The 243,793-nt window shown below is 43.5% G+C and overlaps 1 protein-coding gene across 1 annotated transcript; it reads right to left on the reverse strand.

Annotated features, from left to right (window-relative positions):
• Positions 1 to 29,887: 29,887 nt before the first annotated feature.
• BANK1 (B cell scaffold protein with ankyrin repeats 1) lies at positions 29,888 to 243,186 on the reverse strand. Its single transcript, XM_060247386.1, has 15 exons — positions 243,156 to 243,186; positions 242,130 to 242,528; positions 192,677 to 192,804; positions 190,797 to 190,935; positions 186,308 to 186,450; positions 178,724 to 178,850; positions 160,591 to 160,787; positions 63,291 to 63,402; positions 61,432 to 61,728; positions 57,945 to 58,208; positions 45,759 to 45,827; positions 37,957 to 38,135; positions 35,296 to 35,359; positions 33,344 to 33,414; positions 29,888 to 30,085 (listed from the first exon to the last, which is right to left on the reverse strand). Exons 1-15 carry the CDS (start codon positions 243,184 to 243,186, stop codon positions 29,888 to 29,890), a joined length of 2,418 nt encoding a protein of 805 aa, XP_060103369.1.
• Between the last annotated feature and the right edge of the window lie 607 nt (positions 243,187 to 243,793).

The raw sequence follows: 243,793 nt of genomic DNA on the forward strand, positions 1-243,793 counted from the left end.
AAAAAAAACAAGAGCAGGAAGCTGTGAGGGAAATTGGAGGGAGATGCGGATCAAAATGTGCCTGCCCAGCAACTGGTGGGGAATTGATTGCTTGAGCTGGGGAAAGTAAAACCCCAGGGGTGGAGCAACTGCTAGTGAGGAATCGATCACTCAAGAAGCAGCCAAAATAAACAGTTCACATGCCCACACTTTTGTAATCTCCCCAGGGCAATAGTATAGATAGCTTTACTCACTGGAGTTGCTAAATGTAACAATCTACTTAGGGAGAGAGGGATCTAGGTTGTGAAGTTTTTTTCTATCCCATAATCAGGTTCTAGTTAATTCTTTACTATCTCCTTTACCACACAGCTTTTGAAAGGAATATAAAAAGAACAGACGGATTGGGCTCTCTGGGTTTCTCTCTCACACACATACATGACTCTTTCTGCTCGCCCCCCCGCCTCCAGCTTCAGTCTCGTTGAGATTTGACGGCACACACATACCTTCCAAAACAAGCAGTTGCAAGCTTCTGAACCTACTTGAGATCTAAAGGCACATCATGGCTGTTGGGGAGGGGCTTCCCCCCACTGGCCAGCTGGCTGGTGGCAGGGAGGAGATGCAAAACCAGGGGATCCCTTTCCTGGACCTGGGGACTAGCAAGCCTAGCTCTTGCCCCTGTGACTTCTTACCATCACACTTCCTATTCCTCAATCCCTTGTAGCAGCCAGCAATTCCTGGTTCTGAGGTTCTCACTTCTCCATGAGTCAAACCCAAATGATATCTACTTCTCCATAGTATTTTTATGACTGTCAGAATTCTATGACTGATGTTCAGAGTTCCAGGTGGGCAGCCATGTTGGTCTGAAGCAGTAGAACAAAGTTTGAGTCCAGTAGCACCTTTAAGACCAACAAAGTTTTATTCACGGTATGCGCTTTTATGTGCAAACACACATCCTCAGATATGCTGAAATGGAATTGACCAGTCCAAACATATAGGCTGTAATGTATGTGGACTTAAGTGAGAACTGAATGCATGTTCTGCCTGGCTCATTGGAGCCAGACGGCCAGAGCTTGGGGACTTGGGAACAATGGGCAGCAGGATCCAAAACCTTGCTGCCCTGCTCCAATCATGGATCCCCTACTGGTTTGAATGGACCAATAAAACACTTGTGCGGGAACATGGGGGTGTATATAGTTGGCCCTGTGGGTCCAGTTCAGGAGTCTTATGCTTAGCCTTACTATGTAATCAATAAAGAGCTGATGTTTCACTACCACCTCGCCTCATCGATCCATAGAACCCACTATATTATAGAGGCAGAAGTAGATGCCAACAGGAATAACAAGCTAAGTTTATAGAATCTCCATTTGTTTGGATTCAATTCTGAGAGGAAAACAGTGAAGCAAATAAATACAATAGAATTGAAGACAGATGTGTAAATGTATCTCTCACAACTGAAGAGTGCTGCCCCCCCACCCCCGGAATTAAATCCAAACAAATGGTGCCTATATAAACTTAGCTTGTTATTTCTGTTTGCATTTGTTAAAACATCTTCATTATGTTGTATGCTAATGTGTTGTTCAACCACTACTGATATGTATGGACTGGTAACTCCCATTTCAATGTATCTGAGATAATATCCGTGCACATGAAAGCTCATACCTTGAATAAAACTTTGTTGGTTTTAAAGGTGCCACTGGACTTAAACCTTGTTCTGATGCTCAGAGTGTTTGTGAACATTCTGAGTCATCCTAGCAAAATGATGCTAGGTTGGAGGCATCTGGAACCCTTAGGAGACTATGGGAAACAGATCATGGTGAAAAAGGATGTCAATATCACTTCTGGCTAAAACCTATAAATGAGCTGAAGCACTAGGATTTCGCTGATAAAACCATAGGGAATCACTGAAATCCTAGAGCATTGGGGATGGCACTTCCAGGCTTTAGCCAGTTTGGCGAGAGCCAGTTTGGTGTAGTGGTTAAGTGTGCGGACTGTTATCTGGGAGAACTGGGTTTGATTCCCCACTCCTCCACTTGCAGCTGCTGGAATGGCCTTGGATTAGCCATAGCTCTCCTAGGAGTTGTCCTTGAAAGGACAGCTGCTGTGAGAGCCCTCTCAGCCCCACCTACCTCACAGGATGTCTGTTGTGGGGGGAGAAGATACAGGAGATTGTAAGCCACTCTGAGGGCGTTTTCGCACTCACCTTCAAGTGGCGCGACCACCCTCTTCACGCCGGAGGATCTGCAGGGATTTCGCATAAGAAGCGCCGGAGCAGCCAAAAGAGCCAGAAAGTTCCGTCGCGAAACCCGCTCAAACGGAAACCGCCAAGAAGCAGGAAAACATTTGAGCGGCTTTTGCGACGGAAGTCGCCGGCTCTTTTGGCTGCTCCGGCGCTTCTTATGCGAAATCCCTGCAGATCCTCCAGCGTGAAGAGGGTGGTCGCGCCACTTGAAGGTGAGTGCGAAAACGCCCAGAGTCTCTGATTCAGAGAGAAGGGCGGGGTATAAATCTGCAGTCAAAAAAAAGAAGAAAAAAAGAAGTGACATTGATATTGATAATGTCAACCCCCCCATTTTCTTCTGCTGCTCATTTGAGCAAGAGTGGGAACCTCCCAAGAGGGCCTCATTCCCAAGAGGAAATGAAAAGGAGGATGTGTAGAAGGGATATGAATCAATTAGTAATGTAATTGTTACCACTAAAAGACATGGCGACCTGGCTCACAGAAAGAGACAAATTGAATGAGATTATGGGAACTGGAAAGTCTCTTCAAAAAGTCTGATCTCCATCACTTCCCAATATGGCAAGCTGGGGGGGCCAAGACGCCACAGAACCCACCAGCAGAATGGTTTTTTAAAAGTATCAAAATGAGGCCTGGAAGTACAACTCTTCATTTATGTTGCTGTATGATTGTTCCCAACAGCCAATGTTGTTAGTCCATTTTCAGTTCTTTCAGCATCTAAGTGATCGAAGGCTAATCTGTTTTTAATGACAAGGCTTGTGTTGCACCTTCTGCCAAAGGCAGTACAAAAGCAAAGCTTCTTCCCCGAGTCTTTCACAGCTACGTAATAGGCAGAAAACCAGCAGGTACAGATTTCTCCTTTGAAATGCCAGTACTACTGGGAATTTGTTTTAAAAACTTCACTGTTTCAAAACTTTAAATATCAGGTTCATGTTTGCATTTGACTTTGGTACCCAGAACATGTTCTATTAAAAAGCAATCTGATTCATGTCAACCATCAGAAAAAAGCCATCTGCCTACTGTGCTTATCTTAAATATATACTGGAAATGTTTAGAAGAGTTCTCCACCCACCCTATTTGGCTGCAGGCTTTTGGCCAGACACGACACCACAAGACTACAGACAAAACTTGAGTGGTTAGTTTAAAACTAATTCTTTCTTGCCCATCACACCCTTCAGGTTGATTAGTCATGGTATAAAAAAAGACCAGTTTTTAATAAAATCAACCTATTTGGCTCTTATTTAGGCCTGAATCCCAGAAAGCTCCCCTCCCCCACCTCATGTCTTATGTACAAATTAGTTCTGGGGCTTTGTCTGCTCACTATTTGGGCATTCCTGCCTTATACTTCAAAATGGAGACTGTGGGATTGAAAAACGGCCTCTCCCATCATGAGGTAAATGTGCAATTTGTTCATATGAATTTGTTTCGGAAGAAGAAAGAAGATTTGTTCCTCTTCCTACACAGAGGTAATATTCCCCTGTCAAGGCAGTATAAACCTCAGAGCTAGGCATCCAAATTGGTAAAAGTTTTAGATTAAAGTAGTATTGTAATTGTTGGATTGTGGGTATGACAGAGTAGACCTGCGGCTTATTGAAGGATGTTCTGGGATACCAACAAGGCTTCTGAAGAACTCATTTACATTCAGCTCCTCAGGCTACGCTTAATGATTTTATTTTTCATACCGTGGGTAGGTTTCCTTTGAAATGCCAGTACTATTGGGAATTTTGTTTTAAAAGTTCACTTTCCTATATTTTAAATGATATTAGGTTCATGCTTACACATGACTTTGGCACCCAAAATAAATTCTCTCATAAAGCAATTGGATATCCATAAGTGTCAAGCATCAAAACAAGGCCAACAGCTTACAGTTCTTATCCTAAGTATAAACCTGAAACTGTTTTTAAAAAATTATCTCCTCACACTGTTTAGCTGCAGGCCTTTAATTAGAGACTAGAAACCTGTAGCCAAAAACTTAGGTGGTTCGTTCATAATTACTTCTTCCTTGACCATCTGCCTGGCATAGTGGTCAGAATGTCAAATCAGGATCTGGGAGACCCAGGTTCAAACCTCTACTTTGCCTTAAAACAGGGGTGGCCAATGATAGCTCTCCAGATGTTTTTTGCCTACAACTCCCATCAGCCCCAGCCAGCATTGGCTAATGGTTGGGGCTGATGGGAGTTGTAGGCAAAAAACATCTGGCGAGCTACTGTTGGCCACCCCTGCCTTAGAAGCTTGCTGCATGACCATGGGTCAGTTACTCACTCTCTCAACCTAAAATACCTCACAGGATTTTAAAGCTAAAATAGAGGAGGCGAGAATGACATTTTAAGCTAGTTTAGGACCTCCATTGGGACAAAACATGGGTATAAATATCTATGGGTCCCCGACATGATGGCCATAGACACTATGGCACCCTCACCACTTTTCCTGTCTCCCACCCAGTGTCTTTAGAAGGTAGGTGGAACCAGGTGGGATTTTCTCCAGCAAAGTTTCTGACTGGCTGCATAAGTTTTTAAAAATGTTGCTTTGACAGCTGGGGTGTAGACTTCCCAGTTTCGGGGGCTCAGGCTGGGCCAGAGGTGATGATATGCTAAGTCCTTAAAAGAACTGGGGGCCCCGTGATATCACAGGGAGGATCTGATGACATCACAGGGGAGGGGCTTCCATTGTCACTATGGGCTATGGAGATTTAGGGAGGGATGCCCCAGAAATGTCAAACCCAGGAAAAAATGGTTATAGTGGTATCTGATTCTTAAGGGTTTGAAGGGGGCTTGGGGCACAGTGTGTGCATCTTATTTTGAGTCTGCACTGTTCCATGTTGCTTCCTTGGTTGCCTTTTTTGGGGCCCTTAGAGTTAGTGAGTTAGTGGCGGGCTCCAGAAATGATGTTTCTGGTAATGCTTTGTTGCTACGGGACCTAAGGTTAGTTGAGGGTAAGGCAATCATTACCGTTCGACGCTTTAAGACTGACCAGCGTTGCAAAGGGACCGTGTTGGAGCTAGGCACGTGTTCTGAGCTTGAGTTGCGCCCAGTTTCCGCTTTGGCTGCTTATTTGGCAGTTCGGGGGACCAATGATGGGGTTTTGTTTTGTCACCTTAACGGCAGCCCACTGACAAAGCATCAGTTTTGGGCCGTGACTTCCTGGGCTTTAGCTAAGCTGGGGTTGTCGGGGTGCAGTTTGGTACCCACTCCTTTAGAATTGGAGCAGCCTCTACAGCTGCGGCCCTGGGATATCCTTCTTCCTCCATTCAGCAGCTGGGCTGTTGGTGGTCATCAGCCTATAAATCTTATGTTCAGTCATTCATTTTTTTTTATTTATATCCCGCCCTCTCTGCCGAAGCAGGCTCAGGTTCGCCCTCTGCTCAGTTCCTAGTTTCGTTGTTTGTAACTGAAATGTTATGGTTCTTGTTTCTAGTTCGACTGTTTTTTCTTTTTAGATGCTGTTGTTTCTGGCCAGAGGAGCCGAGTTCTCATCTGTGGACACAGCTATGTGTTTTGGGCCGCACATCAGGCTCGGAAAACTTCGGTCGGATCTCAGCTGGGACTCAGCCAATATGTTACTGTCGAATGGTGTGGCTGCCGGGGTCTTTAGTGGCCCGGCCTGCTGCCATTGTTATTTCATGGGAATGCGGGCCCTCCTCCTGAGGTTTTAATCATCTACCTGGGAGGGAATGATCTAGGGCTAGTAAAAGGCAGGCCTGTGAGGATTTTTGGTACGTTAGAGAGAGAAGCCCAGGACCACTGTAATTTGGTCAGCCATGATCCCCCATCTTGTTTGGCGACCCTGCAGGTATAGAGAGGGTCCGTTATAAAGCTAACAAAGAAATTAGGAAGGCATTGGAAGGGGGGTTGGGCCACTTTCTGCCCCACCTGGATATTTCTATGAAATTTCCTGACCTCTACAGAGGGAATGGGGTGCATCTCTCTGAAAAAGGTAACATGCTTTTCTTGAGAGATCTCTGGCAAGGGCTGTGGGTGGGTGCTAAGCCCTAAGTAGAGACTTGGCCTTAGTAGTGGCAGGCTGTTAATGGGTTTATGGTTCTATGCGGCTAGGGCAGGACCAGAAAGTATCCCCCTTTTGGGGAGTTAGGGGTCTGGCAGGATCAACCTTAGGGTTTGATGACCTGGGGTGTGAGAATGCAGACCGTCCTGGAGGCTCGACTAGAGGGTGCCTTCCATTGAGATGTGCATCTGGTGGTCAGGCCTTCTGGGGTTTGCCTCCTTGCTGGGCTGACCTGGTTGGAGCTGTGCCACACAGCTCCAGCTGCGGGGCTGGGTCTCTCACCCGCTAATGGCAGGGGAGCAGTCTGTTGAGACCCCTGGCCCTGACCAGGCTGCAGTTCTTGTTGTCCTTGTCATTTATTATTATACTTAATAAAGTGGCCCTTAGTTATACCAATACCTTGTGTCCGACTCTTCATTCCGACTTGGGGGGCAATTTTGTATGGAAATGAAAAGCCAGGGTCTGTTCCCTACAAGGGTGTATGTGATGTCCTTAACCCAAATTACATTGCATTGCCAAAGAGGTCCAGTTGAATACAAATTTTGATTAGCTCACATTACATATAGTTGTCCTAAATTATCAGATTGTATGGATTGGTTAATTTTATGTATTGTTACTGCTTCCTTGTCTAATAAATAAAGGATTTTTTTTTTAAAAAAGAAAATATTTGCATACATCTAAGGAGAACACTGCTTCCGAATCCAGTTGAAAAGAGATCAAAACAAACAGAAAAGGAAAAACGTTTTAGCAAATATAGTTATGTAGGCATTAGAAACACACACACATGCACATGCTAGAGCAACTGCTGGAGTCAAAGTTTATCCAGGCAGCCTGAGGCAGTATCCATGGCTCCCCAGATTTTCCTTAAAGAGAAGTTTTCTACTTGTTCTAATTTTATGTAGCTATAGCTGAGGAAATTCTAACACCAATTTTGTATTTACTCTGCTGCGGATGAAAAAGTAGCAATGCAATTTATTTGTGCATTAATTACCAGTGTGTTATCATTACTTCTCCGCATGGATCCAAAGGGTATTTTTGTACAGGAGAGATCAGCAGTGGAGAATAATACATGAGCCTATTAAGTGAAAGAAGTCACATACCTCCTACCATTTCATTGTGGAATTCTCATTCCTATCTCTTTGTTTGTTCTGTAATCTAATGACATGGCCTCAAACAATGTTGCAGAACCAGTACAGTTTAGTGGACAAGATTTTGAAGCACTACATTTCATTCCTATACCACTGCCGGCTTTTCACTAGTGCCATATCATAGCTATTTCCATAGCAGGGGAAATCCCTGATGCAGCACTAAGGCAAGCAATGAATGTTTGCAGCCTTTGTGGGCACAGCTGCTGAAATGTCAGGACGTTACTATACATATACAATATTTGTACTCAGAGCTGTAGTGCAAAAAGACATACTGGCCTCCTTTGCAGCAGTCCAAGGACTCAACTTCATATTCCTCCCCACCCCAACAAGCATTCAATGGATGGATGTAAGCCTAGGGATAGTGAAAAACAAGGCTACAGTCCCTGGCATGTTGACCTCACTAAGCCTCTGAGCAAACTAATAACCTGACTTTAGGAAATAATAATAATCAATTGTGCTTGTCATGACCTAGCTCCTGTACAGTACTTCAGGAGACACTTTGAACAAGATCTGAGTGGTTAGGAGAGCCACAGAACCTTTGTGGTTGTGGACTGAGAAGATTCCATGCAGCAGCAGGTAGCTGCCAAGGGCTCCAATATTTCAAACTCTGCAATCAAAGTAAGAAAAGCTTAAATGGCTAAGAAGGGTATTCATCTCCTCTGGCATGCTGGTTGCACCTTTGTTTTTAGAACCTTTGAGTGTGCAGCTGTGGAGAAGCAGCCTTGAAGTTTGTCAAGATGAATGCAGGCCCCCATAAATTAACAGGGAGAATGATCAGTCTGTATTATTGTGACTTATGCAGGTGTTATTAATGCCCTCTAGAGGACTGTCAGTAACAGACTCATCAGCTTGCTGTTCTTTCTGTCAAGGCAGAAGTCTCTTTCTGGACATTCATCTTCAGAAACACTGATGTTTATACCAAGGTCTAGAGTCCAATAATAAAGTAAATGTCGTGCTTCAGATACAGTGCGTGTGTGTGGCGGGGTGGGGTGGGGGGAACCATGCAAAGTCACTGGATTCATGAATGGCTGAATCACTTAGCTAACACAGACCAGTCTTAGTAAGTACAGAAGTATAAATGACTAAGTAGTGGCAACATTGTGAAACAATTCTTATTTCCAGAGATAAGCAATACCTTTGGCCCCCCCTTATGTATTTTCCAAAAAGCCCACAATGTATTTCATGTCAGTTCACTGAAACTAAGACCAATTTCTCACTAGAGTTGCTCCGCCCCCAGGCTTCTGTTTTCCCCAGCACAAACATTCTGTGAGTGCATTTGAAGCGTGGCTCCCTCAAGTTCCCCTCACGGCTTTGTATGCTGTCTTTTAAGGATTAAGAAACCATGAGGAGAATTGGAGGGAGCTGCACTTCAAAACACGCCTGCAGAGCAGCTGGTGGGAAATCGATCGCTTGCACTGGGGAAAACAAGAGGCTTGGGGTGGAGCAACACTAGTGAGGAATCAGTATAATTATTTTGCTGCTTCAGTGCCATTTCCTCCTTATATTTATTGATTCTCCCTCCTCTTTTTTTTAAAGAAAGGTAATATTCATGATGATAGCAATCCTAGCCAGTCAGGGATCATATAAGGAACAGGAAGATACATGACAAAAATCTCTGGGGGCAAATGAAGTCTTCATTGTCTACTCCCTTTTTGTTGTAGTTCTTGTGGGGGTGGGGGGGCAAATAGGGAATCCTTTTTTAAAAATTGAACGTGTTTGTCAGAAGCCCTCACCCCTGCATCAGGCTTAACAATATTAAGTACTTCACCAATATAAAAATGCTTTGCCAAATTCAACCGGTGTTGCAGTTATGGTAATGGAAAATGTTGTCAAGTCACAGGGTTTTCAAGGCAAGAAACAAAGAGGCAGGTTTGCCATTGCCTGCCTCTGTCCAGCAGGCAGCAGCCCTGGACTTCCTTGGTGGTCACCCATTTAAGTACTAATCAGCCAAGATGTGAGATCAGTTTAGCCTGGGCTGTTCCACATCAGAGTATGACAATCATATGAAACCATTAATATAGATGGTCCATTTATGTAATGATCGAGGCACTAGGCAGTCTTCATGATGCAGGCAAAGGGCATTTTAGGAATCACTTCCCTGCATTGTTCAATTCCCCACACCCTTCCTATTCCCTTAAAGCCTATATTATATTTTTAATAGAAATGGTATATTTTTAAAAAGTGTTGACATTATTAACGTAAGGCTTATGGGCTGCAGTAGACAATGGTTGTGACACACACTAATTCAATTCACTTTCAATGCACTTTCTGACTGGATTTTACTGTGTGAACTGGCAAAATCTACTTGGAAAGTGCATTGAAAGTGGTGGTGGTGGACTATGATATTACTTAGAGGCTTTCACCAGGAAGTGACATTGCAACATCAGTAATGTTTGCTGTCCCCAAGCTCCACCCTTGAAAAAACAAATGTCCAAGGGTTTGCTGGTGTAGGGCAAGGGCAATAAAACTTCTGCTCCATCAGTGTACACAGTGATGTTTGGAGGTGGGGAGGGTTAGCTGTCAAATGGCAATTTAGTACATTGTCTGCTCTGCCAAATTAAGGGCATTTCATTTCCTTCTTGTTGGGAACAGAGACCTATTTGTTCATGTGGCCATTCAGGTGCAACAAATGTCTGTTACCTATAGCAAACAAAACACCCTTCAAATTTAGTGTGTCCATTCTGATAAACTGCCAAATGAGCTTTCCTGAATATGTACAAAAATGCTTGGGAAATAAGCATTGATTCCACTTGAACCAGCTGCTCTGGAGAAAAGCAGCCCGGGAGGGGGAATCCCCCTACCAGTTTTTGACGGTGCGCCGCTGACAGCGGCGGACAGGGTCAGGAGCTTGGGGGTGCTATTGGAGCCTTCCCTAAAGATGGAGGCTCAGATAGCAGCCACTGCCAAGTCCTCATTTTTTCATCTTAGGCGGGCAAGACAGCTGGCCCCTTTCCTGGAGCGCGACGACCTAGCAACAGTGATCCATGCTACGGTCACCTCGAGGTTGGACTACTGCAATGCCCTCTACATGGGGCTGCCCCTGTCCCGAACTCGGAAATTGCAACTGGTGCAGAATGCCGCGGCCCGGCTGTTATTGGGTCTCCCAAAGTGGGGACACATTCGGCCGGGTCTTCGGACTCTGCACTGGCTTCCAGTGATATACCGAGTCCGGTACAAGGTGCTGGTTATTACCTTTAAAGCCCTATATGGCCTGGGACCTGCCTACCTGAAGGACCGTCTCTCCCCACATGTTCCCCAGAGAGTACTGAGGTCGGGAACACAAAATCTCCTCACTATCCCTGGGCCAAAAGAAGCCCGCTTGAAATCCACCAGAGAAAGGGCTTTCTCCGTTATGGCCCCTACATGGTGGAATCAGCTGCTGGAGGAGGTGAGGGCCCTGCGGGATCTTGTTCAGTTCTGCAGGGCCTGTAAGACGACCCTCTTCCGGCTAGCCTACACCTAGCTAAGATGAGAACTCAATGTAGCTTGGCCAGACGTCTGTTCTATATGTAATTGGAATGTTTACTGGTTTTTAAGGTTTTAACTGTTTTAACTGTTTAATTGTTTATATATTTAAAATTGTTTAATTTTTATGTTTGACCAATTTCTGGAAGCCGCCCTGAGCCACTTGTGGGAAGGGCGGGATATAAATCATGAATAAAAAAATAAAAAAATAAAAATAAAAAAGTTGAGAATTAGTTTTGGTTTCACTTGTTCTGTTTTCTAAAGAGTGTCCTCAAAGCTAAAGGTTTGAAAGGCCTTATAGTAATGAGACAGCTGGGCATGCTACATGTGCTCTTGGATCTCTGACCTGGAATTGCACATCCAATTTCCTCATTACTGAAGATCTTAATACAATTCTAGTTCTGTACCAGTCCTTCTGGTACGCAGTTCTCTCTTGCTGAATTGTGTGTGTGAGAGAGATAGAGATGTGGTAATAGTCAATGAAGTGATTCATGAGTAAACACTCCTTTGTTCAAATTGTAATTTGAGTTGAAGTAGGAAGTAACACACTTGAATGCTCGAAAAGAAAATGTTTGCTTTTTGTTGAACCCTTGATATTGCTCTAATTTGCACTGCAAATGGTTTGTATGTGGGCGTTGTCACACTGCCTTCCCATGTTAAACAGAGCTTCTGCCTGATATGCTAAAGAGTTGCTGTTAAAATTATACAGGACCTCACTCTCTGACATTTTGTGGTTGGCCTCACCTCCTGTGGCAGCCATTTTGTGGCTGATCTCACCTTCTTTGTCACCCTGTGTTAAAATTCCAAAGGTTGCATGCAGGCTCAAAAAAGTTGGGGATCCCTGCATTACACAAACTGTGCAGACTCACAATGTACCTAATTTTAAATGATGCATGGTCTGCCCATGATGACTTTGGGGCAAATGTAATCCAAGGAATCAGTGAACCTGCACCGACCAACCTGACCTATGAAGAGTCACCACTGCACAGCCACAAAGCAAGTTGGAATACTTGTATTAAATTGTGAACAAATCAATGATGCAGTCATGTGAGGTGCTGAACTTGAGAAAACATGGACATAGGAAGCAGGAGAAGTTCAGTTTTTGAATGCTCTATTTGTAAAAAAAGAAAAATCATTCTTCTGTGACTTTGTGTACATTTGCAATAAGGTCCCTGTGCAAGCACCAGTTGTTTCCAACTCTGGGGTGATGTTGCATCATGATGTTTTCACGGCAAACTTTTTACAGGGTGGTTTGCCATTGCCTTCCCCAGTCATCTACACTTCCCTCCAAGCAAGCTGGGTACTCATTTTACCAACCTCAGAAGGATGGAAGGCTGAGTCAACCTTGAGACAGCTACCTGAACCCAGCTTTCACTGGGATCAAACTCAGGTCACGAGCAGAGGGCTTGGACTGCAGTACTGCAGCTTTACCACTCTGCACCATGGGGCTCCTACACATTTGCAACAGCCCGACTTTATGCAACGATATTGTCCCATTGCAACAATTGCTGTTTGTGCTAGGCATGTATGCTGCCCTCCTGCTTTAGGGGTCCCTTGTTTGCTGAACCTTCCCACATACATAAGTTACTTTACTACCCCTTCTGATAGGTTTGCTTTCCCTCTTGCAAGACTAAATGCCTTCCCATTTGCAGAATTAACGAGACAATTTGCACAAATTTCCTACTTAGATAGGCTTTGCGCTTGTGTGGCTGGTGTGATTGAGACCATGGTGCACCTTTTATTGTTTTGCTCTCAGTGGTCAGTTTTTAAGTCTAATTGGATATACCTGATTTTATCTCAAGACCATCTTCCATTGGAGGCATGGGTGATCTCTTACTTATTGGTGGACACTGTCCCTGAAGTTACTATCTCAGTTGCAAAATATCTAGCAATTATAATTTCATTGAAATGTAAATAGCGGTGTTACACTGGAGAAGTTTCATTTCATTACCTGGAATTAGAATTGTTAAATCTCTTAGACTTTAATGTTGAATTTTAACTTGTAGTCTTTTTACTCACTTATTTTACTTTCAAATGTTTTAAACTTAACCTTTTATTACTCATTTTATAGTTTGTAAAATCAGAGGAATTTTAATGTATTATTATTTGATGGATGTATATTTGTAATTTGTTTTTTAAAATGCTTGAAATCTCTGGTCATATAAGCTGAAATAAAATGCAGGAGAGGCTGATGGCTGGGTATTTCAAGTGAACACCTGAACTGCTGAATCTTTAACTTCTGCAGGTGCCAAAGCTTAATTTAGGTCAGGCCTCAGTTCCTATGTCTATTTTCAATGCCTGCATTTAAACCCAAAAAATACGAAATGGAAGTGCCCTTGAATAGGTATGGAACTCCTTTTCTTCTCTGCTGTGTGATCTCAGAGAGACTCCAAACCTCAGAAATGTGGGGTAGATCTTCCAGAAGAGATGATAGTATGTCCAGACAGGTGATCCCCATATCTTGCCCTCTGCCAGAATAAATTAATCATTACAACAGAACCCTGCTACTGCCAGAATTGGCAAGCCTATCACTTGCTGCTGCAGGAAGGAATCTGTTGTAAACCAACAATAGGTATGAGGTTGTCATTAAAGAGGTGGCATTACGAGCAAGCCCATGAGGGGAGCACAAAACTGTGTGTGTGTGGGGGGGGTGGGCTTACCACTCTGGGTCCTAGGTAAGTCACTCTATTCATATTATGTTGTTAGGGTAGATTCTTTGTTTTATAAAGGAGGCCCAGAGAAAGTTTTTATCTGGGGGCCTGTGGTGGATCTTCAGAAACTCCAGACCTAGCCCTTGTGTTTGCTGACTAGTATTTCTGCACTCCATCTGCTTTTCAAATGCTGGGAGGCGACTACAGGGAGGGTGTTTCTCTTGTGGCCTACTTTGCAGCTCCTCAGAGCTTTGACACAGTAGAAAACAGAATCCTGGATTAGAAAGACCCTTGGTCCGCTCCAGCAGAACTCTTGTAACCTAGACTGGAAGCTTCTAAGATGTTAAAAAGCCATTTTACTTTGTAGAGGAGAGGCTGAGGAATCTTTATTGATGCACTTATTGTTGACAGGTAACACAGAGAAGGTGTTCACATTTGTTATTAGTCAAGGAATAAAAAAAATGGTGGTGTTTTGTCAAGGAATCACAGGTCTTGAATCATATTCAGAATATTGAACCGTTGACTGAACTCTAACTAGAAGCAGAACGTAAACATTTCCAAGGTCTATTCATGCCAGAGATATTTTTTTCCCCTTCAACTCCAAAACAGTTGGAGGAAATAATGTGTAAAACTATGGATTTTTTGGAAACTTCTTTTCAGAAAAGAAGGCAAGAAAGCCGTGAACAAACACCTTGTGGAGAATATTTCAGTCAGCTGCAACTGGACATTACTTTAACATTTGAAAATGTTAACTATAACAAACAACAACAACAAAATAATTAGCCCTGTGGCGCAGAGTGGTAAGCTGCAGTACTGCAGTCCAAGCTCTGCCCACGACTTGAGTTCGATTCCAGCTGAAGCTGGGTTCAGGTAGCCGGCTCAAGGTTGACTCAGCCTTCCATCCTTCTGAGGTAGGCTTCCCAATCCCCAGGTCCCAACAGAAGATCCCTCAGTTTTACAGGCTTCCCTCCACCCCCAGCCAGCTGGCTGGCGGGGGAAGCCCCGCCCCCACAGCCACCATGCAGCTCTAGATCTTAGAAACCTGCAAACAGGTCCCTTTCAAAATGTGTGTATGTCTGTGTACCTTTAAAGTTGAGCAGGAAGTACTTCATGGGAAGGGTCAGCAACACAGTCCCTTGGTTTGTTTTGCTTTTTTTTCAGAGCAACTAAAAGTGTGTGTGTGTGAGAGAGAGAGAGAGCAACATAGTCCCTGTTCTTTTCAGATGTCGTTGTGGAGGAACCAGACCCAGTAAGTGTGTGTGTGTGTGAGAGAGAGAGGGTTGCCAATTTTCAGGTTTGGAGGCCCTCCCTCCGCTTTAGTGTCATCATAAAGTGGGGTGGGGGAGAGGTAAATGTCTACTGGGCAATTATTCCCTATGGAGAACGATTCCCATAGGGAATGGGGAATTGATCTGCGGGTATCGGGGGCACTGGGGGGGCTAATTTTTGAGGTAGAGGTACCAAAGTTTCAGTATAGCATCTAGTGCCTCTCCACAAAGTACCCCCCAAGTTTCAAAATGATTGGATCAGGGGGGTCCAATTCTATGAGCCCCCAAAAGAAGGTGCCCCTATCCATTATTTCCTATGGAAGGAAGGCATTTAAAAAAGTGTGCTGTCCCTTTAAATGTGATGGCCAGAACTCCCTTGGAGTTCAATTATGCTTGTCACACCCTTGCTCCTGGCTCCACCCCCAATGTCTCCTGGCTCCACCCCCAAAGTCCCCAGATATTGGCAACCCTCTTCTGAGGTCAGTAAAATGAGTACCCAGCTTGCTGGGGGGAAAGTGTAGATGACTGGGGAAAGCAATAGCAAACCACCCTGTAAAAAGTCTGCCATGAAAACGTTGTGATGCGACATTACCCTGGAGTTGGAAGCGACTGGTTCTTGCACAGGGGACTACTTTAGAAAAGAACAGGTTTAGAGATTGCAATTGTTATTTTATCTGCATAGGTTTCAACTGTAGATATTTTCCCAGAATCTCCATTCATAAGTGGCATTCAGTGGTGGGATGGAGGGGATTTGCCAGATGGAAGTGATGCCTTCATGTTGTGGCATCATGGAGATGCTCTGGTATTCGGGCAAAAACTCCATGGTAAAAATGGCTATTGCCATAGAGTTTTTGCCCAGATATCAGACCATTGCTGTGATGTCATGTGATGATGTCACTTCCTTTACATGGCAGAAATGATGTTGCCATATCACTGACAACGTAGTCTTGGACTCTACCACTAGTCAGATGATCAGCAGTGGGGACAGGGTCTTGAGGGCAGGGGGTCAAACACTTCCAGTGGCGGACTAGCAACCCTAGTTCATAACACATGCAGGACAAAGCAATATACATAGGCTTGCTTAACCTCTTGCTTCTAGCCCCCACTGCTTTCAGAGCCCAATTCTCTGCCACTGGCCAGCTGGTCAGTTGGTGGGGAATTACCCTCCCCCCCTCAGGAATGCTGGAAATTAATGTGATGTGCCTACGTGACCTGGAAATGAAATAGGCACATTGGGGGGCAATCAGAGCTGGTGCGTGGGAGTAGGCGGGGTAGGCAGCCGCTTAGGACGCCACCCTGCCTGGGGGCGCTGCTGGGCACCCCCCATGAACTGGGCCAGGGCATGCGGGAGGCGACCATCGGCTCCCCCCTCCCCATCAGCCTTCTTGCACTGCAGGAAGGCTGAGCGGGGGAAGGGGCTTGCATCCCGCCCGCCTTGCAAGGCGCGTGGGTCACAACTGTCAGCTCCCCCCACCTCCCACCCTGATCTAGAAGCCTGAGGGGGAGGGGGGCTGCTTGATGATGCCACTTTTTTTCTAAAAGAAGATTGGAGGGGGGTTGCTAAGCTGGGGTCTGCCTCCAGCAGCAGAAAACCCAGCGCTGACCCTGGGGACAATGCTTTGTTTTTGGGCAAAACTCTCTGGTAGAAGCTAATGCACAAAAACCAGAGCATCAACTTCCACAGGTGTCTATATCAGGGCTTTTTTGTATCAGGAACTCTTTTGCATATTAGGCCACACACCCCTGATGTACCCAATCCTCCAAGAGTTTACAGGGCTCTTAGTACACATCTTAGTTTGTGAGCTGCTTTTCCTGGGACTGGGTTGTCAGCCTTGGGCTGGGAAATGTCTGTGTACAGTTGGTGTTAGAAGGAAGGAACCTCAGCACATTTGACTATTTGACAGGGACAGTGCTGGTATTTGATGTCACTGTGTCCACATTTGGGTAAATGTGTGGAGGGAATGGGGGTTTTACATGGTTTCAGGAGAGAGCAGAGCCAGCAAGCTCAGTCTCACTCCACATGCTTTGGCTTGTTGCATATAGTGGGTTGGATCCAGCCATCTTCTTCCATGAGTCTTGCTCAGTTCCCCTTCTTACTACACTTGCTGTTTTTTAATATAGCTTTTGTACACACAGGTCCAACGTGGTATCTCCATGTTCAAAAGCCCTCTTTTCACCAGGAAAAAAGCTGATTGGATCCAACCCTGTGTGTTTATGGAACTTCTGTCCTGTTACAATCTATATGAGTCATCAACTTCTGAAGCAGCCCCTGATCTTCACAGGGCCTGAAGCTACATTCTTAATACCAATTTGATCTATAGCTTACAATGTGGTGCCTGTGGGTGGCATGGCTACCACCAGTGCCTTTCCTGGTGCCCACCAAGTGTTTTAGAAAGAGGGCAGGGCCAGTTGTGCTTTTGCCCAGCAAGGATTCTGATCAGTCATTGGAGATTTGATTGGCTAGACAGATTTTTAAGAACACTGCTATGGCAGCAGCTGCTACCATAGCAAAAGGATCTTCACTGTATGACTAAAGGTAACCTGTAGCAGCCATTTTGTGACTGTGTCTGCCCACCATGTTGTGACAGAATTCCAAATATGCTCAAAGGGTCAAAAAGGCAAGAGACCTCTGAACTAGCATACACTAATGAAAGCTAGGTAGAATAGAGTATTGAATTAGGTATGGGAATGCAGGTTTAAATAATTAATTTGCCATGAAACTCAATGACTGAGTTTATTCTCTTTTATCCTAATCTACCTCTCAGAATTATTGTGAAGAAAAAGAAGTTAGGGGAGAATGATATGGGCCACCTTGACCATGCTGGAGGAAGGGCAAAATAAAAATGTGATAGCTGCATGCCCTCAGCTATTAACCATTAGAATCAAATGTGAGTTCAAATGTGAAGAGCCAGTTTGGTGTAGTGGTTAAGTGTGTGGACTCTTATCTGGGAGAACCGGGTTTGATTCCCCACTCCTCCACTTGCACCTGCTGGAATGGCCTTGGGTCAGCCATAGCCCTGGCAGAGGTTGTCCTTGAAAGGGCAGCTGCTGTAAGAGCTCTCTTAGCCCCACCCACCTCACAGGATGTCTGTTGTGGGGGAGGAAGGTAAAGGAGATTGTGAGCCGCTCTGAGACTCTTCGGAGTGGAGGGCGGGATATAAATCCAATATCTTCTTCTTCTTCTTCTTCAACTTAATTTATTCTTTTCTCCACAAAAATTGATTTGAGATGCATGTCGTTACAAAGGTTGCAATCCAAGCCCACTCACTAAGAAGCGAGGCAGTGGGACTGGTTTCTGAGTAAACACGCACAGGATTCAGGCTGCAACTGTAGAACTTAGTACTTTGTTTATCCTTTTTCCTGGGAATCATATTAAACAAACACAGAAATCCAAATAGTCTGTGTAAACATTGTATTTTGTAATCATGCTAATAGGTGCAGATAATTAGCGCTGATTTACATGCAAATACACTGTACAAAGATACAGTTGGATGGTTCTTAGGAGAAAAAAAGAGCTAAAATTAGAACATAATTTTTCATCTTGGCGATGAGAGATGTTCCTGTAACATGGCAATTATGAACAAGCCATAGTTTTTTAACAGCAAGGAACAAAAACTCCACCTTCCACTTTCTTCTATTTTTTGCTTGGAGAAAATATTTATATTTTATCCCCCTCCCCCAGTTTTTTTTGTAAAACTGGCACTTTCCAACAATTCATGTACACAACATATTTATTCAAAATATACATAAAAGCTAAACTTTAATAAAATACCAAGGACAAAAAAAAACTGTTGTGGTTTAATCTCAAAGCTGCTAATTTTTATTACATTTCTCATTGCACTTGTTATAAAGTATAAGTCACATCACAGGGTCACATCTCTGGTGAAATAGATGTAGTTATGTCAATGTAGGCACTGTGAAGGATGCTTAGGGAAACTACTTTCAAATTTCCCATGGGATTTTGGAGTTCTGTCTTACTGGAAATATATGCCAGGGCAGAAATGATAGTAGCAGAATATAGGGTCTTTCTAGAGTTCACCTCCCTCTTTATATAGCAGCCCAAAATGCTCCCCAGAAATCTTGTTCCTGAGGATCCTCTCTCTCCCAAGAACAGGATTGGAGGGGGGAGGGCATATTGGATTGTTGCAGTAGGTGGGTGGTGAGAAACATGCTCTGTGAGCAGAAATCCGTGTACCAATCTAGTTAGGATCCAAGTCAACTCCCCCCGACAATTAAAAAAAAAACATTTTCAATATAAATAGGGATAGTTTTAGAACATCTTTTTATAGTGGTACTGGGTAACATAACGTAAGTAATATTTTCTTCATTGGGAAAAGCTATATAATCAATTTTAAAGAGGAATTTCCTTGTTCAAAATGCTGTTTACATCCCAATATTCTTCTGTGACACCAGAAGGCAGCCAAACCAGAACCCAAGTTCCAATTCAACTGCCAAACAATAATGGAGTGTAACTCAGGGAATCTCATAAGAACATAAGAACATAAGAGAAGCCATGTTAGATCAGGCCAATGGCCCATCCAGTCCAACATTCTGTGTCACACAGCGGCCAAATATATATATATATATATATATATATATATATATATATATATATATATATATATATATATATATATATACACACACACACACACACACTGTGGCTAATAGCCACTGATGGACCTCTGCTCCATATTTTTATCTAACCCCTTCTTGAAGGTGGCTATGCTTGTGGACGCCACCACCTCCTGTGGCAGTGAATTCCACATGTTAATCACCCTTTGGGTGAAGAAGTACTTCCTTTTATCCGTTTTAACCTGTCTGCTCAGCAATTTCATCGAATGCCCACGAGTTCTTGTATTGTGAGAAAGGGAGAAAAGTACTTCTTTCTCTACTTTCTCCATCCCATGCATTATCTTGTAAACTTCTATCATGTCACCCCTCAGTCGACGTTTCTCCAAGCTAAAGAGCCCTAAGCGTTTCAACCTTTCTTCATAGGGAAGGTGTTCCAGCCCTTTAATCATTTTAGTTGCCCTTTTCTGAACTTTCTCCAATGCTATAATATCCTTTTTGAGGTGCGGCGACCAGAACTGCACACAGTACTCCAAATGAGACCGCACCATCGATTTATACAGAGGCATTATGATACTGGCTGATTTGTTTTCAATTCCCTTCCTAATAATTCCCAGCATGGCGTTGGCCTTTTTTATTGCAAACGCACACTGTCTTGACATTTTCAGTGAATTATCTACCATGACCCCAAGATCTCTCTCTTGGTCTGTCTCTGCCAGTTCACACCCCATCAACTTGTATTTGTAGCTGGGATTCTTGGCCCCAATGTGCATTACTTTGCACTTGGCCACATTGAACCGCATCTGCCACGTTGACGCCCACTCACCCAGCCTCAACAGATCCCTTTGGAGTTCCTCACAATCCTCTCTGGTTCTCACCACCCTGAACAATTTAGTGTCATCCGCAAATTTGGCCACTTCACTGCTCACTCCCAACTCTAAATCATTTATGAACAAGTTAAAGAGGATGGGACCCAGTACCGAGCCCTGCGGCACCCCACTGCTTACCGTCCTCCACTGCGAAGACTGCCCATTTATACTCACTCTCTGCTTCCTATTACTCAGCCAGTTTTTGATCCACAAGAGGACCTGTCCTTTTACTCCATGACTCTCAAGCTTTCTAAGGAGCCTTTGATGAGGAACTTTATCAAAAGCTTTCTGGAAGTCAAGGTAAACAACATCTATCGGGTCTCCTTTGTCCACATGTTTGTTCACCCCCTCAAAGAAATGTAACAGGTTAGTGAGGCAAGATCTTCCCTTGCAGAACCCATGCTGAGTCTTCCTCAATAACCCGTGTTCATCAATGTGCCTACTCATTCTGTCCTTGATAATGGTTTCTACCAACTTTCCCGGTATTGAAGTCAGACTGACTGGCCTGTAATTTCCCGGATCTCCTCTGGAACCCTTTTTAAAGATGGGGGTGACATTTGCTACCTTCCAGTCCTCAGGAACGGAGGCAGATTTCAATGAAAGATTACAGATTTTTGTTAGAAGATCCACAAGTTCAACTTTGAGTTCTTTCAGAACTCTCGGATGTATGCCATCCGGACCCGGTGACTTATTAGTTTTTAATTTGTCTATCAGTTGTAGGACCTCCTCTTTTGTCACCTCAATCTGACTCAGGTCTTTTAACACCCCTTCCAATATTAGTGGTTCTGGGGCGGGCAAACACTTCTCATCTTCCACGGTGAAGACGGAGGCAAAAAATGCGTTCAGCTTCTCAGCCATTTCCCCATCCTCCTTCAGTAATCCTTTTACCCCATGGTCATCCAAGGGCCCCACTGCTTTCCTGGCTGGTTTCCTACTTCTAATATATTTGAAGAAATTTTTATTGTTGGTCTTTATGTTTTTTGCAATATGCTCCTCATAGTCCCTTTTTGCCTGCCTGATCACAGTCTTGCATTTGATTTGCCACTGCCTGTGTTCCCTTTTATTAATCTCACTTGGACTGGTTTTCCACCGCTTAAAGGAGTCCTTCTTACCTTTTACAGCTTCCATTACTTTGTTTGTTAACCATGCTGGCCTCTTCATATACCTGTTTGTGCCTTTCCTAACTTGTGGTATGTATTTTATCTGAGCTTCTAGGATTATAGTTTTAAATAGTCTCCAAGCTTCCCCAAGGGTTTTGACCGTATTTACCTTTCCTTTCAGTTTCCTCCTCACATGCCTCCTCATCTTAGAGAATTTACCCCTTTTAAAGTTAAATGTGGTTGTGGCGGTCTTTTTGGGCAACTCCCTATTTATACAAATGGTGAAATCAATAACATTATGGTCACTGTTCCCAAGTGGCGCAATCACTTTTACGTCTCTCACCAAGTCTTGGGCATTACTTAGGACCAGATCCAGGATCGCCCCACCCCTGGTAGGTTCTGAGACCATCTGCTCCATAGCACAGTCATTGAGAGCATCAAGAAACTCAATCTCTTTCTCTCGACCAGAACACATATTGACCCAATCAATCTGCGGGTAGTTAAAATCACCTATTACGACACAGTTTTTACGTTTAGCCGCTATCTTTAATCCCTCCATCATATTATAATCGTCCTCTCTCTTTTGATTTGGTGGGCGATAACAAACTCCCATAGTTAAATTTCCTTTTGGGCCCTCTATTTCAACCCAAAGCATTTCTAAAAGGGAATCTAATTCTCTGACCTCAGTCTTACTGGACCGTATATCCTCTCTGACATACAGAGCCACCCCACCTCCAACCCTTCCCTCCCTATCCTTCCGATATAACTTATATCCAGGAATCACCGTGTCCCACTGATTCTCCTCATTCCACCAAGTTTCTGAAATTCCCACAATGTCTATGTTTTCTCCCAACACTAAACATTCCAATTCACCAATTTTACTTCGGACACTTCTAGCATTTGCATACAAACATTTATAATTTCCCAAGCAAGCTAGGCCCGCCACCTTTCTCCTGCCGCCTCGAGACTCTAGCAGACAGTCCATACTGTTTGTCACCATCACAGTGGACAACTCTGATCCGTTACTCGGTAGAAAAATAGAAGCCAACCCTTCATCTCTTTGAGACGAGTCCTCCCGAACCAGAGACATTCCATCTCCTGTCGGCTTTCCCCCAAGATTTAGTTTAAAAACTGCTCTGCCACCTTTTTGATTTTAAGCGCCAGCAGCCTGGTTCCATCCGGAGACAAGTGGAGACCGTCTCTTTTGTACAGCTCCGGCTTGTTCCAGAAAGCATCCCAGTGCCTAACAAACTTAAACCCTTCCTCCTTACACCATCGTCTCATCCACACATTGAGACTTCTAATTTGCGCCTGTCTCTCCTGCCCTGCACGTGGAACAGGTAGTACTTCCGAGAAGGCCACCTTGGAGGTCCTGGCCTTAAGTCTCCCACCTAGCAGCCTAAATTTCTCCTCCAGGACCTCACGACTGCATTTCCCCACATCGTTGGTGCCAACATGCACCATGACCACAGGCTCCTCCCCAGCACTGTCTATCAGCCTATCTACTACACGCGTAATGTCCGCTACCTTCGCACCAGGCAGGCAAGTCACCATACGGTCAATACGCGGTTTCGCCACCCAGCTGTCTACTTGCCTAAGGATCGAATCACCAACTACCAAGACCCCCCCTCTCCCCCTGCCCAGGGATGGTTCCTTGGCGCGAAAGGATACCCGCTCACCAACCGAAGAAGAGGTCCCTTCTGAGGGCGCATTCCCCTTATCCTCAGCAAGGTGCCCTGTTCCCTCTAGACCCTCACGCTCTCTGGCAGCAATGGGGCTGCCACATTCAGAGTGGGGCTCATCTAATACGCCCCCAAGAGTCTTCCCCAATTGCCTAACTGACCGTCTCTGCTTCTCCAGGGCAGTCACCTCGGCCTCAAGGGTACGAACTCGTTCCCTGAGGACCAGGAGCTCCTTGCATCGAGCACACACCCAAGACTTCTGTCCTGTGGGCAGATAGTCATACATGTGACACTCAGTGCAAAACACTGGAAAGCCCCCACCCCCCTGCTGGCATTCTACCTTCATGATATATATATTAAATATACAGTCCTCTTTAAATGCTGTTGTTTACGTGGCTCCCCTTCTGGAAGGTCAACTTACCTTATTGGGAGAACAAGGAAATCAGGGATCTGGGTTCCTGGTCCTTAGGAAGCCCCCAGGCAAAGAGCCACAGGCCAAGAGCCCTTTAGCTCTCGCCCTTCGGCTCGCGCCAAAGGCTCGCGCCTTTGGCAAGGCGCAGCTTAAAATGCAAAGAGGGTGGAGCAGACCACTCCTAAGCAATCATCAACAATTACTCTCAATCAATCAATCAATCAATCACTTTCACCTTTAGCCCACTCACCCAAACGTACAGCAGTTCCCCAGCTATCACAACTCAGTCTTTTCAGCAGTCACCCAAGCCTCAGAATGAAGTCTTTCAAAACGCAGAAATTCTTAGCAACTTCTCCAGCTGTCTCAGCTTGTCAGAGCTGCTCTGCTCTGTTCTGTTCCTCTCAGGCCTCTCTCATAATCCCTTTCCTTGGGAGAATCCGGTGGCCCATGTCTGGGACAAGGCAGTGTGTTACACTGATGTAAAACTGTCATGCCTTTTCTCATTAAAAATGGACAATGAATGGCTCTGAACTACTAAGGATTTACATTTAAAAAAAAGAATTGAGTGCTATCCCAGGCAGAATCACAGCCTTCTAACTATATTGGATTTTGTGGTCTTTGAAGAGTGCAACTTCACTTAGGATGGCATTACAGTTATCTAGTAGCAAACTTCAAAGTAAAATCAGAAGGAAAACATTACTGCTATATTGTCAGAGTCCACTGGGATAATGTTGAAAGGAGAGCATTTGAAGAGAAGTGGTGTCCGCAGAAAGGCTGCTGTGACAAGGACATTTTCTTGTCTTCATGCTCAGCTTGGCCCATCTGAGTTTGCTGATACTGGAGTCCTCTTCTGTGGATGGAGACTGACAGGTGTACAGCTTCATTCACACAACAGAGTATATGCAGAGCAAATAGAAAAAACCCAAACCTACAGGTAATATGAAAGGGCATATTTATGAATAAATTTCTATGTGCAGATTGGGATGTACCTGAATGAATGATTCGTTGAAGGTCAGATCCTGTAAATTGTGAAGGATCCTTGTCATTTAGGTTGTGCATTAGAGGTGGGATTATTGATGGTACCAGTAAATTTTTTCCTCTGGGTGATAAAAGTAGCTGTGATGTGGCAATTTTGAGCAGAAAATACGACTATGATAGAATTAATTCTTCCACCCATTCCCCTAAAACTGCAGCCCTAACATTCTAACTTGCTATTTAAAAAGATGGAGACAGGGAGAACACAATCACATGTAGTTCTGTCCTTGCATTCTTCAAGGCAAGAATATATGAACAAAAGCCATAAAATTAGAGGATAGGAAAACTAATAAACTGAGACAGAAATTTGAAAGCAAACAGACAGAATTCTGCAGGACCTAAAGTCTAACAATTTGTAGTTATATAATTTTTCACAAATTGCAGCCCACTGGGTCAGATGCCATGTGGATACTGGTTTTATTAAGGTGTTATATGGAGAGCTATGAAAAGTCAAAAAAACTGTAAGAAAGAAGAGTTGGTGTGTCCCAGTCCTAGAGCACAGAGAAGTCAGAAGATTTGGAGTAGGCAGACCCTGTTTTCCTTGCACAAGCTAGACAACGATTTGTTTCAAGACCATGATACAAATATCATCATGACCTGAAACAGTCGGTTAATACGCAACCAAGATAGTAATCAGCCAGCCAGCTGCTGCTTCACTGTAAATTATCTTCCAAGTAATAAGAGCTATATGCAAACAATTGCCAGACTTTTCTTTCTCCTTGCATTGTATTTGTATGATACAAAAACCTGTTTAAACCAAATTCACCTATACACAAGGGAAGCTTTAAATATTGAAACAGAAGGGAAGGAAATACCAGTGAGTTGCTCTTCTATTTATCTATCACATCGTGAGCCTACCCTTTTTTCAAGGGTTCCAGTGTTCTCTCTTCCTCTATTTTATCATCATATCAAACTTGTGAGGTAGGTCAGGCTGAAAGAGAGGGTGTGACTAGCACAAGGTCACAAAGTGACCTTTATGACTGTAGGGATTCAAAATTGAGTCTCCTCTGGTCCTAGTCTAAAATATTAGCCATTATACCATACTGGTTCTTCCCATGCCATGTTGGTACTTCCTGTGCTTCTTTTTAGGACTTCTGAGGCAAAATCTGTGCATAACCTTCAGAGGAGACAGTAGCATTTCTTCGTGTAGTATGTTGGGTTCCACTTTGGATTTTTGGACCATAAATAGGGGTGTGTATTCACATATTTTCAGTCTGGGTAACACTCAGGCATTTGAATATATCTCCAAAGTATTTTTGGATATATTGGGGTGCATGGATGGTATCTGGAATTTTTCAGAATACCATTAAACAGGTCCTGAAACATTTCAGAAATATTTGGGATTGTACGAGAATATTCAAGGCTGGCATTTTAAGGCTCCCAGGATTGTCTTTCTTCAATTTTACAGAGGTGGTGTCAGTACTGTCTTTCCCAGTCTTGGTACTGGCTTGCCAGGTTGGCTGGGTTTGGATTTTCTGGTTTGACATTGGTTCTGTTGGTTACACCACATTTGCCCATGGTTCTGCTGTGATTCTCTGGTTTGACATTGGTTCTGATTGCATGTGGAGGCTTTTGGCTAGTGGTTGTTTTTGTGCATTTGGCTACTGGCTTCTTTGCTCTGGTGAAAGCATGGGATATTTTCCTCCATAGGAAACAGAGACAAATAGGATGGCTGAAGGCATCTTATTCAAAGGCCTCTAGGATTGGACCCCTTGATCTAAGCCAATTGAAACTTGACAAGTCTTTAGTGGACTTTCAGGTTCCTTGCAATTTTGGTGTCATTTTCTCAAAAAACAGCCACAGGAAACCCCCTGAAAAGAGTATCCCATAGGGAATAATGGACTCAAACATTTCAGAATATATATAAAACCAAGCTGATGAAATAAATATTACATTGACTAGTGAATAATCAGCATTTTTAAACATATCTAGTAATTTTAGGAAGGTAACAGAATGTCTGTAGTACAACCAGCAGCATGTTCCTAAAAAAAAAGAAAAAGAAAAAAGAAAAAGGACAAGTGTATGTGTATAATATTTTTCTTATGAAATCAAGCTTAACATCTCTTGGGATGTTTAAATTATTTGGTAATTAACATACAAAAGAAATAATTGGAAAAGAAAGTGCAGGTAGCAATCATGATTAAAAACAACACTGTATTGGCCCAATATGCTCTGGGAGGAGAAGGAGGAAGCTAATTTTAGAAGTAAAATTCCTGTAGAAGGGAATAATGAGATGCCCTGATTGTGAAGGTCATAGTCATTAATAAAACGACAAGCAATTTCTTCTCTAGGTAAAGATGGTAGTAGTTAAGAGGTACAAGGCTTGGTTTACATATGACAGTTAGTGGATCCTGTACAGATCTGATAGTTAATTAGTATTTCTCCAGATCTCAATGAACAACCTTCTTTATATTCATATCTTTGAAATTTTGTGAGGTGATACCAGTTAATTAGTTGTTGAAAGGAAACAGGATAATTTGAAAGGGCACACAGACACACACAGTGCTCCAGAACAACTGCTATCAAAACATATAAGACAATTTTCCTCAGCTGAGGGCATCCTTTCAGAACTGGAATATACCACCATATTTCGTATAAATTAGGGTAGGCATCATAACATATCCATCAATATATTATGTAGGAAGCTTCTAGAGAGATAAAATGGGGGTCCAGGCCAGTGCTAACTGCTGCCATCCTAAGCATACTTACAAGGGAATGTATTTGAAAGTGACTCTAGGAGAAGATCATAGATCTTCCAAAATTGTAATTTACCTCCGTGCCTATATTTTTGTGTTATCCCCCCTTAGCTTTTTGGCAGGTGAGTTTTCCTCTTTTACATTATTTAACAAATGTATATACTGTTTTATAAAAGTATCAAAGCTGCTTACCCTAGAAACTCAAAATAAAACCACTTATTATGAATATAAAAATGATAAAAAGGCTTAGGAAGTGACTACTTCTAAGGTTCTGTGACCGACAGCCTGGATTCCACCTCTCTCTAAGAACAACCAATGAGAGCTGACGGAATGCTGAGAGAGTGAGACTTGAAAAACAGCAGTTGAAAAATGACAGTTAAGAGTTAGTGACAGAGATGCTGACAGCTTAGCAGCTGAAATGAAAAAGGATTTTTGACTGAGTAGAAGAGCTGTTCAGAGCAGGCTGAAAATAGTAAATTTGTTACTGAAGAATCCCAGTTGTAGGAATAGGACCTCAGTTCAAAAGTTCCATGGAAGTGAAACAGTGTTACTTATATTTTCCTTTCCTTAGTGTTTTGTTCTTATCAGAAATAAATGTTTCTTGTTTTGATTAACCCTGCCAGCTGCATGTCTAAGGGAAAAAACACACACATAAAATTTGGTCTATCTTGGTCTATATTTATATTACAGGATATAAATGATGGCTGTGAGTGATTATAACAGTGTTTGAGCTAGAGTTGCCATCCCCCGAGTCCCAGCAGGGGATCCCCTGGTTTTGGGGACTCCTTTCTGCTGTAGACCAGGTGATTGGTGGGAGAAACCCCTTCCCTAAAAAATGGATGTCACCTTGTGATGTCCCCAATGTGATGACATAACCTGGAAGTGATGTTATTGCATTGGGGATGTTGTATGGGGGGGGGTGCTTTGGTTTTTGGGCAAAGTTTATAGTGTAAGCCCAATTTAACCATAAAGTCTGCCCCCAAACCAGAGCATCTCCTATGCAATGTCCCTGCCCACCCCAGAACACCCCCCAATCTCCCCCACTAGACAGGCAAGGAGACCTGGCAATCCCGGTTTGTGCCTCAGGCCCAATAGCTCTGTGTGAGGATGGACTGATTATTAAAGGGGGCTGGGCTACCCTGTCTGCGATATCTCTGGGAGTGAGAGAAGGGAACTGTGTGAAATGATCATGCTCTCTGTATATTTTAAAAAAGACAAGAAGTGCAGCAGTGTGACATTCTGACCTACTTATAATTCATAACCTGAATAAGAGAGGTTTGTGGAGGGTGATAGGCACTCTGTGTGAGTGGAGAAGGGGTGTCACAGTTCCAAATATTAAACAGAGATTAAATGCAGGCAGGAAGTAAGTCTGATGAATAAACCTAATGTGAGTGATAAAGGAATTTCCATTTGCCAGACAAACTGAACATGTGCTCTTACCTTTGTTCATTATCTCTATGCATATCTCCTTTTCAAAGCAGATCCTGAAATGACAAATCAAGTTTACTAATGCAGTTCATGTCCAGTGCGGTTCTATACAACCAATAAGAGATGCAGTTTTACCTTTCATGCTAACTGTTTAACATCAAAGGCTGTTTGTTGAGCTCTTGGTACACTATGTAAATGTTTTTTCAACCCCCTGAAACTTGGGATGTCTGTGCATAATCTATTGAGAACACTCTATGCTGGCCTCCTTGAAGGAGTTCAGCATATTGGCATACATGGTTCTCCCCTCTCCATTTTATTATTTTGACAGTCCCTTTTGCTTGCAGGTCAGGAATAGGGTACTCATTCAGGTTCCTGCACTTAGTTTCACACAGCAGAGACACGTGTTCCAAACAACACCCATTTATTAAGTAGATACAAGAGCAACTGGCTTCAGGACAAGGGAGCTCATGCAGCCTACAATTTTAAACAATAACCAGATCACAGCAGAGTCTATCCCCCATGAGACTAAACCAATGCATACAAATATCACAGAGGGAAATCAGACTCTTCTGTTGTAAGATATACTAAATACACCACAGTAATCACAAGGTCTAGGCTTAAAGAGTTTGACTGGTTCACCCCCCTCAGCAAGCTTCTTGGCTATGAACCAAGTTATCTTGAATCCCAGCAATGTAACTAACACATCATGCTGGCTCCTCTTGTTCCTTGTTCTTGTATAGTGATTGCTCTCAGGCCTTAATTATGCATGCAAAAGAATGAGCTAGGAATGAGGTGCTACAAAGCTTGAGGTGGTAGATTGCGCTATGTAAGAATACAGATGGACAATCACAGAGCCATGTGGTGCTAGTTTTCTGGATACATAAAGGGCTTTTATGGCTGTTTGTATACATGAGAAGGTGCATTCAAAACTGGAATTCCAACAGCAGGGCTGCAGCCAGTTTTACCATTCTGGGATTCTGCCACCTCATTGTTCTGTATGGTATCAACCAGGGCTTATGTGACAGTTGTAAGTTTTACAACAAGATAATGTAAGTGATGGGCTTAGAATACTTAAGGAGCTATACAGATGCCACCTCTCACTATATTTAATAGTAGCTGCTTTCCATGTGGATGAAGGATGCAGCACAATGGAGACACCCATGGACAAGGGAGGCATCTTTACACCTTGGTGTGGGGGGACATCTCAGGAATGAAGATAAACACAGCTTTCCAAGAAAGGGGGGGGGGAAACCCTTCACAGGTGCCCTAAGGAGGCCTGGATATGGCCCAGGAGCATGGAATTCCTCGGAATTTCCCTCTGTACTCAGCCTTTCATTGAGCGGCCTAGGCAAAGCTACTCTTCTCTGCTCTCCCATGAATAATATGAGGATAATAGTACTGATCTGCATCTAAGGTTGCCAGCTGGGGAGGAGCAGTACTGGTAACTGCTTCACAGCAGTAAGCCAACTCTGCAAGGATACACAAAGAGACATCCCTTTCACTCACAGCAGACACAGCAGATGAATAATGAGCATGCTGCCTCTGGGAGGAACAGAAACAAGGGGCTGGTGAAGAGGTGAGGCTCTCAGGATCTGCAGCCAGGCAATCAGGGTAGTGCTTGTAATCATTAAACTAACAATTTGTCAAAGGGACCCGGTGCTATCCTGAATGGCTTTTGGATGAAGCTGAGGAAGCAATTTGGATCCAGGCAGACGTTTAGGGGCAAATTTAATTAAAACCAGATACACTTTATTGCCACTAGCTTCCACGGGTTCAGCCAATGCAATTTGCAAAATTCAATTCATACAATGCCCTTATGCAGTCAGCAAGTTGGCTTCGTCAAGTACATTAAGAGAAAGTAATGGACTGGAGCAGCTGGTGAAGGTACAGCTTCTTTTTTCTACTGTGCTGCCCTCAGTTTTAGGGGCAAATGTGAATATGTTGATGTGAATTTGCTATTATTTGAATTCCTGATTGCATGCAGATGGCTCCAACTCCAGAGTTGGAGTTAGTAAAGTTTCTTCTTTTCTGATGCTCACATTCCCCGAGTGGGGTATTCTAGCCTGTGCTGATCTAATGTCCAACTGATGTGAACTTAGTGCCTTCTCAGAGAGAGTCTCTAGAGGCTGAAGAAGACATGATGTTTGGCACCTGTCCTCTGCAGGGACTGGCAGGGCTATGCCAGATTTTTTCTTTTTGTTGTCAAGTCACGTCTGATTTATGGCAACCCCATGGGTTTTTCAAGGCAAGAGACATTCAGAGGTGGTTTGGCATTGCCTGCCTCCACATAGTGGACCATAGTATTCCTTGCAGGACTTCCATCCAAATGCTGATCAGGGCTGACCCTGCTTAGCTTCCAGGGTGTGATGTGATTAGGCTAGCCTGGGCAACTAGCATATATTATTATTTTTAATTTGGGTTTCTTTATTTTTATACTTCTGGAGCCTATCTACGTAACCATTTTGGTACCTTGTCTGTTTATTTGGGTTGAGTTTTGTTACTACCTCCCCTCCTTTTTTTAACCATCTGTATGCCAGCTACCAGAGCTTTTTTGTAGAAAAAGCCCAGCAGGAACTTATTTGCATATCAGGCCACACTCCCTGACACCAAGCCAGCAGGACTGTGTTCCTGTGCATTCCTGCTCAAAAAAAGCCCCAAAAGCCAGCTACCAATTCCCATGAAGACCTCCCTCTAAAATTCCTGCAGGGTCTTAAATCTGGTTGAGACCATAGTGCAGCGGGAGGGGTTCCTCTTTCCTCCCCATGCCATTTTCTCTATCTGAAATGGTGTTGGAAGATGAATGATGTCCCCTGGTACCATTTCAGGTCAGCAAAGTACATGGGAGGCAGGCAAGAGTCCTTCCTCCTCCTACACTGCAGTCCTGACCAGAATCAGTGCCTTGTGGCACTTTTACTGTGAGTTCTCCATAGGGACCAACAGCTGCAAATGGCTTAGGGCTACCAAGCCCCTGGTCCGGGCAGGGGAGTTTCTCAACCCGCCAGCCCACATTGATCTGGTGGGGGGAACTTCCCCCTACATCGCTGGCACGATGACATCACGTGGAAGTAACGTCATTGAAATGGCAGCGCCCATGTGGGGCTGCTCTAGGCATTTCTGGGAAAACTCTATGGTTTTCCTGGACGCTCTAGCCATTTGGGAAGGAAAACTCTGTGGTACAATAGGTACTTCCCAAATGGCTAGAGTGTCCAGGAAAACCATAGAGTTTTCCCGGAAATACCTAGAGCGGCCCTGCACAGGCACTGCCATTTTGATGATGTCACTTCTGGGTGATGTCATCACGCCATGTGCGTGCTTTGCACACGCAAAAATCCTTCGCTATGGGAAGCTGGGGACTTGGCAACCCTAAAAAGGCTGCTAGTCTCCATGGAGCGCACATGACAAACATCATGGTTAGTTGGGCCATAAGGAACTAGAGTGGAACAGTTCTATTACTATAGCTAAGGAGGCTGGGCTCTGCATACTACTTGGATGAGATACTGCCCACAGTCATATATAGCAGATCTGAGCTCTTTGTAGGCAGAGCAGGATAAAAATGAAGTACATGAATTTTGTCCCTTCCCAAATTCTTGCTGAGAGCCCTCTTAGTTCTTCTATCCTTTGGCCAAGTTAAATATCCAAAATCCTGCTTAACCCAGGTAATGAGAAAGTACAAATGGACTCCAATCTCTGTCATTAAAAACTGCAGTGTTCAGAAATGAATGGAGGAACACTTTGAACTACTGGGACACTCTGTTTCCGATCTTAAGGACACCATCCTTCAAGAAGATGAATTTCAAAGGGAAACTCCTCTCTGGAATGGCAGAACTGGGATTTCTTCAAAGTTTCACATTCCTGCCCCCACCCCTGGGTTAATGCATACTGATGTAACACTGACCCTGATAAAGGAATTTACTCTTAGGACCTAAACTGGAAGGTACATATTTGCAATATTACTGTTTGCTATATATGTAATTGCTGCTGACATAAGGCCAGATACATTTGTGACCTTCCAAAAGTTGTGTCATTCATTTCCGGATTGGAACATTCTATTTTGGGTCCTATATTCATTGTTTATTGACTTACAAGTGTGATAGGGACTTTGTTGTATGTTGAAATGTGTACTATTTAACCTCTGAAGAAGGCTTCTGCAGGTTGAAATGCATCAGGTCGTATATGGTTCTTTATGTGCGTTTGATGATTTTATGAGGCTTTATTTGGACCCCTAACAAGGTTTTTATATGTTTTTGTAATAAACGTGTATTTTTGTCTATAACTTTTGACCCCTCACTAGTATTCTAAACTTCCTTTGGAGGTTTTTGCTTGGTTGGTTTAGTTTCCCTTCCCTTCTCTTTGTGGTTCAACCAAAACTGAGCCAATGTTATAGTGAGATTTTTTAAAATCCTACCAAAATATGTCACTCCATACACATTACAGATGTCAATTAACTTAGCCTAACTAGTGAATGGTCCTTGTATTCTTCCAAATTAGATTTTAATTTTACATAATTACTTTCCACACTTTCTTCCTACATTTCATGGCCCCTTGTTTTTTTCTACATAAAATGATGGTACAGTGAGTACCCACTTCTTGCATTTGAAGAAAGTGGCTCTAGTCCATAAAAGCTTATGCTGGGGGTGGGGTGGGAAATCTGTGTGAATCTCTAAGGCACCACAAGACTCTTGTCTATATTCCATTAGAGTTTATTCAATAATATCATCCAATAAGACCTATGTTTCAAAAGCATCAGTATTGCTTTAAAACAAAATAAATATAAAATATGAGGAACATATTTAGACATACCTGTTTTCGGAATGGACTGGAGTATACAATGGTTTTGGAATTAAGGTTGTTTCCTCCTTTTTTCATAGAGACTATCAAAATGAAGAAATTGCACTGTCATTTTGCTGTTTTTCCAAAACTGTTAGCAGTTTGGTACTGAGATTGGGGCAGCCAAAGCCAAAGAGGGGTATAGACATGAGCAAGCTTTGAAGTGTTACATGGTTTGGACTTGGAGCTTTGAAGTGTTACATGGCTTGGCTGATCTGAAAGAATGCCTCATCCCATATATATCATTCTTGAAGCTCTTGAGATTGTATAAGGAGCCCCTTTGGAGAGTGCCCTTGGCTGAATCACCGTGGCTGCAGTCCCTGTTTTGCCTATTTACTTCTATCTCCAATGTCAAAAGGCTGGGAAAAACCCTTGCCTCTTCCAGAGAGTATTCTCCTGTATTAGAATCAGTGGGTGAATGTTACCTAGAGAACAATCATCTTAATTTTTGCCTTGGATATTATCCTTGTTCTATTGTTATTTAGATTGTTAACAATCAAGTTTCACCATAACCCTCTTTGAAAGCATTGGATATGTAAGTCTATACTTTTGAAAGGGAGAGGGAGAGATGGAGAGAGACTGAGAAATACAATCAATAAATGCAAATGGTTGCTACGTGGGCAATTCCTCCCTTGATCTGTCTTCTGAGGCAGTGTGGGCAAAAAGCTCAATCAGAAAAGCTGCAATAATATTGATCAACTGTTTAAGAGGTAGGAGGTGTGGTGTAGGAGTTATTTCCCTTGTTTCTCCCAACTTGGCAAAATGAGTTGATTGGTACCATTGTCTCTTCTGAGAGGAATATATATGTGCAACTCCAGTGTTTGACTGAATAGTCATTCAGTGTTACAGAATACACTGGTGGGATCTGGTGTTCTTACCCTGTCAAACCCACTTGTGGATTTTCCTCGGTTCCCATGGGTGCAGTGCCTAATTCAGATCAGGATGCGGCAGCCAGTGCCACAGTTTTTTACAATTAATTCTAAGCAGCGGTGGGCAGTGTGAGTAGGGGGATTCTCCAACCAAGGGCCTGGCAGCACTGATTTATACTTCCTCCAGTTCTGTGCAGGATATTCCCTGTGGTTAGATTTTTGGCATAAATTTGCCATTTCTGGAACAGTTGAGGCAAATCTTCAAAAAAAGAAGAAAAAAAGAGAGATCCTTCTAGATAAATGGCTTTTAAAACAAATGAATGGCACAATCTATTCTCTAGAGGAAGCCATGGCCAAATAGTACAGAATCAGTACTGATCTATTTGCCACTTGTGACCAAATGCTTTGATTGAGTTCTTTCTTTAAAGTGGCAATTGTCACTCCAAGGGGGCAGAACTACTGCAAGACTTTCATCCGTCCTCTCCCTCTCCACTCCAGGTTGGAAAATTCCTGGTGATCTGGGGGTGGAACCTAGGGAAGGTGAGGTTTGAGGAGGGGAGGGACCTCAGCGGATGTAATGTTGAGTCCATCCTCCAAAGCAACCATTTCCCCCAGGAGAACTGAACAATACTTCTAGGAGATCTCCAGGTCCCACCTGGAGGTTGGCAAATCTATTTAAGATAGGAATGTCTCCAGATTTAACACAGAAAAGTATGAAAAAAGTATGCCTTCCTTGGTCATCCCTGAGTTTTGCTTTAGTTGCCAAGAATCAATGCTACATCTTATTTAGTTAAAGATTTCTGTCCCATCTTTCTAACTTTAAGAGCCATCCCAAGTAGCTTACAATTAACAACAACTACTCATATTAAATTAAATCAATAAAAACAAATAATGATTAAAAACAAACAGCTTAACTAGAATATTTAAAAAGTTGCAACGGTAGAAAAGACCCATTCCCCATTGCAAATAAAACAGTAAAACACACCCAACCAGTTATTTATTTATCCTATAGTTCTCCTTTCCAGCCCACTGAAATGCCAGTTAAATGTGATTTACCATGCAAGTCTTCCTCCTCTGGTGTTTTTCTGGTAATAGAGTCTTGGAGCTGACACATTTTTTCCTTAAGTAAGAAGCCAACAGACAAACAACCACAAAAATCAATAGCTGGAGTTGATTGTTAAAAATAATGAATGAGGAGCTGGAGGAGGTGAGCTTTTTAGTATTCTGAATGCTCAAGCTTCTTAGCACAGGAAATCATTTAAAAAAAACTTTTAACAAAAAAGAACCCTCACCTTTTGTTTGGTTGTGTTCATGTGTGTGTTTGAGGCAAGCCTTTGTAGTCGCAGTATTTGATTTGTAGAAAGTTTTCCCACAAAAGATTTGTGGGAAGTTTTCCTTCAACAGTACATGAAGTGCCACCCCAAGACTAGAGGCAATCATTCCAGAACATTTGCCTTGAACCTCACTGCCTTAATCAAAAGATGGCATTTTATAACCACCCCAGCAATAATAGGCCACCAGAAAGGACCATCTCATTTGTTATTCTGCCATTTTAACTTGTGCTCTGCAATTGTTACAAATTGGCTTTAGAAAAAAGACAAGCAACATCCTTGTTTATTGGAGTCTAGAGTAGATCCACCCAAAGGGGCTAGATACAAGAAGCACAGCAACAACCTTTATTGATGAATTCCTAATCAGTGGTTTATATAATTATATCCTGTGCAAGAATTATGACAGGCAAACTCTCAAGGAAGGCAACATAGGTCCTGATCCAGCTAACATTCCTTGTGAGCAGGCAATGCAGCCACTACAATGCAATCCTAAGTAGAGTTCCATCTTTCTGAGTCCACTGAAGGATGTAACTCTACTTAAGATTGTACTGCTTGTCATGGGTCATTTTGCAGAAAAATAGGTAGTGAAGCTCATTAGTATAGAAAGGAAAGGTCCCCTGTGCAAACACCAGTCATTTCTGACTCTGGGGTGATGTGGCTTTCACAACGTTTTCATGGCAGACTTTTAATGGGGTGGTTTGCCATTGGCTTCCCCAGTCATCTACACTTTCCCCCCAGCAAGCTGGGTACTCATTTTACCGACCTCAGAAGGATGGAAGGCTGAATCAACCTCAAGCTGGCTACTTGAAAACCCAGCTTCCACCGGGGATCGAACTCAAGTCATGAGCAGAGTTTAGGACTGCAGTACTGCAGCTTTAACACTCTGCTCCACGGGGCTTTTTATTTAACTCATTGGCATATGCCCCCCCCCCAGTCAAAAGCAACCCGATGCAAGAAAGGAGATCCAGCCAGTCCAAGCAGGCCTCACTCACCTGGGGTTATCCTGGGCTGCCCCCTCAGACAAAAGGCCAGCAAGCCACATGCCACCCAAAATCACATAAGAAGTGGAGAAAGGGTGGCGTGGGCTTCTCCAGGGGTTAATGAGGGCTGCTGAGGGCGTGGCAAAGCCCCTGGTGGCTGATTGGCTGCCTGCTCTCCTAATCCAGGGATTGTTATGCAGCTGCACCTACTATTCAATGGACAAGGTAGGTGGGGAGGAAGAGAGGGAACCCTCAGAAAAGTTCAGGAGCTGCGCCTGAACAGAAGGGCTTGGAATTTGGGACTATACAATTTAAAAGACTCTTACACTGTACAATTTAAAAGACTCTTTAACAGTAAAATCCTATGCAGAGTTGGTAGCGGAAAGTGTTGCCAAGTCATCACTGACATATGGTGACCTCATAAAGATTTCAATGCAAGAGATGACCTGTGGTGGTTTGCCATTGTCTCTGTCTCTGCAATGGCAATCCTGGACTTCCTTGGTGGTCTCCCCTCCAAATACTAACCAAGATCTGATGAAATCTGACTAGTCTGGGCCATCCAGTTACTCCAGTCTAAATCCACGAATTCAGTTGACTTTATTCAGCACAAGATTGCACAATTAAGCATGTTTTTGGCTGATCTGGTTGTAACATGTTCTTACGTTCTTAGAGGAGGAGTGGGGAATCAAGCCTGGTTTTCCAGATTAGAGTCTGCTGTTCTTAACCACTACACCAAACTGTCCCTCATGGAAGTTACCTGTGCTCCTGAAGGAAAAGGGAAAGTGCACTTGCACAGGAACTCCATTTATTAGAATGTGGATGAGACCTGCCTAGACCTTCAGTAGTGATTGTCAGCACAATCTGAAGAACTCACAAAAGTGCATACCCTGCCACAAATTTTGTTTGTCTTTAAGGTGCTCACAGACTATTGCTCTTTTCTATTGCTACAGGCAGACTAACAGGGCTACCCATGATCTATCTCCATGAAAGGCACCAGGTTTAGCCATACAGCATGGAAATCCACCAAACTCTGAAGCAGTGACTCACAAAAGCTCATACTCTGCCACAGTTTTTTTTAGTCTTTAAGGTACTGCTAGACTCCTGCTGTTTTCTACAGTAAGCCCAAGTTTGCTTACAGTCACTTGTGGGAAGGGAAAGTCCCACAACTGTCTGGGGCGTATGGAACCCATGATAATATGAACTTTATGCATGGTCTGGAATTCCTTGGGCTTACCTTTTCTCCTGCTTGAATCATTCACAAGGGATAAGAATAGTTTCATAACCCAGCCTCAGGGATTGAGTCACTGCAGGTAGATTAAAACCTGAAATTCTACCCAATTATTTGACATGCCTATTGAAAATGATAGCCCATTCCAAAGCATTCACAACAACCTTGAGAATTCTACCTGCTGGGTGGCTTCTAGCCGACTTTTATGATTCTGCCATTGTTTGAATTTTTCCACTGCTTCATCCACCGAAATTATCCCCTTTTTCACATCCTCCTGTAACAGGATTAGTTGTTCTTGATCCAGTGGGATGTTTGGCCTGACAGTTGTATAAGTAGTCTTATCATCATAAACTCGGTCTGCAGGTAGGAAATAGGAGAGAAAAGGCAACATTATCTTTGAGTCAGATTCATTTTAATATTAAATAGTGAGCAAGTAGGGTTGGAAGGTCTCTTGAAAATAGGGGCTTGCCATAGCATGCTGTGATCAAGGAACACTAGGATTTTACTATAAGAGTTTAGCAACATCCTAGCTCATCCCATGATGGCACTTCCAGTTTTCACCAGAAGTGATATCAGCACACCAGCATGATGCCAGCACATCAGTCTCTGTCCCCTAAATGCTTGTGAGGATTGCCAGCTGCAGCCTGGAAGACCGACCTGACCCTGCAGAACTCAAACAATTTCAGGAACTGTTTGGTGTAGTACTGGCCAGTGTTGATGGCAATAGGTGTAGGCTCACTTGTCATCTCCTCCTTTGCTGTCACTGGCTGGGTCAGGGCTCAGTGGCCCTGCAATGAGGATGCTCTCATCAGATTCAGTGGATGGTGTCTTGGAAACACTATTCCCATTGTTTCTTCTGGACTGCTTTGCTGTCCCCTGATGAAGAAGAATTGCAGATTTATACCCTGCCCTTCTCTCTGAATCAGAGACTCAGAGCAGCTTACGATCTCCTATATCTTCTCCCCCCACAACAAGACACCCTGTGAGGTGGGTGGGGCTGAGAGGGCTCTCACAGCAGCTGCCTTTTCAAGAACAACCTCTGCCAGAGCTATGGCTAACCCAAGGCCATTCCAGCAGGTGCAAATGGAGGAGTGGGGAATGAAACCCGGTTCTCCCAGATAAGAGTCCGTGCACTTAACCACTACACCAAACTGGCTCTAACCACTACACCAAACTGATTTAAACGTCAAGACGTCAAAGACCTACCAGAACAACATAATTGTCTGACAATGTATTATCTTAAAAAAAATACAACTCAGTTTCTGCAGTGTGTGAAACAGCACAGTGGATACTACGTGTTCATGTGTGTGCCTTTATAAGCATGTGCATTAGACTGGAGATCCATCCAAGCAGGGCTGGCCCTGCCACTGGGCAAACTAGGCAATTGCCTAGGGCACTGGCCTTCTGGGGGGCACCAAATTGGGCACCCCCATGTGACTCAGTGATATTATCAGTTTGGGGGGGGGGGGAGGAGGTGGCAGAAGTTAGCCTCACCTAGGGTGCCAGACAGTCTAGGGCTGGCCCTGCATCCAATTTCATCTCCTATCCCAGATATTTAATTGCTAGAGACTGGGGGAGGCAGGTTAGCCTTGAGGAATGATATCTCACATTGCACTCTTTATTGTATGCATTATACTCTTTTATTATATTGGTTTTAAAATTTGCAATCCAGTTTTATTGCACTGTTTATTGCATTTTTATACAATTTTTACTGTATTGTTTTAAAATTTTGTAATCTCTTTTGAGTCTTGGCAAGAAAGACGGACTATAAGCAAGACTGACTTTGGCTCCCTCCCTGCTGGGTAAGGAATCTCTGGTTACTCTGCACAGAGACCCTGTGATGTGGATATCAATAAGTTTTAACTTCCTGGCTTACATTCTGTGCTGATAAATGAGCTGAATGCTGCCCACACAAAAACAGAGAGAAGCCAACATTCAGTGACAACAGTGCTCTAATGGTGTGCAAAGCATCCAGATTCACGGCCATTTGCCTGATTAATTCACCGTTCATTAAATTTAGTTGTCATCAGAGTTGTCATTGTGAGATAGCACTGTACCATTAACTAATAATGAAACTCAAGAAAGAAAGCACTGACACATTACATTAAGGACAGGCGTTGTGGATCACAGAAACAAGCACAGGAAATGTGACATTACCGAGATAACATCTCGCAACAAATGAGCAACTCACACACCACACTTTCCCAAAGATAAGCACTGTGTGTCTTGCTGGGTTCTTTCCCTGTCTATTCATCATCACATTCCTGCTCAATTGGCAAGTAATATGTAGAACAAAAATGGCTCTATACCTTTTAATACAGCCACACACACACACAAAATACTGCTAAGCTCCCAGGCAAGGGTACAGTAGGACGGGATGTGTAGACAGCAAGTGTAGAGATTACCAAATGCTCTATGATAGCCTCATTTGTTCGGGGCACATGAGCTCCTGTTTTGCTAGGAAATCAGTACAATGATGTATGGAGACTGTCTTGTTTTGAGACTGAGAGCTGGTGGGTTCACATACAGCGATCAGAACAACCAGATCTGCCATATAGTTGTTCTGCTTGAAAATCTGGATGCACAAACACTCACATGCGGGGTACTAATTAGGGCTGCCAACCTCCATGTGGACCCTGGAGATCTGGAATTACAACTGAATTACTGGAGCTGTCCCATTTCCACTGGGTCGGGGCTGGAGCCAGTGTGTGTTCAAGCCAGGTGAGACAGGAGAGAAGTGCAAGTCAGATAGTGTAGTCCAAAGCCAATCCTTAAGTCAGAAACCAGGTTGGAGAGTTATTACCAGAGTTGGTGAGAGCAAGTCCAAGAGTCAGTGCAAGGTGTCATAGGGTGCAAGGCAAGAGATTCAAGGCTGATCTGGGGTCATGGGAGCATGGCAGGTTTCAGTTCAGAGCTGGCAGAGTCAGTGGTAAGATGACTTGTTTCCACAGCTAGTCCATCTTCCTTGTTGCCAATTATGCCTGAGCTGCTTTGCTTACAGCTAGGATGTGTTTGACCAGTGTGTGGACTTTCCTCGAGGCTAGTTAGTTCCAGGTGTCTTCAGACAGCTTGTGTACTCCACCTCCTCTTGAGCAACTCATGTCACGCCTTCACTCCAGAAGCTCTGGGGATCCAGGAGGCAAGCCAACCCTATAAGCTTTATCTGAGTTCTATGCTGGGGTAGTAGAAAGGTTGTTTGCAGGTGGCGGCTTCTCTGTCCATTGAATGACAGTCACTTGGGGGGCTAGTCATCAGCTGGCAACTGTGAGTTGGGCCCTGCTTCCACTGCCCCTCCTTTGCCACTTACACTTTCCGGGGGAATTCTGGCTGATCCATGACAAGAGCATTGCCTGGATGTTGCTGGCATAATAATGGCACTTCCTCTGTGATTCCAGCAACAAGGCCAAGGCTTTCTCCTTTCTAAGCTTGCCAGTCCCCAGGTCTGGGTGAGGGATCCCCCAGTTTTTCAGGCTCCTCCCCACTGCCAGCCTGCTGGCTGGTGGGAGAAGCCCTGCCCCAACAGTCACCAGGTTTAGTTAGGCTTGTTAGTTTAGTTAGGGGTTATAGAGTGTTTCGAGCCCGTCCCTGTGGCATCGGCCCCATCGTTGTGGGACCCAGGGGGCCGGCGCAGCGGCACGCCGAAGCAGCCTGTCACTAATAACACAGGTCGAGATGCAGGACAGGAACCCGGAAGTGACCGACAGGCTGCTTCAGCGGGCCGCTGCGCCGGCCCCCTGGGCCCCACAATGATGGGACCGATGCCACAGGGACGGGCTCGAAACACTCTATAACCCCTCAAAAGAACAGCAGTCTAGCTCGCTTCCCCCGAGCCCTGCCGCCATAAGCCTCAAGGGGGCTCATTTTGCGGCATCTCTCGGCGGGAGGGTGGCACCCGCACGGGACACATATCAAATGAAAGAGGGGGCGCAGGGCTATCAGAAACAGCCGGCGGAGGGAGTCGGGAGACCACCCCACTGGGGGATCCACACCCCGAAAGTGATGAAGGTGGCGCAGATAGAGCCAACAGAGCAAACAGGACAAAATAAAGAGGCTGCATTAAAAAGCACAGTTGAGAAAGTGCCTTATCCCATATACTGATGAAGTAAATACAGGATTTGAGAACAAAATTGCACCAGAAGACACAAACACAAAGCTCCCTTACACTGAATCAGTGCTTGGGTCCACCAAAGTCAGTATTGTCTACTCCAGGGGTGGCCAGAGTTGCTTAACAAAAGAGCAACACAGAATAAAGGTCAGATGTTTGCGAGCCGCAAGACATGAACATCGGATATTTGAGAGCCACGGAAGGAAGGAAGGAAGGAGGGAGGGAGGGAGGGAAGGAGGGAGGGAGGGAGGAGGAAGGAAGGAGGGAGGGAGGGAAGGAAGGGAGGAGGGAGGGAGGGAAGGAAGGGAGGAGGGAGGGAGGGAAGGAGGGAAGGAAGGAAGGAAGGAAGAAGGAAGGAAGGTGGGAGGGAGGGAGGAAGGAGGGAGGGAGGGAGGGAGGGAAGGAGGGAAGGAAGGAAGGAAGGAAGGAAGGAGGGAGGGAGGGAAAGAAGGGAGAAGGGAGGGAAGGAAGGAAGGAAGGAAGGAGGGAGGGAGGGAAGAAAGGAGGGAAGGAGGGAGGAAGGAAGAAAGGAAGGAGGGAGGAAGGAGGGAGGGAGGGAAGGAAGGGAGGAGGGAAGGAAGAAAGGAAGGAGGGAGGAAGGAAGGAGGGAAGGAAGGGAGGAGGGAGGGAAGGAAAGAAGGAAGGCCGCCCCCTCCCGCCAGCCGCTCCCCCGCTTTTGGCCCCCTCCCTCCCTGCCTGCCCTGCTTACAGGGCGGGTGGAGGCCCGCGCGCGGGGCCCGGTGGCGGAGGCCGGGGAGGCGCCTTAGAGGCCGGGGAGGCGGCGGAGAGGCGGCGGAGAGGCCGGAGAGGCGGCGGAGAGGCCGGAGAGGCGGCGGAGAGGCCGGAGAGGCGGCGGAGAGGCCGGAGAGGCGGCGGAGAGGCCGGAGAGGCGGCGGAGAGGCCGGCGCTGGTCGCTGGAGGCCCTCCAGCGACCAGCGCCGGCCTCTCCGCCGCCTCCCCGGCCTCCGCCACCGCCGCCGGGCCCCGCACGCGGGCGGGGAAGGCGGCGAGTGAGGGACGGAGTGTCCCCGTGCATGCGCAGAGCCCGCCACAATCGCCCTGCGCACGCGCAGGGACGCTCCCTCCCTCACTCGCCGCCTTCCCCGCGCGCGTGGCCCACTGGCTCTCTGGCTGGCTAAACCAGGACCTCTAATAGTCCCGGTATAGCCAGCCCGGGAGCCGGGAATTGGGGGCCAGAACCGGGACTTTCCTGGGTGCCCGGGACAGTCTGGCCACCTGTGTTCTCTTTCATTTAGTGGAAGTGCAGCTGCTGGGAATGAGAAAATGAAGATTGTATTCAGGGGAACTGAACTGCTGTATTTTTATTTATTTATTTGGGAAAGTCTCCTGGCTCCATTGCAAAGTCTTCCAGCTCCACCCTCAAAGTCCCCAGATATTTTCTGAGTTGGACTAGGTAATCTTACTTCTGGTAAGTCCCCTCATCAGCCAGTTAATCAGCTGTTGGGGGTAGTGCCTGGCAGCATAGGACCTTCACCTTCACCAGTGGGGGTGGGTGAGTCTGGCAACCCTAATGGATATATTGTATAACATTCACATGGCTCTTGAATCTAAGACTTCCCCTGATAACTGGTATTTGTCCCATCCCTAGTTTGTATCTGACAAAGGGAGCTTTGACTCTCATAAACTTATACCCTGAAAATCTTGTTGGTCACTCAAATCTAGCTGTTCTAATGCAGACCAATATGGCTACCCTCTGAAACTATGGCCATGCAAAACACTCTAATAATTCCCGGGTCCTCTGTGGTATTTCAGCTACCAATATATTGATCCTGATTTTACAGTCTTGTAAAGCAGCTTTGAAACATAGCCATTCTCATACACACTTGCAATTTCACTTTTTTTTTTTTTATGGCTACATGTCATGTAGTATATTGGAAAAAATCTGGCCAGGGTATTAAAAATACATTTATTTCAGCAGGTGATTGATGTTTAGAAATTATTTGAACTTGTATGGCAATAACCTTGGACATTAGTGCACCAGCAGCGTTAATACAGATATTTAATCATATCCTAGGAAAATGTTACAATACTGCTTGAAGGTTATGGTAAACTCGCTACTCATAAAAAAAGAACATGTAGTCAAACAGAAATTCTCTTCTGTAGAAACACAGCGGTTTCCTAATGCAGACCCGAATAATACACTCACTGCCTGACTTTGTTTATCTAAAAATGGGCAGATTGAGTTCATTTCCTAGCAAATGCATATAGGACTGAAGCATTAATCTTATAGTACAGTATCCCAGTAAAGGAAAGAGAATAAGCCTGCTTGCGGGGAGAAGAAGGATTAAAGTCAAAATAAATAAATAAGTAAATAAAATAATCATATCCTTAAAGTAGGCTTATAAAAATAAAACCACATCTGCCAGTTTTCTGTGAGTTATAATTGTAGAGCTGAGCTTTATGATCAACAGAATCAAGTGATTGATATATTTCATATTTTAATTTTTCATCATATAAAAAACTCTTCTCTACACAGAAAACCAGCACATTAGGAAGAAGAGTTGTTCTAGAACTAGCCTTGTCTCTCTTCCACTTTTGAATGTGTTCTATGCTTTGGGGTCATTCAGATATGCCATCTCAGATACACAATACAGCAGGGGTGGGGAACCTCCATCCCAAGGGCCGTATATGGCCCTCGAGGTCATTTGGTGTGGCCCTCAGGGATTGCTGGACTGAACCAAGCCATGTGGCAGCCCTCCTGGGGCCTGGCTGGCCAGAGAGGATCATGGGGCCCAGCTACACTGTGCAGCAGCTTCCCCAGAGCCAGTCAGAGATCACAGGGCCCAGATGTACTGTGCGGCAGCCTCCCTGGGGCCTGGCTGGCTGGCCAGAATTGCTGCAGGGCCTGGAAAAGTTACTGTCACAGTTCAGTTTGCACTTGATTATCCTTCATGGTGTGGTCTAATATGCTAATGAGTGTGTGACCTGATATGCTAATATTAGGGGATGTGGTGTAATATGCTGATTTCTTGCTGGGCTTTTTCTTCTGCCTAGGGTGGTGGGCCGTGTGTGCCAGATTAGGCTCTCCTCACATGACTGCTAGAAAAACAATTTGCATTAATTTTGCTGGCCTGAATCATTCTCCCTCGGCGGAGCACTGTTTTTTAAGTAGATAATTTTTTATGGCTTGAGAATGATGTTATAAATATCCATATGGCTCTTGGCAGAAAAAAGGTTCCCCAACCCTGCAATACAGGATCATCTCTTACTGTGAGAACTGGAGCCTGGGAAATGGTCTCTATTGGAGCAGGAATGACAAAGTCATGGAGAGACACCTTGTTTCTGTTCTGTCTGGAATGTGTGTGCTACCATTAGCAAAGTGGTAAAGCAGCAGTGCTGCAGTACTGTGATCTGAACTCTTTGCTCACGACCTGAGTTCGATTCCGGCGGAAGCTGGATTCAGGTAGCTGGCTCAAGGTTGACTCAGCCTTCCATCCTTCCGAGGTTGATAGAATGAGTACCCAGCTTGCTGGGGGGAAAGTGTAAAAGACTGGGGAAGGCAATGGCAAACCACACCGTAAAAAAGTCTGCCGTGAAAACTTTGTGAAAGCAGCGTCACCCCAGTGTCGGAAATGACTGGTGCTTGCACAGGGGACCTTTCCTTTCCTAGTGAAGGACATTAACAGGCTGACAGCTGAGGTTGGATATTGCTGCTGTCTGCCAAAAGTCTACCAGTGTAGGCACACCTTGATGCAAGTTGAGCTGGGGATAACAGCCAGCTAATGATACTTTGTGTTGATAGTTGTATACACAAGAAGAGTTATTAGGGCTAGAAATGAGTCACTCTATTGCTATTAAACATTCTCTAACCCTTTGTTCAGTGCAGTTAAAAATATCAGAAGTGAGTCTCATACCTGGTTTTCTGACTGCATACAACACCTTCTCATTAGCCGCAGAAATTCTGGTTGCCTTTTGCTGAAAAACTACAACAAACAGCAAATTAGGAAACTTGTAACAGCAACACCCACAAAAAACCCCCCACCAAGGTGATTATCAGAGAACATCTGAGGCCCTTGAAAATAGATTGCAAGGAGAAAGATTTCTCATAGGTATTATTTTGGAATTTCATACTCTCCAATATTTAACAGACTGTCAGGGGTAGCTCAGGCTAGCCCAAAATAATCAGATCTCAGAAGCTAAGCAGGGTCAGCCCAGGCTAGTATTCTGCTTTAAATATCAGTGCCTACAGTCATCCTATTAAACAACTAGTGCCAACATTTAATTTCTGCTGCAACTTGTAAACCATGCTGTAATCAGCTTAATAATTTTGATTTTTATGTACAGTTTTAAAATCACAAGATTACAACAGCCAGCCTGTGAAGTATAAATGATTTGGATGAAGGAATAGAGGGCATGCTTATTAATTTTACAGGCAATACTAAATTTGGAGATGTTGCAAATACAGTAGAAGACAGAGTCAGGACAAAGGATGATGACAGGCTGGAAAACTGGGCTAAAACAAATAAAATGAATAAAATGAATTTTAACAGGGTTAAATGTAAAGTTTTGCAATCCTATAATTATCAAATGCATAATTATAGGATGCATAATTATAGGATGGAGAAGACTTGTGTAGTAATATTAAATAATAAGTCACCGGGTCCGGATGGCATACATCCGAGAGTTCTGAAAGAACTCAAAGTTGAACTTGTGGATCTTCTAACAAAAATCTGTAATCTTTCATTGAAATCTGCCTCCGTTCCTGAGGACTGGAAGGTAGCAAATGTCACCCCCATCTTTAAAAAAGGTTCCAGAGGAGACCCGGGAAATTACAGGCCAGTCAGTCTGACTTCAATACCGGGAAAGTTGGTAGAAACCATTATCAAGGACAGAATGAGTAGGCACATTGATGAACACAGGTTATTGAGGAAGACTCAGCATGGGTTCTGCAAGGGAAGATCTTGCCTCACTAACCTGTTACATTTCTTTGAGGGGGTGAACAAACATGTGGACAAAGGAGACCCAATAGATGTTGTTTACCTTGACTTCCAGAAAGCTTTTGATAAAGTTCCTCATCAAAGGCTCCTTAGAAAGCTTGAGAGTCATGGAGTAAAAGGACAGGTCCTCTTGTGGATCAAAAACTGGCTGAGTGATAGGAAGCAGAGAGTGAGTATAAATGGGCAGTCTTCGCAGTGGAGGACGGTAAGCAGTGGGGTGCCGCAGGGCTCGGTACTGGGTCCCATGCTCTTTAACTTGTTCATAAATGATTTAGAGTTGGGAGTGAGCAGTGTGCGGATGACCCTAAATTGTTCAGGGTGGTGAGAACCAGAGAGGATTGTGAGGAACTCCAAAGGGATCTGTTGAGGCTGGGTGAGTGGGCGTCAATGTGGCAGATGCGGTTCAATGTGGCCAAGTGCAAAGTAATGCACATTGGGGCCAAGAATCCCAGCTACAAATACAAGTTGATGGGGTGTGAACTGGCAGAGACTGACCAAGAGAGAGATCTTGGGGTTGTGGTAGATAACTCACTGAAAATGTCAAGACAGTGTGCGTTTGCAATAAAAAAGGCCAACGCCATGCTGGGAATTATTAGGAAGGGAATTGAAAACAAATCAGCCAGTATCATAATGCCCCTGTATAAATCGATGGTGCGGTCTCATTTGGAGTACTGTGTGCAGTTCTGGTTGCTGCACCTCAAAAAGGATATTATAGCATTGGAGAAAGTCCAGATAAGGGCAACTAGAATGATTAAAGGGCTGGAGCACTTTCCCTATGAAGAAAGGTTGAAACGCTTGGGACTCTTTAGCTTGGAGAAACGTCGACTGCGGGGTGACATGATAGAGGTTTACAAGATAATGCATGGGATGGAGAAAGTAGAGAAAGAAGTACTTTTCTCCCTTTCTCACAATACAAGAACTCGTGGGCATTCGATGAAATTGCTGAGCAGACAGGTTAAAACGGATAAAAGGAAGTACTTCTTCACCCAAAGGGTGATTAACATGTGGAATTCACTGCCACAGGAGATGGTGGCGGCCACAAGTATAGCCACCTTCAAGAAGGGTTTAGATAAAAATATGGAGCACAGGTCCATCAGTGGCTATTAGCCACAGTGTATGTGTGTATATAAAATTTTTTGCCACTGTGTGACACAGAGTGTTGGACTTGATGGGCCGTTGGCCTGATCCAACATGGCTTCTCTTATGTTCTTATGTGCGAAAAGGATCTAGGGCAGGGGTGTCAAGTATGCGGCCCAGGGGTCGAATCAGGCCTCCAGAGGGGTCCTATCAGGCCTGCAAGCAAGTCTGCTTCCTCTCTTTTGCTTCCTTCAGTTATCAGAGATTGTTAAATAAAATATTGCAAGAGTGGTAATCTTTTAAGCATGTTTTATTTAAAACTTTTTTTAAAAAAAGAATCTTTAATTGTGTCTGTCTGTGGTCTGTGTTCTTTATAAAGTTTATATCTCCACTCCATTACATTTGGCACACTTTTCTCTGGTTAGACCTCACCTAGAGTACTGTGTTCAGTTTTGGTCAGCACAATTTAAGAAGGATATAGACAAACTGGAATGTGTCCAGAAGAGGGCAATGAAGATGGTGGGGGGACTGGAGACCAGTCCAATTAGGAAAGTTTGAAGGAGCTGGGTATTTTTAGCATGGAGAGGAGATGTCTGAGAGGTAATATGATCACTATCTTCAAGTACTTAAAGGGCTGTCATATAGATGATGGTGTGGAGTTGTTTTCTGCTGCCCCAGAAGGTTGGACCAGAACTAGTGGGCTTGAAATTAAGGGTTTTTGGCTAAACACTAGAAAGAACTTCCTGAGAGAATGATTCCTCAGTGGAACAGGCTTCCTTGGCAGCTCTCCTTCTTTGGAGGTTTTTGAATAGAGGCTAGATGTCCATCTGACAGCAATGCTGATTCTGTGAATTTAGGCAGGTCATGAGACGGAGGGCAGGAAAAGTTGCATCAGTTCTTAGTTCTCATGGCCTTCTCATACATGTCCAGGGAAATGTTGTTTGCCACTTTGGGGTCAGGCAACAATTTTTCTCCATGCCAGTTTGGCCAGGGATCCTGGAGTGGTTTGTTTTTTTTTTTTGCCATCTTCTGGGCATGGAGTTGGGGTCATGGGTGTGTATGTGGGGTAGAGGTATTTTGCGAATTTCCTGCATTGTGCAAGGAGTTGGACTAGAGGTCTGTTACAACTCTAGAATCCTGTGAAGTAGATGAGGCTGAGAATGCCAGTAGGGAAGTAGTCAATGCATTCTACATGTGAATATCTTTGTAATAAACTTGAAATATTTTTGTGTAATATTGACTTAATTATTGACTTAATTATTTGGAAGTGTAAGTGTGGCAGTTCTGTTCAGACACATAATGGGCTGCTCTCCACTATGCTAAACTGCCCCTTTAACAACAACAACAGCCAAAACCCCTGGCCCCCCTTTAAAAACTCCTTCTGGCTAGGAAGCATAGAACCAGTGTCCAGTTCACAGGGCTCTGACTTTGAACATCATGACACAAGAGTCAACAAAGTCCTCCCTCTGGCAAAACTTCCAAATGACATCCAAACTCTTTTAAATAACATTCAGCTCTGTTATTTCTCCTGCTTAGCAGCCACAGGCCATGCACCGTTCGCTAGTACTAGTATTGAGAAAGGCTCAAAAGTTTTATTTATTTATTTATTTATTTTCAAGAGCAATTAAGGCAGGGGTTTGTTGCAACAGAAGCCCAGATTTATAGCAGTTCCTTCATTAAATGCAAGGATTTGGGCATTTGGTTTGATACTATTACAAAGGATATATCCTTTCAATGGCATGGATCTGAGAGTGAAGAGGCTTGAAATCTGCAGAATTAGTAACAAATCACCACAGGTGTTAAAATGTATCTGCACTTTGTTATTGCATAGTTTGTTAATGTGTACTGCACTGTGCAATCCTATGCATATTTCCTTGGCAGTAAGTCTCAATGGATTCAATGGGGCTTTCTGCCTAAGAAGATTGATAAACTTAGATACAAATCACAAATCATGTTGATGACCTGTGACTGAGCTCCTCATTTTTACAAAATATTCAAATGCCGTCATAGCAGGTGCCTATATTTTTCTACACTGGGGAAACCATAGTTTGGTGGATGATTTATCAGACTTTATTAGTCTGGGAGAAGAATTTGGGGCTTTACTGTTTTAGTGATGTTTTGTAAGCCTCCTTAAGCCACGAAGAAAGGGAGGATAAAATGTAAATAAAGCAGATTTTGATTTTAAGAAATGGTGTGGAGGTCAGTGGTGCTTGAAAGGACCCTTCTTATTGCTCTGAACCAGCTGGCAGCCCCCCACCCCCGATGCATTTTAGTGTGGTTTTTAAAGTTGGAAGAGAAACCATGGATGTTTGCCATAACATGTACTTTTGCTCTTACAGGGAGATGCCATGGCTCTGCAATGCTTGTTGCTTCCATACCATGCTAACACCAGAATAATGCATGCCCAGCAGCAGACTCAACAGCCCAATGACAGCTGCACAAACCAAGGTCTTCTGTGCCTGAGATAGGGTGATGTGAGTAACTGTACAGTAGAATTCTATCCTTCACTGTAGGTATGGATTCAGGTGGGTAGCCATCTTGTTCTGAAGCAATAGAACAAAGGTTGAGTCTGGTGGGCACCTCTAAGATCCTACATGAAAGTTTATTCCCAGAATTAAACTTTGTTGGTCTTAAAGGTACCACTGGGCTCAAAATCTGTTCTGCAGATATGGAAATGAAAAAGGAGGAAAGTCTGAGTGGGCAATCACATGAGGCTCTTTACTGTCTCTAATGGGAGTGTTTGCACTATGTCTTTCTAATTTTCAAACTTCTTTCTGTTTTATCCCATCCTGCCTCCAGGGAGTTCAGGTGGTGTATGAGGTTCTCCCCATTTTGTCTTCAACACAGCTCCGTGTGATAGGTTAGACTGAGAAACAGCGACTCACTGGCCCCAGGCCACCTTTTGAGTGTCATGGCAGAATGGGGGTTTGAAGCAGGGTCTTCTTTTCTACTCTAGGTCGACGCTTGAACTGCCACACCACACTTACATTGGCGGGCGTCATGCTACATTGTTGTTAGGAGAAGGTGGAACTTTGACTGAGAACTTCCAGCTCTTTATTGCTCCTCAGTAGAGGAGCAGTTCCCAGCACCATCCAGATTCTTCCCCCTTGTGCTGGCAGCAGCACCCAATGGTGAAAAGACTTCACTATTGCCCCATTCCCCCCAGTCAGTCTAGCATCTTGCATTGCTGGCTCAGGAGGCAACAGTCCGGGATAGCAATTCTATCATGTCTGATAGACTTTTTTTGTCTATATTTAAGATCTATCAAACACTGAAGGTGATGAAGGTGAGAGGGTAGCCTTAGAAAATCATCAGAAGGAGAAATAAATTGGGTCCTGCACTGGGCTGCATTCAACAATGTCCCTGATTAGGAAGTCCTTTAACTGACAGGCCTGGGGATTTCTGCTGAGTTTTGTGTTGCTGCAGCAATAAAAAAAATTGGAATTACTTCTCCAGCTGTTCAAAGTCAAATTGTTAAAACCACTTTACATTCAATGTCTTGCTGAAAACGATTTCAGCTGGCAACAAACACTGAGTGGGCGAGGTAAGAGAAAATAAATTATTCACTTCTTGGACTGAATTAGGAAGACAGATAACAAGGTTGCTTTGTGGCAGGCTCATGAGCATATTAGGATTTCAGAGTAAAGCAACAAAAATTTTTTTTTGGCTGTTTAGCCACAGTTCAAACTATACTGTACCAGGAGATTCACAAGACCAAAGGTTCAAGAATGCACTACAGTGAAGAAACTGGGTGGAAAATTAATGTTATCTTGGCATGATGCTGCTCTTTACATATCCACACTGTGGTTATTGTCATTGATTAAACATTTACTGGCCAAGCATATCAGGATCTTTCTCAAATTTCACAAGCTAAGTTGTTGCTTTTCCGTCCCCCTTGTTTTTGGTCATCAGATTGTCTGGGTTTGACCTTGCCTGGCCCTGAGGGCAGAGAAGGTGATGTCCCAAATGCCCTTCCTTCAGATGAAAAATGGTCTTAGGAGGCATGTCCCAGCCCAGAGCCCACATCACTCTTTCCAGGCAAGACCCTGGAGGCCACTCTGCTGTACTTTGCAGACACTGATGGTGCCAGATCAGGCCAGGGGATGGGACCACAGTTGGAAGACCTGGGCCGCAGAACACCTGTCAGGAAGGGCAGAGCCTGAAGCTTGAGGGAGGAGCATCTGGTGGGCAGTTTCACCCTCATGGAAGAGAACGGATAGGGAGAGACCCAGAAGCTGGGGAAAAGGAGAGAAGGTAGCCCAATCCATGAAGGAATTGGAAAAGCCTCTGCCCTTGAGGGACAGGGCAGGCAGCCAATTCTGTTGGGCAGCAGGGAAGCAGGGCTGGGTTGGGAGAGGATAAAAAGAGAGCCAACTGCTGAGGTCAAGAAGGAGAGCAATTGGAGCTAGTGCTAGAGGGGGGCGGGACAGGCAGGCAGGCAATTGCATAAAAATAGATGTGAAGAAAGAGGCCTTTTGGAGAAGAGGCATGGCTCAGTGGTAGAGTACCCATGCTGAATGCAGAAGGGCTCAGGTTCTGGTTAAAAGACATAGGAGGTACAGTGAAAGACCTCTACCTACAACCTTGGAAACTCGCTGCAAGTCAGAGCAGACAGGACTGACCTTGATAGGTCATTTACTACCACAACTGGGAAGCTCAGGAAAATGTTATGGAGTTGTGTATGACAGACCATTTTTTGCGAAGAATTTGCAAAAAAAAAAAGGAAGGAAGGAAGGGGAAGAAGAAAGTCATGGCAAAGAGAAAGAAATTGCTCTGATTTGACTAAGGACATCCAAGTAGAGAAACAGTCTTCTGAATGTGTATCATTTGTCATATCAGGCACTGAGGATATAAATTAGATGCACATCCTATTGTGAATGCTGTCAATTGAGGCTGCACAGAATGTACATGGATGAAGATCTCATTGAATATCAGAATGAGAATGTGTGTCCAATATGCACCCCAATGAAGAAGATATTGGATTTATATCCCACCCTCCACTCCGAAAATCTCAGAGCGGCTCACAATCTCCTTTACCTTCCTCCCCTACAACAGACACCCTGTGAGGTGGGTGGGGCTGGAGAGGGCTCTCACAGCAGCTGCCCTTTCAAGGACAACCTCTACCAGAGCTATGGCTGACCCAAGGCCATTCCAGCAGCTGCAAGTGGAGGAGTGGGGAATCAAACCCAGTTCTCCCAGATAAGAGTCCGCACACTTAGCCACTACACCAAACTGAAAGCAAAGCATAGCAGATAGACCACATCTCCTTTTGAATGCACATTTGGATGAACATCTGGATTGCCCCTTGTCTGGAGATGGGAGGGCAGAGAAAACCGGGAATCCTCTGCCAGAGGCCGAGGAGAAGATTGTCAGCTTGTCTCATCTTCTAAGCTGTGAAGGCCAGATCTGAGAATCAGAGGAGGTAGCTGATGATACAAGGATGAATAAAAGGCACTCTAAACTCCCTGCCCCTCACCTGAGTCCTTCCTGCAAGAAGGGAGAAAGGGACGAATCAGCACTCACTAGCACATGGCCTCCAGGGTATCATTGCCACACACATTTTCTCCCAATTCCAGCAAGTAATATCTAGCTGTTCTGCCCTTCTTACTAGAATTGGGACACTAGACTCTGCATACTGCTGTTATATCTCCATTGCTTGATCCAGGAGGTGGCTAACTTGAGCAGCAAGGTTGCAATGGATCTTGGAGGATGCTGCACATGTTCTTTGAAAGCAATGCTTCAATTCATAGGTCCCTTCCATCAAAAAAAAGCCATAAACTCTCGCAGTGTAAAGGAGTCAATGGAAATACAATAAACTCTGAGGAAGCCAATCTCCACTGATTTCAAGCCCTTCCTAGGTAAAGAGAAGCCAGTGGAAACTAGCTGAGAGCTTTGTGACAACATGTGTTTAATATTTCTGGGTGGATATTTCTGCAGTCTTGAGAATAAAAATGGGATTTACTTCTAAGTAGAGTTGTTTAGGGTTGCTCTCAAAGACTATTAGAATGAGGAAAGGCTTACAACAACTTTAACCTATGATGAACATCAACAGTGCAGTCCTAGGCAAAGTTACACCCTTCTCAGTCCATTGAAGTCAATGGGGTTAGAAAAGGATAACTCTGTTTAGGATTGTAATGTAAAAATTATTCTTATTTTTTAATGGATTTTTATATAGAAAATGGTAATCATTGCTTTAAGAACAACTTTTCTGGGGTGGGGGGTGGGGAAGAGAACAGATGAGATGATTTTATATAATATAGTGAAGTGAAACAAAGGAGGAAAGAGCCATTGGGACTACATTTGGAAAATGAATTTGGTGAATTCAGTTCATTCTCTCCAATTTTATTTTATCTGCTTAAACTGCCTGACATAGGATGTTGAGGCAGCAGAGACTGATTTGCTCCATTGGAAACACCACCTGTTATGACAAAAGCTCTCAAATATCATTGATGACATTATACAAGTCTCATTGACTTGCAGGAAACACTGGCGGTGAACGAAACAACATTAGAGGAAATTGTGCTTGGAATGAGAATTTGCCTGTTTATCAGACCCTTGGAATAAAACTGCAGTTCAGGCAAGAGTGGAGCCCTAATGGCTGTAAGGTTAAGACATATGTCTTCACTCCCCCCCCCATCCCATGACATTAAATCCTGACAAATAAATGAATAGATTAATTGGCTTGGGAGGACAGGATCAAAGACTTATGGCAGAGCTGCATGTAAAAAGCCAGGAATTTTTAAAAGGTAGACTGCCATGTACGAAGTCCCCCCCCACTGTTTTCTTTGTCCCCCAAAAATCAGGCTCTTGAGGCTGCTTTTGACCCAAGTGGAGGATTTTTTAAAAGCCTGTATTCCCCCTGTGGGGGTGAAGCCCTTTCCAGTGGGCCTATCCCTGACCTGGAAAGCCCAGGCTAGTCTGATCTTGTCAGATTGTGGAAGTTAAGCAGGGTCAGCCCTGCTTAGTACTTAGATGGGAGACCACCAAGGTAGTCGAGGACTGCGATGCAGAGAAAGGCAATGGCAAACCACTTCCAAAAGTCTCTTGCCTGCCTTGAAAACCCTTTGGGGCCACTAAACATCAGCTGTGACTTGATATCATCAGCAACAACAAATATGCAACAAGGGTGAAATAGCTCCCCCCCCCCCCTCTGTAGCACTTTGTAAAACAGAAGTCAATATTGGTTGTAAAAGTAACATGGACCTTTTTTTTTTTAGCATCAAGTCACAGTCAATTTATGACAATCCCATAGGGTTTTGTAGATAAGAGACAAACAGAGGTGGGCTTGCCTTTGTGTAGCAACCCTAGACTTCCTGAATGGTCACCCATCCAGGAACTAATTAGAGCTAACCCTGTTTAGCTTTCGAGATCTGACAAGAATCTGGCTAGCCTGCCTCTGAGGTACCATGTTCATGGAAGACTTGACTGTTGGAGCAGCTGGCTTCAGTTTTGCAGCAATGTGGTTTGATACAGGCTGATTCTGCACTCACCTTTCTCTGGGGCAGGCTTCTGTTTCTGGGCGGAGCAAAGTGGCAATTTCGCATCAGTTGCTCCATGTCGGCATTTTGCGCGGGGCAAACCCACGATTTGCCCCGCCACAGTGTAAACCTGTTTTTTCAGGTTTACAATGTGGTGGGGTAAATCGTGGGTTTGTCCCGCACAAAATGCCGGTGCGGAGCAACTGGTGCAAAATCGCCAATTTGCTCCGCCCAGAAATGGAAGCCTGCACCAGAGAAAGGTGAGTGCCCAATCAGCCCCAGTATGAGACTGTTCATGAACCATTTCATCCTCCTTTTACCATTCCTATCCCAGAAGGTGCCACCTCATTCCATTTTTCTCCTCCACCTAGAAAATGTACTTCTCTTTTCACTGTCTGGTCCCCATTGGACATCAGGCTTCACAGCTGTAAGCACATTTCTTCAAGCCCAGGTGCCTTCCAGAATCAGAGCAGGCCTTGGATTAAAATTCTGGAATGTTGAAAGGTAAGGCGAGGGGCAAGGACAGGGTTTTGCTTCACTCTCCCAGGCTCTCAATTTTGGATTAAAATGGACCTCTTATCACATTATATATATATATATATATATATAAAAATGTAAAAACATTAACTGCAGTTGGCAGGTTTCTTCATTGGCAATCTTTGCAAAGGAGGCTGATGAGTCACCATCAGACAAAGAGCAAAGTATTCCGCCCCCCCTCGCCCTAGCCCGAGGCAATTCTCTAAGGTCAGTGCAGAGCTATATCACAGATCATTGCAAGCAAACTTGCACCTGTCTATGGTTAAATCGCACCAACTTTAGTCTCCAGGGTAGATGATCCTATGCCAGTAAGGAGTGCAAAAAACATTTCACTATGTGCTAGGAAACAAAACACACTCATACATTTATTTAACAGTTATTTTGGCACTGTGTAATTGGAAGCATATTGAAATAACCTGGTGAAGAATATTAAAAACTCAAGGAATGGGGAAGGGAGCATACCAGGAATGCACACCATCTGGACGCAGGGAAATTTGGCGTTGCTGTGCAGCTTCATCTCATGATGAAATTTGCCCATAACACAGAATATTTATTTAGGTACATTACACAATGGCTGGGAGAGGGGGAGGGATCCCACATTACTATTTTCAGAAGAGGACAACACAACTAATGTGAATCTGTCAGCACATGAGCTAACCTGCTTGTGTTGAGATGTTTATGCTGCAAACAAGCTTTCCCCAAGGTCTCCTGAAAAACTGCAGTCCTTTAAGTGAATTAGTGATCTTTAATGGAAGATTCTCAATACTGTCATCTGCTTTGTTCCGGTGGGATATTGTGACAGTTAAACTGGTACAGAATGGATGTAATTACCACAAGAAATACTCATGGGCCTTTCTGTATGAGAAAAATAATTCCACTTGTTTTCTGCCTACTATAATGTTTTCTGTTTCCAGCTTGTTTGGAGGAACTCAAGGGTATGATTGCCAATTTGTCTACTGCCTACAAATATCTCAGTTCTAGCAGTGGACACTATTGCCTCAAAACATGAACATCAGATGTTGGAGATCCACAAGACAGGAAGGCAGGGAGGCAAATAGACAGGGGAGGAGGGAGGGAGGTAGAAAGAAAGCAACTTTAACTTTAAATGCCTTCTTCAAGCCACTGGCTGGCTTGGCTTGGAGAAGTGATTTAAAGAGAGAAATGCCTTCTCCAAGCTAGCTGAAGGACAGTGGGGGCTTCAAGAGCCACACAATATGTGTGAAAGAGCCACATGTCGCTCTCGAGCCGCAGTTTGGCCACCCCTGCTTTAGACCATCTCAATCATTAGTCCCTCTAGGCCAGCAGTTCTCCAGGTCCCTGAATTTTCCCTAATCCTGGCATCCTTCAGCTACATGTGCCTGGGGTTAAACTCAATATGTTACATATGCAAAACATGGGTGCTGTTGCTGAGCACAGAGGGCCTCATTCAGTATTGTACTTGTGCATTCTTTTGCAGAACACTACTTTTGGCATTGAATGCAAATATAATTTAACCTGACACGATTGATTCACTGTCCCAATAACTGATTATCCACAGTCAAAAACACTGGGCTGGATTTCATATGACACCAGCGAAGGCACTGGTGGAGACACCTTCCCTCAGGAAACTATTGGAAAAGGAGATGCTGGAAAAAAAACCCCATTGTGGGTGGAGGCTGTGAGGAGGCAGAAACACCACTGGCAGACGAATCAGGAGAGGCATCATCACTCGCTTCTGCCTCCACACTGCAGCTCTGTCTTGTACAACGTTTTGTACATGTGGGTTTCCCAGCTCCCAGGACTGTCTTTTCAACATTTACAGGGGAAAACATGAAGAGCCTGGTCCCACCAGTCTGTTACATTGGCAGGGACTGCGATGAAACCCATAATCTTCTAGCATCTTAGCTGTTTGCCACTGCCAAAACTTGAAAAAGCAAAGAATGCTGGATTGAGATTGAAAAATTGATTTCAATCTGAGCGTTGGTCAGGCATTAAATGAAACGTTTGAAGACTGAATGCCAACAAAGGTTACCTTGTGCTATGTAAGGCATGACCTCCTCTTTTACAGGGGCAGATGAAGGACGCGGCGCAGGTGCTGGTGGCCGGTTCATAATAAAGGATCTACCATCTTTTCTTCGTTTTTCAGTAGCACTAGCCAGTATTGCATCGTATATGCTATCATCCAGCTGAGCAGCTGTATATGGATCTTCCTCTTCTCCTTCCTTAGATATATCCTCTTCTTTCAGGCCTTCCAATGCATATTTGTTTTCCTTTTTGTCTTTTACTATTTCCTGTTCTGCAAAACACAGAAGAGCACCTTCATAATTCAGAGCCTAGTGATTTCAAGTGCCTGGGTTGCCAAGGTAAATGTAAACATCAGCAAAAACCCGCTAATGTAAACATTTGTAAAAAAAAATCAGATTGCATGCCAAAAGTCATATATTCCATTCTAAATATGTGTAGCTGAATCTGAATAGATCCCCTTACAACCTCAATTGTCTCTCTAATGTCTGTTAGAGACAAAATTAGTCTTAGATTAAAAGTCTACTAAATTAAAAATAGCATTTCATTGGAATTAAATGTTTTGAACATGCAAGAAGTGCTGTGTAAATGCTAAGTATTACTAGTGTCAATTTATGACAATTTTTAAATGAAAATTTAGAAGCTGGGTTGGTTCTAAGTTCAATGGGAGCAAGTTGCATAAGTGAATTATGCAGTTTTGAAAGCCTCGACCATATATACAAAAATATACTGAACTGAATGTACATGCAGCAGTGTGGATCAGTCACTGATGGCATAAACGTTTTCTCATCCTATCCAGTGCTAGATTTTGAGTCTTTTATTTTAGGTTTCTGACACAGAATGACTTCCATGTAGTAAATACTTTGCAATTCACAAGTAATTCATATGTTGGTTCTTGTTTGTCCTTTCTCACAATATATAATAGTTGGGTGAGAAATTATAGTTTGTGATAGGCAATGATAATATTGGCCTACTACTTTATAGGCCTATGGTTAGGGTGCCGTCAGGACTGAGCTACATAAGAAAGCAGCAGCCATGTTTATTTGTTCACATTTCTGTCCTCCAGCTCTCTATCTCCCTGGCTGCTCCCTCATTCAGGATGCCAGTCTCCAGGCAGGACCTGGGGATTCCCTGGAATTACAGCTCATCTTCAGACTTTTGGTCTCTGAAGATCCATAGGATGCTCCTCTGCTCCTGATGAAGGAACTTTCCTGGGAACAAGGAGTCAAGCACCAGTATGTTTTTTAGCAATTCTTGTGCAGTACCTGTGGTAAATGGCTCTCTGAAATATGTGGAAGGATGACTCATTCCAGTTCCTCTTTGAAAAGAAACTATTATTATCTCCTCCCGAAGATGAAACCAATCTAATGCTTCACAGCAACACAGCACAATTAAATGGAGAGATTCATACAGAAAGTGCTTCTGTGGGATTCTGCTTCATTCCCAGGATATTTACTGGTGCTGCCTGGAATTTGAGTGTGCATCTGTCTGTTTATAGACAAATTTGTGATGCCATAGAATTATTCATGTATGGGGCAGTCAAGGGCCCATTCAGCTTACTTGGCTAGCCAGCCGTTTTAAATTCTGTCCGATAAGTTGGGTTTTTAAAAAACCCCTTCTCCAATTTTCTTGTGAGAAAAGTGGCATTTCAAGAATAACAAGGAAGGGAGGAATGCTCTATCTTGCAGGAGAGTGATATATTTATGATGTGTGGCATACTTATCCTTTGCACGTCTCCCTTTATTTTCTTCACAGAAATGAAAAACAGCATGCCCTGTAAAAATAGCAGTTAAAAGGAGCACACTGGTGTTGTAATACTTTGGGTGTTTCTACACTGCAAAGTTACATCAGTTTAATTGCCATGGTTTCTCCAAAATTATCTTGGCAATTGAAATCTGATGCTGTTGCTGAAAATTTCCTGTTAGGGATGCCTAGCCCTTTCACAGAACCACCATTCTCAGAGTTCTCTGCCAAAGTAGAAGGCTGTACAAACCATTTAAAATGTGTGGAGTCCATCTTACTTATCACTATGGCTAATAGCCAAAGGTTGGATCCCTGTATGGACAGCCAAATCTTCACAATCAGGCCAGCCAAAGCTAGTATCTTGCATACCTGGGGGAACACTCATGTTGGCAGAAAAAAAATATTTTAAAAAGAAAATTTAAAAATGTAAAAGAAAAAATCTTTTAAAACCTTTTAAAGAAACAAACACAAAAGTAATTCTGAGGTAACTCCTACCCACAAAAGTTATGAAAACTAGCAGTTCCCTGTTTGTTTATTTGGATATTTATACCATGTCTTTTCTCCCCAAGGGGGTTCAGAGCATCTTGAAAAATCATTCTCCACTCCTCCATTTTATCCTCACACCACCACTGAGGAATATAAGAAGAGGAGGAGGAGGAGATTGGATTTATACCCTGCCCTTCACTCAAAGTCTTAGAGTGACTTACAATCTCCTTCCCCTTCCCCTCCCCACAATAGACACACTGTGAGGTTGGTGGGGCTGAGAGAGCTCTGACAGAAACTACTCTTGAGAGAACAGCCCTGACAGAATTATGACTGACCCAAGGTCATTCCAGCAGGTGCATGTGGGAGAGTGGGGAATCAAACCCGGATTAGAATCTGCACATTTAACCACTACTGGCTCTGTGTGACTGGCTCAAGGTCACCCAGCAAGCTTCCATTGCAGAGCAGGGATTTTAATCTGGGTCTTCTAGATCTTTTTCAATCTAAGCCTGTGGACTGGTCCAGCTCATCAGTTTAGCCCTGTGCCCCGCTTGCAGAGGTGAGACAGAGGACAACCAGAGACCAGAGAGGCTTCTTCAGTGGTAGCCCCTTTCCTTTGGAATACCCTGGGCCCTCTCAAGCTTACCTTACTTTCCTTGAGGCATCAGGTCAAATGGTTTCTTTTTTATTCATTTTAACTGAAAGATTTAATCTTTTTAAGCTGGTTATGGCTTGTTTCCAGCTTGAAAACTGTTTTGTGAATAGCATTTTAAGCTACTAAATGCTGTTTTTGTGATTTTGTTATGTTGATTTTACTTTATAAGGCACCTTGGGCTGGTCTCTGCAGAGGTGGCATATACATTTTTCTACAGAAAACAAATAAGTATGCATTTCTGCTGGATGGCTCAACATAGAATTACTCTCAATGAAAAGCACAATTGCCTCCACTGAAAAGCATTCTGTGTGGGTAAAATTCCAACTGGGTCTATTGAATTTGATGGTGCAAGTAATCATTTAATGTCACTTTCAATGAATGACAAGCATTCATGTGTGATTTGGCTTGAAATGACACTGTGAAGTTCCATCAATTCCCACAGTTATGGACTGGCCTTTATATTGCTTGTGCGCTTCCTATACCAGCACAATGTCATTATTATATTGTCATTCTTCCTACTATAATCAAATTTTAAAAATAAATAAAATCCTAAGATAGCTAAGACTCTATGGCAAAAATATGGAAGAAGGCATTTGTTTCCCCCAAAATTATGTACCTGGAGACCCACAGAGAGATTCTTCTTGTCTTGGAGTAGTCAGTTGGAAACGAGGTGGTAATGGAGGCCCTTTACTATAGGTCATGTCTCTTGTGTTGGCTTCAGGATCCCTTTCATCTATAGTAGCATACAAGCTGTCATCATCTTGATATGACTCTTCCATGTTCTTATTTGCTTCTTCATCCACACTTTGCTTGGTCATGCCTTCCTCTTCTTCCACTTCTGCTTCAGCTTTCGCTTCTGCTTCATGCTGGATTTCTCTGCAGACTCCAGGCTGTTCTCTTGTCCTTGGACTGTCTGTTGATGTTAGGAGGATGCATTGTTATTCCACTTAAAATACACCATCTGGATGCATTTCATATTTTGCAGATTTTCCACCAAAGCAACAGAAGAGCTGCTAATAAAACTTTTATGAACTAATACAGCAGAAAGCTGTCAAACGTGTAACTCTGGTGAAGGAGTGACTAAAATATTTATTAAATGAACAGTGGAAGCTTTCATTAGATTTGCAACTCTGCTATACAACACATTTGTGCACGTGATAGCATTAGGCTTTTGCCAAATTATTGCAGAGACATTGTGCTTGCCCCTCCCCCTCCCCCTCTCCAATCCTCCCAGCTCAGAGTGCTTGATTCCTTATGCAGCACAACACATACAGGAAAGAGAAGCAAGTCATAACTTTGTGCAGTGGTATGCTTTCTTCCTAACAGACAGTGGCTTGCCTGCTTATCATTTAACATTCTTTAGCATGGGATAAATATTGCCTTTGGGAGTAGCAATTTGAACCACTGTGAAAACTGTGAGGGGTTCGTTGTGACTAGGTTTTCACTGTGTTCAGATATAAACAGCAAACCTACCATAAATGAAGAGACTTTGGTAGGTTATTCCCAGTTTGGAGTAAAAGATATGTCTCATGAATTTCTTTCCACCTGCAGAAACAATGCTTTCCATCCACTGACCTGTCCACCTCTTGATGAAGCAGGACTTTCTGGGATGGTGTCTCAACTAGGGATGCAGTTCAGTCAAACCGAATAAACCCCCAAATTACAGCTGATTCAGCTGTATTCGGCTCCAAATAGAGCCAAATCAGATTCTCTAATGTTATTCAGGGGCCAAATATGACTGTCTGAATACCTCCAAATCAATATTCAGCAGTATTTGGCTCCAATATACCCTATGGGCCACTGAAGTCAATGGCAAAACTTTGAGTATAATGAATAGCAGCTGGGGGGCAGGGGGGGTTGAGATACAGGTTCCAAATTCGCAGGGCAGCTGCAGGTTCCAAATTCGCAGAGCAGCCTCTTCCCCACAGAACCCCCAATTTTCAAAAAGATTGGACCAGGGGGTCCACTTTAGGGGCGCCCAAAGATGCCCAGTGCTTCCTATGGTGGGGAAAAAAAGCAATTAGTCACTGTTCCCTCTGTAATTAGAGTGGGAAAAGTTACTCTGGGGAGCAGGGGGTTTGAGGGAGAGGCACCAAAGTTGCAGGGCTGCTTTAGGTGCCTCTCCTCCACAGAACCCCAAAGTTCCAACTGGACTGGAACAAAGGGCTCAGTTGCAGGGGCACCCAAAGCGGTCCTTTCCCCTCCTATGTAATTACAGCGTGAAAAGTGATTCAAGGGGGCAGGGGTTGCAGTCCTTTAAAAATTGCCACAAGAGCCCAATCCTGATTTAGCCATCAGTGCAGTGGCAACAAGCACTGTAGTCCCCCGCCCATCTGCGTCTTTTGAAGTGCTTTAAAATTAATGTTTAGCACTGGCCAGCAAACTTCACTCTTCCCTGTGGGTGCATGATGCATTACACTATGGCATAATAATACGCAACAGAGCAGTAGCTAAATCTCTCTACTAGGAACTTACAGGAATGTCCATTATGATGAGTTTCTGGGCGCATCATAATCATGTAAACGTCATCTTCAGAATTCACTTTCTCTTCCTCCTGTTCATCTCTTTTGTAGTCATCTTCATGAATCTAAAAAATCAAGGAATACTTAACAATGCAGCCTGTCTGTTTTCTACTTCTACGTGAGGTTTCTGAGTGATTTCCTACCTCTGTTTATGAATTCTAATGCTATATAAGCTAATGAAAAAGAAACTGAGAGAAGGCCTAAGAGTAAAAGGTTTCATTTCCAGATGAGACACTATGTAACCTTTTAATTACATACTAGAAATAGTATTAAGATGTTATATAATTTTAAAACTTAAGAATAAGTAACAATATGTATAGCCAACAACCCCTTGCCTCAATAATAAATATTTGGGGAATATATGCAGGCTCAAAGCAACTTGTAACATTGTTCACTCTTCCACAATATTGAATGAAAAAGATATTAAAGTAACCAGATAATGAAAGTCATTGGTTCTTATCTGGCACTGACTTTGAACAATTCTGGACCATTTTGGTGAGGCATACAATAAGACACGTGATGCAACATGTATGCCCTTGACCAGGGTATAAGACTGTATTATAAGAGGCCTCAATTACATCTCTTAGCCTTTGTCACTTTATTAAACTACCTTTTGGTCCAACATTGATTTATTGTATTTTGTCATATGAGCCTGTATGTGTATATATTTGTTTGACCTCTGAAAAAGACCATTTTAGGTCAAAACGCATTAGGTCAAGCAGTTTCCCATTGTTGTTGTACGGTTTTACTAAGTAAGGAGGCTAATGATGGGCCCCTAAATGCTTTTAACTTTCCGTAATAAATACATGTATTTTTGGTTATGTTTCTATTTTAAATTCTGCTTTTAATTTTTGGCCCTTATTGTATATTAACCTTTAGGTTCTTGATTCCAGTTTTTGGGTTAGGTTTCTTTCCCCTCTCTGTTTTTTCCTTTTGCATCCCCAATGTGATGACATCACTTCTGAGTGATGTCATCACATTGGGGACATCCCCTCTCCCTCCAAGAACATCTCTCAAAGCCCCCCACTGGGGAGGTGGCAGGACCTGGCAACCCTAGTGGTCCTGGATGAGTAGTACTCTCACAACCATCACCATTCCTGTATGTTCTTCTGGTTTATTGCCCATTTTTAAGTTTGACTGTTGGGCCTATTGCAGGGCTGCTAAGAAGTTGGCCTTATTTCATATAGCTCCCAGAGATTTCTAGAGTGGACTGATGTCACTTCTGGATTTCCCATGGAAGTAATGTCAGGGTACTACTGACTGCAGCTTCCCTTGTCCCCCTCACCACCCTCCAGTCTTTCTCTGGTTACGTCTGACAACTGTAGCCTGTTGGGTTGCATGTATTTGTTTAAATTTGCATTGTTTGTGTGTATTTTCCTTTGTAAGCTGATCTGAGCCCCCAGCATGGAAGAGAAATGGGATAAAATCAATTTATTTGACATTACTTCATTTCACAATGCTATGTACAGCTTGGAATTTTTCAATAAACTTTTTTGTTTTAAAGAAAGAAAGATAATGGGTACAGAAATTCCTGAAAATGTTGACTGCTCCTAAGTGGCTGGCTTTCTATGATATCAGCATTTTATACTATTATTTTCACAAAACAATACATTAGGGATCCCCAAATTTTTGGGTGGTAGGGTTACCAATCCCCACATGGGGGCAGGGGATCCCCCAGTTTGGAGGCCCTCCCCCTGCTTTAGGGTCATCAGAAAGTGTGTGTGTGGGGGGACAGGACTGGATCTACGTGTTTTTTGAGGGGGGGCAAAATTAAAAAATGATGCTGCTTATGGACCCATTCTATCTTATGGGCCCATAGAATAGAATGGACTCTATACCCAATTTGGCACCCCGCCCCCTCTGGCAAGCACCCCCTCTGCTCTCCCCTCGATCTGCCCCTGGAGGTGGAAGAAAAATGTCTGCTGGGCACTCCATTATTCCCTATAGAGACCAATTCCCGTAAGGTAAAATGGAGAATTGATCTGCAGGTTCTGGGGCTCTGGCGGGGACTGTTTTGTGAGGTAGAGGCACCAAATTTGCAGCATAGCATTCAGTGCCTCTAGTTTCAAAAAGACGACCAGGGGTCCAATTTTATAAGCCCCCAAAGAAGGTGCTCCTATCCATCATTTTTTCCAATGGAGGGAAGGTATTTAAAAGGTGTGTGGTCCCTTTAAATGTGATGGACTGAACTCTCTTTGGAGTTCAGTCATGCTTGTCACAACCTTGCTCCTTATTCCACCACCAAGGTCTCTGTCTCCACCTCCAAAGTCTGCTGGCTCCACCCCAAAGTCCCCAGATGTTTCTTGAATAGAACTTGGCAACCTTATGTGGTGGGCACAAACACAAAATGGCTGCTACAGGAGGTGGAACCAGCCCAAAAATGTCCATCACAGGATGTGGAGCCACATACATAGGGTATGCCCCATTGCAAAGGACAAGAGAAGTAAAAATATACTGGGAAAGAGGAATAAGAACATAAGAACATAAGAGAAGCCATGTTGGTCAGACCAGTGGCACATCCAGTCCAACACCCTGTGTCACACAATGGCCAAAAAAGCCAGGCACCATCAAAAGGTCCACCAGTGGGGCCAGGACACTAGAAGCTCTCCCACTGTTGCCCCCTGCCCCAAGCACCAAGAATACAGAGCATCACTGCCCCAGGCAGAGAGTTCCATCAATATGTTGTGGCTAAAGTGAGAGACAGAGAAAAAATAAAAACAACACTATGGTGGTAACTTCTTCCAAATTTGCTCAGCCAATCTGGCCAATTAAAAGCCTTAATAAACAAGAGCCCACTTTCTACAAATACTTGGTGGGCACCAGGAAAGGCATGTGTTCTACATTCTAGAAGGTATCCTGAGCTTCAAAGTGACTGCTGTAGGTAGAGCACATCTTATTTCATGGGAAGCTGAAATTAAGAACATATTTTTGGGGAAATGTCACATTGAACACTTTTTTTGGAGGGCTATGGCCCTGTCTCCAGCACTAGCTTTTAACAAAATAGCTTTGGATCTATTTTGACACACATAACGCTTATATCAACATGTATAATGACTCTGCAAAATTTCAACAAAATCCATCACAGACTACATTTGTTCATTTGGCATGGAAAGCCCTTAAGATAAAGATAAATGAAATCTCTCCCTTCCCCACTCTTGCTAAAGTAGAGGTTTCTGCAGCGTTCCCATAAAAACTGCACTCAGTTCTGTTCCGTAATTCATGAATTGGTTGTTACTTGTACTTGATGAGACCAGCTATGTATAAAACCTTGAATGGAAGCCAAACCTTAGATTATTTTCTCTTCTTTGCAAGTGGCCTTGAAGCTGCCAAACTGGAGGTGGCTTAGAGCTTTTAGCCTGAATTACAAAGAGGATCCAGTGGTTTCCCCCCTCCCCTTGGCTACCACCCAGTGAAGAACTGTACATGAATAAATCTCATTGAGATGATTAGACCTTAAGCGAATGTAACCGTGGGATGGTTTGTACCTCTGCTTCCCAATTCAGGTGCCTTGAATACTCTTACCAGCATCAAACAGATGCAAGCCAAGCATGACAATAAAGTACCAGCTCTGTCTCTGATTCACAGTTATAAATTTATTATATTTGGTTAACAGGAAAATAGCAGCAGGCTTTGCAGTCTCACCCAAGACTTAAATAGAATATTTCCCGGCATTAAGCAAGCCATTTCACTCTAATATTGCCCATTGGTATGGGAAAATAAGTAGTATCAGATGAAATATCCCACCAAATTTTTCCACCAGTCTTAATTCTCCTTGTGATTTTTTTTTTAAAACTGGGTTTCATTCTGCTTGCATGCAGGATTCAAAAAAAAAAAAAAAAGGAAATGGGTGTAAAATAGAAATTGTATGCCCATACAGACAACTAATATAATTAATAATACTGAATCACATTATAGAGTACAATGGTTGGGTTCAGGGTCCCCTACCCTGTAGGGCTGCCAATTCTGGCTTGGGAAATTCCTGGAGATTTGAGAGCAATGCTTGAGGAGGGCAGAGTCTGGGAGGAGAAGATGCTCAGTGGGGGATGCAATGCCATGGAATTTGCCCTCTGAACCTGCTGGGCAACTGATCTCTATAGCCTGAGATCAGTTGGAATTCCAGGACAACTCCAGGCCCCACCTGGAGGTTGACAATCCTACAACCCTGAGTAAAAGTCAGAGGTGAGTTGCAGGTACTTCTGATTTCCCTAGCACAATTCAGATTGCAATTGTGGTGCATCTGGACAATAGGCTTCAGAGGTGTTCCCCCCTGAAACAATCTGTGGGGCACTATTTGGCCCACTGAAGAAACCTACATATATATTTGTGGGCTCCCCTAAAGAGGCCAAAGAGTGCCCCACCCCAGACTACCTCAGGTTGGGAACATAGCATGGAAAGACGACACGTGTACATCATGCATATAACTGAAAAAGTCCTTGATAATTTCTGTTTTACGTGAGTTACGTAATTTTATTTGGAAAATGGTCTCTCTGCACCCGCTCTTTTTAGCAGCTCTCCCTAAATTTGAGGCATTCCTTTGTAGAGAGTAGAATCAGCTGTACCTGTTATGAAACAAATAAAATTCCTGTGTCTATGCTATTAGGCCAACGACATCCCCCTGAGAGCCAGTTTGGTGTAGTGGTTAAGTGTGCGGACTCTTATCAGGGAGAACCGGGTTTGATTCCCCACTCCTCCACTTGCACCTGCTGGCATGGCCTTGGGTTAGCCATAGCTCTGGCAGAGGCTGTCCTTGAAAGGACAGCTGCTGTGAGAGCCCTCTCCAGCCCCACCCACCTCACAGGATGTCTGTTGTGGGGGAGGAAGGTAAAGGAGATTGTGAGCCACTCTGAGGGCGTTTTCGCACTCACGTCCAGCCGGCACGACCCCCCTCTTCACCGCGCAGGATCTGCGCGGATTTCGCACTAAATGCCGCGGAGCAGCCGGAAGAGCCGGAAACTCCAGTCGCAAAAGCCGCGCAAACGGAAACTGCTTTTTGGCGGTTTACGTTTGAGCGGCTTTTGCGCCAGGAGTTTCCGGCGCAAAAGGCTGCTCCGTGGCATTTAGTGCGAAATCCGCGCAGATCTTGCGCGGTGAAGAGGGGGGTCGCGCCGGCTGAAGGTGAGTGCGAAAACGCCCTGAGACTCTTCGGAGTGTAGGGCGGAATATAAATCCAATATCTTCTTCTTTCAAATACCCCTTTACATGCACGGGGGAATTCTGACCTAACTGAATGCAATAGTGGTTTCAAGAGGCACAGCTACAGAAAAATGTGTACACATAGTAATTGTGCTTGTTGCATAATGTGAATATCCTTCCATACTTTCAAAAATTCAGGAGAAGATGCTGGGGGAATTAAAGGAGAGGCTTTCCCTGGGAAGCAGAAATTCTCATGGGCCTGATCTTTATTAATCTTCTAATCTTTATCATAGCTATTTTTATGCAATTACGTTCTGCAGTTAATAACATTATTTTTAATAAGCTGGCTAGATATGGTTGTTCAGTGAGAGAATGCTTTTTGTTTTGAAGCCCCTGCTACCCAGTGATAGAATCTTGCCATATCTTAGCATCATGGAATGCTGTTCTCCGCTGACAACATGTTCCTTCTAGCAACTGAGCTCAAGGCAAAGAAATCTCCTAGGATGATAGCTAATTAAAAGAAGGTGCAGATACTCAGTAATGTAAATTGGTCCAGATTCCCTGAAGCTAACTGCAGTAGGGAAATCTATTGTGAAGGAGCAGCTGTCCAGTAAGCTGTGAGGAGAGCAGTAAATTCCTTGGGGATTTCTCACAGCTGACTAGTACTGGTTGAAAAAATGAACCATTAGTAGGGCTTTTTTTTTTTAGCAGGAATGTGCAGGAGCGCAGTTCCAGCTGACTTTATGTTAGAGAGGATTGTGAGGAACTCCAAAGGGACCTGTTGAGGCTGGGTGAGTGGGTGTCAACGTGGCATATGCAGTTCAGTGTGGCCAAGTGCAAAGTAATGCACATTGGGGCCAAGAATCCCAGCTACAAATACAAGTTGATGGGGTGTGAACTGGCAGAGACTGACCAAGAGAAAGCTCAGGGTCGTGGTAGATAACTCACTGAAAATGTCAAGACAGTGTGCGTTTGCAATAAAAAAGGCCAACGCCATGCTGGGAATTATTAGGAAGGGAATTGAAAATAAATCAGCCAGTATCATAATGCCCCTGTATAAATCGATGGTGTGGTCTCATTTGGAGTACTGTGTGCAGTTCTGGTCGCCGCACCTCAAAAAGGATATTAGAGCATTGGAGAAAGTCCAGAAAAGGGCAACTAGAATGATTAAAGGGCTGGAGCACTTTCCCTATGAAGAAAGGTTGAAACACTTGGGACTCTTTAGCTTGGAGAAACGTTGACTGTGGGGTGACATCATAGAGGTTTACAAGATAATGCATGGGATGGAGAAAGTAGAGAAAGAGGTACTTTTCTCCCTTTCTCACAATACAAGAACTCGTGGGCATTCAATGAAATTGCTGAGCAGACAAGTTAAAACGGATAAAAGGAAGTACTTTTTCACCCAAAGGGTGATTAACATGTGGAATTCACTGCCACAGGAGGTGGTGGCGGCCACAAGCATGGCCACCTTCAAGAGGGGTTTAGATAAAAATATGGAGCAGAGGTCCATCAGTGGCTATTAGCCACAGTGTGTGTATATATATAATTTTTTTTGGCCACTGTGTGACACAGAGTGTTGGACTGGATGGGCCATTGGCCTGATCCAACATGGCTTCTCTTATGTTCTTATGTCCTTAGGGGGTGTGGCCTAATATGAAAAGGAGTTCCTGCTGGCCTTTTCCTACAAAAAAGCCCTGTGTGAAACAATGGTGACATTGGCGTGTGTGGCCTAATATGCAAATGAGTTCCTCCTGGGGGTTTTTAACAAAAAAGCCCTGACCATTAGGTAGTTGACAGACCAGTGCAAGCACTGTCCTTACAAACACATACAGGGCACAACAACTCCATAAGCTTAACCTGGTTTAATAATTATTCCATCTTCTCAGAGAACAGTAGAGAACTCTGATAAGTCTCAGCATCCTTATTAAACTATTATAGCACCCAGGATTCTGTGGGAGAAGCCATATCATTAAAGTCTTATAAAACTGATATCAAAATTGGAATCTAGAACAACAAAGTTTTATTGAGATTGTAAGCTTTTGTGTGCTAAAAGCAGGACTTTTTTTTGAGCAGGAACACACAGGAATGCAGTTCCAGCAGGCTTGGTGCCAGGGGGTGTGGTCTAATATGCAAATAAGTTCCTGCTGGGCTTTTTCTACCAAAAAAGTCCTGGCTAAAAGCACACTTCATCAGACAATAGTATCAGTTTGTGTTGTTGCTAAAGTTTCAACACACAAAAACCTAGATTGATGGGCTTTCGAACCTGGTGATCAAAAAACAAATAGCACTGAGCAGGTGTACTGCTAGTACTAAATTCAGTGATATCTGGTCTGAATTCTTCCTGCCTTCCTTTCTCTTTCTCCTCTTTCATTTTTTTCCCTTTTCACTTTCTTTCTAGTTTGTAATCATTTTTCCATTCTGAATACAGTGGGTATTTCTGTACGTTTGCTTGTTCTGTGTTGTAATAATAATAATAAAATAATCAAAGTTCAATTTAACAACAAGGACAAACTAATTTACTTTGTCAACAAGCATTACTGAGTGAATTTTCCCAATTGCAAGCTATTCCAGTTTTGGAAATGTTTCAATAGTTTAAGAAGTTGTACCAGTTTCTGTGTAATCACCTTTTTGGTTCAGGAATATTTAATGAGCCAACTGCCATAAAAGACTAGAGGAAAGTGATCTTAAAAGAACAGGAATCCGGATACCACCTTCTGGAATGGCATACAGAAAAATTATGTCATGAAATTTTCTGGTTTATTGAAATGGGTTATTGAAAATGACAGGAGAGCAGCTGTATTGGTACCCAATCTATTTATTTAAAACATTTCTTTGCTGTCTTTCCACACGAATAAAAATGTACAAATATCATCAAAGAAAACTATTCTTGCTCACAATAGGTATAGTCATAAATATGCTCAATGATGTAATGCATTATCATGCCACAATACAAATTAAAGTAACAACACACAGTACACACAATGTATAACACTTATAATAGCTGCCTTCCTGGATTTCTGTTACTGTTCCTTTAAAATTGCCCCAATTCAAGTTCATGTTGAAAGAGCCCAGTGCTATATGCTCATGCTCAAGTTCAAATGGGCATTAAAGCCTCAATTGCTGTCCAAAATACCATCAAACTCTCTACAGGGCATGAAGATAGAAGACCACATCTTGGAAACCCACGGAACAAAAAACCTGGGTGCAGAGACTGGAAATAGCTATGCATTGATCTGGGTAAAAGTTGTTCTCTGTGGCTCTGTGAAGCAATACTACAAAAAGAGATCAGGCTGATGAAGAGTTGAAACTGTGTGAACTTCTGGAAAGATGGCCCCATTTTACTCCCATTGTCTCTTGCTGTGATTTTTTGTTCCATGGTTTTTTGTTTACCTTTACCCTCTTCTGTGACTCTCTTTTGGCTAATCACCTGGAGGCTGGAAGCCCTACGTCGTTACTTGCCTGGTCTCACATTTTCAGTGCACCTGAGGCAGAGTTCCAAAGATGACTGGAGTGGAAGAATAGGTTCATATGGGAGTATGTAGTTCTTAATGTATGCTATCCCCAAGCCATACAGAGTTTTGAAGGTCATTACTAGCACCTTGAATTGGACCCAGAAGCAAACTTGAATAGGATTGCCAGGTGCCTTTCTCCTGCCAGCAGGGGGATTTGGGGATGTTCCAGGGGTGGTTGGCAACATGTTGACATCACGTTTGGAAGTGACATCATTGCATCAGCAATGTTGGGGCAACACTTTAATTTTTGGGCATAACTCTATGGTAAAAATGGCTACAAACCATAGAGTTTTGCTCAAAAAGTAAAGCCTTAGCCCTGATGTTGCTGACACAAAGATGTCACATCCAGAAGTGTCATCAGTGTATTGCTGATGTCCAGGGGTTGTTTTGTAAAAAAATAGGTGGTGGAGCTCATCCAGGGATTGTTATGCAGCTGCACTTACTATTCACAAGACAAGAAGGTGTAACTCTCCGAAGGAGGAGGAGGAGGCACTCTCAGAAAGGTTCAGGAGCTGCGCTTCTGTGAGCTCCCACTGAATCTGAGGCCTGCTGATGTCATATAAGGTTGTCTTAGGGTCAGGGTTTCCCCTGTTGGCCAGCAGTGAACAGGAACCCACAAAATCAGGGGAACCTTTGCTCCCACCGGGCAAATGACAACCCTAAACTGGGAGCCAGACTGGAGTTAAATGGTCTTTATGACCCACTCCAGTAGGGGTCCCAAATCCCCCGCTAGGCCTGGAGACCCCCGATTTGGAGCCTCCTCCTCCCGCTGGCCATAAAAGGGAAAGCGGGGGGGGGGGAGGGGGAGAACGGCAGCCCTTCCCACCCAGCCCCGATCGCAGCAGCCAGAGCTCTTCCGTTTTCTCAGGCTGCTTCCCGCCCCCAGTCAGCTGGCCGGTGAAGGGAGGGGAGCCCAGCCACGCCCCCAAAGGACCATGTGCCTTTGCACCTCCGGAGGTGAGTGAGTTCTGTCTCCTGCATCAGATTTCCCAGAAAGGGGGGGGGGCGGGGGTGGAGGGGGGTGGAGAGGGAAACGTCTTCTCATAGGGTATAATGGGGAATTGATCTGGAGGTTTCGGGGGCTCTGGGGGAGCTGTTTTTTGAGGTAGAGGCACCAAATTTTCAATATAGTATCTAGTGCCTCTCCCCAAAGTATCCCCCAAATTTCAAAACGATTGGACCAGGGGGTCCAATTCTATGAGCCCCAAAAGAAGGTGCCCTTATCCTTCATTATTTCCTATGGAAGCAAGACATTTAAAAAAGGTGTGCTGTCCCTTTAAATGTGATGGCCAGAACTCTCTTGGAGTTCAATTATGCTTGTCACACTCTTGTTCCTGGCTCCACCCCAATGTCTCCTGGCTCCACCCCCAAAGTCTCCTGGCTCCACCCCCAAAGTCCCCAGATATTTCTTGAATTGGACTTGGCAACCCTACACTCCAGTCAACATTCTCTCTTCAGAATTTTATACCAACTTAAACTGCTTCAAGGGCAGCCTCAAGTAGAGCGTATTGCATGATCTAATCTAGATGTTACCAGGCCATGTTGCCAGGCCATGTATAACAGTGGCACTATCTTTCCCACCCAGGATGGGCCACAGCAGGTTTATCAGCCAAACTTGATGAATAGTACTTTTTCCCAGTTTAGTTTAGTTTATTTGATTTCTATCCTGTTATATTTCCTGCAATCAGGACTTTGCGTTGCTTACAACATGCATTATACAACAATGCATAATAAAATATATAAAATGCAGTTTAAATCCAACATTATTCAGCAATTTGATCTATTAGTTGGCCACCACTGCCCTTTGTATATTCAACAGGAGGCCCAGATCCAGCAGCACCCCAATGAACCTGCTCCTACAGGGGGAGTGCAGCTCCATCCAGAATAGAAGGTATCCCAATTCTTGGGCTAAACCTTCTCCCAACCAGTAGCACTTCTGATTTGTCAGTACTAAGTTTCAGTTTGTTAGCCCTCATTCATCCTCAAACTGCTTTGAGGCATCTGTTTTTGGTTTCCACAGCCTCCCTGGAATTTGTTGGAAGTCTGAGATAGAGCTGAGTGTTTTCCATTTATTGGTGGAAACACAGCCCAAATTTCCACATGACCCTTCCCAGTAACTTTACATAGATGTCAAAAAAATATGTGGAACCCTGCAGGACTCTGCAGGTCAGAGGTTATGGGGCGCAACACCAGACGCTGGAACCTAACTTTGAGGTAGAACAGAAGCCAAAGTATAACAGTGCCTCCTGAGTCCTGATGCAAACCCAAAAAATGCTCCTTAAGAATATCACAATCAATGGTATTAAAAGCCACCAAGAGGTGCAGGAAAATTAACAGGGTTGCATTCCCTCTATCTCCTTGTCTCAAACAATTTTATTAGTAACATATGGTAATAAATTTCAATTTCTTACATCATTAATAATTACTTTTTTAATCTATCCCATATATTACTTTCTACCCACCCCTCCCCCCGTTACTTGACCCCCACCGGTGTTATATACTTAAAATCTTAATATTAAAGGTACCCTTAATTAATAAGAACCAAAATTAATATCCTCCTCCCTCTTGTACTTAGTCATTATCAAAAATTGTCCAATGTCCTTTTATTTTCCATTCTTTTTCTACGTATCTTTTGAACTTTTTCCACTCCATCTTAAATACTTCTAAATCATAGTCTCTTAAGGTTCATGTTAACTTGTCCATTTCACTCCATGTCATAACTTTTACAATCCAATCCCACTTCTCTGGTATTTTTTCTTGCTTCCACAACTGCGCATACAATGTCCTAGCAGCTGAGAGCAAGTACCAGATTAAAGTTCTATCTTCTTTTGGAAATTTTTCCATTTGTAATCCCAACAGAAAAGTCTCTGTAACTTTGTTAAATTCGTATCCCAAGATCTTAGAAATCTCTTGTTGAATCATCTGCCAATACTTTTTCGCTCTTTCACAAGTCTACCACATATGGTAGAAAGAACCTTCATGCTTTTTACATTTCCAACAACTATCTGGCATCTTATTGTTCATCTTTGCCAACTTTTTAGGAGTCATATACCATCTGTACATCATCTTAAAACAATTTTCTTTAATACTCTGACATGTTGAGAGTTTCATAGAGTTCTTCCACAAATATTCCCATGTGTTCATCTGTATTTCTTTATTTACATTAATTGCCCACTTAATCATTTGAGATTTCACTATTTCATCTTCTGTAGAACATTTTAAAAGTAACATAGATTTTTGAAATTAATTTTTCATTATCTCCAACCATTTCTGTTTGTTCTCATCTTATTCCTTCAGTTTTAACATCGCTTTCCACCAAACTTTTTATTTGTTGCATTTGAAACCAATCATATTTATTATTCAACTCTTCAGCAGTTTTCAATTCTATTTTACCGCTTTGTATTTTTTAGTAATTGATTATATGACATCCCTTTTTCCTCTCCTGTCTCAGCTGTTATTCTTATTACTTCTGCTGGCATTATCCATAGTGGTTTTCTCACATCGCCATATTTCTTGTACTTCATCCAAATATTTATTAGATTATTTTTTATATAATGATGAGAAAAAAAAACCCATCCAACTTTTTCTTTCCATAGTACATATAAGCGTGCCAGCCGAATTTATTTCCATGACCTTCCAACGTTAAAAGTTTTTTATTCAGCAGCGTCACCCAATCTTTTATCCACACTAGACAAACTGCTTCATGATATAATCTTAAATCTGGTAGTTGAAATCTTCTTTCTTTAGCGTCTGTTAAAACTTTCATTTTAATCCTTGGTTTTTTCCCAGCCCATACAAATTCTGAAATCTTTCTTTGCCATTTATTAAATTGTTTACTGTCTTTCACAATCGGAATAGTTTGAAACAAATACATTATTCTCGGCAAAATGTTCATCTTAATTGCAGCTATTCTACCAAGCAATGACAAATTAAACTTGTTCCATTTTATCATATCTTCGTCCGTTTTACGCCATAACTTTTCATAATTGTTTTTAAACAAATCAATATTCTTTTTTTTTGACAATAAACAATTTTATTAGTAACATATGGTAGCAGAACTATATCTACAACTTATAAAGAACTTAAGATAAAAGAAAAAAATTTCTACCCCATATCTTACTTTCCCCTCCCCTCCCTCCGTTACTTGACCCCCGCCAGTGTTATTTTTTTAAAAAATAAACAGGTATTAAAGGTACCCTTAGCTTATTAAGAAAAGACAAAAAGACCCCCCCATTGGTTATATTCTTATTCTTATTTTAAACGTCTTAATCCTCATCAAAGATTGCCCAATGTCCTTTTATTTTCCACTCTTTCTCTACGTATCTTCTGAATTTTTTCCAATCCAACTTAAAAAGTCCAAATCATAGTCTCTTAGTTTTCTTGTTAATTTGTCCATTTCACTCCATGACATAACTTTTGTAATCCAATCCCATTTTTCTGCTATTTTTTCTTGCTTCCACAGCTGCGCATATAATGTCCTAGCAGCTGAGAGCAAGTACCATATTAAAGTTCTATCTTCTTTTGGAAATTTTTCCATTTGTAATCCCAGCAAAAAAGTCTCTGCCTCTTTATTAAATTCATATCCCAAAATTTTAGAAACAAATCAATATTCTTCATTGTTATTTCCACACCCAAATATTTTACTTTAGGGGTAACTTCACATCTTGTTAATCTCTGCAATTCCTTTTGTTTACTTACTTGCATATTTTTACACAAAATTGTTGACTTTTCTTTATTAACATAAAGTCCCGCCAATTCTCCAAAATCTTGTATTTTGGCTAACAACAAAGGTGTTACTTGCATAGGATTTTCATTTATAAACATTATATCATCTGCAAATGCTCTATATTTATAGGAAAATCCTTTAATTCTCGTTCCTTCAATTTCTTCATCATCTTGTATTTGCATCAATAAGATTTCAAGAGTCATTATAAACAACAATGGTGAAAGCGGACAACCTTGCCTTCTACCTTTGCTGATTATAATTTCTTCTGTAAGATCTGCAATTTTACATAACCTTGCACTTTGTTCGGTATAAATTGATTTTATCATTCTTATAAAGTTTTCCACCAACTTTATTTATTTAAAGTCCCAATTCAAATTATCAAAAGCTTTCTCTGCGTCGGCAAAGAATAATGCAACTTCCTTCTCTGGATGTCTTTCATAGTATTCTACAATATTTACAACAGTTCTAATATTGTCTCTTATTTGCCTTTTAAGGAGAAACCCCGCTTGGTCTTCCTTTATAAAGTTTATTAGATATTGTTTAAGCCATTCTGCTAAGATTCTTGTGTATATCTTATAATCATTCCCTCTATCTCCAAGTGCAAGACATCCACCAGGACGACCAAGGCCATTCTAGGCTCTTAAAGAGGCCTGAAAACAGACTGGAATGGATCCAAGCAATCTGCTTCATTCAGCATTCCCTGAAGTTGCCCCACCATCACTTGTTTGATCACCTTGAAAAAGATCAGTATATTTGAGACTGGCCAGTAGTTATTCAATCCTCCTTAGTCTGGAGTAGATTTCTAGGTTCTAGAGATCCATCCATGCTCATAGGAAAAGAAGAAGAAGATATTGGATTTATATCCTGCCCTATACTCTGAATCTCAGAGCGGTCACAATCTCCTTTACCTCCCCCCCCCCCACACAACAGACACCCTGTGAGGTGGGTGGGGCTGAAAGGGCTCTCACAGCAGCTGCCCTTTCAAGTATAACTCCTGTGAGAGCTATGGCTGATCCAAGGCCATTCCAGCAGCTGCAAGTGGGAGAGTGGGGAATCAAATCCGTTTATATATATATATATATATATATATATATATATATATATATATATATATATATATATATATATATATATATGTGTGTGTGTGTGTGTGTGTGTGTGTGTGTGGAATCTTGTAGGACCCTGCAGGTCAGAGGTCATGGAGCTCAACACCAGACTCTAGATAAGAGTCAGCGCACTTAACCACTACTATACCAGACTGTCTCAAAAGGCTGCAATTCATGCCGCTGTGCAAAAGGATCTCTCCCATCATGCAAATGATTAGTGTTGTCAGGTCAAAACTAATGAGGAGGCAGATATGGAAAGATGGGAGGTGCACTGAAGGTGTCCGTGCCAGTCATTTGTTTAGTTGTGCACACATGGTACAGAAACATCTGTAGAGACTAATAAGCAGGACTGTATCCATAGAGCAGACCTTTGGTTATATGGATGGAGATGCCAAAAGTGACCAGGGCATGGAAACTTTTTTTTTTAAATGGCCTTTCATATTTGGCTGAATAACTAAACCAGGTTTCAGCTTTTCGTTTTACAGCTGAACTAGGTGTGATAGTAAATGCAGTTGGAAACTGAATGCAATGTGCCTAGTGTTCCTTCTCCATTGCCATGGCTAGTAGAACTTACCCATATTGTAACAAATGGGATTCTGCATCTTGCTGTCCTCAAGTCACACAATTGCTAAAGATGGGAAAATAGCTTTGTCCCATTTCTCTAAATATTTAATCACAATAACATTCTCCAGTATAGCAAGGGAGAACGTCATGTATATTTTCTTCTAGTCACTTTTTGACAGCCACATGATAAGGATGTCAAAAGAAAGCACATTAGCTTTTTTGTGGTAGTGTAGTGTGGTATTGGATGCATTTGTTTAGATCCTGTTCTTATAAAACTTTTTGAACATTGAAAGCAGAAAAACAATCCTGATTGCTTTCTCATCCCCACTCTCAAGAATGATAGCAATGCCAAGAAGGGTCATGAGCACAGAGCAGAAATGTCTTCTCCACATTGTAGGAAAAGACAAAACAACCAATTATTCTTGTAACATAATGCAATATTTCTGGATGCTTTCTTGACCTTTCTTGAGCTGACTGCCTGATATTAATTGAAATGAGCTTGGCAGTCCTCAGTTAGGAAAGATAACATATTGTCTTTCAGAACTCAGTGGGATGCGAATAGATTATGACCTCCTTACTCATGCCTGCCTTAAAGTATATGTAGAATCCATCTGGTCGTACAGGAGTGGGTATAATCAGGGCTTTTTTTGAGCAGGAACACACAGGATATCTCCTCTTGGGCCTTCCTCATGTTGGGCCTTCCTTATGTTGGATGTAACATGGGACCGGGGTCTATATGTGGAGAGTTTGAGGTGTATAAACCCAAAATGTACAACCCATTATTGTGAGCCAGGATCACTGTAAAAGAGAACTGAATGCCAATGCTAAAGCATGGCTTAGCATGCTGCTTCTTCCACTGCTGTTTCTGGAAGTGGCATCATCACCTGGGGAACATCTGTCTGTCCCCCCATCACCAGTTGCCATACTGGCAACCCTAGAAATGCCCCACATTATGTTTCAAGATTAACAATGGAACACTTCCTCCGCAATAAAGTAACACCACTCAAGCTGTGTGGAGAACTGGGATCATATTTCTTTCTTTAAATGTCCAAATATAACCAAAGCTGTTCAGGATGCCTGCATCCTATCTATAGACATAGAGAAGGCCTTTGACTCGGTCGAACCTCTCTACCTGCACTCCTTACTAGAAAGAATGAATTTTGGTCCCAAATTTCGTACTCTTATTGACTCCCTCTATCTCTCTCCTTCAGCACTACTTCGGATTAACAACTTAAACTCAGCTATTTTCAGTCTGTCTAGAGGCACACGGCAAGGCTGCCCTCTCTCGCCCCTACTATTCGCTCTTGCAATTGAGCCGTTGGCCATCAAAATCAGGAACGATGCTCGCATCCATGGTATTCTTGTGGGGACCGAAGCTTTTAAAGTTAGTCTCTTCGCAGATTATATAACCTTGTATCTTACCAACCCTTCCTCGTCACTTCCAGCAACTCACTCTCATCTTTCAGACTTCGCTATCGCCTCAGGCCTCACCATAAACTTTGATAAATCTCTCTTGCACCCCATTACCCTATCTTCTACCTCTATTTCTTTTATCAGCAAGCACTACCGATACAAATGGGTTAGAAAATCTTGGAAACACCTTGGTGTTCACATCCCGTTAGACTTTACTACTCTCCCAACCGTTAACCAGACAGAAATTTCCAAATCTATCAATTCCCTCCTACCCCACTCGGGGAAAAATTTTTTCACCCTTTTGGAGCGTATCTATCTAATTAAATCATTAATTCTACCTAAGATTGTGTTCTATTTACGGGCGGTCCCTCTGTGTGTTCCAGCCTCTCTGCTGCATAAATGGCAATCCCAAATAAATGAATTTGTGCGGCAGCATCGGAAGCCAAGGCTCAACTTTGCCTCAAGTAGACGGCCTATTTCGCTGGGTGGATTAGCTGTCCCAGATATTTCAAACGACCATGATGCTATTATCCTCAATAATTTGGTGAAATATTATAGGTCCTCCTACGTGGCGGACTGGAAGTCGATCGAGGATTTTTATCTCAGGGCCCCCTCTTTCCAGGAGGAACTCTGGTGTGTGTCTAAGCGCGTCAAAACTTCTTCTTCTCCGAACCCTTTTTTGGCCTCCATGCTGCAGGTTTGGCGTAAACACCATAATAAGTTAGCTCCCCCGACCTCCTCCTTAACCACTTTTGTTAGACAGCCCTGGTTCGCTCCGGCGCTGAGTAAAGACTCGTTTATGCAATGGAAACGTCTAGGACTGACCCGATTTGCTGATGTTCTTCTTAAGGGGGTACTGAAAGATAAAGTGACTCTGGAGGCTGACTCTGACCTTCGACTACCCTGGTTCAAATACCTTCAACTTAAACATTTATTAGATACACATTCCTTCAGTCCCCCTCTGCGCGTCCACCTTGCTGGCTTTGAAAAGATCCTATTTGGTGATTCAATCCCGACCAAAGGACTGATATCAAAAATATATCAATTGCTACTCAGCCCCCTTAATGCAAAGCCGCACTCCTATCAAGGTGCCTGGGCTCGAGATTTGCAGATAGAACTAACTGAGGAGCAATGGCGAGCCATCTGGGGTTCTTCCATATATAAAACGAAAGCAATGAATGTCCAACTTCAAGCCCTTAAAGTCCTCACACGATGGTACCGTACCCCAGTGCAGCTAGCGCACTCGTCTTCCATCTCACCCCTCTGTTTCAAGAACTGTGGACAGAGGGGCACTTTTCTCCACTCCTGGTGGCACTGCCCAATCATAAATAGCTTTTGGAGACAAATCTATCAAGAAGTACAAGAACTCACATCATACTCTCCTCCATTTACGCCCGAATTTGCCCTTTTAAATCTTCTAGATAACTCAAATATCCCCGAATCTGCAGAGGACTTGATCTCACTCATGTTTGTGGCTGCTAAATTTGCAATAGCTCTAGTTTGGAAACAACACTCTCCCCCCTCACGACAAACTTGGTGGTTAAAATTGTGGGATTATTTTGCACTGGATAAACTCACTTATGACTTAGGCCCTCATCGTTCCCAACAAATTGCTTCCTCAAATTTTATAGAAAAATGGCAACCTTTCATTGATAAAGTTTATGCTGATAATAGAATCCCCAATGCCTCATACCACACTATATTGATGTCCTGTCAATTACTTTCGTAACTGCACTCTGTAATGTTTCACGGTGTCATGTTTTGATATTTGATATTTGATGCATACTCATGGTTTTCGTTTGTTATATCTGTATCGCACTTCTTAACTCAATAAAGCATTCTTAAGTTTAAAAAAAAAAGTCCAAATATATTCCTCCAGAGCTTTTCCCCCTCCCCAAAGTGGGTTTGGCAGATGTTGTGCACGTGGACCAAAGTGAAGACTAGTATGTGTATTCCTGCCTGGCTCATTGGAACCGTAAGGACTGAGCTTGGGGACTCAGGAATAATAGGCAGCAGGATCCAAATACCTGTTGCCCTGCTCCAATCACGGGTCCCTTGCTGGTCTGAATGATCCAATGGCGTGCTAGCAAGGGAACCTTGAAGTGTATATAAGTTGGCCCCGTTGGCTCAATTCCCCAGTCTTAGCGTGCAGCCCTATACTATGCTGTACTGAAATAAAGAGCTATGATCACTACCACCTCGCCTCTTTCTTGTGTTGAACCCACTATATTATAACAGAGTCAATCCCTTCCTTGGTTTTCTCTCCCCATCCAGCCTCTCTTTAGATTTGTTTGGAATCGAAATCTATTTGGATTCATTATGGAGCCTTCCTTTTCACCATCACCTTCACTCAGGGTTTATCATCCCTGCTTCCACTGCCAGACAAATCCCAATGCCTGGGTTTCCCCTGCAGAACTTTCTCACTCGAATTACCCACACCTGCATGAAAGCTGTAAATATTCATTTTATCCATTAAATATCTCAGTGCTGTAACCTAGCAACGAGGCAGCATAGTTCCTGTTCTCATTTCAGCATTAATAGTGCTAATATGCACACATTCTACAATGTAAAGCATTTATCAGAGTATTGGAAATTAAAGTATTTATTGCCCCTTCCCCCCAATTTCACTTTTTCCAAAGAGTACCCAGATAAGTGGCCTAAGAAATTAGGTCCCTCCACTTACCCACATGCACACAATTAGAACCAACTTTGCTCTTCATTAGGACTATCAGCTTGAAATGTATTTATTGCTTTTCTCACCTTCCCTGATAGTTAACCAGAAACTGGGGCTGGGGTAGGGGGATTTCAGCACTATCACTCTTTCGCATCCTAGTCATTCAGTTGTTTTTCTGTTCTGTAGAAGACCTACTGCATTCCCCTAATATTCACAAACATCAATATTTTGTACTTGAGAAATTGCATTTTTCATCCCCAGATAGAAATTTTTGTGTGTGATATAGTGTGTGAAACATGGTGGTGCATGTATAATATTCAGTAACTTGGGCAGGTGGAGGGAGTAGTTTTGTGCCTATGAAACAAAGAGGGAAATTCTTACAACAGGATGTAATGGGAATCTGACAATACAATCCTAAACAGAGTTGTACTCTCCTAAAACCCACTGATGGAGGGAAGGAAGCAAGGTATAGCCTGATCTTGTCAGCTCTCAGAAGGGAGATGACCCAGGAAGGTTCTGCAGAGGAAGACAGTGGCAGGCCAGCTCTGGTTCTCACTTGCCTTGAAAGCCCCTTGCCAGGGTTGCAAAAGGTGGTTGCAACTCGATGGCATGTTACACACACACTCATGGTCACTTGGCTGCTGTCTCTGCTTCTCCAGAATGCTCCTCAGAGAGACAAACTAGATGTTATGGAAAGAAGAATCGAGCCATTTGAAAATGCTACAAGCTGATCACCTGATTCTGCTGCATTGTGGGCTTGATAAGGTTTGAGCCCTCATGTAGGGTTGCCAGGTCCCCTCGCTGCCATGATGTAGGGATTTGGGCGGCATTCTGGGAGTGGGCAGCCTGATGTGATGACACCACCCGGAAGTGATGTCATCACATCATCAATGTTGCACACAGGTGTGGTAGAGCATAACTCTGTTTTCAAAGTGGTGCAGGGCATCTCACAGGTGTATGCTATTCCCCTTCCCTTTTTACTGTTTTGAAGAGCCCCTTCTTTGCCAAGTTGTACTATATACCTCAACATTAATTTGGGCATTTGGGTTGGTTTTAGAATGCTGTGGATCAGCTATTATCAGGAGCTAAATGCAGTACACATATTACATCCTGCAATCACTCCACTGGCTGCGCATCCATTACCAGGCTCAGTTCAAAGTATTGGCCCTTCATGGCCTTGGATCCTCATATCTGCTAGAGCATCTCTCCCCCTATGCTCCAGCACAACACCTTCGTTCATCTGAGCAGGATCTTCTGCAGGTGCCAGCCTGCAACCGGGCAAAATCAACAACTGCCCCATACAGATGCCTTCTCTGTTGTGGCCCCCACCTCATAGAATAGCCTGCCTGAGGAGGTGAGGAAGGCTTTCACTATCCCAGCTTTCCACAAACTTTTAAAGAGGGCTTTTCAACATAGACAAATAGGGTCGCACTGTACTAAATGATTCACGAAGTAACGTTAGGGACTATGGTCTATACTAATGTGTATAACCTACTGAAACTAGAATCCTGCTATGTAATTTTTGCATAATTTAATGTTTGCATATTTATGCTTTTGCTTCTGTTTGGTTTTTAGACTTCTGGTCGGTTCTAAAGCCCTTATTCCATTGTATTGTTTACTCACTCTGTGTAGTCTGCCTTGAGTCCAAGTGGGAAAAGTGAACTATAAATAACGTAAAACTAACGTAAGATAGATAGATAGATAGATAGATAGATAGATAGATAGATAGATAGATAGATAGATAGATAGATAGATAGATAGATAGATAGATAGATAGGGGGGTTTCTTGGCTTTTGTGCAATAGGGCAAAAAGGGGAGGGGTACTCTCACCTATTCCCATACCACTTGCTGCTGCTGCCATTGCAGGAATGCATTTTCACACCCCTATGTGAACGCAGCCTCCCTTTCAGTCATGGGTCACTTCAACAACTTTTATGTCTCATTCAGTTCATTTAGCATCCTGAAAAGAGGCAAGCTGAAAGAAAACTGTCTGAAGCTCTGCCATAGCAGTCAAGGAGCAAAAGAAGGACTGTTTAAGATTAATAACAGAAATTTAGCACCAATGATCATTTCAATCATTTCGGTACCAGATTTCAAAGGGAAACCATTACTTGTAGTTGAGCCTCCCTGTCGCCAGTAGCCATGACCTTCTGTAACATTATGTTCTTTCTGCAATCTCTAGTCTAATTGTCTAAGCCATATGGCTTTTTACCAGGCTGCTGGAGATAACAAATGCAGGTTTCATTTCCTTTCAAGCATATACAGAGGCAATACATCACTAGTACACATAACTTGGTGGTTATCCCCCCCCCAAAGCACTACCACATTGAATATGTTATTTATTGCCTTGTTCTCCTCATAGATTCTTATCTCTTTAATGATAGACTTTTAAACCATTAGTACAAATTGTTATTATGATTATATGTGCCCTGAATGCCTTCTCACTAACAGTTTAAGGATCTGCTTGTGCATGCAACGGCTAAAACTACCTTGATCACTTTTTTTGATTGCTTATCTTTGTCTGTCTGCAAAATGCTATTGTTAGGCTTTTCTTCTAGAACAGTATTGTACTCTCCCTCAGCTACAAAAGCAGCTAGGTTGATCTCTTCTTTTTCCTATCCGCTTTGTTAGTCCCTATATAAAGCATTCTTTGCTCTCTATCAGTTCAGTGTCCTAACAAGCCAACAGAGCTTGAGGAGACCTCAGTGGGCATCAGATCATAGAGTCCATCCTCTAAAGTGGCCATTTTTCCTAGGCAAACTGTTCTCTGTAGTCTGGAGACTGATTGTAATTCCAAGAGCTCTCCAGGTCCCACTCCCCAGTCTCCAGGAATTTCCGAATCTGGGATTGGCAACCCTATTTTGTTTGCAAAGAGGCTTTGACCTTGATTCTTACCCACATATTAGGATTGCCAGACCTCATCCAGGAGAGGTGGGGTCCCCCACCACCAGGCCCTGCCCCCAGCTGCCAATCAGCTGGTAGGACCAATGACCTTCATGACATCTAGTTTGGCCTGAGTTTCCTGGAGGAAGGGTAGGATAAAAATGCATTATACAGGGTTTCACCTGCTTGGCTTTTGTTATGTAAGGCTCCATAGGAGCAGGGCCAGTAAAGGAAAATGGGCATCCCCAGATGGGACTGTCATATTTGAAATGCACGTGAAATACACCTGAAAGAGACAAATTTTCAGGAACCTCACACAATTCTAGGGGTGGAGCACGCATCAATTTCTGTGCCCATCTGCATCACAGAGAGCTGTACCCTAAAAAAAAAAAATTACTGGTATTTTTGGGAGGTTTTTTTCAGCTGGATATCTGCTGGGGTATTTATCCAGCTATCTGATATGGCCAAGCTGAATATTTTTGGGATTTTTCAGGGCCGCCAGACAGCTGGCGTTAAAGGGTGTGTAAAGGGATTCCATCCCCTTTAAATATCTTCCAGGTGAAGCCGCAAGCCCTTTCAATGTCTTTGGAGTTCAGCCTTGGCTTGCAAAAGGCATTTAATGCTTTTCCCTCCCTGGAAAACAATGGCAGATGGGGCACCTTCTTTGGGGCCCACAGAATTGGACCCCATGGTTCAATCTTTTTGAAACTTGGGGCTTTTTTTGAGGAGAGGCACCAGCAGCTATGCTGCAAATTTGATGCCTCTACCTAAAAAAACAGCCCCCTGAGCCCCAGATACCAGCAGATCAATTCTCCATTTTACCCTATAATAGTCTAAAATGGTCCCCAAAGGGTAGTGGTCCCCAGCCTTTTTGGCACCAGGGACCGGTTTTGTGGAAGATGATTCTTCCATGGACCAGCGTGGGGGTGGAGGAGTGATGGTTTTTGGATGCACTTCATTGTGCAGTTTATTTCTAGGAAAATCACAAATACTCCGCCCCCCCCACAACATATTTTTACTTTTTTACTTTAAATGCAAACATACTTAAAACATTAACAGTCTTGCAATACTTTGTTGCTGATGCCCCAGTGCTGCCTGGAGTGGGAGAGTCTACAAAACTAAACTGGAGTGTTTGTGTACAAAACTATAGTCTTCCCCAGAAAAATAGCTACAACTCCTAAGAGGCAGTACAATAATAGAGAGACAGCCAGGTATAGTGGCCAGTATGAGCCTACAATTTGGGAGGCTTAAATTCAAAAGCCCAAGGCTATAAAACAAAATGTGCTGGGTGAACTCTCACACAAACAGAGGGAGAGAGAGAGAGAGAGAGAGAGAGAGAGAGAGAGAGAGAGAGAGAGAGAGAGAGAGAGAGGGCTCCAATTTTTCCTTATAAACAGAGGGCGGGGTGGGAGAGGAAGGGAAACATCTTATGGGCACTGGGCTCCAATTTACCTTTACAAACTGAGTTTAGAATGGACTTTCTGAAAAGACAAAACAGATAATACATAGCATTCTTCAGATGAAATAAAATAAATGCAAAAGACCACCAAATAAAAAAATCTAGCACTCATTATACCCTGCCATAGGGTATAATACAACTGGAAAAAAGAATTGGCAATCCTGCATATTTATTGAATCTGAATGCCATACTGGGATTGTGATTTGGGAATTTTGGGAAATACTGATGTTATTTGGGTACTATATACTTGAACCCGAAAAATACCTTTTGTTTTTTACACCCTAGTAGTTTCATAAAATTAAAATATGTATAACAAACTCAGATTAGGTCCTAGGCAATTTCAAGATGTGACTTAAATATGTGCTCCTATAGCCAAATGCCTTTAGATGAGATATGTAGCTTTTCATCCTAAGTGAACATCTGTTATACTGCAGAGCAATTCAAACAACTGCAGATGCTTTTGCACTATTGCCTTCAGAAACAATAAAGGGAAAAACTGAAACTGGCAAATTGAATTTGCAGTTATATACAGAAATGCTAATACCATGGACTATTTTTATTAAATTAGAGATAAAGAGTTCTTTGGTCTCTGCTTGAAGTACAATACTTTTCTGGTGTTTGTACCCTTCTGTAATATGAACACTAAACACCATGGGATTTCTTTTAGGGAACATGCCTGCTTTCAGAAATGAGAATTTCCCTTAGATTCATTTAACATGTTTCTTCTCTGAGTACAGTTCTTGCTTCTGTACTTTCATACATTTGGTCGTTTAAAAAAATTACTCCTAACACTTTTTTTCTGGAGGGAAAGTTAACAAAATCACAGCAAACTCTTCAGTTCTTTGCTGAGCTTCACAGCAGTTGGTTATTTCCTCATCAAGTAAGTGCTAGATTTATTTATTTGGTGGTCTTTCACATTTATTTTATTTCATCTGAAAAATGCTATGTATGATCTGTTTTGTCTTTTCAGAAAGTCCACTCTAAGCTCATCTATCTTTGACCTGGATAGCCCAGGAAAGCCTGATCTCATCAGATCTTGGAAGCTAAGCAGGGTCAGCTGTGGTCAGTATTTGGAAAGGAGACCACCAAGGAATACCAGGATCATGATGCAGAAGAAGGCAATGGCAAACCGCCTCTGAATGTCTCTTGCCCTGAAAACCCCGTGGCACCACCATAAATCAGCTCCTACTTGAAAGCAAAAAATAAACAAAACACACACACACAACTAGTCTGCTCAACACTAAGGAAAGTTAAGATCCCTCTGCAAAAATCAAGCAGTTATTAAAACTGTTTAGCCTTACAAAAGGAGGTTCAGCATCTAACTAGATGTGATACAAGAGATCTCTGAGCAGGATCTTGTGTTGATGCTCAAAGCTGCCACAAGGCCCTCGGATTCAGTCAGAAGAGGATACCTGAACACTTGCCCACGTGAGATTTAGATCAGAAAAATGGAAACAGAATGTGACCTGATCCAATTCTTGCTCTGCATTACTCATACTTTCTTGGCTGCTTTGAAGAAAACAGTTTGACCCTTAGACTCAATTTAAGCAAGAAAATGGCTAGTTAGAGAAGCCTAGTCTGGGTTGGGAAATTCCTGGAGTTTCGGGAGTGGAGCCTGGGGAAGGTAGAGTTTGGGGGCAGAGAGGGACCCTCAGTGGGATATAATGCCATAGAGTCCAACTTCTAAAACAGCTATTTTCTCCAGGGGAACTGATCTCTATAGCCTGAAGATCAGTTGTAATTCTGGTAGAGCTGCACCAGGTCCTCGGGGGAGGGATGTCAGCAGGTGCATTGCACCAGTGCCCTTGGGCCTAGAAGGGGGTCCAAAGAAGCCCAAAGGGAGCCCAAGAGTTTCCTGGAGTCCCAGTATGAAGATTAATACATATCTTATGTTGTTTTATTACATGTGACATCTTTTGTCTCTGACTGATTTTGCACTAGGCTTGTTCTGGGTGGAAAGCCCTTTTGCTCCCGGTGCTTCTCTTGGTTTTTGCATAAGTTGCTCTAGAGCTGCGAGTTGGCCCTCTGCTTTTCCACAGCAAGCGAGATCCTCTTACAAGTGATTTCTGCTTGCTGCAGGAAAGCGGTGGGCCATCTCACAAATCTGGGGCAGCTTGTGTGAAAACCGAGAGAAACGCCAGGGGTCAAAGGGTTCTCTACCCGGAACAAGCCCTAGTGTGAAATTGGTCTCTGTGTTAATGTCAGCTGTGTGGTACAAAATATTAGCTCGCATAGACACCTGCAATAAGGTAATCCAAGCCAGAAATGCTACATTGGATGTTGAAGCAGAAAGCATTGAAACACTCCTTATAGATCTTACAAAACTTCAAAATGACTGGAAATGCATGTGGAATGAAGCCAAAATTGTTGCATTGATTTGTTAAAATAGAAATCAAATTCTCTCATGAATGTGGTGGAGTTACACACAAGAGAGCAAGGCTGCATGATAACCGACCTGATGCTAACTTGCTGGAAAAGAATGGCACAGATGATCCACCCAAAGAAGCCTACTTCAGAAAATATGTGTAGATAGTGTTATAACAGGATTAACAGATTCAATGCTGTGAAGATGTTGGCTGAAAAATTTGATTTCTTGTGGAAATATCTCACCATGTTTGAAAATGATTTGAAAGGAAAAGCTTTATTTTTTATCAAAACAATATCCTGATCATCTTAGTGATGAGCATTTTTTTTTACAGAAATGCAGCATTTACCTTCAGCACATAAGCCAAATTTTGGAAATGCATGATTAAAATAATTGGAGCTATTGAACATATTAACAGAATACAGTTTCCAAATGTTTATGTCAGTTTATGAATTCTTTTAACAATTCCAGCAACAGTCGCTTCTGCAGAGAGATCATTTAGCAAACTCAAGCAGATTATGAATATTTAAAGTCTACCGTGTCTTAAAATTTTCTTGTGGATTTGGCCAGGCTGAGTATTGAATCAAACAGTACCAGAAGTGTTAATTTTGATGCTGTTATCAGAACTTTTTCACACAAAAAGGCAAGGAAAGGTCATTTTAAAGTAAATACATAGCCTTTTTCTTATTAACCCCCCCTTTTTTACCTTATGCTTAATAAACCTTTGTGGATTTTTTTTTAAAAAATGGCTAATGGAACAGGAAAGAGGCCCTGAATTTTTTTTGGTCACAGCCTCATAAAATTCCTGTCAGAGGCTCTGATCTGCATCCACCACCTGGAGACTAGCTACTCTATAAAGGCTGTTTCAGTTTTAATTAATCTGGCAGGAAGGCAAATACAACACCTAGTCCTGGTATTCTGTGGAAGCTCACTTTCTCTAGGACAGGCTAGTATGATAGACCCAATTGTTATAGGAAGGAATAATAGGAGAAGGAGGGGGAGAAGGAGGAGTTGGATTTATACCCCACCCTTCACTCGGAGTCTCAGAGCAGTTTACAATCTCCTTTCTGTTCCCCTCCTCACAACAGACATCCTGTGAGGTAATTTGGGCTGAGAGCACTCTTTTGAGAACTGTTCTTGAGAGAACAGCTCTGAAAGAACTTGTGACTGACCTAAGGTCACACTAGCAGCTGCATATGGAGGAGTGGGGAATCAAACCAGGTTATCCCAGATTTAGGCTTGCCAGTCCCCAGGTATAGAGAGGTGAAAAGAACTGTGTGGCACAGAAAAGTGAAATACTACATTAGCAAGAATAACAATTTGTATATTATAAGGCACTGCTTCAAATACAAACTATCATACAATAAAGATACAATTCAGAAGTCTCTCAAGTCCAAAATGTCCAATTCTCAGAGTAGTCTCTCAAGTTCAGAACATCCAATCTGTATATTTGCAGATGTGAATCAAGGAGTTTCTTCAACATGTAATCAATAGACAAGAAGCCAAGGGATTGGTTTCGGTATCACTCCCTTCCTCAGCCAAAGTTTTTGCTTCGCAACTCAATGTGTCATGGCCTTATCAGCCACAATATTAATGAATCACTTGTTAATCAGGGCTCCAGTCCAACAATTTTACAAAACAAATGTTCCATAATTTTCTGGCTGGTATCATACTCCCAGGTACAAGCAGGAGATCTCTCAGTTTTGCAGGCTCCTCCCCACTGCCAATCAGCTAGCTGGTGGGGCAAGCACGGCCATGTGGCTCTTCTCAGTGAGAGAGGACGAGAGCATGATTCCGCTGTTTGTTTTGTATTCCCTTCAGAAACTGTTTGTATAGTAAAATGAATAGTAAAGAGTTGATTATGGGATGAGCAGGAAGGGTGGGCTAAAAATCGAATAAAATAAATAAATAAATTGTACTGCTGTATTTTATTTATATATTTGGGAATAGGAAAGTCTCCAGCCTCCACCCCCAAAGACCCCAGGTATTTCCTAAATTGGACCTGGCAACCCTACCCAGATTACAATTTGTGCTCTTAAACACTAACCTAACTGGCTCTCTGGCATATAAGAGAATGGCATGAAATTGGTTATTGTATCTTGCAAGATGAGACTAGATTAGACAGTCTTTGGCTCTCTTCCTGTAATATTTACTGACCTCCCCCCCCCATATTACATGCAAATACTTCAGGAAAATATAAGGCCATCACCTGGCCAATGTTGGCTTCTGCTGTTTGTGTTTGTGTGTTAGATGCTGGTGCTGCCATCATGAAATTAGTGTATGGCCCACCCATGGCAAGGCCCAGTATATATTGTGGCAGCTACAGGCAAGGGAACTCAAAAGTACTTGGCGGGAGGGGGCGTGCAGTGGGTTTGAACTGAGCTACAAAACCAACCAGATGGCTGAGTAGGGTTGCCAGATCCAACATAACAAAACAAAAATCCTAGTAGGCTGCTTTAATAACTGGATAGATGGGCAACCCTGCTGACCAATAGTGGTGTCAGGAAGTGTGAAACAAGAACTGAGGGCCAACAACACTGCCCTTTGGGTGTTCAGACCATCCAGTGGCTATGAATAGTGTAATGTACTGGGATCGGCGCAGTAAGAGACCAGAGTCGGAGAGTGATTTCAGCAAGCTTTACTTCAGGAACACACACACACAGACTGAGCTCTGTTCAAACTTCCCGCTCCTTTATACAATTCTTTCCCCTTTCTGATTGGTCCTTAACTATCTACATGGATTGGCTATTTACAGGGCCCTACGGGCCTATCAGGGTACATTATGAGCCTGGATGTTGATTGGCTACTTATGTTTCAATCCTTCCCCTGATTGGGCACGCTTAGGCCTTCTCTGGAACCCTGGTGTGGAGTTCAAGCTCTGGCTTGTTCGGCTTCCCTCCAAAAGTAACAGTTCTCCCATTTGAGCCTAGGACACAACACCCCTCCCCCCATAGTTCCAGCTATCGGGTGATATAGTCCTGGAGATATGCCGGAGGGCGGCGGTCTCGTGTCGAGCGTCGGAGTTCTGAGGGGACTGGGCGTTCCAACTCGGTTGGTGGTTCCGCGGCTGCAGAGCTGGAGACATCTGGGACGGCGGACCCGGGAGACCTGGGTTCAGCTGCGCAGTCGGGGGTCTCCTCCTGCTGGGCTGAAGCGGGCTCCACGGAACCCTGTTCTGTGTCAGGCTCTCGAGGACTTACGTTGTCCAGATCTGGAGCCTCTGACCTTGGCTCCCCGGCAGGCAGGCGACCTCAGAGTTGGTCGATGTGTCACCTCAGGAGATGTCCACCCTCCAAGGTCACTGCATAGGAGACCGGTCCGGTGATGTGGTCCACCTTTCCAGGGAGCCAGGCGGGGCCAGTGGTGGCATAGTTCCATGCCCACACTGTCTCACCTGGGTAGAACCCTCTGGGGGCTTTAAGGTGTTCCGGTGCCGGTCGCCTGTCTGGGGCTCGGTCAGGGTGCAGCTTGTCCAGCAGGGTGCTGATGCGGCAGCCCATGAGGAGTTCTGCTGGACTGCGACCTGTGGAGGCGGTGGGTGTGGTCCGGTAGGCCATTAGGAAACACGCCAAGTCTTTCGGCCAGTCTGAGGGGCCCAGACGGTTCAAGGCCTCCTTTGCCGTGCGCACCATCCGCTCTGCCTGGCTGTTGGTGGCTGGATGAAATGGGGCAGAGCGAATGTGCCTGATGAGGTTCTTGTCTAGAAGCCGGTGCAGGGGTTCGGCCACCGCTGCCTTGTGGGGGAGAAAAGCATGATAAAAGTTTAGGAGGCCGAGGAAGGCCTGGAGTTCTTGCTTGTTGGTGGGCGCTGGAGCATCTCTGATGGCACGCAGCTTGGCGTCGGAGGGGTGGACCCCCTGGGCATTGATGGAGAACCCCAGGAATTCCACCCGATCCACACCCAGGAGGCACTTCTCCCGTTTGACCTTGAAGCCGGCTGTTCCTAAACGTTGTAGGACTCCTCTAAGCCGGGCGGCGAATTCTTCAGGCGAGGCTGCCGTGATCAGCACATCATAGAAGAATGGAGTGACTCCGGGGAGTCCTTTTAAAAGAGAGTCCATTAGTTCTTGGAACAACCCCGGAGGCACACTCACACCAAATTGCAACCTCTTTACTCTAAAGGCCCCCCGGTGGGTCACAATTGTTTGGGTGTTGGCCGTGGCCTCATCCACCGGCAGCTGTTGGTAAGCTTGGGCCAAGTCCAACTTGCCGAAAATTTTTGCGCCGGCTAGGGTGGCTAGAACGTGGCTGATGATGGGCACAGGGTATGCGTGGGCCTGAAGAGCCTTGTTGAGGGTGCACTTATAGTCTGCACAAATCCGCACCTCCCCACTGGGCTTGACTGGAGTCACGATGGGAGTTTCCCAGGTTGCGTGGGTGACAGGCTCTAGTATTCCCTGTGCAATCAGTTTATCCAGTTCCTCCTCAATTTTAGGCTTGAGCGCGAATGGAACTCGCTGCGCTTTAAGCCTAATAGGCCACACTGTGGGGTCAAGGTGTAGTGAAACCGGGGGACCCGTGTAGCAGCCCAAGGTGCCATCGAAAACGGCCGGGAACTCTTCGCAAACCTTGTTAAAGTCCACTCCGCCAGTCTTATTGATCCCCCTGATCTCTAGTCCCAGGGGCTTGAACCAGTCGAGACCCAAAAGGTTTGTAAGGTGGTTCTTGACCACTAGCACTTGTAGCTGGCCCTTGAACCCCTTGTATTGGACTGGGACCGGGCCCACTCCCAAGATAGGCACCTTGTTCTTCTGGAAGTCCACTAAGGTAAACCCCGGGTCCCTGAGACGAGGCTTCAGCCTGGTGGGAATTTTAAAAAATGTCTCTGCCGCTATAATAGATGATGCTGACCCAGAGTCCACCTCCATTTGGCAGGGCACCCCCCCCCCCCGATCTCTACATTGACCCGGATTTTGGAGGGCCTGACTGGCGAGGGTAGGTACTGTACCGGGTATTGGTGGGCGTGGAGAGCGTCGATCTCGAAGTCTGGCTGGCCTTCAGAGTGCGCAGATCTTTGTGGGACGCGTGCTCTGGATTTGGATCTGCAGGCGCAGGCGATGTGGCCTTCCTTGTTGCAGAGTCGACAGGTGGCATTCCGGAATCGGCAGGTCTTCCGCTCGTGCTGGCCCCCGCAACTTGCACATGCAGGTGGTGTCTTGTGTCTCATGCCTTGTGGGACGTGGGTGGTCTTCCTTCCTGCTGAACGATAGCCGGTTTGTAGAGCTCTGTCCTCGTCCGAGTCCTCAGTAGATGGTTCAGGGTTGATCTGGTGTGCCGCAGCCTGTCTTGTCGGCCGTGGCTCTGCTGATCTGCCCTTCTCCCAGCTGGTGGCCACGTCGATTGCCTTTGTTAGGTCGCAATCAGAGAGGGACAGGAGTTTCCGCACTAGTTTTTCGTCTCTCAAGCCCCATACAAACTGGTCAAGAAGGGCTTCGTTGAGGTCTGCGAAACTGCATTGGCTTGCCACCCGGCGTAGGCTTGTTAAGAACGCCATGGCAGTTTCGCCTGCCTTCTGTGTCCTTTGTCGGAAGTCCCAGTGCCGGGTGAGCTTGGTTGGCTGGGGCTGGAAATACTTCTCCAGAGCGCTGATGATGTCGTCCACCGGCGTCTCTGAGAGCTTCCTGGGTTGGAGAAGAGCACTGGCTAAGTCCACGGTCTCCATGCCACACGTACTGATAAGCAGAGCTCTCTGCATGGTAGTCTCTGTAATCTTCTGGAAGGTCAGGTATGACTGGAAGCCTTCAACCCACGAGTCCCACAGCTCGGGGCGATTGATGCTAAAGGGCTGTAGGAGGTTGGCTGGAGCCTCCATTCTTGGCAGCGTGTCTGGGCGGCTTGCGAGCTGGGGTGTGCGCAGAGCGGAGGTGTGGACCCAGATGGCTTGGATTTAGCCGCCTTTCCGTGTTCCTGGTTCTGTTGCTGGTTCTTACTGGCATCCCACCTTCGTTGCCAGTGTAATGTACTGGGATCGGCGCAGTAAGAGACCAGAGTCGGAGAGTGATTTCAGCAAGCTTTACTTCAGGAACACACACCACAGACTGAGCTCTGTTCAAACTTCCCGCTCCTTTATACAATTCTTCCCCCTTTCTGATTGGTCCTTAACTATCTACATGGATTGGCTATTTACAGGGCCCTAAGGGCCTATCAGGGTACAGTATGAGCCTGGATGTTGATTGGCTACTTATGTTTCAATCCTTCCCCTGATTGGGCACGCTTAGGCCTTCTCTGGAACCCTGGTGTGGAGTTCAAGCTCTGGCTTGTTCGGCTTTCCTCCAAATGTAACAGTTCCCTCCAAAAGTAACAGTTCTCCCATTTAAGCCTAGGACACAACAAATAGCTTCTTTAGGTTCTTGTCTATGTTATTTCATTGGGCGTTTTCGCACTGACCTTCAAGAAACCGCCAAGAAGCAGGAAAACGTTTGAGCTGGTTTCGCGACGGAAGCCGCCGGCTCTTTTGGGTGCGCCGGCGCTTCTGGTGCAAAATCCCTGCAGATCCGCCGGCGTGAGGAGGGTGGTCGCACCACTTGAAGGTGAGTGCGAAAACGCCCATTGAGTTCCACTTTCAGGAATTAGGAAAGGGCACAACAGTTGAGCAACAAAGATTATTAAAGAAGGATGGATGTGCTCTTTCTCCTGTGTCTCACCTAATCTAATAGCACACAATTCACTTATTATGCAGGACTATGCATATGCTGCTTAATGCATTATTCATATCAAGCCCTACTTTGTGATATGAAAAAGTAAGTGCTCCCTCCTCCAGTAAACAAGCAGGGGCACAGCATCGACACTGGAAAAGTTGCATTATTTAGTAGATGAAGGATAATTATAAGTATTTACGTACAGCTAAAAGAAAGCATGCATGTCACACTGTACAATGAAAAGTGCACAGATGCAAGCCAGCATTGTTCACAATGGAAATCTGCCTTGCTTTTTTTTGCATTGCAAGCTCAACTGCCTTGCAATATTTGTAGCTCCAACAGTATTAGTATTCTTGGAGGCAAATTTATAAGGTCATCTTGTATAGTCTTTTGGAAAAGCTGAGGTCTGACCTAAGATATTTTGAACCTCAATTGGCTGCAATAAAAGAAGTGTGTTTCTCAGCCACAGGAACTTATGCAACTTCTCTGAAGATATCAGGATATATATCCTAGGTCGCCCTGTTTTGTCAGCACTCCCTGAAAATACAGTTGACTGAAGCAACTGCCTGGTTTCTTTGTGCAGTCTCCAACTATCAATCAAAGTACCCAAGTCTCCAACAGTCTTGGCATTTGATGGGAGAAAGGAGACAACTGAATCAATTGTAGGAAGACAAGTTGGAGCTGTAAAAGCCAACCCAACACTGGGAATATAGAGGGGCAGTTTCTTGGGAGTATTCTCCAGTGACTTCTAGGGACCAGGAATATCTGATCCCTTGCAGGTGGTGAGGATCCATAATAAAGATAGCCTCTTCCAGCAGTAAATACTTAACGAATATAGAGCATATATTTGCTGATGGATTAGGAACAGGGATTCTTTCTCTTTCCCGAATGCATGCTAGATTATGATTCAATAAGAATTACTTGATATGCATGTGGAAATTCAATACTTCTTTTCCTTGCAAGTGAAATGGTGATCAAAGTCACTTACCATACCTTCATGAAAATTCAGTACTACCGTCTGCACATGGTTGTTTTGACATCTGTAGTGACAGAATTTATACTTTCAATATATTCTCCTATATTAGTCTAGTGAGTTAATCTGAAGGCCTTCCCTAAAGTCACATATTCAAGAGGCAGTTCAGCTACTTGAGAGTGCTTGCATAGACCTACTGGAGTTATTCCTTAGGTGAAAAACTATTTGAACTACTACTCATTCTTCTGGTCTCTCTTTTGGGACCCAGAAACATTAGAGCATCCAGAGCCAGTCTGTAGTTGGCCATTCCTGCTCTAGAACACAAAACTTTCTAGCTCTTGTCTTATTACTATCACAACTCATCCTTCCCACCTTACAACTCCATAGGTCCAAGGCCATATTGTGGAACCCCAGTTGGGCACTTTCTTGTGTTCAAATTTATTTGTTCATGCTATACAGGAAAAGACCTGGATTTAGTGGCAAATTATTTTTCAGTGCTTCCTCACTGTTTGTAATTTATATAGATCAATTAATTGTAAGTCTCAGAAGGTCTGAACAACAAAGCCATATGACCTTCAGTAAATAATAGGGACAGGGGGTAACTTGTAAGTCACATGGCAAAGTCTAAGGAAAGAGCAGAACTGGAAGGAAGAAGAGAGGAAATAGCTGAATAAACAGTTTGTCTTTTTAAAAAAAGAAGAAACTTGGCCTGGATGCAATACTGAATTTTGCCAGCTTGCAGATTCCAGAAGCTTATGCAAGTTTACAGAGTGGAAGCCAAGACCAGTTATTTATGTGCCCAGATTAGATTCTAATAGATTGGAGACAACCTTATTTCCATGAAAGAAGTGCTGACCTTCCAAGAGAGAGAGTTTGACAGTTTACAGTAGTTTACTGCTGTTGGAGGCACTGGGGTTTTATAAAAACGCTCTCAGGTACCTACATCCAACCCTAGGACATTCAGGCAGCCTTCACAATGCCCCTAGGTTTTTGGAGGAAAGAAGTGTATGATGGGGACCCATGGCAATTGAGCAGGTGCTACAGAGGCGAAGGAAGCAGACAAATGATAAGAGCAGCTTCTGAGCATCAATGATCTTGATCAGTGAGATCTGTGTCTTGTGAGTTTTTCTTGCCATTCTGTAGCTCTCCCTGTCACCATTCTCCACTTCAAGAGCCCAATCAAATACCTTCCATTGTGCGTGTGGCATCTTTGGGGTTTTTAGCCAAAATGGCTCTTAGCTGTGCTTCCACAGGGCAATGGCAGTATATTATATGTATTAGAATTATTTTTGCCCAGCTGTAGCTGCCCCAGAAGATGCAGTTGCAACAGACAGAAGTGCATGCCTAGAGCCTTTGATGAAACTGTGTTATAAATACTTCCATATAGCAGAAGCACAATTTTTATTTCAAATGTATGTTGTGATTTGGAAATGCCATATAATAACACGTTGAAATATGATCAGATGAAACAGAAAAAAAATGCTAATCAGTGATTGCTTTCAAAGCCCAGTGAACTGGAAGGCCAAATCCCAACCCAGTGGATATCCAGAATTTGCACCCACCATCTTTCAAGTCCTTTCTTACTTAATGGGACTACTGCAGGTATTTCACTTCAGATTGCTATCATTTTTCCATTTTGAATAGTGTTTGGGATAGATATGTACCGTTTCCGCACACAGCTTACCTCGCAGTCACAATCCTGTTCCCTCCGCAGCGTCCGGTCGGATTTCCCACCATCTGCGCTGGAGTTACAGGAAGTGCTGCAGCTTCTGCGTAGCAATTGTAAACTGGGTTTTAGCGGTTTACGTTTGCTATGCAAAAGCCGTGGCACTTCCTGTAACTCTGGCGCAGATGGTGTGAAATCCGACCGGACACTGCGGAGGGAACAGGATTGTGACTGCGAGGTTAGCTGTGTGCGAAAACAGTAATGGTTTCCTTATGTTTGAATTTCAAAAATGTAGGGGTAAAGAGTAATTGTTTTACAGGCTATTACAAGGGTCCCATGCAGAAAAAAAATGGAAGCTTGGGGATGAACAGTTTCCCCTTCTATCTTTTCCTGCCACCAAACCCTGATGATGGTGGGGCCTTAATTTTAAGCATAGATGTTGAGGAGTATAAATCATATACTCCTCCATAAACCACCCCCACACCCTTCCCTGTATTAGAGGTCCAGTAAAATCACCATTTTTCATCCATTCCTCTCCTTAATATATTTCTCAAGAGCCAGTGGACTTTGTTATAATACTTATTATGCCTACTCCCTCCTGATCCTGAAATATTTTGAAATTCAGGAAAATGTAAACAGAAGGCAGAAGGGAGCTGCACGAAATCTCAGCACCACCGGAAAAGCAACTATGTCTGTCCTAGTTGGTTTGGATCGAAAAGGCAGAAGAAATTCAATTAGTTAACAACCTGAGATTAACGAGCAGGGTATGTTCAGATTGGATTTCGATTAGTTGTTCCAAAGGCACATCCTTACTAGACATTTCTGGTATTTCATGCATAGTTCTATTTCCTCATGGAATGCTTGTGCCAACAAATCATTTCCTACGCTTGGAAATTAATCTTTTTGTAGATATGCTGAAAAAGAATTGCCATGTACTGGCAAGAGAGTCATTTATGTTGATTTTTTTATTGATATACTCATTCTTCATCTATAATTAATGAATTCATCATCCTACGGAAAACAGATTTTCAGCCTGGCCTTGTAAGAACACACAAATAAAAGCATGCCGAGATCACAGTCATGATAGAGATTAGTAAAACAAAACAAAAATGGCTCCCACCATCATCTTCCAGAAAATTCTGTGTCAGCTTAGAAATCAAAGCACATTTAATCATAATTTTAAGGCCATGATATAGGAGTTTCCCCCACAGATCAACAAGGATTCAAAGATATATATATATATAATGCTTTAATGGGGGATGTGTTTTCTTACTGGGGTAACAAATGAGTGCTCTCTCTCTCTCTGTATGTGTGTGTGCAGGTTTCTAAGATTAGTAGTTCTGAGGAAGTAAATGCTATGGACTTTTAAGCCAACATTTAATATAATTTAGGTACTAAATGTAATTGGTGAAACCCTAACCTTTGTAGAGCCTTCATATTAGCTTGCTTTAATGTCCCCCCTTCTGCTGTGCTGTATGGGAGGTTTAAGAAAATTCCATATTCCAACAGGTTTTGTGGTTGTGGTTCAAGGGATATAGCAAGTACTGAACATGTTCTCCTGCATTGTACATTTTACTGTGATATTCATGCCATGTACTTAGATCCTCTTCTTCGAAAACGTGAAGGACAATTTGATGATGGTAAGACTCTCTTCCTATTGTCCTCTCATAATCCTGAGATTATTGAGACTGTGCTGTGCTTCTAAGAGGAGAGGAATGTTTCAAATGTTGGGATAATATATGTTTTCTCCCTTGCCGATTGTGCACATCTATGCTGTTATGCAGCAGTAATTTTGTAGAAAAATAGGTGGTGGAGCTCATGCAGGGATTGTTATGCAGCTGCACATACTATTCAATGGACAAGGAGGTGGAACTCTCAGAAGGAGGAGGAGGAACTCTCAGAAAGGTGCAGGAGCTGTGCTCCTGTGAGCTCCCACTGAATCTGAGGCCTGCTGTTATGCCAATAAAGGTTGTTGTTGGTATTCTTTTTGCCCAAGGCAAGAACACAAAGTCCAAGCTGAAGACCAGTATAACCAGTATAAGTAACTGTACCCATACCCTGTACAACTGCCCGTACATTGACCTCCCCACACAGCAGGAATGCACAATGCTTGGAACCCACTAAATCAAATATTAACTATATACTCCAGGCATAGTTTGTGCCTTGCAAGGTGCTTGACAGCATCCTTGTTTTGAAACCCAGGATGACAGCAAACACAAGGAGCTTATTGAATTTCTATTGAGTCCTCATATAAGGAGAGGTCATAGCTCATGGCAGAATACAAGTATTTCATGCAGAAGGTCCCAGGTTCAATCCCCGGTATTTCTAGTGATGTGAATGATCTCTACCTGTGTCCCCTGGAAAGCCACTGCCAGTCAGGGTGGACAATACTGGCCTTGACAGACCGTTGGTCTGACTTAATCTAAGGCAGCTTCATGTGTGTCCCTGTGAGCTGCCATAAACTGCATTCACTTTGTGGATCACAATTTGTGCAGCCTTGACAGTTCACAGAGCCAGGGCAATGGGTGGTGAGAGAGGGTGTTGGAGCAGGACTCTGAGCCACTCATTCTGCCTCTTAGTCTAACCTACTTTATAGGGTTGATGTGAGGTTAAAATGGAAGAGAGAATAAGAAGAAGAGGAGGAGGAGATTGGATTTATACCCCGCCCTTCACTACCCAAAGGAGTCTCAGATCTCAGAAGCTAAGCAGGGTTGTTCCTGGCTAGTATTTGGATGGAAGACCTTCAAGGAACATGGGGGCATCACACGGAGATCATCAAACCACCTCTGAATGCCTCTTGTCTTGGAAACCCCGTGGGGTTGCCATAAGTCAGCTGTGACTTGACCACAAAACCAACAGCCAAAACCCTTCCCTATGTACATAGTACTTGCCATCCTGTGTCTGTGCCACAAGATATATTTGGTTTAAAAAAACTGACAGTTTTTCTGTTGAGCAGACCAGAGAGATGAATACATAATAAGATGAATACATAATAAAATAAATGTGTGATTTGACCATCACATCCATTGTTTCTTTACCCCCAGGACCTGAGCATAAGACGCACCTAGTTTTTAGAGCTGTTTGTGTGAATTTAGAGGCATTTGTGTGAATTTTTTGCAGTATTCACTCCTTAAGACGCACACACTTTTCCCTCCACTTTTTTGGGGGGGGGAAAGTGAGTCTTATGGTGCAAAAAATACGGTATTTGTTTTACCAACCCTGCAGGGGAGATAAGGGGAAACAGAAAGTCTTGCAAGTAGTTAGGACACATACCAGCAGAAGCTCACATACAAGTATGTGTGGCCATCATACTGCTGACTTGGGCAAGTGAAGTATCCCCTGGATTCAGCCCAGTGTAAGAGAGAGAGGATAACACAGTGGGAAAAAAAATGTCCTACTGACTGCTGCAGACAAGCAGTTAACATTTTAAAGCATGCAATCTGATTAGCACTAAATCACTGCCTCAGAGTCTACAGAATGGCAGAAACTGTCAGTGGTTATAAAAATGATCTAATGTATTTGAAAAACCACCACGGTATTTTATTTCCCAGTCTATTTGGCAATGAATTTCATGAATAATGCTCAAATAAGGGCATTAGCTCTGCCCCAGTGCCATTGGCATGTAGTTGAATGAGGACCTGGAAAGAAGGAGCCCGGGTTCAAATTAGTCATTGAGTTCACTGGGCAACTAGAGTCCTACCACACACAAGACTGTGGTGAGAATGTAACATATATGTCTCCCTGAGATACAGATAGGAGATATATGTAAGGTTGCCAGGTCTGAGTCAAGAAATATCTGGGGTCTTTGGGGGTGAAGCCAGGAGCAAAGGTGTGACAAGCATGACTGAACTCTGAGGGGAGTGTTTGCAATCACATTTAAAGGGAACACAAACCTTTTAAATGCCATCCCTCCATTTGGAAATAATGAAGGATAGGGGCACCTTTTTGGGGGGCTCACAGAATTGGACCCCTTGGTCCAAACTTTTTGAAACTTTGGAGGTGTTTTGAGGAGAGGCACTGGATGTTACTCCAAAAATTTGGTGCTTCTATCTAAAAAAAAAAAATAATAAGCCTCCCTGAGCTCCAGATATCCACAGATCAATTCTCTATTATACCTTATGGGAATTGGTCTCCATAGAGTATAATACAGTGCCCAGCAGTCATCCCCCCAACTTTCTGATGACCCTGAAGTGAGTGGAGGTCCTCCAAACTGGGGGATCTCCTGCCCCAACTAGGGACTGAAACCCTACAAATATGTATTATTACAAATCCTAGAAAATAGAGGAAATCACCTTCTCTCAGGCTAGGTAATTGAAAGGCAAGCCAACTAGTAACACTACTTATCCACATTTTAAAGCTTTACATTGATCTTCATCTAAAAAAAAAATCATTCCACTCCCCAGTGCTTCTATGGTCCAGTATTAAGAACTATGCTGATTGTTGAGCAAAACCTATAGCAAATTGTTCAAGAAACTGGAAAGTTTCTCTGCTCCCATAAAACTTCAGTTAGGAATATACATCACACATAGATACCCTATAACCAGTGCTATTATGTGATTGCTTTCTGTTAGATAACATGGTTTTGAAATAAACACATTCATGCACACACAGTCATCAACCCTACCTCTATCAGTCCTTGTTTCTTCCTCACAGTCACAATTATACTGAAATTCTCACATTTTATGTTGCTATAGAGAACAGCTTTTATTAACTGAATTTTAGAGTTTAGAAAACTTAAGCAGCTTCACTTTTGGACCTGAAGTCATCCTTTGTCAAATGGTCTGTTTCCTGACATGCCAATACAGAATTTCCTGTGTCTGCCATAGTATCAAGTTTTTTCCCCCTGTCTTCATGGTAAGTTGACTATGGGTGATTGGCAAAGCAAAGGGGAATAACTTCTATCTTGTCCAAAGAGAGGTTGAGGCATCCTCTATTACATTATCAGGTTTCAAAATCTGATTTGACTACTATGTATCACTGACTAGTTAAGGGTAGGGTTTTCAGGTCCAACTCAGGAAATATCTGGAGACTTTGGAGGTGGAGTCAGGAGACTTTGGGGGTGGAGCCAAGAGCAAGGTTGTAACAAGCATGATTGAACCCTGAAAGGAGTTCTGGCCATCACAGTCAAAGGGATTGTGCTCCTTTTAAATGCCTTCACTTCATTGGAAATAATGGAGGATGGTGGCACCTTTTGGAGCTCATAGAACTGGACCCCCTATTCCAATCTTTTTGAAACTTGGGATTTGTTTTGAAGAGAGGCGCCAGATGCTGTGCTGAAAATCTGATGCCTCTTCCTCAAAAAATAGCCCCCCAGTCCCCAGATACCCCCCAGAGCCCCAGATACCCTCAGATGTATGGCACACGGACATCTATTACACACAGTTAAAAGATTAAAACATTTATATTGAATTATGCTTTAATGACCAGTCATCCAGATCTTTAACGTTCCCAAAATATGCTGACTTAATTCTAAAGTTTTGACAAAGGATGCTGATACCATGGACTGAGTAATATCAGCAACTCTCTAAACTAAAATTAATGCAATCTTTTTTTCAGGGTTCTTGTTCTATTGGTTTTTCCCTCCATCAATCACTTTTCCCTTTGGGGAAAGACATGATGTAGTAAAAAAAAATCTCTGTTCCTAAGAACCAGCCAAACAATTTAAAACCAGAATATATTTTAGATGCAGAGGTGGGGAAAAAAAGACCATGGAGGATTTGAAATAAACTCTCGAAGATAAAACACACTATATGAATATAACAATAGCCATGTACAGCAGACCAAAGATTCATACAGCTGAATAATCAGACTTCAAAAGGGACCAGATCCAGGTGTTTCACCAATCCATAAAAACATCCACCCAGTATCTTGTAGTTATTTTATTCAGGACTTTTTTTGTAGAAAAAGCCCAGCAGGAACCTATTTGCATATTAGGCTACACTCCCTGACACTAAGCCAGGTGGAACTGTATTCCTGTGCGTTCCTGCTCAAAAAAAGCCCTGATTTTATTGTAAGTATAGTCTGTGCTGCCTCCAGCTTCACAACATCCCTGAGAGGCAACTGATACACACTTTACTATAGCAGGTGTGTTTTACTAGAACGGAACATAGTACTTTAGGTTTAGATTTACCATGGGCATCATCATCATCGTTTCCATTTTCCCATGCCATGGGAAATCACCGTTGTTCTATTTGGTATTTGCAGGTGGAAACCAGGTTTGTTTCTACTTTCCAAAAACCATCCATAATGACTGCTATGGAGAAGTATATAATTATAAAAGCCTCCCTAGTTTAAAATCTGCTTGGACTTGAATGCTATGAACATAAGAACATAACAGAAGCCATGTTGGATCAGGCCAACGGCCCATCCAATCCAACACTCTGTATCACACAGTGGCCAATAATTTATATATATATATACACACTGTGGCTAATAGCCACTGATGGACCTCTGCTCCATTTATTTATTTATTTATTTATTTATTCGTGGCTCAGGGCGGCTTCCAGAAATTGGTCAAACATAAAAATTAGACAATTTTAAATATATAAACAATTAAACATTTAAAACAGTTAAAACCTTAAAAACCAGTAAACATTCCAATTACATATAGAACAGACGTCTGGCCAAGCTACATTGAGTTCTCATCTTAGCTAGGTGTAGGCTAGCCGGAAGAGGGTCGTCTTACAGGCCCTGCGGAACTGAACAAGGTCCCGCAGGGCCCTCACCTCCTCCGGCAGCTGATTCCACCATGTAGGGGCCATAACGGAGAAAGCCCTTTCTCTGGTGGATTTCAAGCGGGCTTCTTTTGGCCCGGGGATAGTGAGGAGATTTTGTGTTCCTGACCTCAGTACTCTCTGGGGAACATGTGGGGAGAGATGGTCCATATTTTTATCTAACCCCCTCTTGAAGCTGGCTTTGCCTGTAGCCGCCACCACCTCCTGTGGCAGTGAATTCCACACGTTAATCACCCTTTGGGTGAAGAAGTACCTCCTTTTATCCATTCTAACCCGACTGCTCAGCAATTTCATTGAATGCCCACGAGTTCTTGTATTGTGAGAAAGGGAGAAAAGTACTTCTTTCTCTGCCTTCTCCATTCCATGCATAATCTTGTAAACCTCTATGATGTCACCCCGCAGGCGACATTTCTCAAAGCTAAAGAGCCCCAAGCGTTTTAACCTTTCTTCATAGGGAAAGTGTTCCAAGCCTGTAATCATTCTAGTTGCCCTTTTCTGCACTTTTTCCAATGCTATAATATCCTTTTTGAGGTGCGGTGACCAGAATTGCACACAGTATTCAAAATGAAACCGCACCATCGATTTTTACAGGGGCATTATGATACTGGCGGATTTGTTTTCAATTCCCGTCCTAATAATTCCCAGCATGGCGTTGGCCTTTTTTTATTGCAATCACACACTGTCTTGACATTTTCAGTGAGTTATCTACCATGACCCCAAGATCTCTCTCTTGGTCAGTCTCTGCCAGTTCACACCCCATCAACTTGTATTTGTAGCTGGGATTCTTGGCCCCAATGTGCATTACTTTGCACTTGGCCACATTGAACCTCATCTGCCATGTTGACGCCCACTTACCCAGCCTCAACGGATCCCTTTGGAGTTCCTCACAATCCTCTCTGGTTCTTACCACTCTGAACAATTTAGTGTCATCCGCAAACTTGGCCACTTTACTGCTTACTCTCAACTCCAAATCATTTATGAACAAGTTAAAGAGCATGGGACCCAGTACTGAGCCCTGCGGCACCCCACTGCTTACCGTCCTCCACTGCGAAGACTGCCCATTTATACTCACTCTCTGCTTCCTATTAATTAGCCAGTTTTTGATCTACAAGAGGACCTGTCCTTTTATTCCATGACTCTCGAGCTTACTAAGAAGCCTTTGATGAGGAACTTTATGGTTATTGTATTAAATTTATTTATTAAATAAATACAAGCTGTAGGCAGCACATACTTTTAACAGTGCATAATAGATGTCCATGTGCCATACATGAGGATAGTTGTCACTCTTATTTTAACCTTCCCGGAAGACTGAAAATTAGTCAGTAAGAATTGGCTAGCCTTAAGACATAAAAGAGAAAAAAAATAAGGACTGTGCCAACTACATACAGGAAGCTGCCTTACTCTGACCTGGCTGGCATTGCTGGCTTTGTTTGTTCATTCATTTCTATTTATAATCTGCTCTCCTCAAGAATGGGCTCAGGGCAGGTAACAATGTACAAAATCACAATCAGAAATCATACAACATGAAAAACATCAGATAAAATTAATTAAAATACCAGTATGGCAACACAAAAACCTCCAATACATGACCCCATAACTGGGCTAAAACACAGATGTCAATAATCCTATGGGCCAAAAGCTAGGGTTGTTTGAAGCAAGTTCTGCCAAGTAGCATTGAGTGTTTTGACACTAAAGAAGCTCTTGCCTATAAAAACACCTTCCACAATAACCTCGTTTGTCTCTTATTACCACATTGCTTTTTTTTCCTGCCACAGACAGAAAACATGGCCTTAAGTGCTCCTTTAGACCAGGTAGCTGCCATCTGCAGCAGCCCTGAGGCTGTGAGCCTTCTGAGTTTGTTCACTGTTGAGGGACACATAGAGAGAGCCTATCCCTAAGTAAAATGTTACTTAGTACTGGTGTGGAGGCACATAAAAGCTGATCTCTTGAGGCTTCCCAGTAAAAATTCAAACACAGCTCTTGCAACAAAGGCCTACTGTACATGCACATCTTACTGCAGAATTTCAGAGCAGTAAACACTTAATTGTGACTTTGGATTCTGTGCCTGCCTTACGCACCATCTTTTTCCCTCCAGTGTATTTATTCCGCAGCTACAGTTTTAAAAACCACACCATTCTAAATTGGGGTAGAATGTCACTTGTGACGTGTGAGTGAGTGTATGTTTTAAAAAAATTTTATGTTTTAAAAAAATTAAGCAATTGCCCTATTGCGGCTGCGCAGTAGCATCCAGCACACACCTTTCATTTAAATCCTTGTGGTTCAGGTTTCAGGTAGAGGTCTTTCATATCATCTCCTATCTCATCCTTTTAACTGGAGATACTAGGGATTGAGAACCTGGGACCTTCTGCATGCAAAGCAGATGCTCTGTCATTGAGCCATGGTCCCAATTCAGTCCCCCACATCCCCAATGTGAAAGACCTCTACAAGAGAGCCTGGAGAATCACTGCCAATCTGAGTAGATAATACTGATTCTGATGGACTGATGGTCTGATTCAGTATAAGACAGCTAAGTGTGTGTTCATTACAATGTATGGCCTGTATGAGTGATTACAGAACAGCACTTTGGGCTGACTCAGAGACAGCTCTGAAATCAACCAAAAAAAAAATCCTTCCACACACAAACATCTGCCCCCCATTCCTATCCTGTACTCACCCTGTCCTCCGGCCTCCACAGGCTGGCTCAAAAATCTACCACTTCTGAAGTGGTAGCAAATTTCTGAGCTGATAGCCAGTCGCCCTGTTGGTATCTGAAGTGGCAGGTTGGATGCGAGGTGACTTGACTGTGTGAAAGTACCAAGCCGCCCCAAGCCTCTCCCCATCCTTAAAACTGTTGGGAGTGCTTGAGCGCATGAGTGCTTGAGCGCTTAACTTCCTACGGGAAGAAAGAGCAGTCCAGCTTCTGAGGCACCTCGGTGTCTGGAGGCACCCGACCAACTGGAAGATAGGATGCAGATGCTTCTCTGGGGAGCGTGTGGAGGCTTCAGGATGGCTCTTTTTGAGCCCTCCCAACTGCCCCAAACTGCCAGTCTGTTATCACTCTATGATTATCAAAAATATCTAAAACTTTAATGATCTCAGAACTGTTAAGAGGATGCCTTAAACAGTACAGAAATGATACTACAAACTGAATCCGTACAAAACACGAGTCCTGCAGTTACTACTCATTATTAGCCTAAAGTTCAACATAGATGGAAGCAGCAATATCTGATTAGAGAGGAATGCTTATGGAGAAAAAAGATGAGTAGGTTGAATTAAATGCATATGTGTTTGCATGCTCTCTCTCTCTCTCACACACATACACAAATGGGCAGAATTTCTTTGTTTGTAATGCATAATGAATAGGGAAAACAAGGAAATGGAAAATCCAGGCAAGATGGGAAAGCTATATTGCAGGAAAAAATGATAAGCCCTGTCCCGGATGGCCCAGGCTAACCCAATCTTGTCAGATTCTGAAAGCTAAGCAGGGTTGGTCCTTGATAGTATTTGGATGGGAGACCACGAAGGAAATCCAGGGCTGCTACGCAGAAGTAGGCAATGGCAAACCACCTCGCCTCAAGTCTTGCCATGAGAACCCTATGAGCTAGCTATAAGTCAGCTGCATCTTGGCAGCACTTTCCATCATCAAAGCATGAAGAATGGGGAAAACAAGGAAAAATAAATCAGCACAATAGATGAAAGCTGGATTGTAGGAGAAGCAATAACCACAGAAGAGTATTACAATCTTTTGTAGCTAATGTTCTTATTATAAAAAAATGTTCACCTCCCAACATGTGCAGATCAAACTGCAGGAGCAGGGCAGGCTGATAACCCTGGATATGTCAAACTCGTTTTGTTAAAATTATTACTTTTAAAATAGCTATCTGCTCAGTCAACACACATTCCAGATTGGTGTTTTTTAAAAACTTAGTGATTAGCAAAGAGGGTGCTTTCACACAGCGACTGCTTGCAAATGGATTTTGCTATTCTTACACAGTAAAAATCCAATTGCAAAGCACATTATTCAGTGTGTGTGAATGCGCCCAGAGTATTTCCATGTCAGAAACTTTCAGAGACAATGGCCCCATCAAAGTTCAATTACATATAAATTACATACAGCTTATTGTTGGAACTCTCTGTCTGGGGCAGTGATGCTCTGTATTCTTGTGCTTGCGGGGGGGGGGGGGGACACAGTGGCAGGGCTTCTAGCCCCACTGGTGGACCTCTTGATGGCACTTGTTTTTTTTGCCACTGTGTGACACAGAGTATTGGACTGGATGGGCCATTGGCCTGATCCAACATGACTTCTCTTATGTTCTTAATTCAATTATAATTTTATCTCCATAGGGATAACAGCTGATTACATGGATTTCACTTTACAGAAGTGGCTGTAAATACTTGCATCTGTTGATTAATCTAGTGCAGAGGTAGCCAAACTTGCTTAATGCAAGAGCCACATAAAATAAACATCAGATGTTTGAGAGCTGCAAGGAAGGCAGGAAGGCAAATAGATGGGGGAGGGAGAGGTGGAAAGAAAGCAACTTTAACTTTAAATCCATTTTCCAAGACATCAGCTGACTTAGCTTGGAGAAGGGATTTAAAGAGACAAATGCCTTCTTCAAGTCAGCTTACACAGCAGTGGGGGCTTCAAGAGCCACACAATATGTGTGAAAGAGCAACATGTGGCTCCTAAGCTGCAGTTTGGCCACCCTTGATCTAGTATAAGAAAATGCAAATCACAGAAAGAGCTATCATGTCTGACTATACATACACTACAGACTGACATTGGTTTTATACAGTTAAGCTGTCATGGCTGCCCCTCAAAGAATTCTGGTAGTATGGAGTAGAAGTTGCAGATTCTGTATTAGATCCCCACTGTATACCACCCCCCCACCACCAAACCACAGTTCCCTGGGATCTCACAAACATGGCGGGGGGGATGCATTCTTACAATACTGAATGGACCCCTAAGTCACTAGATGCCATTAATAGACCCTGAACCAGGCTAAATCCACTTTTGCTGATATGATTCAGACTTAGATACTTGGGAGACCATCTCTCATACCTGATGGCACTTGTCCATTCATATTTCATTCCGAAATAGTAGCTCTAGCAAAATGCTTGCTGCATGAGAGACGGAACAAATGTCACCAGGTATGAGAAATGCTATTACTGTCATATTGTAAAGAAAAAGTGGATTTATCCAAGGTATGAACAAGAAATAAATTGCAACATTATCAATCCTGAGCAAAAAAAAAAAAAGTTAGTTATTGTTGCACTGAATAGAATAAGGAAAGTGTTTGGGCTTGATTTAGCCTAGATAGATCATACTCTTTGAGATCAAATTCTGTCTCCCACAGTTTATTGAAAAAGCCTTTGCTTGGCAAATCCCATCTTAATTAAGTTTATTGATTGCAAGAAAACATTTGATAGTTTCCATAGAGCAAGAGTGAAAGAAACTATAAGGTACATGACAAATTAATCAATGTGATCAAAAGTTATTACAATGAAAGGAAGGTGCAGCAAGATTGGATTCACAGCTCTAAGAGAAGGGGTTGATATAGCCGAAGCAAATACCAACCATTTTTTTGCACTGATAATGGGCTAGACTGTGAAGAATGTAGCAAAAAAGAGCAGCAGACTTCACAAGAGAAAAAGAGAGCAAATATATACATTTTATTTTGCTTCATTTGTGTGCTGTTATGCAAGAATAGACCAGGGATCAGTAAAGTTTATATCAGCACAAAATAAAGTTAAAGCTGCAACCAGGAGAGCAATCCTATGTAGGTCTACTGAGAGGTAAGTCCAGTTTTATTTAATAGCAATTACTCCCAGGAATCCCTGACTGGATAGCCCAGGCTTGACAATCTCATAGGTTCTTGGAAGCAAAGCAAGGTTGGTCCTGGTTAGTGTTTGGATGGGAGGCCTAGTGCTGGTCCTAGGGCGCATGGTGCCCCAGGCAGGCTCCCTGCCCATTGCCCCTCCACCGTTGCCCCCGCCACCTCCTCCTCCCTCCCTCCCTCCCTCCACAGTGCTGCACTCCATCGTGTCCCCTGCATCGATCAGAGGAACATGCCACGACAAGGATCAGCCCTACCAGCTTTGAGGTGGCTGGCACCTGAGTGTTCTTTGAAGATCGCACTGGAGGAGGTTTTGTTGGGTTTCTGATGCAATTTCACTTCCTGTTGTCATGAGTTAATTAAATGTTTGTATATTCATGCTGATGTTTAGCCAGTGAGTAGGTAGAGCCAATGAGAATGTATGCACGTACTTCCCGCCAAGGCTAGGTGTCAAATGCATAGTAACCATTCAGGGAGAGCCCTAATAGGCTAATCCATATATTTGGGTGGTGGTCTAAGGGAAACCATTTGGTCAGTTTTATTGTCCTTTGTGTAAAGCCCTTAGATCTCCATGCAGTTGAAGTTAGGACTCCAGAGAGTCGAGATGTAGCCTAGAAGCTAGATAGGATATTGAATCCTTCTTTGTTTTCTAGAAATCCCAGTCATACCTTTTCCTCATTAGTAAAGTAAACTACTTTGTATTTTTAAGCTAAACCGTGTACCTGGCTGTTATTTTGTGGTTCTCTCCACGTTACTCTGCTAAAGGTATATTTAAATCCCAACAGGTTTCCCCTCCCTCCTTTCTGGAACCGGATGTGAGGGGGGAGCGAAGCCTCCTCCAGCTCTCTCTTCAAAGAACACTCAGATGCCAGCCACTTTGAAGCCGGTATGGCAAATCCTCATTCCGGCATGCTCCTATGATCATGTGGGGAGGTGGGTGGAGCACAGTGTGGCGGAAGGAAAGGGAGGAGGCTGGTGGTGGCTGTGGCAGCGGTGGGGTTGGTGGGGGGGAGAGGCAAATTTAGGCATTTGTCTCGGGCCCTGAGAGGGGGGAGCCCAATTCGGTGCCTCCTCTCCTGGTGCCCTAGGCAACCACCTAATATGCCTAGTGGGTGAGCCAGCCCTGGGGAGACCACCAAGAAAGTCCAGGGTCATGACACAGAGGGAGACAATGGCAAGCCACCTCTGAATGACCCTTGTCTTGAAAAGCCCATGGGGTCATCATAAGTAGTCTGTGGTTATTGGGGGGGCGGGAATACCACCTCCCAAGAAAATGTTCTTAGTAGTGCAAGCTATGATTCCTAGGCTGTCTATGAGTGGTACTGGGATTTTGAGGATATCCTGGACAGAGGCCTTGAAAGATAATTCTGTGATAGTAGAAGGCCTATTTTTAAACCCCCACTATGAGCTAAGCATCCCTCATACTCTCTCATACACATGAGGCCCGACAAGCTGGCTATAGGAGAAGTACTCTTTAGATTAGGCTTCTCTCTCTCTCCTTTCAACTGTAACATGTATGTAAGTTGGATGTACTCAAATAAATGGAAGTTTACCTTTTTTCCAATATACTTCTTGGTGATTTATTTACCACATTGACCGGGTAAATTTGTCATATTAACCACATGTCCCAACTTTGCTATATTAACCACATATTCCAGCAGTAACTCAGTATAAGGCTTTGTGTGGCTAAATCTGCTAACTAACAACAACAACAAGACAGTGCCATTTGTTTAAAATAAACAAGGAACAATCCTGGAACACGGCTTGGAGTAGCTGCCGTGTAAATAGGTTACTTTTTGGCACAGGATAAAGGCAGGTTGTACCTTACATGCTGAGAGGGTCTTTGAAACTAAAACACCCTCCCACACACACACACACACACACTCACACAACTTGGCAAGGCCAAACCTAAGGACAACAAGCTCCAGCAGCATATTAGAAGTCTCTCACCACTCAGTGACACACAAGAATAGCCGAAATTAAGGCGTACCAGGGACAGCATCAGTCACGCTCAACATTTTCATCTCTCTCTACAATGGTAAAGTTGCGCACTAAATGTTTCCTTGGTTTAGCGACTAATGTTGTTTCCAAGAGTAAAATAATAAAGGAGACTAATAAAAGAATAATTGGATGGGAAAGCTTCCAAGTACCTTGAATGAAAGCTGTTATGATGACAAATGGTAATTTCTTTTGCTGTGCTTTCTATTAATCTTTTCTATTTCCTTGTTTTCAGGAACTCGGAATATAAAATGCTTGATAGGTCAGGCTAGGAATGGATCTTATGCATTTTCACAGACTGGTCTATAATGTAGTGGATTCTATGCATTGAAGAGGCAATGTGGTCGTGATAAACAGCTCTTTATTAGATACAGCATGGTAAGTGGCTGTACTACAAAGACTGGAGAACTGGGCCAACGAGGCCAACTATATACAACACTGGGTTCCCACGCAAGCACGTTATTGGGTCATTCAAACCAGCCGGAGGTCTCTGATTCGTGCAGGGCAACAGATTTGGATCCTGCTGCCTATTGTTTCTGATTCCCAAGCTCCGTCTGTATGGCTCCAATGAGCCAGGCAGGAACTCCTACTTGAGTCCAGTATGCAACAGGTCTATCTTCAAAATGAGGTTGCTTGGACTGAATAAAGGTCTGGGATGAATGCAAGCCTAAGCAGGAAGTGGGTATGACTGAGCCAAAGCAGCAGCACAGTTGGATCATTTAAATTAAGACTCTTGACTTCATGGTTTTAATGAGAACAGAAGCTTCAGATGGTAAGGTGTATTACTTCACCAGTGGCTGACTGGGCTGTTGAAACAACCCAGGAACAAGTAGAGCTGCCACAGTCAGCTGTGAGCCAGACTTGAACTCACAGCACTGAATAGTTATACTGTCTGCATAGATAATACAACCTCTACTGTTGTTATGCAGAATGAAAAACAATCAAAACAACTAGCCTGAAAATACTACCACTTTTCGATCCATTCCTTTTGTCCCAGTAGGGATGCAATGTGTATACACTCAGAAGTATATCCCACAGAGTTCAGTGATACTGACTCTGCAATGCTTGTATTTCAGTCTGCAACTTTAGCCCTCATGAATCAGGTTTCCCTCTCTCCTTCCTAATACTTCTGTCCATCATTTATTCGTTTAGAACATTCATATGCAATGCAAGACAGCTTAAAATACAAGCAATAGAATAAAAGAAAATGATTTTTAAAAACATAAGAAATATAATGAAAGAAGTCATAAAAAATAGGGCCAGAGCATAAAAACAGCTCAAAGTGACATGCCGTGGCCTAAAATGATATCTGTTTAAAAAGTCCTCAGGCTAGATGTAAACCATGAAAACAACTTTTAAAAATATGGTACCCAACTTGTGTAAAATGCAATGTTTTGAATGTTTTGAACTGCAATGTTCAAAATGCAATGTTTTGAATTGGCCTAGGGATGCCAGCTCCCAGGTGGGATTTCCTCAAATTGCAGCTCATCTCCATACTACAGAGAATGGAGATAATGGACGCTTTGGAGGGTAGACTGTATGGCATTGTACCCCACTGAGGTCCCTGTCCTCCCTAGCCTGCATTCCTAAATTGCCAGAAGTTTCCCAACCTGGAACTGGAAAGCTTACACCCCCCCCCCGCTCCCGCAATTGCTGGCTAGTGACCAGAGGGGACCTGGCAACCCTAAGCTGGGCAGTACGGCGAGTCAAAGGCATTCCAAAGGCAAGGTGCCACCACTTAGAAAGCCCTGTCTATGGTCATCATCTATCTCTCTTTGCAGATGGGGGCATGGAGAGCAGGGCTTAGAAAAAGCCATTTTTCAAATTGCAGAAGTAGGATTGGGTAGAGCATAGTTTTCAGGGGAAGTTTCTTATGAATAACAACTTGTACACTACTTTAAAATGAACAGTCATGGACTAAAGAAGCGTACCACTATATTAGAGTACTACTATATTAGAGCTGTAGGTAGTTTCACCAGAGTCATTTAAATTGAACCTAGTTTGGGTCAAAGTGGCTTCAAGGGTTCAGATGAGTTATTCAGAATTTACTAGGGATGGTATTAGTGGCAAAGGGGAGAGGAATCCCCTTTCAGCTGAGAGCTGCAGGGATTAGCCTGTATTTGAAACCTGTTCCACTTTCACTGAGCAGCTGAAGTTAATTCATGAAACCATACTGGGTATATTAAAAAGGAAGCAATTAAATATTATTACATTATACCAGGTCAGCATTGTGTCATTAATTTATAGCTTCATTACTGTAGCTATAAAGCACAAATCTTTCTTTTTAATTTGTGCCTATGACTAAGGCTTAGCATAGCCATGGTTTTGATTCTTCACGCTGGAGTGAAATTGCCTATCAAACACACATACTGCAGAATGGAGCGTTTTCTATTCAAGATAATAGCCTGTTGCCCCACCCCACAATTCAAAGCTTTTTGTGCACTCTATTGCACACAAGAAATCCCCTGAGAGCAGGCTTCTCCTTTCACTGCAATCTAGGGTTGTCAGACCCCCTGGTGGAGGCAGGGATCCCCCACTGACAGGTTGTGCCCCCAGCAGCTGATCAGCTGGCTGGCAGAGGGACTTACCTGGAAAAAGAAAAAGGCTTTGGCTGACATCATACAGGAAGTGATGTCAACACACCAGTCACATCCAGTTGATGGTCTGGTATTTGAGCAAAAACTCTATGGTAGAAGACAATTTTACTACAAAATTTTTCCCAAACAAAAGCATATCACCTGGACATTGCTGGTGCAATACTGGTGAAAAGGCCTGGGCTTGTCTCTTTCTCCAGGTAATTCCCCTCTAATTCCACAGAAGTTGCCAGGATGGACACTGCTATATTGCTGTAGGGTTGCCAGGAGAGACCTGACAACCCTACTGCAACACAGCAACAGCCAGTATTTAATCAACAGAAATTCAAGGTATTTAACAGTGGATGGATCACACCCAATGTCCTTGTTACCACTGTAGTGGCAATAAGTCCTCCTCCCAAATGGACCATAACATAAAAACTGTTAAAGCAATATTTTTTAAAAAATCTCAATGCAAAGGGATTCAATGCCAATTCTTATCCACAAAATCAAATCCAAGTAAATCCAAGGTTTAATTCTTATGAATGTTTTGGAGCTCAGGCACTTTGATTTAACAAACTCCTAATGGCATTAAGAACAAAAGACCCCTGCTGGATATCTAGTCCAGCATCCTGTTTCACACAGTGGCCTGACCTTCCTCTGATGTCTCCTAGGTTTGCTGCCTCGGTATATGAGAAGAAGAAGAGTTGGTTTTTGTCCCCCTTTTTCTGTACCCTAAGAAGTCTCAGAGCGGCTTACAATTGCCTTTCCCTTCCTCTCCCTACAACAGGCACCTTTTGAGGTAGATGGGTGTGAGGCAAAGCAGCCTAATTTCCCTCAAAGGCTAACAGGATTATTAGATGGCCTACTCCAGCTTGCAGACATCCATGATTTAGGCCTTCCTGCAGATACTGTCCTTGTCTCTCTCAAGGCTGGACTCAAGAATGTAGTAATCAGTTAATTGTGAGAACCTGTGTTTTCAGTTGTATATCCAGATAGGAACTGGGAACTAGGAGCAGACATTAACATCTCCCGGAAAATTCCATCAAGAGAGATTCCTGATTGGATCCAAGAGACCAGCTGGTACCAGAGGGTAAAAGGCTATAACAAGGGTATAGAACAGAGAAAAGCCAGGCTAACTGTATGCTCATGGCATGCTAGTATGCTTTGATATGCTATGCTTCATCATGATAGACTAATGTATAGAATGCTGTTATGCTACTGCTTAGTTTTTATGCTGCAAGATTTGCCATTCAGTACATTAGACAGAACAGTTAACTCTGTTGCTAAACTATAGAGACTGTACTGCATAGTGAAATCTTTTTAAATCCTTTATATATTTAATAAACCTTTATATATTTTAAAAGTCTGCTTTATTTGTGTACATTCAACCTCAAGAACTTTCAGGTATTGCTATTTGAGGGGCAAATGGAAGAAGAAGGAAACCACAGGTGCTACTTACTACCCTTAAGAGGAAAAGCAGGAGAAAAGTGTGATCTGGTGTTGCCAATTTCCAGGTGAGACCTGGAGATTCCCCAGAATTACGACTGATCACCATTATAGAGACTTCAGTTCCCTTGGAGAAAATGGCTACCTTGGAGGGTGGGGTCTATAAGCATCATACCCCACTGTGCTCATCCTCTCCACAAATCCCACCATTTACAGGCTCCCTCCCCCATCTCCTGGAATTTTCCAACCCAGAGTTGGTAACCATAGAGTAATCCAATATTAAAATATGCTCTGATATGCATTGTGATCCTCTAATCACTAGAGTTAGCATCTTGGAATATATGGTAGATTAAAATCTGTTTAGTCTTCCCACTTTTCCTCCCCTCCCATAACTGAGGCACTGTGCCATGAACAACGATGATAGAGGTAAAAATCCAACAGGTACAGGGCTTTTTTGAAACATACAAATCAACTGAAGATTGAACAGAAGAGTGCCTTAACACAAAACACCCTTTTATAGATTTATTTTCTCTCTCGCGCTGATTACCCTCCATGTGCAAATAATTTTTTGTTGTTGTTCAGTCGCACAGTCGAATCCGACTCTTTGCGACCCCATGGACAAATACAAACTAACTATTGCATGCACAGTTTTGAGAATAGCCTTTTTATGCTGCTAGTTTCTATTTAAATCCACTTCAGTCAAACCCATCCCTGCATGCAGAAGACGGTCATATTGAGTTTTTGTTAGTCGGAGATCAAGAACAATGAGGTATGCTCTGTTGCTTGCTCCCTGTTCATTGTTCAGCGCCTAGAGATAAGTGCACTCTGCCAAGTTCAGTGAAAATCAGGGGGGAAAAACCTTTTGAAGATGTGGGAAAGAAAATTAAACACAAACCTGGCATCTCTTAATCCCTACGGTCTCCAAGCAAAATGTAAAATATTAAATCTGACTCATGCATCATTTTTGAAGCATTTTCCCCTCGTTTTATTAACACTAGTTGCAATATGCTAAAACGCATTAGTCTAATCAGAATAAAGGCTCATACAATTCAAGGGAAATGGTGAGTAATACACCATTTCCTTTTCCCCCCACTGGTAACAGGTTCAGACATTTTGTAGGGAGAGGAGCTGCTTGGCCAGCTCTCTGCTGAAAGGAAGTGGGTAACAAAAATTCAAGAGTATTTGTATTACAATAAATTGTTATAGCTATTTTTCTCTCTTGTACTGTTTACTGGTCTTTAGTTTGAGCAGACTAGGGTTGCCAGCTCCTCCAGTGAAGGCAGGGATGCCCTGCCACCAGACTGCCCCCCGACACTGCCAACATGCACAGATTTGATTTTGAACATTTCAGAATCTCATGGTGAAGTGTCTTACTCAAGACAGCTATGGAATCGACAGTTATTATGATTACATTGTTCTTCCTTTCTTTAATGACATTGCTCATTGAGCCTGCAGTCCTTGAGGAACCATTATTCTTCCAGACTTCTCTCTTGAGGCAGAGTGGAGCATGGCCCGAAGACTCATCAGGCAGCAACCTTGGCAAAATTTTCCTTGGCCTCCTGTGCAGAGTCATCTGAGTACTGTTGGGTGACAATACAAGGGCCAACTGGGTATAAAGGGCACATTACACATGGTCACACAGTAGTGCCAATAGCAGGTTCACTGGCCAGGTTTTTTTTAAAAAGGTAATCCCCTGTGCAAGCACTGGGTTGTTGCAGTGCTGAATCATGGGTGACGTCACATCATGATGTTTTCTTGACACACTTTTTTAATGGGGTGGTTTGCCATTGCTTTCCTCAGTCATCTACACTTTACCCCCAGCAAGCTGGATACTCATTTTGCAAATACAAAAATAGAGGAGAGGCTAAAACTGCTTCCCCCCTGTTTACTGTGGTTGCAAACAGAAAAAGAACTGTTGTGTGTGGGGAGGAGAGGCAGAAGACTCAAGACATCTCTTGATACAGAGTCCAACATATACAAGGACTTCATGATGTATAGATGAGCCCCTGACTTTTCTTTGTCTATTTCCCTTCCTGTATGCCTATGTAATTGTCATACTAAGCAGTGGCAACAGTCAAGAGGATTGGAATTGTTACTAAACAGCCACAATGCAGCAGTAGAAAGAAGTGATTTCCCAAGGAGGAACAGAAGATGATGGAGGCAGGGTTTCCTCCTGCATCACCCAAGCCCCTTTCTACTTTCTCTCAGTGGATTCTAAAGAGCCAAATTTCCTGTGTTGCACAGATGGGGAAGAGGCTGTAAGGAAGGTTAAGCACACACTCCTGCACTGCAAACTGGGAAGGGGCTGTGGCTCAGTGGAAGAACCTCCGCTTTGCATACACAAGGTCCCAGGTTCAACCCCTGGCAACTCCAGTTAAAAAGGACCTTGCAGTGGGTGATCTGAAAGACCTCTGTCTGACATCCTGGAGAGCTGCTGCCAGTCAGAGTGGACAATACTGACCTTGATGGACCAAGGCTCTGAGCCAGTACAAGGAAGCATCATGTGCGTTCATGTGTGTCCTATCTCTCTTGGCTTTGCAGCTAGTGGTCCACTGGAGCTCCCAGCCCTTTTTCTCCCACTAAAACTCAGGTCTGACTCCCAGATCAACTATCTGTAGGATTGTCTCATGTCTTGTATTGAGGACTTTTTTTTTTAGCAGGAATGCACAGGAACGCAGTTCCTGCTGGCTTGGTGTCAGAGGGTGTGGCCTAATATAGAAATGAGTTCATGTTGGGCTTTTTCTACAAAAAAGCCCTGTGTGGGAAAAAATGGTGATATCAGGGTGTGTGGCCTAATATGCAAATACAAAAAAAGCCCTGCTTGTATTAATTTTAGTCCTTAACCACTGTTGAAACAAATATTATATCACAGTTCAAGTCCCTGCTAAGTCACGGACTGGCCTTCTCACCCTCTTTTTTCCTGATGTGATTGTTGTGGTCATAAACTAGATAACCAGAAGCAGAACTGAAAAACATTCAGGGAAAAGAACTTGAACCCTAAAGGTTAGTTACAACAATTTTTGTTTCACTGGAACATTTCAAGATTTACTCTTTTTGCCTATCTTGTGTGACTTTTAATTTATACAAAAGGGGAGGAGAGTGATAAGAACAAGAGATGACAGATGCCTTCTGCCAAGTGTCAACTGGAATTAGATCCATGCTGCAAACTGCATGTTGGTCTTGAAGGATGGTGGGGAAATAGGTGACCTGTTGCCACTTGTGTCTTTAAAACAATCATGCTTTTTGCCATCCTGTCAAAAAGAAAAAACTTTGTACCACATGCAAATATTATTATGAAAGTATTCCAAAGGATATTTGCAAAAATGGAGTTTGCATTCTGATGAGATTTTCCTTCTATAACCAGAGCATAATAAAATGTGATATATTCAGGGAGGGGGAAAAAATCTGGGACAGAAAGTCTGAAACTTGGAGAGTTAGCTGCTTTGGAAATGTAATTTTTGAAATGTATTACATTGCCATATAATGACAAAAGTCAGCAAGAATTCAGAAAATGCAATTTTCTGTCCAGTTCTAATCACATTTACTGAAAAGCAGTAGACAAAACACTGGGAGGGAAGGCAGCACAGTATAGTCTGATCACATCAGAGCTCCGAAGCTAAGCAGGGTCAGTACTTGGATGGGAGGCCACCACAGAAGACGCTGCAGAGGAAGGCCCTGGCAAACCACCTCTGCTTCACACTTGTCTTGATGACAAGTTGCTGTAAGTCAGTTGCATCTTGACAGTATTTATAGATAGATTGCATGGCGTTCTACCCCACCAAGGTTCTTCTCCTCCCTAAACTCCAGTTTCCCAGGCTCCATCCTCAAATCTTCAGGTATTTCTGAACCTGGAACTGGCAACCTTTCCCCTGACAAACACACTGCAAAATTCATTTGTCAAAAAGAAAGAAAGAGGCACAGTTGAGTGCTGGCACTTCCTGAATAACATGTCATTTGGACAGGCCCAGGTTATATTCTCCGTGTTTACTAATTAGTAGGACAGACAGTTTCGAATATGCTGATGCCTAATTAGCACAGCAAAAGGACTGACTCCCCCCTCCAAAGGATCCACTTTCCTCCAACAAGAACGTTAATATGGCAGTTTGTTATTCATTTGTCACAATTGCTACAGTTAGGAAAAGTGACAGCTAAGAGCAGACAGCATCACAAATGAATGTCCTTTTGAGCAGTAAGGTGAAAATGCACCTCCAGATGAGTTTTGCTCAAAGAGAAGCCTTTCTAGAACAGACCCCCACCCCAGCCCCACACAAATGTTTCAACATAGTTTAAGTAGGCAGAAAAAACATGCATGGAATCTAACCGCCTTTCTTTGTGTAAAACATTTGGTTCGCAAAAGGCATTCCTTCTGGCAGAATTCAGAACTTTGGGGCAGAGACCAACCATAATGCTAGAATGGAAGGACATCTATACAACTGCAGAAGGTAGAAGAGCCTTGTATTCTCTTTGCAGCTTGTCTTTAAGGTGTATATAGGAAGAGCAGCATACTGTTACATAGACGCTTTAAGGACAGAAAAAATCTATTCAAAGAAATGTATTGTCCCCTCACAGTTGGAGGAGACTGGGTGGAAGATGGCACAAGCAATTATTGCTTCATTGACTAGGGTTGCCAGCTCTGGGTTAGGAAATACCTGGAGACTTTGGGGTGAAGCTTGAGGTTAGGATTTGGGGAGAGGAGAGTCCACTGCCCACAGGGCAGGGCTTTGGGAGGGGAAGGACTTCAGGAGACCATAATGCCATGGAATCCACCTTCCAAAGTGGCCATTTTGTCCAGGTAAACTGTTCTGTTGCCTGGAGATAAGCTGTAATAGTGGGAGAATTCCAGACACCACCTGGAAGTTGACAACCCTATCAATGAGGGGAAAAAATACAACCCTATCAATGAGGAAGAAGTCTCATCCTCAGTAGCGGTGAAAATGCTGGGGAGGGTATAAAGCTCATGTACAGGATCTTCATATGTAAGCTAATTTCTCTGCAGGCATGGGACATAAGTGCAACACCCACCCACCCACTTCCCAGGATGTGGTGCACCACTGCAAAGGTTTGGATGGGACTCCCTGAAACTGATTGCCTGGGGACTATCCTGTTGATGCTTCTCTCTGCAGTTGGATCAGGGACTATAAGTCACTCACCAGTACATATGACTCAGATAAAGTGTGTGTGTATGTGTGTGTGTATATAGATGATAGATAGATGATAGATAAAATGTATTCAACTAATATGAAATGACATCAACGCTTGGGAATTATCTCCCCAGGGGGATTTGTGTGTCCCCTTCTGTTGCCATCTTCTGCTGGCAGATATATATATATATATATATATATATATATATATATATATATATAGGCATTCCTTCAGTGATTCCTTCCCCCCTTTTGTGGCCAATGTTTTAATTGCTGTTTTTATGTCTTTGTACATGGAGCCCCGTGTCGTAGAGTGGTAAGCTGCAGTACTGCAGTCCAAGCTCTGCTCATGACCTGAGTTCGATCCTGGCTGACTCAGCCTTCCATCCTTCTGAAATGGTTAAAATGCGTACCCAGCTTGCTGCGGGGGGGGGGGGGGGAGTGTAGATGACTGGGGAAGGCAATGGCAAACCACCCCATTAAAAAGTCTGTCGTGAAAACGTCCTGATGTGACATCACCCCAGAGCTGGAAATGACAGGTGCTTGCACAAGAAACTACCTTTACATATTTTAACTCTGTTTTTAATTTATTTCTCTACAGAGAAAAGGTACCATGTAGTCAGGTCCTCAGTTGCTGCCTCAGTTCCTATGTAGGGATGCCAGCCTCCATGGGGGACCTTGGGGGTCCCTTGAATTTACAGCTCATCTGCAGACTACAGAGATCAGTTCCCCTAGACGAAATGGATGCTTTGGAGAGTGAATTCTATGGTATTGTACTCCGCTGAGGTTCCTGTCCTTCCCAGGCTCCAACCACAAATCTCCAGGAGTTTCCCAATGTGGATCTAGCAACCATATCCCCTCCTCACCCCCTGCCTGACAACCGTCCACATGGCAGAGGAAATTCCAGCTGCTCCAACTGTGGGGGGAAAGGGTGACCCAAGATTTGATGGAAGTCAGGCTCTGCTGCTGTAATGCTGTAATCCCCACCTCTCCTGATATAGTTCAACCATCCAAATACACATGGCTATTGCCTCACAGATTCTACCACTTTTAGTGAATTAATACATGGCAGGCCATGTTGAATATGCACGCAAACCCAATAAATAATTTGTAGGGAAGGGAAAGGTTGGTCTTAAAGCCAACTAATTAATCTGCATAGGTGGGGAAATACATTGATCATGGGCTTAAAAAGAAATAAGTAGCGCATCAATTTGCTAAGCAACCCAATGGAGATGATGATGCAGAAAGCAAGTCATGTTAATATAATGCAATTTCACAACACATTACTTTTCTCAGCACTGCCCTTTCATTTTAGCGCCCTGTCAAAATTATTGCCTTCAAATTACAATAAGGAAAGTTATGCAGCTGCACCTACTATTCAATGGACAAAGTGGGAAGGAGGAGGTGGAACTGTCAGAAAGCTTCAGGAGCTGCGCTCCTGTGAGCTCCTGCTGAATCTGAGGCCTGTTTGTACCAGTGGAAATCTCCTTTCACCAGAGGAAAGGGCTGCCATGAATTGCTGTGACAGTCTTTAGGTGGGTCATAGAGATCTAGGGTTCCCAACCTCTAGGGGGTGGCTGGTGATCTCCTGCTATTACAACTGATTTCCAGGCAACAGAGATGAGTTCACTTGGAGAAATGGCTGCTTTGGAAGTTGGACTCTATGGTGTTATGCCTCAAACCGCACACTCTTCAAGCTCCATCCCCCAAATCTCTAGGTATTTTCCTGCCCAGAGGTGGAAACCCTAAAGATGTCCTTGAATTACAACCCATTGCCAGTTGAAAGAGATCAGTTTCCTTGGAGAACACAGCTGGTTTGGAGGGCAGACACTATGGCATTATATATTAATGAGGTCCCTCCCCAAACCCCACATTTGTCCCCCAGACTTCACCACAAAAAAAAAGAATTCTGGCACTAAAAACATTCTTCTAGAACTGCCATTCTCATTGAATGTGCCAAAACTTAATGGTCTAATGAAAAGGAAAATAGAATTTAGCTAAAAAGGCTGAAAAACAAACAAACCTGCATGTTGTGAAACCCCATTTGACAGCATTTCAAGGTGAGCTCATAGAAAAGCTCCACAGAAATCATAGAACAGTGAAGTCAGTTGCCAAGTAAAATGGTAATAAAAATATATATGTTGTCAGGCACAGTCAGCAAGTTTTCAAACTACTAACCTTGAAAAAATGCAATATAAACTCAATGTAATCAATAAAGCTGCAGCCTCTGAATACATCATTATGTAGATTGTTCTCTGTTCTTTCCAAAGAATTTTAAGGCCGGCAATATACATGGGGATTTGGGAAAGAAACAGCAAATACATAGTATGTGAAACCCTTTGGACATTACTTTCCAAAGGATCCACATATTTCAAATCCTATATGGTCACCTTCTTCCTGTTTGTTAGGGAGAGTCTCTGTTTTCTCTTTTCTCAGGTAGGACATTTCCCTGTTTTGTATTTGTGAGTGATGCTGGGAAAGCCTTTAATGATTTTGTTAATGTACACATACACATTTGAATTCAGGTTCTGCCTTCTCTTTTGCATCTCTGGATGTTAAATCTCTTGGGGGATGACAGACAGACAGACAGACAGACAGACAGACAGACAGACAGACAGATAGATAGATAGATAGATAGATAGATAGATAGATAGATAGATAGATAGAGACATAATCTGTGTATGCACATGGATGCAGAGCTTGTACTTAGATGCCACTTTTAACTACAATTAAAAAGGGAAATGTATGAATTTGGTTTTTTGTTCAGGCTCATACATGCACCTTGCTCCCCACCCTGAAGAATCTAGTTAGAAACTCATTCCAGTATCCAGTGACTCAGAAATGCAAGTAACCAGACTCGCAATCCTGATTTGCACTGGAAACTAAATGGCCAGTGTAGATACATTTTCCCCCTAGTTGGTCTGGGCTTCCTTGACATGATCACTGTATTCTTACAATCAGATGGCAGCTTCAGGGGACTAAATGTCCAAATGACACCATGGTCTAATTAAGATTGGGACCATGAAGCAGGTGTGTAGGGGAGAGTGATTTTAGCCTCCTGCTCTGCACCACTTGTCCAACCCCAAATAGTACTGGGGTTATTTGCCTTTGGTGAAGTGTGTGTGTTTGCACATGGTTTTGTTTTTTTTTAAATTAGGAGACACTCCCCTCCCCCAGTTAATTAGCAATATTTTGGTTTTTCACTATTCTAATTTAGAGTCCATAGGCAGGAACATCTAGTTTTTGTAAATCTTCACCTCTGTATTCATATGTGTGTGTAAAGTGCCATCAAGTCACAGCTGACTTACAGTGGCCCTGTAGGGTTTTCAAAGCAAGAGACGAACACAGGTGGTTTGCTATTGTCCTTCTCTGCACAGTGACCCTGGAATTCCTTGGTGATCTTCCATCCAAATACTGACCAGGGCTGACCCTGCCATCCAGGTCAGGGCCTTGCATTCATACCTTGCAGGTAACCATTCTTACCTTGAATAGAACTACATTCTAACTGAGATTCTCCATGCAAGAAGAGACAGGGAAAGGAAAGTGGCACCAAGCAACAAGCTAGGTTTGTGCATATCCCTATTTAATGCTGGCTAACAGTAACATCTGATAGCCCATATGTCAGTGCATTTTCCCCTCCCTCATTTGGCCATTAATCCAGATAGCAAACAGTGCTGAATGCATCTGACTTGCAGCTACAGTATTTTCAAAAGCACAATAGAGTGTTACAAATACACAACAGTGTCCACATTTTTAATCTGTGAAATATTGGAGGGTATGAAATCAGCTTAAAAAGAACATGTCCCTGAATGAATTAAATCTATTAATTAATTGTCACAATTAAAAGGTTTCTTTGTAAAATCTTCACCCCTCCATTCATATGTACATGTAATGTGCCTTCAAGTCACAGCTGACCTATAGCAGCCCCATGGGGTTTACAAGACAAGAGACAAACACAGGTGGTTTGCCATTGTCCACCTCTGCATAGTCACCCTGGAATTCCTTGGTGGTCTCCCATTCAAATATTAACCAGGGCTGACCCTGCTTAGCTTGTTGTATTGAATGGGATTGCTTTGAGTGCTAAAAGAAAACTACTTTAAAGAATTATTCCTGGTTTGTTTGTTTTTTTGTAGTTCCTGAAAAAATATTGGGGGGGGGGTCCAAATACTCAAAGCAATTGTCGGGGAGATGCTGTTGTCCTTTTTTGTGGGTGGGAGAAATGCAATAGGATTTAGGTTAGAAAAATTTTGATGCAATAGTACCCTAATGCAAAGCGGTAAACACACGCAAACCTCATCCCTTTAATTTGGAACAATATAAAAACAGCATTCCCAAACACAGGAGCAGAGCCCTATGCAGATATTGTTTATACATGCGTAAATGCTGTGCCCATGTGAGATGAATGCACATGAAAGTAGGCAGTGCTCTTGATTGTGGTGAAGGCTGGGTCAGAACACTCAGTTCCACTACTACCCACACATATTGATCCTGCACACATGGTATACAAGTGTAGCATGGGATAGGATGGTGCACTAGTTAGAATGTTGGACTCGGGTCTGGGGTATCTAGGTTCAAATCTCTACCCTGCCATGAAAGTTTGCTAGGTGACCCTGGGCCAGTCTCAGCCTCACTACTACTATCACCACCATCACCACCACCACCTTGTTTCAGCCAATCGCTGTTACTATAGCGCTTTGGATGATGTAAAACATACATAAAATAATAGTAAGATAAAAACTGGTTAAGAACAATTAAGAGAACATTTTAACAATCCAATGAAAGAGGGCAAGATAGGTGTAAATAGTAGAGGAGGGTGCCAGACAGATGGAAACCATCGTTGTCCTCAACCAGAAGGCTCTTATCTCTCAGGTTTGTTGTTGCCAAGAAAAAATGTTGGTAGATGACAAGAAATGTTTTAGTATTCAAAGTGGTTAACATGTATTAAGTTTGTATTAAGTATTAAACTTGCTCTTGTAGCAGAAAAATAACGATGTCTGCAAAGAATTTCTGGTATGAAGCGAGGTATTTTACTCTGGTACCAAAAGTAGAGCTCAGTCTGGCTTGGCTGCCCCAAAGACTGAGTTAAAATCTTTCTGCATACAGACAGTTTTCTTAACAGGCAAGCAAGCAGGCGGCGCACAGGTTTATCTGATTTCAAGATTCCCTCCTTCGCAGAGTTCTCCCTGGTAAAATTCCATGACACCATCCCTTCACTTATTTATTACAACAAGACGCCTTTAAGAGGCTGCTTCTCTTACCTAGCTAGCCAGCTTGGGCATACACCCACTATGCTGTGACCAGCGCTTTAATGGAAAATTACATCAGACATTTTGGTTTTGGAGGCAAAGCATGCTCTTATTCATTATATTCATTATTATAGGGGTATTAATTAATTATTCAGAGGCTCCCCCCTTTCAGTCTCTGAAAGCTTATTTAGTCTGAAGGAGACAGACCATCTTCAAACAAATTAATAAAATACTGTTTCCTTTCCTTGACATATACATGATGTTAACATTCTTTCCTAAGGGAGTGAGTGCCTTCATGGCATTATTAACACTGTACTGCATAATATGAATTAAACATGGCAGTAGCATCAAACCTCCTAAAGAAATACCAATTAAGAATAGAATATGTTTCCAATCTCCCCTAATTTGCCCAAACCATGACACATCCATTTTTTTCCATGTTTTCACTGGAACATGAGATATTTTACGAATTTCAGATGCTATATTCTGCACAGCTTCTCCATTATCATCAATATTTAGACAACAATTTGAAAGATTAAACTTCCCACAGACACCACCTTCTTCAGCTAATAGGTAGTCCAGAGCCAAGTTACATACCGGATTCGTTACAAAGTGCTGGTTATTACCTTTAAAGCCCTATATGGCCAAGGACCTGCCTACCTTAGGGACCATCTCTCCCCGTATGAACCCCAGAGAGCACTGAGGTCAGCAGGGAAGAACCTGCTGACCATCCCCAGGCCAAAAGAGATAAAACTCCAGAGCACCCGTACTCGGGCTTTCTCTGTTATGGGCCCACAGCTGTGGAATCAGCTTCCAGAAGAAATGCGGGCTCTGTGGGACTTTGAACAGTTCCGCAGGGCTTGCAAGACCACCTTGTTCCGAATGGCCTTCACCGACTGAAACTGCTAAACTGCTAAGTAAACTTGCCAATGATTATAGCACCAACATATTAGTGTTTTTGTTTTTAGAATTTTAATAGATTTTAATCAATTGTAGTTAAATTGTTATATACTGTACAATGTATGCATTAAGTTTTTGTTGTTAGCTGCCCTGAGCCGCTTCGGCGGGGAGGGCGGGATACAAATAAAATGTGATGATGATGATATATGGCTGCACGCATCTGGGTCTGCTGTCTGGCTAACAACTCTATGGCCATGGCTGTTTGATTTGTTATAATTTCTACCACAGCTTGCAATCTAATAATACGGTTTAGCATGTACACAGGTGTACGGTAGCCCCAAGATCTATCCTGTGCCCATGTGGCTGGACCATAGTATTCACTGATCTGTTGTGGGAGCCATTTGTTTCCTCACTGCATCCCTCCGATGTCCAAGGAATGCTTTAATCTAATATAGTCATTGAATACTGGGGTTCCCAAGGCAGAACCAACATTTAAAGGCAAAAGAAAGAAGCTGGGGCATATTGTTCCAATAATGCAAGTCCCATGCCATCTCCTGGGCAGGAGTGTATAAGCCATTTTACCACAGATCCAATATAACCCTTCAGGAGCCATCCATTGATCAGAGGAATCTGAAGCAGCATTGGAATATTTATTTACATTGCTAACATTTTCCCATGGCTGAAAATCCTCTATAAGTGCCATCTGCCTCTACCCATTTTGGCTACTCCTTAGTGGAGCTGACTAACAAAGTCCGGCGGCACAAAGAGTGCCCAACATGCTTTCCATTCACCCACAACACAGCCCAGGAAATGCACAATTCACCATTCACCACTGTCTGCAATTCCCAGATCTTCCTCTCTTCTGACTTTGACTCTGATCTAGGTTTATTCCATCGGACCAAGTCTGAAGGCAAAACCTCCATTCCAACCCAAGGCCATCTTTCACTCATCAGCAGACCCCCAGTTTGAAATATTTAGGGAGGTGGCTATCTGTTCAGCCAGGGCTATAAAAAGATTACTCCCAGGTTCTGGAATAACAAATTTTTCATCCTGAGCATCATTAAACACAGCCTTATACAGAATTTTCTTAGTCTCCTGAACAGGTGGCTTAAGCTTTGGCTTTTTCACTTTGCAAGACTTTAAATTAACTGGCTGGCATACCCACTGTAAAGTTGGGCAGCGGAAACTCCCTCTATAGGGTATTATTCCTCCTGAACCGAGTCCCAACAAGACATATGGATTGGGGACCACAGGATGCAAAGTCAGTGTGCAAGAATTAACATTGTGCAAATCCTGCACCGGTCTGTAATCATTGGTGCCCGGCTTCTGAACTGGCAAAAGGGGGCAATTCCATGGAGATTGACATTCAATAAGAATTCCATAATGGAAGAGCCTGTATAGGTGTTTCTGGATGCCAGCCACTGCCTTCTTGGGGATTGAATACTGGTGTTCTCGGACTGGAGTGGCCCCGAGATTAACTCTACCTTGACAGGTGCATGGTTTACTGCTAGCCCCGGTGGGTTCTCTGCTGCCCATACATCTGGAAATTGTTGAAAACAGACTTCTGACATGGCCATTACAGGAACTGGTTGGTAAAGCCGTTACTCTTCTTCTCAGGGGCATTCTAGTGCATATACACCTTGATACTGTAGTTCACCTTCTGAGGTTCTATAAGACAACTCAAAGTTCATTTGGCTCTCTGACTCAAAAGTCAATCGGGCCCGCAACTTAGAAAGCAGGTTTCTTCCCATCAGCGGCACTGGACAATCAGGTAAATGGACAAAATTGTGGTGAACTCTACAAGTTCGTTTGGCTAGAAGTGGTCTGGATTGCTTGTGCCCTGTAGCTCCAATTATATTAATGTATTTGTGAATTGAAGGAGCAATCTTAACAGGCACTACAGATCATGCAGCTCCAGTATCTATAAAGAATGGACCAGGACCATGGAAGGTGGACGGTTATGTCGCCACCCCAAGGGGAAGGAAATATCCTACCCTGTTATTTTCCTGGCCAATTGCACCAGGTAAATGTAGTAGTAGTACATGTAGTAGTAGAAAAATAACGAGGTCCGCACAGAATTTCTGGTATGAAGTGAGGTATTTTACTCTGGTACCAAAAGTAGAGCTCAGTCAGGCTTGGCTGCCCCAAAGACTGAGATAAAATCATTCTGCATACAGACAGGCTTATCTGATTTCAAGAGTCCCTCCTTCGCAGAGTTCTCCATGGTAAAATTCCATGACACCATCCCTTCACTTATCTATTACAGCAAGACCCCTCTAAGAGGCTGCTGCTATTATCTAGCTAGGCAGCTTGGGCATACACCCACTATGCGTTTTAACGGAAAATTACATCAGACATTTTGGTTTTGGAGGCAAAGCATGCTCTTATTCATGATATTCATTATTATAGGGGTATTAATTAATTATTCAGAGGCTCCACCTTCTCTCTGTTGTTTACAGCTTTTTGTTTTGAGTGTATTTACAATGCATAACGGTTTATGACTTGTCTCTCTGCTCTCTCCTATGTTCTTAGTTGGTGACTTCACTCATGTCTTATTTGCTTATACACTGCCTGTTGTGTATCCCATATTGTTTGCTGTAGCCCTGTACATCTTTCTGATGGTTTTTAGATCCATGCTTTCCCCCATGTGCTCATGTATCATGCATCTGATTCAGTTTGCTTGTGTGGTGCATTATGCAATAGTGCCTACCAACAAATTACTTGATTCAGATCAGCAACATCTTGGAGTCAGTGTCTTTTCACTGACAGTCGCATACCCACTGGAGTGATAGGAATCTTCAGGAGTAGAGGCTTCCTGCTTAAGGGCCTGAATTAACACCCATTGGGGAGATAAGAAGGGTATTCATATCTACAATAAACAAACACATGTCACATTTACAGGGCTTCTGTGCAGAGTAATCAGATAATGGGAGGCGAAGTGATATTCATGAATATATGAATCACCCCCTAACTAAATTTTAGTATGGATAAGCGGTTACCCTGCTAGCCACTAAGAGCATGAATTTCTCAGTTTTACATTCTTTGCTTTTTGACATTTATATTGATCTAAGCTTATAACTCTTTACTTAGTGGAAGGGGTTTTATTGCCACTGAATTATAGCTAATCTGCCATGCATACGTTAAGTCCCCCCCCTCCCATTGTCTCTCTCGTTATAGATAGAAGGTAGGCAATGAACACACATTCTGATCACATCTAAGGCAGATCTTATATGGTTCTGGGCATGGAGTATTTTTTTCAATTTTCCAGACTGTTGAGCTTTCAGTGCACAACAAAGCAGCCGTCTGAAAAGCTGCAAGCATGTTCTGATGCCTGAGAAGCACCTGATGATATAACATAGTCCCATAGCTTGCTAGAAGCTTATAGAAAACAAGCACAGAAAAATACAAGGTACTGCATAACAACACCATGGAAGAAGATGTGATCTGGCCCTTCATTATTTCCAATATGGTTCTTCACAGAAAGCAATGCACTGATATGGAAATAGGCAGGGGATGGAGGGTGGCGGGCTTACCAGAAGAAAGAGGAAGGCTTAGTCCACATTGCTGGTGTTGCATAGGAAGTAATATCATTACATCAATGACGTCCAGGTGATGCTCTGGTATTTGGGCAAAAACTCTATGATAAAAACAGCTTCAGCCATAGGGTTTTTGCTCAAATACCAGAGTGTCGCTGAGATGCCACTAGCATGATGATGTGGCTTCCTGTGTGATGCTGGTGACATTGCCTGGGTCTTCCTCTTTTTGCTTGTAAGTCTCCCCTACCAGCTGACCAGTGGCTGGGTGCAGGGCTGGCAGCAGGGTACCCCTGCCTCCACCAGGGGGTTTGGCAACTCTATTTCCAACATGTTGGAATAGGGTTGCCAGTCTCCAGGTTGTGGCTGGAGATCCCCTGAAATTACAGCTGGTCATCAGGTGACAGAGATTAGTTCCTCTGGAGAAAAGAGCAACTTTGGAAACTGGACTCAGAATTATACTCCATTGAAGTCCCTCCCCCCCCCCAAGGTAGCCTCTGTTATTATGTCTCACTGATGTCCCTCCCCTCCCCAAATCTGGCCTTCTCCAAGCTCCACTTCCCAAATCTCCAGGAATTTCCCAACCCAGAGCCGGCAACATGATAAGTAGGGAACCTTATAAGAATCTGGCTGAGATGGATCTTATTTCAAGACCACACAGAAAGCTCATGGCATTTCCAGAAGCCACGTCCAGAAGACAGCAAATGTAAGCCAAACCTTTGTACTTAATATTGCCTTTTAAAAACGTGCTCATTTCCTTCCTCTGACAATCAAAGTTAGTGAACAGAAGTCAGACAGACTCAGGCAGAATTTGTAATCAAAAGAAGACATTTTAGAATTGCTTTTCCCCTCCAAAGTTATTGCAGCTACATGGCTATGCAACACTAACCTGATTTTTATGTAACCTGTCCCCTTTCCTGAGGCAGTTTTCTAGAGGAGAAGGAATTTCATAATTCCTAATACATGGAACACTAAACAAGAGTTAAGTTATGCTAAAAGGTAGATCAGTTCACTATTTCTTAACTCTAAATCACTTCCAGCTATTAATTTCAATACTGATCCAATCGAGAAGCACCATTTTAAAGTCTAAATTATAATTTGTTATATGTGTTTTGATGTTATAATTATAAGGTATTGTTATTGTTTGTATTATGACTGTGAGTCGCCCAGAGTCCACATGGAATAGGCGGCATATAAATTTAAAGTAAATATTTTTTTTAAAAAAAATAAACTGATTCATGAAGCTTTGTTATCATGTTACAGTAGGATCTTACAAGTACCATGTAGTGTCTTACAAGTATTCAAAATTCAAGTTCTAAAGGCCTCTACATGTTCAGTATTTTAATTTTGATTCTCAATTAACAAAAGTGGAAAATATGAAAGGACTGATACTAACATGATGGCAGCAGCTCACTGGGTAAGTTTATCTATGTAGTTTCTTCTGGGTTCTTATGTTCAGTTATTCTGCAATTTGCTTTTATTTTAACTGAACTTTTAAAACATTTTCATCTCCTGTCTGTGTGTGTTTTCTTGGAAACAAGCCCTCCCTCCCACCCTCCCAGTAGAATTGCCTGTGGAGCTTGGAGCTCTCTTAGAATTGCAATCAATCTCCAAGCTACAAAGATAAGTTCCTCTGGAGAAAATGGCTACTTTAGAGGGTAGCCTCTATGGCATTATACCTCACTGAGGTTCCTCTGCTCCCCAAACCCCACCCTCTCCTGGCTCCTCCCCCAAATTGCCAGGAATTTCACAACCTGGCAACTTGAACTTCTGAATTACTGCTAAATAAGTGCAATTATGACTGCAATCTAGGATATTTTGAAGCAATTTTGTTACCATCTGGATCCTTCTTTACATCTGCCATGGAAAGCACGGCTGTATTGGGTGTGTGTGTCATGTTTGGGGCATCCCCTCCCAAAAGCCCTCTTGCTCTGATCACCACCTCCCCACTTCAAGAGCCCCAAAGCAGGCAAGGGACTTCTCAGCTGCCACCGCTCTGGGTTAAAGTGTCTCTAGTGGGTGGGTGGGGGGCTTTCTTTCCATCTCAGCCACTTTCAGTTCAGACCTCATTGGAATATATTTAAAAGTAGGGATGGGGGTGGGGGGCTCCAGTGTGTATCACCTTTCCTTTTAACTGAACTCCATTTGCCATGTTGCTACGATTTCTAACCTCCAGGTACCCGGAGATCCCCTGCTGTTACAGTTGATCTCCAGATGGCCAAGATCTGTTTCCGTGGAGAAAGTGGCTGCTTTGGATAGATTCTATGGCGCTATATCCTACTAAAGTACCTCCCCACCTCCAACCCCATCCTCCCCAAGCTAAAAAAATCTCCAGGTATTTCTGGCAATCTGGAGCTGGCAACCGGAGTTGCTGCCCACTCATCCAGTTTGAAATGAGTTTCCTCTTTTTTGTTTCCTTGTGGCTTAAGCATCTATCTTGAACTACAACTCCCATCATTCTTTATCTCCTTCTTTAAGATTTTACAATAACTGCAACAAAAAGGCAGCTTCAGGCTGTCTGTTTCAGAACAAGCTGTTCCACTATGCTTTGACCTTTAATATGAGATTTCACAAAGTAATTTTAGGGCTACATTTGATTCGCTTCATTATTCCATTCTACAACGATACAGAATTCCATCACTGACACACTGCTGTTTGAAATCTCTTAAATTATCTTAATTTAAAATACAAAAAAGTTTGAAACATTCAAACCAATACTGAATAGAAAATGATCTTGAGAAATGTAGCAACAATATCAAAAATATCTGTGCCAATCCAGGGATTCTTATGGTGGTAGAGAAACTCCGAAAAAATAGAAAAAGCAACTTTATTCCCCACAAGGGTTTATTCACCCCAGTCCTTGCAAATTAAATGAAGAGAATTCTGCACAGCTCTAGAAGTGACATACCACATTTTTCTGCAAGGGTGATTTATTGCTTAATTAGGAAAATTGCCCTAAGGCTCTGCAACAATAGAACAACCATTAACAAAAGACATTCTTCAAAGCTACTGAGCCTATTAGAAGAAACTTTTAAAACATCCATTCCTGCCCTGCTTTGAGGTAGTTCTGTTGTAGGTAGCTATCTGAGGTTTTGAATGTATGGCTACTGAAACTATCTTCATTGTGATGGGAGGGAGCAGGCTAACAGGAAGACCTGGTTATTGCAGCAAGTTCATGGAGCACTCCACATATTAATGCACCCTTCTGGAGTATACCTCTGTGAGTGGAGGGACCATACTGAGATAAAGGCCTTCTGTTTACCTATGCCAGGTAGGGAATTACCAGTCCCCGGTCTCAAATTCCAACTTCCAGGGAAACAAGCAGCGAGGAGAGAAAAGAAATTACATCTACATAGTTATGATTTAGGATTTTCCCTTGTCTCTATGGTAAAGACAATAAAGACTAGAAAAGGCTACCTAGAATGTCACTCAAAATTGACATCTCTCCTCCCCCTGGCACAACAACTAAAATCTTTCACCATTTGCTAAGGCAATGCTTGGAACCCTATTGGGATAGGAAACTATGGATGCATATGAACCACTTTTTTGCAGTTCAGTTTGTGAACCATGAGCCAATAGGTCAGCTTGCAAATGGAACCAGTTCGTATTAGCTCATGAGCTATTTAAAGTTTAAATGCCTGCTTTCTGTTCACCATGAAAAGCAGGGAATGAAATGGTTCCAAGTCATTTCACCTCTTGCTTTCTGCTGGCTGTGGCTTTTGGTGGTGAGCAGAAAGCAGGAGGTGAAATGGCTGGGACATTTTACTCACTTTCTGCTTGCTGTGAAAAGTCATGGCTAGCAGAAAGCAGGGGGTGAAATGCCATCCAGCCATTTTACCCCTTGATTTTTGCTCACCACCAAAACCCATGGCCGGCAGAAAAATGGGGGTGAAATGGCTCTCAGTCATTTAAACCAAACAACTGTTTTTCATGAAGAGCAGAAAGAGCACGAAGAGCATGTTTTCTGTTCTTCACAAACTGCCATGAACTGCATCAAAATTCATGGAAGTTTGTGGCAGTTCTTCAATTCAAGAACATCACAAACCAAAAACTGGCCAAAAATTGTGACAAACTTTATTTTGTCAACCAGTGCATGCCCATATCTATTGGAAACTTCTGGCAAGGTATATCTCCAGCATCCCCTTCCACTTGTTCACCTTCTGTTTAACTTATTCCTCATTGCATGCGTAGCCCACTGAATGTCCAATTTGCATGCATAATTTATTCCTTAATAATAAAATTATAGTGGTATTGACAAAATAGAGCTCTCTCATTGGTTGAAACCTGAGCTTCAGCAACCATTGGCTTATCACCCATCACTCCGCATCTCTGCGCGCCTGTTGTCAGCCAGGTGTGTGTGTGTTCACTACCGTGCTGGATTACCCAGTGAGGATTTTGTGCTGAGGAGGGAGAGAGTTGGCCTCTGTTGAGAAATGCTTTATCTTGCATGACACAGGCACATCCCCCTGTGCCTCGGGGATGGAGCCAGGTCATGGGGTGAGGGGCAGCTTTCAACAGTGCATTGCACAATCAGGATACTGTGCAGGCAGGGGGATAAACAGAACATCACACAGCCTCTGCACAAAATCCCATTAATAACGCAAATAACCTTCAGCCTTTAGAATATCTGTCTTGCTATAGCGAGAAAATACCTTCACATTGTCTGCAACTGACACTGGCAGGCTGCTAACAAGTCCAGAGTGATGACAACAGCAGGGGCTGTGGCTCAGTGATACAGCATCTGCTTGCCATGCAGAACTTTGCAAGATCAATCCCTGCCATGTCTTTAAAAAACTCTGCATGAGACTCTGAGAGCTCCTGCCACTCTGAGTGCACAAAACCTACCGTACAGGACCTGGGGTCTGCTCCTGACAAGGCAGAGGGGAAGAGGCTTTTTCAAGGCCTATTTTGCCCTTTGAGGCAGACGTCCTTGGGCCCAATGACTTCAAGCTGCCAGCTCCAGATTGGTGGAAAATTCCTGGAGATTTTGTTGTGGAGCCTAAGGAAGCCAGAGTTTGGGAGGGGATAATGCCGTAGAGTCTACCCTCCAGGAGTCTACTTTTCTCTAGGGTGGGGACAGAGATCTGTTGTCTGGAGTTCGGTTGTGATCCCAGGAGATCTTCAGCCTCTACCCGGAGGTTGGCTACCCTTGACCTAGCTGCTTGCTCCTGTTCAGCAGCAGCCCCTCCCATGACACCCAGTGTGACTTTGCAGTTGTCAACTCCAAGTTGGCAAATTCCTGGAGATTTGAGGAGTGGAACCTGGAGAAGATGGTTTGAGGTGGGGTGGAACCTCAGACAGGTACAATGCCATAGATTTCATGCCCAAATCAGTCATTTCCTCCTGAGAACCAGTGTTGCCAATCTCCAGGTGAGGACTGGAGATCACTCAGAATTACAACTGCTCTCCAGATGGCAGAGATCAGTTCCCCTTTAGATGCGGAGGTGGGGGGGGGATGAATGCCTTCACTTGGGTGGGTGGGAAGATAACAAGGGTGGGGGGCACCTTCTAACTAGATGAGTTTGATCTAAAGTTTTCTTTCCTGTGCTGACATGTGGAACAGCAGCATGTTTATTGTTGTGATGAGTCACCTGGGCAAAGCTGTTTGATTGGTTCTGGGATTCCTTGTCCTGAGGGACTTTCTGATAAAAACCCAGGCTTTTGCCTTGTTCCCGGGGTCTCCTGGAATGTGGCAAGGGATGCTGCTGGACGATTCTCCACTTCTCCTGGGATAGTCAGTCAGCCAGCTGAGGCTAGGATCTGGACTGACCTGTAAGTCTGCCTGAAGGCAGTAGACATAAGAGTGCTACGGTATACTGTTTGCTTTGTTATTTTTTGATCACTTCTTATTCTTTTCAGTTACCAAACACCATCTTCAACAAATCTTTCTTAAAAATTTTTAAATTGGTGTTTGTGTGTTGCAAATTCATGGCATTCGGGAACCCTGTGCGGCTTCTGGCTACTGGTGTTCTGTTTTATGTCAAAAAGCCCTCTGTTGACACGCTGGTGCTGGCTGACAGCCGAGACAAGTCGGGAGCGAGGGTAATTGGCATTACACAGGAGGACCATGAAGTAGATTTGCTGGTACCAGGGATAAGGTTTGGAGAGCAGCAGGCAAGCCGGTGAGTGCAGGCTGCAAGAGGGAATTGGGCAGAGCAGAGTAAACACTAGGAGGAAAGAGGAGGGCAAAATCCCATGCCATACCTTCAGGACTGCAGCACCTCATACATATATACAATCCTACAAACATCCAGAGTGTCTTTCTTCCCCCTCACCCTAAGCAACACTCTGCACTCTCTTTGCCCTTTATTTTTAAAAGCCTGGCAGCTTGGTATAAGCAAAGTCAGTGAAAGAGTAAGACTAATGGAAGATGTAGAACAAAACCAAAGAAAATAATGGTGTTTTTTTTTAAATTGCACTATAGGTAGTCTAGCTGGAGAATCTGGTTTTCAAATGAATAATCCATTTTTGAAATTAATAATGAAAGAAACACACAACTTGATTGAAGTGTGTTTAGTACTTTGTTTTATCTGTCAAATGGAGAGCCAAGTTGGGCAACCCTGTGGCAGCCTCCTCTCAGGCTGCCCCTAAATTCACCCCTGACAGGAGCTAAACTCCTTCCCTCCATACAGTGACCTCCCACCCAGCAAGACACTGGCTTCTGTAACCCCTTATCTGTGCCCAGATTGCAACCTGCTTATTAGGTGCTGTACAGCTCAATGGAGCCATGAAATCCATCCCCACCTGCATAGCCTCATCCCTGGATTCTGTTCCTTTATAGTTCAAGTGCAAGATCTGTTCCACTGTGCTGGAAAGTGGACAGGTGGAGAGGTTTGTTGAGAAATGTACATTCTTCCTGGATGACAACATGTGGGAAGGTATTTTTTTGTCAAAGCACAGCAGTCATCTCAATGAGAAGGAAGAAATCAGAGATAAAAAGAAGCCCCCCCACAGATGCCTTTCTTCAGAAATAACCTGTAGATAGATAGGATCACCTGTATGGGCTCTAAACAAAGAAGTACATACCACTCACTGACAAAAGGAGTTTTGACTTTCATCCCCCCCCCCCAAACATCTTGTTGGTCTCTATGGTGCTACTGGGTTCAGATCTTGCTCTTCTACTGCAGACCAACATGGCTGCCCTTGAGAAATAGCACTCACTATACTTTACAGCTGGCAGAACTCCTTTTTATTACAAAAAACTTTTCTCTGGTTGATTCATAAACATAACAGCAGGGCTCTGTTGTAGCAGGAACTCCTTTGCATATTAGACCACACACCCTGATATAGCCAATCCTCCTGGAGCTTACAGTAGGCCCTTTACTAAGAGCCCTGTAAGTTCTTGGAGGATTGGCTACTTCAGGGGTATGTGGCCTAATATGCAAAGGATTTCCTGCTACAAAAAAAGCCCTGCATAAGTGATTACACTTCTGGCCCTTTCTACATCTCATATGAAGGGAAAGTGTACACTTGTGTCAAAGGGAGGAATGTACCAGGTATGCTTGCATAAGAAAAAAATAAACACATCCTTGCATCTCTTTCTCTTCTCCTCATACAAAACCTGAAGCAGGGGAAAAGAAGTTCAATCATGCATATTTTCTCCTTTGCCACTTCTGTGGTGTAAGTGGAAAAGACAACAAAAGAAAGCTAGGTGAAAATAGATCCTATGTGCATGTACATGGATGGGATTTATTATTTTTAAAAATCATAGTTCAACATTCTTCTCTTAAAAAAAAATAACAATCACAAACCTTAGAGTGGCCCAGAAATAAGCTACTTTTTGAATAGTGTCATTTTATTGTCTCTGCAAAAGGAAAGGAAAGAAATGGTGCTAGACAATGCAACACACTTGTAACTTGTGTGCAACAGCAAGGCAACACTCTTTCCCCCTAACAGTATAACTGCAATGCACTCCCCCTTCCTTTTTCTGTTGGATAAATACAGTAAATGCTTTTTAAAAGCTGGGATTGAACTCTGTATGGATAGCCATACCAGTCCATGCAGAATTCAATAGAGAGGAGGAAGAAGAAGAAGAAAAAGAAGAACAGCAACAACTCTCACAGCGGCTTACAATCTCCTTTCCCTTCCTCTCCCCACAACAGAGACCTGTGTGTGTGTATGTGGGGGGGGGGGCTGACAGCGCTCTGAGAGAATTTCTCTTCAGAGAACAGCTCCGAGAGAAATGTGACTGGCCCAAGGTCACCCAGCAGCTGCATGTGGAGGGGTGGGAAATCAAACCCATTTCTCCAGGTTAGACTCCACTGCTCTTAATCACTACACCAAGATGGCTCTCACACCAAACTGACTCTCATCCTCCTAGGGCTTACATCCTCTTGCCTTTAGCACTGTGAGTGCCCTTAATCTAGGCTTCATTTTCTAGGGTGTTTTTTTTTTTTTTTTTGCTAAACTGTTTGGATTCCTAACCAGCAGATAATGGCAGGGACTCCTGAGACAGCTGGTGCTCTGATTGAAGAAGTAACTTGTTTGGAATTTAGTAGCTTCTGCCACAATCTGAATCCCCCTTGGGAGATACACATGTCTGAGCTTCAAGGGAGTCCGATGAAGAAATAATGCCATTGCTACAAAGACTAATGAAACCAATTATTGATCCACACAAGCTCAGAAGCACGTTACATCAGGATGCTATCTGCTATGCTGCAGCCTTGATGGCTATAAATGGCTTATTGCTTGCAGGTGGTCAGCAAGGCCTGTAATTTATTGATACAATGCTAGTGCCTAAAGGACCCTTGAGAATTAATTTTGTTTTTTGCCCAGGTCTCCACCCCCCGACTGAATTGATTGGACTCTGTATTATGCTGGCTGGCTGTTACCTATTGAAAAACAAGTAAATAAAGAATAGTGCTGGAAAGAAGGAAAAGAAGCCAGAAGGAGCACATGGTTATCCTGCAGAATTCTGAAGCCTTAGGAAAACAAGAACTGAGAAATCACAAACTGGTAAAGGAAAGCTGTCTTCCCTTTCTTGTTATGCTAAGTAATCTTGTGTAAATCTTTAGCAAATAAAACAATTCATTAGTGAACTCCTGGGCTTTTTTTTCTGGAAAAAGAGCTACTGGAATTCTCAAGAGGGAAATGAAAGAGAAACAAATGGGATTCTTTGAAACAATATTTTTATGAGCTACGGACTTACCTCAACTTTAAATAGGGCTGCCAAGCTCCCGCTGGAGGCAGGGGACCCCCGAGTTTGGGGACCCCCAACCTGCCAGCATGGAGCAGGCTGCTGAGGGGGGATCCCCGCCCCCAAAGAGCCCCATTGTCACATGAGATGCCCTGCATGATGGACCTGCATGATGGACCTGGAAGTGACATCATTGCACAGGGCATGTTGCGCTGGGGACGCTCTAGGGTTTGTGATAAAACTCTATGGAATTTTACTGGGAATCCTAGAGCATCCCTGGTGCAACATGCCTGGTGTAATGATGTCACTTCTGGGTGACATCATCATGCCACACTAACTTTGTGCATGAGAGAGGAGTCCCCTGTTGCAGCGGCAGAGGGACTTGGCAACCCTAAAAGCAGTTTACAAATTTTAGACATGTCACCAACTTCTTCAGTCCTTTTTCAGAGATAGCATTTGGTGCCTAGTGCCGACTGAAGCAGCTCAATGAAACAACCTTGAAGCAATTGTGTTTTAATACACTTCATTGGATAAAAGACTGTTAAGGGAGGAAAATATAGCAGCTTTGCACGTTTGAATAGCATAATCCACAAGAATATTATATGTAGCCATATTGTCTACAGCATTGTGTGGATTCTTTCTAAGAGATGTTCTAGCGGTTGTGGACCACAAATTGTATAATAGAAACCTAGCAACTTAGGCAATTGTCTCTAGCTAGACATACAAGTATTAAAATCACAAAAAAAGCCATGGCAAAACACCAACCTTTATAAGCCTCTGGTTACTTTTGAAAGTTTGACACAGCATGCTGAGTGCTGCCACAAAACGGCGGCCACAGGAGGCAGAGCCAGCCACAAAATGGCCATTGCATCTTAGCTTGAGTCACACAGTGAAGATCCTTGTACTGGAGTGGCAGCTGCTGACAAAGCAATATTCTTAAAAAATTCCACAACCAATCAATCCCGACCCCCACCCATTTTCTAAAACTCTTGACAGGTGCCAGGAAAAGTGTCAGCAGACATTGGCGACCCCTGGCATAAGCGGATCAATTAGAATTCAATGAAGGATGACATATTCACCCAAGTAGATCACAGACTGGGAAAAATGAGGGCAGAATCTTCTCTCTTATGGAACCAGTATCATTCTTTAAACTCATACCACTTCATAAGCATAAAAGACAAGCTGGGGATCTAGAAAGCATTGCTTGGGGAAGTCCAGTGACTGGGAAACCTCCCTGTCCCTAAATTAAATCTCCCCATTCAGGAACCTGGAATAGGCCAATTATTTCTACTCAAAGCAATGATCAGGCCTAGTCATAGGTTTTGAGGGCCATGGGCAAAGAGTGTCCACCCCCTCTGTGCCCCTATCTGACTATGCTCCTATCATCATGCCCTGGACAATGCACCCTTCCCCTCCCACTGCTTGGGCTCACAGCCACTTGCATGACACACACCCCCTTCCCCTGATTGCACTATGCACAGCATGTGGCTGGGACTGCTGCCACTGTGATCACTGACACACTCTTCCTCCAGCAGTGCTGGGTGGCACATGTGGTCTGGAGCAGGTGTGGTTGAGTGCTCAGAAGCAGATCGTGGAGGGACTTGTATGTGAGTGACTAGGGAGATGTGCAGTGAGGCCTGCTGGCCCTACCCAAAGCCCTGAGCCCTGGCAGATGACTCACCTCAGGATAGGCTGATGATGCTGATCCCAGTAATGATCCCACTTACTCAACATTAGGTCATTGGGGTTTGTGTGCATGTGCTTCTTTTTTAATCTACAAAGTAACGTTTTTTATGACCACAGCCAAATATGCAAACACATCTCCTTTTTCTGTGGAAGATCCTATTTTACTGCCCTCTTGATGAGTATTCCCCCATCAAGTTTGCTGTCAGAGGGAATTTAGGCTTGCCAGTCCCCAGGTCAGATTGGGGGATCCCCCAGTTTTTCAGGTTCCTTCTCACTGCCAGACAGCTGTCCAGCAGCGGGAAGCCTCACCCCAACAGCCACCATGTGCCTTCAAACCTCAGCAGGATTAGAAGAGGCTTGCAGCTGTTTGTGTTTCTGAATGTGTGTGTGAGCAGACAGAGCTAAGTTACTCTCAATCCCTCTGTTTTGTTTGGAGAAAAACGCCCCCACCACCCCCAGGCTGTTCTTTTGTTTTCCTATTAGCTTGAAGAAGTTGGTTGAAATACAGCAAATGGTTATATTCAGCAACATGAGTAAATTGCCGCAGTGAGATCACAAAAGAGTGTGGTTGCTAACTGTTTTTATTTTGGCTGCTTTGTGAGATTATGTGTGTTCACTTTCATTTAATGGAAGTTTAGCTGCTGGGGGAATGAGAAAACAAAGACTATTCAAGGGAACTGCACTGTTGTATTTTTATGTATTTATTTTAGGGGATGGGAGTCTCCTGGCTCCACCCCCAAAGTTCCCAGATATTTTCTGAATTGGACCTGGCAACCCTAGGAATCATGCTGTAAATTATTACTCCCACAGATATTTGCCTGACACCTAACCTTTGAAGATTTTTAGGTGTCAACAAAAATCTCAGTTTTTTACATAGTTGTTATAATTTTATTAGTTATTTGGTTTTTGTAGCTTGGATTGTGTCTAGATGTCGAGACTGTTTTATTGTCCCTTTAAATTGCCTGTTAAAATGATATGTTTACATTCATTTATTTTGTTCTTTTATCTGCTTGGAGTTGTTCAATTTGTTTTATGTTGCTATTTGATCTTGCTGTTTTGCTGTTGTACTGATTTTTATTGATTGGTTGCTACTGATTTTAAAGGCTTATAATGTATTTTTTATGTCTTTATACTACTGTAAGACACTTAAGGCACATCTTGTGGAGAAGTGATAAGATGCATGAGTGAATGGAGTCTGTTTTTTAAAAAATGTCTTTTATCTTTAAGGCAAAGCTTCAGTTGAAACATTAAAGAAATGCAGCTTTTTTATTTCCACTGTTCTAATTAGGGACAAAATTTTGACTCTGTATATTATGATGTACTCCATACACTGTGATGTAAAAATGTCTGCAAAGTGAAGAGAAAGTTTACAAAACCATTTCTACAGGCAAATTTTATCGGAAGACAAATCTATATTATAGATTCTAGAGATGCTCTTTGTAGTGGTCAAACAAACAAGAATATTTTTTGTGTGTGTGAAGCAGTGGCTTGTGATCCCACAGATTTCCACAGACAGCAGTGTTCTGGATTTTTGCTGATTTGCTCCTCCTGCTGCAGACCTCTGACTGCCCTGCAATGTTTTCTTTTGTGGTCCCTTCTCTTCTAGAAGCAGCATTCATGGGACATTCAAAGCAGCTAATGGAAGGCATGGAAGTTCTGTTTGGGATCCAACTCAGTGTTAAATCTCAAGATCAGATATGGTTGGTTCTATTCAACTTTCTCTGAGCTGCAAACCATGGTTTATCTAAACTAATTATGGATTTGTTTCAGTATGTCACACCTGTCTTCCATATCTTAACAAATAAGGTCCTGCTCTGGAAGCTTTCAATGGTTTTGAGATGTGCAAAACCCCTGATTAGTCCATAACCAAAACTGACATTTTATGTGACTTTACTACCACAATTCCAGAGTTGAGCCTTGTCTCCAGCAAATATTTATAAATTTATTCTCTGCTTCAGTGGATATTTAACTCATGTTGTTAAAAGATTGTTTGGTTGATTAACGGACCCCTTGAACTTAATTCACTGCTTATATTTGCATAAATGTACAAATAGCACAAGCATCAGTACCAAGATATGGAAGATTGGTAATTAGAAATAAATTCCAGATTAGGCTTTGGCAATTAAAGGAACAGCTCCTTGAAGAAAAACGGAGAATGCATTTGGCATGAGATTTCATGAAAAACAGTCTAATCTACTGTCCTGCATCAGATTGTGCAGCAGCTGCTAGCAAGCATTACAAGTCACGATAAAGGAAGTGTTTAGGGAGAGCTGTGGGTCATGAAAGATTTGCATCAGCAAAGATTAGCAACATCAAGCACAGAATACCTAAAGCAGCACAATACAATAAACACTGGTTTGCTGCTATGCTATCCACAGGCTGAAATGAGCAACACAATTGCTGTGCGCAGGAAGCACATTACTTATTTTTGTCTTTAGGTGGAAGATTAGCTGTAGTTAAAGGACTCCTAGATACTTTCTAAATTAATAGGAGGGCTTTTGAAATGGGAGACAATCTGTTTCAAAGTTTGTAGACAGTTTTATACTTTATCCCTGTTTGCTTATAAACACAATGGCCATACTTACCTCTTCAGTGGCTATGAGAGCCAGTTTGGTGTAGTGGTTAAGTGCGTGGACTCTTATCTGGGAGAACCGGGCTGATTCCCCACTCTTCCACTTGCAGCTGCTGGAATAGCCTTTGGTCAGTCATAGCTATCATAGGAGTTGTCCTTGAAAGGGCAGCTGCTGTAAGAGCCCTCTCAGCCCCACCCACCTCACAGGGTGTCTGTTGTGGGGGGGAGAAGAAATAGGAGATTGTAAGCCGCTCTGCATCTCTGATTCAGAGAGAAGGGCAGGGTATAAATCTGCAATTCTTCTTCTTCTATGTGCTACTTCTATTCCCACCACCCACTTTTGCTGGCAAGTTCCAGCTTGTTTGTTCAAGCTCATACAAAGTGCTGAAGATGGAGGTACCTTGGAAAACCTTGGAGAGGGGTTCTGCCTTCAGATCCTGAAGAGATCCTGGATTTTTTTTGGCCTTCTTCTGTGTCTATGCCCAGAGGGAAACTGGGATAATGGGCCAGGGCATTGTGCAGGGAGTTGGACTAGATTACCTTTGGGGATATCTTCCAGCTCTATGTTTCTATGCCTCAGTGGTTCATCCCATGCCTTGCATGGTGTGGGGAAAGTTCATTCTCATTCTCTTCCCAAGACTTCAGAGAACCAGTGTCAGTCAAATGTTCAGCTAGGTGGACCAGTCTAAGGTAGTGTTATACATTCCATTTACACTGCCAGCCCAGACCTCTTTTCGGACTGCCTGTCTGGCAACTGTCAGATTGCAGGACTTCTTCTGTGTAGGGCTTCTTCTCTGGTAGGACTAGTCTAGAGTAGGTTCAGAGCACACCTTCACTTTCTGCGTTGAGGAAGGTGTGGCAAATGGTTATATTTCAAAGGGCATTTGGTGAACAGTAAATTGTTTTGACAGAAAGGCTGTGCCTTTTTAAATCTTGCATATTGTTTTTATCTTGTTGGGCTGCTATTATTGTTTAAATGCCTTAGTGTTTTCTTACCTGCCTTATATTTCAAGTATTTTAAATATATGAATAAATGACCAAATGGCATCCTTTATCTGGCTCCTTAGCAGAGAGTGATCCTAATGAACAGCAAGAATGATGAGAGGTAGAAAGAAGGAGCCATGACCAATGTTCCCTCTAAGATCCATAGTGTTCTAAGCAGAAATTCTACCTCGTGAGTAAAAAAAGCTAGTAGCATTAAAGTTGAGCGAATCTACATTTGACTATCACATAAATTAGTTTTTTAGAACATTACTTCCATAACCCTGTAAAAATCTCAGAAGAAAGTCATTTAAATTATATTTAAACTATATTTTAAGAATAATTTAAACATTATAAGAGAAAACAGAATCAAGTCAAATTTCACCCACCCCTTTCCACTATATCGATAGACCTGTCCTCTGGAGAACAGGTCTCTCAAACCCAGTCCACTATATTGATAGACTTGGGCTCTAGAGAACAGGTCTACCCATCCCTTTTCACTCTGTTGGTAGGCCTGGGTTCCAGAGAACTGGTCTACCCACCCTATTCCACTCTACTGGTAGGCCTGGGTTCCAGAGAAGAGGTCTACCCACCCCTTTCCACTCTATTGGTAGACTTGGCCTCTAGAAAACAGGGTTACCCACACCTTTCCACCCCAGTCCACTATATTGGAAGATCTGGCCTTGGACTATTACCCTGTGCTGAGTCTTAGACAACATACCAACACGGGGGGGGGGGGGGCGACTCTTGCAGTCTACTTTGGCTTTTTTTTAGTGATATATGACAACCAGCATTACAGGTCCAATATCACAGAGGAAAAACACTCACTGTCAGAACCCTGCCTAACCTAACAAACAGGAATGCTCAAATGTTATCAGCCTGCCAAAACTACTCATTTTATTCAAATATTTATATCCCACTTTTCCCCGTGTCTCAAGGCAGCTTACAAATCATACTGAAAAGCATAAGAGGGGTGTGCAAAAAGCAAACTTCTTTTCTTGCTCCACTGTAGCCTATGGGGGCTATTATAGTCAACAGCCCTATAGGCTATAATGGAGAATCAATTTGGGGGTATCTGGGGCTCTGGGTGGCTTTTCTCATTAACTGAGATACCTTTTCCTCCTCCTCCTGTTGCCCTCTCAAGAGCGCTTCTTGTGTTCTGTCCATTAAATCTTCACCTTTCTTTATAAACTGGAACCCTTATATATTCTTCCCCTTTACCTGTTGCCTGGTGGCTCAGACGCCTTTCCTGATTAGCCACTGGGAGAGGCAGGTATCTTTGATCTGATCTAGCAGGGTCCTTTTGATCTTCTTAAGAGCCCCATTTGAACTCTTGCTTATTGAGCTTCAGTAAGCAAGAAGGACTATGTTAAAATTGGTTTATTAACAATACTCTTTGTGATGTCACTTTATTATCATATGTTTTCATTACCTTTTGTGATGTTTGGAATGCTTTTGCATTAAGACTAGGGATGCTCATAACAAGAAAAATTTTAGGTCTGTGGAGGCTCATGGTTCATGAACTTAACGAACCATGAACTTCCAAGAACTTAACGAACCATGAACTTCTGGTTTACAAACCAGTTTGTGGTTCATGAGGTCCATGGGGACCCAGAAATGGACTTGGCTCACTCACATTATACTGCAGCTGTGGTGCAATCCAGAAGTGGGCTCAGGAGCTGACTCCCCATGGACTGCCCTAATGGACCAAATGGTCCACTTAAAAAAAATGGTCTGTGGTTAGTCCACCAAAACAGCAAATGCACAGACCAGGCAAAGGGACCATGAACTGGTCTCCAGTTTGTGATTAATTTTGGTCCATGGACTGGTCTGTGCCCATCCTTAGTTGAGACTTTTGGGGAAGAGAAGTATAAAAACGTAAGCAAAACAGTACTGCCAAATAACAATTTTGTTCTAGACAACATTTACACAACACAATGGTGGGAGATGTTCCGTGTTACAAAATCATGGTTGTGTGAAACAGCCCTTGAAGTGTAATCTCCTGTAGCGCCGGTCCTAGGTTTGTTAACTTTTTTGCTCTCTGCTACTGATGTACAATAGTAACTAAAAAAGATAGCCATAGCTTGCCAACAAAGTATACCTTTCTTATCAGTCCTGATTATTTAAGCAAAGAAATTATAAGACATCCAAAATGTCCTTCTGAAGTCCATTATTCTGAATGGGTTCAAGAAGCTCACAGTATCTGTAATTCTCTTAATCAGAATTAGACAACCAAGTCAGGAATAGCAAAAAGTATTTTATGGATTTTCCATCAATCAGTGCAAATGCTGCAGCATCCACCTTCTAATGAGCATTGCAATCATTGAGCTTAAATGCCATCATCTGGAAACCATTTGAAGGTCTATAAGAGAATTGTCAGTGGGCTGACTGGCATTAAGCCATCGCTGTAAGTTTTTTCAGTGCTGTGTTTCAGTTGGAATCTTGATGCTGGTGCGCAGCAAGTTGCCTGCCTTTGCTGGAATGGAACCATACGGTCATCAACACTGATGACTATGTCTTAAATGAGGAGAAGCAGAGGTTTAAAGAGGGGGATGAGATTTTACCATTTCAAGCTTTACTCAAAGAGGGGGGGAAACCCATGATGCCAATTTCCCCCACTGGCCAAAGAAAAACTGGGCCATGGGATGCTTTCAGACTGCTAAAGCCAATGATGTCTACTCTGGGAAAGAATCTGGGAGCCCCATGTTAGAACTACATGACTTGAGAGATCTGGGATCAATAAGTCCTGCAGTTGTCTTTTTTTTAATGCTAAAAGTAGCGTTGGAAGGGAGTGGGACATGATAGAGAATGAATGGGCCAATGGCTAGAGAGTAGGCTAATCTACTTCCTTCCCCTTCCACTTTCATGTCCTCCAGTTTGGAGCTGCTGTTTGCCTGTTTTCCCCCCTAAAATAATAACAGCTCCAAGAAGGGGTGGGTATTCTATCTGATGTTTATATTGTCTATTCTCCAAGGAGCTTAGGGTAGTATATACAGTAGTTCCTTCTGCATTTTATATTTACAGCGACTCAGCAAGGTGGGTTGGGTAGTCCTGGTCAGAGTGATAGCCCAAAGTCAACTGGTGAGCTTCATGGCTGGGAGAAGATTTGAACCCAGGACTCCACAGGCATTCTGAACATGCTAAACCAGAGGTGGCTAAACTGCAGCTAATGAGCCACATGTGGTTCTTTCACACATATTGTGTGGCTCTCCAAGTCCCCCACCCCACCCCATCACCCAGCTTGGAGAAGATATTTCTGTCTTTAAATCACTTCTCCAAGCCAAGCCAGCTGGCAGCTTGGAAAATGCATTTAAAGTCAAAGTTGCTTTCTTTCCACCTCCCTTCCTCATCTATTTGCTTTCCTCCCTCCCTTCCTGTCTTGTTGCTCCCAAACATCTGACATTCATGTCTTGCAGCGCTCAGATTTCTGATGTTTATTCTTTGTGTCTCTTACATTAAGCAAGTTTGGCCACCCCTGTGCTAAACCATCTTTTCTAATTTCATTGGGAATGTTGCAATGAGAAAACAGTGCAGGGAGAAAGAGTTATGAGGCTGCTGTTCTGACGAAGTGTCAGCAGTTGGTAGCAAGTATCTAAAAGTTGAAAAGTAAATTGCCCCTATGTTTATATTGCACTGAAATGACAGAGTAGGTTTTGGAGAAAGGATGGAGCCACATTGTCTTCTCAAGGAGATTAAAATAATGCACAGTATGACATTTTATTAGCACTCACAATCATATCTGCTTTGAGAAAAGAAACAAAAACCCAAACTGAATTCCAAACTTCAGAAGGATACACTCATTAAAGAAAGTGGGAAGCATCCAAAATAGATATCTATCCTTTTCAAGGCCTTCTTAATGCTACAAATTCCAGTGAATAGCAGCAGACTGTAAAAGCAGTAACAAGTACTTTCACTGAATTTTTATTCTTTAGGAAATGGTTGCTAGGGCAACCATGAGACTAGAATTTATTTTCTAGATCACTTGATTACTTACTATGGCATCACTCTCAACCCTGGATGAATGTAGTTTCTACTTATTTGGTTAACTGATTTCAAATCTGAATACTAGAACAGAAATCTGACTTCAAAATTTTCACTTTATACACTCAGATGAATATAAACATAAAGGTGAATGTAAACACAAATACTCTAGCTGCTGGTATAACATAATATTTAAGAAAAGGAGCTATGATCCAAGAGGTTCAGATCTTAGCCAGGGGCCTGGTGATCTCCCAGAAATTTCAGCTCATTTTCAGACTACAGGGATCTGTTCTCCTGGAGAAAATGGCAGATGAACTCAGTGGCATTGCTTCCTCGCTGAGCTTCCCTCCCTCCCCAAACTCTACCTTCTTCAGGCTCCACCCCAAATCCCCAGGAATTTCCCAACCCAGTGTTGTCAATTGAAAATCTCACCCCTGCCAGGAATTCACTTAGACAAGCTGCTTTCTCTCAGCCTTCGTCCCTCTAACTGAAACATGAATATAGAAGAGGAGGAGGAGATTGGATTTATACCCTGCCCTTCACTAGGAGTCACAGAGCAGTTTACAATCTCCTTCCTCTTCCCACAACAGACACCCTGTGAGGTAGGTGGGGCTGAGAGAGCTCTGACAGAAACTGATATTGAGAGAACAGCTCTGATAGAGTTATGACTGACCCAAGGTCACTCCAGCAGGTATATGTGGAGGAGTAGGGAATCAAACCTGGTTCTCTCAGATGAGAGTCTGTGCACTTAACCACTATACCAAACTGGCTCTGACTTATGACAGCATACCTTACATGGCCATTGTAATGCTTATATGATACATTAGGTGCTTTGGCATTATAATTCCATAAACTACTAAAGAATGGGATGCAGGAACATACTCATGAGCATTTAAGAAGCAGTATATTCACTATGATGGAGAAGAGGGCATGACAAAGCTGATACTTCCTCTGTACTTGCTGGAATTGCATAAAGATTTAAAAGTTTTGTTTGACGTCACTAACTGAATATGTGTTGTTAGACCAGCTTGCTACCCTTTGTGGTTATATTAAAGATCCTTTCCAAATATCTTGCCACCAAGCAATTTGTTGAAAATATGTTTGTTGATTGCAGATACATTAGAGGCTTTGAAATGAAAGTCCCTGCAAACTGCATCGGTTAAGGAATGACTTAATTTGTGGAGTAATGTGAAATTGGCTAAATTAAAACAATTTGTTTAAATGGAACAAAATCCATCTAAAAGAGATAATTGTTATCATTTCCCCCCTCTTTTTAGATATCAGATTTGTTACCGTAGACTGTGTCTTTGAAATATATTTGCTATGAATACTGTATGGTTATGAAAATGTGAGTCAACTGAGCACTCATCTGTTCTTGTTTGTTTCTCTTTGTTTTCAATATGGTGGCATTATTCACTTTTCTTCATCGTCATCAAGAAATGACGTGTTAAAAGCATGGTAGATAAAATGTCCAAGCTGTCTCCTTGGATCAGATCAAGGGCCAAGGAACTCTGCATCTTATTTCCCATAGTGGTCAACGAGATGTTCCTGGAAAGTCTGCATGCAGGAAGGCATATAGAGCTGCAAGCCTACTCTTCTTGCTTCTCCTGAGTCAGCCCCGTATCCAGAAAATTTTTGTTAGGGGGGGCCTCAAGGGGGCAATTTAGTACAGTGGAACTGACTATATCACAGGGGGGTTGTTAGGGACATATAGAGGAGGAGAGACATGGCTAGATGAAAATGGGGGGTGGGGAGAGCAGCACCTGGGGCAGTTCAGAAATAATAAAGAAAGGTCAGCATTGCTGAAGGATCTGGGAGAGCCCCTTGTGGTTTTACAGACACAATCTGGTTCTGTTGGCTAGTAGGCAATAACCCCCTGAGCAGCCCCTTAACCCCAGTGCCAATGGGCTATTCTCCTTGTGTCTCCTTCCTACACCACCCCCCGCCACCTTTGCAGGCAATCCAAGAGGACAAAGACAGAAACTTCATCTTTCCAGGGATCTGATCCTGATAGCAACGACTGAAAGTGGGGAAGTGTTATTGGGAAAGGAGATTGGGCACTCTGACACCCCAGTAATGTGGACCTTAGTTCTCCCAGCATTAAAGCAGAATTGCCACCCAAATGGTCAGATCATAGATGGGATACAAGACCTGAGTAAGAGTCAGCATTACATCGATCTTAAAATTAGCCTCTGGAAGGCAAGCTTTCAAGATTCCTGGAAGCAGGTTAAGCTGACTTGTTTTGTTTGGCTCCAGGCCACCAGTCAGCAGAGGCAGCTTTTCTAGTTTTCTGTCCATTATGCTGATACCGTGAAAGGAACATGCTGTGCAGTCTTATGTGCACAAAGATATCATAGTACACTTTATAAAAATGGGCAAAGTTCAACGCAACAGTTGGCATTAGTGATACTGCTAAAGGTTCACAATTGGCAGTTAGTAATGCTTGGCTCCAATCCAAGGTGTTCACAACCCAGGAATTCTTCTTGGGTACAAATTGTAAGCTGAGCTGGAAAAGACTGCACTCTCCTGCCTCCTCGTTCCTACTTAAATGGCTGCTGTAATGGCAAAAGTGAGGTTTTCATCTGACTTGAATGAGAGAAAATGAGTTGAAATGGAAATGAGTCCAGCCCTGCATCAACCATCAAATATGTTGTTCCAAAAGAAAGTTATATTGGAGCAACATTCTGAATCCCAACATCCTGATCCTCATACATTCTCAGAAGATGTTGTAACACCTTAAGAGGGTTGTTTTGTGAGAATAAAATGGAGGGAGAGGGAAATTGTGAACTGCTTTAGGTCTCACTGGAGAGAAAGCGGTATAAGCACACAAATCCCTTTTTATTTGAATTGGGGTTGGCCACAACTACCTCCAATGAGCCTACAAGCTCTGCTTTTTTTTGCCATCATAACTTTGAGAGAGAAAAGGTTGCCTCATTACCATGTAGTACCATAAAAGCTATTTATAAGTTAATGTCACTCCCTGATGCATCCCTCTTGAGCAACGTTGAAGATCAGGCTTTGTTGTGCTCCTGCTGTAGCTGTGGAAGTTACTTTCACTCAGCTATTTAGATTCCACTAGAACCATCTCATCAGGGAGACAGTCCCTGCCTTCCTTTGCCTGAGGCCAGCTTGGATGAGCTCCTGCAACAGAACACATGCTGGGCAATCTGTTCTTTCCCTTCCTCCTTCTGTGACTAAGAAATTAATATGGCTGCATATCGTGAGATGCTGAGAAGGAAACGGCATCCTTTTGATCCTGCTCCACTAATGGGCCATTCCTGCTCAGGAACTTACTATGATTCAGATTCACAATCACTTCAAAGTAAAGCACTTTGACATTCTGTTGAGAAGGCTCGGCCCTTCCCAGCCAAGCCGGCATCGCCGGCGTTCAGGCTGGGGGCCGCATTTGCCCGCCTGGAAGAAGGAGAGCAGGCTTCGACAGCCCCAGCCCATCCGGGGTCTGAGCGGGGCGTGGCGCCAGGGCTATATAAGCCCTGGCCCCGCCCGACTCAGTGCGGCTGTCTTCTCGGCTCTCTGTCTGGAGAGCCACGTGTAGATCGCAAGGGGATCGGGCCTTGCGAGCCTCGACTGAGGGAGCTGAATGCGGCTGCGGTTTGCCGTGGTTTGACGCGGCGGCAGCGGAGCGCGAGCGGCGGGTGCAGAGCAAGCGCGGGCCAGCTGATTTTCGTCCCTCAGGACCGGGCGGCAGCGGCGGCGGAGCGCGAGCGGCGGGTGCAGCGCAAGCGCTGGCCAGCTGATCTTCGTCCCTCAGGACTGGGCTTGCAAGCACTGGACAGCTGATTTTCGTCCCTCAGGACTGGGTGATATGCGCGCGGGTTCGCATGCGGCGGCCATTTTAAGCCTGAGGGGGTCGGAAAAGCGCGCGCTGCGGCCATTTTGCTGCCGCACGAGGCCGCTTGTGGGGGCTAATTTTGGTGGCTATAAGTGGCACAGGGGGGGTTCTTTAGGGGCAGTTGACATCTTCCCCCACTCCCCCCCTCCTACCCTTTAGGCCAGTGTGAGTAGGAGCTCGCCTTGGCTAAGGGAATTCAGAGCAGTGCATGGGGCTTGGTTTTCCCGCACTTTTCTGCCGCCGGGCACCCCCCCCCCCCATTTTATTGAACCCCTGTTAACTAGCCAGTAGATGCTGACCCATGCAGTGACAGGAGAGAATTTGGAGGGATTTGATGAAAGCTTAAATACGCTGAGGAAGGATTACCAAAGTCATGTCACAAGTAATAATGTGCAGCTTAGCCCTTGGCCTGGAGGTTGTCAGTAGTAGAAGAAGGCTGGATACTAAGCATTCTTGGACTGGACTTGAGAGGTAGTCTTGCAAGATTTTGGTAGTCATCTACCCCACGTTGAGATGGAAAGATTGTCAGGGAAGGGAGAGAAAGCGTGGGCAGGCATGGGTCTGGAATAGTAAACAGTATTTTTCATTGCAAAACCCAAGTACTTTCCACTACACTTTGCTTAGAGGTACCACAGACGGCACTGTGTATTTCTTACCTCTAATCCCATGAAGTATGAGCTTGCAAGACTCAGCATATGAGGTGCTGAGGATTTATGCTCTGCAAGTACGATAGAATAATATGAGACATACGCTGATAAGGAACAGCAGCAGGCATGGCCAGATTTTAAGAGTGGAATGGGAAGCATTGTTCCAGACAGCAACAGAGAGTTAGGTTGGGCAGTTTTCAGTTATCTTAATGATCATGTACATGACTCAATACCATACTGTAGACCCATGAGACTCACAGGGGGCTTTGCTTTATTTTGCCTCCACCCTTCCTCTCAGGGTTGGGTGGCTCACATTAGCTAACTCAGTGACTACTTGGGTGCTTTGTGGGCTATTTTGGTCACCGTGGTGTGTACCGCTTGGTGGAAGGGCAACACTATGGCACTCAAGACGGGTTAAGGAGGGTCCATGGGTAAGCTGCCTGCCTACCCGTCTCGGGGGTGTGGTGTGCAGCCAGGTACAGCGGAGAAGTAGGGACAAGGGGGGCGAGTCCAGTTGGTCATCATTGGTCAATTGAAGGCATTAGAACAGTAGATGGTTGCCATTGGGGCTCCCATATGGGATGGGTGACGCCGCGCTTCGGGGCGGTAGAACACCCCCCCCCCCTATTCCATGTGGTGAGGACTGTAATTGTTTTACAGTTGTCCAGGAACCATAATTAAGAGGGTCCATACCCCCCGGTTAATTGTGCTGACTGTATTGGGTTGTACAGTTGTCCAGGGACCATAATTATGATGGTCCATATCCCCGGTTAATTGTGCTGACTTTATTTGTTCTACAGCTGTCCCAGGAACCACAATTGAGATGGTCCATACCCCCGGTTTATTGTGCTGACAGGCATAGATAGGGCCTGGTTTTGCTTCATGTCGCTTCACCCCTCCTTCTCTGGCTTAGTGGTCGGCGGGGTCTTAAATTGGCATATTCTTAGGGCCACTGTGGTGGGTGGACAGGATTAGGTCGTACTCATGGCCCCTAAGAAGGGACGGGGAGGCTCCATAGGCATGCAGCCGGCCCGCCTGTTACGTGGGTAGGGTCAGCAGCCTTGTTCTGTGGAAGAGACAGGCCAAAGGGAGCGGGTACGGCTAGCCAGCATTGGCCGCGGGTGGCACTAGAGCAGTAGAGGGTCGCCATGGGGCTCCCTTAGGGGAGGGGCATCACAGCGCTTCAGGGCGGCGGCGTGTCTACCGTTTGCGGCGGAGATGCTGGCTCGTTTGTCTGCCTTACAGGGTTGCGCAGTGGGGTACGAGCCAATGCAGGAGCTGGAACAAGACGACGACCCGGGCAGGGGTCCGTCAGGTGAGCAGCCGGCGACGTACAACTGTCTCCATGCCGGCTCGAATGCCATTGGAGGTTGGTGGTAAGATCTTGTTGCAGTAGACTCCGGGTGGGTCTTGAACGCCATTGGACGTAGGTGGTATGATTTTGTTATAGCAGACACCTGGGTGGCCCTGGGGTCCTGTTCCAGTACCCCCACTGGGTACGTGGAGCGGGGATTGGGACGCAGGAAGGCCGGGAGCACCCGCTGTGCAGTGGTTTCTGGGTTGCCATGGGGCGTGGGGCCTGCAGAGTTCCGCCCCCCAGGGGTATGGCTTGGGTAGCTCTGGATTCCAGGAGCTTGGTCTACGGGTGGTCCCGGCGTTGGCGCCCGCAGTCCCCACATTGCCGTCCCTCCACAAGGGGTCCTGCCTTGTGGCAGGCAGCTCTATATACGCAAAATGGAAGGGACGTGGCCGAGTGGGCAAGGAGGTGGGTGGTTTCACCTTTGAATCCTATTGGCAGCATACCTTTCCGCATACTACCATATGGCGATACTTCGAGGCCGCGGGGAGATCATTTAATGGCTGTTATACGTGTCTAAATCCTTCAGGGAGAGTCGGAGACGTGTCCAGCCTACTTCACAGACGAGCTCGACAGGAAAGAAGAAGAAAACCAAAGCGCTTATGGGTGGATAGGTCAGGGGCAATCTGGTTGCCCAGCGTTTTAATTTAGGCGGGCGCCATCGCTGGGGCATATACGGAATTCGGCGGTGCGGCATGGCTGCACTACAGCGAGGCCTTCCGCACGACGGCCGCTGTTAGCCCGGGGTTACCTGGCAACCACGTCAGCCAACAGCTTTGGCCGGGGTTGATGTCCCCGGCAAAGCCTAATATTGGGGATCGGTCCGATAGCGGACACGTGGTACAGAGGCAACACCAGCAGCTTTCTGCAGGGGCACGCCTCGCGGATGGCTGTTCGGTGTGGGGCTGAAAGTGCGATAGGCGACATTAAGTCTGCATTTCGTATCTTGCCAGTGCATCGCAATGCTTTCGAGCTCATGGGGCCTTTTGCTAGAGGGCGAATTCCAGGGGATAGCGCCCTTCCATATGGATCATACCCTCCTGATGGGCTGCATTTCAGCGCTTGGTTACATTCCTTCCAGGACTTAGCCATTACGCCGGGGTGCGCATGTGAAGCCGGTAGGGCCCAGTTCGGTGTTTACCTTTTAGGAATTGGGTGGGATACCCACAAATGGGTGTGGCTGACGGGAACAGGAATAACGGATCTTAAAGCCCGGTCGGCTGCCCTAAGAAAACACCGCCGGTTGGCTGCCCTAAGAAAACACCGCAATTGCAGCTGGTGGTGGGTCACCTTAATTTTGCATGGAAGGTGCCCCCCCCCTTTTTTATGGCCTTTCTTTGTGGCGTCTGGGTGACGCTATGAGTTAATTGCCCCTGGACCCATGGTAGCTTGGGAGGCTGAAGCTGGTTGGCCCATTCGATGGGTTTTAATGCCTGGTACCAGGGGGGCTTAGGATAGAGCGGCTTGGACCGAACCGCGACGCTGCAGGCTGGTCGGCCGATCTCGCCAGCTCATATTAGGCATCTGCCTGTTTTGGAAAGAGAGAGGTATGGAGTCGAGCATTATTTCGGGCCGACTGGCGGTGTTGGCCTTTGGTAGTACAGTTCATGGGTCTGCGGAGAATACCCGCTAGTAGAGGGGCATATGACGAGGGGCATATGACGGAGCAGCTTCCCAATTCTGGCAGTTGAGGGCACCGGGTGACCGCTGGATAGTGGGCCGGTTCCGTGGCACAGGTTATGCAGTCCCCCTTTCAGGGCCGCTCTGCATCATGCGGCCTTGTTGTTGGCCCTCCAATTTTTCGGTGCTATGTATAGTGAGTTGGCTATGTAGTTTACGAGTGATACCGCGGGGCAGGCGCCCCAGGCCCGTGAAGTTAAAAATTGGTTGGCCTGTGGCGGTTGGCAGCTTTTATTAAAAAGAAAAAGAAAGGTGCACCGGTGGTCACCTAGACGACAGCGTTGTAGGCACCGGTCGGTCATTATTTGTTTTGACAATTCTCTGTTTTTCAGGTGCTGTGGCTCGTAGTGAGAGGTCTCATCTGCGGACGCAGCAAGGTGTTCGGGCGGTCCATCGTGCCGGGTGCTCTCCAACAGGCGCCCAGCTGGGTGTCAGTGATGGTGCAGTTGGAAGAACGGCTGGGTCGTCGGGGCCTGTGTTGGCCCATTGCCGTGCGGAGAGAGGAGGGCACCTCCTCCGCGCATCTTGGTCATCCACCTGGTCGGTCTCAGGGGAGCACCCATGGCCTAGCACCAAGTGTGCAGGTGGTCTGCAGGGACTGTAGAGGGGCTACACTGCTCAATGCGGGGGACTGCAGATCACGGGAAAGCCTTAACCGAGCGGATCTTTCCATGGGGGATTGATGCACGCGCAGCTGGTGAATGGCTTGGGCCTGGCCGCTCAGCAACAACCTGACTCTGGCGGGCTTGTGCTGGGGGCAGGGTGGCTCACCCTTGGACAAGGCGGGGTCCGGGGGTGACCCCAGGGCTTGTCTTTTGGCTGGTCCTAATATGGTCAGCTTGATCGCCAGGCTGGAGTTGGAGGTGACCTTACATTTCCCCTGGAGGGATTGAGCGCGCTAGGCGCAGGGCTAATAGGGCACTACAAAAAGCCATGGAAGATGTCTTGGGAATTTTCCTCCCTCATCCGGCCATACAGGTCGATGATGCTGACCGGTATCGGTCGGATGGGGTCCATCTATCAGATTTGGGCAACCGGGCCTTTTTTGAGGAGATTCGGCAGGGTTTGCGGTCGGCTCTGGGCCGCCCGTTGGGGCGCTAATGCCTAAGCAGAGGCTTGGCATTGGCGGTGGCCGGGGAGGTGTTGGCCACAGTGTTTCAGGGGAGCACCTATGGCCTAGCACCTTTGGTGCGTGTGGTCTGTATGAACCGCAGATGGGCTACACGGCTCAGTGCGGGGAATGCAGATCACGGGGAGCCTCACCTGCGGCGGATCTTTCCATGGGGGATCGATGCTAGCCCAGGTGGAGAAAGGCTGGAGGCCTGGCCGCTCAGTTACAACCCGAATATGGCGGGTTTGTGCTGGGGGCAGGGTTGCTCGCCCTTTGACAGGGCGGGGTCCGTGGGTGACCCCAGGGGCCTGTCTGGATAGGTCTTACCCCTGCCGAGTTCACAGATTAATTGAGTTTAATAAAGCGGCCCGGTTTAAACCCAATACTTGTGTCTGTCTCTTATTTCGACTAGGGGGGCAAGGCTCGGCCCTTCCCAGCCAAGCCGGCATCGCCGGCGTTCAGGCTGGGGGCCGCATTTGCCCGCCTGGAAGAAGGAGAGCAGGCTTCAACAGCCCCAGCCCATCCGGGGTCTGAGCGGGGCGTGGCGCCAGGGCTATATAAGCCCTGGCCCCGCCCGACTCAGTGCGGCTGTCTTCTCGGCTCTCTGCCCTCCCACCCTCCCTTGGCAGTACAGGTTTCAACCGGTCGCCTTGTTGGGGGCCAAGTAGGAATTTTTTCATCTCCGCACAATTGGCCCATGTGGAGTTGTTTTTCGCCTACTTTGTACTGCCTTAGAGTGTTAGGTTTTGGGGGTGGATTATAAGTTGGTCGCTGGCCGGGGAGGTGTTGGCCACAGTGTTTCAGGGGAGCACCTATGGCCTAGCACCTTTGGTGCGTGTGGTCTGTATGAACCGCAGATGGGCTACACGGCTCAGTGCGGGGAATGCAGATCACGGGGAGCCTCACCTGCGGCGGATCTTTCCATGGGGGATCGATGCTAGCCCAGGTGGAGAAAGGCTGGAGGCCTGGCCGCTCAGTTACAACCCGAATATGGCGGGTTTGTGCTGGGGGCAGGGTTGCTCGCCCTTTGACAGGGCGGGGTCCGTGGGTGACCCCAGGGGCCTGTCTGGATAGGTCTTACCCCTGCCGAGTTCACAGATTAATTGAGTTTAATAAAGCGGCCCGGTTTAAACCCAATACTTGTGTCTGTCTCTTATTTCGACTAGGGGGGCAAAGATCAGGGAGGTACAAAAACCGCTTCTTCATTTCAGCAGAACGTTGGCACAGGCTGTTCAGGATACATTTGCAAGAACGTTTATGTGTTGTTGTTTTTTGACAATGTGGTTCCAGATCCTTGTTGCACACTGTAAGTGGTGTATTAATACCTACAAGGTACAGAGTTGTGAATTTTCTTTCATTCACACAGGCAAGGACAGCTATGTAAATTAATGCAGATCCAATCCAACCTTTGCAATCACATGCATAATCAGCAGAACATTACAGAGCTCGCTGGAGTAAGCCACAGCTTTCCCCCCTTCTTTTTATGCATCTGATAACATTTGCAAACTTACTGCTTGTTCAGGACTTTTCCCTACAACTGTGAATGTGTTCTCCCCCCTCCTTTTGGAATGTTAGAACAAAGATACTCCCAATGGCATTTCTAAATATGACAGGTGTCTCTGCTTCTCTGAAAGAAAATTGTCTTCTCTGGCAGCACCAGCAGCAGTTCCTAAGAAACTAGTTATACATATTATACAGCTCTTGCAGGACAAGTACAGATACTTACTGACAATTCTTTAATGATTTCCTGAATCTCTTTCTGGCCATGCTTCTCTGCAACGCATGCTGGGCTTTCTCCATACTTATTGGTTACCTTGCAAGCCTGAATAGCCCCAGGATGTTGGAGCAGAACAGTAGCAAGCTTCTTTAGTCCAAATTTAGCTGCACAGTGGAGAAGAGTAGGAAGTTCTTCCAAATGGGAGCCTGCATTGAGAAACAATTATAAATAAGCACGTTAAAAAAAAATCTTTGAATTATGCATTTACTTTGAGAGCCTGGAGAAAGTGGTATATACTTTTGTTTTAATCACCTTCTCCAGTATAATCCTCCTTGCATTTTGGGATAATCATAAGGGAAGCAGGGTATCAATTACATGAACACATGAAGCTGTCTGATATTGTTAGTGTATCAAGGTTATTGTCTTCTCAAACAGCTAGTGGCTGTCCAGGGTCTCAGGATGTGTTCATTTCCATCACCTAAATTCCTGATCCAACTGGAGGTGCCAAGGATTGAACTTCAGACCTTCTGCATACAAAGTAGATGCTCTACCACTGAGACACGTCCCATTCCCACACAACCTGTCATCCGTCTGATACAAAATGCCTTTTCACTGTTCTTTTCACTATTTGTCCTTGTGAGTTATAGGCATGATCCACATCCTTCACAGGTAGTTTACAAGAATACACAAAAGGGGCCAAAAATATGCAGTGCTTACAATTATGTTTGCTAATTTGAAGAAAAATAAAAGTATTCATACAGTACTGCAGAGCGTTACATTCAGAAAAAAAGGGCTCCTGTAATAATTCACCTCAAGAATAGGCTACTGTAATGCCCTCTACATGGGACTGCCCTTGACTCGGACCCGGAAGCTGCAACTGGTGCAGAACACTGCGGCCAGGTTGGTATTGGAGCTGCCTTTACAGGTGCACATCCAACCTGCACTGGAGACGCTGCACTGGTTGCCTGTAGTGTTCTGAGTCTGGTTCACAGTGCTGGTTATGGCCTTTAAAACCCTATATGGCTTGGGACCTGTCTACCTTCAGGACCGTCTTTCCCCACACGAGCCCCAGAGAGCACTACGATCAAGCTCGTTAAATCTGTTAAAGATCCCCGGGCTAAAGGATGTCTGTTTGACCACTACAAGGGCAAGAGCCTTCTCTGTGGTTGTGCCTGCCCTCTGGAATGCCCTTCCTGAGAAACTAGGGCCCTGAGGGATTTATCTCAATTCCGCAGGGCCTGTAAGACATATCTGTTCAGGCAGGCTTTTAATAACTACAGGTAAATGGAGGTACTTTTAACATCTACGTGTGTGTGTGTGTGTGTGTGTACTATCTACCCCACAGTATCATCACAATTTAATTCAAAACAGACAGAATGCCATCTGAACTGTATTTAAACTGTTTTAATATTTTAATAATGTTTTATTGTTATAATGTGAATCTGTCATCGAATTGTGACTGTTAGCCGCCCTGAGCCCATTTGGGGAGGGAGGGATACAAGTGCAACAAATAAATAAATAAAAATCAATAAATAAAATAATTTAAAGAGTACAAGCTGGCCCTTATTACCAAACACCAGTTTGTTGCAGTGCTTAAGTGTGCAGACTCTTATCTGGGAAAACCGGGTCTGATTCCCCACTCCTCCACTTGCAGCTACTGGAATGGCCTTGGATCAGCCATAGCTATCGCAGGAGTTGTCCTTGAAAGGGCAGCTTCTGGGAGAGCTGTCACGGCCCCACCCATCTCACAGGGTGTCTGTTGTGGGGGAGGAAGATAAAGGAGATTGCGAGCTGCTCTGAGACTCTGAGATTCGGAGTGGAGAGTGAGATATAAATGCAATATCTACTTCTACTTGAAACGCAGGATTCGGGGGGGGGGGGGGTAGGGGAACAAAATTCTGGGAGTCTGGTGACTCTGGGAGCCCCTGGAGCTAAGCAAGTTGTGCAGTTTGCTTTTATATGGTATTTAAGGCCTAGCTGGTGTGAAAGGGGCCCCAGCAGGAATCCATGGGCTTTCCCACATTCTCATTTTTCTCACTTGTGTGTTTCTTGCTGCTTTAGTTCCACCCACACCCCCATTCTGTTCATGTTTTGCTCCCTCTAGTGATTGATTCAATATTCTTCTTCTTCTTCTTCTTCTTCTTCTTCTTCTTCTTCTTCTTCTTCTTCTTCTTCTTCTTCTTCTTCTTCTTCTTCTTCTTCTTCTTCTTCTTCTTCTTCTTCTTCTTCTTCTTCATCATCATCATCATCATCATCATCATCATCATCCCTTTTATTGGCTTACTCAGGCATAACATGAAATAAGGACAGACAAGATATACAGTCTAAGATTAAGAACAATAAGCTAATAAAATTTATAGTGAAACATGCCCCACATAGATTTTAATGGCTTTCTCCAGAAATTTACTAACAGTCCTTGTGATTTCTATTTCATTATCTTTCTGGAGGCAGCGGTAATCAATCCCATTCACTAGGTTACAGAGAAGGAGAGAAAGATTTCCAAACAGTTCTCTCTGGGGATTAGAATATAACTAACAGTCCAGCAATATATGTTGGATGGAATCTGGGCTTTGTGTCCAGCTTTAAACCCTGCAATTATATCTATATGGAGTTATATGAGACATAAAGCAATGCAATATTGAATCAGTCACTAGAGAGAGCAAAACATATATGGAACAGCCCCACCCCCCAGCAACAGGAACACATAAGCAAGGACAATGAGAATGCTGAAAAGCTCTTTTATTTGGGAATCTGTAGTGCCTCTCAGCAGCTCTGGAAACAGACTTTCCTTGATAAACCCATGGAGAGGACAGTGGACAGAAAAAAGCTCGTCCTTCCATTTTGCTCATGATGCTGAATGGGCAACAGAACTCCTCTGACAACAGCGCCAGAATCTTTGGAAATGAAAGAGAAGACAATCGTTCCACAGCACTCTAATGACTTAGACATATAAAGAACACAGAGGCTTAGTGTCTAAGAGCTGTGCTACCTAGAGTGAAAGGAGCTGGAGCAGGAAGTGTGAAGGCCTGGAGATACAGTATTTGTTTGGCAATGAAATATTACATTTACTTCTTCTTTGGCATGTCCTTCAAGTAAGTAACACTTTATTTTTTCATATGGAGTCAGAATAGAGTTGTCTACTCTTGAACCTGGGATCCACTGTAAACTCCGATCATCTATTTTTCTTGTCTCTAAATTATGATCACTATATCAACCATCTTACACCTCCGGCTTCCCTTCCCAAGAATGAGAACTTTATAGTCTTAATACCTCTTCCCTAGTCCCTTTCCTAAGTAATGGGGGCTTTCTTAATGATAAATCATAGCCTAGTTCTCCTTGCATAAGGTTAAGGAGAATGGTAGGGTTCCCAACACTGCCTTGGCAAACATTGGAAGATTTTTCGGGGGGGGGGGGGAGGATGAAGTTTTGGGATGATGTAACTTTTAGGTGATGCTCCAGGCTGCCTCTCATAGTCTCTATGGTAAAGAGACTAAGAGAAATTTCTAGACCATGACTATATAGAGGCCATTTTTTTCTCCCACTCCTCAGTTCCTCAAGGGTGGGCAAAAAGGAAGCCTAGGAAGAAAGTCTCCTCCCCCCCTCCAGTGTTTCAAGATACTGTTGCTCAGTTAAAACATAAAGAACTCAACTGCACAGCAGTGGGAAGCCAGGCAATGGGTTGGATTCAGTCAGTTTTTTCATGGGTGAAAAGTGGAGGAACTGGTCCCTTTTGACTACCAAATAGGCTATGCTGTAGATCATGGGACCTGCATAGTCAAAAGCCCTATGGGACTGGTAGGGGGTTGCCAGGCAGGGGGAGAGAGGGAGCCTTCCAGGAGGTGGGAGGGCCTCCACCCCAAACAGCAATGTCACCAATGTGATGATGTTATATGGAAGTGATGCCATCATGTCAGGGACATTACATGGGGACACTGGTTTGAGGGCAGAACTCTATGTTAAAATTGTCCTCAAACCATAGAGCTTTGCCCTCAAACTAGAGTGTCCCTGTGTGATGTCCCCAGCATGAGGTCACTTCTACATGACATCATTACATCAAGGACATCACTGTTTTAAGGGGAGGGGATCCCTCCTGTCCAGCTGGACAGAAGCAGGGAGAAGCCCCACAAAGCAGGGCTGCTAAGACCTGGAGGCTAGCAACCCTAGACAAGGGGGGCTGTAGTAAGGAGGAGACTTGGCTGAAATTGAGCAAAAAAGCTGCTTGGATCCAACCCACAGCATTCAGGTGGGGGCGCAGGTCCCACTTCATTATTATTCATCTTCATAGCCCACAGAGCTCTATTTAATGGAATTCTTTTCTTTAAAAGTAATATCTTCTGAAAGGAACAGGAAGACAGACAAGTTGTTAAGGCTGATAACTAATGAGCATTCCTGTCTCTCTCAAAACAATCCCATTGTCTATGCACCCCTACCCTTGTGATGCATATTTGTTATCAATGAGCTTTTAACTGCACTTTTGCCCTTTGTGGCCTAGTTAAACACATCATTTCTAGAGGGGATACAGTGTTATAATTGGACATATAATGGCTATCCCCCAGCTCCTCTATGGTCCAGAATAACAGCTGCAGCTAAAACGTGTGAAGAAGAACACCAGTTTGTTAAGTATCCAGACCATTTAAGATGGCTGTGATCATAATTGTACATTTGTGGATGAGGTCATTAAGCACTGTTCTGAAATAGCAGGTCAGGAGTTTGTTGTCCCTTTTATTTGTCACTTGGGATGCTTTTGAAGAAGGTAAACTGAAATCAATTCTATTGTTAGCAGCTGCAGCAATGCAATCGGTGGTGGTGGTAGAGGCGGAATTCTTTCTTCACGCTATTTGGAAGGTGTATTTTAAAGACTATGGATATACTCACAATGCAACTAGAAAAGGAGGGATTTTTAATGTAAGAGAAATTAGGAGCACTCAGGTTTATTTCTTTGTTTTTAAAACTTATCCATTGCATTTGCAGCCCAGGCACTGGGAGCAATTTCCTGTACAATACAGCTGCCCTAGCCAAACTTGCAAATCAAAATACATGAAGTGTGATAAAAATACCTTTTAAAAATCACAAGGTGAAACCATGGAGGCACAAATACTCCCTCTAAGCTGTGGAATCTTGTGAACAAAACTTCTGCTTTGTGAACTATTGGCATTAAAGTTGTGAGCTACTGCATAAATTACAGTTTCCTCTGGGGCCATTTTTCCTGAGCTAAGACAAAAATGTGTGAACTGAAGGCTAAAAAACTGTGAGCTGGCTCACACCAAATCAGCTTAGAGGGAACACTGGGCACAAGACACAGTTTCCAGGTCACGACACTAAGTCTTGAGGACACAAAACAAAACTTGTTACACACCAGCTGGCAGTGGGCAGGCAGGCAGGCAGGGCTAGCTGGTTCTCCTTTGGAATGTTGTTCTAAAGGCATGGGAATGAAAAAGCTTGCTGCATTCTTTCACAGTACTGAGCACCATATTAGATATGAAAGGGCAACAGTGTATATTTTATGCATATTATTTCCTCATTCATGCACAGAGTTGTCAGCTCTGGGTTGGGAAATTCCAAGAGATTTTGGGGGTGGAGCCTGTGGTGGGCAAGGTTTCAGGAGGCAAGGGACCTTAGAGCAGGAGTGTCAAACATGTGGCCCGGGGGCTGAACCAGGCCCCTGGAGGGTATCTATCAAGCCCCTGAGCAATTGGCTGTCATCTGATTCCTTCTCCCTCTCTCTTGCTCCCTTCTGCATCACAGCTTGCTTTGCTAGGCTTGCTCAATCACACAAGAGCAATAGAGCAAAGCCTCTATTTTCTCTACTGGCTGAGGCTTCTCCCTTGGGGAGGAATAGTTTGCTTTGCCAGGCTCAATCCCACAGCAGAGTTACGGAGCCAAGCCTGTCTTCCTTCTGAAGCTCCTCCTCCTCCTGGTCCCCTGGGGAAGGAAGGAAAGAGCTAGAGCTTCCTTTGCCCAGTTCCCTGGATCTCATGAGAGAGATACAAAGAAAGCACCTTTAAGATCAATGAGTGCTAATGTTTTAAGCATGTTTTATTTTAAGCTTTTAAAAAATCTTTGTGTTTGTGTCATTTATAAAGTTTATATCTCTGCTACTTGGCATTACATTTTATGACAGACATGGCCTGGCCCAACAGATCTGGCCCTCATAACAAATGAGTTCAACACCTCTGCCTTACAGGGATATAATGTCATAGTCTCCACACTCCAAAGCAGCCATTTGCTCCAGGGGAACTGACCTCTGGGAGATCTCCAGTCCTATTAGAGTAAAGAATGTAGAGCAGTGCTAAGAAAGAACAGCAAGATTAGAGTCCAGTAACACCTTAAAGACCAAACAAAGATTTCCAGGGTATGAACTCCAAGAGTCAAAGCTCTCTTTGTCTTGTATCTGATGGAGCTTTGACTCTCAGAAGTTATATTCTGGAAATCCTGTTGGGCTCTAAGGTGCTACTGGATTCAAATTTTGCTCTCCTACTACAGACCACCATGGCTACCCACCTGAAAAGAGAGAATGAGCTAGGACTGCTAAACCCTTCCTCCTCCCTGTTTCATTTTCCTGTGTTCTCTTTCCTGAAGCATTTCCCCCAATAAAAGCAAAAACTAAAAATATAAACCAAAAATGTAAAATACTCTGTGTTTAGGAAAACTTGAAATGGCTAGTCATTGCAAGCTTCTCCCTCTGCTCCCAGGTCTACTCAGATTGGCAATGGCTCTTCAGTGTAATATCCCCCTTTGGCTGTGGGTTCCCGGGTTAAAGTACTCACCAGGCACCAGTTATAAGTCCATTCAGCAGAGACATGCTGGTTCAAAGCATGAACCCTTTATTTCCAAGGTCAGAGAACTCCAGTAGGGTATAGTTTCTAACTAGCCATATAAACGCTGAAAAGTGAAACTGAGCCCCACTCCATTAAAATACATTGCATCACACACAAAGCTGCAAGGAAAACACAGAATGGATTTTCATTAAGGTCTCTGTGCCCAGACAAACTACTCCCAAAATAATCTGTCTGGACACAGAGACCTTAATGGAAAGTCAATTCTGCATTTTATTTGCAGCTTTGCAGGCCCAGAATCACTTCCTGCTTCAGCCTGCAGACAAGGAGGAACGAGCTGGGAACTTTGGCAGCCTCAAGGCTTCAAAGGGTGAGGACAGGAGGGGGGAGAAAAGAGCCCTTGGGCCTAATTAAAGCCCTGGTCAGCTGGTTCTGTCCCACAGGCAGGACACTTGACACCCCTGCCTTAGAACAACAAGAGGCCTTGTTGTGCTGAGTGAAGCTGCCACATGGGCTTATACCTTGAAAAGTGGCCTTTCTAATGGAGATCCAGATGCCTTTACATCTTTGTTTCATTCCATGCAAAGCATTTAGACTTCCTCCCCTCTCCCCTTTCCCATCCTGGACATACAAGGAGGCAAACACATGAATAAGCAGCTCCTGGGGTTTTTGGCATCTCGAGCTCGGTGGGGTCCGCGGAGCTCCCCTTCAGCAGCCCCCTGAACCGGGCAGTAGGAGGGGTGCCACAGTTGTGGCATCTTGAGGGGGGCCCTGTGTGCACTGGATTACATCTGGAAGGGTCTCCTGACAGCAAGGGGCTCCACAAGAGTCAGGGAAACAGCAGCAGCTAGTCCCTGTTCCTCCTGTCCATTCCAATGCTCCACCGTCATGGTTGCCATGATGGCAGCTAGAGGTGAATGTCCGACTGCTTTCTTCTTCTAACAAGCTTTTAATATATCACTCTTCTACCTTAATCATTGAAATACTACTATGCAAGTAAGTCTATTTTTTTAATACTACCGACTAATGGATCGACTACACCGCCAATTGGGACTGTTCAAAAAAAGGGGAAGAGGAGGATACCCCCCGCCTTCCCTGCAAGGGAGGCTTCAAAAAGACAAAGAACAAACTTCTTTGTTAATTCTCAATAATTTAAATTGGACTGAGCATAGATATTTGAACGGATTTGGTTTACAATAAAACAAGCTATAATGAGAACATTATTGTATTACAATATGGTCTGAATAAAAGCTGGATGCACCTTTAAGAGAAATGCATTTGATACTTGATCGGGACTGAAATGGTTACAACCGAAATGTAAGAGAAAAGCACACTGCTGGAGGAGATTTAGAAGGATAGACTATCTGGGACTTTGAAGAATTTTTCAACTTTGATTATCAGACTGAGTTATACTGTGGAGAAGATAGCGTTCCAGCCTGAAGCGCTTGATAAAAAAGATGTTTTGGTTACCATATTCTCTTTAAAGCAGGAAATCGGTCTGTTGGCAGAGCTGATACAAAACAGGGTGGAAACTTTTATTTTGAAATACAGCGAAACTGAAAATCTACATGAGCGGAGTGGTAAAGAGACCCCAGTGATATCTACGGAGTCGAAGGAAGTGAATAAAGACCCATTGGGAAAGGAGTAGAAAGAAATCAAAATGGAGACATAGTACACAGTTATAAAGAAGATGCGGAAATCAAGACTGATTAAAGTTTTTACAGGAGGAATTGATGGCATGGAGGCCTCACCACTTTTAGCAAATTGGATGAATGTGCCAAAGGGAGAAGAGGCAGACTTCATCAAGAAGATCAAGACTTGGAAAGCTTTCAAAAAGAAATTGGTCAACATTGAACTAATAAAAGGAAACTGGTGTGTGGCTTTGAAATGGCAAGCGAGGTTTTAAGAATTTGGATGTTTCTCTTCTGTTTGTCATTTTTATCTATGGATTGTATATTTTTAAAGCTAAATAGAACAATTGAATAGAGAGTGGGTTATAGAGATTGTATGATTTCTTCCTTAGGCAAAATAAACAAGTGTGGGAGATGAGGCTGTTACTGCTTATTAAACTTGTTTTTTTTAGAATAATATGAAAATAGGAGTTATAATCTCCAAAAGTTTTTAAAGAATCTTAAATATTCAAACCAGACAAATAAGTAACTTGGGTCAATTTATAATAAAGTAGACAATACAGATATTTTATATTTCTAAAGATCTGCTCCTGATGTTTTTGATTTGAGACTCTGTTTATAATGAAATAGACAAAGTATTGTGTTTTCTGTTTTTCTTCTTTCTCTCCTGCTACAAATAATTAAGTTAGTATTAAGGATAAAGAAATTATATTCATCTCTTCTGCTTATGTTTATTCTCAACATTGTCAAATTAATTAATTAGTTCTTATTTTTAATATTACTAAAGTTAACTGGTTAGTTCTATCTTGTGATTGGTTTTCCCCCCCTCTCTTTCTGCTTTTCTCGTTTGTATGTATTGAAGATGTATAGCTTAAATTTATACCATAAGCAATAGAATAGTAAAAATATATATAAGGAAATAATAAGACTGTAGAACTTAATGGTTATATTGGGTTAAAATTCAAAGACTTGCAGGTAGAAAAAAATTGGTATTATGCTTTGAGATAGAAATGTAACTGATATATTTGCTGCCTATTGTTTTTCTATCTTGTTCTCCCTCCCCCCTTTCTCCTTTTTTTGCTTCTGTATTCCCGCTTTATTCTTTCTGTTTATGCCCAAACTTAATAAAAATTTGAAAATCTAAAAAAAAGAATAAGCAGCTCCTGTTTTGTCCCTAAGTTAAAAGATGGAATATGGCAACAGGATTTTTCTGTTGATCTGAAGGTCTGTATGTGCCTGTTCTATGGTGCTGGTGATCTCTTACAGAACATGCTCCTGTAGATATATGATAGCAGTAGGCTGAATAAGAACTGAAAAACTGTCATGCAGCATCAGATCCAAGGTCTATCTAGCATAGTACTCTCTGCCTAGCATTAGCTAACCAGGTACTGTAAGTGGGGAAAGATGGAACCATCCTGAGAGAAGGCTGAAGATATTTTGATGCCTGAGGCAAACAAATCTCAATGGTGCTCTCTGTGGCAGCATTATATATATATAATTGACAACTTGCTCCCCTCAAATGTTACCTCAGTAACTGCCACCTGAGACAGGCCTCATTACCCTGTCTAATGTAATGCTGGGGACAAATATAAAGTGGTAGGTCTCTCCAAAGCCCTTTTTTATTTGTACCCAACATTTCTTGATCAGGCCATCGACAAGTTGTGATGGTTCCATATTTAGGTGTCATCATTAATCATCAAAATGTATGGGAAAGCAAGCACACATACAAGAAATTCATTATTATGGCTGAATATCTAGTGACCTTTACAGCTATGTGCAGAAGTGTTTAAAGATTCTCATGGTTGTCCATGCACAGCAAAAATGGCAAAATCTTTAGTATTTCATATAATAGTGATCATATTTGTTTAAACCAGCAAGTGAGATATAAAATGAATGAACTGACCTACAGTTTTTTGATAACACCATGTAATTTTAGCAATGCAGAAGCCATTTTGGAATATATATAATAAGGCTTGTGACAGACTGCACTTTTAAAGTTTAAGTTTATTGGACTTATAGAAGCTTAGAAGTGTTGTACAAACAGCTGAAGGGCTGTGAAGGGTAAATTCTTCACAGAGCCAGAGAGTAACAGGCTGTTCCAAGCACTCCAATTGGTTAGCATCAGTTCAGCAAATAAAGTCATGAGAGAGCTGCTTGCCAAGGAGAGATTCAGTCAGATTTCTGCCTTGACTGAGTTTGATTTCAGCCTTAGCCGAGAGCAGTTTTACACAGAGAACTGTGGTAAAGTTTGGGAAGTTAGTTGAAGACTCTCCCCTGGGCCAAAGAAAGCAGATAGATCTTCTAGAGAAGAGAGTCCTTATCCAGTCAAACAGGGAGTTAGCTTTGAAGAGTGCAGAAATCCCTAGTCTGGTGTGGTTAAAAACTGCCTTTAAAGACCTTAAGAGTTGGTTAAAAACTCAGGATGAGTACTGGTGTTTCAAGAGAAGGGGTTGGGTACTGAAAAGAATGCAGCAGCCTTCTGAAAACCAAAAGAGTCAGAATGCTCACAGAAAGTTTACTATGGTGTTTGGGAAAACATTGGAACAAAAGCCTTGCAACATCAAGATATAAATACTTCAAGAAACTCTAAATAGCCTGAAACAGACTAATTAAAGTCTGGGCATGTACTCAGTCATTTATCTCAGAAATTTCAACCCCTGATTTCTCTTGGCCTTTCCCCTCTATGTTAAATAAAATATTTTTGAATTTCAAAATGCCTCAAGTGCTATTTAAGTGGTTTAAGTTACAGGATGATCCTGACCCTTCCCTCAGGTTCCTGGGCTGAGTCAAGAGTCAAAATATTGTACTGAGATAGGGTGGGACAGCCAGAGTTCTTCAGCAAAGAAGAAAACATGACTCTGGTGACTCAGTCACAAGAGGGAAAGACAAATGGAGGGAAAATCGTGCCTCTAAGGGAGGGCAGAGGATGGGGCCATCATAGGAGTACATTGCTAATACTACTCCTAGGACAAACCCCCATTTAGGAACTGTAAATTACAGTCTGAATCATTTAAATCTGCTGTTGGCTTCTTCACAGCTTGAATTTATGCAGCCAGTATATTTGTAGCATCCCTTAACATGTTAGTGCATGGAAATGTATCTTCTTCAGAAAAATTACTTGCAAATGATAAAGGATGTGTAGTGGACACAAAAAGATACTAAACAGGCTTTTCTGATTATTGGCTCTATCCATTCTTCCCAATACAGAGAAAACTGCAAATGATTTTGGAAGTCTTGGGAAGTTGTATAGAATCCTGTTTTCCTTTTGTGAGTGGAAATATCTTGTTTCTCTTCCCTAATTCACATTTTAATAGTTGTTTTTGAAGGAGCAAACTATCTTCTCAGATTATGTATAGGCATGTGTGTATATTGCTTGTTGCAAGAAAAGCATGGTGGCTTCACTTGGAATGAACCAAATGGGCTTTGAGCCTTATAGGCTTTTGTGCTAAGGGAAACTTGGGCTCTGTATCATTTCCAGAAATATGCCCTTGCTCAGCAATAGATCACATACAGTGCATACAAAGAAGCCCCGGTTTAGTCTGCAAAAAACATTTCAGCAGTGGAGATGATTAGATTCAGTAGAAACAGTCTCATATATAGTATTCTAAAGATGTCCTTCATTTGCACTTGTCTATGTATTTCAAACTGAATTTAAATGAACATAAAGCACCTTTAAAAAGTCTGCCATGAAAACGTGATGTGACATTACCCCAGAGTTGGAAACGACTGGTGCTTGCACAGGGGACTACCTTTACTTTTTAAAAGCACCTTTAGAGCATCTTAATAGGATATTATCAAGGCCTTCTTTGTATAAACTCTTTAACTTATATTACACTCGGATGATCCAGGTTGGAGATTATATTGCTTTATCATCCACATCTATCTAAAAATTACCCCTTAACCTGTAAGCAATTTGATGAAGAAATATCACTTGAACTGCTATCTCAAACCCTTTTTTCTTTTCACAGAAGGAACCTTTGTAATCCTCCAGCAGGAAACATTTGCAATCCATACTGCTCCCCTAGCATCTGATTCTTGTGACAGTTCAGGAGCACCATGCATGTGCCCTCAAGCACATGCTCATCGACATCAGCTCCGATCATGCAAGGTTTCTATTGTGGCACAAAGGAACAATGGAAGAGGTGCCAGACTTTCAGTGCAGTCCTAAACACCTTTCTAAATCTTTTGAATTCAATGGTCTTGGAAGAGTGTAATTCTGCTAAGGATTGCATTGCCTGTATTTCCTCTCCAGAGCAATATCAAAGATTTTTTGGATCCTCTGCTAGGGTTGCCAGTCCACAGTTGGGGACAGGGGAATCCCTGGCATGGAGGCCCTCCCCCTGCTTCAGGGTTATCAGAAGAGGTGGGGTTTGAATGTCGGCTGGGCACTCCATTATACCCTCTGGAGACCAGTCTCCAGAGGGTATAACAAAGACTCAATCTGTGGATATCTGGGGCTCTGGGGGGCTGTTTTCTGAGGTAGAGGCACCAAAGTTTCAGTATCACATCTGGTGCAATCAAAATAAACACAGCAAGCACACAGTTTTGTGATCTCACTGGAGCAATTTACTCATGTTGCTGAATATAACCATCTGCTGTACTTCAACCAACTTCTTCAGACTAATAGGAAAACAAAAGAACAGCCTGGGGGTGGTGGAGGAGTTTTTCTCCAAACAAAACAGAGGGACTGAGAGTAACCTGGCTCTGTCTGCTCACCCACACATTCAGAAATACAAACAGCTGCAAGCCTTTTCTAAACCTGCTGAGGTTTGAAGGCTCATGGTGGCTGTTGGGGCAGGGCTTCCCTCAGCTGGCCAGTTGGCTGGTGTCTGGGAGGAGTCTGAAAAACCAGGGGATCCCCCACCTGGGCCTGGAGACTGGCAAGCCTATGGCCCTCAGTTTGCAAGATCTGAGCAAGGCTGTTTTTGTTGTTGTTATTAATTACATTTAATGAATCACCCTATCCTGGCTAGCGCCAGGCTCAGGACAATGTATAACAGTAAAAAATACATATATATAAAATCAATTACAGTAAAGAATTACAAACCCTGATGGCGTCTTTAAAGTGCTCTTAGCCAGTACATCATGTCAGGGGTGGGGGGATCCCCCAAGAGGGGGTGGAGAGGAAAAGGACATTTTGGAGAACATTAATTTATTGCCATAAGTCAGAAGTGACCCGAGAGCACTTAACACACACACAAGCCTAGCTGGATGCTATCAAAGCTTTGATACATCATATCAACCAAGTTATTTCCGCTTGTGGAAAGGCTTCTCTACCAACAGCTCAGGATTTCTCAGCTTTCAAACGCCTTTCCCTTAAAGGCCCGGTGAATGGCAAGGCTGCACTTATTCCAGAGATTGGCTTTATTTTCTTTATCAGTTCAGGCCCAAGACATGTATTTTACTTATTAAGTTGAATTGCACAGAGAAGTGCCTATTTTCTAGCTATTATCACTTATTGAATGGACAGCGTTTATTCCCCCCATCCTTGTTCTGAGCCCAGTGTAATTACAGATAATTACTACTCTTGACCTTCCAAACCTACAGCTTCTGTATCAGCAGAGAGAATCTGAATGCATGTGTGGCAATTATCTCAATAAACACAGTTCACTGCAGCAGGAGACTCTTGCCTGTTTCAGTCCTTTAGAAGCCAGATGCTAGAGATAAGCAATCAAAAAGAGTGGCTTAGAGATGAGCTTTCAGAGGCTCCAGTCCTCTTCCTACCCTCACCTGCTTCATTCCTTTGCATCTTGTGGAAATGGTTAATGGGCTCAGGAAAAAAATACGTTTAAGTCTTGACATGCATACCTGTCATTAGCTGCAGTATAGCAGAAATAAATTTACTACCATAAATCGTTCTCAAAATTCTCCACTGCTGATTCTGGGCCTGGCTTGTCAATATTCATCATTCAAAACCAGTGTTTGGCTTGCACTGATATTTAATCAAATTTAGACAGACTAACAAAACACCCGTCGTTATGGCAGGCAGAAGGAATGGCAAGAAAGAATTCCCTGGGGAGACCTGTATTCTAAAGGATCGTTTCTTTGTTTCTCTAAGCAGCCCCAATAGCCCAGCATAGCCCAAGCTCACCAAAGTTTGGGAGTTAAGCAGGGACGCCAGCCTCCAAGTGGGACCTGGGGATTCCCCCGAATTACAACTCGCCTTCCGACTAGAGAGATTTTTCCCCCCAGAGAAAATGGGGGAACTCTATGGCATTGTACCCCACTGAGGCTCTTGTACTCCCCAGGCTCCATCCCCAAGTCTCCAGGAGTTTCCCAATCTGGAGCTAGCAGCTCTATCCCCCTATTCCCCACGGGTAGCTGCCATTGACCTGGCAAACCTAGAACTAAGCAGGGTTGACTACAGTCAGCACTTGGATGAGAGACCAACAAGGAAGATGGGGGTTAGTATGTCGAAGTGGGCAATGGCAAACTACCTCTGCTCCTCTCTTGCCTAGAATGCCCCATGGATGGGGTTGCCATATGTCAGTTGTAACTTGATGGCTAGATCTTCTTATATTATTAACCTCATTTATACCCCACCTTCATACCTCAATGAGGTCCCAAAGAGGTTAATATTATTCTCTTCTCCTCCATTTTATCCTTACAATAATCTTGAGAGGTTAGGCTGAGAATGTGTGACTGGCCCAAGGTAGTGAAGCTGCCAGTTTCACCATAAACATATTCAACAGTCAGACTGACTGTATTGAAGGTGTCAATCAAATGTGATTTGTTCATACTGAACAAGCAAAAAAACTTCCTGAACTGATTTGTACTGGGACTTCACAAAACTGTACATATTAGGCCACACCTCTGATTTTACCATTGTTTCACATGGGGGGGGGGTTGTAGAAAAAGCCCGTCAGGAACTCATTTGCGTATTAGGATATTAGACACCCTAATGCCAAGCCAGCTGGAACTGTGTTCCTGTGCATTCCTGCTCAAAAAAAGGCTTGGTTATGGGTGTGTGTGTGTGGAAATATAAAGCCCACTCCTAGAGAGGAGGAGCACTGGATCCATGCCTTTTTGGTGGTCTCCCATCCAAACATTAACCAAGGCTGATCCGCTTAGGTTCCAAGATCAGAGAAGATCAGGCTACCGTTAAACAACAACTTTGAAAACTTATATATAAGAGTCGGGATTGACTGGTTTTTTAGGAGGGACTCCATGCTTTGAGACCTGCTTACTTTTGATAAGGCATTTAAATGGGTTTAAATAGTTGCTTTCTTTTATTATCTACGTAAAGTCAATTCATGCATTCTCAGATCCTTTTATTCTAGTCAATGTTAAAAATATAAATAGAGATGTTTTAATGAAAAGACAAAATGTGGGCAAGAATCTCTAGAAATATTTTCACCTGAGTACAATACCTATAATGGACCAAATGCTGTTGATGTATATCTCTTGCCAGGAGATAATGATCTCGTATAAGAAAGCTAACTAGATGCCATGGCAACCTTACCCCCCCATATCTCCCACTAGTGGCCAGGGGGACCTGGCTACTCTGAATGTCTTTATAGGTGTACATGTCCCTTTATGCATCTTGAGCCATAATCCCAATTTATTTAGGGCTTCAAAGATAATAAGTTCAGTGACTAATGGATTGGTGCAGTTTTTGTAAGGCTAGAAAGATATATCTAGGAGTGGAATTCTAGCAGGAGCTCCCCTGATGTAGCCAATCCTCCAAGAACTTAAAAGGCTCTTTTCTGTGAACTCTTGAAGGACTGGCTATGTCGGGGGAGGGGGGGAGGGGTGGCCTAATATGCAAAGGAGCTCTTGCTAGAATTCCAACCCTGGATATATAGGGTTGCCAAGTCCAATTCAAGAAATATCTGGGGACTTTGGGGTGGAGCCAGGAGACCTTGGGAACAGAGCCAGGAGCAAGGGTGTGACAAGTATAATTGAACTCCAAGGGAGTTCTGGCCATTACATTTAAAGGGACAGCACACCTTTTTAAATGCCTTCCTTCCATAGGAAATAACGAAGGATAGGGGCACCTTCTTTTGGGGCTCATAGAATTGGACCCCCTGGTCCAATTGTTTTGAAACTTGGGGGGTATTTTGGGGAGAGGCACTAGATGCTATACTGAAAATATGGTGCCTCTACCTCACAAAACAGCCCCCCCCAGAGCCTCTGATACCTCCAAATCAATTCTCCATTATACCCTATAAGAATTGATCTCCACATAGGGAATAATGAAGTGCCCAGCAGACATTTCCCTCCCTCCCTCCCTCCCCCCATTTCTGGTGACTCTGAAGTGAGGGATTGGCATCTCTACTCACCAGTTGCTGCCAACAGTAACACAGACACACCATCCCAAGAGGAAGCCTTTCCAATTGGAGACTGAAGCCTCCGGAGGTGAAAAGTCACATGGTGGCTGTGGGGGCGGGGCTTCTCCCCGCTGGCCAGTTGATTGGGGGAAGGAAGGAGCCTGGAAAAGTGGGAGAACCCCCGCTGGGACCTGGGGATTGACAAGCCTATGGATATATCACATCCCTGATTATTATGCTCCCCACTCTTGTCCTCATCTTTTGAAGCTCTGAGGCTATTAAAAAATTTCCAGTTCTTTCTGTCTTGTCTTTGCCTGCTTCTTCTTAAAACTCTTTTGGGCTTGCAAAGCTGCAAAGAAAATGCAGAATGGATTTTCCATTAAGGTCTCTGCACCCAGATAGACAGGTCTATCCAGGCCCAGAGACCTTAAAAGAAAATCCATTCCATATTTTCCTTGCAACTTTGTGTTGCAATGCATTTCAATGGAGTGGAGATCAAGCAGTTTCACTTTTGCACCATTTGTAGCCAATAGAAGCTCCTTGCAAAAAAGAAAAAAGAAAAGAAAGGTTGATTCTTTGAGCTAGTTTGTTTCTCCTGAATGGACCTGAGAACTGGTGCCTAGTGAGTAACCTGAGAATCCACAGCCAAAGGAGGATATTACACTGGAGAGCCATTGCGAGTCAGAGTAGATCCGGGGGGAGGGGGGGAGAAACTTGCAATGCCCATTGATTTCATGCTTTCCTAGACTCAGATAATGTTATATTTTAAGTTTCTGCTGTGATCCTTGTGCTTTTTCCTTGATGTTGTATTTTAAAAATTGTATTGCCAAATCCCACTATTCCCCTACCTTTCCATTTTAAACAAAATATCACAAGAGTTTTAAGCATGGTTGTGTTTAAAGTTAAACATATCTTTAATTGTGTTTATCTGTATCCTTTATAAAGTTTATATCTCTACTACCTGGCATTACATTTTATGACACGCATGGCTCACCCCCCCCCCCCCCAAAGTCCCATTTGTGTCAATTCTAGCCCTTGAAGCAAATGAGTTTGACACCCCTGGTCAAAGGCATAATGATGAGCACACTGTAGTAGTCCTATCTGTATGTATTTCAGGAACATCTTTGCCTGGTGGAATGACGTATCTGAAGAGGTGAGAAAGACTCCAATGTTTTTACTACTGTGTGGAATGTGTACAATGAAATTGTTCAAAAGGCTATTTTTGTGAAGGGGATAGGGCTGCAGTAATGTTTGTAAAATTCTAGGGCATTTGTTGCATTGTTCATTTTATACCCTTTTGTCTTTAAGATTATGTTGTTCTTAATTTTGCCATCTGGTTTCATTGTATTGCTAATTGTATATATTACATTGTCCTTATTACATTGCTTTTTAATTATGCAATCCACCTTGAGTTTTAGAGGAAAAGTACAAACAAACAAGTGCACCAAGAATGTACACCACACACCTGTCTGTTGATGATGACGACCCTTGTCTTCATTTGCAAGATCACTAAAATAATAAGAAATGGCAGGGCTTGTCAACAGGAACGTGAGAATCTTGTCAATCTTCTCGGCTGAAGAAAACTTGGAAGCCTTTAAAGGTAGGGGGAGAAGGACAGAAAGGAGTAAACTGAATTTAGAACCTGAGAACCAGTATGTTGAAATAGTTAGCACCAATGTTCCCTCTAAGCTGCAGAGTCTTGTGAGCAAAAATTCTACTTTGTGAGCTACTGGCATTAAAGTTGGGAGCTACTACAGAAATTATAGTGCTCTCAGGTCATACTTCCTGAGCTAAGACAAAAATGTTGAGCTGGAGGCTAAAAATCTGTGAACTAGCTCACACTAACTCAGCTTAGAGGGAACACTGGTTAGCACACTGGACTATGATCTGAGAGGAAAGGAAATTTCCTTTCTGGGGCAAGCACCAGTCGTTTCCGACTCTGGGGTTCAAATTCCCACTCTGCCATGGAAATTTGCTGGGTGACCTTGGGCTACTCATATATTTTCAGCCTATCCTGTAAGGATAAAAGGGAGGGGAGGAAAATAATGTAAGCTGCTTTGGATTCCTACTGGAGAGAAAAATGGGATATACCGGTAAATGAAATAAATAACCCAGGGGATAGTTTAAAAGAGCTTTTAAAATCATAAAATGCCCAAGGGAAAGGGCATCCCTTCCCTTATGTTCTCCTCCTCCAGTCAAATTCAGAGCACTCACAACTGGAGTAGAGTCCTATAGACAGAAGACATTCTGCATGCCTCCATGTCTTGCATTGGTGAACCCTGACATTACAATACTCATGTCAGTCAACTATAAACATAAGTAGTAAAGCCCTAAAAAAAGAGGCATCCAATCAGATTTTTCTGTCTTTCATCCAATTGTCACCTCTGGTCAAATTTGTTTCCCAAGTTTCTAACAGCCCACAAAACCCATTTCTAGAGATGACAGTGGGATAAGTTTCAAGAGAGCATCCAAGAGAGCATTCGTTATAACCTTCCATTTTCTCTAAATATAGTAACTGCTTTACTCGGCTTTCTCATCTCTTTCACCGCACTTTCTTTTATGACAACAGTCCATTTCTCATTTGCACTGACTTCATCCTCTAACACATTTATTGGCTGGACTACCCTTTTGCTGGCTCTTTCACAAGCATATTATTTCTTGGGTTTTAGTTTTAGAATGAATTTGGTGTGTGCTTTTAAAACCTGAACAGCATTTTATTAATGTTTAAACACACACAAAACTAAATAAGCATATTATTTAGCCAAGATCTAGAAGTAGTGCACAATGAAAAGTACCTAGTAACATTTGGACATGCATTTATTAATGAAGCAAAACAATGAAATCCTCATCCTTCTGCATAGGGACTAACAAAATATTCATACAAGAAAAGGGGGGATTTATTTTCATCACATTATATGTAATTGAGAAATACTGAAGAAATTCAACATTTGCAATCTGATTCTTTGTGTTTTCACCAATCTTCAACTATTACTGCCAGAACACTACAAGGAGTTACTTTAGTATGTTACTCTGTTCCCATTTTCTAGAAGTGCAGAATGGCCATTCTGATCTGGGCAGTGATGGAATAGGGGCCATATTTATGTAGGCAGATTCACCGTATTATAGGTCGTTTTCGCACTCACCTCCAGCCGGCGCGACCCCCCTCTTCACCGCGCAGGATCTGCGCGGATTTCGCACTAAATGCCGCGGAGCAGCCTTTTGCGCCGGAAACTCCCGTCGCAAAAGCCGCGCAAACGCCAAACTGCTTTTTGGCGATTTACGTTTGAGCGGCTTTTGCGACGGGAGTTTCCGGCGCAAAAGGCTGCTCCGTGGCATTTAGTGATCCTGCGCGGTGAAGAGGGGGGTCGCGCCGGCTGGAGGTGAGTGCGAAAACGACCATAGAGTACAACAGCAGAGCGAGACACATGAACCTCCTTGGGGAAGGAGTTTCAAAGTTTTATGCTGTTTACACACCACTGATTTGCAAATAGTTAGATGATGGAATTAGGTAGCAGACTGCACAACATTACTGTGTTTCTACAGATATTACTACAGAAACACTTGTATGTATGTAGTATCGAATGGGCAGAAGGATCCTCCCCCCAACCCCATTCCGAGGCGCACTTCATCATCCCCATAGAACTGGCTAGGAGAACATGTGCACTTGCCTGCTTCGGCTTGGTACTGTATAACTCTGTATAGAATTATACTTTAACTACATTAAAAACTGTCTGATGCCCTGACCTGGATAGCCCAGGCAAGCCCATTCTCATCAGATCTTGGAAGCTAAGCAGGGTCGATTCTGGCAAGTACCTGGATGGGAGACCTCTTTGGAATACCAGCTGCCAGGAGGATAGGGGCAGGCTTTATTCATAAGTACAAGAGAAGCCATGTTGGATCAGGCCAATGGCCCATCCAGTCCAACACTCTGTGTCACACAGTGGCCAAAAAAATTATATATCTATATATACACACACATATATATACACACTGTGGCTAATAGCCACTGATGGATCTCTGCTCCATATTTTTATCTAACCCCCTCTTGAAGCTGTCTATGCTTGTAGCCGCCACCACCTTCTGTGGCAGTGAATTCCACATGTTAATCACCCTTTGGGTGATTCAGCCACCTCTCTGAATATCCTCCAGGTCCCCAGTTAATGGTTAGTCATCAGAGTTCACCATGAACTTCATGTGATGCCATGACCCAAAAAATGCAAAAATAACAACCCACTCCCACAACCCTGTCTCTGTCTGATGGAGGGAGCTTTGACTCTCGAAAGCTTACACCCTGAAACTCTTGTTGGTCTCTATGGGCCTACTGGACTCAACTCTAACTATTAAAAACCTTGACACTCTTTCAAATTTTAGCAATCTCTTCAGTTCCAGACAACAACAGCCTCTCTCTTTTAATTCAAAGGTTTAAACTTGTTGATGCACATAGGATTATAATAGGTTTAGCTTGCAAGAGCAGCTGGGCAGCATCAGTCCAGTGGTCCATCTTGCCAGCTGTCTCCTCCTTCCAACGGTGGCCAGCCAGACGGTCCCAGAAGAGACGTGAATGCTAAAGCCTCCCCCTGTGGTTGCCCCTTCTCAGGACCAGAGTAAACCCTGCAAGCTCCATCTTGCTTCCGCTATGATGCCAGCTACTTTTAACGAAACAACAGTATCCTTAAAAATGCGTGTTTGGAAGGAATTTTCCAGTGCCCTTAGTCAACTGCTAATAATGCAATGCATCATTTTTTATTAATCCTTTTGTTATGAGCATAATGCCTTAGGCGGCAGACACGGTAGATTTGTCACAGGAAAATGAGACTGTCTGAATTACAAACACAGCTATTATTTTTGCTCTTGCTTTCCAATTACGATATAGACACGTCAAATGCACTCAGACTGGCCACTGTTGAACAAACGATATTTCAGGTCCTTTCCTTGCCTGCAATAGATTTTCTTTTCCTATTATATGGCCCCGACAGAAGCAGCCATTGCACTGCAGGCGATCTAGCCTATTGTGTTCAGATGTGGTTAAAAACCCTGAAATATACAAATGGGAAATCTGCAGGGCAATCTACAAACCTCTTAGAAAATCAAACTCCTGTCCATGATCCAGCCATGCACTGTAATCTTAATGCTTTCCATTGACTGCCTTAATTGATCCATTCAATTGAGGAATAGGTTAATCACAGATTTTAATTGTGGATTCCTGAACCTGTCAATGTCTGGCTGTGAATTGATTTTCAGCTGCCACAAGACTGGTAGAAGCAATCCACACTCCTATCCTTATTCATTTAGTGAGCATGACCCAAAGATCTGCCAGAATCTGAAAAAGCACATGGAGATCCACACACTCATAGTTTCTTAATTCTCAGTGACAGAAGCAGATAATTCATGGTTAGAATATCAAACTTGGAGTCTAGTTACAAGCTATTTTTTTTTCTAAGTCCTCCCTGGGTCCTCACAAATCACATGCATTTACAAATTCCCCAGTGGGACCTCCATTCCCACATTTGCAAAGCCTACTGGACTTTGGTGCACAAGAACAGAGTTTGTCTCCCCTCATGCCATCTTCCCTACCTGAAACAGACTTCAGGGAGTCATTTGCCTCACTGAAGGATCCACATGTACTGATGGTTTACACAAAGGTTTCCCCAATGGGGAAAATAGCATCCTATGGAGGCCATTTCATGTCAAGAAAATGGCATGCACAGGAAGGAGAGACATAAGCTCCTTTCCCTGGATGCCAGAATCCTGATCTCAGGAACCCAGAGTATGTGAGAACTGAGTTCCCAAGACAGAACTCTCAAGTACATATTTGATTCACGAATAGGGTTGCCAAATCTGACTCAAGAAACATCTGAGGTCTTTGTGGGGTGGAGCCAGGAGACTTTGGGGGTAAAGCCAGGAGCAAGGGTGTGGCAAGCACAACTGAACTCTGAAGACAGTTCTGGCCTTCAAATGTAAAGGGACCACACTCCTTTTAAATACCTTCCCTCCATTTGGAATAATGAAGAATAGGGGCACCTTCTTTTGGGGCTCATAGAACTGCCCCCCATCTTTTTGAAACTTGGGGGTATTTTGAGGAGAGTCACCAGATGCTATGCTGAAAATGTGGTGCTTCTACCTCAAAAAACAGCCCCTCCCAGAGCCCCAGATACTCACAGACCAATTTTTCATTATACCCTGTGGGAATCCATCTCCATAGGGAATACTTGAGTGCCCAGCAGACATTTCCTGCCCCCCTCCGCTTTCTGATGGCCCTGAAGTGGGGGGGAGGGCCTCCAAACTGGGGGATCCCCTGCCCCCACCTGGGGATTGGCAACCCTACTATCAGTCTTCACGGCAGACCTGGACTCTATTCAAAGACTGTGTGTTATGTAATTAATTAGGGCCTAAAGGTAAAGGTAGTCTCCTGTGCAAGCACCAGTCGTTTTTGACTCTGGGGTGACGTTGCTTTCACATTGTTTTCATGGCAGACTTTTTACAGGGTGGTTTGCCATTGCCTTCCAATCCCCAGTCATCTACACTTTCCCCCCAGCAAGCTGGGTACTCATTTTACCAACCTTTTCCCCCAGCAAGCTGGGTACTCATTTTACCAACCTCGGAAGGATGGAAGGTTGAGTCAACCTGGAGCCGGTTATCTGAACCAGCTTTCACTGGGATTGAACTCAGGTCGTGAGCAGAGGGCTCCAACTGCAGTACTGCAGCTTTATCACTCTGCGCCACGGGGCTCTTTTTAATTAGGGCCTAGGACAGGGGAAATCCAGGTTCAAATCCTTACTCTGCCATAAAGTTTACTGGATGATAACTTTGGGTCAGGAAAAATTCCAGGCGATTTGGGGATGGTGCTTGGGTAGAGCAGAGCTTGAGGAGGGGAGGGACCTCAGCCGGGTACAGTGCCATAGAGTCCTCCCTTCAAAGCAACCATTTGCTCCAGGGGAACTAAATTCTGTATCTTTGAGATCAGCTGTAATATCTCCAGTTCCACTTGAAGGTTGGCAACCCTACTGGACAACCTTGGGCCAGAAGCTTTCTCATCTGCATCATGCTGTTTATTTAGATGATTGACATGCCACTTCTTTATACAGACCTGCCCCATGAGGGTCATAGGGTTGAGAAAAATCACATAAAAGCAACAACCATCATCATATGGATAATCACCTATAACACAATCAAACTGCACAAATCAACAACGAGCAGCCTAAAATGATGCCCATAAACAACCCTCTGACTAAAAGCCAGTTTAAAAAGATGGAAAGCCTTGGAAAGAGGAATGTTTTGGCCTGGTGCCTAAAAGTCAGTGAGTTAAGTAGGTGCTGGGTGACCCTCAAGGGCTTGTAGCCAGGCCCAAAGTGAGCTGTCATCAAAAGCTGCCTCTGGATGCTACCTGCCTCTCCTCTACAAGCAGAGGCACAGAGAGAAGGGCTTGGAATGAGGATTTTAACTGATGAGCTTAATAATATGGGAGGAGGCCATTCTTCAGGTACCCCAGTTCAAGCCATGTAGGGCCTTAAAGAATTGTGCCTGGCAGTGCTGGATTAAACCCTGTGGAGGTCCCTACGCAGTCAAAATCTTGGGGGCCCCCTTGCAAATTAACTCAAGAGTCAGAGTGCCACTCCGCCACCTGTGCCCCCCACTGCAACCTGCAGGCACTTTCCCAAAAGCCTCTTTGACAAAGCTGTGGGGGAGAGGCAGGGAGAGCCAAACTTGGCAATGATGCCAGCAGCAGCCACACCAAGCAAGTTGGGCAAAGAGCGGCTCAGTTGCTGGCTGTGTGTGCAGGCTGAGAGGGCTGCAAGCTGGGAGAACATGGGGGGGGGGGGACCCGGGGCCCCTAAAGGTGTGGAGGCCCATAGGCCCGTGCCTACTTGGCCTAATTGTTAATCCGTTCCTTGTGCCTGGTTGCTGTGAGGATAAAATTTGGAGAGGCTGGGCAATATGTGGGAGAATACAAATCAAATAAATGAAGGCATTTCATGAGAATATGGCATGTCCCTTCCAAGCTCTGTTCTGCCTGTATTAGGGTTGCCAGCAGGGCTCTTTTTCTAGCAGGAGCTCCTCTGCATATTAGGCCATGCCCCCCTTAGGTAGCCAATCCTCCAAGAGCTTACAAGGCTTTAAGACTTTCCCATTCCCTAAGTAGATAAAAATACAACAGTGCAGTTCCCCTGAATACAGTCTTCATTTCTTCACCCCCCCTCTTTTTTTTTTGCCTACCCTGGGAGCTGCATTTCCACAAAATGAAAGTGAAATTTGTCAAACCTTCACAAGTCCACTTGTCAGGCTTTGGAAACATTCCCAAGCTTTTTTAAGGGACACACACATACACTCACAAAGCTGCCAAAATAAACAGAGTTTGCAAGTCCACACTTTTGTGATCTCACTGAGGCAATTTACTCATGGGAGTTACTGAATGTAAAATCTGCTGTATTTTAACCAGCTTCCTCAGACTTGAACAAGAAAGGAGAGCAGTCTAGAGGATGGAGTTTTCCTCCATCCCATTATTAGGTTCTAGCTAACCTTTTCCTATCCATTTTACTATAGAAACAACTTCCAAAGCGAATGCAAAACAGATGGATCCTGCTCTCTGCCTTCACAGCTTCACACACTCATGGCTCTGCTTGCTCGCCCCACACCCTGCTCTAAATAGGTCTCTGTGTACAAGCTAATTTCAGAAACATGTTTCCTTTTGGTTTTTTTCCTAGCATAGCTGTGACTAATATAAGTTGTATGAAATTACTGTTTATTATCCATTTCCTCACCTTTGAGGCAGGAAGAATGTGTTCTTTGTATACGGAAACCATCATGCACAGTTACGACTTTGGGCAGACAGCAATGAACAGGAGCTAAGCAACTGCGATTTATTGCACTTGCTGAGACGTTACATCTAGGAATGTCATCAACTGGTTTCCTTTTTGCAGCCTCCTATCGATCTATTCCTCATTATTATTCCATCGACCCAAAGAATGTACAACACAACGTACATTCTCTTATCTAATATTGGCACTTCTGCCCCCCCTTTTTTATTAACTTAATGCAGAGGTCAATTTACCTGACAAGCAAAGGCTACTGGATCCGCCACCTTCTGAAGCATACATTCAATCTCTTCTGCTGCTGTGTAATATTCAATCTGTGTTGTTGCTTTAATGACACCCTCACAGTAAACAATTACATTTACAATGCCGGCAGGAAAATCTGATAAAATAGAAATAAAAAAAGTAGAGAATAAAAGTTAGACAGACACCAGGGTTGCCAACCTCCAGTTGGAGCCTGGAGATCTCCCAAAATTACAACTGATCTCTAGAGTACACCAGAATTATCCTGCTCTCCTGAGATCAGTTCATGTGGAGAAAATGGCTGCTTTGGAGAATGGACTGTATGGCATTATACTCCACCGAGATTCATTCACTCCCTTGAGTCCATCCCCAAATCTCATATCAGATTATCCACAAATTATCATATCATTGGATTGTGCCTATTTGTGTTTCCTTCCTATATTAAAATGTGTACCAAATTAATATGAATAATATTTCCTTTCTAGTGTGTTGAGGGCGCGGCAGACACTGATTCAAGGCACACCCTCCTAAAGGTAAAGAATAGGGTTGCCAAGTCCAATTCAAGAAATATCTGGGGACTTTGGGGGTGGAGCCAGGAACAAGGGTGTGACAAGCATAATTGAACTCCAAGAGAGTTCTGGCCATCACATTTAAAGGGACAGCACACCTTTTTAAATGTCTTCCTTCCAAAGGAAATAATGGATAGGGGCACCTTCTTTCGGGGCTCATAGAATTGGACCTCCTGGTCCAATAGTTTTGAAACTTGGGGGGTACTTTGGGGAGAGGCACTAGATACTATCCTGAAAATTTGGTGCCTCTACCTCAAAAAACAGCTCCCCCAGAGCCCCCGAAACCTCCAGATCAATTCCCCATTATACCCTATGAGAATCGATCTCCACATAGGGAATAATGAAGTGCTCAGCAGACGTTTCCCCTCCCCCCCATTTCTGGTGACTCTGAAGCAGGGGGTTGGCCTCTCTACTCATGAGTTGCTGCCAGCTTCTTCACAGCAATACAGACACACCATCCCAAGAGGAAGCCTTTCAATCGGAGACTGAAGCCTCCGGAGGTGCAAAGGCACATGGTCCTTTGGTTGCGGGGCTTCCCCCCGCCGGCCAGCTGACTGGGGGCAGGAAGGAGTCAGGGAAAGCGGAAGAACCCCTGCTGGGACCTGGGGATTGGCAAGCCTAATAGGGAAGCTGTTTGGTGGGCACCCGACTCAGCAAGCAGGCCCTTTCAAGCACCGTCTGACTCACTGAATGACCACGCTGAGTTCTTTGAGGCGCTGCCTGGCTCACCATTACTTGGAAGGACTGGGTCCTTTAAGGAGCCTCTGCTTGTGGTTCAGCTGTTCAGCAATGACCTCTTGGGAGCAGGGAGGGTGAGGGTGACAATGTTCAGGAAACTGGCACCAGATTTGTAAGAAGGGAGGAGGAGCAAGAGACCCAAGGGAAGGTGCTGGCTTTGGTTCTAGAGTAAAGGAAGAGGAGGACCTAAGTGCCCCAGCCAGAACCTTCTTTGCCTGTGCGATCTGAGGGGCAAACAGGCTCTTCCATAGGGTCCATAATATAATCTGTTTGTGTACTATATGTGCACCTAATAGCTCTGCTTTTAACTAGCATCTCACCAGAGCAACACTTCTTCTTTTATTTGGAAAATCAGCCTTGGAAGCATGCACTGAATTGGAAATTCTGATTCTTTTAATATATTGGAAGTTGACAGTGGAGATTAGTTCAATGGTATACTTTCATGATGCTTAAACATGTACAGTCCCAGTCAAGCCTCATTTTGGGTAGGAGCTCACAGGAGCGAAGCTCCAGAACCTCTAAATTATATTGTGCTCTTTCTTTCTTACACCCCCCCAATACTTGCTTCTGTGCTCCATTGTTCAAACCCCCTATGAGAATTTTGCTGAGGTCTAAGATTTGACAAACTTTGTAATATTTCCCCCCACAAAAAATGGGAAAATAACCAAAACATACAAAGCAGACAGATGAAAATCTTCATCATGCCACTTTGGCCACATAGGAGAAAGTAATTTAAAAAGTATGATGGGAGAAAGGTTTTCTTATGACAATTCTAATACAAGAAGCATTTTAAAGTAGAGGCTGAGCTGCTATAATTTAGTACACATTCCGGTGATGGCAGGGGTGTGTGGCATATGCAAATGAGTTATGCAAATGAGTTGTGCTAATGAGCTCCAGCACCTCTTTTTTTCTACTAAATGACCCCTGGTACCAATCGATTACAGCAATATTCAATCAAGTTTCTTTTATTGTGTAGGAATTAAGCAGCAAACAAAACTGTGTTTTACCATCTGTCTTTTAAAATTGTATTTTTATTTCATCAACTATCTTTAATGAACGAAAATGTGATTGATTTTAATTATAAGCTATTCAAGAAGCACAAAATTCAAATGAAGGATACAAATACATAATTAAAAGAAATGTTTTTCTAACATAATAATCTGAAGATGGGCTATTAGACATTGCAAGTGGCTCATTCATTTGGTGCCCATCAAATGTTTTAAGATCTGCCAATGCGGGTTGAAGATCTATACCACTGAATAACTGTACTTATTGGATTGGTTTTAATGTTATTAAGTTTAATGTTTTAATGTTTTATATTGTTAAATCTAAAGGCTTTTATCTACTATTGTATGTTTTTATAAAATGTTGTTAGCCGCCCTGAGCCTGCCGAGGTGGGGAGGGCGGGATATAAATAAAAATTATTATTATTATTATTAAGATACTTTTCCTGGTGCCCACCAAATGTTTTAAGAAGATGGGCAGGGCCAGGTAGGCCTTTCCCCAGCCAGTTTGCAGTAGTGGTTAAGAGCAGCAGACTCTAATCTGGAGGACTGGGTTTGATGCCCCACTCTCCACATGCAGCTGCTGGGTGAACTTGGGTCAGTTACAAGTTCTCTCAGAGCTGTTCTCTCAAGAGCATAAGAACATAAGAGAAGCCATGTTGGATAAGACCAATGGCCCATTAAGTCCAACACTCTTTGTCACTAAGTGGCCAAAAAAAACAGGTGCCATCAGGAGGTCCATCAGTGGGACCTCCCACTATGCCCTTCCAAGCACCAAGAATACAGAGCATCAATGCTCCAGACAGAGAGTTCCAACAATATGCTGTGGTTAATAGCCACTGATGGACCTCTGCTCCATATGTTTATCCAATCCCCTCTTGAAGCTGGCTATGCTTGCAGCTGCCGCCACCTCTTGTGGCAATTCTCGAAAGAGCTCTCTCAGCCCCACCCTAACACACAGAGTGTCTGTGTTGTGGGGGGAAGAAGGGAAGGAGATTGTAAACCACACTGAGGCTCCGATTGAAGGGTGGGGTATAAATCCAATCTCCTGCTCCACCTCCACCACCATCACCTCCTCCTGGCCATTGGAAATTTGGTTGGCTGCACAGGTTTTTAAAAACAATGCTTTGGCAGCAGCTTCAACCACAGCACAATGATCTTCCCTGTGTGACTAGGGTTAGCTGCAGCAACCCTTCTGTGACTAGCTCGACCTCCTGTCACAGACATTTTATGACAGCCATTTTGTGTCTGGACCCTCTATGTGGTGCCAAAATTCTAAAGATGCTTTCAGGCTTTAAAAGGTTGTACTGGAATATACATAGGATCAAACATGACACCTTCTGTATGCAAAACATGTACCTCATCACTGAGTCAAAGCTCTCTGAAAATTAAAGGAATAAGAAAGTTTGGAGCTTGGTCTAAAGGGACTTCTTTGAGAATAATGACTGCTAGCAATTTGGCAACAGTAATTCACTAAATGTTACATGTAAATAGGAAAGATTGAATCCTGAACTAGAACATTTGTACTGGTAGCATTTTGAATCTCAAGTTTTCCTCATTATTTAGGAAGGAAAGAGTTAATGAAACCAAAGAAATTTACCAGATGCGAATCCCCCAAATGATGAAAAATAGTTGATGTTTTAGTATGAATAACCGCAAAATAAACAAACTGAATGAGGAAAGGCAGAATATCTATAGCGTCTCTTTGTAAAACAAGATAACATCCTGCTGAACTTTGTGCAGTAATAAGAGAATAAGAGCTGTGCACATTTTATAGCAGGAATTGATTGAGAATAGCAATCTGTGACTAATCAATGACATTTTAAAGACTGCCACCTGCCATTTTACCATACAACAACAACCCAATAAATCCAGTTTCATGTAAATCACAAGCTTTTATGCATACAAAATGATTCAGGCATGGTGGAATGCTACAAGGGGGTATTGAGCTATGACAGAAAGTAAAACCGTTTGCCATAAAGCAAGTAATGTCTATTTAAATATGTGAGAATCAGTACAGTGTCTTCTGGTTAATCTTGGATCTGGGACACCTGCATTCAAGTCTCCATTCTACCATGAAACTCACTGAGTGACCTTGGGCCAGTCACTTTCCCTCAACTTCTCCTACATCAAAGGAAAATAAAATCAGAAAGGACTTTAAGAAATTCTCTTACCTAATGTCTTCATAAACATGATGTTTTGATTCCAGAAGTTTGGCTGAGTCCTGATTCGTTGATTTTCTGTCATGAACTCAATCTCTACTGAGCCACTGGGGACTTCATCTCTCAGAAGAATGAATATTTCTTCAGGGTTCTATGAAGTTAGAATTATAGCCATTTAGATATTCAAACAAAATAATGACAAAATAAAATGCCAAAAAGGGTTCTAAGGTAAACTGAAGCTGCTTGACAAGTTATCAGGAGATTATTTTCATTCTGAGACCCAATCATGTAAAAGTGATAGCAGCACCGTCATCATGAGTGCAATCCTAAAAAGAGTTGCCCCATTCCAATAAACAGATTTAAATAGGTCAAGTCTGCTTAGGATTCCACTACAAGGGTAGCTAGATTCAAGTCCAGTAGCACTTTAGAACCCAACAGGACTTTTAGGGTATAATCTTTTGAGGGTAATATCTCTCTTTGTTGGCAACGGGACTATGAGAGCTTTGACTCTTGAAAGCTTATTAGTCTCTGAGGTAGAGTCCATTCAAGTTTACTCAAGGTATGAGCTTTTGTATGCAAGCACATTTCTTCAGATACTGAACTGAAAAAAATAGCTGAAGAAGTGTTCTTGCACATGAAAGTTCATACCTTGAATAAACTTTTGTTGGTCTTAAAGCTGCCACTGGACTCAAACTTTGTTCTACTGCTTCTGCCCAACATGGCTGCTCACCTGGTCTCTGAGGCATTGCTGGACTCAGATCTAGCTGTCCTATTACAATCCAGCACAGCTACCCTCTGACAATATAAGGGTGTGCCTGACAACATATATATTAAAAAGGTAAAGGTAGTCCCCTGTGCAAGCACCAGTTGTTTCCGACTCTGGGGTGGCATTGCTTTCACAATGTTTTCATGGCAGACTTTTTACAGGGTGGTTTGCCATTGCCTTCCCAAGTCATCTACACTTTCCCCCCAGCAAGCTGGGTACTGATTTTACCAGCCTCGGAAGGATGGAAGGCTGAGTCAAGCTCGAGCCGGCTACCTGAACCAGCTTTCGCTGGGATCGAATTCAGGTCATGAGCAGAAGGCTCCAACTGCAGTACTGCAGCTTTACCACAACATATAATAGGAGTAATAAGTTTGCTATAGAGGTGCATTTGATGGTCAGGACATGTAATGTTTTTCTACTGAAGGCAATCAAAAGTTTTTTCTCCCATTAGTCAGGAATGTGAGCGTATCTTCACCAGTCTAACAACTGCAGAGAAAAGAGCACAGAGCTGTAAGTTGTACAGACCATTTATCCCTGGTTTGCAGTGCAAAAAGGTGGCTACAAGATCTCAAGAACTAGATATAGTCTACCTTCACTCTTAGGGTTCACGACTCTTCAAAGAACATTTCTCAGACTTACATTTCCATCCTAAGCATAGTGCTACCCTTCTAAGCCCATTGACTTAAAAGGTTATAAATTTTAAAGAGCATAACTTTGCATAGGTTGGAACAGTTTGTACCTGATATAAATCCATGCATAATATAAATCCATTCAATACTTTCCTTTGAATTTCATATTATATATTTCCCTTGCTAGGTATGAAAAAGGCAGATGTTTCCAAATATTTTATTGGAAATTCTTTTACCCCACTTGTTCTTTGAAGCTTTTTACATACAATATGCAGAAATACCTAAATAACACTGAAATAATTTTAACATCAAAACTGCTCAATAAAATAAACCAGTCAGGATTTAAAAGCCAACTGCTCAATGGCAACCAAGTGATTTGTCTGTTAGTTTTTTGTTTGTACTCTCCCTTGGAACTGAAGAATGGAGAGGTCATTCAGAAGCAGGAACATAATATCATGTTTACTAACACTTCTAAAAAACAACTCCTTGAGTCTTACCTCACATGATATCCTTCTGGGTAGCACTAGGACTTCTGGCCTTTCCAATGTTTCAGGGATTGACTCAGTTACTGCACTGTCTTCTATCTTCAAAACATGTTCTAAATCCAATGGCAGTGTATCAAGATCTGCTCAAAACAAAGTTATATTTACTGATTAATAGCTCTTCTCCTAGCCCCAAACAAGCTAATCCTACATATTCTCTTTTACTCACCCAGCACATCATTATACTGTAGTGTAACCTAAAACTGGGACTGGGATGGAACATCTCTCTATGAAGAACGCAAAAGAGTTCGAGGGCTTCTAAAAGTTTTTTTAAAAGACAAATAATAGAGGAAATCACTGATGTTTATAAAATTATGATCAGTGTGGAGAGATGCTTTATTGTCTGCTATTTTGCTAGGCATTTTTATGGTATCAGTGTCCCCAAATTTCCAGGTACCTGATCTTTTCAGTATAATTCAGGACATTCAAATTAACATTTTAGAACTACAGTTCTCAGGCTTAAGCAACCCAGGAACCCCGACTATGGTGAGAAAAAAAATAATGGATCTCTCCAAAACTTCCCTTCCTCCTTCCAAAGCTCTTGCCACATGCCAGAGCAACACTTTTCAAAGAAGGTGCAGCAAGCCACATATGCCCCTGAGAAGCTTCTGTTCCATTGCATCTACAAAATAACACAATAAGACCTTTATCACATATATTGTGAATGCAGGGTTTTGAAAAAGCTTTTATTGTGTGTACATGGTCAGGTCTCAAAAGGCAGCTGATTCTATAGGGCTACAACTCAAAAGGGTCATGTTCCAGGTACTAATTAATGTCACCATCGGTTGGTGGAGTCTTTGCAACAGAGACGGCAAGAAACTTCCTTATTAGTTCATAATTTCTAGACAGAAGCCTGCTGTACAAAGGTGGGAAGAGGCCAGGCAAAACTTTAAGAGTTGCTCATAGAGATAGAAAAAGACCATCATCACATAACATCCGAATGTCTGAGATTCAGTTGAAAACCACCTTTGGCTATTATTGTCTATGGATATAGAAAAATCTTGCTCTCGCTCTCTTTTTCTTCGTATGTGAGCAAAGTGAAATCCTTTGCACAGGAAAAATAGACTTAAAATACTCAGGCTAGGTATCCCACTTGCTTCCTCTTATTCCTCAGCATCCATCGCCAGCAGGAGAAAAATGGGTGCTCCATTCTTAAGATTTGCCTCAGACTCTATGATTTAACCACTTGGGGTGCAGCCAGACGTACCATTAGTGGCAATCTCGCTGACGGATTAAATGTGTTCGTTCAGTCATCCACATCTGGCAATCGAGCGTATTCCAGTGTCATCCCGGCTTGCTACGCATCTATGGTGCATTAATTTGACAGCACATAAAGTCCGGTCCTTTTTCAAAAAAGCTGCACAAGATCGGCTTTTTCCTGTTTGGACAGCTCACGCGCGATACTGCCTCTCACTTAAAAAAAAAAAAAGCCCCAGCAGACATGTGCATTGCCAGATCATCCAGGAATCTGAGGTGACGCTTCTGCTTCTCCAATCAACACAGGGTCGGAGGGGGGTGGGAAACATTATCCCACTATTTAGAACAGGAAAAAGTCTCTTTTTTTCAATGTGGAGGATTTCTGGAAACTTCCCCCCCCCCTCTGAAGTAACGTTTGATTTCCCACCTCCAAACAGTTGGGCGCATGTTCAATGGACCCCCCCCCTCCCAGAAATCACCACCTGATCACGCATGCTCCAAGAAAAGAGCGTGATAGTATTGGATGTCTGAACGCTCAACAACAAAATGAGTCGCATTCTTGGATGCTCGTCTGAATGGCCCTGCATCGAATCAATATTCAGCTGTTCAAATTTGAGCGCTACGCACACACTTTTAATGTGAGGTGTGACCGCACCCATGGTGTAACATAGAGTTTTTGGTGAACCCCAACATCATGATATCACTTCCAGTTTTTCATTGAAGGTAGCATCACATGATGTCCTTGATCCCTCCCCAGTCCTGGTTAATTGCCTGCTGTGCATTGAAGGTTCAAGTGAAAACCAGTTGAATTTTATAGAGAGAAGTTATGATGACCGCATTAGAGCTGAATCTCCTTGGTGCTACTCAAGCAGTTAAAGTTCCTATGGTTGAGAAATTGGTTCCCAGCAACCAATCAGCAACATCTTCTGGCTGATTTTTCCCTTCCTCTGAGGTGGAGAGTCCCTGCCCCCATTCCTGGAAAATAAAGGGGTTCTGTTTTCCTGTTAGTCAACTGTGTTAGACAAACAGTTCACTGAGTGAACCATGGTAGTCCAGATCACTGGCTCTGTATGGTTCACTCTGATTATAGCAGCTCTCCAGGATCTCATGTGAGAAAGGCATTTCCCCAGTATTTCCTACCTAAGATCCTTTAACTCGAGATGCGCTGGATGGTTCTGTTCGAATACTTTTTTTGAGTACTTTTTTCAGGGCTTTTTTTGAGCAGGAATGCACAGGAAAGCAGTCCTGGCTGGTTTGGTTTTTAGCCTAATATGCAAATGAGTTCCTGCTGAGCTTTTTCTACAAAAAAAAAAAGCCCTGAGTACATTGGAAAAGTAACTTGCAAGACAGACTCCAGCTACTCCATGTACAGCTAGACAATCCATCAAACTGGCCTTGTCTCTGCTCACAAATGGTGATTAAAATATGAATTAAACTATGAGGTGCTCAAATATCCCTATAGGTCAGGGGTGGCCAAACTTACTTAATGCAAGAGCCACACAGAATAAACATCAGATGTTGGAGAGCCATAAGACATTAATGTCAGGGAGGGAGGGAGGGAGGAAGGGAAATAGATGGGGGAGGGAGAAGGAGGTAGAAAGAAAGCAACTTTAACTTTAAATGCATTCTCCAAGCTGCCGGCTGGCTTGGCTCAAAGTGATTTAATGAAACAAATGCCTTCTCCAAGTTGGCCAATTGGGCAGTGGGAGCTTCAAGAGTCACACAATATGTGTGTAAGAGCCACATATGGCTCTCAAGCCACAGTTTGGCCACCCCTGCTATAGGTGATGCTATTCTACCTGTGCTGCGCCGGCTACACTGGCTTCCAGTTGAGTATTGAGTTAGATTCAAGGTTTTGGTTATGAACTTTAAGGCCTTGAGCGGTCTGGGACCAATGTATCTACAGGATCACCTCCTGCACTATGTCCCTGGAAGAGCACTCCACTCCACTCCACTGGTTGAAATCTACTGGTGATTCCCCACCATAAAGAGGTTCAGCTGTCCTCAATGAGGCCAGGACCTTTTCAGTCCTGGCCCTGACTTGGTGGAATTCTCTGCCAGAAGACACCAGGGTCCTGTGGGATCTTTTACAATTAAGGGTGAGGAATGCTCCCAATGCTTAGATAGCAGAATAGTAGCATGCTATAGAGAATGTTCACTGTGCTGTAACTGTTTTTAAATTACCTGGTTTTATTGATTTTATGTATATTTTCATACATTGCTTAGAGCCTGGCATTGGCTGGGATAAGGCGATCCATAACAACAACAGCATTTTATATGCTTCCTGTTACACTTAAGCTGGCTGGTGTCTTTAGTAGTAAGAAGTTGTGACTTGTTTCAGCTGTACCTCAGCTTGGAATAGGGTGCCTACTACTACAAATGAAGTCTCTGAACTTTTATGAAATAAAAAAAATCACCTTACAGCCATTAGCTAGCATTTTGAAAGAAGCAAACTAAGAAAATGGGATAAAAATGGTGCAGAACAGAACAAAGACTGCAGTTACTGCTCTTGCAAGAGATAGATGAGTCACCAGAGTCATGCTGTAATCCGAAAAGTACTTTCTTCAGAATAAACCCCATTGAATAAATTGGGATTTCTGAATGGATCTGATTAAGATTGTTTTCATGGACAGTTATTCAATAACACACCTTTAAGGATGGTCAGAGATATACAATATAGCAAAAGCAAATTATAACACTTATCTTAAATATTCTAATTTCTGTTTTGTAGATAAACAGAAATATTTCACACAGTAAGATCTTAAACTAGAGGTGTCTCATTTCCAGACACATCTGCTTAAAATCAGAATTGTCAGAATTCTGCCTGAAGCAAAAATGGAGGGGGCAAACTGGCAGTTCTTGTGTGGGAAACCATCCCAGGAATCTAAAAAGAAGCAAAACAGACATAATTAAGGGCTAAACTAATGCAGGAGATACAGGGCTTCTGTGTTTTTCACCCACCTTCAAGATGTATTCTCCAAAGAACACATCACAGAATTTCTCTGTTTTGCCCTCACCAGTGTACCTCGGTTATCCTGTGAGCAACACTTTGAATAATGGCAACCTAGCCACATGTCCTCTCTTGTACAATTCCAGAATCTGAATTCATTAGCAGTGTCTAATGATGCTTCAACTGCATTCTGAGGTGGAAACTAAACAGAAAAATCTACAGTCCAGTCCCCTTGAGTATTAAAAATAACATCTGCTGAGATTATAGTGACTCAAGTGCCATATGAGGCTGCTGTCTTCTGCAAGCTTTTGACAAATACCTATTGCTATACTTCATACCCAAAGAATTAATCTTAAATTGTACTTTATATCTTGGTAATCAAATATTAGCCCAGTCTCTGTTATATACATTCAGTGATACACTTAATTGGGTATTGTGCTGATGCCTTGGGTTTTATTTCAGCAGCTCTCCTTAATTCATAACACTCAATAGCTTCATTTCAGCCTATCTTATGCAACATCATTTGGATGGTGTTATGGCTTTTAGCCCTCCATTATCAAATGAATTGATGGAATGACTTTGCAATAGCATTTCCCTGAATAAACACAGCATTTGTAATGAACATTCTGCCCATTATCACTGAGTCAGGAACCAACATAGCTGTGAAAGAAAGAAAATGTATCCTGCAGTGTATCCAGGATGAAGGATTCTATCCTTTCAACACAGCTCAGCGCTTATGAGCAGTTTGTGGTGGGAATTTCATGATGGGGATATGTATCTCTTACATATTAGCCTCTTTCAGACACCGCAGTGGCAGGTACCAGGAGCCTGCCAACCACACTTAATGGGAATGCATGCCATCTGCAATACTTCTAATACTCATGTTGTGTTCCACTTAGGGTTGTCAAGTCCTATTCAAGAAATATCTGGGGACTTTGGGGGTGGAGCCAGGAGACTTTGGGGGTAGAACTAGGAGACATTAGGGGTGGAGCCAAGATCAAGGCTGTGACAAGCATAATTGAACTCCAAAGGGAGTTCTGGCCATCACATTTAAAGGGACGGCACACCTTTTCAATTCCTTCCTTCCATAGGAAATAATGAAGGATAGGGACACCTTATTTTGGGGCTCATAGAATTGGACCCCCCCAGTCCAATCTTTTTGAAACTTGGGGGGTATGTTGGGGAGAGGCACTAGATGCTATACTGAAAATTTGGTGCCTCTACCCCAAAAGACAGCCCCCCCAGAGCCCCAGATACCTGTGGATCAATTCTCCATGATTTTCTATGGGAATAAATCTCCGTAGGGAATAATAGAGTTCCCAGCAGACATTTCCCTCCCCTCCCCCCGCTTTCTGACGACCCTAAAGTGAGGGGAGGGCCTCCAAACCAGGGAATCCCCTGCCCCACCTGGGGATTGGCAACCCTAGTTCCACCTCCTCAAATGGCCCAGCCCCCTTTGCTGCCATTGCCTGGCCACGTTGTTCTTCTGCCATGGGGTGCTGGCCAGGGTGGGGAGGCTGGAGTAGCTTCACTTTGCCACCTCCTGTGCTGGTCATTCCCTCACTGGCTCCTGACTCTCTCTGGGTCACTCTGCTCCAGTTTCCAGCTCCACCGTACACTCATCATAGACCCTTGCCTCGGCCACACTCTTATAACCCTCCCTGCTCCCTAGCCTTCCCCCCATTTGTGGTTTCTCTGTGCCCCTCCTCCCTTTATCAGCAGAGATTCTCAGCCCTGAATCGGAGCTGCTGCTGGCCCCACCCCCGAAGCCTTTCCTGCTACTTCAGTGCAGGCCCTATGGGCCTGCCATAGCTTTGGAGGACTCTGTTCTACTTCTCTGGGGGGTGGCGAGGCTGTGGCGCCTTGTTTCACCCAAGTGTGGGACCGGCTCCAGTCCCCTGTTGTGCTGCCCCTTCATTGCTTCCTGGGCAAGGGAAGGAAATCTGTCATGGGAAGGAGAGGAGTCATCGTGGACCACTGCCTCACCCACCAGCCGATCCATCACCCTGGTAGACATCAGAGGGTGGCTCCCATATCAGGCTGGGTGGGCTTGTCTGGGGCCTGGGGGGGGGGGGGGATGACGGCGTTCATGGTTGGGACAACTCATGGCCACTATGTTGTGTGAATAGAGCTATGTGGGTAATCATCTTGTGCATACAGCTTCACACGAATCCACAAAGCTACCTTTATTAAATCAGACACTGTGCTCACTGTATGTCATGACTAAGGACTGAACTAGATGTTGGCCATGTGCTCCCTGGCACCATATGCCTACTGCCCATCCTCATGAAGAACTCTGTCTGAAAGAGCTAGAGCTGCCAAGCTCCCAGTTTGGGCTTCTTCTGGTCTGGGGGACCCCAACCTGCCAACGTGGAGCAGGCCACCAGGGGAATTCCCGCCCCCCAAAAGTGCCCAGTCCATCATGTCTACTTTGGACAATTTTAGTGCAGTCTCAGTTCAGGTTGAACTGCCATGATATTTCCTAGCAGGGTAAAGCTGAAGGTGCCCAGCTAAGACCAGTAGCAATGCTACTGTAGATGGGTCTTGAATTGTTTGTTTTTGAAATTAGTTCTGAAGCTCTGGTGCATTAATGTAATAATTTGCATTCCCAAACTGTATGAACAAGAAAATGTTTAAAATTGGACTTTCTTTCTAACAGTCCCTGGAAGCAGTTGGATATTAAATTGGGAGTTATCTTATAGTTATGGGAAAACGTTCATCAAAATGCTTAAAAGGGAGCAGTTACCAAAGTTCTGCAATATGTAAATGCATCTTGATTTAACAGATTAACAGATTAAAAGGCAGGCAGTTAATTGTTTTATGGAAAAAAGAGTTAGCTGGGGGAAACTCTTGTGATCATGATTAATGTACAATACCCTGGTTTCTCTTCAGATTAGATTAATATACACTAACAAGGAATATATGTGAACTGCAAATCTACTTCATGATTCATGGGTGTGTTTTCATGCTGGCTGCATCGACGAGTCATACATATGTTATACTGCAATGATGCATATGAAATAGAAATATTAATAAACAATTTGCATATCCTCACAGACATTTCCGTGCTGGGAATTATTAGGAAGAGAATTGAAAACAGATCAGCCAGTATCATAATGCCCCTGTATAAATTGATGGTGCGGCCTCATTTGGAGTACTGTGTACAATTCTGGTCACTGCACCTCAAAAAAGATATTATAGCACTGGAAAGATATTATAGCACTGTTATACATACTGTTGTAATGTTTAGTGTTTTAAGGTTTTAAATGTTTTAAATGCTTATATATTTAAATGCTAGTTTAATTTTATGTTTGACTATCTGTTGTGAGCCACCCTGAGCCACTTTGTGGGAAGGGCAGGATATAAATAATAAATAAATAAATAAATAAACAAACAAACAAATAAATAAATAAATAAGTGCAGAAAAGGGCAACTAGAATGATTAAAGGGTTGGGACACTTTCCCTATGAAGAAAGGTTAAAACGCTTAGGGATCTTTAGCTTGGAGAAATGTTGACTGAGGGGTCACATGATAGAGGTTTACAAGATTATGCATGGGATAGAGAAGGTAGAGAAAGAAGTACTTTTCTCCCTTTCTCACAATACGAGAACATTCAATGAAATTGCTGAGCAGTCAGGTTAGAACGGGTAAAAGGAAGTACACCCAAAGAATGATTAACACATGGAATTCACTGCCACATGAGGTGGTGATGGCTGCCAGCATAGATAGCTTCAAGAGGGGATTGGATAAGCATATGGAGCAGAGGTCCATCAGTGGCTATTAGTCACAGCGTATTGTTGGAACTCTCTGTCTGGCGTAGTGATGCTCTGTATTCTTGGTGCTTGGGGGGGGGCACAGTGGGAGGGCTTCTAGTGTCCTGGCCCCACTGATAGACCTCCTGATGGCACCTGGTTTGTTGGCTACTGTGTGACACAGAGTGTTGGACTGGATGGGCCATTGGCCTGATCCAACATGGCTTCTCTTATGTTCTTATGTTCTCTTATGTCTACCTTAATGACGTGCTGTGAACTTGTTCTAACCCACTACAAAAAATAAAAAAAAAAATGGAATGGGAAAATTAGGAAAGAAATTGTATGTGAAAAAGTGTAAACATAAAAATAGATAATACAATAGGCTGAGTTAGGTCCATCAAAATCTTAACAAGAACACCCTGACAAATATAGAAAACTAAACAATGACACACAGACTGCAACCAAGAAATCAGGTTGGGACTGGAGAGGGCAGTCATGAGGGAGCTAGAAGATATTCTTAAGTGTAACGACACTGGCAACCAAGATCAAGATAATTCATACCATTGTATTCCTATTACTATGAATGGGTGTGGAAGTTGGAATGTGAAGAAAACTGACAGGAAGAAAGTGAATTCATTTGAAGTGTGGTGTTAGAGAAAGTTTTACAGATACCCTGGACAACCAAAAAACCACAAGTGGGTTCAAGAGCAAATCTAGCCTGAATTCTCCCTAGAAGCTAAAATGACTGAAGTGAGTTAGGTTTGCCAGCCTCCAGGTGAGATCTCCCACTTTCACAATTGATCTCCAGCTGACAGAGATCAGCTCCCCTGGAGAAAAATGGCAGCTTTGAAGGGTAGACCCACTGGCATTGTACCTTGCTGAGGCCCCTCCCCTCCCAAACCCCACCCTCTTCTGGCTCAACCCCCAAAGTCTCCAAGTATTTTCCAACACAGACCTGGCAACCCTAAGTCTATTGTACTTTGATCATTTTATGAGGAGACAAGAGTCACTGGAAAATACAATAATGCAAGGAAAAGTTGGAGGCAGAAGGAAAAAAGGAAGAGCCAACAGAAAATGGATTGACTCAATCAAGTAAGCTACAGCCCTCAGTTTGTAAGACCTGAGCAAGGCAGCTGCTAACAATTGGATGTTTTGGTGGTCATTAATTCATAGGGTCACCATGAGTCAGAAATGACTTCACATGTGCCCCCCCCCCACACACATAGAATGGATGATGAAACATTCTCCAACATTTCCATTTTGGAGTCATCGCTCCATAACCAAACAGTTAGATTACCCAGTTAAGAGCAAGAATGCTGTTACAAAACATAAGTAAATACACAAGAATATCTGTGAGTGGTTAAGCACTTTGTGAAGAGCACTTTAGCTTTTGAAGCACTCAGCTGTGCTGTATATCCATATGGCAATGCAAAATTACATATCAGATGATTCTCACATTATTCATTGAAATTAGGCCCGATAAATCTCCATTGCTGTGATTAGCATTCCATCACTGGGTTTTTCTCATCACTCCCAGGCCTTAATAAATCAATCATTTTCACTTCGGTGTGTAACATATATTTCCGCAAAGAATCCCAGCTATCATATTGGGTTTTTCTCTTCCCATTTTCAAACTTGCATACCGACCTTTCCCCTCAGGGCCCTGGGCAATTCACTTTTGTCTGTCACTCTGCATTGACTTCTGGCTCTGGTGCACTCCCCCACCCCCATCTATCTTTGCTTTATTGGATATATTGTTTACTTTCTTGCCATTTGTCTTGTCAGGGGCTTGTGCTGTTCTCTCCCGTACTAATGATTCATATTTGTCATGCAGGTATTATATGCCAGATACAGTCTCCTTCCATGCCTGAGCCATGTGGTCATCAGTGGGCTCTCCTTGTGCTGCCTTCTCCTTCAGTTCTATGTACTGAAATTTCTCTTAACAGTTGTGTTAAACAGCTGTGCTTTGAATTCATACCTATATGTCAGTGTTTTGCTTCAATGCCATTACTGGCTCTCTACAAAAAGCTGTTCTAGTCAAAGTCATGATTACCTCAGATCCCAAGTGTCCCCCAGAAGTAGTGTTGTGAAGTGGTTGAGCCTATCACGATGCAACGGGGGCTCCAGGGTTCACTCCTTTAAGCTTTGCTGTAAGGGCCCAAATTCTGGTCGGACCACAGGTCCCTGAAATAGTTCCAGGGACATTATTTGCACTCATATACCCCAGTGCCATTCTGTGGATGAAAAACTGTGTGTGGGGGATCCGGTCCTCCCTCCATGGTGATCCTGACCAGAACTGGATTTCTGCAGCTACCTTTATAGGTATTCCTGGGTGGAAACTCCAATTAAAGTCCAAAGTCCAATTGAAGAAATATCTGGGAACTTTGGGGGTAGAGCCAGGAGTAAGGTTGTGATAAGCATAATTGAAATCCAAAGACAGTTCTGGCCACCACATTTAAAATGACCACACACCTTGTAAATGCCTGCCCTCCATTGGCAATAATGAAGGATAGGGGCACCTTCTTTTGAGGCTCATAGAATTGGATCCCCTAGTCCAATCCTTTTGAAACTTGGAGGGTATTTTGAGGAGAGACACTGGATGCTATGCTGAACATTTGGTGCCTTTTCCTCAAAACACAGCCCCACTAGAGCCTCAGATACCCATGGATCAATTTTCCATTATATTCTATAGGAATTGGTCTCCATAAGTAATAATGGAGTGTCCAGCAGACATTTCCCTCCCCCCCCCCCGCTTTCTGATGACCCTGAAGCAGTGGGGAGGGCCTCCAAACTGGGGGGTCCCCTGCCCCCACCTGGGGATTGGCAACCCTAAAACAGCCATTTTGCTTCTTGAAAATGGTGGCGGGGGGGGGATGATCTCATGTCTCCACATCACAATCTCCAGCAGGATCAGGCTCCCATGACTTTTTTAAACAGTTAAAAAACAAATACTAATATGGTGCTACGTCTTCCTGGCAGACTTGGGAATGCAGGATCATCTTGTTGGGCCCTGAGCTGTGCACTAGCTTATCCTGAATTTCAATCTGACTGTTGCCAGAAGTAGAGCTGCCCCTCCTCAAAATACCTTCCCAAGCTTCAAAAAGATTGGACTGGGGGGTCCAATTCTATAAGCCCCACAATAAGGTGCCCCCATCCTTCCTTATTTCCAATGGAGGGAAAGCATTTATGGTGTCCAGTCCCTTTAAATGTGATGGGCAGAATTCTCTTCGGAGTTCAATTGTGTTTGCCACATCCTTGCTCCTGGCTCCACCTCCAAAATCTTCTGGCTCCACCCCCAAGTCCCCAGATATTTCTTGAGTCGGACTTAGCAACCCTAGCCAGAAGCCTACTGTCTATTCCTGGGGTGTCAAACATGCAGCCCAGGGGCTTAATCAGGCCCCAGAGGGCTCCTATCAGCCCCCCTGAGCAACTGACTGTCATCTGCTTCCTTCTTTCTCTCTCTTGCTTTCTTCTGCATAACAGCTTCCTTTGCCAGGCTTGCTCAATCGCACAGGAGCTACAGAGCAAAACCTCTATTTTCTCCATTGGCTGAGGCTCCTCCCTTGGGAAGGAAGGGGGAGGGAGGCTAAGCTTGCTTTGCCAGGCTCTCTCAATTGCACAGCAGAGCTCCTGAGCAAAGCTTCTCTTCCTTCTATTGGCTGAAGCACCCTGTCTCCTGGTCCCCCAGGGAGGGAGGGAAAGAGCCAGAGCTTCCTTTGCCCAGTTCCCTGGATCCCTGTATTTCCCTGGGGAAATACTAAGAAAGCACATTTAAGACCAATGAGTGCTAATGTTTCAAGCATGTTTTAAGGGTTTTTTTTAAAAAAAATATTTAATTGTGTTTGTCTGTGTCCTTTATAAAGTTTATATCTCTGCTACCTAATCTTAAATGGGTACGTACATAATAATAATAATAATATTTTGGCCCAGCCAACATAGCCCGGCCCAACAAGGTCTCACTTATGTCAGATTCGGCCCTCATAACAAATGAGTTTGACACCCCTGGTCTATCCTATTTCTCTCCCAGCCTTCCTCCATATACATGGATCTGCCTTTCTTACATTTACCCTCACATCAGTTCTGGAAAGTGGGTTGGCTGGAAAAGAATGATTGGCCCAAGATCAGCCCAGGAGGAGCATTTTGGTAGTGTCAGGACTGAGTCCTCACTCCATCACTGTGACCACTTCACCATGCTGACTGGACTTTCAGATTATCATAGTTATATCTAGGAAAGAAAAAACCCAGCAACTGGATGTGTAAACTAATGCACAATTAAGCTAGACTCTCAGACACTGTTAAGCAGTTACTGAAATCTTAGGCAGATGTTTGTACTTATGAATGAGGGAGGGAGTGATGTGCAATTAAGCATACTGCAGATATGCACATGATGTGTGCTGGTGATTTGGACCTGCATTGTGAAACTATATATCTAGCTTTGAGGCTAACTGTGCCCAACAGGGAATGGCAAAGTATGTGAAGACAAAAATAAAGGTCAGGTTTTACACATCCCTAAAGAGTCATGTCCTGAGGGACTGGTAGCATCTGTCACTCAAAGACATGTCTTTTCCTCCAACCAACAATGCTCACTTTAAATTGTATATAATTTTATTATCACAGCAACTCTCACTTCTAAAACAATGCTTTCTGAATGGCAGAGTTCCATTCAGGCTAGCAGAGTTGTGACATTATATCCCCAGCATCCTATCCTAGCTAAAATAAGCTTTTGAAAAGTAAGCCACTGTATTAGGTTCAAGTTCAATCCAAATAAGAGACTGCACACTTAGGCTTATTTAAAGATACATTTGCAGACTGTGCTGTTATAAAAACCAACGTCCATAGATAATTTGTTGTCTTTTCTGGAGTATCATGCAATCACAATGACCCAGGAATACAATGATGTATGACTCCCTGAGCAGATAATAGTGTATTTTTAATTGAATATGACAATTTGACAATGCCGGGACTAATGTCTATACTCCTTTGGACTTGTATAATGTGACTCCTTGAAGAAGCAAAGAAGGCACAGGCCTGAAATTATAGGAAAAGCTCTTGCTTAAAGAGTGTATAAGACAATTCAGGCTTCCTGTCACTAGATGGAGCACCAGCGGCATCTTATTGATGATGGAGGGGGGTGGGGGGAAGCTACCCTGTCCTCTTTCTTTCCTCATTTCTGTTTACAGGAATGTTTCCTTTAGTTGGAGCTCCCTGTTCAGTAGGAAGATGAGGACATTAGTGCTCGAAACAACCACATATTCCTGAGTGGGAGGAAGGGACCGGGTCATTAGCTTTGCTTCCTCTTTCAGATAGACCCATGTGGTGGTAAAGTGAGATGATGCGGGTAGCACAGAGGGGTGTGGGCCTACGGAGTTCCCTAGTCTGAAAACATTCATTCTCTCAATTTTAGCTCAGGCAAGAGGCAAATGAAAGAACTGAAAACGTCTGAAAATCACCCTTTATGCTAAGGATTGGTTCAAGATCAAAGAGTCAAATGACCATTTGGACCTGCACCACTAAGCTAAATATGGTTAGTTAGGGTTTATGAAGGAACTAAAGCCAAACTGTGAAGTTGGAGTATTAATCAGCCATAACATGGCTTCATGTGGCATATTGGCACAGTATCCTGGCTTATTCCTGATTTGTTTCCAGCCAGAGCTTTGCTCCCGTGCAGGGGTCGTTTTGTAGAAAAAATAGGTGATGGAGCTCATTAGCATATGCCACTGCCCCCAGACCAAAGGAACCCGATGCAAGAAAGGAGAGCCCTGAGTGAGCAAGGCCTGCTTGGGCTGGCTAGAGATCCAGCCATCCCAAGCAAGCTTTGCTCGACTGGGGCTCTCCTGGGCTGCCCCCCCAGTCAAAAGGCCAGCAAGCCGCCCACTGCCCAGAATCACATAAGAAGTGGAGAAAGGGTGGTGCAGCTTTCCCCAGGGGTTAGTGAGGGCTGCTGGGGATGTGGCAAAGCTCCTGGTAGCTGTCTGGCTGCCTGCTCTCCTAATCCAGGGATTGTTGTGCAGCTGCATCTACTACTATTCAATGGACAAGGTAGGTGGGGAGGAGGAGAGGGAACCCTCGGAAACGTTCAGGAGCTGTGCTCCTGTGAGCTCCTGCTGAATCTGAGGCCTGCTCCCATGACAGTTATGAGACACCTGGCAAGAAGAACTCAAAAATGAAACTGTTCTTGCTTAATTATTAATTGTTTTTAGTATTCATAAAATTTATCTCACCTTCCTGTCCATAAAAGGGCTTTCAAGATGGTTAACAATTTAAAACATACATGATAAAATTAAATTATAAAACCATTAAAATCAATCCCCCCATAGGGTTGCCAAATCCACCCTGGCCACCATTGGGATTGTGGTGGTGGTGGTGGTGATGGGGGGGAGCTTGGGTTGCCAGATTCAGGTTTGGAAACTTGTGATTTGGGAATGGAGCCTGGGAAGGACAGGAACCTCAGTGAGTTACAATGACATACAGCCCACCCTCTAAACCTCCATTTTTTCCAGGGGAACTGATCTCTGTAGTCTGGAGATGGGTTGTAATTAATGGGGATCCCCAGGTCCCATCTGGAGGCTGGCATTTCTAACCATCCCCCCACCCCAAGAAACTGTAAGAACAGTTTCTAAATGAGTTTAAAAACAAAATTAAAATACATACAAAACAGTTTAAAAGTATACAAAACATTTTCTTTCTTTCTCTTTCTTTCTTTCTTTCTTTCTTTCTTTCTTTCTTTCTTTCTTTCTTTCTTTCTTTCTTTCTTTCTTTCTTTCTTTCTTTCTTTCTTTCTTTCTTTCTTTCTTTCTTTCTTTCTTTCTTTCTTTCTTTCGGAGTCAGTTTTTGGCAAGGAAATGGTCAGTGCAAATAGTTGATGGTTTCTTCTGCTAGTGTCCAAGATGGGATGTTTGGTTCAGTGGCTACTAGCTGTGTTGACGGTTGCTAAAGAACACCAAGTCCAAGTCCAATACCAAGAATACCTTCACTGTTCCAGCCAATTGTAAGGGAGCTGGCAATGTGACAAGGCTTTGCCCTGAGTTGGGTGCTATGAAGCTTGCGTTGAGGGGGCAGGGAGAGACAGCCTACCAGGGCATAGGATTAAAAAGGTTGGAATAGCAGATGGGCACTTGTTATTGAACAGGTTAAAAAGCAACAGCACAGGCATACCAGATGATCCATTGTATGCAGCCAGGCTCTGTGCTACAGCTAAAACTCTACTGTCACAAGCAGGGGACCAGGGAGGACCTTCTATTGGCTGCTACCACTCTGGTAAGGGTCTGTCTCGGAGGGCCCAGAGCACCCACCCAACCCCTGTCTTCCTTCTCAGTAAGCATCTTTTATTTGTGACCAAAGAGGTGAGGAGACTCAAGCAGTATAACATGTTTATTGCAAGTGCTCAAGAGCAAACAAGTGGGTTGTAACTTTTAATGCAATAATGAAGATGGAAACCATAAAAGTGGTACAAAGCAAAATAAAAGTCCTGCCACTACTATGTTCCCTCCTTCTACTTTTAACTCACTCACCCCTTCCTGGATGAGGGAACTCTCCTGCTGCAGCCTCTCTCCAGCTCAGCCTTTCCAGAGAAAACATCCCTCCCTCCCCAGCTAGGGTTTTTATTTCCTTCCTTCCAGGTCCCACCCCTCTGGTCACCACTGGTCAAGTTTTCCCTTCGAAACTGCTGCCCACATAATCAGAGGGACAAAAGAGTTCCTGGGAGATGTAGGCCCACTAACAACTTTGAGGTAGACTTCTTCAGGAGCCTGTAGGTCACACTAGGGTTACCAGGTCCAACTCAAGACACATCTGGGGACATTGGGAGTCGAGCCAGGAGATTTTCCATTCCCTAAAATAAACAAAAATACTGCAGGACAGCCCCTGAATACAGTCTTTATTTCCTCCTCCTCTTTTTTTGCATTCAAATAGTTCAACAGAAGCTGCACTTCCACTAAAATGAAAGTGAACTCATACATACATATACTCACAAAGCAGCCAAAATAAACAGTTCACATGCCCACGCTTTTGTGATTGCCCTGGGACAATGGTATAGATAACTTTAATCTCTGGAGTTGCTGAATGTAACAGTCTGCTGTATTTCAACCAGCTTGCAGAGAAAGATGTCTCGGGAGCAGAATTTTCTTCTATCCCATATTCAAGTTCTAGAGACTGGGCTCTCTTGTTTCCTCTCTCTCACATACACATATGGCTCTTCCTGCTTGCCCCCCCCCCCACACACACCTTCAGTCTCACTGAGATTTAAAGGCACACATACATTTTCCAAAACAGAAGCAGTTGCAAGCTTCTGAGCCTGCCTGACATCTAAAAGTACATTGTGGCTGTTGGGGCAGGGTTTCCCTCTACTGCCCAGCTGGCTGGTAGTGGGGAGCAGCCTGCAAAACTTGGATATCTCCCACATGGACCTGGGGGCTGGCAAGCCTACACTAGGCCTAGGATCATGATACCTACTAATTAAGATTCTCACCTGAGGGAGGGGGGGGGGCAGCAAAGGCAAAAACATGTCGGAATTGGAGACTGATGTCTATGTCATTAGGTTGAACCCAGGCCAACAATAACCAGAACCAAACTTGTTATTCTTTTAATCTATTAAAACCATTCCACTATTATGCATACTAATTCACTGCCCACTCCCTATATGTAGGGCCACAAATTCCATTCCGTGCAATTGTCTGATGAAGTGTGCTTTTAGCACACAAAATCTCACATTTTGAATAAAACTTTGTTTGTCTTAAAGGTGCCACTGGACTCCAACTTTGTCCTAATTCTAAGGGTGCATCTTATGGACAAATTACTACCTAATAGGGATGTCAACCTTCAGATGGCACCTGGAGATCTCCTGAAATTACTATTGCTCTCTAGATGAATAAGATCAGTTCCCCTGGAGAAAATGGCTGCATTGGAGGGTAGAGTCTATGTCATTATACCCTGATAAGGTCCCTCCCGTCCCCAAACTCCACCTTCTCCAGGCTCCACCCCCAAAATGTCCAGGTATTTCTCATTTTATGTATGTGTGAAATAGTACTTTGTTTGCAAATTTTATGCAGTCTGATATTCAGACATAATATTTTAAAGTCATTTTTGTATACCCTCTATAATAAATGTTATACATTTTGTGAATTGTGTTATAAATAGCTTAACTCTCTATTACACTGATTATATTTGGGTTGAGTCCCCCCCCCCTCTTTTTTCATTCTTTGTCAGGTATTTCCCAACCCAGAACTGGCAAACCTACTACCTACCATCCCTCTTTCTTCCCTGATAGTCCCCAAGGAGATATTCCATCCAGGCCCAACAACTGCTGAGCTTCAGCAAATTGTCTGCCACCATGGGCTTCCAATAATCTTCTGGGACCTGTAGTTTTTTCTACTGGTGCTTCATGGCAGCAGGGAGCAGAATAACAGCATGCTTCTCTTGTGACAGCAGTGATAAGGCCCCGGAAGTAAAATAATTATAGCCAGTGCACAAGCTGTGTCCCATTTCTAGTCTCATTAGGGGATGTGCTTGGCCAGTTTTATTCAGGTTTGGATTCAGTTCATTTGGTTGGTGAATCATTTTGCTTGGATTCTTTAATGTCATAATGGTATGTTTCTGTTTGGGCATTAAATTTGGATAAGATTTCCACAGTAAATCATTTTCACATAAAAATGCTGTGAAAGGTTAGAAATGTTAAGCCTTCCTATGCTTCTTTAGTGAGATTCCTTGGAGGCAACTGCATGCAAACACTAAAGCACAGAAAAATAAGGTTCAGGAATGTCTGGGCGTTAAGTTTTCTTCACCCACACTCTCTTTTTGAAAAACGCCCCCCAACAACCTCCAAAACAACCCCTCTAAACTTTTTGCATGGGAATGGGTGGATATGAGTAATTGAGTCCCAAAAGGGGTGCTTTCTAAACAGAAAATATCAGATTCTCAATCAAGAGTATTTCTTACATAGCAAAAATCTGGCCCTTTGTCATGTAAACCCATGAAGCTGCTTTGTACTGAGTCAGACCACTGGTCACAGCCAGTATCATCTTCTCTGACTGGCAACTGCTCTCCATGGTCTCAGGCAGAAAGTGCTTTTGCATGGTGACTGTTTGCAAGTGGATCTTGCTTTTCTGACACAGTAAAAATCCAGTTGCAGAGTGTGTTATTTAGTGTGTGTGAATGCACCCAGAGATCTGTCATATTACCTAGTACCTGGAGATGTGGGGGATTGAGCCTCAGGTCTGCAGCATGCCAAGTAAATGGTCTGCCACTCAGTTGCAGCCCCTTCTGTTGTCATATCTCTTCTGGCTATCTCTGCATGCTTTTGGTAGGGTGGAATTTTCCACTCTGCAAAACAGGCAGGCTGCTCACTGTGATGGCTATGTGTGTGGGGGGAAGGGGGGAGGGACAATGGAGCACATGAGAACAGAGGGTTTTTTTAATGTGGCTGCTTTCCCCACCTCTTCCCCACCTATACTGTCTCTACAGTATGGCAGTAAAGTCTTTTCATCCTTCACAATGGACTTAGGGGGAGAAATTAAACCAGGCTGAAACCTCTACCTCTAGGTGCTAGCAAGGCATTCCTGTGTGCCACCGTCAGCTAAAGCCAGATAGCTAGAGCAGGTCAGGCAAAGATCCTCCTGGTTCTCTAGAATGGCAGCCTTCCTCAAGCCTGTGAGGCAGCAAGAATATTAATGTTCTTGCACACATTATTTTCTTCAATGTTGCTGTGTCAGCATGTAGGCTGAATGGCAGGCTGCCCCAAGGCATTCAGAACTTTAAAGACAATATGGAGAAATGGAAACAGAAAGCAGAGTCCAGGCATAACTACATACTGTATGATGTGTGTTTGTGTGCATATGTGTGTTAAGGGCTGTCAGGTCCTATAATGAATTAATGACCTCCCAGATTGTCCTATCGTTAACAGCCTTGCTCAGGTCTTGCAATCTGAGAGCTCTGGCTTCCTTGACTGAGTCAATCCATTTCAGTTTGTGAGCCAGATTGGTATCGTGGTTAAGAGTGGCAGACTCTAATCTGGAGAACTGGGTTTGATTCCCCAATCCTCCACATGTAGCCAACTGGGTGACCTTGGGTCGGTGTTGCCTTAGAGCTGTCCTCTCAAGAGAAGTTCTCTCAGTGCTCTCTCAGCCCCACCTACCTCACAGGGTGTCTGTTGTGGGGAAAGGAAGGGAAAACAATTGTAAGCAGCTCTGAGACTCCAGGTGAAGGGCAAGGTATAAATCCAATTCTCCTCCTCCTCCTGTTGGGTCTTCCTCTTTTCTTGTTGCCTTCAACTTTAACATTATTGTCTTTTCCAGTATTGTCTTTTCCAGACATGCTATTTGATGCCAGTCAAGCAAGTGAGAGGAAATCACAACTCAATAAATTCCTGGAGATTTTGGGGGAGGTGCCTGAGGAAGGCTGCATTTGGGGAGGAGAGAGAGTTTAGCAAGGATGTAATACTATCAAATCTGCCCTCTGAACTTTCCATTTCCTCCAGGGGAATGGATCTCTGGGGTGTGGAGATCACTTGGAATGCCTGGAAAACACCCCACCCCACCTGCTGGTCGGCAACTCTTTCTGTCTGCACTTCAGAGAGGTGGATAACCAGCCTCAGCTTGAAGCACTCTGGTTTTTAGGGATTGAAAGTGCATTGCTCATTCTCCTAAGCTATATATGCAGGTGTGCCTCAAATGTTGCCATGCTACCACACAGGATAATTAGCAGCTGCTACGCCAGCACAATGTCAAACAACACTATGCTAGTTATACATGTTACAGTGACTTTGTACCAACACAAAATGCTGAGGAATGGAGTGTTAGACATGTTGAGATGGTGTGATGACAGTTTATTTGAATGTGTACAGATGTTTTCCTTTCCCCGGCATTCTAGTTCTGTGTTCCTATTCGTTTTCATCTTTGTTCTTGATTGTTGCAGGAGTTGCTCAGGCTCTATATTCAGCCTATGCACAATTGAGATTCTATTATCCTTTCTGAGCTGTTACCTGTTTCTTTGTTGCCAGCCTCACTAGTTCATATATTAATTGACAGCATTCATCCTGTGCCCTTTGGGGAAGCAAGACAGACTTGTGAGTTTCTTCAAACATGGCAAAAAGTGAAATGACCACTCCAACTCCAAGTTCTCTGCAGGGACTCAAAGGGATGGGGCTGGTCAATGCACCTGGCTCAAAGAAAGAGACATGTGCTCTTCCAAATGCTTTGAAATCTGTGGAAACCTTGGAAGAAAAGACCCCTCATTTTGTGCTGGATGTCTAGAGAAGGGCAATCCCCCAAATTAAATGTATGCCTACCCTACTTGTATTTGACAGCCCCTTTATATAAAGTTAATAATATCAGTGGTGTCCTATTTACATGTGCCAGTCATTATTTGATGTATGTACGTGCGAACCAGCCTCTGGCCAGGCCCAGTTCATATGACTTTTGCAATGTCATCTGCAGCAGCAAAACTGCTTTTCTGGTTCCCACATCTCAATCATCAAACGTAAGTGAGAAGAACTGATGTGACCCAAGCTAGCATCTTCATCAAAAGATCCACAGATTGATGATGTAGAATGACAGCTAACAAAGGGTTGATTTGGGTGACAGCCATGGCAAAATGGTAAAAAAAATTATATCAACTGAAGATTTTTTTTCCTGATTTGCAAACATTTATTTATTTATTTATTGTTAAATCTGAATCCAGTAGCATCTTAGAGACCCAAAATTTGGGTGGTATAAGCTTTTGAGAGTCAAAGCTCCCTTGATGAGATACTAAAACAAAAATATGGTTGATTTCTAAGGTGCTGCTGAACTTGAAACTAGCTGTTTTCCTACAACTACCCTCTGCAATTATCTTTATTTATTGTGACATTTTAAGCCCAGCTTTTTCTAAAGAGGACTCATACTGAATCACCCACTGGTCTCTACTGAGACTGGAAACCGCTCTCCAGGGTCTTAGGCTGAGGACTACCATGTAATGTACCACCTGCTCCTTTTAGCTGGAGATGCTGAGGATTGAACTTGAAATTACCTGCATGCCAAGCAGATGTTCAAACACTGAGCCTCAGCCCCTCCCCTAAAGTAAAAGTCCATTTGAACAACTGGGTTTGCACAGCATCTGAAAAACCTATAATGCGGGGATCTTCCTGAAATCCTCAGGAAGGCCTTTCCACCAATGTGGCCATTACTGAGAAAGCTATGGAATGCACAGCTGCACAATCAATATACAAGATGGAGTGTATCAGTGTACACTCACAGTGGAGTGTATCAGAGAGGCAGGGTTGAAGGGGCTCCAAAAGCCATGAATGGTTTTATTGATAACAACTAGCCTCTTGCAATGACCTTGGAAACCAACAAGCAATCAGTAGAGTGCTTTCCAAACAAGGTAGAAAATTTCACAGTACTTAGCTGAAATGAAATCTTGCCCTCATGGAATCAGTATGAAAAATGTTTTGATCTCAGTCCAATCATAGTCATGAGCAACTAGTTTTGTAGATTACTTCATGCCTGTTTGTTTTCACCTCAAAAGATGCATCTAGCCATTTAATAGAGCTCAAGGGAACATTTCAATATGGCGGAAGATATAGAAGCCACATGCTCATGCACACCAGCAATGTGCACAAAGCACTGCCTATTCATGCATCTCTCTCTTGTTAGACCAAAATAACTGAGTTCCACACCTCGTGTGCAGTGGCAGCAAAAACTGGGAGCTTGCACTAATAGCTCGCATTTCAGATAAAAACTTATTCTAATATACTCACACACACATACAAAAGTACAAATGAGATTGTTACAGAGGCAGATTGTCTCCCACTGAGGTTGTGCGAAAATAAGATAAATTCTGCATAATGGTGTGTTGCTTTCTACAGAGTGGAATTAAATACAATAATGGAAGACATTAGCCTGCTCAATAACCTATTCTTATTTTACTTTTATTTCCATCATGGAAAATAGCCTTTACTTTCTAATTTTTTAAATGAAATGTTTTGAAATCTATTGTATAATAGGAAATATAATATATTTTTTTCAACAAATGAAAACAGTTGTGAATCCTTTTGAATGTTATGTATCAACCTGTTCTTTTGTAAAAGACTAAAGAATGTCAAGGAATACAAAGTGTAATACAGAACTAATGAATGCTGTGAGAGATTGCTTATGAAAAATGGAGGCAAACACCCCATAAAATTAAACAATAAAACAGGATATTCTATATCTATAGTGTGTATAGATAGATAGAGAGAGAGAAGAGTAAAGGCAACTCAGCATGCATAGATCATAGAGAGATGCCCTCTTTATTGTCCCACCAACTAAAGATGCTTGTTTGGTGGTCACATGAAAGAGAGCCTTTTCTATGGTAGCCACCAATAATAGAACAACCTCCCCAGGGAGGTATGCCTGGCCCCCTCATTGTTGATTTTCAAGAGGCAGTTGAAGACACTTTTATTTAGGACTGCATTTTGATTGATTTAGGATTTTTTTTATCCGCAGACCTAATTGGAGCTTTTTAACCTGTGACTTTTATAGGTTTTATAATTGTTGTTGTAATTGTGTTTGCATAATGTTTTATTTTTGTTGCTATAAATGTTTTAAAGAAAATAAATAAATAATTGAATTTTCCTCATTCAAAGTGGGTCTTTACCTTTTTGTAATATCCTTGCTTGGAGTCTGTTCACTGCACAAGATACCATGCTTTCTTGGCTGTGCTGCTTCACTGTACTAAGTAATACATATAACTCAATAGACACATCTCTCCAAACATTTCTTGAAAGCTTTCAAAGCAGGAAAGTGAAACCAGGTGTGGTTTCCACAGATGCCTCAGCATCACTTAAAGCTGAATTACAGCCACACAGGGATTCAACCCAGTTCTGGGCTTTGTGGGGAGAGTTTGCTAACCCCAATGATGTTATTAACCCTTTACCTTTAAAAAAAAATGCTGGTACATGTCTTTTTTCTTCCAGGGGCTATGGGATTACAAGGACACAATGTGTTGTTTTCTTGTTTTGTGAAACCATGTCAGCAAGGCTTTTTTTTTAGCAGGAACACACAGGAATGCAGTTCCAGCAAGCTTGGCTTCAAGGGGTGTGGCCTAATATGAAAATGAGTTCCTTCTGAAACTATGGTGATGTCCGGGGTGTGTGGCCTAATATGCAAATGAGTTCCTGCATGTGGCTGTGGATGGGACAAGCCCCATATCCTCTTCCAATGGAGCCCTGCTGGGGTACCACATATTAGGTCATTCAGCTTTAGAAGACCTGATCATGCATCTTCCAGTATCTCTTCTGTTTTGAGCCTGAGACTTGCCAATGATGTGAAATTGCCTTTCAAGTTAGGAGAACTTTCCATATGCACAATTCAGACCTGCATTCCTGTAGATTAACCAGGTGCTTCTATCCATGTTCTCAGAGCAAAGAGTGAACAATAGTTTTCATCTTTCTGACATCCTTTCAATACTGTCAACCAACCCTTTTATTAATCTTCTTTCTCCTGAGTAAACACACCCATTTTCTCCAGGCTTTCTTTGTGTGATTTGTCTTGTAGACATGTTGGCTGATCTCCTAAGCATACTTACTCAGAAGTCAGCAAAAATCAAAATCTATGGGGATTACTTTGATATAAATGAGCAGAGAATGGAGGTAGCTCTTGTGCTCTGATTGCAAATTCTTTTCAACTTGCCAACACCCTTCTTCAACTATATCGACAATGGAACACATTCTTTCAGACAAGACTTCTGCAAGTGATGAGTTAAATGGTATTACACCAGTTTTTCCAAACTCATCTGTTGCACTTCTGATGACATCCTTGGGGGTATAGAAGGATTTCTGATGCCCTTTTCTACTCCCCTGAGTCCCCCCAGCCTCCCTTATTGGCTGTTGTATTTGCAGTATCTTTTTCTCTCCCTCCTTCTCTGGAGTCTTAACGCTGTCCCAGTTGTCAGGGATCATGGGAAATACATAGTCTTCCCTGGGCAATGAATGACTATATTAAGATTGCCATTCACCCTGGATTACCACGTGTCCCTGTTGCCTGGGATGCTCTTCCATCAGCAATCATAAATCCAATGAGAGGGAAATCTTTCTACCTCCTCCCCTCCTGCTACTTAACTGAGTAGGCAGAAAGAAGGTGGAAGGAGTGCAGAGTTCTGAGATGAACTCTAGGGTAAGATTGGAGGCAATCATTACAAGTTTCTCATATGAATAAACCCACTGGTAATTTTGGACTTCAGCAACACCACTAATTATCAGATATGTTGGATCACATCAGATGGCAGTTTGATCACAGTGTGAGCAGGTTTGTGTTCCTAAACAAACAGAGGGGTTTTTTTTCTGAGCATTTGAAAACTGATTGAAAATGTTCTACATGTGCATGTCCCCACACTATTTTCCCATCTTTCATCTTTGCTATATGATAATCTGTCAATTTAAAAAATGATGTTTCAGTTCTTCTAGGAGTGGTGGGGGAGTTGCTCATTTTGCCTGGCTAACTTCATTTCCTTGAGTCAAAGTGGCAAATACTTTCTGCATGCATGTTGGCTAGTTCACCATTAATCAAACCCAGACTGTAAGTACTTTGCCATGGACCCAAAGAACTGATATTGATTGGTTGTCACAATCTAGTTAGTCTAATGTTCCACCCATGCCCGTTATGCCCCCCTGCCCCTGCCTGATACTCAATGGTAAACTGCATTTATGCATTCTTGTTCTTATGCCTAGGAAGCACAATACAGTCCTATCAGTTTTGAGCAAGCACCACTAAAATGAACACCACCAAGTGCACAGGTGTAAAAGCAGCACATATACTCTAATGCGGCTCACTTTAAGCCTTACATGACCTGCCCACAATGACCCTGAAGCATAACTAGTCCAAGCAAACCAACGCATTGCAAGCATGTGTTAGGTGTGGCAGTGCTGAATGTCTCCAGTTTGCAGATGTGAACAATATCTGAATTGCTGTTCGTTTATAATTGTGAGCAAATCATTGAGATGAACATATGAGGTATTCAGCTCAATATAAAACAGGCATTGTGAACAAGGTGAGGCTGGACTGTTGATTACATTTTTTGTGTGAAGTCTGCAGCATTCCATGGTGATTGTTCATCTTACATTTGCAAGAGGCATAGAGAACAGCAAAGCAACGATGTAACAATTGAACTCTACAAATAATGGTCTCTCTCCCTCCATCCCCAATCTTTCCCTTCAATGCAGTTGACAATCTCCTTTCTCTGATGAAAACAGAGACAAAGTCTAGTAATTGAACATAAGAACATAAGAGAAGCCATCTTAGATCAGGCCAATGGCCCATCCAGTCCAACACTCTGTGTCACACAGTGGCAAAAAAAATTTATATATATATATATATATATATATATATATATATATACACACACACACACACACACACACACACAAACACACATATACACACTGCGGCTAATAGCCACTGATGGACCTCTGCTCCATATTTCTATCTAACCACCTCTTGAAGGTGGCTATGCTTGTGGCCGCCACCACCTCCTGTGGCAGTGAATTCCACATGTTAATCACCCTTTGGGTGAAGAAGTACTTCCTTTTATCCGTTTTAACCTGTCTGCTCAGCAATTTCATCGAATGCCCACGAGTTCTTGTATTGTGAGAAAGGGAGAAAAGTACTTCTTTCTCTACTTTCTCCATCCCATGCATTATCTTGTAAACCTCTATCATGTCTCCCCGCAGTCGACGTTTCTCCAAGCTAAAGAGCCCCAAGCGTTTCAACCTTTCTTCATAGGGAAAGTGTTCCAGCCCTTTAATCATTCTAGTCACCCTTTTCAGGACTTTCTCCAATGCTATAATATTCTTTTTGAGGTGCGGCGACCAGAACTGCACACAGTACTCCAAATGAGACCGCACCATCGATTTATACAGGGGCATTATGATAGTGGCTGATTTGTTTTCAATTCCCTTCCTAATAATTCCCAGCATGGTGTTTGCCTTTTTTATTGCAAACGCACACTGTCTTGACATTTTCAGTGAGTTATCTACCACGACCCCAAGATCTCTCTCTTGGTCAGTCTCTGCCAGTTCACACCCCATTAACTTGTATTTGTAGCTGCGATTCTTGGCCCCAATGTGCATTACTTTGCACTTGGCCACATTGAACTGCATCTGCCATGTTGATTCCCACTCACCCAGCCTCAACAGATCCCTTTGGAGTTCCTCACAATCCTCTCTGGTTCTCACCACCCTGAACAATTTAGTGTCATCCGCAAACTTGGCCACTTTACTGCTCACTCCCAACTCTAAATCATTTATGAACAAGTTAAAGAGCATGGGACCCAGTACCTAGCCCTGCGGCACCCCACTGCTTACCGTCCTCCACTGCGAAGACTGCCCATTTATACTCACTCTCTGCTTCCTATTACTCAGCCAGTTTTTGGTCCACAAGAGGACGTGTCCTTTTACTCCATGACTCTCAAGCTTTCTAAGGAGCCTTTGATGAGGAACTTTATCAAAAGCTTTCTGGAAGTCAAGGTAAACAACATCTATCGGGTCTCCTTTGTCCACATGTTTGTTCACCCCCTCAAAGAAATGTAACAGGTTAGTGAGGCAAGATCTTCCCTTACAGAACCCATGCTGAGTCTTCCTCAATAACCCGTGTTCATCAATGTGCCTTCTCATTCTGTCCTTGATAATGGTTTCTACCAACTTTCCTGGTATTGAAGTCAGACTGACTGGCCTGTAATTTCCCAGATCTCCTCTGGAACCCTTTTTAAAGATGGGGGTGACATTTGCTACCTTCCAGTCCTCAGGAATGGAGACAGATTTCAATGAAAGATTGCAGATTTTTGTTAGAAGATCCACACGTTCAACTTTGAGTTCTTTCAGAACTCTCGGATGTATGCAATCTGGACCCGGTGACTTATTAGTTTTTAATTCGTCTATCAGTTGTAGGACCTCCTCTTTTGTCACCTCAATCTGACTCAGGTCTTTCAACACCCCTTCCAAAATTAGTGGTTCTGGGGCGGGCAAAAAGTTCTCATCTTCCACAGTGAAGACGGAGGCAAAAAATGCATTCAGCTTCTCAGCCATTTCCCTATCCTCCTTCAGTAATCCTTTTACCCCATGGTCATCCAAGGGCCCCACTGCCTCGCTGGCTGGTTTCCTACTTCTAATATATTTGAAGAAATTTTTATTGTTGGCCTTTATGTTTTTTGCAATATGCTCCTCATAGTCCCTTTTTGCCAGCCTGATCACAGTCTTGCATTTGATTTGCCACAGCCTGTGTTCCCTTTTATTAATCTCACTTGGACTGGTTTTCCACCACTTAAAGGAGTCCTTCTTACCTTTTACAGCTTCCATTACTTTGTTTGTTAACCATGCATGCCTTTTCTTATGCCTGTTTGTGCCTTTCCTAACTTGTGGTATGTATTTTATCTGAGCTTCTAGGATTATAGTTTTAAATAGTCTCCAAGCTTCCCCAAGGCTTTTGACCGTATTTACCTTTCCTTTCAGTTTCCTCCTCACATGCCTCCTCATCTCAGAGAATTTACCCCTTTAAAGTTAAATGTGGTTGTGGCGGTCTTTTTGTGCAACTCCCTATTTATACAAACGGTGAAATCAATAACATTATGGTCACTGCTCCCAAGCAGCGCAATCACTTTTACATCTCTCACCAAGTCTTGGGCATTACTTAGGACCAAATCCAGGATTACCCCACCCCTGGTAGGTTCTGAGACCATCTGCTCCATAGCACAGTCATTGAGAGTATCAAGAAACTCAATCTCTTTCTCTCAACCTGAACACATATTGACCCAATCAATCTGCGGGTAGTTAAAATCACCTATTACGACACAGTTTTTACGTTTAGCCGCTATCTTTAAGCCTTCCATCATATTATAATCGTCCTCTCTCTTTTGATTTGGTGGGCGATAACAAACTCCCATAGTTAAATTTCCTTTTGGGCCCTCTGTTTCAACCCAAAGCATTTCTAAAAGGGAATCTAATTCTCTGACCTCAGTCTTACTGGACCGTATATCCTCTCTGACATACAGAGCCGCCCCACCTCCAACCCTTCCCTCCCTATCCTTCCGATACAACTTATATCCAGGAATCACCGTGTCCCACTGATTCTCCTCATTCCACCAAGTTTCTGAAATTCCCATAATGTTTATGTTTTCTCCCAACACTAAGCATTCCAACTCACCAATTTTACTTCGAACACTTCTAGCATTTGCATACAAACATCTATAGTTTCCCAGGCAAGCTAGGCCTGCCACCTTCCTCCTGCCACCTCGAGACTCTGGCAGACAGTCCATACTGTTTGTCACCATCACAGTGGACAACTCTGATCCGTTACCCGGTAGAAAAATAGCAGCCAACCCTTCATCTCTTTGAGATCAGTCCTCCCGAACCAGAGACATTTCATCTCCTGTCAGCTTTCCCCCAAGATTTAGTTTAAAAACTGCTCTGCCACCTTTTTGATTTTAAGTGCCAGCAGCCTGGTTCCATCCGGGGACAAGTGGAGACCGTCTCTTTTGTACAGCTCTTGCTTGTTCCAGAAAGCATCCCAGTGCCTAACAAACTTAAACCCTTCCTCCTTACACCATTGTTTCATCCACACATTGAGACTTCTAATTTTTGCCTGTCTCTCCTGCCCTACATGTGGAACAGGTAGCACTTCTGAGAAGGCTACCTTGGAGGTCCTGGCCTTAAGTCTCCCGCCTAGCAGCCTAAATTTTTCCTCCAGGATCTCATGACTGCATTTCCCCACATCGTTGGTGCCAACATGCACCACGACCACAGGCTCCTTCCCAGCACTGTCTATCAGCCTATCTACCACATGTGTAATGTCCGCTACCTTCGCACCAGGCAGGCATATCACCATACGGTCAGTACGCGGTTTCGCCACCCAGCTGCCTACTTGCCTAATGATTGAATCACCAACTATCAAAACCCCCCTCACCCCCTGCCCAGGGATGGTTGCTTGGCGTGAAAGGATTCCCGCTCACCAACCAAAGAAGAGGTCCCTTCTGAGGGCGCATTCCTCTTATCCTCAGCACGGTGCCCTGTGCCCTCTTGACCCTCACGCTCTCTGGCAGCAATGGGGCTGCTACGTTCAGAGCGGGGCTCATCTAATACACCCCCGAGAGTCTTCCGCAAGTGCCTAACTGACTGTCTCTGCTTCTCCAGGGCAGTCACCTTGGCCTCAAGGGCACGAACTTGTTCCCTGAGGACCAGGAGCTCCTTGCATCGAGCACACACCCAAGACTTCTGTCCTTTGGGCAGATAGTCATACATGTGACAGTTCTCTTTAAATGCTGTTTGTTTAAGTGGCTCCCCTTCTGGAGGGTCAACTTACCTTATTGGAAGAACGAGGAAATTAGGGATGTGGGTTCCTGGTCCTTAGAGAGCCCCTAGGCGAAGAGCAACAGGCCAAGAGCCAAGGCGCAGCTTAAAATTGGTCAGTACTAACGGGCAGTAACCTTCCAGTGCCTCAAGTAGAGTCTCTCACATTTCCTAATACCTAGTCCTTTTAACCTGGAGGTACCAGGGATGAAATCTCAGACTTTCTGCATGCCAAGCAGATGCTCTGCTACTGAGCCACAATCACTCCCCTGTCAGCCTTGGGTTAGTAGTATTACATCTTCAGCAACTGTAACCATGGTTGCATTAACCATGGTCTTAACCGGGAATTAAAAAACAAGCTTTGAAGTCATTTTCAGGCTCTCCCAAGTGTTGTCTAGGATTGCAACTGAAATCCTAAATAAGACTGAGCACTTTATTCTAGGTATTTTAAGTGCTACGGTCCTGAAGTTTTTCCTTGTTTTTTGTGTATGTGTGTGTCTGCTAGACAGTAAGGCTGGGCAGGGTGTATTGATTTTAATTTTATTACATACAATTCCTACAGCCTTAAGAACCTAAAAGACAATACTTGATGAAAAGCATTAATCCTAGTTATTACTTGAGATGACTATGCAGCTAACCACAGATTAATGCTTGTACTCCATACTATACATTTCATTTTTAAACGTAACATTGATTCAGACTTGGAGAATGTTCACGAATATGCTTTAAGGCTGCAGCCAAACATAAAGCAGCTCCATAATTTTGTAGGAAGTAGGAATTGCCCATGCATAAAACCATAAAACTAAATTGATCAGACTTTTTGCATTTTGCATATGTAAGACTCACTATTTTATTTTTGCATAGCCAGGTTATACTGACAATAAAATTCAATAGTTTTGAGCTCCATTTGATGCACAGAATAATTTACTTTATTAACTCAGTCAATTCCCTTACCAGGTGTAAGCAGTTTTCATCCCAATTAGTGTTGGAAACAAGAGAAAAACATCATGTATTCATATCAGAGGCCACAGGGCACTGCAAATGGTTAGACACATCAAAACCTAAACTGTCGGGCTGTTACGCAAGTCTGGTTGTATGATGAGCGAGAGGCTTTTGGATTCTGCAGGGTTATGAAAAGTGAACAGAAGAACATTGAAGGGATTTTAACTACCAAGTTGCTGGTTGCCACAGCTACTCAGTTACTGGCTAAAATATTTATTATTTTGGACTTTTAACAACCTCTGAAATAATGGCTTAGAGAACATATAGGGGAAATGGCACTTTCTGCAGCACAGGAAGAGGATGTAGTGCCCAATGGAGTGCAGGAAGAAATAAGTGGATAGTGCAGAGACCAGTCAAGCAGGGCAAATCCTAGAGATGGGGCTGTAGGCTAGGAGACAGTAGCCGATAGGAGTAGCAACGAAAGGCTCCTAGAGACCGTCCTCTTCCCTAAAGCCAAAAATAAATAAGGACTCATTAAGAACTGCCGATGCTTCCATAGGCTTGCAACAAAAAGAAAACCCAAAGAAGATGATTGCTGGTGCCATGAGGTCTGTCACAGAACAAAGCATCAAACCTCCCCTGCTATTTAGACATCTCTGCAAGGCTCCGCACAGCAACTCTCCCTCCCATCGAGATCTGGCAAGCCAGCCAGCAGTTTTGCTCATTCTTTCATGTCTGCTAAGGCTGTCCACTAGGTTGGAATCAAAGCACACCCCTGGACAGTACTGAACTCAGTAGGCAGCACCCTCTTGGGCACAGGAAATTTTTTTAAAGAGCTCTGCAGTGTTACAGAGTTTTTACTGCAGACATGCAGCTGTTACCCATCTTCTGGATGTGGTGGTTCAGGTGGTCCCTCAGCCATTTGTTCCCCAGTAAGTCAATGCTTCCCTCCAAGTTATTTTCGCATCTACTTAGAACATTCATGATTAGCAGCTCTGCCAATTGCTACCATCTACTTAGAACATTCATGATTAGCCAATTGCTACCATTATGCCACAAATCCTCCAGTGTCAGTAAGATAATACAGAGATAGCCATGCCGTTGTGCAGAACATTTTGATTCCAAATGCTTCTACTTGAACAGACCAAATTTGTGTGCTACAGTGCCCATCACATTTATTTTTTGAATCTGAAATCAATACTTTATTATGACCTCAGACAGAAAGCACAGATTCACTTAGCGAGTTTTAAAGCAGAATACAGCACAGAATTTGCATGAGTAATCCACGGAGGAGTGATCCCATGCCCTTGTAGAGCACTTAACTAATCGTCACATCTATGCAAGAAGGGCTCTAGAAAACTTCAGCTTGGAGTCAGGTGATACCCAGAAATGAACATCCAAGCAATTTCATATCCCTCCTGCTGCTAAAGAGTGCTCTGCTACTGTGTGCCCAAGTATGAGATGTTGTGACGCCACCATTCATGCATTTTAATGTCACCGCACACCAAATATGCTGTACGCCCACACTGCAATTTTACCAGCCAATGTCTCCATGGAGAAGTGGGTAACAGCAGGAGCAGCAGTATGTCTGGTGGCAGGCTCTCTTTTGAATGCCAAACAGGAACATATTCTGGAACTTTGCACAAAAAGCAGGCATTTGCAAAACTGGAGACTGGCGGTCTACTGCATTGACATCCAGATAAGAAAAGCAGAAAATCTATGGTAGATTTCTCTGGGAATAAAAGCTAAGGCGGACCTTAAAGAGCAACACATTTTGTTAACATCCTCTGTGAATAGCCTTCCCAACCCTCCCACTCTGGCGGGGGATGCCAGGTTTTCCACCCTCTTCCCCCGCTCCCCCAAAAAACAGAAGCGGGGGGAGGGGGGGAAATGGCGGGCACCCCATCCCAGAGTGGGCGACGCTGCTGCGCTGCTGCCGCCCCCTCCCTCCCCGCAGCTGCTCCTCCGAGATGGGCCCAGGCTGAGCCCATCTCGGAGGAGCAGCCAAAGCAGAGAAGGGGAGGGTGGAGGTGGGCCAGGAGCATGGCAAGCCGCGAATCCGGGCCCCTCTAGGACCCGGACTCGCGGCTCGCCACGCTCCTGGCCCGCCTCCACCCCCCCCATTCCAATGCAGAGGCGGAGCGCGCGACGCCTCCCCCGCCCCCCCGGCAGCTGCTCCTCCGAGATGGGCCCAGCCTGAGCCCATCTCGGAGGAGCAGCCACGGCAGTGCAGCGACGCTCCCCGGCGCCGTTTCCCCCCCTCCCCCTAGCTCCACCCCAGTGTCTCCTGGCTCCACCCCCAAAGTCTCCTGGCTCCACCCCCAAAGTCCCCAGATATTTTAAAAATGGGACTTGGCAACCGTATCTGTGAAGGACATGATCACTATTTGGCAGCCTCTGGAGGAAGGGTCAGTGGCTCTAGTGTAAACTATCTGCTTGGCATACAGAAGGTCCCTGGTTCAATCCAGGCCCGTCACTACGAGGGGACATGTGGGGGCACAGCCCCCTGACTGCTAGGCAGGGCCCCTTGACTTGGGCCCCTAACTAGCCTCCAGTGCCTTGGCTGCATCCTTCTCCATTCTGCCGTCATACACTGTTGCTTCTGCTTGCTTAGGGGCCGGAAGAATTCTCTGACCCCTCAGCAAACAGAAACAACAGGACTGAAAGTTAAGCTCCCTGTTGCTTCTGCTTGCTTAGGGGCTGGAAGAAATCTCTGACCCCTCAGCAAGCAGAAACAACGGGGTACTTTCAGTGCCCAGGACTGAAAGTTAAGCTCCCTGTTGCTTCTGCTTGCTTAGGGGCTGGAAGAAATCTCTGAACCCCTCAGCAAACAGAAACAATGGAGCACTTTCAGCTCGCTCTCCAACAGGAAGAAATCCAAATTGTAGGTTTTGTAGCCCCAGAAGTCAGTTGCGACTTGGTGGTGCCTTCCACCTCCACCCCCCCTTGTCTCGCTGGGCTTGCCTAGCTGGATCATGCTGTATCTAAACCTCTGAGTGGCTCCCCACCAGAGCTGCTGGAAGAGGGGTGGAAAGGGATCATCTTGGGGAAGCTGGGGGGAGTGGGGAGGCTGTATGGCAGCGAGCTGGCAGCTTTCCTCTTCAGTGGTGGTAGGAGAGAAGGCCATGGAGACTGGGGCCACTATGTGCCCCCTGAAAAAAATCAGGGCCCCCCAATTCTTCAAATCCTGGCTACGGGGCTGGTTCAATCCCCAACATCTCCAGTTAAAAGGATCAAGTAAGACCTCTGACTGAGACTCTGGAAAGCTGCTACTAGTCTGAATAGACAATATTAACTTTGATAGTCAGTGACCTGATTTGGTATAAGGCAGCTTTATGTGTTCATCTTTCAGGGCTAGGGTTGCCAGCTCCAGGTTGAGAGATTCCTGTAGATTTGAGGGTGGAATCTGGGGAGAGTGGAGTTTGTTTGGGGAGAGGTTGGTTTGGGGAGAGGAGAGAGCTCAGTCCACCTTGCAGGGCAGCCATTTTCTCCTAGGGAAACTGATTTATGTCATCTGGCGATTGGTTGTAATTCTGGGAAATCTCCAGCCCTCAGCTGGAGGTTGGCAATCCTGTCTGGGTACATTTTTGTGCACAGGCATTGCAAAAGAGATGGTAATCCAGCAACAATCCATATTCAGAGATCCCGTTCTAGATGACTTCCTACCAGAAATAAGGTGCAGTGCTAAACAAGGCAGGGCTTTTGCTGTGGTGGCATCCTATCTAAATTTTTTAAAAATATATCCAGGCCTTGTATGGGTCAGCTGCTATTTGTATATGAGGGGATTTTTAAAAAATCTAGTGAAACCTGTATATTCCACCTCTCAGTGTGGTTCAAGGCAGATTAAAATATACAATGAAAACATCAAACAACAAGAAAACTCCAAATTTCCTCTTCCTGACCTAATAAATTGGAATAATTATTGCTCTGGTTTTGATGGGGTTCTCAGCAGGGCTTTTTTGGAGCAGGAACTCCTTTGCATATTAGGCCACACACCCCTGATGTAGCCAATCTTCTTGGAGTTTACAGTAGGACCTGTACTAAGAGTCCAGTAAGCTGTAGTAATATGCAAAGGAGTTCCTGATATAAATAAATAAATAAATAAATAAAAAGCCCCGGTTCCTGGTGTTTAATGTGTCTTAGCCCTGATATTGTGCCACGTTGTATGAATGAGTCATTTCAGGGTATTATTGTGTCACATTTTAAATGGAGGGAATCTCCAAAGACTGTGGCTGAAAGATGAGCCAGAAATGGTCTAGCTATTAAATAATTACCTGCTCTACCCAACCCCCGCCTCCGACTCCATTTTGAGTCTTTTGTATCAGCTGCAGTTCCTACACTTTTCTTTTGTTTGAACACAAACAAAGGCTTTCCTTGTAATACCACAGCCAATCTGATTTGAACATGTGAGGAGCAGGGATGCCATGAACTTTGCAAAAGAAAAAAAAATCCAATCAATATTACATTACTACATGCCTCAGCAGGTACTTAGGCACTGCCGTCACCAGATCCTTTCTTTGTCTGAAGGCATTCTGCAGACTTTGGGCAAACAAAATTGTATACAGGTTTACAAAGAAGCCAGTTGTGCTGCTGTTCTTCCTTTTCTCTTCTGGTTCTGGTTCTTTTTTGGGGGGGCTGTTTAGCCTAATTTTTTAAACTTTTTTAACAGTTGAGTTTGTTGGCCTTTTCTCACTTGGATTTGTTTGGATCTGTTGCTGTTGGTTTTGCATCCTTCCTGTCCTGTTGTCCCTTTTCCTGGTTCTGGTTTTGAGGGGTGGGTAGGGTTGCCAATCCCCAGGTGGGGGCAGGGGACCCCCCGGTTTGGAGGCCCTCCCCCTGCTTCAGTGTTGTCAGAAAGCGGGGGGAGGGGAGGGTAATGTCTGCTGGGAACTCTATTATTGCCTATGGAGATTTATTCCCATAGAAAATCATGGAGAATGGATCCGCGGGTATTTGGGGCTCTGGGGGGGCTGTTTTTTGGGGTAGAGGCGCCAAATTTTCAGTATAGCATCTAGTGCCTCTTCCCAAAAGACCTCTAAAGTTTCAAAAAGATTGGACCAGGGGGTCCAATTCTATGAGCCCCAAAAGAAGGTGCCCCTATCCTTCATTATTTCCTATGGAAGGAAGGAAAAGTGGCTCTGGGGAGCAGGGGGTTTGAGGAGAGCCCCCCAAACTGCTGTGCAGCTTCAGGGCACTGTCCCACACAAAACCCGCAGGGCCCCCCAAAAAAAATTGGACCGGGGGGTCCAATTCCTGGGGCACCCAAAGCCAAACCTAACTTTAGGCCAGAGAATCTCTATAGGACCCAAATGCACTACATCCATCTATCTATTCTATGAACCCTGCTGGCCTGGAACCAATATAAACCCAGTTGCCACGTCACTGCCACACAAAACACAATCTGCTCCTTTTGAGACTTGGGGGGCTTGTAGGGGAGAGTCCCCTGCAGGTTCCCTGCAAATTTTGGGGCTCTCCCACAAACCCCCCTCCCTCCAGGCGGCTGAGTGGGCTGAAGCTGAATGCGACGAAGACGGAGGTCCTTTGCTTGGGTCGCGGTGCCCCAGGAGGGGAAATTCCCTTGCCAGCTCTTGACGGTGTGCCACTGAAAGTGGCCCACAGGGTCAGGAGCTTGGGGGTCCTTCTGGAGCCTTCACTATCTATGGAGGCACAGATAGTGGCCACTGCCAAGTCTGCGTTTTTTCATCTTCGGCGGGCAAAGCAGTTGGCCCCCTTCCTGGAGCGCCGGGACCTGGCAACAGTGATTCATGCTACGGTCACCTCCAGACTAGATTACTGCAACGCCCTCTACATGGGGCTGCCCTTGTGCCGAACTCGGCGGTTGCAGCTGGTGCAGAACGCGGCGGCTAGGCTGCTATTGGGGCTTCCAAGATGGGAGCACATACAGCCAGGGTTGCGCGAACTGCACTGGCTGCCAGTGGTCTACCGAGTTCATTACAAGGTGCTGGTCATGACCTTTAAAGCCCTATATGGCCGAGGGCCTGTCTACCTGAGGGACCGTCTCTCCCCATATGAGCCCCAGAGAGCACTGAGGTCAGCTGGTAAGCACCAGCTGAATATACCTGGGCCAAGGGAGGCCAGATTAAAGACCACCCGGGATCGGGCCTTCTCCGTTGCGGCCCCACTACTCTGGAACCAACTCCCGGAGGAGGTACGGGCCCTGCGATGTGTAAATCAATTTCGCAGGGCCTGTAAGACATACCTCTTCAGAATAGCCTTCGCCCATGCTGAGCTAAGATAACGTCGCTGTGTATGTTTCTTCTCTTTTACTGAATTTAAGATCTATTTAGCACCTTAATGTTAATTTTAAGTGTAACTGTACACTGATTTAAGATAATTTTATTGTTTTATATGATTTTATTATATTGTACTGCACTTGCATGTTGTGAGCCGCCATGAGCCTGCTTGTGTGGGGAGGGCGGGATACAAATAAAAAGTTATTATATTATTATTACAATATACCCTATTTTGCCATTGGTTTCAATGGCCCATAGGGTATAATGAGGCCGTATATTCAGAAATAGCCGTATATCTCCCGTATATATGGCTATTCCGATTACCGGTAATCAGAAATATACGGTATCCTGAATATTTTGGCCCTGTATATTTCCGAATCCGATTATTTCCATTTTTTTTTTGCACACCCCTAGTGCTGTCCCTTTAAATTTGATGGCCAGAACTCCCTTGAAGTTCAATTATGCTTGTCACACCCTTGCTCCTGGCTCCGCCCCAATGTCTCCTGGCTCCACCCTCAAAGTTCCGAGATATTTCTTGAATTGGACTTGGCAACCCTAGTCTCAAGGAGCCTCAACAGGAGGGCAGGAAGCCGCCTGGTGCCCCCTTCCCACATCATGATTAAATCTAGCTCCAGCCAGGGCTGTTCAGTAAAAAATGGGAAGTGGGTTCTGAATAGGGTGCTTCCTAATCTCAATCTAATGCCTCACTGTTGGTGGCTGGAGGGAAGAAGGATTTTTATGCTAACTGGAGCTGGAGCCAGGGTTGTTTTTTTTTTTGTAGCAGGAACTCCTTTGCATATTAGGCCACACACCCCTGATGTAGCCAATCCTCCAAGAGCTTACAGGGCTCTTAGTACAAGGCCTATTGTAAGCTCTTGGATGATTGGCTACATCAAGGGGTGTGGCCCAATATGCAAAGGAGTTCCTGCTACAAAAAAACCCCTGGCTCCAGCTTCAGTTAGCATAAAAATCCTTCTTCCCTCCAACAGTGAGGCATTAGATTGAGGCTAGGAAGCACCCTATTCAGAACCCACTCCCCATTTTTTACTGAACAGTCATATATGTATAGTTTTCCAATTCCTAAGAGCTGTTTGGTGAGTCAGAATCTGGTTGAAAAGCAGAACAAAAATACACTAAACAAACAAACAAGGAAATAAATAATTCCATGGCATGACAGAACTGAAGAAGAATGATTACTTAGTGCAATTAGTATGATGCTCATAGGATTTTGCATCACCTAAATTATACTTCTCCTAAGTGCTCATAGTCCTATACTATTTCAGTGGTCCTTGCAACACCTATGTGAATGCAAACCAAGAAGAATAATGCTGTGTTACAAAGTTGGATTGGTGGTGGCTTGGCGAAAGTCTTCTGGAGAAATCATGGCTCAGCTAAGAGACTTGTGTGCTTCTGACTGAGAGATAGTGCAGCTTGAGACTTCTGTTCTTAACCACCAAGCTGCACTATCTCTCAGTCAGAATTGTTGCCACAATATTAAGTTGGCTTGCTAGCTCTGGGTTGGAAAATACCTGTAGGTATTGGGGGGAGGGTGTTTGGAGAGGGTAGGGTGTGGGGGAGAGGAGTATAATGCTGTAGTTCACCCTCCAAGGCAGCCATTTTCTCCAAGGGAACTGATTGCTGTAGTCTAGAGATTAGGGTTGCCAGGTCCAATTCAAAAAATATCTGGGGACTTTGGGTGTGGAGCCAAGAGAAAGGTTGTGACAAACATAACTGAATTCCAAAGGGAATTCTGGCCATCACATTTAAAGGGACCACACACCTTTTAAATGCCTTCCCTCCACTGGAAATAATGAAGGATAGGGGCACCTTCTTTTGGGGCTCATAGAATTGGACCCCCAAGCCCAATCTTTTTGAAACTTGGACGGTATTTTGAGGAGAGGCACTGAATGCTATGCTGCAAATTTGGCACCTTTACTTAAAAAAACAGCCCCCCCAGAGCCCAAGTAACCTGTGGATCAATTTTCCATTATACTCTATGGGAATTGGTCTCCATAGGAAATAATGGAGTACCCAGCAGGCATTTCCCTCCCCCCCTCCCTGCTTTCTGATGACCCTGAAGTGGGGGTGGGCCGCAAAACTGGGAGTAGTATTGAAAAATAAATTTGTAAGGAGTTTGAATTCACAGTTAAAAAAAACAAACAAACCTCTACCACCATCTATGAGAGGCCTTATATTGTTCCACAGAGAAAAAAAACTAATATGTATGGTTTTGGCCACACCAAAAACGTTCACATTCCTTCCCATTAAATGTAAACATTCATAATCTATCATCAGGAAACACATTCTATGACCATCACCACTTCTTTCCCTCCCAAATGCCCTTTCCACTGGGAACCCATGACCTTGCTTCCCCCCCCCCACCCCCCCACCTCGTTTCCTTTACAAATCAAAGGCTGGAGTGGTTTTGCAAAAGATCTATCAGCAACCATGTCTTTTGGGGGGAGGGCGTGTTTTGTACATACAAAAATGTGAGAACTCTTTGATAATGTTTTAAAACATAGCCCTGGAAAAAGTTTGCTCTTGACGATTTGAAACTACACAGACATAAAATGACAAGGGAAAGAATGTTGCAAGATAATGAAAAAAGGGTGGTTTTTCCCCCTGATTCATTTTCTAAGTAATATTATGCCATCAACTAATTCTGGGTGGAAACAGCAGGGAGTTCCCTCCACATACAGGGACATTTTGCTGGCTTCAAGCCATCAGAGATAGGTTTTCTGTGTGCCAGAAAGTTACTCCACATATTAGAGCAGATGAAGAGTTGAAATATTAAATCTACAATGGCACAATAGTTTATTGATTTCTTAAGCATGATGCCAAAGAGATTTCTGACCATTCTAATTAACATTGATTTCTCTGCTTCTGATTTAACTAAGATGCTGCCCACCAATTTCGATGCGCATTTGTTCCCAAAGCTATTCTAAGAGGCAGGTATGCTAGACCTGTGTCTTAACAATGCATTACAAAAATCCATCCCTGTACCAAATGCATAAGGAGCCCCATGGCGCAGAGTGTTAAAGATGCAGTACTGCAATCTGACCTCTCTGCTCACAACAACCTGAGTTCGATCCCTATGGAAGCTGGGTTCAGGTAGCCAGCTCAAGGTTGACTCAGCCTTCCATTCTTCCAAAGTTGGTAAAATAAGTACCCAGTTTGCTGGGGGGGGGGGAGTGTAGATGACTGGGGAAGGCAATGGCAAACCACCCCATTTAAAAGTCTGCTGTGAAAATGTCGTGATACAATGTCACCCCAGAGTGGCCGCCCTGAGCCACTTGTGGGAAGGGCGGGATACAAATAATAAATAAATAAATAAAATAAAAATGACTGGTGCTTGCACAGGGGATTACCTTTACCTTTTTACCAAATGCAAGCATTTCTATTAGTGATATGTTGTTTAAGTGTAGATATTGGGTTGTGGTTCCTTCCAAAAATATGTATTTCTACAGTGGCACCTTCTAGGAAAATATGAGATATAGCCTGAGAATCACAGTGGTATCGTAGCTGGAGTGCTGGACTCCTGCTAGGGAGCAGGGTCATTATAGTCACCAGGGAATTTCCCAGTAGGCTGATGGCCTACCCTCTCTACTTAGGCTGGTCCAGCTCAGGGTAGAAGGGCCACACATAGTCCAGGGAAAGTTGTACTTTGGCCTGGGTGAGCTGCATGTGGCCCAAGGGAGGCATAGTCCCAGCCTGGGTAACCCCAGGGAAGATACCACCCCAGTCTGGATGAGCCACAAGCAGCCCAAGAGTGGCAGCATCCTGGCCTAGCAAAGCCATGGGAGGCCCCAAGCTGGCAGGGTCTTTTCCCCTCCTATCTGTTGGCAGAGTGCTCTCCCTCCATAGTAGGAGCAAGGCCAGGGCAGGCTAGGGGTCATGGTCTCCCAGTCTGCCCCTGCTAGGGAGACTTGGGTTCATTTTGCCCTGGTGCACAGAGGGTGAGGTTGGGGCAGTTGTCTTCTCTTACCCTTAACAGCTCACCAGGTTGTTGTGATGGAAAAATGGGATGAGAGAACAACATATAATGAATTTATTTATTTAATTAATTCTATTTTTAGCCCACCCTTCCCGTAGGACAGACTTAGGGCATGTTACATCATAAAAACAATAAATACCAATTTAAAATATATAAAACCTAAACCTACAGAGTGACAGTAGAGACTAAAATGGCAGATTCTGCCTCGCAGACATGGCCTGTTGTCCAGGTCCAGCAGATCTTATAATACTGGGTTGGAATGAAGGGGGGGGGGGAGGCCGGTAACAAGTGACACCCACTGCCTTAGCTGAAAGCCTGGCGAAAGAGCTCTGTTTTACAGGCTCTGCGGAATTGGAGTGGGATAAAACTTTAATTTAGAAAAACAAACAGAACAGAATGTTTGTTTATCCCTGGAGTATTCCAGGGTTTTTTTGGTCTCTCTCCTATGTCCATGTCTCCTTGTCTTATAAACCATAACACAGATACTGGCTGCTATTGAGCCACTATATCACACCCAGAGTTTCCTAAAAAGGCTATCCTTGTTCAACAGGCTTGTTGGGATGTGGCTGCTCCTAACTTTCAAGTGTTCTACAATCTCAGTTAAGAGGTCCTCAAGCTGCCTGTCATTTCCTCTGCTGGAAAGGTATGTTCCATCTTCCTTAGGCAGCTCAAACTCATCATGGAGGCCTGCAATAATGCCTCATCCTGGTTCCCCCTTGAGCACTCGCTACCTGATCCTTCACTAGCACTAGAGAGAGGTGTGAGAAAGAGAGCTATTGATTAAGCAGCTGCTCTAGCCATAAGAAGTGGTACTCAAAGTCTGTGGAAAAACATATTTTGAAATCCAGAGATATTTATGGGGAAAGAATGGCTGCAATACTGTGTTCTGTTTGGTCACTTTCTCAAAAGATGCAAAGGGAGAAAGAAGCAGGGGTCACAATTATGCAAGGAAATATGACAAGGTCCTAAGAGATGTGAACAGCCTTAGAGTGTTTAGTTCATGGACAAGCTGAAGAGATAATTGAGACATCTAAAGTGATGAATGGAATAAAACTGTTAAAAGCTAGACACTTAAGATCTCTAAGAGGTTTCTAATAACCATACCCCTCAATCAAGCCAGATTTTTTGGGGGGGGGGGGGAGCTTTAGCTCAGAAAGGAAAAACTTTTGGTTTCTAAATCACTCTATTTTGCTTTCAAGGTAAAGCTTGCTATTTATTTCTGGTAGACAAATCCAGGGGTACAGAATCACAGTCTTATGGCTAAGTTACCCTTGCCAATAAAGTGGCAAGATGATCTGTTCTATTGCAGCTCAAAGTTACTTGAAAAGTATCTCTCTTCTTCAAGAGAAGGGATTATATATATTTGAAAAGGGAAGGGTGCTGAACAGAATATGCTCACTTTTGTGGGCAGATTGGAAACAATCCAAGTGGGACCAGAGTGCATCATGGTATATTATGTAGAAATTTGCCTCAAGAAACAGCCTTTAAAAATTGTGAGATTACAGCTTCCACCGAAAGACTGAAAGCTTGTTTTCAGAACAGGAAAATATGTAGTTACAAGTCACCAATTGAACTATAATGACTATGAATATGGTTAGATATTTAAAGAGAATAATGGGTATCTAAATTGTTATTCATTAGGTGAAAGCTTCTGTACATAAAAATAACTGTTCTTTGTCAATATATACAGATTTTTGACACTAACAAATCATAGACAATTTAAGTCATAAGATGACAATTTTTATTTTCTTTTTGTAAATTTATATGTATTTTAAATATATTTTAAATAATTACAAAATAAAAACCCTCAGTCTGACAATCTAAACATAATACCATACTGTGTTTCTAATGACAGTACAATATTCTGAATTTTTTGGCTGCCACTATATGGGAACACTGCATATTATCCCAGCTGCAAGTCACACATTATGGAGTGTACAGGTGCAGTCTAGGGTTCCCATTCTGCCCAATGTTTTAATTTTTAAAAATGCTTTTGAATATATTTTAGCAACCGTTATAAAGACATGGATTCCCCCTCCCCCACTTTTAATGGATGTGATTCTTTAATAATGTATGCTTTGATCTGTTAGCTGTCTTGGTAACCCTTATGAGGGAAGAAAGGTGGGGTAAACATTTTGTAAAACAAATATTCGATAGATAGATTAGATAGATAGATAGATAGATAGATAGATAGATAGATAGATAGATAGATAGATAGATAGATAGATAGATAGATAGATAGATAGATAGATAGATAACAGCCTAATGTGAGCTGTGGCTTCTTCTGAACCCGCACATGAGAGTTGGATTGAAAATGTGGTGTCTGTAGTAAAGGGCCTTTGGCCTGCACCATATTCATGACTTGAGTCTGCCTGGAAAATTTCCATACAGAATGTCTTCTTTCCAGAACCACTTTGCCTAGTGAAAATAACTTTAGGTTGATATTTTAACAAGTGCCCAAAGCAGTTGAGTGTGTTACAGCTCAGCATTCCAACACTGACTTTTAAAGGTCCTCAGGACTTTTTTTTTGTAGAAAACCCCAGCAGGAACTCATGTGCATATTAGGCCACCCTGACATTGCCATTGTTTCACACAGGGCTTTTTGTAGAAAAAGTCCACCAAGGACTCATTTGCATATCAGGCCACACCCCCTGATGCCAAGCCAGCTGGAACTGAGTTCCTGTGCGTTCCTGCTTTAATAAAAAGCCCCGTAGGTCCTCAAAGATTCTCAGTGAGTGGGTTGTTCTAAAATATTGCTGAATCATTATTTGTAGCCAGACATTCTAGAAAACTGAGGTACATACAGTGGTTTGGAAGTGAGTTCCTTACAGGCCAAGTGGATCACAATTCATGCATTTTACCATTAAGTATTCTAGTATGAAAATGAGACAAAGGGGGACAGCATTCATGTCTATGCATATTAAATACCTATTTAATAAGCTTTGAGTGTTACTTTTATATTCATAATATTTTTTTCTTGTAAGTTTCTGATGAGAATCTTACACCCATAATGAGAAGCTACATACTGAATGTTGCTGAACAGTCTGTATGCATACAGTACGCAGCAATGACCTTTAACTTCACTGAATGGGCACTTTGCATACAGAACAAGCAAGCTTTCCAACTTTTTCATTCTGAAATGAAGAATTGCTCTTTGTTTGTACATGAAAACTTGAACCAACTGATCTCATATACTTTTGCAGTTCTTTAAACCATATACTCCAGGAAAAGGCTTTTTACACATTTTTTGAGAATTCAATTTCCACAAAGGTTCTGGAACTCCGTTCTGCTGCATTCCTCCAGAAAAAAGCCCTGCTCCAGAAGTAGCATCAATGGACATTTGACTATAAACCACAGGAGGATAAAAGTTTAAGCTAGTACATTCTTTTATATCCCCCTTAGATTCCATCTTTTGCCAGTTTTCTAGTCTACATTCCAAAAAAAACAAAGCCACAGTGCTGTGATTGCAAAGGTTGCCAAACAAAGGGTGGGATCGCACCAGGAATTTGGTGTGGCAGTATCCCGGCTTTGAAAAAGTCAGTGCTCTTTGATGCACACTGCAGCAATCACACAGCATCTGCCTTGCTTCCGAGAGCATTCAGACTGCTCCTGCACGTGTGGGGCATGTGAACATATGAACATATGAAGCTGCCTTATACTGAATCAGACCCTTGGTCCATCGAAGTCAGTATTGTCTACTCAGACTGGCAGCGGCTCTCCAGGGTCTCAAGCTAAGGTTTTTCACACCTATTTGCCTGGACCCTTTTAGTTGGAGATGCCGGGGATTGAACCTGGGACCTTCTGCTTACCAAGCAGATGCTCTACCACTGAGCCACCGTCCCTCCCCCTGTTTCGGCAGCCGGAGAGACCCCCTGCATACACTGTAGAGATTTGCTACCAGGAAGTTCCCAGTAGCTATTTAATCCAGTCCCAGCCCATCCTAAAATGAGGTAAGGATGGCAGGACTCAAGTGGCAGATGTGCGCATGTCATCATTCACATTAAATCTGGAGAGGAGGCTTGACTAGATCGAGCCAAATCTCTCGTGTGATCACATCTACTTACTGTGATATGCTGGCTAACACATTTAATACAACTTTTTACAATAATCACATAATCTTTTGTCACATTATAGAGAAGCACAGGCACCACAAGTCTCCAGTGCTCTCTCCTCCAAAGGAACCCAACCCCTGGGGCTTTGCTCTGTTTAGCCAAGTGGATAACAGTATGGCTGCTTTCAGACATTACATTAAACCAGCATTAAGCAGATGTTTTTCAACTCTGCCTTGATACATTGTGGCACCAAAATAAGGCAATCCTTTTGCATTAAAATGTAAGACACTGGCTGGCCCCTGGTGCCCTCTTCAGGCTTTAGGACATGGTTGCCTCTGCTACAAAGGTTCAATGTATGGCTTGGAATGCATACTTTCAGGCATGAGGAAGGAGCTCATCTCCCCACCATCCCTCAAGACTCTGCTGAAGCATAAGAAACAGCGGGGGTGCAGCTTACATCACCTACTCTTTCTTCTCCTCACTGAGGTTGCTCTATCTTGGCTGCCATATTGGAGATTGGGAGTCCTTCCTCACTCTGGTCAGCAGAGTATCCTAATAAAATCAAGCCGGAACTCTTTCTGGAAGCTAAAATGACCCAAGTGAGGCTATCGTACTTTGGTTACATCATGAGAAGGCAAGACTCACTACAAAAGATGATAATGGTAGGAAAAGAGGAAGACCCAACATGAGATGGATTGACTCAATTGAGGAAGGTGGCCACAGCTGGTGTTTGTAAGACCTCAACAAGTCGGTAAATGATAAGATGTTTTGGAAGTGATTAATTTGTAGGGTTATCAGTCAGAAGAGACTTGACAGCACTTCACACACACACACATACACACATACAGATCAATAAGGCTTTTAAAGCTGGACTGTCCAGCCTTTTCCTGATGATGTTCTATCATTCTGTACTCTTCTTATGTGGGATGGTTGTCAGGTCTTGCTTCCTACACCGTTTAAGGCCTATTGCAGGCCACTGGCCTCCTGTCAGCATTTTGGCCAGGGTTATGTTGCTGGAGGTTTAGCCAACCTCGAGGGGAAGCTTGGAGATCTCCAGCTGATCTCCAGGCTATAGAGATCAGTTCCTCTGCAAAAAATGAGGGCTTGAACAAACATGTGGACATGTGGACAAAGGAGAACCGATAGATGTTGTTTACCTTGACTTCCAGAAAGCTTTTGATGAAGTTTGTCATCAAAGGCTCCTTAGAAAGCTTGAGAGTCATGGAGTAAAAGGACACGTCCTCTTGTGGATCAAAAACTGGCTGAGTAATAGGAAGCAGAGAGTGAGTATAAATGGGCAGTCTTTGCAGTTGAGGACGGTAAGCAGTGGAGTGCCGCAGGGCTCAGTACTGGGTCCCATGCTCTTTAACTTGTTCATAAATGATTTAGAGTTGGGAGTGAGCAGTGAAGTGGCCAAGTTTGCGGATGACACTAAATTGTTCAGGGTGGTGAGAAACAGAGAGGATTGTGAGGAACTCCAAAGGAATCTGTTGAGGCTGGGTGAGTGGGCGTCAACATGGTAAATGCAGTTCAATGTGGCCAAGTGCAAAGTAATGCACATTGGGGCCAAGAATCGAAGCTACAAATACAAGTTAATGGGGTGTGAACTGGCAGAGACTGACCAAGAGAGAGATCTTGGGGTCGTGGTAGATAACTCACTGAAAATGTCAAGAAAGTGTGCGTTTGCAATAAAAAAGGCCAACGCCATGCTGGGAATTATTAGGAAGGGAATTGAAAACAAATCAGCCAGTATCATAATGCCCCTGTATAAATCGATGGTGCGGTCTCATTTGGAGTACTGTGTGCAGTTCTGGTCGCCGCACCTCAAAAAGGATATTATAGCATTGGAGAAAGTCCAGAAAAGGGCAACTAGAATGATTAAAGGGCTGGAACACTTTCCCTATGAAGAAAGGTTGAAACGCTTGGGGCTCTTTAGTTTGGAGAAACGTCAACTGTGGGGTGACATGATAGAGGTTTACAAGATAATGCATGGGATGGAGAAAGTAGAGAAAGAAGTACTTTTCTCCCTTTTTCACAATACAAGAACTCGTAGGCATTCAATGAAATTGCTGAGCAGACAGGTTAAAACGGATAAAAGGAAGTACTTCTTCACCCAAAGGGTGATTAACATGTGGAATTCACTGCCACAGGAGGTGGTGGCGGCCACAAGCACAGCCACCTTCAAGAGGGGGTTAGATAAAAATATGGAGCAGAGGTCCATCAGTGGCTATTAGAAGAAGAAGAAGATATTGGATTTATATCCCGCCCTCCACTCCGAAGAGTCTCAGAGCGGCTCACAATCTCCTTTACCTTCCTCCCCCACAACAGACACCCTGTGAGGTGGGTGGGGCTAAGAGAGCTCTTACAGCAGCTGCCCTTTCAAGGACAACCTCTGCCAGGGCTATGGCTGACCCAAGGCCATTCCAGCAGGTGCAAGTGGAGGAGTGGGGAATCAAACCTGGTTCTCCCAGATAAGAGTCCACACACTTAACCACTACACCAAACTGGCACTATTAGCCACAGTGTGTATGTGTGTGTGTGTGTGTGTATGTGTGTAAATATATATATAATATTTTTTGGCCACTGTGTGACACAGAGTGTTGGACTGGATGGGCCATTGGCCTGATCTAACATGGCTTCTCTTATGTTCTTAAAGTCTATGCCATTATACCCGATCCACATAGCACCTCTCCCCAAACCCCTCTTTTCCCCAGGCTTCATTCCCAAGTCTCTAGATAATTTCCCAACCCTGAATTGACAACCCTGATTCCTGGACCCTTTTTCATGGTGGTTCTCTTACCAACCAGCTCACCAGAGGCTATCACCATGCAGGTGACAGCAGTGCAGAGCCAGAATCTCCTGCAAGGACTCTGATTGGTGGGTTTACTCCCTGCCAACTTGCCATTGGCTGCTGGGTGTGCACATGACTTCCACTGTAGTACTCAAACAGTTTTTTAAAAAACAAAAACAAAAATAAAGCAAAAAAAACTTACTTAAAGAATGTATTGGTTTGCCACTTCGTGTTCAATTTAGCAACATGACCTTACTGCTGAGTGTATGCAGACAAGAACTATTTCAATCCTATTTTCTCTAAAGTAATGCTCAACATCTGTGCTGTGGTCCACTGCATTATAGATTACTCATACACCAGGCAGTGGCAGCTCAAGCTGTTTCCCAAGGCAAGCCTCTGTCCTCCATTAGCCAAACTGAAATCTGAAATAACCTTGTAGAAGTTACAGGAAATCAAAGACATAATTCCAGATTTCCAGCCATGAAAGGAACAGAAAGCATATGCCTGTCAGCAGTGGAAGCGTTTCAAAATATTAAATGCTGGAATCCAGGTCTCTTTCTGATTGGGTGAGATTTGCATCAGTTTCCCCTTCACTGCAAACCACTCCATAATCCCAAGAGCTCCTGGACCTGCTGAAGCTGTTCTGCAGGGAACGCAGCAGGATGCGCTGGGAAGGAGAAGTTGGGTAATTTCTGTTCCATGTGCACAACTCAAGTTACATAGGATTCAAAATGTTGCTACACAGTTACTTTGTCCTGAAAATCCAACTTAGTTTTTGTAAGCACAATTTTTTACATACCCAGGGAACACACAGCAATGCAGTTTTGGTTGGCTTGGTGTCAGGGGGTGCGGCGTAATATGCAAATGAGTTCTGGTTGGGTATTTTTTTACAAAAAGCCCTGTACATACCTATCCTTACTGATTTGTCCATTAAAAAGGAGAACACACAATAAATTTATATTTATATTGTCATTCTTTGTGTTTTAAGAAAGCCATATGAAAAGAACATAATTTATATTCCAGTGCCCCCTTTTTCATTATGCCCCAATGTGAAATTGGGGTTGAACAGGAATATGATCTTTAAATGCTATGTATATTTGAGCAACATGATCACAGTTCGTGGAGTGTGGCTGCTGCCTCCCCGTGTGCCTTCTCACATTATTGATCCAATAATGTCTAGGCAGATGAACCACTAGGGCAGAACCAATTGCATAATTCCTTCTCATATAAACAGAGGACTTCAAGATATCCAATGTACTATTCTAGCAGCCAGTAAACATTGACTAGTTTCACACTAGCATTCATCCTAACAGTTGGGCACATGAAATGGAAAACATCACATACATGAATGGACTTTTTTATATATACTAGGAACTCCTTTGCATATTAGGCCACATACCCTGATGTAGCCAATCCTCCAAGAGCTTACAGTAGGTCATGTAAGAAAGCCCTGTAATCTCCTGGAGGATTGGCTGCACTGGGGGGGGGAACCTAATATGCAAAGGAGTTCCTGCTACAAAAGAAGCCCTGCATGGATCCACTAAATCCAGATTCTGACTGTTTCTATTTTGTCTTGCAAGTTGACCTAGACACATTAGCTGACTATGACTAGCCACTGGAGAATACACAAAAACTTGGGTTTCTTTAAAAGTTATAAACTGGTAATGTAAAATGAGATTTTGCACACATGTTTTTAATGTAAGACTTTATTTTGTCCAACTCATGGATGGTAATAACAAAATACACCTCATTTTAGAATCTCATTTTACATTATGAATTAAAGAACTTGTCAGAGAAATTATGTTTGATCCATCTGAGTATTATGAAGTAAGTAAATTTGTATTCCAAAAGCAGGTAATTACAAATTTCAACATTTAGGACTAATATTTTATAAAAGAAGTGAACAAATCTTGATTAGAATTGAATCTGGTTTTGTAAAACTCTCCAGAATATATTTTATATTTCTGAATATTTTTCATTCACTGTGCTGGATTCTTCATCTGATGAAGTGTGTTTAAGAGCACACGAAAGCTTACTTTCTAAATAAAAATTGGTTGGTCTTAAAGGTGCAACTTGACTCCTGCTTTGTTCAACTGCTTCAGACCAACATGGCTGCCCGCTTGGATCTATGATATCACAGTTACCAATGTTTGTTTTTTTAAAAATAAAATCTTAATTTAAAAATATTACCTCGTTGAATAATGGCAGCAATTACTGCCAGGTAGACTTCTGGGTTTTGATTGGTGGTAATCACCTGATTGCTTTTGTCCATATTGAATATCTCATGAAGAAAGGCTGAATTCTCAACCCCGCAGAGCAGAATAACCACATTTTCAGGAGGCTGAAGAATCTCCTCCAAAAAAAGACTTTTGTCTAAATCCAGGCAGTTTAGTAGCCCACTTGACAATATCAGTAGTTTGCATCTGTAAGAGCACAAGGATTGCAGCTCCAAGTGGTAAAGAGACGCAGCATCTATATTGTAAAGCAAGATTCTGTTTTCTAATGTGATGTGCTTGAATATTGACTTTAAATACAATGCCCATTCTTCTGAATCTTCTTCATAGATAATGAGAATGTCTCGTGGGTTTTCTGAAAGGAAAATAATTAAAAATAATTACCACTTTAAGTCACAACCTGAGATGTTGGTATGCATGCCAAACTTTCTATGTACTTGTTCCAGAAAGGAATTCATATGAAACCCAGATTTAGATTGTCACATGTAGATAAACTTGATACTGATAAGCAGTACACAGTCACCCTTCAGATAATGGCACGTAGTCAATAGTGGCTGTTCTCATGAATTCACATAACCCTTTCCAGTAGATGTGTTACTGATGTTTGAGCACATGATAAGCTCCTGCTGAAACAATCATATGAATGCATCTTCTTGTGCTCAGATTATTAGTCTGTCCATGATGAACAGAAGAGAGAATTCACTTGCTTGTCTTATGGATGCATCAGAAATTTGGGTCTGTTGTTTCCTTCTTATGACTGCTTCAGTATGCATTGGGAATTTAGCAGCTGGCATACACAAAGGGTTGTGAGAATGCACTACAAGCAATAGAAAATAAATATGAAAAAGACTCTCCATTTTCCAGATATTAGTCCCACAAAATAATTGAGTTGGATCCAACCAGCTTTTTCATTCAATCTCAGCCAGTTACCCGTCTCATAACAGCTACTGTTCTGCACAGCTTTTGCATATGCAGTTCCCACGATCCCCTACATAGCCTTTTCCAGCAGTCATAGTGACCCCTCTTTCCCTTTTCAACCTAACACTTGTCTTCCTATGTTCAGGCAAAAGACCAAGATGGTAGGAAAGTAGAAGTCTATTTCTTATTATGGTTATCCATTTTAGAGCTCTATCCTGATTGATAATGTTGTCAACTTCCAAATGAGCCTGGAGATGACCCAGAATTACAACTGATTTACAGACTATAGAGACCAGTTCCCCTGGAGAAAATGGCTGATTTGGAAGGCTGACTCTATGGCCTTGTATCACACTGAGATCCCTCCATCTTCAAACTTTGCCGTCTCCAATTTCCACACCCAGGATCTCCTGGAATTTCTCAAGCCAGAGATGAGAACTTGACTAATTGGCCCAAAATTAAACATTATGGGTCTATGCAAAGCTTTACCCACTGATCTAATAACCTTTTCTTTTAAATTATTTTAAAGTCTTAACCAAACCTTTTAAGGGGGTTGCCTTTCATGTGGCTTACAGCAAGAATAGTATAAGATGATAAACTAGAACTGTCAAAAACACAAAATATAAGCAATTAATGAAATCATAAAGCAGGAGGCAAACTTGAAAACATTTTTCATCCCAGGGGTCTAATGCTTTAAGACTCAAA

Source organism: Heteronotia binoei, chromosome 9 (assembly GCF_032191835.1).
Source record: "Heteronotia binoei isolate CCM8104 ecotype False Entrance Well chromosome 9, APGP_CSIRO_Hbin_v1, whole genome shotgun sequence".
Lineage (NCBI taxonomy): Eukaryota > Metazoa > Chordata > Lepidosauria > Squamata > Gekkonidae > Heteronotia > Heteronotia binoei.

What these genes read in the sequence shown, in the direction of transcription:
- BANK1 (XM_060247386.1), bottom strand. Translation starts at nt 243,186, where the DNA reads ATGACTGCTGGAAAAGGCTATGTAGGGGATC. An exon ending in AAATCATTAAAGAATTGTCA is followed by an intron (nt 63,403 to 160,590) that starts GTAAGTATCTGT and finishes TTGATTTTTTAG; the next exon opens with ATTCATGAAGATGACTACAA. An exon ending in ATCTCTCTGTGGGTCTCCAG is followed by an intron (nt 58,209 to 61,431) that starts GTACATAATTTT and finishes TGTGTTTTGCAG; the next exon opens with AACAGGAAATAGTAAAAGAC.